The following is a 288,358-nucleotide window of genomic DNA, read 5'->3' as shown; positions in this document are numbered from 1 at the left end:
ACAAAATATAATATTTCATGTCAAATTAAACATGAATATGAATTTATCTGCTCTCATATCCCTCCATACAAATATCGAGTTCTTACATAAATACCCTCAAACTAGCGTCGATATTTATCATCTTTTTTCCATGTTGAAAAGAGGCCCAAACTTTAAAATAAAAATAATAAAATTAGATTGATTGAGCAAGGCGGAACGATTAAAAATTATCTTGTCATTCAGAATAAGGCATACTTAATTATATTTCCTGCTGTAATAAGTCACCGGTCCGTAATCTTTGTCCCGTTGACTAATTCTGTTGCATGTGTTATATCACTTTTATTTGTGATCGAGGACACTTTGAGATCGAGAATTAAAGAGGGACACGTCTCGTTACGCCACTGTTTAAATTTAGGAATATTCTTTCAATTGCATCATGTACGTTTCTGTACAAACAAAGAAATTCCTGAGCTTTCAGAATTAATTTATGCTTGTTGTACGTGCGGACGATTGTAATGAAATGTGTGAGATAAATCAAGTAACACACTTTGTAATTGGACGAAATTTGGAGCCACATGTTCTCAATGACGCTTATACCAATTTAGATACGAAAGAGCGGTTTAAAAATATAATATTTATCGCGTATTGTATATACGTATATCATGTATTTTACTCAATAAATTTTAAGAGAAAATGATACAAAAAAACATCGGTTTAGCGCGAGTATAGCGTAGTCGATAGCACATTTGGCTACCATGCTTGAGGTCAAGGGTTTGATTCACATGTGGGTCAAAAAAAAATTTCGATCTTACATTTCTTATTATTTTTTGACATCTCATCAAAGATGAAGAAAAATATGGAAGTCTGGGCATTTACGGGGCTTACGACCGTCATAGGCTGGTTTAAGTGATCACTTTACACACGTGTAACATTCACCAATTCTACCCATTATTGACAACCACACTACTCAAATTCTTGGAAGTTCTATATATATGAACCAATTTAGAAACTTTGTTCTTGAATCACTAGAACTTCACTAGAGACATCTATTGGTGAGATGTAAAGAAGCTTTTTTATTAAGCAGAAACTCTTATATTAGTATGTGAGATCCGAATCCTGGATTATAATCACACACATGAGAAACGCCAGAAAATACCATTTTCATTTTTATTATTAAGCTTATAATTTGACCAGATAATTTATTTACAACATTTTGAGTGTGTCCAAATACTTGTTCACAAAATCTGGATTATCTCCAATTACAGGAGTTATTTTCATATTATTTTTTGACATCTCATCAAAGTCTGGGCATTTACGGGGCTTACGACCGTCATAGGCTGGTTTAAGTGATCACTTTACACACGTGTAACATTTACATTTCTTCAATTTAATTTAATTTATTTCATTTTCATATTACTATTTTTTTGACATCTCATCAAAGATGAAGAAGAATATGGAAGTCTGGGCATTTACGGGGCTAAATATTATTTATTTTCAGCCCCCTAAATACCCAGACATCCATATTCTTCTTCATCTTTGATGAGATGTCAAAAAAAAAGAAAATAACTCCTGTAATTGGAGATAATCCAGATTTTATGAACAAGTATTTGGACACACTTAAAATGTTGTTATTTCATTTTACTTTTTACTGGTATCTGAGGCGAAGGATTGATCTCCTTTCTTTCATATTATAAGTGATCAAATTAACATTGTATTGATTTGATACAGTACCTTATGTACCATCGGGTGTGGATAAGGGTCAATAGTAGTAGTTGTCAGATACTGATTTATTAAGTCTACTACAATATTAATTGCAATGTAAATTTCCTGGCAGAGTAAGGAATCTAATATTTTATTTATTGTTTCGGCATTTACTTTGTGGTAAGACATGTTAAAACGATTATGAAAACACTGGTTTTTATACCACTTGAGTTTATTAATGACTACTAGTTTCGGAAGCTAAACTTCCATCGTCAGGTCTGAATAATAACTAGAATATAATATTATAGAATTTAATATTATTCATATTATTTTTTGACATTTCATCAAAGATGAAGAAAAATATGGAAGTCTGGGCATTTACGTTTATTTATTTTCATCTCACCAATAGATGTCTCTAGTGAAGTTCTAGTGATTCAAAAACAATGTTTCAAAATTGGTTCATATATATATAGAACTTCTAAGAGTTTAAGTAGTGTGGTTGTCAATAATGGGTAGAATTGGTGAATGTTACACATGTGTAAAGTGATCACTTAAACCTATGACGGTCCAGACTTATAGAAAAAAATAATATGAAAAATAACTCCTTTAATTGGAGATAATCCAGATTTGTAACAAGTATTTGGACACACTCAAAATGTTCTAATATAATGGTTTTCGTAATGATATTTAAGTTCTACATTTTTTTAATCAATTGAATTGAATTTTAAATTAAAACAACTGTTAACGAAAACATTAACGTAATTTTTCATTATTCGTTATCTTTCTCTTACTAAAACATGTATACGTTTTAGTCAAACCTAACAAAGTAAACCTGATATTTTAAATGATGACTTATGTCTTAAAATACAAATGTCTCTTATATTTTTAATTATAAAAATTCAGCCCATTACGAGCCAGATGGAACTCTGAACAGCTGAAAAGGATTTTATTTTTTATAACAGCAAGGTGCTTGGGCAATTGCGTGATATCATTTTTCAAATCTAGGATTCGCAAAAAATCTTTAATCCTTTGGTGAGTAAATAAAATTAATCCGGATACATAAAACATTCTGCACCTGTTAAATCGTATTATATTTTATTGATAAACCAAAAAGCCCCTGATATTTATTTAAATGGGGAGGTCTGTATTAATTAGGGGAGGTAAAATCATAATATATTTGTTCAGTCTGGGTATCTTAAGAAAGACGATAAAAACACTCAGTTTCATAAAAAATAATAATTTATTTTGAGCGTGTGTAAATTTTTGTACACAAATTCTGGATTGAATCCATTGAAGAGATTTTTCTTTCGATATGTCAACAATTTGTACACACTCAAGATATTGGTAATAAGGTAAATAATTTGTCAACACTCAAAATATTGGAAATAAAGAAATAAAATATCAAATAATAATGAGTAAATAACTGGTAAACTTAGTTTGATAAAAAAATAAAATCACATTTTCAGGCGTTTCCTAGTGTATTAAAATAATCCAGGAAGAATCTTACACATATTTTAAGAAGGTTTCTGTTAATAATAATAAAACTTTAATAATAATAAAAACAAATTTCAACCATAGATATTGCCGAAGAAGTAGCCGCGCAAGATGGTTTCAATTGAAGCATAAATTCGAGTAATGTGGTTGTCGATCATGATTTTAAATGGTGAATGTTACACATTTTACTTAAACCAACCAAAGACAGATCGTCATCCCTGTAACTCCTCAGACTTCCATGCTACGAGAAATTATCTTTTTTATGGTATCCATAAAAATCTTGATAAGATTTTTGTACAAGAAAGAGCATGTCATAATAATAATTTTAAGTTATAAGTAAAATAACTTCAAAAAATTTTTTTTATAAGAAATCTTATAAAAATTCTGATATTAATTTAATTATTTTAAAATATTGTTAAATACTCGTATATTAAAGGGTCCAAGTACAAACGCATAAAATATGTCGTAACCTCATTTTAAAGCCAAATCATATTTACTTATTTTACGTTCTCAACATTATTTATGCCCCATAGATTTTTCAAGAGTTTTTAAAAGTTCGAACTACTCAAATATTAATTATTTTTGTTATTAAATCCTTCATGCGTTTGAAGCCACCGCGAGCCAATCATATTATTCTAAAATATAAGTCTAAGATATGGAGTGAATAAATTCTTAGAAAATGTTTCGTTAACTCAAATCCAACGTGACAGTAAAATATCTCGTGTCTAAACAGTTAGGTGTGAATTATGACTTTCATATTCTGGGACGTTTGACAAGGAGTCGTAAAATTTGGAGTTTTAAGTACCGATTTTTATTAGAATACATACCGTATTTTAAAAGGGAATATTGACGATGTCATTAAACAGAGTCAAAACCGTGAAGCCCATTATGACTTCCTCAATAATAGGCGTTGTGATATAAATGTGCAAACGTATAATTATTTTTACGATTTTTCTTCTATTGTTCATTCATGTATCGTGAAACAACATTAAGTCCCAAAAATACTTTTTTTATGGAATTACGAATACGAGAATAGACCAATGGTGCATAGGGCACTGAATAATATCGACTTATTATTATATTGATCGTTAATTGCACAAAGGCAAGGTGATCAGTATGTAAAATGTATCTTATCAAATAAATTCAACTCATTTACCCAATCTATAGAAATAATTAAATTTAAGGGAAGAAAAGACTGATCGTGGATACCTCATAACACTCGTAGGATTCCATGATTGACAATTAAGGAGGAACTCGCAAACACAGAATTCACTAAGTGATCGGCTACGCGAAAAACCAGACGTGTCTTTTAGCACAATTTTTTTTAAATATGAACATATTTCAATTTCAATTTTTTTTTGAATAAATATTGAAAAAATATTTTTACCTTTTTAAACTTCTCACCTTTCCGTAACTCTTTTATTTTAAAAACTAAATATTCTTTTCAAATAAAAATTTTTTTTTTTAATACAATACAAAAACGGTGTTTAAATATTAAAAAATCAATCACGTCAAATGTTAGCAGGGTTTGAAGAAAATTAAGTTGCGGGCCATTGATTACTGGGCTTTAACATATGCGTCATGTGGGTAAGGAAGTTCATTAACCTATTGGTACTAAATATTTTATTAAAAAAAATCATTGTCGAATTTCAAATGATCATTTTTTTTAAATGACCTCGTTCTTCCGCGTTTAAAGAACGTAATAATAAATAGGTATACTCAAAAGGTGAATGAGCATTCAATTATGAATAATAGGTAGCGTATGAAAAGAATGGGTAGATGCACTGATTCTTGACACCATTTGGGTTCAGAACTTTAAAAAAAAGTTGTAGTTCACGTCTCCATTAAGATTAAATTAAACTTATATAACTCTACAGACATTGAAAAAAAACTGAAATAACTGTAAAGTCTTCTATGTATAATATTTTAAGGCTTGTGTAAAAATAGGGTAGGTAAATATAAAAAAAATACATCACAAATAGTTAAACCAATTAAAAATAAATACTTCTTTAATTTATTTTGAAATCGATGGTAGTCGGAATTTTTCTCTTTACATATGATAAAAAAAAATATAATATATCAATGACGTATATTAGAGTCATCATTATTACATATAAATATTTTTATTGAATTTTTTCATGATGAAAGAAATATTTTTACTTTTATTTATTTTTTTATCTATTCAGTTTTCTTATAGATTAAAAGTAATTCATTTCATTTTACTATTTAAAATACATTCAAATGTTATTCGTTAAAATAAATGTAAAAAATAACAATAATTGTGTTACAACGCTTTCGAGTTTATTAATTTAAACACGACTTCTTTCAAGAAGTAATAATATTCTCGTCAAAAGGTGAAAAAAAGTTGAGCATAGTAAATTTAAAAGTGGTCTAATGCAAATGTTTTAATTCTATATCAAATAAATATGTTATTTTAAAATACATAATATTCTCAATTAATACCAGTATTTAATATAATAAGTAGGTAAACGAAATAAACCGTTAGGAAAATAATATCAATATTTATAGAATAAAGCTAAAAACTTCAACTCAAGAAAATTAGAAAACAAAATAAAACAGGTTAAAAATGAAATGCGAAAGGTTATCCAATAAGAAAATATATCTACATTAAGTAAAGAAAAATAAACAAAAATAATGTATATCACAATAAAAAACATCTCAATTTTAGGTATTTATTTTAAAGTACTACGAAGCAGATATAAATAATATAAAGCTCAAAATATAAATGGTTTAAGAAATTGACTAGTAACACAGTGAAAATAACTTAAGCAAAATAAGAATATAGTAAAATAAGCAAGACAGAAATGATTAAAACATAAGGTTTGAAATTAGGAACAAATAAATACAAATTAACGTGTGTAAAATTATAACAACAATAAATATTTAACGATATCTCAAAATTGGGCCCCTTACCTTTTTTACGTTAAATGTGTGTCATAGATTTAGTGTGAATCGCCAGAACAACCACGTGTAAGAACTTGCGAGTACATAGGTGGTATTACAAAGAACTCCGAGAGGGTTAAAGCAGTCTATTTAGATATGCTACTATATACATTGCCAGGGGGTCACAGATGTCCAACGAAGCGTAAGAAAGTGGTGGGTAAGTACCAGCCATTCAATAAAAGTGCCCAGCTTTTATCTTTTATTCAAATTTCCGACATCGAACTTTTGTCTTTTTTTTAATCAATTCATAGGAAAAGAACCATTATCAGTTTAAAATTCACACGTAATGTTTAGGATAATATCCTGTACGGCAGGGCTGTCCGAAATACGGCTTGCGGGCCACATGCGGTTTACGACTTACATTTGTAATGCTTGCGACGTGTTTTTGATCCAACTACCGCATAAACGAAAATTTTTCTTTTACAGATTTAATTTGAAGAATATTATGGTATTTTAATGGCATCCCAAGTAAATTAATAAAAATATGCAATAATTTGGCAACAAATTTAACCCACTCAATATTATTAGGGGAATTCCCGAACTGTAGATTACTTATTATTAAAAAGCTAAAGTACTTCACTATATTTTTTTGGGTATAGTGATCACTGATATGTATATGACAGATTATAAGCCCTTTAAACAGCAGTGTGCTGCAGGGGACTCGGAGGGGCTCGCGTGAGTCCCTTGTTAAATTTGACTTGGGCCGGCGTGCCCCTTGTCAAATTAAAAGAAATCAATATTCTCTGATTAAATCAATACATAAATAATTCATGTCTATGTTTTGTCGTTTGATATGCATATTAAGAATTGTTATTATTATGTATTTTGGATAGTTAAAACAAAATGATACACATCCCTATCCCTTCCACCCCTTCCTCCTTCACCCGCGAGCCCCTTGTCAAAAAAAATGGTAGCCCACCCCTGCGTTTAAATACCCAGAGTGAATGATTCTTCTTTATCTATGTTGAGATGTCAAAACGTTAAAATAATTGTTTCTGCGGCCCTCCAATACATTTAGTTACTTGGATTGGCCCGAGATCATATCTGGTTTGGACAACCCTGCCATAGAGTGTGCTTCTTCTTCTTCCTTAATGTAGACCGGTTGGTCTGTTGTATTCTTAGATGATAGTGGCTCTTTATAGTTGTCCTTCCATTTCTTGGCAATTCGACCGGAAAGGGGATGGCCAGCAGCGACGCTTGGTCCTAAAAGCCATATAACTCGAGCTTTCTATTTATAAACTAAATAATAAACTAAAAAACAATCAATCAAATAAAAAAAACAAAACTAAATATTTTTCCCCCATACACGAAATGTTTACATCTCACGGCTCTCCGTCGTGTCTAAATAATATGATTTATTAGATACCTAAGTTATGATCCCATTTTTATTTTACCTTCCAATGCAACCCTATGAGCCAGTTTGCATGGTAGTTTTAGAATCTATTTCAGTATTTACTACTACTATTACTACCATCACGTCGTTTCCCTGTAGAGGTAGGCAGAACGGATGGAACGCCACACTCTTCTGTCCTGATATACACTTCTCGCCTCCTTCACATCCATACATCTAGTCATACATGCCCTCCAATTACGCAGACTTTTGACACCACCAGATTTTAGGTTCTGATTGATCTGATCGTGCCAAGTCTTTTTCGGCCGTCCTCGTTCTGTTTTCCCACTCACATTCGCCACATATATTTTCTTAGTCATTCTCTCGTTATCCATTCGCTCCACATGTCCATACCACCGTAAAGAACCCTTCCTAATATTTTCAATTATTCCTTGTTCAGCCTTACATTCCTTTCTTATATCTTCGTTTTCAATTCTATCATGATTTTTCCACACATTCGTCTGAGGGAGCGCATTTCAATAGCGTTTACTCTGCTTTCATCCTTCCTTTGCCAGTTCCATGTTTCGCTTCCATACATTTCAGTATTTATGTAACACAAAAAATACTTTTTCCTGCTTTAGGTATATTGCGATTGAAGATTCTTGAGAAACTGGTAGTAAAAAGGACAGTTCAGGATAAACGATCAAAAATATGGTATCCCACAAGTTGACAAACCAAATAAATAAATTTGAAACAGTTACCCTAGTATTTTTGTGAAATCTGGTGAATATTTATTTAAGTATGTAGTTTCTGATAATGTATAGGCAGTTGATTTTGACGTGCCTACTCTAATTGTTAGAAACATAAAAACGTCAAGATTCCCGACATTATATTTCTAAAATATTCATAATATACTCCTCAAGAATGAACTACTAAGGAAAATAACCAACAAAAAGTAAAAAGGTTACAATGACCACAGAATTTTTATTATCGTAACCACTGTTTTTTTTCTTTTTCATATGCCTACGAAAAATAGTAAACAATATTTTAACAAAATAACTAAATAAACTAATTAAATTTCAAAGCCCATTACGCTCACTACTTTCAACAATGTCATATATCAAAAAAAAGATTTTTCAGGAGATCGTTTTTAATGTTCAAGAATATATTAAAATGTATTGAAAATAAATATGAAGCCACTTATTGAACTTTTTATTGTACAACATCTTTTAGGTAAAACCTGAAGGTTTTTTTTTACATTTAAAAATATTTAGTATATTTAAAAAATAATTAAACAATACTTTTTCTTCAAAATTCAAAGACAGCACTTTCTGCCCTGTAGCGGGTAAATATTGAGTTTAAAATATGCCACTTTTGTTGGGATAAAGTACATTTTTTGGGCATTCAGAAAATATGTACTGCTGAAAATTAAAGATTTTTGAAATATGACGTTGTTGAAAGGAGTGAACGATTAGAACTTTTGAAATAAATATTTTTCCATACGTGTGTATACATTCATACATACACCGGTTTCCTTGACGTTAGAATATCCCTTTGATAAGCTTTGTGTGCCGCCCTTTATATCTGACAGAAATGAACAAAGGCCAAAAACAAACGAATCCTTTGTCGAGGACGAGATTTACCGGAAATCTTCTACGAGTGCAATAGCTGTCCACTATCAATATTTCCAATACTGCTAGCCCTTTCCGACCCCTTAACGTGTGACGGGAAAGAACGCGACAGATGTACCATATACCCAGTCATAACGCGCCCAAGCATTTGGTGTAATAAAATCTAGGTAATTCATTTTTTCAACACAATGAAGGCATTAAGCCGCCGAATTATGCGCATGTCATCAGGAATATATTTTCCTGTTATTTATGACAGAAAAGGATTATTAAATTTTATGAGGATTTATTTATCGTAGAAGAACCTCGCGTAATAAAATTTTTAAGTAGGTAAATATTAAGAAAATCCAGACAAATTTTATTTTAAGTAAAAACTTTTTAACAATTTTAAGAACAAGTAAAATAGTATGAATATATGTATTTAAATACATGAATAATATTTTCTTTTGACATCTCATCAAAGATGAAGAAGAATATGGAAGTCTGGGCTTTTACGGGGCTGACGACCGTCTTAGGCTGGTTTATGACGGCCGTCAGCCCTGTAAATGCCCAGACTTCCATGTTCTTCTTCATCATTGATGAGATGTCAAAAAATAATATTAAAATAACTCCTATAGTTGGAGATAAACTCGATTTTGTGAACAAGTATTTGGACACACTCAAAATGTTGTAGGTACATGAATAATGTTTACAAAGATATAGTGGTGTGCCGTTATATTCTCTCTGCTTACCCCACTGGAGAAATGGCGTGATGGTATGACGTATAATAATAATAATAATAAATTTGGAAAACTTATATAGCGCCATTTTCGTAAAAAAAATACCTCAAGGGCGCTTGTATATATTGTACATCTTAGACACTGTCCATCCACACTTAGTATAGTGAATATCTGTTCTGAGATAGGCGTCATTTACCTATTTTTTTTAAATAAAAAAATAAAAATACCACATATTTTGCGAAGAGACGATTTATGTATGGAAATTTTATAAAAAATTTAAAAAGTATTTTGAACAAAATGAAAACTTTTCTATATTATAATCTATTGTATTTGAAAGTGTTTTAATTAATAGATAATTGTAGATATTTTTTTAATGCTTTGCTTTTAATACATCAAAGTTAGCAAAACGAATTCCCAAGACTACCTAGCGAGCTTACTTGGTTTTTTTACCAGCCTTGTTGCAAATATGTATATATTTACATGAATAATATTAACCCTTCGCAAACCGCAACATATTTGAAAAAAATCATAACATACGTAAGTTTTAAAAAGGATAGTAACAAATGAAATACGGACCAAGATCCGCCCATTCGCGCGGTTTTACGACTGCAAAGGAACCGGATGCTAAAAAACATAAGAATAGTTGCCGTTATGAGAATAATGTTTGGTCTATTCGTAATATTTTTACGATATTTCTGCAGGGACGGTTATTCAACCGTAGTTTCATAAAAGAATAAAATAAAATACTTGACAAAATGGAAAAAATATAACCACTGATAATTTAAACATTTTCCTTTTATTTAGTTTTGAAATCATAACATAATATGTATTTTATAATGTTCTTGAATTTGAATGTAATGCAATGGACAAAAAATTGACAAGAAAAATGTGTGAATATTAGAATCTCATGATAAAGTAACATTCACATAACTTCAAACACATAGTTTTTAGTTACTATGATCTTAGATCCGAAAACCTTAACATCTTTATCCTCACCCAATAGTATATACTTAGTCTAGTTCATCGTATAGAAGAAGTTTTATCTTTATCGTTCAATACACGAAGGAAAGGTGATCAGCCTTGCGCTTCAGGCACTAGTCCAGAGTAGTATTAAAAAAAGAGACCGAAAAATCACTAATATTTATTTTGACCCTCATGGGAATCGAACCCAGGACCTTCAGCATGGTAGCCTAGCGCACTAAGCGCTACTCTTTGGTTGCGAACAAGTTTGTTCACAAAACGTTCCGACCAATGAATTTCCATCATGTCCCTGTAGCACCACATCTCAAACGGCTCCAGCCGCCCACATGCTGCCTGCCCGATGTCCACGTTTTGGTTCGATACAACAGTATGCTCCAGAGTAGAGTTTTAATTAAAAGGAGAAGTAAAAAATACCACAAATATAAATATTTTCATAATGAGAATATCTCGAAACAAATATTAAGGATTTCAATTCAATTTCAATTCAATTTTCAATTCAATTCAATTCAATTTATTCAATAATTAATATATACATTACAAACAAACATTTAAGGCGTATACACTAAAAAAACAAATTAAAAATTACGCAAGAAGACTCTTGTTAAATGTGTAGAAGAATTTCGCTTCGGAAAACTCCTTCGGACACATGGAACAGATCAATATCCAATGTGATATTGTTTAACATAGCGGTAGCTCTTCCTACAGGCATAACAATCGGCAGGTTGGTCCTGTGTATAGGAATGTGAAACAATTTATGCCGACGCTGTCTTAGGTAACTATCGGGAACATACAGACCAATGCTCTGGATAATTTCAGGATTATCGATCATACCGCGCAACAATCGATAAAAATGCGTAATCAAATACACATATAATCAAATCAAATCAAATACACAAATATCGAGGAAACAGTTTTAAAAACTGGCCGAAATTTTATAGAGCAAAACATGACGAGCTTGAGGTAAGAGTTTTGCTGTAAATACGTCCGTAAAATTGTTCGGTGCAGTAGGGCGTTCTATAAAAGGCAAATACGATAAGATGAATCGCCATAAATATATCGTAAACATTTTATATTCGGCCCATAGAAAATATTTTTAACATCGTGTCATAAAAATTTTGAGTTTGTTTGATTTGCAAATCGAAACACGGCTTTGTGTTTGACTTGTAATAAAATCCGATATTTAAGGCCATGTGAAATAATTGTATTATTGCTCGTAATTGTAGTCTTTCTTGTCTGGGATTAAATTTAAAAAATAAATAAGGTAATTAATAATTTGAAAATGAATGATCCTAACAAAAACACCTTTTTAATCAAGATATATTTTGTTTTTACTTTTTTATATTTTTTTACAAAATGTTAGTAAATAACCACTCACTGAGATTTTTATGTTTCGAGACGTACCCGTCTCTTAGTCAGGACAATCACTACCACAGCATGCAAACAATACTACCCTTCACTACCATAGCACTATTAACATACTTAAAACTACACAAAATAATTAAATTATAATTATTTTGTTTATCACCTCCCTTTAAACTATTTCATACACCAGAAGCTAAGAATTATTTTAAATAACACAAACGGAAAAAAAAACAATGCACGTGTGCACATTATGTAACATTATTTGCGTTTGAATAAGATAGGTACCTCTTTAATGCAACTACATATTTAAAAATAATTAGTGATAAATCTTTAAATGTACCCGGATAAGTTTTTTGTATTTCCGTCGGTATAATTTGGTAATACCTATGTTGCAATGTGTTTTTAAACTCGTGAGTAATTCAATATTATATTATATTTATTTTTTTCACATTAAAACTGATATACAAAAGAAATCCTATGGTTACTGCAGTGATTAACTGACGAATGAAAAAAAGTATACTGAATCCAATCACCTAATATACGAAAAACGATGTATGATAGATATTCAAATGGTGTAATATACGAGAAAACGATGTATGATAGATATTCAAATATTCAAATGGAGTTGGCAAAAGAAGGATGAAAGTAGACTGAATGCACTCGAAATGCGATATCTCAGAAGAATGTGCGACAAAACGATGTATGATAGGTGTGCGAATAGTGAAATAAGGAAGGAATGCAAAGCTGAGATAAGAATTATCGATAAAATTAAGAAAGGTGTGTTGAGATGGTTTGGACATGTAGAACGAATGAGTGAGGAAAGAACGGTAAAACAAATTTATGAGGCGAATGTTAGTGGGAAAAGAAGTAGAGGAAGACCGAGAAAAACATGGCACGATCAGGTATGCCAAATACTTGAAAGTGGTCAGGTTAAGAGTCGTAACAATCGGCGGGTATGTATGAGGAGATGCATGAACGTGGAAAAGGCGAAGAATGTTTGTAAGTACAGAGTGGTGTGGCGCTCTATTCTCTCTGCCTACCCCTGCGGGGAAGCGGCGTGATGGTTAGTTAGTTAGTTAGAAAAAAGGTAAAAATGTAAAGCTGAGATAAGCATTATCAATAAAATCAAGAAAGGTTTGTCAAGATGGTAATGGCATGGACCAGTGTAAATTTAATTAATCGTAAACCGTCGTTTATTTAATAATCATTTGATAAAGATTGAGATGAAATTTTTTTTTCCTTTTTTTTATCCTTCGCGAATTCAGGACCTCGTACTCAGTTAATATCACAAAATCGTTTTTTTATATGTCGCAATTAATTTAGATTTTAAAACGTAATCAAAAGCTATTAATAATATTATCGGACCAAAGAGAATAACAGCTGCAAGTTGATTATAAAAATCAAGTTCAACGAGTTTTTATCACGCTAGAAGATCAGCTAAATGATATTTAATGTAAGGCAAATAGGACATCCTTTAAAATAGAAATAAAACATTCAATACTTTTAGCATTAGATTAATGAATGGGCCCAACTTCTGATGACTATCAAAAACGTCACGTTTTAAATGTTTTCATGCTCTGCGCATTGCGTTCTAACGATCTCACTGCCTTTTTACTTATGTATTTGAAACGTCAAATTCTAAATTCAAACCTGTTTATAGTCAGATGTGGTGCAAGTAAAAAAGGATATATTTATATTTATAAATATATATATGTATATATATATATATATATGTATATATATATATATATATATATATATATATATATATATATATATATATATATATATATATAGTGTCCGCCTCTGTAGTGTAATGGTCAGCACGCTCGGCTACCGTTCTGGAGGTCCCAGGTTCGATTCCCAGGGGGGGGGGTCAAATAAATATAAGTGATTTTTTCACTGTAATATTTATTCAATATTACCCTGGACTGGTACCTGAAGCGGAGGGCTGATCACCTTTCCTTCATTTGTAAACGATCAAGATAACACTGCGTTTAAATGAAGCAGTGCCCTATGCACCATTGGGGTGCGGATAAGGGTTTTATTATTATTATTATTTATTTACATTTTCAATTTTGCTCAATTTATATATTGTATATATATATATATATATATATATATATATATATATATATATATATATATATATATATATATATATTTGCTAACGTTTGATTAATTATTCTTATAACCTCTGTTTGAACACGATGGTGCATAGGACACCGCGTCAAATCAACGTAGTGGCGGGCAGGTATGAGGAGATGCATGAATGTGGAGGAGGCGAAGATTGCTTGCGAAGATAGAGTAATGTGACGTTATATTCTCTCTGCCTACCCCTGTGCTAATGGTTAGTTAGTTAGTTAATATTATAACGGTTTCGGAGTTTTGTAAGTGTTCAGTTGCTATAAAAAATACACCGTATGAACTACGACACATCTCACATTTCTGAAGGGAAATTTCCACATTCACACACTTGAACCATCAACTATACTTTTTTGCTGGTAGGTACCTACATTCGTTTTACAACATTCACCAATTCTACCCATGATTGACAACCACACTACTCAAATTTGGAAGTTCTATATATAAGATTCAATTTCGAAACTTTGTACTTGAATCACTAGAATTTTACTAGAGACATCCATTGGTGGGATGAAAGAAGATTTCTTCCAAAATCTTCTTCATCTTTGTTGAGATGAGAAAAAAATAACGTAAAAAATTACACCTAATTGGAGATATTTGGGCAAAATCAAACTGTTGTAAATAAATCATAATTATTCATATTCATACCTTCATACTAAGAGTTTATTGTGTGCAGTACTGACACGCGCAGTAGTAAAAAAACGCCATCAGTTTTCCAATTACATAATAAGTACTCAAAAGTATGATAAATTACTCCTATAATTGGAGATAATCAAGATTTGTGAAAAAGTATTTGGACACACTCAAAATGTTTTTAATTCATTCAAACCCCTATCCGCACCCCAATAGTGCATAGGGCACTGCATCATATAAACGCAGTGTTATCTTGATCATTAAGACAAGAAACAAAGGAGATCAGCCCTCCGCTTCAGGTACCAGTCCAGGGTAATATTGAATAAATATTAGAGTAAAAAAATCACTTATATTTATTTGACCCTCCCCGGGAATCGAATCCGGGACCTCCAGTACGGTAGCCAAGTGTGCTGACCATTACACTACGGAGGTGGACATGTTACTATGAGGTTGACTATGTTATTTAAAATAAGTTGATTTTATATCACTTGTAGGTATATCTCTGCTTCTGACCGCTTCGATTACAAAACAAAACTTCAAAAGTTGACATCGCCCTTCCTCAAATGCGTCCAAGGAACCGGTTTAGGTATTAAGTAATCTTTTCTGAAACGAGAGAGCCAACCGGTTTAAAAATAATATCCTTCATCCTACCGAAGGTTCCGAGACATCCAGAAGTGAGCGAAAAAATTGCTCGCATAAGCACCCACCTTACACGTGTAAGCGATTATATAAGGACATAATGAAAAGGACCTAATGTTTGGATTAAAATGAATTAAATAAAGGGCTGAATACTGTTCAGGGCCGACGAACGTGAATTGGGCAGATGTCGATTTTCTTTCATATCAAAGAAACTTTTTTCTATTGGATTTCTAGAAATCTTCTTGATTATTTTTACATGATTGTAGATACAATTTACTTTCTGTATTTTTTCAATTTGATTAATTATTTTATACTTTGTCCGCCTCCGTAGTGTAATGGTCAGCACGCTCTGCTACCATTCTGTAGGTCTCGGGTTCGATTCCCAAGGGGGGTAAAATAAATATAAGTGATTTTTTCACTGTTATATTTATTAAATATTACCCTGGACTGAAGCGGAGGGCTGATCACCTTTCCTTCATGCGTAAACGATCAAGATAACAACTGCGTTTATATGACGCAGTGCCCTATGCACCATTGGGGTGCGGATAAGGGTCTTATGTTTATTATTATTTATTTACATTTTCAATTTTACTCGATTCTTTTCTAAAAAAATACAAATACAAAATTAAATTTTAAATAAATATGTTTTTGCTAGATAATTTATTTGTTCAAAATATATTCGTATATAAACAGACATTTTTTTATTGTTTCGGCATTCAATTTATGGTAAGACATGATTAAATTGTCAATAAAAACACGTGTTTTCTATCACTTGAGTATATATTTAATTTTTTAACGACTTGTGTCGGAAGCTACACGGCTGTCCAAACTCAAAACACAGTAAGGGACATTTTTTTGTAGTACGTTTTTTTTGCATTTTTGTACTTGGTAGATTCTACTTTGTCCAAAAATGCAAAAAAAAGTACTACAAAAAAATGTCCCTTACTGCGTTTTAAGTTTGGACAGCCGTACATATGCTTCCATACATTGGTTTAAATATAAAAATATATAGAGTTTACATTTTAACCCGAAGATGGAAGCATCTGTAGCTTCTGAAACTAATAATAAAACAAATATATACTTAAGTGGTAAAAAACAAGTGTTTTTATTTACAATTTATTTATTTATTATGTAAATGTATGTAGTAACAAAAGATATCATAATATTTTTTTTTTTGCTGTTGCCTTATAGTCTTTGTTTTTACTTTTGCTCTTCTCAACTTGTACATCTTATAACTGTTTATTTTTTATTATTATTATTTTTACTTTAGCTCTAAATTAAGTCAGCCTCTTAATCTTTTTAACTTTTGCTGTATTTTATTCTTGCTGTTTACTTTTAACTCATTTAACATTTGTGAATTTTTGTAATTGGAATGTTACAATTACCTGTTTTATTTGTTATTCATTATTGTAAATGTATTTTTGTCAATGTTTTGTTAAATTTCTAAATAAATAAATAAATTTGCTATACATTTCTTCTCATTTACTTACAAACATACATTCCTATATTCATATACATTTTTTTGCGGAGTCCCATCAAGTTGCCTTATATGGGTCTTGTCGGTGAAGTACTTTTTTATGGTACATATGTCCTTTTTTATTATTTTTCTAATCTAATTTAACATAATATACGCCCGAGAACAATATTAAATAAACTGATTATACAAATTTTACTAAATCAACCCGTGATCGTTTACCCATTTCTGTATTTTGCCTTTGCTCCATAGTTTATTTGTCCTTTTGCGTCAGCTGGTAACAAATTAAAAATAGAAGGAACTATGCATTGAAGTGTTCTACTCCCTTATTCATTGTTTACTCTCGAGACCATCAACCCTTCGTTGTGGGTGAAGCGGGTACATAGTCATGCACGAAAGGATTTTTATACTTTTACTAGTTTGTTGCTCAATTTTGATATCCACCCACAAAATTCCACATACTGAAAGTGACTTATTTGATTTTCATCATTTTCTATTATCCCTTTGATAAATACGCCTTTCAATGAAAATGGTTTACTAAGTATACTGTTGAGAAATTATCGATATTTTCTTCTTACTGTTATGCTTATCAATGACATATAGGGCACTGATAATACACTAAATTGATAATTATATGAAGGAAAGGAAAGTGACCAGTCTAACGTCTTAAGCACCAGTCCAGGGTAATATCAAATAAAATATTGAACTGAAAAAACACTTATATTTATTTTAACCTCGCTGGGATTTGAACCCGGGATGGTGTGGTAACAAATCATTTATCTAAAGATGTGTGAAGCATGTTATTTTATATTTGCATTTTTAAAGCATGATTGACTCTGTCACATGATAATAGAGTATTACATATTTTTTATTTATAATTAAAATATTAACATCTATAATACTTCAAACCTTAACGTTACTTAAAACCGAATTTTCTTATAATGTCAAAAAAATTGTCGGTTGAATCTTGTATTGCAAAAATGTATTTAAAATATAATAAAAAATCAGAATGTTCTTACGAATACAGTTCTAAAAAGAGGTTTTTATTAATTTCACACTCATCAGAAGCATGCCGAAAAAGCAGCAACCTTCAGATATGGAATACAAATACGGCTTTTAAAATAACATCGGAATATATGTATGTGAATGTGTAAAGCTATATCATATCATGTATTGTATGTATTACAAGAAACGATACTTAGCCTACACTAAAATGCCTACTTTGTACTTTTAATGCCCCTTTTCACACAAAACGATATCATCGTTATTATTTATATTTATAATAGCTGTACCCGGCCACGCGTTGCTGTGGCTCTATCTAAAGTAACTTAAAATAATAAAAAAATAAATAAAAAGCACACATTTCTCACTAACCTAACAACCACTTATATTTTCCGCAAATAATTTTGTACATATTATTGTTTAATTTATTATTAGATTAAAACCAATATTTTTAGCTTTTCCACTTTTTTATTTGACCAGCGACCGGGTTTCGTCGTTACCGACATCATCAGACTGGTGAGAGGCTATACAAATTGTTATGTTATATATAAAAGAAGGCAGGAGTTGATAACCATGATTTGATATAATTTTAATCTATAATAATTTTAATTTGATATAATTTTAATCTATAATAATTTTAATCATGGTTATCAACTCCTGCCTTCTTTTATATATAACATAACAATTTGTATAGCCTCTCACCAGTCTGATGATGTCGGTAACGACGAAACCCGGTCGCTGGTCAAATAAAAAAGTGGAAAAGCTAAAAATATTGGTTTTAATCTAATAATAAATTAAAAATGCAATTCCATCACGAAGTGTCAGTGGATAATATAAATCTATATTATTGTTTATTTGCCCTTGAAAGGTATATTCACCTTATTTTTGATATTTTGCTCACTGCTTTCAACAACGTCATATATCAAAAATCGACATTTTTTTTGTTCCATCCACCCGAAGTTGGTTTTTAGTTATAAAAAAATAGAAGGGAGTAAGATTTTTTAAATGTGATTTATGTAATATTTATTTGTATCAATCATCAAATACAATCATGAATAATAAATTTAAAAGATGTGTTTTTTTTAATGACTCAACTCAAAAGTAACGGGTTTCTATAGGGAAAAGTTGAAATGACATCTCGCTTACTCCTTTCAATAACGTCATATATCAAAAACTGTCAATTTTCAGTTGTGCATGTTTTCGGAATGCCCAGAAAACATCTGTCGTTTTCGAAACTAGTCGTAAATAAAAATAAAACTCGATAAAGTGGTATATTGAAGTGTTTAATTTTAATAAAATAATCACGTCATTCCACAAAGTTAATGCCGAATCAATAAATAATATAATGTTTTTGTTAATAAAATACAACTTAGTAGACTCTAAAAAATCTGTGTTTTATTTAAAAATTAATACATTAATTAAAATGGAGTTCTACAAATTAAATACCAAATCAATAAATAAGTTTTGAAAGTTTCATAGCAATAGATTTAATGATATAGGAGTATAAACAAATATACAAAGGAGTATAAACAAACAGAAGAGTGTGGCGTTCGATCCTTTCTGCCTACCCCTGCGGGGAAACGGCGTGATGGTAGTAGTAGTAATAGTTCATTGTTATAAATACAGATATTATAAGCATTAACGCGTTACTTGAATGCATGTTTTATTAGAAGATGTCGTATTCTCCGAACATATATTTATGGTAACCAAACTAAAAATAGAGTCTGACAGAATATTTGGTGCCAGATTTTATCGACTTGCCACAGTATTTTCGTTCATGCGAAATCGTAAAAGTTGATTTACACATAAGCACCTAATAATTTCAAGGATATTTTTTTAACGCGTCCTAAAGGAACACATCAAATTTCGTGTTTCAGAAATAAGAGATTGCGGTTTGTACCTTCTGCGAGTCGCCTGCGTATTTTTGAAGGCTATGCGAACCCTCAATAGAAAAACAAGGAAAAACAAAGAACAAACAGTCCAATGCATCTCAACATGGCACAGTTCTTAAGGGCATATGGAGTCCAAGGCCAAACAACAAATGCGTCCCTCAGAGGAAAAACTCCTAACTCCAATCACAAAGAAAGATGCGTATGTTTTCCTTATCTTAAAAGATAAAAACCCTTATCTGCACCCCAATGGTGCATAGGGCACTGCATCATATAAACGCAGTGTTATCTTGATCGTTAACACATGAAGGAAAGGTGATCAGATCCCCCGCATCAGGTTACCAGTCCAGGGTAATATTGAATAAATATTACAGTGAAAAAATCACTTATATTTATATAACCTTCCTCTGGGAATCGAACCTCCAGAACGGTAGCCGAGCGTGCTGACCATTACACTACGGAGGCGTTCCTTATCTTACTTAAATCTCTTTCTACTACTAAGCCTTTTGACTACGACCACCATTTTAATTCTTAGCGATTTATATCTGCCATTGACGAGGGGAGGGTCAATTTTGGTTGCAAATCGTTCGACTAAGATGACCAACGACCATTGAAGGGTCGTCAAAAAAATATTATCTTTGAACGGTCCAGCGTTGATGAACGAGATTCACTAAAAAAAATAGATATGGTCATTGAATCGATAAAAAAGAATGGGTCATTATGATGAACGCCCCATTCAATTTGAGAAAAAATCAGAAGTGAATTCCATGTTTCAGATAAATCGTAATATTTTATCATGGCAACACGATTTTCTTGGTCAGTTTGATAGTGCTTGTAATGCTCACAATATTTTTTAAGGCCCAACATTCGATAAATCGCAGCTTAACTTTCTTTAAACCCAAGTAACATTCAACGCATGTAATTGAATATTTCGTTTTAAATCGTGCGCAGAGACGACGACGCTGCCAGACGCTTACTGAACGAAATTTCTTCTAAGAACTTTAAAAATGAGCAGGCTGAGGTGCATAATCGGAAACACGTTATGAGACCGAATAAAAAACACAGAAATTAGGAAAATATATAGTACGGATGATATAATCAGATGGGAAAGACAGCGAAGATGATTCTGGAATGCCCATGTCAATAGAATGGAAGAAAATAGATTAAGAAGGAAGATAATATTGGCTCTATTGCTCTTCAATAGAACCCAGACGTAAGAAGACCACCTGGGAGACCTCCAAAGCGATGGCGTGACAGCTGGTAGTCCACATTATAAAATATAGGCATAAGAAATAAGAAAAGGCAGATCCGAGGATCTATAAGAAGGAGGAAGAAGAAGAAAAATACAGTTTTCTTATTTCGAGAATTCAGTGTGGTATTTCAAATGTTTTAAAGTTACAGCAAGTCAGCTGGTAGTCCACATTATAAGAGATGGATAACGGAATAGACAGATCTGAGGATCTACAAGAAAGAAGAAGAAGAAGAATAATAAAGTATTCATTTTTCCAGAATTCAGTATGGTATCTTGAAATGTTTTAAAGTTACAGAGCTACGGCTGTGAACTGCCAAATTATTAGTAAGCATTCAAGCCACTTCACTCTCCCGAGGAACCCTCATTCGCACAAGCATAAAAGAATAAGTTAAAAACAGCCGCCATTTGCAAGATGGACGGAACTGTGTTACCTTTTTTTACGAACGTCGCATAGTAAATTTATATTCCCAACAACTTAGTATGTAGGTATGGTCACGATACACGTGAATCAAACGGAGGGGCCAGAGCGCGAATAAAAGTGGCCCGTACAGCCGTGTGGAATAGTGGCCATAATGGCTTGACTGGCTGGGCTGAATTTATATGCTTTTTGCGAAAACTTTTGTTTTGCACTATTTTTGTGCCCTTGAAATATTTTCGGCACGATTTCAGGAGTCGTCAACCGATGGATACTATCAAAAACTTACACCAAAATATATCAACGTTGAATATAGACATTTATCGTTTTATCAATCGATTCGGCAGTCACATAGTGGTGATATATAATCCGTTTTTAATTAAAAATTAACATGGGAAATTCTAATATTCCCCAAAATTCAGAATTAATATATTTACAAATACTTGTATTTATACATTGTTTAATAACGATGTGGAATGCATCGAAAAATACAAGGCGTTAGAGGTAGCAAATATCGGTAACAACTGTCGTCAAGAAAAGATGATTCAGTTGGCTAGGCCATGTACTCCACATGCATCCGAGAGGCTGAATCAAGCTTGCCTCTTTTATAAGGCATCAGGTTCGCGCCGCCCAGGACGACCAATGCTGGCAATTCATCGGTAGTTCTCGTCTGAACTTAGGGACACGGACTTGGGAGAATACAAGGGAGCTGGTGGCCGACAGAAAAACCTAGAGACAATTTGTGAACTCTATATGCTCTACATAGGGAGCGGATATGTATATGAAGAAGAAAATGTACACGTTTTCTACAAAGCGCTCTAAAAAGTATAAGTACCTAATATAATTTCGAATAAATAACGTTCTTAACATAAGATTTGATTAATGTTACTTATAAATTTTGAAACTTTTATTTTCGTATAGTATATTTACTTATTTTAGATTTTTCAAAAATAATTAAAGCTTTTTTTCTTTAATCTGCAGCAAATGATGCAGAGAACATTATATGGATAACACGGTGTTCACTTACTAGAGTATTAATACACATTACATTAGTATGGTATTTATCCTAATATCATGTTGGCATATTACTACACATATTGCTAAAAAAAGACATAGGAAACTGATTTCATAAAATTTCAAACTATTTATAAATCTGCGTAATACTTGAATGCTGATAGATACGCTTAAGGAATGATAGAAATATAACCGACTTGGGATTTGACGCAAAGAATTTAATGTCAACAAAGTACTTGACTCAGAAACGTTTTAAGATTATTCTGGAAGAGTTTTTTTTATATTTATTTATGGTTCACAAACAATGAAAAACATATTACAATAAACGAAATACAGTGCAATACAATTAGTTTTTATGTTTTTCATCAATTACATGGGAACACAACAAGCTTACAGAAACAATAAAGGTGCAGGTTAAACACATATATAAAAAATAGAAATTTGATTTTTAAAAAAATGGTAATAACAATTAAAAGTAATGAAGTAAGAAAAATTAAAATTAAAATTAGAAGTAAAAATTAAAAGTCAAATTAAACTATGCTACATAAGGTACGAAATTCATGACTTCACCAGATTGGTGAAATCAATTTGAAATTGATTTCACCAATCCGGTAATAGTCTTCTTATATTTCTCCGTGCCATCATTGAATATGTCGATGGTCACATTATCAGTATTTTTTAAATTATTATACAATCTTAGCATCTTAGCATTATTGTTATATACTGGGAGAGAAAATTGATAATTTGACTTGATAATTTTACGAAATAGTTTTCACTTTCCAATGGTTGTCAACCACCGTTTGGTTGCATGCGACGCCAAAACATGGCGGCCGCCGGATGAATTTGAAATTGTGTTGTTTATTATGCCACAGCAGTCGTGATCTTTTTGGCTTTCTGCAAGACAGGTTTTTGCGTAAACAAAATTGATATTTCCTGATGCCAAACCTGATACTCCAGAACAGGTACAGGGCGATTCTTGGAAGCGCTTCGGATGCACAATTATTGCATAATACCATCATTCCTTAACCCCTCGTGTTTTACTTAAACATATACATTATATGGTATTATTATGAACTTGAATTATATAAGTGGGTAAATGAATAAACAAGGGTATTTTTATGCGTAGATGACTTTATACGACTTCTAGAGATTTTTTTAAATTGTTATTTTCAACTTTTTTTATAACATAGATGTACCCAGCCACGCTTTGTAGCGTCTGGTTAAATAGAAAAGAAAATGTATAAAATGCATACATTTCTCACTTACCTAAGAATCACGTTATTTTTTATATTTCACCATTTTGACAGTAGAAAAAACAGTTGAATCTCACTTTATTTGGTATAAATTAAATTTTATTCAAATTTTATAAAAAATGCGTTCTGTTTGATGAACGCATGAATAAATTACAACTTTCTAGTTTAAGTGATATAAATTATAGTTATAGTTATAGGTTAAGCAAATAAAAGTTATCTTGATTAATTATCTAAAAACTACAATGAAATATAAAAATAACTGTTTTTTAAACACGTCAAACTTCTTCTTCAAACGGTGCAATGGTGCATAGGGCTCTGCATCATATAAACGCAGTGTTATCTTGATCGTTAACACATGAAGGAAAGGTGATCAGCCCTACGCCTCAGGGTTATATTGGATAAATATTGGAATGCGAATGAACTGGGAATCGAACTCGGGACCTCCAGGACGGTAGCCGAGCGTGCTGACCAATATACTACGGAGGCGGACACCTCAAGTTTACAAATACATACAATAAATTAGTAAAAAAATCTTGCTTTAACCTTGAAAACTACTGAACTTGACAAACATCAAATCGTACAAATGTCACTGAACACACATAGGGGTTATATTATATCAACAGCATTGAGATCCTGTATATCTCAAGTTTCGCTTGTCATCAACTTTTCGAACATCCTGTATATTAAAACCGATATCTTTTAAAACGCTTGAAAGAGCATAAAATAAAGTTTACATTGTAGACTATAAAATGATTATTGAAAATGTATTCAAATGGTGATTCTTATTTACTTCGTTGCACTTCCACTAACAATCGTCTGTTATGTAATCATAGTTCCACTTGTATCTACAAATTGCAAATGCATTGTTCGAAAAAGTAGGTTTAATATTTATCCAAAAAATATTTTTTAAACAAACAAACAGTCGTATTCAATAACATCGATCAAAATTACTGTGTTCATTAATTGACAGTAAAAATTGAAACAATTTACCATTTACAGTTATTTTACTATTATTTATAGTTTTTTTATTATTATTTATAGTGTCAAATAAAAAATAATAAAAAAACCAAAGGTAAAATAACTGTGAACAGACTGAACTACCATAGATATATTAAGTTAATATTTTTAGATATAATACGGTTATTGCTCATGGAACTCATACGCGCTACTACTAACCCTAATTCCCACACAATGGTGTATAAGACACTACGTAAAAATTAATGCAATACTAAGCTCTTCTTCGCAATAATAGAATTCAGTTACACGGCCATTTTTTTTTCAGAATATTTATGCTTTTTTGTTTTTTAGAACATATTGCAAAAATATTTATTTTTATTTTTTTTACTTTTTAAAAAATATTTATTATTTAAAATTTATATTTATTAACATTCATAACTTTTGCTATATTTTATTCTTGCTGTTTACTTTTAACTCATTTAACATTTGTGAAATTTTGTAATTGGAATGTTACAATTACCTGTTTTATTTGTTATTCATTATTTAAATGTATTTGTGCTAATTTTCTGTTAAATTTATAAATAAATAAAATAAAATAAAAACTCTTTACCCTTCAATAACTCTTTTATTTACAAAATCATAGAGGTATTTATTTCAAGACAAAACTTATTTTTTTTAACACAAAAACGGTGATTGAGGAAAAAAATATATTACGTGAAATAAATTTACGGGTTTAAATAACATAAAGTGGCTTATTATCGAATACTGGGCCTTAATTTGATCATTTCGGTTGGAAATCGGAATAACGGTGGGTACCTACATATGAGGGGATGCATGAATGTGGAAGAGACTAAAAATATTTTGCAAAAAAATATTGGTGTTACATTCTATTTTCTCTGCCTACGCCTGCGGGGAGCAACGTGATGGTTAATTGGATATTTTAAAATTGCATAGGTACATTAAGAAGATTACCTTTTATATTTTTATACACAAATGGTAACTCTACGTATTTTATTCTTGCAATTATCGATAACATGTCTTATCTGGGTTCGATGCCCTGTAAGGACAGTTGGTTAGAAACACATAGTTGATGTGTTATCAGTAGGTATTCACTTATGGTATTATGTGTATATGTATATTGTACGTTTATTGTATTTGAAAAAAACGTATGTCGTAGTTTAAATACAATAATAAAACTCTTGTACAAGACAACTTTTATCGAGTTTATTTATGTATAATAAACACGAATAGTTTTTAGAACAGCAGATGTTCTCACATATTCTATCCTCACCCTTATCTGCACCCAATGGTGCATAGGGCACTGCATCGTATTGACGCAGTGTTATCTTGATCGTTACTAACATGAATGTTAGGTGATCACTCTTGCGCTTCAGGAACCAGTCCAGGGTAATGTTAAATAAATAAGTGTAAAATCACTAATATTTATTTTCTGGGAATAGAATCCGGCACCTCCAGCACGGTAACTGTTTAGCTGACTATAATACCACAGAGGCGGATAAGAAAGTTGCACAAATATATAAATTTTGCACAGATTGCAGCAAAAATATAAATTCCTAATAAAAGCTACACTTCTAACAGACAGATCAGAGGATCTATAAGGAAGAAAAAAATAATTTTTCCCTGCTGTAATGGGATCCGAAACGTCGACAAGGAGTTCTAACACGATAACCCAGAAATTAAACGCTATCAGCAATATTTATAGTGGTGACAATACTTATATCCGTGGATATTGGTGAATAATAGATCATTTATACAGAACTCATTTATAAAACAATCATTATAACACATATAGATTACTGCTCAACAATATTATTTTTGGCAAATGAAGGAAATTTGAATAAATTAGAAATTATACAAAAAAAATCGATGAGAATAGCACTCAAGAAAAATAGATATAATAATATAGAAAAAATGAGAGAAGAACTCAACTGGTTATCTTTAAAAAAGAGACTAAAATTAAATATGCTGAACTTTATATTAAAAAAAAAAAAACGATAAATTACCCAAATATTTTGAGCATAAAATAGTGTTAAACAATAATTTTCATGAACATATTACTAGAAATAAGGATAAAATAAGACTGCCATTGATCTAAAAACCGAGTCACAAAATTGTTTAATGTATAAGGGTTTGAAAATGTATGATGAGATGCCTGAATGTATGAAGAATAAAAAGAGTCTGAATGAATTTAAAAATAAATGTTTTGTTAACTGTATGATTCAAAGATTAATTAAAGAAATAAATAAAAAAGAATAATATCGTGACGCCTTAGAGATTGTTTTTAATAGATTTACAATGTATTGCAATTATATTAAATTACTGTGCATAAAATTTACATTGGAAAACAGATAGCATAAACCCCAGATAAAAAAGTGATAAAAATACAATGAGGTTATCCTATTAAACTTACACATGTATTATTTTAATTTGCGGTATTTTTCCAAACGATTTTTTATCCTTAGGGCGTTTGTCCACTACACGGAATTACATTAGAATTTTACCGTCCGGCACGTCAGTTAGCGTTTTAAAACGACGATTGGCTTGGATTGGCTTGTGCTTTTGTCCATCTTTTTTCGAATCGTGCTCTTGATCGGTGCGTTGCGCGTAAATTCGATCACGTTAAACTGTCGTAGTCGCTTTCATTTTTCAAAACCGGACTGCCGGACGGTCAAATTCCGGGTAGTGGACAATCGCCCTTACAATGTATGCAATGACGTTTAAAATATTTTTGTTCAAATTCATATTTCAGCGAAAGCCAAACTGGCAGTGCACAATGGAGTCCTGGTCCAACCCTAATGTATGAAAATGAAGCGTGAAGTAGGCAAAAGAAGGATGAAAGTAGAATGAATGCTTTCGAAATGTGATCTCTAAGACCAATGTGTGGCAAAACGGTGTATGATAAATGTTCGAATGGTGATATTAGGAAAGAATGCAAGGCTAAGATAAGCATTTTCGAAATAAATACAAAAGGTATGTAGAGATGCTTTCACCATGTGAATCGAATAAGCGAAGAAAGAACAGTAAATCAAATTTATGAGGCGAATGCGGTTTGTAATAGAAGTAGAGGAAGACCGAAGGAAATTTGGCATGATCAGTTATTTCAAATATTTGTGGTCAGGAGCTGGAATAATCGGCGGGTGATAGTGAAGAGATGCATGATTGTGGAAGAGGCGAAGATTGTTTCCAAAGACAGATTTGTGTGGCGTTCTATTTATTCTGTCTGTCTACACCAGCTGGGAAGCGACGTGATGGTTATTTAGATTTTTAGTTAGTTCAAATTTAATACATATGACATTACAACTTAATATTACAGGCATAAAAAATCGGCTTATTTCTGAACTGTTAAATGGTTAGGGTCTTAAGTAAGGAGCTGTTTCTTTCGAAATCGATCTATATTATAATTAAGTTAAAATATGATAAGCAGTTATTTAAAAAAAGCTGAATAGTCAAATATTAAAACAAAAACTATATGAATATTTAAAGCATTAACTTTTTGGATCATCGTCATATATTTTGGAGAAATAAAATGACAAAAATGTTTTTTTTGTGAGTGGATCAAAAAACAAAGTCGTTTTATTTCTCCCAAAAATCCTCTTTTATTTCCTCTTTTATTTTATTTTAAAAATGGGAAAAAAACTGTAAAGTTATTGTTTTACTATGCAAAATGCAGTTCCACCAATAAAAAACACAAAACATAATGAAAAGTTATTTGTTAGTTTTAAAATGGAAAAACAATTCAAATGGTTCAAACATTAATATTTGCTCTTACAATGATTAAAGAAAACACATATAATAAATAATAGGTTATTATACAGACCTGAATGATGGAAGTTTAACTTCTGAAACATGTAGTCTATAATAAAACTCAAGTGGTAAAAAACAAGTGTTTTCTTTAATCATTGTAACATGTCTTACCACAAAGTTAATGCCGAAACAATAAATAAAATATTTGCTCTTTGTACCTCGTATAAACAAGGTGAATTTTTTGTATGCACATCTCGCCTTTGCGCCTACACGTACACAATTAATTCAAGGTTAAATCACACACGAGACAAAACATCAAATGTATTTCAAATAACAAAGAAATCATTTTCAATAGAATAGAATACAACAGTGGAATATGTATTGTATTATTATTTCTAAAAAACAGGGGCCAATTTTTTTCTTTGAAGGAAACATTGTTTTCAAAACATACTGAATAACCAACGCGCCGCTTCCCCGCAGAGGTAGTCAGAGAGAATAGAACGTCACACCACTCTGTCTTTACATTCTTCGCTCCTTCCATATTCATGCATCTCCCCATATAAAATTCTCTCAGGAAATCGTATAATACACACTCATACTTGATCATGCCAAGTTTTCCTCGGTCTTCCTCTGCACTTAATTCGTTTTATTTATTTCACTGTTCATTCCTCATTCGTTCCATACATCCGAACCATCTTAATACACCTATCTTCATTTTATCCATAATGCTTATCTCAGCCTGGCATTCTTTCCTTATTTGACAATTCGAACATCTATTACTATATACATCGTTTTGCCGCACACTCAATTAAAAGACAGTCCACTTTTGACCTTCTTTTGCCAACTCCATGTTTCACTACCATATATAAGCGTGGATACCAGGACTTATCTGTATACTGTCAGCTTAGCCTTCGCTGTTGGACTTTTATTTGCTATAATTGATTCCAGTGCACCATTCATTATGTTACCAGGACTCACTCTCCCTTTTCTTTCCTTCCCTAGAAAATTCCTAAAGAAAGATGGCTTCAGATGAGGTACATAAATGTTTGAAAAAAAAAGGGATATATTTCTCGACTTTTTTCTCCTTAGGTGGAGCATATGGAGTCCACATACTGTCTCCAGGCTTTTCTGTCGGCTGCCAGCTCCCTTGCATCCTCCCATATTTAATATATCCGATAAATGTATTGGTTTGGGCGATCAAATTAGTCGATATAGAAAAATAGATTATTTTTTGACAACTCATCAAAGATGAAGAAAAATATGGATGTCTGGGCATTTACGGGGCTGTCGACCGTCAGGCTGGTTTAAGTGATCACTTTTCACACGTGTAACATTCACCAATTCTACCCATTATTGACAACCACACTACTCAAATTCTTGGAAGTTCCATATGTATGAATCAAATTTGAAACATTATTCTTGAATCACTAGAACTTCGCTAGAGACATATACCTACACATGAGAAACGCTAAGTATTTGGACACACTCAAAATGTTGTAGATATAATAATAACCTGAAATTATAGACGTTCTTGATAGTTAGAAAAGTGGAAGAGAAAGACAGATAATAGAGCTGAAGGAAGCCTAGCTTCTCTCCACTATCAACAGATGTCTCATACAGAGAAGGATGCAGAAAACATTAACGATAACAAGAGATACGACCAAGGAGAAGAAGATGAAGAAGTATTATTTCATTTATCGAAGTCAGCGCATCAAATATTAATTTCGTAATATTTTCAATTTTAAACTAATATACATCTTATTTATTCCTATACCAATGACAATTTTACAAAATGCTGACGATCGTTTTAACAAAATTTCTTATAAATTATTTATAGAACTCGCTGCAGCCGAAATACAAAATACACAGCAATAAAAATAATTGAAAAATAAATTCTGCAAGTTATGGCTTAGTTTTGATATAAAAACGTCTAATAAATTTTGTAAAATGGTATGTTAAAAATAATAAAAATTGATTGTAGAGAAGTTTGATTTTATCAATTGAACAGGTGAATCCTTTAATGTGATTTATTTATGTGAGTGATTTTAATTCAATAATTTTACGATTTCTTTTTAGAAAATGGTATATTTTAATAACTTCATTCATTAAATAATATATCGAAGTTTTTTTTTAACCGGTATCAATTACTGTAACTTATTTTCAACAATTGATTCGGCAATCACTTTGTGGTTAATATTTATGCATTTTTAATTCAAATTTAACTTAATAAATGCCAAACGACATATGGTATTTACCGAATAAAATTTAAAATATAATGATAGTTATAAAAAATGTACTTGTTAATAAAATTGTAGATAAATCGTTTGTATTAATTTGTGACAAACATTTTAACAATGTTTTAAATTTTTGTTTTAAACATGAATATAATTCTAATCATTGACTTCTTCGTTTCGGGTACGTTAGCACCCTTATATTTTATTTATCTAAAATACGTATGGAGGTTAAATACCTATTTCAGTTAAGTTGAATTATTATTTTTCATGTATAAATATAGTATATATCGTAGTCATAGAGGCGAAAGTGACCTACTAACAAAACGTTCAGGAGGCCCATTTAAGAAACTTTTGCTTGGCAAGAAAATAAACAACAATGCAGCTAGTCCTTTTTAAAAATTCAATATATTATACTTCCAAGTTTAAAATCCTTTGGAATTTTTTTCAGGGCAATATTAAGCTAGTAAGATGTCAAATAGTCAATAATCACGTTTTTGTAAAAAAAATGCACTTGGTCACTTTCTCCTGTATGACTACGATATGTACATGGGTAAAATTTAATAATTTATTATTACTAAATTTATTATTAATAAAAAAATAAAAAATATTGTGAACGGTCGTGAATATTAAGAAAAGTGAAAAATATTAAAACAAGTTAGCTTGCAGGCAGTGGCGGACCTACCCTAGAAGCCCAGAAGCCCGGGTTGCCTAACAACTCCAACAATTATTAAAAATACATAATTAATGTATGCCTATTTTTAAATTATCGCGCGCTTTTTCGTACTACCCGAGATAGCCGAGTGTAAAAATTCGGCTTTCGCCCTGTCTGTTGCAGGTGCAGGCGATACATGATTAGCCATCTCGCTCGCTCTCATTGGCTTCAATTTGGGCTTCTGCTTCCAGCAAAACGCATAGTTGATTTGGTTTAAAAACATAACTTTAAACCGTACAATGTAGGTACCTATATGGCATTTTGTATCGAGTTTGGAAGCCAGCTTCGGTAGCGTGAACATAGCTACAGAAATTAGCTACAATTCGCAATATTTGTAACGAACGTATTTCATTATTGTTATCTGTTACTCATCTGTCAGATGCTTATCAACTAGTTTTATGCCTTTGTGGAGTTCATAAATATAAAATATAATAGATAATCCATAATTAAATACGGTAATTGTAGGAATTATTAAGATTTGAATAAGTTTTCGCATTATTATCGTTCTTCGCTACGTTTTTCGTAAGCACATTTTTGTTTGAACGTCATAATGAATTCGGATACGGCCGATGTCGTTTGTGCTGTTTTATTTATTTATTTGTTTTATTTATAAAAGTGGTTGAAGGAATTAATTTATAATGGAAAGGTGAGCGCATTGAATTTTATTAAAAAAAAAGAAATGATTACATCTCAAGGTCTCAAAGACCTACTCCTGATTTAAAAATATCACAACTGTTAAATTACATATAAGGAAGTTTAATCAGCCGATATACAAAACTCGTTGGATTAGAAACGTATTGAAATATATTATTAGATTAAAACCAATATTTTTAGCTTTTCCACTTTATTTTTATTTGACCAGCGACCGGGTTACCGACATTTTATTACCGTTACCGACATCATCAGACTGGTACTGTCGATGTCGATGTACTGATGATGTCGGTAACGACGAAACCCGGTCGCTGGTCAAATAAAAATAAAGTGGAAAAGCTAAAAATATTGGTTTTAATCTAATAATATATTAAAATGCAATTCCATCACGAAGTGCCAGTGGAAAATAAAAATCTATTAGAAACGTATTTTACTGCAGTCAACATTTTCTTTATTTCAATGTGATGGCTATTCCATACAAAAATTACATCTTTGCATTTTTTACACTCATTACAATACATTGTTTATCTTTATATTGTTTTTTTTTTTAAATAAAGTTTTGTCCTGACATTCCTTGGTTGAACTGCATTTTATAGAATAAAATAACATCATCGGACTGGTGGTGTCAGTTATGACGAAACCCGGTTGCTGGTCAAATAAAATTCATGTGGAAAAAATTACATAGTCGCTATTTTATTCAGGCTACGCTTGGATGGCTTGACTCTGGCCAATATCTGTACCCGACGGATTCTCCACTTTAACACCTCCTCTGCGATGGTGGGTCTGATCAGACCCACCATCGCGGAAAATTATTAATTACTTAATAGGTAATTTTTTTACGTCGTTTTCCTTCAGTGTAATCGTTCTTCAAACAATTACCTACAAATTGAGATATAAACAAAAATTATCGGACCAGATTCGAATGAGTTATTTAAAAAAAAAGAACAAATAAAAGATCAAAAATCATATTGAGTAAGGTCAGTTGTTCGCTATCAATGTGTTAGTGTGCCGTCTGCCGTGCCCTCGAACTCCCCAAAACAAAAGCAAACATTGTCAATCTTTGGCGATTGATTCTGTGTATTGTTTTTTTTACATTCGTTTTAAACTGATTTATTTGTTTACTTGTATGAAAAATACTAAGGATCACGTTTAAAAAGTGTAATTATTACATAAGTTGTTAATATTTTCATAAATTGATTCGGCAGTTACTTTTTGGTAAAATCTAACCATTTTTAATTTAAGTTTTACTTAGAAAATACCACAAATAGTGGTAATATATAGTATATAATAGATTTATGTATATATACAACACCGACATACACAAAGTTACTAACTTCAAAACTTCACAATAAACTGTTTTATGTTTGAACAATTTCTAGTTTTTAAAAAAAAATCTTTACGACACTTTACCACAATGAATGGCAGGAAAAAAATAAATATCTCATAACGAGATTGGACGACTTTTGGACAGTTCTAAAATTGAAAGAAAAGTGAGAAAGTAGTGTAGATGACAGTGATTTAGAATTCAAAAACCTTAGATACAGAATTTTAAAGTGAAACAGAAAACTTGGTTTTGTAAGAAATGTCAGTAAGTGATGAAGACATCGATTTTAACAAGAAAAGTAGCAATTGTCTTCTGATTTTTTGATAATAATTTACTTGTCAATATTAAAATTAAATTTGTTACCTATTATGTCTAACGAACTTGTATATAAAAATAATTTATACCCAAAAATTAGTTTTATTTAGTACCGTACAAAATTATATTCATAATTTCTAAGACCCGCAAATCTATGTAAGAAATGGCGAACATTAAATGAATATTTACACCATTTTGGGCAATTCTGTTTATATTTTTCAATGAAAAATTTACCATTTTCACTGTATTTAAAATAAATTTTAACTGCATTATGGACAAAAATTTATCTTGAATTATGAACTCAAGTCAAAATCCCAGAATCATTTTGTGGTTTTTGGAGCTAACCGCCACGTTTTATATTTGAAGATAACAAATAAAAGTTAAAAATTCTATCTTTTATGATGTTGACTTAAAATATAGTTAAAAAATTAAAAACACAAATTATTTGAATTCAGTAAAAATAAACATGTTTACAACCACTGCTTCATGCCGATCATGCCTCACGCGGATGCGACATGCTACGCGGTGGTAGTTAGCAGCTGCGCTCGGTCGAGTTCGCATGTAAAATGAAGCGCTTGGATAATTTAAATTCAAAACTATCAAAAACTTGAAAATTCTCATACAAAACTTATGACACATTATCCTATTGCTATGTAGCCTATTTTGATTAATATATAAAATATAAAAACCCGACAAAAAACGTCTAAAAGGCGATTTCTGTACTGGGTCAGATCAGACCCACCACCGCTGGGCGCGTTTTGTTTGAGGGCATCGCGCTTTAGGTGTTAAACACGTTGTGCGTGGCAACGAGGATAGCCTGGAACGACTAGTTGTTATCGGTAGCCTAGAGGGAAAGAGAGAGTGAGGAAGATCCCCACACGATGGACCGATCAAATTAAGGCAGCAGCAGGCACTTCAATGGTTGATGCGCTACGTGCAGCGCAGTCAAGGGATAACTGGAGAAGATGCATTGCTTCTGCAAGGGTCACAACCCTCAGCAATGAGGAATAAGACGGAGAAGAAGATTTTATTCTGAAAAATAATGGGCTTGCCTTACTGGTAAGCCCTGGGCACGCCACTGCTTGCAGGTTACTTTACAGGTTTATGTTAGTTGTCGACAACATGCATAGGTTTGCAGGCGACCGCCTGTGGCGGAAATTTAGGGGGAGGTTCCAAAAGGGTAAAGGGATGAAAAAATTAAAAAAATTCATTCGTGCTTGCTATTATTTTTGCCGAGTCATATTTTTATTTTTCATGTTGATTATTTCTGAAATGCAGGCTCTTTCAAGGTTTTTTTTCTTCGTTTGAAATCCGGCTCTAGATCTCTTACATTATACGTATATGTTTCATTAACATTACAATAGGAAACTCAAAGAGATATCACGATGTACTAAAATTGAGCTGAAAAGCTTTAAAAAAGGTTATCTGGAGCAAATATCATATCTTGTTTCCTCCTCCCTTCCTCCCTTTCTCCCCTCCTCAACCCTATACTTAATCTGAATACACATGCACACACGTACACACATACACACACACAAACACACATACACACAATCATAAGTAACAATTATTTTATGGGTGTTTTCGATTTAATTTTATCTATGTAGTATCATTTTAAACATTATCTGTAATAAATAAATAAAAATAAAATAAATAAAAAGACACTGCGTGCTTCTATTAGAAATAAAGTTGACAAATACCAAGTAAATTAATTGTTTTGTTTACAGTTAAAATGTGGTTCCAATAGGTATAACCCAGTGCCAGTGGTCGCTTAGCGCAGGACTGATCACCTTAAACGCAGTTATGATGCATTGCCCTATGCACCAATGGGTGCAGATAGGGGTCAGTAGTAGGTCAAAAAACAGTTTACATATCTCTGAAAGTTCCCGCCACATTCCCAGGTCCGGTATAGAAACTCTTGGTTTCCGTTTGGATCCAAGTTTACTTACTTATATTTAATGGTTTGAAGTTTAAGAAATCAAACTTAATCTTTATATTTGGCCCTGCTGACAAATGAATTCGGAGAACACGTTCTAACCCTTGTCCGCACCCAATGGTGCATAGGGCACTGCACTGTATTGGTGCAGTATTATCTTGATCGTTAATTACATTAAGGCAAGGTGATCACTCCAGCACTTCAGGAACTAGTCAAGGGTAATATAAAAATTAATATTAGAATGTAAATCACTAATATTTATTTTCACCCCCCATCCGAGAATCGAACCGGAGGTGGATACTGTTATATAACCCATAAAAATGCACTTTTTTTCCAAATCTGAGGATCCATCAAACATTCTGGAATAAATCCCAATTCCAAAAGTTTTATTCTACCCTCAAGTGAAATAATTTATCAAGCACTATTCTGAATATCAGTGTCCCTATTCCTAAAGGGTGATTTATACGGCAAGGAATAACTTAAGCAAATCAGGCATGTAAATAAAAACAAGTGGAGGTGGGAGTCCAAGTACCAGGGTGGCAGGAGGCAGGAGGAGAGGGCGAATAGATTTGTCTCCCGACAATTTTCAATGAGAAATCGCGCCGTAAATCATTCGCCGATATAGAAGTCAGTTTATTCATACAGAAATCACAAGAGCCATTACGTTTATTAAGAGTTATGGGGCGTGATGTTAAGAAAAAGTACGCATTGCAAAGTCGAGTGTGATCAGATTTTAATAAACGAATTGCATACAATTTACATATGTAAGAGGAATAAATCATGTTTCTTCTATCTTTTGTAAGCATAAAAACATGTCCTTATTCATACATATTTTTGAATATTATGTGATTGGGAAACTGAATGCCATTTTTTACAACTGCGCGTGTTGGTACTGAATACAATAAACACTTGGTGGAATATTTGTATGAAGGCAATAATAATTTTTATTTTTTTACAACAATTTGAGTGTGTCCAAATACTTCACAGTCTGGATTATCTTCAATTAGAAGTTATAATTTACATATTTTTTTGACATTTCGCTCACTCCTTTCAAGAACGTCATAATTCAAAAATCGTCAATTTTCAGTTAGTCATGTTTTCGGAATGCCCAGAAAATGTACTATATCCCAGCAAAAGAGGCATATTTTTAACTTAATATTTACCCGATACAGGGCAGAAAGTTTTGTTTTTGCATTTCGAAGAAAAGGTGTTGTTTAATTATTTTTTTTTAATTTACTAAATATTTTTCAAATGGAGAAAAAACCTTCAGGTTTCACCTAAAAAGATCTGTTGCACAGTAAAAAGTTCAGTAAGTGGCTTGATATTTATTTTTAATACATTGTACTACATTTTTAAACTTTAAAAATGTTCTCCTCAAAAATCAAGTTTTTCATTGATGACGTTCTTGAAAGGAGTGAGCGATTTCAGCATAGATATACATACAAAAAACATCACATATAAAAGGAAAGAGTCTCTGCTTAATTAAAACTTTCGTCTCACTAATGATGACTATAGTGAACTCGCGAATACTGTGTTCGTAGTTTGATAAATATATATAGAGGTTTCAAGAATTTTAATAATGTGGTTATCAATCATTGATAAAATCGGTAAATGTTACACGTGTGTAAAGTGATCACTCAACCAAGCCTGTGACGGTCGTAAGCCCTGTAAATGCCCAAACTTCCATATTCTTCTTCATCTATGTTGAGATGTCAAAAATAACTATTTGACTATTTATATGAAGGCATAGGTCAGTTCAATGATTATCATAATAAATTTTCATCTCATTTTTATTTTATTTAGTTTTAACATGAATCTAATCCGAGACTTCATGCATCGTAGGTAAACATGTACCACAACTATTAGTAAAATATTCTCATCATTACTGCCTTTATTAGAAAATTATAATAACTCCAGATTTTAATTACTTTTGTTGAAAAGATAATGTTATTTTTGAGGATATATCCGTACAAAGAGTAGACAATATCCTGTTTTTCATGGTTATTATGATATTTCTGAAATATAAATAAAAATTATGAGCTGTCAAATCCGGTTTTTGTTTTTTTTTATGAATTATTCACTTCATAGTTATTTTCTCATAAAAATGGTCATAACTTTTCCTGAAGTTTATGACATTATGTGAATTTCCTCGCGGTCATTTAACAATGAGCTACATAATATAACCGGATACTTTATTTCGTTTATCTGCAAACTTAGCAAAAATGGTGATTAGTTTTTTTTCGTATTGAATTACTAATTTAAAAAGTTTATTCAATTTTATTTGTGTAGCTTTTAAGATGGAGTAAATTATTATTAAAATCCACCGGCCTGAGAAATTTAAAACTATATATCGCTGTCAGAAAGCGAAAAGGATATATCGCTCACTCCTTTCAAGAACGTCATAAATCAAAAATCGTCAATTTTCAGTTGTACATGTTTTCGGAATGCCCAGAAAATTTTCTATATCCAAGCAAAAGCAGCATATTTTAACTTAATATTTACCCGCTTCAGGGCAGAAAGTGTTGTTTTTGCATTTTGAAGAAAAGGTATGTTTTAATTATTTTTGAAAATATATTAAATATTTTTCAAATGGAAAAAAAACCTTCAAGTTTTACCCAAAAAGATCTGTTGCACAGTAAAAAGTTCAATACGTGGCTTGATACTTATTTTTAAAAGATTTTACTATATTTTTAAAAATCAAGTTTTTTGATTTATGACGTTCTTGAAAGGAGTAAGCGATATGTGATGTTTATTGAACCAATTTTACTTACTTACACATACATTATTTTACTAAAATTATTTTTCCGCACCAAGATGTGATGCTTTTGTCATCAATTGTACTCAAAATTTGAAAAAAAAAACTAGATTTAACTTTACCGAGAATAAGATTACATAGGAAAATAACCCGTCAAAATCGAATCGTAGAAAAATTTACCTTTATTTGTTTAAAAACACTTTCAAAATGAGTATTTGAAAAATAATGGTTATGAAGTGCACAAACGTAATAATTTCTTTGACAATAAACAATTCCTTATTTATACTCAATAATATAATAGTAATAAAACCTCTCAATACATTCAACATTGATATATATCATGCAAAACTCATCGTATTAACCTTTATACTAAATTCTGGAGTACGGTTATATCAGAACATATAACCATTTTTTTTAAGGTCATACCATATTAGATCTATTGTGACCTCTCTCTGTATCACATCACAACATATAACCATTCTACTAGCTCTATTGAAATACGAGTATTTCCACTGTGAATTAACTTTTTTTTTAAAATATTACTGGCTATAAATGTAACTGTCACGAAAAACATGATTTATTTCAAAACTCACTTTAAATCATACGTACGATAGATAACTTTATCAGAAAATCTCTTGTGTGATGGTATCGAAGTGGCACTTCAAGCATTTTCGGTTTGCGGTGTCGATATGTGAGCTAAAGCTAATTTTGAGAGTCACGTTCCTCTTTTACCGTACAAATTTATGAAATTAAAAACTAAACTTTACAAAAGAGACAGGTTGATTTGATTTCGTTCTAAAGTTGACGAGACAAAGCAAACAAGGACCACAGTTTCTCAAAGTTCTGCACGTAAACTCAATTGACAAATAAACACAGTGTTATCTTGATCGTGATACACGTGAAGGAAAGGTGATCAGCCCTCCGCTTCAGGTACCAGTCCAGGGTAATATTGAATAAATGTTAGAGTGAAAAAATGACATACATTTATTTGAACCCCCCTGGGAATCGAACCCGGGACCTCCAGTACGGTAGCCCAGCGTGCTGACCATTACACTACGGAGGCGGACAAAACGGTGGGTCCAATACTAAAACGTTTTAACAAACAGTAGCAACAAACAGTCTTAAAATATTTATATTTATAACCCTATTTAACGGAACAAGAAAAAAAACTAGATAATCCATTTTCACAATGTCCTCAATTGAACCATTATGGTACATTATAAAAATAATACTTTTGGTGCCGTTTAAATTATCTTAACTAATGAAATAAGCTGTTAAAACACATTTTAATATTTCTGTATTGTATAAATAATAAAATAAAAACAAAAAGTCCCGATAAACTGGTAATGAAGCAGTTCTTTAAATAATCGTTTAATCAAAATTAAAACAATAAAAAAATTGCTACATCATCCTCTACATTTACAAATATATGTTTATCAATACATACATAAATATACAAACACACACACACACACACCCATATTCATATACTTTGTAAAAGTAAACGTTTAAGATAAGAAATAAATAAAATTGCCATACAAAAAGATAAATATAAAACTATCTTCTCTCTCTCAACGAATGATTTTGTTATTTTATATTTGGGCATGTTTATGTGTTCCTTCGTAACATATTTCAAATATTGGAGATGAAATAAAGTAATATTAGTTTAAGGTATGTTAGAATAAGAAGACGTAGTGAGTCTTACATGGTGTTGACTCCCGTATGTGTAGAATGCATTCATAGTATGAAAGAGGGTATATTTTTGTAAAAAATAATTAAATATGTGAGACTTTGAGAAGTCGTGTGTAATGTGTATACAGTTTACAAACCACGTACAGTTGGTGTCATAAATACCTACCCTGTATTGACAGAATTCACAGCGGTCTAGTAGACTGATGACTCGGGCAATAAAAGAAAGTCGCATTCAACCAATAAGCAATAAATAAATACTAAAAAAGAACTTTAAATTTTGACTCGATAGTTCAAGTTCTTATTACTGAGACGAGAACAGACAACGATATAAAGGACTTGCATAAATTAAGGAATTGTAGGAGAGATTCTTTTGTAAATGATAGATACAAGTATTTGACCTCCCACCCTGGGAATCGAATCCGGGACTTACCGACAACTTTTTTCAACAACATTTTGAGTGTGTCCAAATACTTGTTCACAAAATCTGGATTATCTCCAATTACAGGAGTCATTTTCATATTATTTTTTTAAATCTCATCAAAGAAGAATATTTTTCTCATATATGTGATTATAATCCAGTATTCGGACCTCACATACTAATATAAGTGTTTCTACTCAATAAAAAGCTTCTTTTCATCTCACCAATACATGTCTCTAGTGAAGTTCTAGTGATTCAAGAATATTGTTTCAAAATTGGTTCATATATATAGAACTTCCAAGAATTTGAGCAGTGTGGCAGTCAATAATGGGTAGAATTGGTGAATGTTACACGTGTGTAAAGTGATCACTTAAACCAGCCTGTGACGGTCGTCAGCCCCGTAAATGCCCAGACTTCCATATTCTTCTTCATCTTTGATGAGATGTCAAAAAATAATATGAACTTTTATGAATTTTAACTACTACTACTACTACTACCATCACGCCGTTTCCTCGCATGGGTAGGCAGAGATGATGGAACGCCACACTCTTCTGTCCTGACATACACTCCTCGCCTCCTTCACATCCATACATCTAGTCATACATGCCCTCCGATTACGCAGACTTTTGACACCGCCAGATTTTAGGTTCTGATTGATCTGATCGTGCCAAGTCTTTTTCGGTCGTCCACGTTCTGTTTTCCCTCTCACATTCGCCACATATATTTTCTTAGTCATTCTCTCGCTATCCATTCGCTCCACATGTCCATACCACCGCAAAGAGCTCTTTCTAATCTTTTCAATTATTCCTCGTTCAGCCTTACATTCCTTTCTTATATCTTCGTTTTTAATTCTGTTATACAATGATTTTCCACACATTCGTCTGAGGGAGCGCATTTCAACAGCGTTCACTCTGCTTCCATCCTTCCTTTGCCAGTTCCATGTTTCGATTCCATACATTAGTGAATTTTAACAGTTCGCAATTTTTGGATTCTTATACATATATTATTAAATAGTGCGTTAATGTATGTTTCATTTATAGGATATTGCACACCATTTTAAACATAAATTTCCCAAAAACTTTCCGCGAGAATATGCAGACATGCGGACTACGTGACACGGTACGCAAATTACTCTAGTTCGAAGAAAACACAAATTTAAACTAACGCGCAACACTTTGCAACACACAGCACATGTAAAAATAATTCCGCGCGATTACTATTCATTCTACTGTGTGGTAAATCTATCGCAGACATCGATTTGTGGTGCAAGGAGATGGAAATCTTTTTCCTCAAGCTTTAATCTACGAATATCGGTATGATTTATTTATACATGTATATATTTATATATAAACATATTTATATATATATATATATATATATATATATATATATATATATATATATATATATATATATATATATATATAATATATAAATATATATATATATATATATATATATATATATATATATATATATATATATATATATATATATATATATATATATATACAAATATATATATATATATATATATATATATATATATATATATATATATATATATATATATATATATATATATATATATATATATATATATATATATATATATATATATATATATATATATATATATATATATATATATATATATATATATATATATATATATATATATATATATATATATATATATATATATATATATATATATATATATATATATATATATATATATATATATATATATATATATATAAATATATATATATATATATATATATATATATATATATATATATATATATATATATATATATATATATATATATATATATATATATATATATATATTTTATTTATTGTTTCAGCATTAATTTTGTGGTAAGACATGATACAATGATTAAAGAAATCACTTGTTTTTTACAACTTTTTTTTTTGTTTTTTTTTTCAAACTCCGCCCCTTGACTAACCCCCTCCCCCTAACTTTCCCCTCTCCTTATTTTTAGAACAGTTTTATGTTTTATATTTTAGTTATTATACAGACCTGAATGGTGGAAGTTTAACTTCTGAAACATGTAGCCTTTAATAAAACTCAAGTGGTAAAATACAAATGTTTTCTTTAATCATAATTTATATATAAATATATATATATATATATATATATATATATATATATATATATATATATATATATATATATATATATATATATATATATATATATATATATATATATATATATATATATATATATATATATATATATATATATATATATATATATATATATATATATATATATATATATATATATATATATATATATATAAATATATATATATATATATATATATATATATATATATATATATATATATATATATATATATATATATATATATATATATATATATATATATATATATATATATATACAAATATATATATATATATATATATATATATATATATATATATATATATATATATATATATATATATATATATATATATATATATATATACAAATATATATATATATATATATATATATATATATATATATATATATATATATATATATATATATATATATATATATATAAATATATATATATATATATTTATAAATATAAACTCGTTTATCATACATCGTTTTGCCACACATTTTTTTTTTAAGTTAAAAATTGGTGTTGTTATAACTTACAAAAATGCTTCAATTTAATACTATTTATGTGCGCCTAAGCTGCTTAATATTAGAAATAGGTATCAAATTATGGTATAGTAGGTTCGAACCGAGAAACTCTGGCTCGAGAGTCCGCAACACTAGCCACGGGACCACAAACTGACATTCGTCTCAGAGATCGCATTTCGTCAGCATTCAGTCTACTTTAATATTTTTTGCCAACTCTATGTTTCACGTCCATATATTAGGGTTGGAACTAGGACTGCGTTGTTTTAACTGATTTCAGTCCACCATTCATTGTGTTCCGTGTTCTGTGAAATTATGCGTTCACAAATGTTTCCCGCAATAAATTGATGAACACCCGCCGTGTTGTATGTTGCGCCATCTTGTTGAAACCACAGCTCTGTCATATCAATCCCATTCAACTGAGCTACGAAGAATCATGGTTCATAGCGCATGGTTTGTGGTATTCATAGTTCTGTAGCGCTCTTTATTGACCGTTTCATATATGTACATACGTCTATATGACCTAACTACTTTCAAGTATTTGAAATACTTGATGATGCCAAGTTATTATATATATATTCGGATTTTTATACGAAACTCTTTCGTAAATTATATTTATACCGAATCAACAAAATAAATTCCATATGGATTAAGCAGAATATTATGTTTTGACGTTAAGTTATTAGTATGATGGAATCATAATAGTATCTCGCGCTTTTATGTTAAGTAAACTGATAATAATTATATCAATTTCATAATAGAAACGTACCTTTAATCATAGATATGTACATCATATCAAATTTATTAGTCACTCGTACGATGTGATATTATTATACACAATATCAAATTTATGGGAGATATTTTGATATTGCCGTTACGGTTCAAACACTTTCCCGACATTTGAAATACCGTCGAAAATATTGAAAAATCTACTTATGTAGAGAAAAAAAAATGGCTTAACCTTAAATAAAGACACAATTCGATACAAATAATTTAGTGAAGAGAATATTTTTATTTTATTTTAGAAATAAACGACATTCGTTGCATGTAAATATTATTATATTATTGATGGTCAAATATTAAAATATATGGTAACAACAGTATTTAAAAATAATCCCCAAAAAAATTACTCCCTTACATTAAAAACCAACTGAAATATACAAAGTTAATATCTTGCATAATTGACTAATATATTATTAGATTAAAACCAATATTTTTAGCTTTTCCAATTTATTTTTATTTGACCAGCGACCGGGTTTCGTCGTTACCGACATCATCAGACTGGTCTGATGATGTCGGTAACGACGAAACCCGGTCGCTGGTCAAATAAAAATAAAGCGGAAAAGCTAAAAATATTGGTTTTAATCTAATAATATATTAAAAATGCAATTCCTTCACGAAGTGTCAGTGGATAATATAAATCTATTAATAATTGACTAGTTTTGACTTTAAATTGAACGTTATGGTGCATAGGTTACGGGAAAAAAATTGTTCAATGTTAATTTCATAGTTCATCATATAAAAGAAAGGTAATTAGTACTGCGCTTCAGATACCAGTCCAGAGTAATATCAAATAAACATAATATAATAATAAAAAATATATTAAATACTAGGGAATCGAACCTCCAGCATTGAAAAACGTGTTAATTAATACACTATTTTTTTTAAAATACAAATTATATAATATAGGTACAAATGTTCTACTAGCGATAAGATAAGTACCAAAAATGTTGGATATAAATTTTAGATAGCGTAAAGTTTATATGTACATTAGCATAATTGTATTACAAGAACGCTTATCATCGTTCATGGGGGCTTAAGATTAGGAATGCAGCCATATATTGCATTTTAGAACTAGTCACTTCCAAGGTTCCGATAACAAGAAGTAATGTTCGTAATCGTGCGTTTTTTATTGAATAAAAAATTCACTACTAGCCCAATAATATGGAGACGGTTACAAGGCTTACGGTCTGTCATTTGGCTGGTATAAATTTTCACTTTACATAATGTGTAACATTTACTATTCTGCTCATATTTGTATATATATATATATATATATATATATATATATATATATATATATATATATATATATATAATATATATATATATATAAATATAAATATATATATATATACATATATATATATATATATATATATATATATATATATATATATATATATATATATATATATATATATGTATATATATTTATAAATATAAATATATATATATATATATATATATATATATATATATATATATATATATATATATATATATATATATATATATATATAAATATATATATATATACATATATATATATATATATATATATATATATATATATATATATATAAATATAAATATATATATATATACATATATATATATATATATATATATATATATATATATATATATATATATATATATATATATATATATATATGTATATATATTTATAAATATATATATATATATATATATATATATATATATATATATATATATATATATATATATATATATATATATATATATATATATATATATATATATATATATATATATATATATATATATATATATATATATATATATATATATATATATATATATATTTATACATTAGCTATTAAAACATTAAAATAATATTTTTCAAATACTAAAGCAACATAAGAATATGTTGATAAGTATATTATATAACATATGGTTTCAATAAAGTTCGTTTTGGTGTTTTGTATAACGTTAATTCCGATTTCATTTTTTTTTGACAAAAATTAAGATAAATAAAATAAAACCAATTAAAACTTCAAAGAGGATATTTAAAAAAATACCAAAACAAGATGAAATGTGTTATCAATAATTTAAAATACAATGTGTTCTCAATAATGTATGTTTTAGTGTATTGTATTACGTGAATTTCAAATATAAACGGTTTTGACGAAAATCGATATTCTATGATCAAATAAAATAAAAGCTATTAAAACATTAAAATAATATTTAAAAAATCAATATTTATCTTTATCCCATCCTTGTCTCATGTCTCTTCCTTTATATAGACATTTCTTATGCATAGTTGTGAAGAACCATAATTGGTACTCATGATTTTATTTTTTGTATTCTGATGTATCATATTTTGTAACTGTTGTTCTTCCTTCCAATAAAATAAAAATAAAAATAAAAATACTAAAACACGATACAAAAGTGTTAAGCATTCAATATTTAATATGTTCTCAATAATAAATGTATTGGTGTATTGTGTGTATTACGTAAATTCCAAATAAAAACGTTTTCCGGGAATTTTTCTGTTAGGTCACCGAACTTGACAGGAAACTGAAAGTTTCAAGGAAAAGCTGAAAACATGCGGCCTTTCTGAAATTCAGAATTCCACTACCTGATGACTAATAATAACATTACTTTTAAGGAGGGAGTCCTTCATACTATGAAAAGTATTTATTAATAACATTAAATAAAATTTCACAATATTTTGGGTGTGTCCAAAGTCTTGTTCACAAATCTGGGATTCTCCACTTTGGAGTTTAGAAAAAATAGGGTGGTCATCGGTAGAATAATGAATGTTAACTTTTATAAAGTGATCACTTAAACCTGCCCATGACAGGTTAAAGTGATCACTTTATCAGTTTTTAAATTGAAGAAATAGGTTTTTCTTCGAAATAAATATATGGTTTTGAAAATAAAATAGTTTTTGAAAGTTAAGGAACTTAAATTATTACAAAAATATTTTTTTTATTGTGTATTCTAAAAACAAACAAAAAAAGAATATATGTATTATATATTCTTTAAAAAAACGGGCGTGACGGACGCTTGTGAATTATATTATCCCTCCCTTCCCGATGTTGTGTACCTTGTACACATTGCTTTTAATAACCATAATATCTCTATAAATATAATAAATACAAGGCTTATATTTTAGGTATTCCTCCATAACATGTTTAAAAATTGATTTTAAAATAATATTGATAAAAATCAGAATTTATCGGGTATATCATAGGTATTTTGTGAATATCGAAAACAAATTCGCGAATAAACAGCGCGAGAAGAGTGAGCGAGTAAGGTCTTAATGTTAAATATACTTTATGTCAACCTATAAATATATTAATTAATAAAATAAATATATTTTTCTTAATTTTTGAGATATAAAATTAGTCAGAAAACATTTTCATAATTTTAGAAGTTACATTATAGATTCCTAAATTTTCTTGGACATCTAAAAATTATTATCGATGGGGAAATGAAATTGCCAAAATGTTTCCTTGTTAAGAGCAGGAAGGAAAAAAATTATCACTTCTCTTCTGTCTCTTATGGCCTCTCAAGTACCCCCTCGAAGATCTCACTGGGGGACGGTACCACCCCTATGGAAACCTATGCAGTAATCTATAGTGTTGAGTTTTTAACTAATGTCAACAAGGCTTAAGTTAAGGTAATAGTTTTATTGTTAAATTAACAATACTCAATTGTACTTTGAAAATCATCTTATATATTTTATAGTAAAACAAAAACATCAGTCAGTGTAACGACGAAAACTGGTCACTGGTCAAATAAAATAAATGTGGGAAAAAACTGTATAGTTGTTGTTTTATTATATAAAATGCAGTTCCTTAAATAAATGTCAGTAAAAAACTTTAAAAAATTTAAATAATTGTTAAAAGTGAGCAATATAAAATGACGAGGTAAGTCATTGCAAACATTTTTATATAAAAATAAAAAATTATTTTTATAGGCTACCCCTTTACAAAAAGTTGACTCAGTGGTGTTCCCCAGTCAATAATTTATGAATTTACCCATGTTAAAGTTAACTATAATAATAAATTATTAATCATCATTAAACCCTCACATCAGGTTTATACTGTAATTTGCTTATGAATACGTGCGATTTTTATTTTTTAAATTGTTTTTTTTTCATGAACATTTTAAATAATTCGTATTACCAGCCCATTACAGGCCCATAACAGGTCATAAGCCCTGTGAATACCCAAACTTCTATATTATTCTTCGTCTATGTTGTCCGCCTCCGTGGTGTAATGGTCAGCGTGTTTAGCTGCCGTGCTGGAGGTCCCGGGTTCGATTCCCAAGGGGGGTGAAAATAAATATTAGTGATTTTACATTGTAATATTTATTTAATATTACCCTGGACTGGTTTCTGATGCGCAAGAGTGATCACCTTGCCTTCATGTAAGTAATGATCAAGATAACACTGCGTCAATTCGATGCAGTGCTCTATGCACCATTGGGTGTGGATAAGGGTTATTTGTTGAGATGTCAAAAATATTAGACAAAGATGTTTTACTTTGAAAAGCTCTCTCTTCAATGATACCTCATTCGATCTTCGAGCAATGTTCTTATTAAATGTTGAATTTAAATGAAAATTATATTTTTTCCGCTGTCGGAGGCTCTAGGAGCAAGGAGTAGTGAGAAGAATGTTAATATTTAATGTTGTCCAAAATAATCAACTCAAATTATAAATTTATTAAAAACTTCATTCGAAAAGTTGATCGCTGATTTTTCAGAGGACGCCGAACTAAAAAAGTTTGGCAATTACTGTTGTAAATGTCAAACATAGTTAGTAAGGGTCTAGTACAGGGGTGGGGAACCATTCGGCGTCTTGGCTACTCTGAGACGGAATTTCAACTTTTTACATATAACAAAAAAATTATGATCTTTAAATGTTCAATTTTTAAAAAAAATCAGTTTTCGTATGTTTTTTGTGTCTACAAAACTCAAAAAGAAGTCTAAGGTTTGACTTTTTTTTCAAAAGCCGCCTTATGTTGAATCAAATAAACGAATGTGACCTTGAGAATGAAAAAGTTCACCACCCCTGGTATTGTACCAATCTAAGTAGAAATTAATTTTTTTTGGTTGCATCAACCCGAAGTTGGTTTTTAATTATAAAAAAAATAGAAGGGAGTAAGATTTCTTAAATGTGATTAACGTAAAATTTATTTGTATCAATCATCAAATACAATAATAAATAATAAATTTAAAAGATGTGTTGTTTTTTAATGACTCAACTCAAAAGTAACGGGTTTCGATAGGGAAAGATTAAAATGACATATCGCTAACTCCTTTCAATAACGTCATATACCAAAAATCGACAATTTTCAGTTGTGCATGTTTTCGGAATGCCCAAAAAATGTACTACATATATCCCAGCAATAGTGGCATATTTTTAACTTAATATTTACCCGCTACATGGCAAAAAGTGTTGTTTTTGAATTTTGAAGAGAAAGTATTGTTTAATTATTTTTTTAAATATACTAAATATTTTTTAATGTAAAAAAAACCTTCAGGTTTTACCTTAAAACATGTTGTACAGTAAAAAGTTCAATAAGTGGCTTGATATTTATTTTCAATACATTTTAATATATTCTTGAACATTACAAACGATCTCCTGAAAAATCAATTTTTTTTTATATATGACGTTGTTGAAAGGAGTGAGCGACATGTAAATGCTATTTCCTCGTCTGCTTTGAGCCGCGGCCGGCATTATTCACTCATACCTATCGGCAAGTCAACAAAATACTTAATTTACATATGACGTAGTTTAATTTTATGATTCAAAGAAAACACAGACAACAGAAAGACATTTTTTAAATCATGATTTTCCTTTATAATGTTATCAGCGTAACCTTTAAGCGTAACATGTTAAGCAGGTGAACTCGTATGTCATGTAAATGTATCATTAAGATCAATTCTTATTCTTATTGTTAAAATATATTCGAGACAGTACGTATAATATCTAGTACGTACTGCGTCATGAGCATGTCGGCTGTCCAAATTTAAAACACAGTAAGGGACATTTTTTTTGTAGTACGTATTTTTTGCATATATGTACTAAGTAGACTCTACTTAGTCCAAAAATGCAAAAAAACGTACTACGAAAAAATGTCCCTTACTGTGTTTTAAATTTGGACAGCCGATGTATGTACATAATATGTGGAGGTCCCCGCCAAAACGTGACAAGTCCAGTATAAATATTTTTTATCAGTTATATAATAATAAGTTATCAGGAATTCTAGCTTGTAAAATTGTTACGTTTTGGTGCGATTTAATCATTACATATTGGTTTAACACAATACCATACCCTTACCCTTTTACTCCCTTCCTCACACACACACACACACACACTCCCACTCTTTTTTTATATCTTTTAATGTTTTTATAGTTATTATAACATAAATGTGGAATTGTTTAGTTGACTTTATTTTTATTAATGTAACTATTTTTGTTAATGTAATGATATGTTAATTATTGTTAATTTAACTATCTGTCATTAGAATCCTAACTGTCGATCAAACCTCCTCCCTCTACCTCCTTCCCTAAACTCCCTTCTTCCTTTGCCCTCCTTATTATCGTCTTTTGTTAATTGGTAATTGGTATATTAATATGTAATTTATGTTTTTTTTTTTTAAATGTCAATTTGTAATTTATGTTTTTTTTTTAAATGTCAATTTGTAATTTATGTTTTTTAAATGTTCAAGTACTATCTACCCTCTGATTTTAAACGGCTATATATGGTATCAAACGTTTTGATCAATATCACTAGTCCGTCTTTGGTCGGTTGGAAGATATTGCTTTTTAGCAATAAGCCCGCCAATGTACTTTTTATTTTCTGTACATGAAGTTTAAATAAAAAATTAAAAAAATAAATAAAAAATATAACTATTTTTTATAGTATACTATTTTTAGTGTAAAGCTGTACAATTCCCGGACAAATAAAATGAAATAAAACACAAGATTGGTCACGTCTTGTCGCAAATTTAACCCATTTACCGAGCGAGACGTATACATACGTCAAACGTTAACAATATCGGCAACGGGTATGACATATGAATACGTCCTGTAAATATATGTTGCGCCCTGGAACGGGCGGGACCTATGTTTTCGAACAACAAAGATAATTAGCCATCCATACATGTTTCGACGTAATTTTTTTACTATTTGTTTGTTATTTTCTGTTTTACTTTGTGATTTATAAATATATAAAAAAACGAAAAAATACATATTTCATAGTCTTTTCATATTTTAAGCATAAATAAAATATATGAAATCGCGTCCACCGTGCGTGACGTACTGACACGTCCTAGTGAAAGAGTTCAAGCCCGTTGTATGTTATGTAATTAAAAAGTGATCTCCCCGGTGAACCGGTTAATTAAGATTTCGATAGAATACAGTAAACAGAACAGATTTGCATTCAACGTTTTTTTTATATATTTTTTTTTGTTCTTGTATGTATATTATATTGTGAAATGCAAAAGAATTTAGATAAAGAAAAGAAAAAAGAAAAAGAAAGGATTTTTGTGCAATATTGGAAATGTAACTTTTAGGTGAGGACCTCCACATATATTGTACATGCCCATGTACCTACGTCAGAGCGTATAACTATTATTATTATCAGTAGGTACTCCGTCTGAGCCTCCCACCGGGGCGGGGGGCGGGGAGGGCGGGCGGCTGCAAGCTGCAAGTTCAGGGGTGGTCGCGGCGCGGTGCGCGCGCACGGCCCGGGTTCACTGCCAACGACAGTGAAACGAGCCGAAAGTGAAATAGCCCGCCGCGACGCCCATCCCCTCCCCCCCTCCCGCCGCTGCACCCTCCGTGCATCCTCCCCTCCCCGCCCGCCCTCCCGCCCTTCCCGCCCCGCCAGCGCCGGCGGTGCGATCTTGAAATTTCGCTTTCGTTCGTGCGGTCATTAGTCGGCCGCGAGCGGTGCGGCCAGCATGTGTATCGTGCGTTCCCCTCCTGTGTCGCTGCACGCTCGCGCTATTTATTATTATTGTCGTCGTTCGCTACGCGTTTTTCTGTTCGAAGACTTTTTACACCTATGACATTCGTTCGAAGAGTAAACGACGACTCTCGGTGTTTCGCAAAAAACTTTATATAAACTTTTTCGAAAAACTTTCTTCGGCGTCGGCCGATTCCGTCTCTCGTCTTCCCGACCGGCTTTTCGTCTTCGCGACTTCCTCGCGCGCACTTTCGGCGTTTTTTCTTCCGGCTTCCGCGCAGGAAGTCCCGTCGCCCGCGACCTTCCGGCCTAAAGACGACGGAAGTACTCGGGAGCTACGGTCCTCTGAGCGGACTGCCCGGGTTCTTCGGGCGCGGCGGGGCGAGCATGGCCCCGCGCCGCCAGCACCCGGGCGCGCTGGGCGCGCTGGGCGCCGTGGGCGAGCCGCCCGACGCGCCCGCGGGCTCGCGCTGCTGCGTGCCCACGGCGGACTGCCCGCGCCCGCTGGAGCGCATCGCTCCGGACGAGCCGCGCGACGCGGTGCGCGTGACGTGCACCAACGAGGGCTGCGCGCTCGGCCGCTACATGCACCGGGAGTGCTTCGAGGCGTGGGAGCAGGTCGTGCTGGCGTACCTCAAGTCGTGCGGGCGCGCGCGCTCGTGGTCCGAGCGCCAGCGCCACCAGAACCTGTGGACCAAGAAGGGCTACGACCTGGCCTTCAAGGCGTGCGGCTGCCTGTGCGGGCGCGGCCATCTCAAGAAGGACCCGGACTGGGCGCCTCAGGAGCAGGACAAGCGGCGGAGGCGCCGCGCGCGCCAGGGCGGCGCCAAGCCGGCACCGGACACGCGCCCCCGCGCCGAGAGCCTCTCCTCCAGCGACTCCTGCAGCCCCTCCTCGGCCGGCAGCCCTACGCACCCCCAGAACAAGAAGACGGCCAAGATCGAGTTCTTCTCCGATCGTATCAGGTTAGTGCAAATGACATGTTTTTTTTTTGATTAAATAATTTGATGTAAGTGGAGGTCCTTACCAAAAAGTTACATTTCCAATTTTGCACAAAAAATCCTTTAAATGCAAATCATTTCTGTTTGCTGTATTCTATCGGAATCTTAATTAAAGTTGCGACAAAACGTGACCAATCCTGCGTTAAACCAATATAAAAATCATTCAATCGCACCAAAACGTAACAATTTTACAAACTAGAATTCCTGATTACATAAAATCATTTCTAATGGTATGATAATGATTTGGTGAGAACCTCCATATATTCTCTTTTAATAAATGTTTCTTACGATACAATATATCGTTTTATTCAAACGTTCAAAATATTCGGTTCATTAGCAATTCTATTCTTGCCGAAATTCGTTCTAGGAGTCGGAGGTCAGGCACGGCGCATAAAACACAAATTTTATTCTCACACCACGTGTTCTGCGTATTATTGAGGATGTGGCGAGTACTACATAGTCGTACTTTTAATCGGCCAATTAATTTTTACTACGGCGTATATTTAATAATAAACCAAAATAAACTACACTTTTTCATTCTGACAAGAAACCTGTTCGACGCTTGTTAGGCACCAACTCGAGTTTTTTTGGGATAATAAACAATTGTACAAGCATATCGCTCACTCCTTTCAAAAACGTCATAAATCAAAAATCGACAATTTTCAGTTGTGCATGTTTTCGGAATGCCCAGAAAATGAACTATATCTCAGCAAAAGCGGCATATTTTAAACTTAATATTTACTCGCTACAGAGCAGAAAGTGTTGTTTTTGCATTTTGAAGAAAAGGTATCGTTTAATTATTATTTTAAATATACTAAATATTTTTCAAATGGAGAAAAAACCTTCAGGTTTTACCTAAAAAGATCTGTTGCACAGTAAAAAGTTCAATAAGTGGCTTGATATTTATTTATACATTGTATTATATTTTTATACGTTATTTTATTTATTGTTTCGGCATTAACTTTGTGGTAAGACATGCTACAATAATTAAAGAAAACACTTTGTTTTTTACCACTTGAGTTTTATTATAGACTACATGTTTCATGGAAGTTTAACTTCTGAAACATGTAGTCTATAATAAAACTCAAGTGGTAAAAAACAAAGTGTTTTCTTTAATTATTGTTTTTATACGTTAAAAACGTTCTCCTGAAAAAACAAGTTTTTTTTATTTATGACGTTCTTGAAAGGAGTGAACGATATAGAGTTAGTTCGTTGTTTAAAAATCTGTGTTTTTCTTGTATTTTATTTTATTTTTTGACTTTATTTAAGTTATTTCAAGTTTGAGAAGCTTTCTGCCCACGTACGAGCGTCGCACTATTTCTGGTTTGACTCCTTTTCGGTCTATGTTTACCTGCAGAAGATAACAGAGTTATTATTTGGAAAGAAACGTGTTTGTGCCGGCTCTAGACGTTATGCCGGCGTATTATGCAATCGATATGGGCGTATCAGCCCGCTCTTAGGTGATGCAAGTTCGGACACAGTCGGAAATGTCTCCAATTCTTCCTCGAGACAATAACGCCAGCATTGATACGGTAATCCTATTGGTGATGTGGTTATTATCTGTCGCTTGTACTCAACGCGCTGGAAGCCGGCCGGCAACTTTAAATGCACAACATAATAATTTTGAATGATATTTAACATACAATTATTTACATTTTTAGTGTGTCCAAATACTTCGCAAAACTGGATTATCTCCAATAAGGAGTTATGTTTCATAATTAATTTTCATATGACCATAGATGGCTCTAGTGAAATTCGCGTGATTCAAGGACTATGTTTCGAATTTGAACAATATATATAGAAGTTACAAGAATCTGAGTAGTGTGGTCGTCAATCATAGGTAGAATTTGTGAATGTTACTCGTGTGTGAAATGATCATTTAAACCAGCATATGACGGTCGTAAGCCCCTTAAACGCCGTATTCTTCTTCATCTTTATTGAGATGTAAAAAAATATAATAATTTTTAATGATATTTAAACATATTTAACTTACAATTATATACATTATTTTTGACATCTCAACATAGATGAATAATAATATGGAATTCTTTCAATCTTGGCCTCTTTCACATGCGTGCATCTTATACATACCTGCCGATTATTCTCCTGAACTTCCTTCTTAAAGAATGTTTCAAACGCTTCAATTAAAAGTAAAATAAGTTAAAATAATTTGCAAACGAGTAGGAGTAAATTTTAAAATACTTTTGAAAAATGTAGTATAGGTAAAAAAAAACTAATTGGGGCGTATTGTAAGTTCAAATGAATCTTTAATCAATGTTTGATTGCATCTATTGAAGTAGGTTGCAAATTAAATCAAATAAAATATTTTCAATAGAGCCTTGAGAAAGATTTTTGTTTGATTAGGTAAAAATTCACTTTAGCAGCTGCACTTCGTGATAGCAAATATTTGCCCAAACAGCTATTATTCCTCCTTCATGAACTTTTTATTATTTTTCACACCTTCATTTGCTTATTTTATCCTCTTTTGCTTTATCATTGGCATAACATTTACACAAGAATTATATTTTAGATATAACTGTTTATTTTCATACAAATTTACACCTATAGGAATTTTTACTATCAAAAATTCAAATAATTTTTTTTTTTTTTTTATAAAAATACACACGTATATATAGACATAAAAATATTAATTCACATTACATTAGCATCAAAAAATTCCATTCGTTTTAAACATGTGATGTTTCGTAAGGAATTTAGTTGTGTCGTATTTGTTAATATTTTATATCACTATTTTTGCACCTATATCATACCTATTTTACAGATTTTTAAGTGATACATTCTGCTACAAAATAAGTTTAATTTGATCATTTTAATCATAATAAACCAAATTAAATATATTTCTGTAAATATATTGAAATGTTTTGCGGATTCTTATTAGAATACTAAAACATACAAAGGGTATTTACAAATTCTTTTAAGAGTTCCTGTTTTTATTTTTATTATTAGTGGTTGATATTCAATAAGTTAAATTACTTTTAAACTCCAATTATTTACATTGTTTTACTTATTTATTTGATTGAATATAAGAATATTACGTATACTTTATGAAAAACAAAACTTTTTACGTTTTTAAAGGATTTCTTTGTTTGAAACTTTGATTAAATTCCGAGCCAAATTATTATTTCTGCTCAAACTGTCTTACTTTGTTTTTTTATTCTGATTGACGTAATTTGTTTTGATCTTGTGAGAAATGGGTAATTCTGGAAGGGTTATATCCATTTTCGAGCAAATAGGTCACAAAATCTTATTGGGGTGGGTTATTTTATCTGCTTCTTGGTTGGGAGAACCCTCTGACTGGCAGATGTACTTAGTGCCGAATATATTTTCTCCCTTCCCAACAAAACTCGAATCCCGTCGACCATCCGATATTTTGTTCGCTCCCTAGTCTAATTCAGTCGTCCTTAAAAAATATTCTCCAAAGTACCTTTGTGATGAAGTTCTGTCCTGAACATGTTCCCGAATTTAACACACATCTTTCGACAACCGTCAATTCCCTTAAAAACACTTATATCAATTTTTCGTTTATAACGTACTTATTTAGGTATCGTAATTTCTCCTAACTATGGACCAGACTCCATACGATGGATCAATATACCTAGTTTTCACATATCAACAAGAGATAAAAAAAACTTTTTCACCCGTTAGTAATCACTACAAACAAACATACTGCATGTTAAAATTACCTCGGTCATTGTTGGATACCTGGTCCATTGTTAGCGGAAATAACGGTACATACTTAGTTTAAACTTTTTAAAATAGCTTTTTAAATCTTCAAACATATACCATATAGTCTTGTATTCAGATCTGATATTAAGAAAACATTGCTTTGTAGATAGCTCTCTATCTGTCTTTTTTGTTTGTGAAATAAACATGTTTATTTTATTAATAATTAAGAAAAAACATTGTTTTAAAATTGAGCGTCATTTGAAACGAATTGTCGCTAATAAAAAAATTTAAGTCACTTTATTAAACGTCTTTGATTTGAACAAATTAACCGGATTATGATTTACAAGAAAGGAAAAAGAATTCTCATTACAGAAAAATCTTCCAATTAATGATATTTCCATTTCCATCTCTAGAGTTTGATAATTTCTCAACACCTCATTTGCCCCGGGGTGAGTTCCACCCCCGAAACTCAAAGAGGAAATAAGATTGCCACTAAAGTGTCGAGGGATGAAATCGAAGAAAATCTTTTAGTAATTCATTCGCTGAGTTCATCAGGTAGTAATTTGATTATAATTCGTAATGCGATTTTAATAAAGATTGTTAAGGGTCATTTTCCCAATGATCGAAATCGTTTCAGCGACCATAAATTTTGTAGGAAGAAAATAAAAAATACTAGGATTCTTCAATTTGTATTAACTCGCCCAATTAGGTTCATTCAAGTTACAAGAATTATTGTTATTGCTCAAGGAAATTGCTTTTTTCCATTTGTATAGGCATAATTTTTTATTTCCTTTGTTTTTTGCAAAAAAATATCCTTTCTTTTCGATTTTCATTTATTTTTATGGCGATACTGAAAAGTTCTTTTGAAACATACAAAAACCAAATTAAAAACAAAGTTTCACTATTTCGACGAAAAACAGAAAAATCAATTTGGTAAATGATGCACATAAAAAAACGGTTTTCTAAAATCTTAATCAGAACGATATAGATATTCTTCTTTTAAGAAATTTACTATGAGAAAGGTTTATCATTACAGTCTGTTTTTATTAACCAATTGAAGAGAATCAAAATAAGTATGCACATTTGATATTCTTCGTCTGGGCCCTAGCAGCACCCAGATGGTGCATAGGGCGCAGCGCTAATTAAATCCAAATCATACGTAGGTAAGGTGATCTGTTCTGCTCTCCAAATTTTTTGATTTTCTTCTGGAAAATGTTTTTTAGTATAAAGATGTTATAAATGACGTAGTGAAATATAACGTAAGTAATTTAGAAAAAAGTAGTTAATATTTAATAGTTAAAGCAGTTAGCAGCAATCCGGGATGCACACTCGCATTCAAACAAGTGTGTTCAATCCTAATTTTTTAGTTTTAGTTTGTAAATATCACTATTTCTTTAAATCCAATGCGATATATTTTCAAACGGTGTTCAAAAATGATGCGGAATGCATCAAAACACGTGTCATATTAGATTTGAAGACAAAGCAGTATTTACCAAGTAAAACTTAAATTAAAAATGGATAGATATTAATTACCACAGAGTGAATGCCGAATCAATAAATGAAAAAAAAATGTTCAGGTTACCGCTTTAGTTGCAAACAAAACTTCTGAATATCACAAGTCAAATACATATATAATAAACACTTTATTTAAAAGTTACCCTAACACAATATTAACGCACATTTGATATTCAAATAATATTACAGTATGTATATTATTATATATGCAATATTTGAGTTCGAAAAAGCCCGTATTTTTCCGTATCTTACACCAAATTGAAACGTACAAGCGGTGTATTATATTTAGAGTGTGTTTATTTTCGTAGATAAAACTGTCTGCGTTTCAAAACAAGCTCTCTTATTTATTTCGCCTTAAACTGACGCTGGCTTTTCAGGATCGAATATAGCACGAAAGTTACCGCTTCCTAGCGAAACCTGTCGTACAACCCTTAACGACACTTTCGGATTTATGTTACAACAAATTTCTACCCCCAAGCTTTTTATATTCCGCTGCAAGACTATTAAAACTACCCGTTTGCATTTATGAGCTCCTGGCAAAGCTACTAGATAAATTATGTCATTCCCTTGGTTTTTTCTCACTAAAAATTAAAGTATGAAGATTATAGAAGGTGAAGAATGAATGAACCAAAATATAATGTGTTTATAGCAAATTTTAGGATTTATTTATTATTTTTATTTGTTTATTTTTTTTGTTTAAAAGAATAACCCGCAAAGACTCTATTTTTAGAGGCTTTCTTCAGGTAGGATAGAATGGATAGGGAAGGTAAATGTAAAAAACATCACAAATACCCAGATTAATTGAAAATATTTTTTTTGCAACTGGCGGGAATCGAACCCGCGACGTCAGTTTCGTAGTCGAGCGTCTACTATGAAAAATGTCCTCCCCATAGTGTAGTGGTTAGCGCGTTTGGCTACTATGCTGGAGGTTCAAGGTTCGATTCCTTGGGGGTTAAAATAAATAAAAATATTTTTTAACTCTAATATGTATTCATAATATTAATGTCGGCGGGTACCTGAAACGCAGGATTGATCACCTTGCCTTCACATAATCAACTTAACATTGTATTAATTCGCTGCAGTGTCCCTAAGCACCACTCATTACGGATAAGAGCCAGTAATGCAGTTCCACCTAGATATGTCAGTAGAAATTTTAAAGCTTATTTTAGCCTTACATTGATTCCTCTTACATCATTTGAACAACTTTTTTATACTCATACATCGTTTTGTCGCACATTAATTTATGTGCGAACAATTAATTTTTTTGGTTTCCAACAAAAAACAAAGTGGTTTATTAGAAGCTTGAAATAAAAGCAAAATAAGAATATGTCATTGCCAGCCAACTACTGTTGAGTTATTTTGTTAAGTAAATATTTTTTTGTCATATAAAATCTAAATGAACCGCGTCGCATTTCTTTATACGGATCTTGTGATTCCCGTCTTGAATTTATTTTATTTTACAAATTATACACAAAGATTATTAGAAATAATCTTTGTGTATAATTTGTAAAATAAAGGATGTTATGTAAAAAAATATTATTTTTTTCAAAACTTTCCAGCTGTATGTGAAATTCTGCACTAGTTTAACAATGAAGAATACATTTCTAAATATAATAAAATAAAATGAAACAAAATAAATAAGTTGCAAAAATAAGTATTGAAATCAAACAAATATTTTTGAAGTTATCGCAATTTTTCTAGAGGTCTACGTTAGCGCGAAATTACGCGAAAAATCACCCGTTACGAGCACTAGTACGCGGCCGAAAACTGCCCGATCACAATGTGTTAATGTTATAAGATAAGACCAAGTATCCTCCAAGTATGACATTTTCACACGGTTTGATACTAAAATGCTTACCACGTCTCCAAAATTATGTATGTACACTTACTGCGCATGTTACAGCATCTGGGAGCCATATTTTTTTGTAAATAATCATTTCGCCTCACACTACAGAATTCGGTAAAAAATATACATCAATTTATAAATACCCAATTATATCAAACAAAGCGCATCAGTGAAAACTAAACTAGCAGAACATAATGGAGTCATGTTATCAACCGTAATGTATGGACGTGAAGCAAGGAGACTGAATTCAGTCGAAATGCAATCTCTTGAAATGAATGTGCGGCAAATTGATGTATGAAAGATGATAAGGAAATAATGAAAGGCTGTGATAAGCATTATCGATCAAATTAATAAAATATGTTTTGAGGTGGTTTGTACATGTGGAACGAATGAGCGAGGAAAGAATGATAAACATATTAATATAGTTGGAAATAGGAACATAAGAAGACTGAGGAAAACTTGGCATGATAAAGTATTTCAAATATTTAAAAGATGTCAGGTCATGAGTCAGAAAAATCGGCAGGTAAGTATGTACATATACATATGAGATATATGAATGTTGAAAGGGCTACGATTATTTACAAAGACAGAGTGGTGAGGCGTTCTATTCTCTCTGCCTACGCCTTCGGGAAGCGGCGTGGTAGTTAGTTTAAATATATAATTATTGCACATATTTCCATTATATATGTTTCATTGATATCTGTTTCACTCTATCCTGTGCATATTAACTATATTAACTTCATCATTAATTTAATTTTCAATTCATTTAAACTAATTAGGTTTATTTACCAGCTTTTTAAAATGTTAAGGTAGATATTAAAGCACTTTAGTCCACTTAACATCACAGTTTCAAATAGCAAAAAAATGCTTGAAAAACTATGTCGAATCCAAAACATGTTTTTAATCTACCAAAAAACGTATTTATTCTTACCTAGGTATCTTTTTTCACACACAAAAACTTCAAATAGATTGAATAAAATTATAACAAGTTATGAATTATGTTTCTAGAAAAAAACACATTAAAGATGATTTATTAAAGTAACGCATATTTTTTTACGTAAATTGTTATTCAAAAAGAACAATCCATTAACTTGAGAGTTATTATGTAACCTTCATTTGGTAACTTGTTTTTTTGTTTTGTTTTAATTCATCCTCCAACTACCAGCGCGAAATAAAACTGGTATTGGAGTCGATGAGAATGCGGCTCGTTTATTTCTATCACAATAAAACACAATAAAATTGAGCTCACGCTTAGAAGAAATAAAGAAACAAAATAAACATAACGAATGCAGCAACAAGAGCCCGTCAAAGCATATTTTTATGTTTGTTTTTCAATTTACGAACGTGGGAGTTGTTATTTTAAACATTGCTTTATATACCTAACTGATCCATGAATATCGATTCTGGCATTATATCATGCAGTTATAGAATCAGCATTATAGATCGAAAAGCAAATTTACTTATAAGTACAGTATATGGTTGAATTAATAATTTTTACTCTACGATTGAATTCAACGGAACGAAAAAATAGTGACATCAAGATGAAGTAAAAAAGCAAACACAACTCGAATTCTTGAATTTTGTCATATCAACTTTTATATTTCATCACTTTTCATGAAAAAAAAAACAGATGAATTAAATAAATACATTTTTTTAAGGAATACCCCGCAAAGCCTCTATTTTAGAAGCTTGTCTGCAGGTAGAAAGGTTAGGAAAGGGAAGGTGGTATGTGTGAAAAATTGATACCAAACACCAGGCCAATTAAAAATGAATATTTCTTGAATTAATTTTACAATTGACGGGAATCGAACCAGTAACGCCAGTTTCCACGGCGCATTTCTGATTTCTTTAATGGCATCACAAAAAAATTAATGCATAGATGAGCATTATATTTATTTATGTTTTTTTTTATAAATGTACCTATGTTATAACCTTACATTGTGATAGATACGTGAAGAGTGAGTTGACAGACAGTAAACCATATTTTAAAGGTACGTAAGATACTTTGAATGAAAACATTCGATGTTTTTATTACTAATCCTTTGTAATTTCAAATTATTTGATTTAATTTTATTACTTATTTATATGCATAGAAGATACGGGCCGGGCCTGTTAATGTCTTTATTATTTGCCCTTGAATCTCCTTGAATTATACTGCTAACACACACACATATCTACTGAATACATAATACAAACGTAATAATGCAAATTTTGTTTTAAAAAATTATCTCGAGAGGTCATAACAAGCACTCATAATATTTAGATAATATTTATAAATACACTCGTAAATGAGGGATATTCATTTTTAATTTGCACAAGTTTTATTGTAATTACTTTGCGATTTCATTACATTTTTCATTCAGATTTGCGTTATTGCATAATATTTTCGGTGAAATATTTGCCGCCAATTTTAAAGGAGTGTTTTAATAATCCGCCTATTTTTCGAAATTAATTGTTTGTCAATATTTCACGGAAAAATCACATTAAGTAAAATTTTATCGCAGTATTTTCAAGCATATTTATTTTACCATCAACATTTTACTTACGAATGTGTAAAATTGTATCAAAATACATATTTTTTCAATTACAAAAATATAAAGTATTAATTAAAAAAAATAAAAAATAAATATGATTGGTTTTAAAAGTTGTGGGTACATGAGTAACAGAAAATTTAACTCCTAAGTTGTGATAATCCAGATTTGTAAACAAGTATTTAGACACAATCAAAATGTTGTAAAAATATTATATTTTTTTAATAATTAAATTATAGTTCATAAATACCTCTTATCTTTTTTCGTATTATATTCAAGAACCTACAATTTTTTTACTATATTTTTTTTCGTAAAAACTATCGTATTTTCTTAAAAGTCATCGTGTAACTTTCCCAAAGTCTGCAGATAAAATGTTCACGTTCGAAATAACACTTTAATTAGTTCGTATCTCAGGATTATCAACAAAAAATATTGTCATTACGTGCATTATGTTATAAATATGCAAGGAATTTTTATTACGTTGTTTTTCATTTATCTAAATGAGATAAAATAAATATTATGTATAAAATTATAATAAAAAGGTGGGCTATTATGAGCATAAATTTTATCAGCATTGTATTTGTGTATATCTTTGCAAAAAATGTAAAATGTACCGTCGTCGACTGTTCAAATAAAAGGACATAACAATCGGTGTATAATCTATTCGCATATATTTATATCATGTTTTAAAAAAATTCTATCAAAACAGGTTTTTCAAATTGGAAGTTTTACAAACCAAATTGGACGCCTTATTAATCAAATTAGACTTTTAACAGATCGAATTGGACGTTTTATAAAAGAAATCGGAAGTTTAATCAATATGATAGGTGTTTCAACTTGAGATGAAAATGAAAGTCTGTGAATCCTTGGGCTAACGACCTGGCATTTGGCTGGCTCAAGTAATCACTTTGGATACTTGTATAACGTTCACCATTCCGCCCATTATCAAACATTTAAATTCCATTAATTTTTGTAAGATGTATATACTTATGCAATATTGTTGGATTCCTTTTGTATGTTAGTTCTAATTTAACCTTGAGATTGATTCTAATAAGATTTGTTTTTAGTTTATAGTCCATCATATATCATAATTTTTCCTTGCATGCGAGACACAAAATATTACGAAAATTGCAATAACATTTCTTACATTAAATGGTATAAAATATCTTATTCGTAATAAATGACATAAATAAAAATATAACTGATATAAATACATTTTGAAAGTACGACAAAGCGACAGTTTTTCTTTCGTACAAAGTGATAAAAGCAAGAAAAGATATTTTTTTCAAACGTATAAATTCAAATTAATGAGACGTTTTGACATTTATTTTCAAATTTAATTACTTTTTTGCCTATCAAATATAAAAAAAATAAGTTTCACAAGCGACAATACAAAACAACTTCTTGCCATTTGAGAATAATAATAAATAAAATTAATTTAAAAAAACATCAGTCTATATTTAGTTCTTGTTTCACCTTAGTCGACATTGTTATTCGATCGAGGTTATCGAATATCATGGTGTTTTTTTTGTATTGAAATCTTGAAATAAACAGCATAAAATATATATAATACTTATGTATATGAATATATGATACATGTAAAAATGAAAGAGAAATATGATATGAGGTAAGCTTAACTTTTTTCTTCTCACATCAACCATTGATGCTGCTGAGAATTCACACGATGCTGAGAGTTATTGGGATAAATTTGAGTAATGTCATATCTCATCGTGTCAATCATGGGTAGAATGGTGAATGTTGCACGTGTATAAAGTGATCACTTAAACAGCTTGTGATGGGTCGTACGCCTCTTAAATACTTAGGACTTTCATATTCTTCATCTATGTTGAGATGTCGATATGTAAAATAACTCCTCTAAGTGAAAAAATCTAGATTTGTGAACAAGGATTTAGGCACACTCAAAATATCGTGAATTAATGATATCTGGAATTTTTTTAACACAATGCTTCAAAATAGTATGCAATATATCGCTCACTCCTTTCAAGAACGTCATAAATAAAAAATCGTCAATTTTCAGTTGTGTCTGTTTTCGTAATGCCCAGAAAATGTACTATATCCCAGCAAAAGCGGCATATTTTTAACTTAATATTTACCCGCTACTGGGCAGAAAGTGTTATTTTTGCATTTTGAAGAAAAGGTATTGTTTAATTATTTTTTTAAATACACTAAATATTTTTCAAATGGAGAAAAAATATTCAGGTTTTACCTAAAAAGATCTGTCGCATAGTAAAAAGTTAAATAAGTGGCTTGATATTTATTTTTAATACATTGTATTTTATGTTCTTTAAAAACGTTCTCCTGAAAAATAAAGATTTTTGATTTATGACGTTCTTGAAAGGAGTGAGCGATATGAGATACAGCATGAAAAATTCCAGTTTACAATTAACATTAAAAATATTTATCTTTCAAAACACTTATTGGCGCACGTGCCAAAATTTGGCAGCCATTTTTTCTAACCGCCATCTCTTAAAGTTTTGTTATTATCCAATATACAAGTAACATGTTTTGTAGTTGATAACGTGGGTGTGTGTATATTAATCGATGTGCGATACGTGTGTGTTGCGAATGGTATCTTTTATTTTGATTTGATATTCTGGTACAGGTATGGAAAATACCACGAATATTCGAACTAGTGGCGCCAGATATGTAAAAAAACCACTTTATTTACAACATTATGAGTATGTCCAAATACTTGTTCACAAATCTGGATGATCTTCAATTAGGAGTTATTTTATAAATAACTCTTAATTGGAGATAATCCAGATTTGTGAATAAGCATTTGGACACACTCAAAATCTTATAAATAGATTAACTGGTCAAATTATAAGCTAAAAATATTAAAATGAAAATGATATAATCTGATATTTCTCATGTATGTGATTATTATCCAGGATTCGGACCTCACATACAATTGAAATAGTTTCTGCGTAATAAAAAAAGCTTCTTTTATCTCACAATTGATGTCTCTAGTGAAGTTCTAGTGATTCTTGTACAATGTTTCGAAATTGAATCATATATCTATAAATGTACAATATATATTATAAGTATATAGAACTTCCAAGAATTTGAGGAGTGTGGTTGTCAATCATGGGTAGAATTGGTGAATGTTACACGTGTGTAAAGTGATCTTTCCATATTCTTCTAAATCTACCTTAAGTTGTTAAAAAAATTGAAATACCATCTTGTTTGCGATTTCAGTCGCATTTGCCTTCGTGTTTAGATTTCTGACCATGCTTGTTCTTAGCTCTGAGTGGGAAGTCGTTTACGTGCCCTACTAGCGGTCTTGACTGGCTCCGAGCCGGTCGTTAGTCGTGACAATCTCATAATATATTCTGTACATAGGATCTTGCTACTCATTTCAACCAGCTGTGCTGGGATCTAAGTATCCAAATAACGCGTACCAACATACCCATCGTGTCCCTACAATTTCAAGTACATGCATACTCAAAAAAATCGGCTATAGCCGTTGGCAAATTGATTATTCGATAGGAACTGCATTTTTGAGTTGATATAACTTTGACGCCAAAATGTATTTAATATTATTTTTCTGACAGATTAACTAAGCTTTTTATTGAGCAGAAACTCTTATATCAAGGTCCGAATCCTGGATTAAAACCACATACATGAGAAACGCCATAAAATATAATTTTTAATTTTTATTACCAGTTAATTTATTTACAACATTTTGAGTGTGTCCAAATACTTGTTCACAAATCTGGATAATCTCCAATTATAGGAGTTAATTTTTATATTATTTAATGTGGTTCATATTTGTTTTAGCATCCTCCACGTCCAATTTGGCAAACTGGTGAAATAATATGAAAATTAACCCCTAAAATTGGAGATAATCCATATTTGTGAACAAGTATTTGGACACACTCAAAATGCTGTACATATTATTCCATGTTATGCATACTATAATATTAGATCTGGTATTATATAATCAATATTTAATGAGAAACTAGCGTTTAGACATGTGCCTGATAAATAAACAGGAATCAATCATTACGAACAGCGATGAATAATTGCATACATCGTTTATATCCATCAATATCTGTACCAAGCGAGTGGGTAGCAACATTGTATGCAGCAAATCAGAGAATGATCTAAATTATATTTGCTTCCTACATTTCGAGTTTCAGTAATTGATTCAGTGATCCTACATGTTGCACAGTGGTGCAAATTTTTAAACAATCTCGCCATAAATTATTTTTGTTTTCAACTATTTTATCTCTGTTTTATTTTTAGATTATTTTTATTTATTATTATTTAAAATGAGCCTGTTCTTTATCATGAAACCTAATTATGTAATAATATATAAATATATTTTTTCTATCAATTTCTTTTGCCAAAAAATAACGTGTTAACTGTGATAACGTTTATCGCAAAATTTTCGTCTAATGCCTTGTTTAACCTTGACCGTACTGATTCATTATTATGTTTATACTTATTATTAGAATATAATATGTTGTATATGTACGCTTATGTACGTATAATACTGTTCTCCCCTATTCCTTATAGTTAAAAAACTGTAGTTAGGTAGAGAATTTGGACTACTTGATTCGCTTTTTTATCGATAGTATAAAAATACCTCTGAGATTATCATTTAAAGCGTTTTGGTGCCATACATTTGTTTATAAAATTAACTAGAAGCGCGATCGCGCTTTTCGGCGCTAAAACGGCTCTTTAGACGACATAAATATTTGTTTTTTTTTTAATCACACATAAATGACTATTCAACCATAAAATATGTAAAAATTTTAAAAAAATCTTAGCGGATAGAATCCTGATTTGTGAACAAGTATTCGGACACACATTGAATTCATATGTGTACATACTTCGGTGTTCTAGGATAACAAAATATGAAACTTTTACGTGATAAGGACAAAATGAGAGTGAATTTATCATGTTGATAAATTCACTCTCATCGATATAAAAAAAAATCACGTTGAAAAAATTGCATAGTTTTTATTTTATTATATAAAAATAGATATAAAAAAACATGAGATATTTGCAAAAATGTTTTTAAAAATGTTTAAAAAAAAAGACCATTACTCACTTTCACTGAAATTAGTACACGCTTAGACATTCATATGTAGTTGTATTTCATTATTGACAAGAAATTAATCAACTTTGATTTTTTGTTATCATTAATTACCTACCGAATTTAAAATATTATCGGTATTTGACGCAATACGTTCCACTGTGCAAAGTTGCATTACTTTTACCGGGTGCCGTTACCTTCGTTATGGGCAAGACGAGATATGGCTTTGTATATCGCATTACGGAGTACCATTATATCGACGGAACGACTTAATGATCACATCAGACCAGCTGATATTTACATACTATTATGTACGAAGTACTTACCATAATATGTTGTACTTGTTTAAAAAGCACCCACAAAAAATATAAATGGATATTTAAATATGTAAGAATATCGATTGAAAAACTATTTATACTTTTGTAAAAAAATTATATTTGTTATACAAACGGGTTGGTTTCGGACGACATATTTTAATCATTTTAGAAAATTAATGACGTTAAATTTTTTTTTTTCAAACTTCTTTCATATTGTAAATATCAACAACTTAAGAAAAGAATATGCTAAAAAAATAGGACGTTAATGAAATATGATATGCGGTTTTGTCCGTCTTTGTGATATAGTGCTTATCGTATTTAGCTACCGTACTGGAGGTCCCGGGTTCGATTCCCAGGGAGGTGAAAAAAAAATTATAGTTTAATTTTTATTCAATATTACCCTGGACTGGTCCCTGAAGCGTAGGAGTGATCACCTTGCCTTCATGTAAGTAACAATCACGATAACACTGCGATGCTGTCAATACGATGCAGTGCCCTATGCACCATTGGGTACGGATAAGGGTAAGAATAATAATTTTATGTACATTTGAAAAATCTAATTACTACATTTATAAATCTAATTTCATAATTACGAAAATATGTACAATAGTTTTTATATCATTTTTATATTTGAAACATAAACTTTTTCCATTTTATAATTTAAATGTAACTTTGGTTTAAAATCACTATAAAGTGATTTTGAAACAAAGTTACATTTCAATTATAGTTTCAATATCCCTTATCTGCGTAACTTGCGTTTAAAAAAAAGTACTTAATTTGTAAAAATTCGTAATGTATGTCTGTAAGTGTATAACTGGTTCCTTATTTGAAAAGTCCCGCCGAATTATTTTCGCGGGAACAGTACAAAATTTTGGCCGTTCGGTCGCGCTGTCCCTCGGAGAGATGGGCGCGCAGTTGGTCGCAGTGCTGCCAGAATTACAATAATAAACCGTCTATTTATAGCCCCGGTTGCCAGTGGGCCGTCGTGCATTTAGTTGCAGCATGGCAACACCGCACCTCGTGGAATGCCGAAACGTTCCGACTATCGTTTGAGGTTATGGACGCTTTGCCGGCTTCGGCGTCAAAAATAATCATAATTTCACGATACACAAAATAATATTTATGATTGAATTACAATTTAAATAAATAATACGCAATTCGCTGGGTTCTTATCTACCTCTGTATTATTGTCACAAATATCGCCTACCAAAAATAATGCCCTACCGCCCTATCTACTTTTTTTTTCATGTATTTTTAATATTTTTACACTAATTTATTCATTTCAACAAACAATAATTTGAAGTAAGTAGTTGCGAAAATCAACGAAATCAGCAACAAAGAATGATTTCGAAACATCGTCGATTTATTCATGTTATTTTAAAAGAGTATAAGTATACTTATTCAGGTAGGTGAAAAGTGTATAAAGAGCTCGAAATTCGTTGTTTTGAAATTTTGTTTTTGAGTAAATTAACGAGCGAAATTATTATTTTCAACATTTTTGTTAATTACGTTTGCCTAAGTGGTTCGTGAATGTCTATCAATTTAGACATATTATCGCATATTTTATGAATACTTGATAGTTTGACGCAAGTATTTCAAAAGTTCGTTACGAATTTCTGCTTTATAATTTGATACAGCTTGAAACTTTACAAATTACATTATCAAGGGTATAAATTAATATCAACGACTGATGTTTCTTTGTCTGAACAAGTAGTGAAAACCCAGCACCGATTGAAGTAATATAAAAAATGTAATGGGAAAGTTATGCCTTAATTTTTTTATTATGACAAAAACATATCTCGGTAAGAAAAAAAACAGTTTTTAATAATTTTTCCAGTATTTTTGTGAAATTTACACATTTTTCACAATAATTTTGTCGATTTCTTTAATACTGTTTGAATTTTGAATTATTAAACTATTTTGTAAGGCAATGTTTAAATTTATTAAAAAATATGATCGCTGTAAACCATTTAAGAAGCTTTTTATGCAAATAATACAATAAACCACGATTTTCAATAAAATTAACAAATGAACACAACATATTATGTTTGGGTTATTATTTGGTGTATTATTTATACCTTAACTAACGTTTGGGCTAACATTACACGGACCTTTTTCATGGTACTGTAATACTAAAGTAAATTTTGAATATGTTCATATTACTAACAGTGATCGTGAAAATCTACGTTCACGTTTAAATCAACATTTTTAAAATTATTTTGTAATTCATACGAATACAATAGAACTTGTATAGAAATAGGAGGATGCAGATGTACTTTCCTGATATTTCATATTTTGAAATCAGAACCGTATCCTTGTAATTGTAGGGAGCTAAGTTTCCTTGAATATCTTGAATAAAGCAAATGATTCAGCTGTGATATGGTTCCTTGGGTATCTCCATTGACCGGGAACGCTTCTCGTCCTTGAGACAGACGCGATCCAGAGCAAGATCCGTGACGAGGAGGGTTTGTAGTTTGAATCGCTCAACGGTTCGTAGCTCGCGGTACCAAATTCGAGTCTGCCTTACTGACCGAAGTACCGGAATTCACAATACAACATCGCGTATTCCTGCCGCGATGTTATTGTAAAACATCGTAGCATTTTGTAAAATGTACATAGATGTTCTGCTCGGTATTCAATATTTGTGAACAGACATTCGTGTTTGAAGCCTTTATTTCATGTATAGTTAATTCCATAGCATATATAAATTGTATAAATTAATGTATAGACTCCATGGCATATTATAAATTAAACTGCGACAGGAAGTTCAAAAATTGGTATGACTTCCAGAAAATTCAAACGTGAATCGAGGAACATGAATTATATTTAAGAAATGATAATTTTTCAGAGTTCACAAACCATTTCAAAGATAATGATCACAAATAAAACAACAATAACGTAGAAATCCTAAAAAAATATTTATACGAGAAGTCATAAACTGCAACATTAAGAAACAGTAGAAACTCGTAGAAATATAAATGATTACAAACCAATATTTATTATTGCATCTTGTTAACAAAAATCCCTCGGCATTCCCCACGAAAAATTACACTTATAAAAAATGAAAATAAGGACTAAAGAGCTAATATAAGCACATCAAATGCATGTATGTATATGTATCTCTACAAAAAATTCGCGTTGATCAATTTACGTAAATTTCGTATCGATGTCAGTTTCGCAGTCAGGTATTCTTTTTTTTAACTTTGTTTTTGTGACTCTTCAACTTTAGAGAATCAAATGTTGGAACTCAAAAGCAATTAATGTATTTTTAACAGTAATTTACATGCCAAGACGATATTTTTGTTGAAAAGATGCAATAATATATTTTAAAACCAGTTTTCCGATAATTAAAACGGGCGCTTTAGACAGCGAGTTCAGAAAATATTACGATTCTTGAAATAAATTTAAGACAACGGCTACATTAAGTTTGTTTTCGAGCAACGCTCACCTTGAATTTATTACCTTTATGTCATACCTCACGCCACGAATTGTGCAATATTATTTTAAGACTGGTTATCCATATTATATCATTTAGGATAAACTTACATACCTACGCAGTTAAATCAAAGTTAAAATGATCATTGTTATGTCATCTTTACGGAATGATTCCTTATTTAGTAAAAACGCGATATTACCAACAGAATATCTAACATTTTGTTACTGGTATTTAGTAAATTTTAATTACTTTTTACATCTAGATTGAGCTCCTATAAAGCACATTTTTACCGATTTTCTACAGATCTAGTATATCAATTATCCTTCAAATTGAATGTAAGTGTGTAAGTATTTGCTTTCATACTAAGCAAAATAACAGTGCATCATGTACAATGCACAAGTGCAAGAAATATTGGACTTTTTATTCCTCGTATGTAATTTTAGGAAAAACATAATAATAAAATGCTACATTCAGCTAATTTTAAAATACGTACAAATTTTTATTTTTAATAAACGGTCTCTTCATATTTATGTTTATTTTTTTAAGAAATACGGTGACTTTATCATTAATATTTTTTTATGGTATTATGATTTTTTTCTGACAATTGTTGGGCTGAGCGTTATAAATACATGTCTGAATAAAATTTAAGTTTTGCACTGAAAAGTTTTGGTGAGACAGCATTTTATATAGGTAATAAAATAACAGCTGGATACTTTTTCCAGTTTTATTTTATTTGACCAGTGACTGGGTTTCTTCGTTACCGACATTCTCGGACTGGACAAAACTTTAAAAATATATATAAAATCCGACTTCAAACCAGTACGATAACTTAAATGTAATAATGATGTATTATAATACATACCTACACTACTTAAATTCATTAATTTTGTCAGAAAAATTATATGAAATTATCAATTTTTAACCCCTGCCTTGTTGTGAAATACTGAATTTTGTCTAGCCTCTCACTAGACTTACGATTTCGGTAACGACGAAGCCCGACCACAAATAAAAATGGAGATGTATATATAATGTTGTTGCTTTTTTATAAAACTGAATAAAATATTATCAATCGCATTGCATTGTTTAAAATTTTCACCTCAGCTTTAATTGACATTTCTGAGTGATCCCTGCAACCCGCAGGCTCGCTCACGATTCCCTCATTACTGTCAATCCCATATTTCCAGACCGCGACCGCGTCCCTCTCACTCCCGCGCGCAGCGGTGCGATAAGGAACGAGATAATAGACTGTCAGGAAAATTGGTGGCAGTACCTACTCGTATTAAATTCGCCGATTCGATTTTAATAGTTCAACGTCGGTCTTTAACTCTTTGAGGCGCAAAATTTGAGACAGTAGTAAGCCCAGAGTTGCACATATTTTTATTTATTGAAAATTTTACGGAACTATGTTCACTATGCGAACTATGATCATGCACTGATAAGTCGAAGCCTGCTGGCTTCGGAAAGTATGTATCCGACTATTAGTGAACGTTACTGTTAAGATAGGTGGAGAAAATATTTTTTTTTAAATTTGCTCAAGTAATTTTTTTTAGGTGGTATAAAAATTAACTGACCATTTATTTGTCCTCAAAACGGGACATCTACCAATTTTTACGTAATACTATCTATATTCAAGAAAACACGTATTTTCATAGTTTTTATGTATTAATAAAAAAAGGAATGTTGATAAAGAAAATAAGAGGAATAAATATTACAAATATGAAGAAAAAAAATTCAATTTTTCTTATGAACAAATTTTCTTGGGTATTTTATAAATTTTATTAAGTGGGTTTGCTTTTAAATATTAGTTAGTCTTTGCACATGACTCACCAGCCACCTGCTGTAGCCATATGCACCGAAATCAAGCTAGGATTTGCTCAGCAAAGTTATTTAAAACGACTATACTACAAACTACCGTCGATTTTTTCGCATTTTTTAAAATTTCACCCTGTGCTGCTCTTTTTTTTTTAAAACGGGACATTTCGAGGTCCCGAAACTTTACTTAGGGACAACGGGACAGGCTATCCAAAAACGGGACGATCCCGTTCAAAATGGGACGTATGGTTACTTTATGTAGAAAACATCCCATCATGTATATTAAGATATAAAAAGGTGAGATATTTTTAATTCCACCATGCTTCAAAGAGTTAAGTTTATTATTAACAAAGCGAGCACGACTAAGTCCTTTCAAACAAGAATGTAAATGTTAAAATATTGTATAACCAGTAAATATTGACAACTTGATACGAATATTTACGTTAGTAATTAACTATCTCACCACCACACCGCTTCAACGCAATGGTAGGCAGAGAGAATAGAACGCCACTCAATTCTGCTTTGCAAACATTTTTCGTCTCTTCCACATTCATGCATCTCCTCATGATTGCCCGGCTATTATTTCGACTCTTAACCTGACCGCTTAGTATTTGACATAACTGATTATACCAGGTTTTTCTCGGTCTTCCTCTGTTCCTACGTTAATAAATACTGTAATACGAGTATGGCAAACCTTACATTGTTTTATTTGTTAATTATTTAACATAACTGTTTTTTGCCAGAGGGGATAAACATTAAATTTTTATTTCAATACTTGCATACTTTTATTTTAATTATTCAACACTTACACTCTTTTAGTCTAAATATTTTAGCACTTTGCCAATTTCTTACTTGGCTTAGTAATTAAAGCTAATTTAACCAATAATAATCATAGACTTTATCGAAAGCGTAGAGCGTAAAATATATAATAAGCCGTCGTGTATAAAATTCGAGAGTAAATTATACAATTTAAAAATAAGCTGTGCAGTTATTGCATATTTTACAATGGCGGTCAATGGCATTCAATGCATTCAATTAACGTTGCGTTGTGACGTATTATACGTGTAATCACAGCTTCCGGTAAAAACGTTATTCAAACTTGTGATTTCCTATCTACTTTTGCAATGCAGCCGATCGATTCGTTGCCATTTCTAAAATGCAAGTTTCGTGACCCATAATAAGCGTAATTATAATTAATTTATTAAATATATGTATGTTAGACAGGATGTGTCCCAATTGTCATCAGATACCATAAGTATATTTAAAAATAATGCAAACAATCTAACTTTTTTGGGGGGTTGAAATATGATATAAGTATTACAAACTTCTAGAATTATTACAATAAAGTGTTGGGTTTTGGTCCCGTGGTTAGTGTCACGGACTCTTGAGTCAGAGTTTCTCGGTTCGAAACCACTCTACCACAATTTGATAACCTATTTCTAATAATGAGCCGCTTAGGCTCACAGAAATAGTATTAAATTTGAAGTATTTTCGTAAATAATGAAAACGCAAATACTCTCTCTCCTTCTCTCTCTTCTCTTTATTTAAAAACAAATTAGATATTTTGCGGGTACCAATGATTAAAAAAATTATGGTACTTAATATTACAATTAGATGCAATTCACTGAAGTAATGTAGGTATTTTGTATTAAAAAATATTTTTACAGTATATTTTGTGGGTACCAATTTGACGTATGAGGAGCTGAAGAGGATTTCACGTAATAAACTGGAATGGCGATGTAGGTGTCATTTGTTGCTGCAGACCACAGGATTGAGACCATAGAAGAAGACCAATTTAAAAATATGTTTTAAAAAGTTGGTACTTTATATTACTGTGATTAAATTAATTGAAGCATTGTAGATATTTTGTATATTAAAAAATGTGTTGAGAGTTAAATTTGTGGGTACCAAAATAAAACATGTTTTACGTTTTTTTTAAATTGTGATGCTTAGTAATTAAGTTCATTGACGTATTATAAGTATTTCGTAATTTCTAAAAAAAATATGTTATGAGTATTTCTGCTAAATATACTTTAATATTTATGGATTATATATCTTCTGATTTAAATTTTTTGTTTATGTTATACATAGTTTTCCCAACGATCAACAACCCCAATGAACTAACAAAAACAAAACTGTCACAATAAACAGGTGTCTAAGTGTGTGATGTTTCGACTATGAATTATTACTCTTTAATTGCGCGCTTCATCAGACCTCTCTTGCGTTTAATAATAAACCCTCGAGCTTTAGGGGTGGCTTATAACAGTGTTATAATCCGACTTATACGCAAACTACCAACTTGGCAATTAGTGCCAACTTGTGAGAATCGTATGAAATGAAGAAGCGAAGGTACGGTGTAGATTTTGGTGAAGATAATCCTAATGAAAACATTTCAAACAGTGTAAGAGCGCGCTGTTAACCCCTGTAAATATGAAGGCGCTAAAGATAGATAGATGTAAGATAATAAGGGTTATAAACATAGCACTAATAGTTGAATTCGCCATACTGAAGAACATTTAAAATAAATAGTCGAAGAATAAATTTAAAAGTTAATCAAATGTGAATAACCCGTAAGCTTACATCATTAATCATAACGAGATCAGTCCTAAAAGCTCATTTTCAAGTTAAATTTATTTATTGAATTCTTTATCCATGTTTGCATTGTCATGGCTTGGCAGATCCTCAAGTATGTAGCAACATTCTACATACTAATGTCCAAAAAAGTAAAATTAAGATTTAAGTTTTGTATTCACATTTCTTGGTGAAACTGTATTTAATATATTTATATTATCCACTGACACTTCGTGATGGAATTGCATTTTTAATTTATTATTAGATTAAAACCAATATTTTTAGCTTTTCCACTTTTTTATTTGACCAGCTGGTCAAATAAAAAAGTGGAAAAGCTAAAAATATTGGTTTTAATCTAATAATAAATGTATTTTATATAACAAAACAACAGCCATATAGTTTTTTCCCCAAATGTACAGTAGAAGGCGTTGTGAACCAACGGCTTAAGTTCATCCATATATGATTTAAATTAACGTACGAAAATCTATTTCTTCAATAAATCTATATAAAATCCTACTTAAAACCCTTACCCCAACTTATTTGTAACTATTATTATAATACAATACTTAAATTCATTCAATTTGAATTCATTTTGTCAGAAAAATGACATAAATATATTTTAATCAACCCCTGTCTTGTTGTGTTTATAACATAGAATTTTGTCTAGACTTCCACTAGTCCGATGATGTCGGTAACGACGAAACTCGATCTCTGGTCAAATAAAATAAAAATGGAAAAAAACTGTATCATTGTTTTATTACATAAAATTGACAGCTTTTCAGTTACTTTTTTTAGAATCTGATATGTTTTCTAAATACCGATTAGTATATATTTTTTTATTTATTTATTTTCCTTTTTTAACAATGCATGAACTTAAGTTTTGTTCAACTATACAGGTATTGTTTGATGTAGTAATTCGATCGATAGACTGCCTGGATTTGAATAATCCAGCATTTCGCCCACTCACGACAACAACTTTGTCCGCTCCTCATCATCTTGACTACGTATTACCAAAGTTATTGTGTTGTTATGGCCTTATCTAACTAAACCATTAAGTCTAGCAATAATCTTAATGCCCGCCATTAGTACTTGGGGGGTTGGGTTTCGGGTTTTAAAGTGGACCGATCGTATGAAACTTATTAGAAATTATGCGATAGTAGCAACCAGTAAATTTACTGGTTGCTACCTATTAAACTATTATATTATCTTTCCAAACTATATTAAATACTGTGGGTATTTTTTTTGTAACAAGCAAATGTTAAGTGATCGAGTGTACTCCACAAGGAATTGTTAAATATCAAGTTATCAAAACATCTGATAAATCTATGATTGATGATATTTTTGATAATACATATAATTTTTATAATAAATCTATATTAATTTACATTTTTTTTCAACGGAAAATAAATACGTAAACGTATATGGAGTTCTACTATAAACATTTATACTTGTGAAATGTTTGATAAAAACGCTGTATACTTATATTTACAAAATATCAAATGAAAAGCGTATTCACTGTTACACTTTGATAACTCAACAAAGACAACTCTTTTATTCAAACGCTTTTATTAAAAAAAAAAACAGAAATCGAAAATCAGATATTCAAAAACTTTTAAGGGTTTGGCAATATTTTATCAGCGAAACGTCTTACAAAAAATTGCATACTTTATACCATACTTATTATTATTATTTAAATAATTCAACAAATATCCGAATCACGAACTGTCATCCCATTAAAACTCCAAAGCCATAAATATTCATATATTTACAAAACAAAAACTGATTTAATTTGAGTACCTTGTGTAAGTTTTTAAAAGAATTGAGTGATATATTATTTTTTAAGTGTTGGATAGCATTTGTTGATGGAAGTTCACCAAAAAATTATAAAATGAATCGGTGATATATCACTAAGTATTCTTTAGTTCGTCTATCCACTTGAAGAACAAAGCGTTATTTATAGCGGTATTTCCAGACTTTGGATACCCATGTAAATAATCGTCCATAAATCGACAGACTTTTCTAGAAAATCCTTCTCTGTCTTACGTGAAATTTACCGCAGCCACCTTTTATTTCTCTTTTCGGCGGAGTTCGCTTATACCCCGATATTTAAAGGGAAAATCGTTCAGCCGGATACCTTTGCAATATAGATCTAATGCAGTCCTGCGGGATCATTATTATTTGCTCTCTTTATTTTTCCTCTCTTGATGAGGTCTGCTAGGTCTGCTAGGTTCCTAAAAATATCCAGAATATTTCTAATGAATGTTGTGTTTATAAATAAATAAGTATGTGTATATATATTCAATTCAAACCCTTATCCGCACGCCAATGGTGCATAGGCCACTGCATTATATAATCACAGTGTTATCTTGATCGTTAACACACGAAGGAAAGGTGATCAGCCCTCCGCTTTATGTACCAGTCCAGGGTAGTATTGAATAAATATTAGAGTGAAAAAATCACTTTTATTTATTTGACCCCCCCTAGGAATCGAACCCGGGACCTCCAGAACGGTAGCCGAGCGTGCTGACCATTACACTATGGACGCGGACAATATGTATATATATATATATATATATATATATATATATATATATATATATATATATATATATATATATATATATATATATATATATATATATATATATATATATATATATATATATATATATATATATATATATATATATATATATATATATATATATATATATATATATATATATATATATATATATATATATATATATATATATATATATATATATATATATATAAACATACATACACACATACATACATAAATGTTTGCAATTTGCGCCAAATTTCTTACAATCCTTGAAACCCTCTATAACTCTATTTGTTCGTACTATCATCCCTTTTTTTCATCTGTTAAACGAAACAGCATCACATGCAATATTAAATATTGGTCATGGCAAACAGCTTGATTCTTGACAGCTGCTGTCATAAAGCATGTTTTCGGTAGCATTTGTCTTTAAGAGGTTTTTTATTTAATAGATTCTTACAAGCATTGTGAAATTATGCATATTAGAAATGTGTGCTTTCTATTTGAAATATTTTCCATTTAACAAGACTGAGACAAAGCAACGTGTGGTCGTATATAGCTAGATAAATAAAATTAAATAAAAATACCTGGTGCGCAGAGTTTGCACGTGTATAACTGACCATTCTAAACATAAATAATATTGAGTGTTGCTTATCTCAGAAATAGATAATAGTATTTCCCACACCTAGGTAACATATTTATCTAAAGTAAACAGCAATATTCTATAAATAATATTATATTATTATTGCCGACTGTTATGCGCTTGTTTGGTAACCCTAGGACAGGGATAGCGAACCTATGGCACGCGTGCCATATGTGGCACGCGAGACGAATTTACATGGCACGCGAATGAAGAGAAAAAAATTAAAGTGATTATACAAATAATTCAAAAATGTTTTAGGAAAAATATTAAAAAATATTGAAAAAAATAGCTAAGTATGTATGTGTATTTTCTTCGTTCATAAATAGTTTCTCGCAAACGATGGAAACGAAGGATCTGATGACATTCATACATAAATAGATTGCATCGTTTAATACATCCCGGAATCTTTTTCTTGTATTTTTTATATTTTCTCATTAGTTTATTTTAAATATGCTTCTTACCTTATGTTTTTCTCATTTATTTCTTTTAAACATGCTTCTTATGCCTATTTATTATACCTGTTTTTTGTTTTTATATTTTGCCATGTATTGGTAATTTAAAAAAAAATTGTAACTGTATTATTTGTGTTCCAGTCTTGTTAACCTTAATCCCATGTCCCAAAATGAGAAATAGAAATTACTCATCGGGAATATTATAAATATATGACTTATATTTGTAATATGTTTTGAAAAATAAATAAATAAATAAAAAATAGCAGTAAGCATTTTTAAAAAAAATCGTCGGTTTATTCCTATGAATCATTAATTTCTTCAATGAACTTTATTGAAAGTAGATTGAGAGACGAAAGTACTACTGCTTGTATTATATTAAAAAATACCAGCTATGAACCTGATATAATAAAAAAATTGGCGTCCAGCATCCAACAACGAAAATCTCACTAATAATGATGTTTTAGAGGTTCTACTTTTTTATGAACTCAATTTTTTATTTATTTGTTTTATTTTGCCATTAATAAGTACATAATGATTTTTTTCGAGGTATTCATGCTTTGTGTTTATTAAAAATCTGAAGTTACACAAACATTTGGTGCATTTTTATTTCCATGGCACGCGACATTATTTTATTTAAAAGATTTTTTGGCACTCAGGCTCAAAAGGTTCGCCATCCCTGCTCTAGGCAATAAAATGTCTGCAGAATATTCCGAATCCCCATTATTTTTATCTCGAGTCAACTCAACCGGTTTTCGAGACATTGTAAAATTTTATATTTTGAAAAAATTGTATTTTGAACATATTGGGTCGTGCTGAGATGTTATTTCTAACGCCCGGCCCCATTTAATGAGTTTATCGTAAAAATTATTAATTTGAAAAAAACAACCTATTTGCAATAATCTATCCAATGCTACTTTGTATTGGGTGATAAAAATACATTTATTATCACGTTGTGTTACACACTTGGAGTTACATTACTTGGTTATCGCAAATTTGTTGTTTTTCTCTCGTTTTATTATTGATAACAAACGTTTTATAATTTCTATTTTTATAACGTTCAACTATCTCTTGGTGTATTTAAATTAAATTCTCCCACTCTTAACTTCGCAGTCGAACAATTAATTTTCGTTTGGTTGGTATCAGGACTCGGCTGTGTGTGCCGAGTTTAAGTATCGCTGATGATAATTTTTATTTGCTAAAACTGATTTCAGTTAATCATTGTCACATTATTGATTGGAAAAAGGAGCAAGAGGAAGATCGAGAAAAACATGGCACGATCAGGTATGCCAAATACTTGAATGTGGTCAGGTCAGGAGTCGTAATAATCGTCGGGTATATATCGCTCACTCCTTTCAAGAACGTCATAAATCAAAATTTTGAGTTGTGCGTGTTTTCGGAATGCCCAGAAAATGGACTATATCCCAGCAAAAGCGGCATATTTTTAACTTAATATTTACCCGAGGGCAGAAATGTTGTTTTTGCATTTTGAAGAAAAGGTATTGTTTAATTATTTTTTAAAATATTCTAAATATTTTTCGAATGGAGAAAAAACCTTCAGGTTTTACCTAAAAAGATCTGTTGCACAGTAAAAAGTTCAATAAATGGCTTGATATTTATTTATAATACATTGTATTATATTTTAAAACTTAAAAAAACGTTCTCCTGAAAAATCAATTTTTTTTATTTATGACGTTCTTGAAAGGAGTAAGCGATATGAAGAGATACATTAATGTAGAAGAGGTGAACAATATTTGCAAAGACAGAGTGGTGTGGCGTTCGATTCTCTCTGTCTATCCCTGCGGGGAAGCGGCGTGATGGTTAGTTTAGTTAGTTTTTTTTGCTAAATAATTTTGTTTGTTTGTTCATTCTTCACGAGTTAAATCAAAATGTGTTTGAACTTATGTCAATTTTTAAATCAAATACAATTAAGTGTTGATTAAAACTTCAGTAAATATGTATACTTATTTCTTATTTTCTTACTATACAATATTTTTTGAAACAGGTTAAATAGCAAAATCCACTGGTCGTTCCTTGAATTGTTTATCATTAATTCGTATGACTTAAGTAATCTTTTTTTTACTTTCGACGCTTCATGATTGATAAAAAATAAACATAAATCAGTAAATTAGTAAATTTTCCGTGAGAATTCTAGAAGTTTGTAATAAATACAGTGGAAGTCGGTTATAACGCGAGTTTGCGGACGGCATCTATCTATACGTTTCTGACCCACGTTATTTGATCACCATAACAAATTGTCCAAAATGATTTTTTCCATGTGTAATAATTAAAAAAAAAATTATTCAGCAGTCACTAATATCGATCCATTTTTAATTTAAGTTTTACTTGATCAATACCGTTACTTCTCAAAATCTAGTGTGACACATATTTCGATGCAATTCGCATTATTTTCAAAGACGGTGAATACATCGAAACACGAGTCAGTAGATTTTAATAATTGTGATATTAATTTTTATTTTACAAAAAAAATATTTGAAAAAACAACTTTTTTGTTTTTTTTTTATAATTTAAATAAAAAACACACAGTATTGCATTTCTGTATTTTTCTTAAGGATTTTTTTGATCATAAAATAACAAAACGACCCGTGGTATGTCCAAATACGCGTTATAACCGGCTTCTACTATACATGATATTTTTATTCGTCTAGTTAACACCAATAAATCTAAATTATCCCTAGCCCGACATTTTTCTGAATACACATGTATGTAGGTACTATATTATATTACACAGATGTTTTTTGTTTGCTTGTTGTGTGCTATCTCTTGTGTATCATTTATGCAATGGTATGAGACCGCTATTAAGTGTCATACTGCAAATAATGGATGTGTGTAATATAATATTTTGGTAAACATGTTTTGATATTTTTTTCTAATAGCCAGCCGGCCTGATAATTATTAATTATCACCTGCATTTGGCTAACGGTAGTTTTGTTATTATTATTTTTTGTATATCTATCTAACCCTTTTGATTTATTCAAAATGTGTTAAAAACATCTGCCCCTGCAAAGGTGCTTTGTTTTTAAATTCAAAAGCGAACTTAGCATCGTTTGTTATTGTCAATAAATCTAACAAATTAAAGAAATGTTTTTTTTTTATGGATATCACAATAACTGTAGTTGCGATGAACGTCAAATAAACACCTGCTGTAAATAAAACATGTGACTATTTTAACAGCTTTCGAATTGCTCACATGAAGGGTGACTACATTTTTCACTGTGCAATAGACAAAAAGCACTCATATTATTTTTTGACATATCATCAAAGATGAAGAAGAATATGGAAGTCTGGGCATTTACGGGGCTGACGACCGTCATAAGCTGGTTTTACACACGTGTAACATTCACCAATTCTGACAACTACACTACTCAAATTCTTGGAAGTTCTATATATATATATGAACCAATTACGAAACGTTGTTCTTGAATCACTAGAACTTCACTAGAGACATCTATTGGCGAGATGTAAAGAAGCTTTTTACTGAGCAGAAACTCTTTTATTTGTATATGAGGTCTGAATCCTGGATTATAATCACATACATGAGAAATGCCAGAAAATATCATTTTCATTTTTATTATTTTAGCTTATAATTTGACCAGTCAATTTATCTACAACATTTTGAGTAACACACTCAACATGTTGTAAAATACTGTCAAACTTATTTAAAAAAAATATGAAATAACCTAAATGCATTTTAATTTATAATGATTGTTACTTTGCATAATTTTGGATAGAATTTGATAATCATTTACTTCACACTACATATCAATCTACCTACATAATAACACGCGAGTCGTGGGTGTGAGAATTTAAAATAGATCAAAACACATTATTTTTAGATCGTATTCAGAACCGTGAGGTAAAATATTCTGATGAGTTATGAAATTCACGTAAAACATTCGTATCAAGGAAAGTAAACATAAGTTATATGTATAACTTTCAAGTCTTATTTATTCATTTTAAATTTTAGTTTTACTTAGGAAATACCACTTATAGTGGTATTTACTAAGTGTAACTTTAATTAAAAACCAATAGGTTTCACAACAAAGTGACTGCCGTATCAATTGATGAAAAAACTTATTTATTCACTTAAAGCTTGCTGTTTTTCTCAATTCGTCGGGACTTGTCACAATTATTGACAGTGGTATTCGATGACTGCGATCAAGAAGCTGTGTAAATATTCGATTGGGATCCTTAAAAAATAAGTAAAAATGACCTGACCGGATCATGAGAAATAAAGGCAGACCTATTTTATATACTCATAACGTGATGTACCGTATATTTAGTCTACATATCGCTCACTCCTTTCAAGAACGTCATAAATCAAAAAACTTGATTTTTCAGGAGAACGTTTTAAAAGTTTGAAAATATAATATAATGTATTAAAAGTAGATATCAAGCCACTTATTGAACTTTTTACTATGCAAAACATATTTTTAGGTAAAACTTGAAGGTTTTTTCTCCATTTGAAAAATATTTATATTATCAAAAAAAAATAAACAATATCTTTTCTTCAAAATGCAAAAACAACAATTTCAGCCCTATAGCGGGTAAATATTAAGTTAAAAATATGCCGCTTTTGCTGGAATATAGTACGTTTTCTAGGAATTCCGAAAACATGCACAACTGAAAATTGACGATTTTTGATTTATGACGTTCTTGAAAGGAGTGAGCGATATATTACATACCGCTTCAAATACGTAAAGATGAAGGCATGCTAATGAATAAAAAAATACTTGAAAAAATGAGGCGTGAAGTGCTGAAAATTACTGACAGGTCCTTGACATTCTGGGTTGTATACAGGTATTAAGTAAAACTTAATATCTGTAATTAATAAAATCTGTAATAAAATCAAAAATGGATAGATCATACCTCAAATTGACTGCCGAATCAATAAATAAAAATTGTAGGTATACAGGAATTGCCTGTTTTCAGATTACAATCCGCAGGATACCAGTGGCACTTTCGAAGTCTCCCGAAATGTGCCAGTAAACAATCTTGTGTACATTTTTTCTCAAATGCGATGCTTCTGTGACATAAATAAAATACCGGACGCACATGAGGCTTTGTTTGTATCGTACATACGTGCACCCTGTCAGAGTGTAACGTATGTACAACTTGGAGTTTTTTACCTTTCAGAATAAATAAGAGCGCATTTTTTATTCTTCGAGTGTCGCAACCATTTCACGTACTTATCTCGCAGACAGGATGCGGTCGCTATTGTCCATTAAATAACCTTAGCAAAACAAGTGTTATGTGTAAATGTGTCACGGGAGCCATTTGCAGTTGCTTGTTTACATTTTTTTTATCTCATTTCATACCGAACCACTAACGCATCGCCTTAAATAAATATGTGTTATGTTATGTTGATACCGGCCCGTGGCATAGACGGAACAGATAACGCGAGCATACTTCAGTCTTGAATTGATGTTATTGTAACGCAGACTATTAATATGCATCACGTTCGGTGCTTAGCGGGCGGATTCGCATCTAACATATAGTACATGCATCGCGATTAGTTTTGATTCTTTTAGACTCCTAACCTCACCCAAATGGTGCACAGGGCATCGCATTAGACCGAAGCCTTTTTACCTTGATCGCCAATTACACGAATGCAGGGTAATCAAACATACGCTCCATAGACGAGTGGAATATATTTGAACGATTACATGTGACGTTTTTCACACAAAGCTCGGGGTGAAGAAAATTACTATTAGATGACAAAAGAAAAAGAGAAAATGTAGCAGTTAAATAGCAGGAATAGCAAGGGCACTCAGGGGTGCATACCTGTAATCGTACCTGCTTGTTTAATAACTTGGAGTCTGTTAATTTGTTCGAATCCCATGTGGAGGCCAAATTCTATATTTTACACCCTTGTCATTGAGCGCCTCTAAAGTTTACAAGTGATTTTGAGTAGTGATGACTGGACTGAACCTTACGTATGTAAGTGCCCTATGCACCATTGGGTGCATATAAGAGCTAGATAGAAGAAGACATTAATGTTCATCACTCAACTAATGTTTTATTCTGGCTTTTGAATTAGCATATTAAAAAGTATTTCTTATGCGTATTATAAATGATTTTTTCTAATCCACCATATTTAAGTACCGTAGAACGGGGCTTCTTGAACTTTGATGTGTTAGTTGAGCCTAGTACAAAAAGATTTAAATCTGTATTTGGTCTACAATAATGAACGTATCAACATGATTCATTGTTTCCCTGACAGGTGACACTTATTGTCACGGTACTTCGATCGATACCACGATCTAATATTTTTTTTTGTACTGGGCTCAAGTTAAACATCAAAATTCAAGTAGCCCCGTTCTACGGTAACTTGTGGCTGATATTACCGAAACTTAAAGGAAGTTTGAAGTAATCAAATTGTATTTTTATTACAGTCCGCACCTTGTCAAAATGCTCTTTCTACGCGCAAGTAAGGTGTGAAGCACTCAACAAAATGAAAATTTGTTGTTCGTTCTCAAGGAGACGCGATTCCTTGAACGTTTCACTTAAGACCTGTGTTTAGTGATGAGGAGTCGTCGGCACTTAATTATTGGTTTTTAGTATGTGAACCCTCGTCTTCTCGCCCCTATTCCGAATTTGTGGGATGTCTAATTACGTATAATAACGCTATTGAACACTGAGTAATACTTACGCACAATTATTGTGTTAACTCGCCACATTTTTCAATTACTTACGGAGGCAATTATTTTCCAATAAGGCCGGACCCAAATTAATACTCGTAGAGCACAGAATAATGTTGAATGGGATTTATTTCGTAAACTACTAAATTGCCATTCAATATTATATAATAAATATGAAGAAAAAAATATACATTTGTATATTTAAAGCATTGTTAACTTTGTGGTTTTGCAATATAATACAAAGTGAACGATGAATGAAAAGGAGAGTGTCAAAAACATATACAATTAATAATCTGGATTATCTCCTATAATTGGAGATAATCCAGATTTTGTGAACAAGTATTTGGACACACTCAAAATGTTGTAAATAAATTATCTGGTCAAATTATAAGCTTAATAATAAAAATGAAAATGGTATTTTCTGGCGTTTCTCATGTGTGTGATTATAATCCAGGATTCGGATCTCACATACTAATATAAGAGTTTCTGCTTAATAAAAAGCTTCTTTTCATCTCACCAATAGATGTCTCTAGTGAATTGATTCATATATATATAAAACTTCCAAGAATTTGAGTAGTGTGGTTGTCAATAATGGGTAGAATTGGTGAATGTTACACGTGTGTAAAGTGATCACTTAAACCAGCCTATGACGGTCGTAAGCCCCGTAAATGCCCAGACTTCCATATTCTTCTTCATCTTTGATGAGATATCAAAAAATTATATATACAATCAATATTTGAAGTAATTTCATTAATTGATTTTAAGTCACTTTGTGGTAAATCTGTCCAATTTTTAATTAAGTTTTACTTAGTAAATACCACTATTTCTTAAACACGATTGATTGAAGTAAATATTATATTTAAACACACCATTCTATACTTGGTCATTAAATTCCTTTATATTTTACCTTTTTATAACCGTACTGGCTTTAATAATTTTATTAATTGATTCGGTAGTCACTTTAAGGTAAAATCAATTCATATTTAATTTAATTTTTACTTTAATGCATCGCGAAATAGTGGTATTTCCTAAGTGAAACATAAATTAAAAATCAAAATTGAGGTAATAAGTTCCCATTTTATTACGTATAAAAAAAACTTAGTTTTGATATAAATTGTACTAGTAATACAAAATGGAAATATACAAGGTTATAAGTTATACCTTGGCTAGTCTCGCAGTATAAGAGCATCCGATAAAATTTATGTCCTGAAGTATTACAACTTTTAGTGTGTTAGCACTCAGTCCAGTGCTATTTCTAGTTTTATTTTATGTCCATGGTTTCCCTCAGTATCTTTATCTTCAATGTTTTATCTTAATCGATTTACTTGTACAGATCTGAACAAAATGTTTTCCCATCGATTTGCAGTACCCATAATTTATTAAAGTTATAATCTAATGCGCTGGTTCTCAATCTTTTTTGATCTAGCACCCCATGGCAAAATTTATAGTTTATTTTTATTCCAAACCTTGCTTTACTGCGATGTGTAGGTCTCTAATGTTAATATAACATTTACAATACATACACATACAATGAAAAAAAATTATATAAATAATTGAAAATAATATTATAGTAAATAGAAAAATCACAAATTACTTGTCCTCAGTGGTGTGCACAGATAATTTATTCGGGTAAGCAACAGAGCTAGGTAGTAAGGTAAGCTAGGGTAGGTACTTGATACGCTTTTATATGTCACGCGGATAAGTTAGGATACGCACTGCTTACCTGCCTATGTGGAATGCAAGCCCTTAAATGTCATAACATATTACAAAGGCATGTATTAACTAGAAATTGCAAATAAGGTTACAATTAATTAGAACTAGATATTCATGTGAACTTTTTCTTCTCAAGGAACGGCTGCCAAATTAAGAAATTTCAGAAGTACACCAAAGAAAAAAAAAACAAACTTTTTTAATATTGATTTATTCTCAAAATAGAATGCGAAAACATATAATAAAAAAATAAAAAGTTGCATAGGGCACTGCTTCATATGAACACAGTGTTATCTTGATCGTTTACACACGAAGGAAAGGTGATCAGCCCTCCGCTTCAGGTACCAGTCCAGGGTAATATTGAATAAATATTACAGTGAAAAAATCACTTATATTTATTTGACCCCCCTGGGAATCGAACCCGGGACCTCCAGAACGGTAGCCGAGTGTGCTGACCATTACACTACAGAGGCGAAAACATATAGTATTATAAAAAAAGTTTATTTAATATCTAAAATAAAAATATAAATTTTGTATTACCATGTTAGTATTCGGCTCAACACAGGCCATGCCTAAAGAGCCGTAATACGTATAATAAATGTGTATATGAAATGAATATGTATATTGAATGTATCTATGTATTATGAAAAAAAAAATAAAATAAAAAAAATAAATAAAAAATCTTCACAAAACTAGACTTTTTTTCGCGGCATAAAAACTAATGACCACGATACACCAGTGTGTCACGGCACACACTTTGCGGAACAATGGCATACTTTTATAAGAGATTTAATATTTATTTTAAATTCTAATCCAATTTATTGAGTCACATCATTCGCTTCATACTGTACGGATAGCCAAAATCCGGATATTCGAGGTTCCACTGTATTTACTTTCACACTGCTCCGAAGCGCTAAGTTGAATATGACGTAACGGTCACTAGTACAATAATAAACCTAATAGATTTACGACCTCAAAGGCGTATTACTTACACCAACGAAAATCAAATTACCAACTGAGAATTTACATGTCGCTCACTCCTTTCAAGAACGTCATAAATCAAAAATCGTCAATTTTCAGTTGTGCATGTTTTCGGAATGCCCAGAAAATGTACTATATCCCAGCAAAAGCGGCATATTTTAAACTTAATATTTACCCGCTACAGGGCAGAAAGTGTTGTTTTTACATTTTGAAGAATAGGTATTGTTTAAAGTATTAAGTATTTTTTAAAATATACTTAATATTTTTCAAATGGAGAAAAAATATTCAAGTTTTACCTAAAAAGATCTGTTGCACAGTAAAAAGTTCAATAAGTGACTTGATATTTATTTTTAATACATTGTATTATATTGTTAAACTTTAAAAACGTTCTACTGAAAAATCAAGTTTTTTGATTTATGACGTTCTTGAAAGGAGTGAGCGATGTATATCAGACGGCTTCAGCTGTTTCCATATCTATTGTCTGGCTAAAAATTTGATTTCTACATACATGCACATACAAAGATTTGTAGTAAGTATAGACAATCATATTTAATACAATATTTTTCCCTGTTGATTCAACGCCATTGCAATTAATAAAAACAGAGCGTTTTAAATATCGCATGACTTAAAAAACATGTGATGTATCATATACCAACATAATATAATAATATTTTTCTGTGTCATCAATGCAAATGAAGTCTCACTGACAGTTATATATATGCACATCAATGCAAATTTCATTTATTAATGTTTTTGTTGTGTTGTATATTTATAACATGTGTGTATTTGTCCTTTAAAAATTCGAGGACGGAATACCAAATTAATATGTAATTTTCCGAATCGATCAGACGCGACAGTGGGGTATATTAGCGATCTGGGCGGCCAATATTATTTTTCGTTCTAAATCGATTCCAAATATGCCTTTTGACTAATTTATTGTACTATATGGAGTTAAAAAGACTAATCAGTAAAAAAATTTTTTTAATGAAAATCGTACGAAAAATCATATAAAAAAATATTAGTCCGAGAAAGATGGCCATGGTTCCTCGTCCGGACACAGTCCTTCTTCCTCATCTGACGATTTTTCATTGCTATTTCTATTGAGTTCAGCTGGGAACAACATGGCTATGGTCTCTGTTAAAAAAGGTTTGCTTTTTTTACGAGGTACCAATCTCATTCCTGTTTTTTAAAGACAAAAAACAGTACGTAGTTCAGTTTTCATTATTATGCTGACTCATCTGAAAAGAGCGATTTCTTTGAAAAGAGCAAAAATCCGCAAACTTATTTTCAATTTATATAAAGACAGAGGGCTAAGCTATTAACTACATTCAAAAATTTTGCCGGGAAATGTTCGGAAGCACAACTAAATATCATGAATTTAAAAAAAAAATTGGGAAAAATCCATTTCAAGGCACTTATTTAAATTAGTTTTATTAAAGTAAATATGTTAGCTATTGCAACTTAAATCTATGTAAAATAGACACTCTTACCTGCTCTATTACAATTCATTATTAAATTGTATACGCGTTATACAAAAAAAATACTAATAATCACTGAAATGTATGCGTACTAAACGAACAGCGAAAGAGAAACATTTGAACGCACAATAACAACAACTTTGCGACTGACCATTAGATACGTGAGATGAGCGTGGGGGGTTAACAATTATTGTGTGTCATCAACAAAATGTTCTTTTTCATAGTGCTATATTTTTCATACACCTGTGACAATGTTTTTAAAAGTGACTTTTGGCCGCCCAGATCGCTAATATACCCCACTGTGAGACGGTAGGAAATATGTCAACGTAGGTACGTATTTACAGCCTGCTCTCAAGATGATCATCTTAGTAATTATTAAATCGCTACCTTAACGCTAAAGTTTCACAGCCGTCTATAGTTTTAGTTGATAACATAAATAGGTAATACATACAAACCTTCAATATTTAAATATAAAAATAGCTTTTTTGACATCTTTACATAGATGAGGAAGAATATGAAAGTCTGGATATTTACAGGGCTTATGACCTATCATAGGCTTGGTTAAGTGATCACTTTAATTCACACACATCACCTAAACCAGCATATGACAGGTCACAAGCCCTGTAAATACCTAGACTTCCATATTCTTCTTCATCAAAATGTCAGATGTCATCAAAAGGTAAGATGTCAAAAACGCTTTTATTATATTTAATTACTGAAGGTATGATTGTATTACCTTTTTATGTTATCAAGTGATCACTTTACACACGTCACATAAACCAGCCTATGAAAGGTCATGAGCCCTGTAAAGTACTCTGGCTTCCATATTCTTTTTTATCTATGTTGAGATGTAAAAAATGTAAAAAATAATTCCTAATTGGAGATAATCCATATTATTGAATAAGTATTTGGACACACTCAAAATGATGTAAATAAAAATAGCGGATTGAAAAGACCACTTTTTGAGTTTATTAATGTAATAAACACGACTAGTTTCGAGAACTACAGACAATCTCATCAACAAGTAAAAATACAAACTTAAATTTCGCGAAACTAGTAGTGCTTACTATTAATAATCTCTTAAAAAGTGGTCTTAAACAAGTGTTTTATTTAAAAAAATATTTTAATCGTCATAATCAATGCCAAATCAATTAATAATACCATCAATAAACAACTTAAGAAATCAATTGCGCATTTAGATTTTTAAAATGGAATTCGTATTCATTACAACATGTTTGCTATCGAAACAATAAATTATGTTAAAACATATTTACATATAAACATATAACAAAGGTGTGCATTTATCATTTGAGATTCATGTATTGTAAGCTGCTGAGATAAAATCTATACCTAGAGCTATTTGCATAATGTTTTTTGTCCTTCAGCGTCTAAGTTCAGATTACTTAATACTTGGAAAAGTCAATGTCATAATACTAATAAAATAAATTCATCACCCACATGTTGTTTTATTTTTCAAAGATATAACAAGTACATCATACCTTATTTGAATACTGAATTCTATTAACGAGTGGCTTTTGGATATTTTTATTGTAACATACTTATTCGTACAAATATAACTGGTTATCCTTACGAATAAATAATCCCTTTTACATCAGATTTACTCTGGTTTAGTCCGACTTCTAGCACATTTGACTAGCGGTTAGCACATTTGGCAACCATGCGGGGGTTTAACAGAGTTCGATTGCCAGGGAGGGTCAAAATAAATAGAAGTCATTTTCACCCTAAACTGATACCTAAAGCACAGAACAAATCACCTTGCCTTGATTTATTAAACGATCAAATAAATTGCACCAAATTTATCCAGTGCCCTATGCACCATTAGGTGCGTATTTTTTTACTGACATTTCTTAGTGGAACTGCATTTTACATAATAAAACATCAACTACCAAAGATATCTCCTCTACCTTATATTAAACTTACGTTTCCTTATAGCCTATTATTTTAAAGGTAACTTAGGGTAATGGTTTGATTACCGAACGATAAAGACCCCAACAGGGCTAACAAGTTTTATGTCCTTTAGTAGAAAACAATTGTACAATAAAATCTGTTCCAAATCAGCCACAAAGGGGAATTCTCTTTTGTTGTACTTTATAAAGGGTGGGCCATATACTATTTGGAATTTGAATCGACTATAAAAAATATAATTTCCGATATTTTTTTCTTCAAAACTATGGTTTTATTTGAACGATTGAACCTTTTCCATTTCCAAGAAGAAAACAAATCATGACTGCCACGCCTGACTTACAATACCCCATTCGATCAATCCAAATTTTCAGTATATTTTCAATTTTTTTGGCTTTAATCCCATGGTAATCCCACTTCAAAAATTAAACACTTGTATGATACTAATTGTCTCTGGATTGCTGGGGAGTCGAGAATAAGTTACACTTATTCGTAACTCCCCACAAAAAGGTTTAAAATGTTAAAATATATCTCTGAACAAAATTTCAATCTTAATGTTTTAAAATTATTTTTTGACATCTCATCAAAGATGAAGAAGAATATGGAAGTCTGGGCATTTACGGGGCTGACGACCGTCATAGGCTGGTTTAAGTGATCACTTTACACACGTGTAACATTCACCAATTCTACCCATTACTGACAACCACACTACTCAAATTAATGTTTTCTATTCTAGTTTTGTGATTATTATTGCTCGTCGTAATTTTTTTCTCATTTATTTTACGTTTCATAATTTGTTTTCCTTATTCCTGTGATTTCTTGAATAACAATTTCATTAGGTAATTTTTATATGACTATTGCACACATTTTCCTGTAACTAATAAATTGTATGATGTGAGCAATTCCGCTTCTGTCACCCTTCAAGTATTATATCTTCATTAAAGATTTATATTAATTACAGTAACCATCATGCTTTCATATTACTCAGAGACTATTTATAACGTATGTTCGTATATTATTATGAATGTATTCATTTTACCCACAAAGAGTTTTAATAATTGTATATAATATATAATAATTGTGTGAATGCGTGGTGGAAACATTAAATATTTATAGTGTGGGAATTTACAGGGCTTACGGCCTATCATAGGCTGGTTTAAGTGGTCAATTTATACACGTATGAATCTTCTCTTCTTCAACTATTCTTAGATTTCAATAAAAAAATTCTTGATATTTATTACTCCTCTAATAATAATAATAAAACCCTTATCCGCACCCCAATGGTGCATAGGGCACTGTGTCATATTAACCCAGTGTTATCTTGATCGTTTACATATGAAGGAAAGGTGATCAGCCCTCCGCTTCACGTACCAGTCCATGGTAATATTGAATTAATATTACAGTGAAAAAATCACTTATATTTATTTTACCCCCCTTGGAAATCGAACCCGGGACCTCCAGAACGGTAGCCGAGCATGCTGACCATTACACTACGGAGGCGGACAAAAACCTTACTCCTCTAAGTGGAGCAAAAACAAGAATTTGTGAACAAAATTTGGACTCATGGACATAAAATATTAAAATCATTAAATATATCATAATTATTTATACTCCTCAAGTCCCTTAAATCAAACATTTACGTTGATGAAGATGTTTATTTAATATATTTATATGATAAATTTAAAAAAAAATGTATATTTTCAAAGTTAGTATAAGCGAAATGCACACGACTTTAAATTCCTCGACATCATTTTTTTGTTTTTTTTTGTATAGTACTCATGGTATCTATGTATAAGCCTTTACGGATTAAGCTTGAACAGTATTTCATCGTCAATTCGTCGCACTTGACCAGATCAACATTTTTGTTTTCCCCGTCAGACCAATTCAACTTGATTAATTTAAAACAGTTTTTTCTCCACCTAATACAATAATTGAGAACAGTGGGTTTGTTTATGCGTAACTTCGTCCAACTGGCACAATGCCTCCGTTTTGTAAAATGGTGTTAAAAAACAAACCACAAAGAGACAAAAAAAATTAACAAAAAAACTTTCTGTACTAAATTGCTTTATCTGGTATTTTTTTTAATTGTATGTTACACTACGACGCAATGTTACAGGATACTAACGCTCGCTTATCTGCTAGGTCTTTAAACAATGGCCAATATAGAATATGTAACAACGTACCAATCTAGGGTAAATTGGATTACCTTACTGCTGGTCTAGGCCAGTTGTTATGTACATTTTACATTTAATTCTTCTTCTTCTTCTTCTTCTTCTTTATTTAGATCCCAGGGATCTGTTTGTGCCTCCGCATGTCGCTCTTGGGATGTCGACTCCCAGCTGTCTTTCCATCTTTTCGGGGGTCTGCCTGAGTCTACATTTAATCAATTGTAAAAAAATAACTAAATCAAATTATAAGCTCAAATGAAAAGGGTGTTTTCTAGCTTTTCTCAAATATGTAAATATAATCCAGGATTCGGACCTCACATACAAATGAAAGAGTTTCTGCTTAATAAAAAGCTTCTCTCGTTCCACCATAGATATCTCTAGTGAAATCAAATACAATGTTTCGAGTTTGATCAATGTATGTAGAAGTTCCAAGAATTTTATCATCATCACATTGGTTAAAATCATATTGAAAAACAAGGGAATTGGGTTCCATATGAACTGACGCCTTCGATGCATTCCACATCATTTTCAAACACCATTTTTGAAACTAAGTAGAACATAAACTAAAAATTATTTTCAGCCTTAAGTTAAAAATATACAAAATTCAAAATGGTGGCTAATGCAGCAAGGTTGGAGTCTCGAAAACTTGAATTAAGACTTTAAATTACCTCTACCGGCGTTTACAAAATATATATTTTTTAAATACTGTTTTTGATTGATAAAAATAAAGCGGTAGGACATCACGACTGGGCATGCGTTTGATTTTTGTGGTATTATTCAAAGTAGTAAATTAACGCTCCCCATCCGATTACTCGAGTACCTTTGTTTTAGAACAATGACGTCACTTATTTTATCCATTTTACCACTATGCAAACTAATGTTTTGCCCTCATTTCCTGAATGGATTCATTTGGTATGCGTCGCGTGATGCGAGTATCCAAAAATTTGCATAAACGAAATCACCTTTCAAAGATACATGGTAACCTGTTGTGTTGAAACAACTCGTAAAGTGCGTTTTAAAATAATCTGTTTTTCGAATGAGAATAAGGTTTTTTCTAGCTTTTTTTGACTAGTCAACTCAGGTCGCACTTTTGCAAGCTTGCTTGGAAAGACTGTGGCGCCATTTGCAAACGGCGAACGCAATTACCAAAAGTGCATGGTGATATCGTATTAAAATATCACGTTCGCAGTTTTATTAACAAAATCACAAACCATTTATATAAGTACAGTTAAACCTCGATATAGCGGATCTCTATTTAACAAACAAATGTAAAAAAAATAATTAAAAACTTCCTGTTAATATTATACACGTTTAAATTCAAGTGACACAGCATGTAAACAATCACAAATAAAATTTTGTTTGTGTTTTGTATTCTTTATTTACGAGAATATCTTAATACAGTATTCGTATTTTCAAAAAAAAGAAGGTTTTTGGTATTCGTATTTTCAAAACAAAGGTTTTTTCATTATTCGTATTTTCAAAAAAAAGTTTTTTTGATTTATTTTAAACCCATTTTATATTTAACAGACTTTCGGTTTTAACGAACACCCCCTCCTCCCAATCGGTCAGTTATATCGAGGTTTTACTGTATTACCATTTGAAGCACCAATCACTAACAGTGTAAATAATAAATAAACATAATATTTTTATGCAAATTTTATATTGCAGTCTTTCTATAGAGATGCTCTCTCACATTAAATCTCTCTTATTTTATTTTTATTTTTTTAAGAAGCTTCATTTCTATCACGTGTACGTTCAAAATATTTTTTTACTGTTGTGGTGTACTGGCAAAAACGTTAACTCTAAATTCCCTGTTTGAATAATCCCTGTTTTTTAAAGCTTTTAGCCTGAATAAAATACCCGCTATTAAACTCAAAGTTAAATTTACTTTTAAAACCACATAAATATGATATTTCAAGATACTTAGTGTATTTTGCCAGTTTATAAAGGGTCCGCCAAATAACTTTTTTTTTTTGAAAATGGGGCGCAAAACATCGAGTGTAGCTTCGGATGTGTGGCACGTAGCGCCGTCCTGTTGAAACCAAATGTTGCCAATATCCTCCTCTTCAATTTTTGTGAACAAAAATCCGTTCAACATGGCCCGATAACGATCGCCATTGACTAACGGCCACTCCTTGCTCATTTTCAAAGAAAAATGGCCCAATTATGCCTCTGGACCAAAATCCGCACCAAACAGTGACTCGTTTTGGGTGTACCGGCTTTTCAATGTATGCGTGCGGGTTTTCTGTGCCCCAAATACGACAATTTTGCTTGTTTACATACCCGCCAAGATCAAAATGAGCTTCATCCGAAAAGATGATTTTTTTGGCAAAATCGGCATCTTCTGTAAGTCGAATGTCGCAATATTTCCCAGCGTTGTTCAAGCGTATACACAACCATATTCGCTCAGCGGAAGGATAAAACTAATTATCTGTCAAATCAGACATGAGCTAAGTGTTACCATTCACGAAATAAGCACTAGTTGAAAAAAAAAAACTTTAGATGGCGGACCCTATAGAACTTGAAAACATTATAATTTGCATCATTAAGTCAAAATTGCATATTTTCGAGTTAACGTTTTTTATCAGTACACTTACGATTTATTATAAAACTCTTATCCGCACCCCAATGGTACATAGGGCACTGCTTCATATGAACACAGAGTTATCTTGATCGCTTACACACGAAGGAAAGGTGATCAGCCCTCCGCTTCAGGTACCAGTCCAGGGTAATATTGAATAAATATTACAGTGAAAAAATCACTTATATTTATTTGACCCCCCTGGAAGTCGAACCCGGGACCTCCAGAACGGTAGCCGAGCGTGCTGACCATTACACTACAGAGGCGGACAAAAATAAAACGATATTATAAGTGGAATATAAATATAAGTAGTACTAACCCGTCAGTCAATTAATTTTGTTTCAATGTAGTGATGGATAAAAAAATTGTTCCGCAAAGTGTGTGCCGCGGAAAAAATTTTATTTTTGTGAAAATAACACAATTCGTCCAAAATTTTGAATGTCTGTACCACTTTAAGTAGGCTCACATTTCGCATTAAACATAATTTTTTAAATATATTACCATAATATGGTAAATATGCACCCCTGAAATTTCTCAATTTGGTAGGTGTAACTTTAATAGAAAAAGTTTGCGGAACACTGAATTAGAACACCCTGTATCAGTTATATAAAGATTAATAAAAAACATGTACATAGCTTGGCCCCTAGCCTCGTGGCCTTGAGATTTGTTTACGTTTTTTGTGCAGCAGTCGACGAATACCGCGCAGTTTTTTATTATTATATTTGGATAGGTATATGTATGGATGTGTGTATGTATTTGTAGTATCATAACAAGATTGGCACACGATACACACAAGCGAAAAACATTATAATCCGCCTCTGAAAACATTGTTTTTAAGCATTTTAGATAAAAAATTAATACTTATCTGCAAATAAAATAAATTAAAATCGTCGTAAATTACAATATAAACATTTAAATACATACTTAAAAGCGGCCAGGTCAGGAGTCGAAATAATCGTCGGGTATGTATGAGGAGATGCATGAATGTGTAAGAGGCGTAGAGTGTTTGCAAAGAAAGAGTGGTGTGGCGTCCTATTCTCTTAGCTTACCCCTGCGGGAAAGCGGCGTGATGTTAGTTAGTTAGGGAATATAAAAATAAAACTACTACATTTTGAGTTCGTTCAAAGTTTTGTTACAAAAACCTAGATACATGGCGATTTTTAATTATACCTCAATATAAATGTTAAGAATATGTAGCTCTTGATATTTACAGGGATTAAGACCTGTCAATTTACTGGTTAAAAATGTTACTTTTTACCTCTTTTTTTACTTTATGCACTTGAGATTGTTGTTCTAAAGTGTTCGATATACCAGAGAATCACTGAAAATATTACATATATGATGATAATTTAAACGTCTTTATAATTACTGGCCTTGCTATATGTCAATGGCTGGGATAAGTGACCACATTTTGTAGCATTAAAAAAACCAATACCCAGGATTCTCTCCATCTCAACATTTCTTTATCCATCTATCTATATGATTTTAATCCAGTATTTGTTCCAAAACAATATACCCTGAAAATATTGTTGACGTTACTAACATTTAAGATTTATACTATACGTAACTCCATCCGTGTTGAACCGGAGGGAATTAAACATTACAATATAACCTTCACATGGAATTTATCCTACACTTGTTGTGTTGCATACATAATGTAGTAATACAATCTGGAACCGATAAACTTCGTTTGCTGATTAAATGATAATCTTTTCATTCTCTTCTATAGCAAGTTTACAATCAGTGTACTAATCATGTCTAGGGTGTTTTTGTCGGTGCGGTACGATGGCATGGAATGTTCTTTCACCCTCTGTTAAACTATAAAAATATGTATTACATATCGCTCACTCCTTTCAAGAACGTCATAAATCAAAATACTTGATTTTTCAGGAGAACGATTTTAAAGTTTAAAAATATAACACAATGTATTAAAAATAAATATCAAGCCACTTATTGAACTTTTTACTGTGCAACAGATCTTTTTAGGTAAAACCTGAAGGTTTTTTCTACATTTGAAAAATATTTAATTTATTTATAAAAATAATTAAACAACACGTTTTCTTCAAAATGCAAAAACAACATTTTCTGCCCTGTAGCGGGTAAATATTAAGTTAAAAACATGCCTCTTTTGCTGGGATATAGTACATTTTCTGGGCATTCCGAAAACATGCACAACTGAAAATTGACGATTTTTGATTTATGACGTTCTTGAAAGGAGTGAGCGATATATCGCTCACTCCTTTCAAGAACGTCATAAATCAAAAAACGTGATATTTCAGGAGAACGTTTTTAGAGTTTAAAAATATAACACAATGCATTAAAAATAAATATCAAGCCACTTATGTAACTTTTTACTGTGCAACAAATATTTTTAGGTACAATCTGAAGGTTTTTTCTCCATTTGAAAAATATTTAGTATATTTAAAAAAAAGAATTAAACAATACCTTTTCTTCGAAATGCAAAAACAACACTTTCTGCCTTGTAGTGGGTAAATATTAAGTTAAAAATATGTCTCTTTTGCTGGGATATAGTACATTTTCTGGGCATTCCGAAAACATGCACAGCTGAAAATTGACGATTTTTGATTTATGACGTTCTTGAAAGGAGTGAGCGATATGTAAAACTATATTTAAAAAAAAAACTATAGCATGTGATATTTTACAACATTTTGAGTGTGCCCAAATACTTGTTCACAAATCTGGATTATCTCTAATTATAGGAGTTATTTTTCATATTATTTTTTGAAATCTCATCAAAGATGAAGAAGAATAAACCAGCCTACGACGGTTGTCAACCCCGTAAATGCCCAGACTTCCATATTCTTCTTCATCTTTCATGAGATGTCAAAAATAATTTGTGATATTTTGTTGAAAACTTTATTCGTTTGCAAAATCATTTGATCTTTAGTAAAAAAAAAATGCATTCGTTCCCAAAATTATGTTTTAAATAATTTTTCCCTTCCATTGATCAATATATTCGTTAAATAAAGCATTACTAAGGTAGTATTTTACGAAAATAGCGATCCATATATTAATATTCTGATAATATCATTCTTATTTATTGATTTTGCATAAATTAGCCTTGTGGAATGACATGATGATTTTATTATAAATAAAACATTTGTATATGACCGTTTTTTTTAATTATTTCATTAATGTTAACACGATTACTTTTGAGAACTGCAAATGCTCTCATCAACAGGTGAAAATAAAACTTTTTAACTCTTGATGTTCTCGAAACTAGTCGTGTTTACATTGATAAACTCAAAAAGTGGTCTTTTTAATACAAGTGTGTTATTTTTATACTTAATAATAATACAACCCTTATCCGCACCCCAATGATGCATAGGGCACTGCGTCATATAAACGCTGTGTTATATTGATCGTTTACACATGGAGGAAAGGTGATCAACCTTCCGCTTCAGGTACCAGTCCAGGGTAATAATATTGAATAAATATTACAGTGAAAAAATCACTTATATTTATTTTACCCCCCTTGGGAATCGGACCCGGGACCTCCAGAACGGTAGCCGAGCGTGCTGACCATTACATTACGGAGGCGGACAAACTTTGTACTTATACTTAAAGTTATTCTTATTATTGCTTCGATGTATTGGTAGGTATGTTACATGTTTGCTCGTATATACATATATTCCTCTTAGTTCTGTTTATTTTTCCAGTGGAGCTTTTAAGACCATCATTGACAGTCGTTTTCCTCGACTGGTATTCCAACATGTCTGACTGTATGAAAATAACCGCTTAAAAACACGTTTCTGCCCATAGAGCGATTTGTTATGTTTACATTTTTTATTAACATTTCTAATGGTAAGTAATACCAATTTATTTACAAGGACCATATTATATATACCACTTGTTTTGGTTTTTACTCGAGCTCTCGAATTTTTATAGCTTGAAGTATATTCGACAACGTGTAACATATATCAATAGTCAGGTAGAATAAAGCTATTGAGATGGTATGGGCACATAGAATGCAGTGAATCTGATTATATTGTGACCCAGGCCATCGCTATGGATCTTCCTCGTAAGACATCTAGATCTAGAGGAATACTAAAAAAATCATGGATACTACAGAAATATAGCATGATTCGAAGGCATGGTTTAGTTGACGTTGTCCATGATAGAAGGACCTATGTACAACTTGAAGACGAGGAGAGCTGACCCCAATAGTTTACAAAGACTGTTGGGATCAGTTGGGATAGAGCCAGGAAAAAGAAGATATTATATGCTTTACGTATTTAGAAGAAAAAAATGTTGCTTAAAAAGTTAAAAATTAAAGATTTAATTTGATTTTTTAAAAATTGGATCACTAAACCAACCAAATGTCCTAATTTGTTATTTACACCGTAGTGGTAAAATGAATGTTAATAAACAAATTATTTCAGTATGTTTTTGTATGACGTCACCGAAATAATAAAAAAAATCCTTCGGTTACAATGTATTATTAGTCCTTGAAATGAAATGAAATCCTCTTAAGTGATTTACAAAATGTCGGTGCGTATATATTTTTTTAACGTGGCCGTAATTTACTCGGCACTTAATGCAATCGGTATATGATTTTGTTTATTCAATTCGGAATAAAATTCGTCCGAAGCGAACACGTTGCGCACCAAAGCTGTGAATTCAATTAATTTTAGTACCATTAGACTTCGGGCTCGATTTCACAATCTTATAATCTGTTGACAAGCTCTTAATATATTTGCCTGATTATATTATAAATGGCACAATTCCTCACTTTATTTCTATATCGTATTTATTATTAAAGCAGACTTATTCGATTTTTACGTATTTCGCCATCAATCGCATAGAAATCGATCGATTTATTATAGTTTTATTCAACGCGTATAGATGTTTTCTTGCTGTCATTGTAGGTATTTCATAGAATGAAATCCAGGGCTGTCGAATAGACTGTTACTTTTTCATTTAATCGATTGGGTTGGTATTCTTAACTTTTCTCGGTTTATGTCTATGTATTTCCAGGTCGAGTTTTTAATGTCAAATTGTAAAATATTATATATTAGGATATTGAAATAAGTAATATGCACTTATAAGCGTGGTAAGCTTTTAATGATCATATCCAAAAACCGACTTCAGTAACGGATTCTTCCAAAGAAATCGTTATTCATTTTTTTGTAAAATTCGATATCCCATGTCTACTGTCGTACTTATGTACTTATTATAATCAAAATGTGTGATAACGTCCCTACCAAATCACAAATTTATTTATGTCTAGTATTTTTAAAACTATTTTTTTACTGTGTGGAAATTGAGTTAGCAAAATATTTTTGGCACTGCGTCTTCGTCCTAGTAAGGGGAAATATTAAATGCCTATTATAAATTAAAAACGTGATCAACTTTATCAAATTATTGCTTGGTGCCGTATTTGGGAACAAAATTATCCTTCTTCTCTTTCTGGGACTCATCAAACAGGAACAACGATCAGTAGAATGCTTTTTCATTACATTTTTATCAGGTTTAATATTGAATGAGTTTTGAGTTCGTATTAGATTGTGTAGTAATACTTTGATTTAATAATCGATATCGATGTCACTACAACCCTAGCTATACTTAATCCACTTAAGACATGTTGCTCGTTGTCTCCCTATAAGGTTTTAGTTTTACTTGGCACGTTCTGAACTCAACTCTCCTTTGACAAGTATTCAGCGCTTGTACACCAATAAGGCAAACCGCTCAAGTTTGAAGAGTATTATTACATTGGCAAAGGACATACATGTTCATACGTATGTGATCCAATAATGGGTACCTGTTATAAAGTTGATTAAGATATATTCTCATTCATTGATTCAGCAGTCGCTTTTTGGTATAATCTATCCATTTGTAATTTAAGTTATTTAATAAATACCACTATTTCTTAAAATTTACGGTTTTAGAAAATGATGCGAAATGCATCAAAACACCTTTCACGATAGATATTAAGAAAAAGTGGTATTAACTAAGTAAAATTTAAATAAAAAAATATACATTCTGTTAAGTCAGTTATTATAACGTCTGATTTGGTACAAATTTATAATTTTTTAAACGTAACATAGTATTTATGTTTATTAAGTATTTATGTTTCTTATAATAAACGTTTAAATAAAATAAAAACTGTGGAATCTTAAAATTACGAGTATTACTCATCACTTCATCATATTTTAGGTACATGTATAAAAAAAACTTTATGTCACTGTTTTTTTTTTAAATTATAGAATCAGGAGGGGAATATATAAGTCTGGTTACAGGGTTTAAGCACTGACATCGTTTAAAATGATCCCTTTATAATATGTACCCTACATTAAATATTCATAACACAATTTTCTCTAGAACACTTTACTGGAACAGTTTCTGAAGGAATGTGATTTTAACGTTGGTAAACTCATCACAATCCCTTACCATTTGTTTTCTCAATAGTTCTATATTTTCCTTATTACTATACTCCTTCACTCTGCAAGTTTAATATTTAAATCCAGTATTTGTGTCCTATGATTTGGACATGTTAGAAATATTTTTCACTGTAATATATATTTTTTATATATATATATATATATATACTCTTTCGTTAAATATACAACAGAGGATGATGATAACTTACAGGTCTTGGTTTTAAATATGTTAATAGTTCAAAACAATAAAAAAATGGAATTTTATCCTGGATATAAAAAAAAACATAAATTATTTCTTAATAATTATTTATATTTTTTCTGGTAACAATCGGTAATTCATGTTTTTTTTACATATTTTTAAGTGTTAAGATATTTTGTCTGTAGAGATAATGTTTAGAAAGGTAAAATATCATACTGTTGTATGATTACTTACGTCGTTGATTTAATCTTTAAGCTTAATTCTAAAATTATATTTTATCTTTTTTTATTACTATAATCGCTGTACTAATTGTTTCTTATCTGCTATATTCAATTCACTTCTTAACAATCTACCTTCTCCTGTGTGCTTTCTCTATAAATACGTTATTTACAAAACAAATCTTCTCGAGTCGCTGCCAGAAAGAATACCACCTTTCACCTAAATAACACCGGCAACGTTACTGCCAAGCATTTTTCAGATTATTTTCTCTTTTCTCTGCTAGAAAATGTTTATTTTGAAACATCTTTAAATACACGATTCATTTTTAGGTGCTTTTAACGGCCGCTCATTAAGCATTGAAATAAATTTAACGAGTATTATGGTATATATATCGCTCACTCCTTTCAAGAACGTCATAAATCAAAAAACTTGATTTTTCAGGAGAGCGTTTTTAAAGTTTAAAAATATAACACGATGTATTAAAAATAAATGTCAAGCCACTTATTGAACTTTTTACTATGCAACACATCTTTTTAAGTAGAACCTGAAGGTTTTTTCTCCATTTGAAAAATATTTAATATTTTAAAAAAAATAATGAAACAATACCTTTTCTTCAAAATGCAAAAACAACACTTTCTGCCATGTGGCGGGTAAATATAAAGTTAAAAATATGCTTCTTTTGCTGGGATATAGTACATTTTCTGGGCATTCTGAAACCATCCACAACTGAAAATTGACGATTTTTGATTTATGACGTTCTTGAAAGGAGTGAGCGATATATGAAAGGCTCAAAACTGTTGAAATACTTAAATTTTCACAGTATTTTGAGAGTATTATTTTTTTTCTTATATTCAGGATTGACTCTACTTAAGAAGTGATTTAAATCAAGATTTCAGATTTAAAAAAAATGTTAAATTCAATCATGGATGTCGCCGACGAAGTAGCATTTATTAGATCTTTTCACATGAAGCTTAAATATAACTTCCAAATTAGTAACGTGATTGTCAATCCTGGGTAGAATAGTGAATGTTAGACAGTGTATAATTTAAACCAGCCAATGATATAAGGTGATGAGATATGAGGTTATAAGCTCAGACTTTAATATTCTTCATGTATACTGAGATATCAATAAAATATCTTCATACTTCAATTTTGTTTAGTTTTTTTTAAATAGCGACTCTATCCTACGGTACGTTTAATGTCACTTGTCGAAATTTGATATATTTGACGTTTTCTACGAAGACTTCCATCTGTGCTGAGATATCAATAAAGTAACCTCATACTTTTTTTTTTTTAAACTATCTACATTTACATATTTCACTTTTTTACGCATTTTTCAAGTAATTAATTATCGTCATTTAATATTGTATCAACCATGCCAAAACAAGTTTTTGCTTATAATTTGGCCAGATTTTCTAAAAACTTAAAAAACACGTTTAGAACGTGTTATCTCGCTATCGACAAGTATGCGTATTTAACTATTTATGAGATGGAATAAAATCTTAAACTAAAATCTAGACTTGTCTAACCTATATACAAATTGATTTAATTCTGTCAGTATCGCATATTGACGGAATTTATTTGTATTTTGTTAGACATTACATTTTGTATTTTGTTTTATTGACGCAATTTTATTTGTATTTTTTAGTTTGCCAAACTGCGAGAAATTTAAAGATTAGAATTAAAGAACATCAAAGCGGTCTTGTTAGTAATTATTTTTCGGAATTTGCAAATCATATAATAGATACTAATCACTCATTTCACTCCCATAAATTAAAATTATTACACCTTGTTCCATATAAAGGCCAAATTATGAATTATCTTGAAAATTTAGAAATACAAAAAAACCTGAATTCTAATAATAATTTATTAAATAATATATTGTTTCAAAATTCTTCGCCATTGCTTTCAATTTTTCCTTTGTTTTCAAACTCCGTTCCTTGACTAACCCCTTCCCCTTACTTTCCCCCTATCCTTATTTATAGAACAATTTTATATTTTATATTTTAGTTATTATACAGACCTGAATGATGGAAGTTTAGCTTCTGAAACATGTAGTCTATAATTAAACTCAAGTGGTAAAAAACGAAGTGTTTTCTTTAATTATTGTTTTATTCAATAATTAATATATACATTACAAACAAACATTTAAGGCGTATATATTTAAAAAAAAAAAGAACAAATTAAAAATTACACAAGAAGACTCTTGTTAAATGTGTAGAAGAATCTCGCTTCGGAAAACTCCTTCGGACACATGGAACAGATCAATATCCAATGTGATATTGTTCAACATAGCGGTAGCTCTTCCTACAGGCATAACCATCGGCAGGTTGGTCCTGTGTATAGGAATCTGAAACAATCTATGCCGACGCTGTCTTAGGTAACTATCGGGAACATACAGACCAATGCTCTGGATAATTTCAGGGTTATCGATCATACCGCGCAACAATCGATAAAAATGCGTAATCAAATACGCATTCCTTCTAGTCTCTAAACTATTGTAGCCAAGCATACCCTGGAGAAACTGGGTCGGGTAGAGCCAAGGATAATAGCCGTACTCTCTCATGTAGAGATACCTCAAAAACTTCTTTTGGACTTTCTCTACCATAAGAGAGTACTTAAGCTCGTGTGGCCCCCAGATCATCGAGCCACTCTCGAGTCTACTTCGCACCAAGGAGTTATAAAGAGTTCTCAGCACGCGGGTATTTTCGAAAACCCTGGCAGTACGCAGAACAAATCCTAGCATTTTCAATGCATTACTACTGACTGCCTCTATATGATCGTGAAATGTCAGGGTGCTCACAAATCTAACGCCCAGATCCCTAACATTCGATGCTCGCATCAGATTTTGGTCGTTCATTTTGTAGCGATAAAATAATGTTTTTTGGGCCCTAGTGAAAGACGTGATCGAACACTTGGAAACATTAAACATTAATTTGTTTCGTCTTCCCCATTCACATATATTTGATATATCTGCTTGGAGAAGACGAAAATCGTCAAAAGTTGTCACCTTTAAGAAAAGCTTTAGGTCATCCGCAAATAACAAAAACCGTGAGTTTAAAATTACATTCTTGATATTATTAATGAAAATAGAAAACAATAATGGACCCAGGTTAGAACCTTGCGGGACACCCGAGAAAGTATTGAAGGACTCTGACGCAAACAGACCGTAGGAGACGTATTGGTTTCTGTTTTGAAGGTAGCTCGCCATTAATTTTAGCATACCATCCGAGAAACCGATCTCATACAGCCTCTTCAATAAGACATCATGGTTGACTGTATCAAAGGCCTTGGCGAAGTCATTATATGAACAGTCGACCTGATGTCCCGCGTCTAGAGCTTCTGTGACGTAATTCGTAAAAACCATCAGATTTGTTTCAACCGATCGGCCTTTCCTGAATCCATGTTGTTCATCAATTATAAACGGCTCTACTCGGGAAGCGACGATTTTACTTATTATGATTTCAAATACCTTAGCTGGTGCAGAAAGAACAGCTACAGGTCTATAATTTTTTACGGATGACTTAGAGCCACTCTTATGTATAGGAGTAACCTTTGACATCTTCCATGTTTCCGGGAAGACCCCTGTATTCACTGAAAGATTATACAAAAAACAAAGTGGTCTTTTAATCATGTACTATTTCTTAAAATATATTGTGACACGTGGTTCGTTGCATTCCGAATCATTTTCAATGCCTCAACATACGTGTCACAATAGGTTTTAAGAAAAAGTGGAATTCAGCAAGTAATATTTTAATTAAAAATTGATAGATATTATTACAAAGTGACTGCCAAATCAACTCGTGTAATTAATTTATAAAAGGTATTCGAAAACAGTTTGTTTTTGCAAAATATAACATAAGTATATAATGTTTTAAGTATACTTTTACTTAAAACAGTTATATTTATTACTTATAATTATCCTATAAAAAGACTTCTCATTTTTAAATAAAAACATGATCTAACAGCTTTATTTTTTACACAAATACAAAATCGTTTGTATTATTAACGATAATGAACATCACTACTCCTTTGTCTGGTATAATTCATGTTGAGGTCAAAACAATACCATAATCTATTTGGTTTGGGCACCACAAGGTTATGTAATTGCCTTTTTTAAGTTAGAGATCAAATAATCTCTATTTTACTTAGGTACGTGTATTGAAGAAAAGACGGATAAACTATCATTGTACTTCAACAAAGGTTTAATGTTGCATGAATTCATTTTTTAAATGCAGTTTTTAATATTGTCGACATCTCTACATATTTAGATGAAGAAGAATATGGAAGTCTAGGTATTTACAGGACTTATGATCTGTCTTTGGCTGCAGCTTTTAAGTTTAAACATAACGGATAGCAAACCTTTTTTCGAGAATACCCCTTCCAATTTCAACACTGAATGGATAATTAGTTGTCGTGAAACTTATTATTTACGCTAAATAAGTCAAATGTTTTTTGAAAAAGGGAAAATACCAAGATTACAGGTGTGGCTCAAAGAGTAGCGGAACAAAATGGAACTGGGTAGGTCATGTAGCACGTATGTCTGATGATAGATGGACGAAGAAGATGTTTGACTGGAGGTCTAGAACAGGACACAGAAGCATGGGTAGAGCCCAGACCTGATAACATTTAAAAAAAGTGGCGGGCCAGCACTGAAAGAGAGTCCAACAGAGAATTGTAGAGGTCCAAAAGGGAGACCTTTGTTCAATACTGGACACAAGAAGAAAGCTAAACTTAGTATCTTCTTTAAAACTGCTGCAGTCTCTCAGTCCTTTAAAATCTTCACAGAAAAAGGCCCCTATGTCTGACTGTCTACGTGACTAAACGGCGTTTTTCGTAGGGCACGCCCTAACATTCATGGCACACTTCCGTAACACCAAGTACATACATCACAGACACACAGTTTACCAAACATAGGTACCATCAGACTGCGTGATTCTTCGTATCACACGACGAATCTTCATGAACTAACGCAGTTACCATTACTGTCAGTCGTGAAAAAGAGAGTAGGTTGTTAGTAAGAGGTAGAACTTCCTCGTATCAGAATAACTGAATATCATTATGTTAATTCTTTGAAAGAAGATAAAGATGTCCAAGATGGAATGCATGAATAGTGTAAGAAAAAGTTTAGTGGTTGATTTATCACACTACAATCCTGTTTTGGTGTGATTCCGAAAATCATTTGTGCATCATCAAAGAACGGTTGCCTTTTTCGATCGATAAAATAAAGGTCCAGATACACATGCTATTAGTATAAAACATATCATTATTGGCATAAAAGCGTGCTATTTTTGAGCAGTTGCTACTTAGTAGCATGGGAAAAATGTTTTTGTGAGTATGTATTATGTATTAACACATAATATTTTATTCGGCGCTTTAGTTGAAATCCTGGATCGATATTATGGGTGACGAATCTAAAAAAAAAAAAAATTGTGTTGATTAAAAAAATCGAAAATCATACAAAAACTTTTGAAATAACTTAAATTATGTTATTTTTGCAAAAAGTACGTGATATGATATCAATTTTAATATTATGTTTCCGGATTACCTAATTTGATGGCCGTATTTTTATGTTACAGCTGTTTTATTACGAATCATATCTTACCATAATGTGTTACGATGGTTACACTATAAAATTAACCACGTTTTATCCAGGTAACATCGTTACGCTACATAGTTATACCACGTGCTTAACGAAATAAGAATAAACCTTGAACAAGGATAAAAAACCGGTTAAATAATATCATCCTTACAAACAATAATCAGCTTTATTATTCAACCTATATTATCAACAGCAAAAAATATTAGCAAATTGAAGGTCACCCAGATACTGTGTAGTGATTCGTTCTCGAGTCGCGCCATGTCGTGAATGCCGGAATGAAGTCACCATTTTTTCCAAACATGATGTAAAACTATTATAACTTCTTTTATATTCCTCGAAAATCGGCTTCGTTTCTCGGAAGTCCACTTCGCTTTTCGCAGTATAAAAACAAAGGATTTCTTGCTTGTTTCGTTGGCATTGGCTCACATGACTCACGAACTCCAAAGTTGTTAGGTAGTCCCGGTAAAAATTATTTATTAAGTCCTTTCGTAGTCAGTAAGTAGGTAACTAAGGATAACTAATTTTTGGTTAGGTATTATTATAATAGATTTATATTATCCACTGACACTTCGTGATGGAATTGCATTTTTAATTTATTATTAGATTAAAACCAATATTTATAGCTTTTCCACTTTTTTATTTACCAGTCTGATGATGTCGGTAACGACGAAACCCGGTCGCTGGTCAAATAAAAAAGTGGAAAAGCTAAAAATATTGGTTTTAATCTAATAATAAAATATTATTATAAGTTTCGACTGTTAATATCCGTTTGTTTTTTTTTTAAGTTTTCTTAAAAATAATCACGTCCGTGTAATAAATTTAAGGTAGAAACAATCCCATAATTTATGGCCAAGGTCAAGGAGTACCTTAAGTTAAGTAAGCGTACGTCACGATTCCCTTGGCTCATTATTATTTAAGCCACAGTATCGTATGATCGCCTGGTATTATTTCAGTCCGGCGATGCGTGAATCAAGCGCTCTAACCCACTGTACTCGCAAACCCACTGATATACATTATTATGCCCACCGCTCTCCAAGTATGCGCTCCCGGTTTTTTTTTTCTCAATCCTTAAAAAAAGGAGCCATTGTTCTGCACAAGGCCAGACCATAAAAACGTGTTATATTACTTTAAAGCCGCGAAACCTTCTAATGTGTGTTAACATGCGAAAATATTATTGCCGTCTGAATTTAGGCTATACAATATATATGTTTATGTATACACATTCCTAAGTACGGAATAATGATATGTAAGTATATGTATGGTTTTTTTCCAAATAAAAAGGTCCCGGTACCTACTCGTTTCATATCAAGCTTTTTACGAAAAAAATATAAGTATTTAAATATATTCAAATATCATTTGAATATTCAACACAATACCTTATTTTGACGAATTATATAAGTATAGGTTGTAATTTAGTAAACGCATATAAGTACATTGTTCTTGTTGATTTTAATAAATCTAAAATAAATTTAATTTATCCGTGAAAAAAGGTGCCGGAACGCCGTTCCAACGAAAAAAAAGCACTTTGTAAATACATATATGTAACATATATGTATACATATATGTATACATATATGTTACATATATGTATAAAATATACCTTGCCAAATATAATTTTTTAAAGGAAAACGTCTAGTCAGTAATCACTTCAAATGGTTAAAAAGCAATGAAATAATTGAATGATGTTGGTATTCCCAGTACATAATGATTTAAATATTAACATGTAAATTTAATTATTTTCCATCAACCAAAACACAAAATGGATATTTTCTAGCTTTTCTCATGTGATTATAATCCAGGATTCGTACCAACTTACAAATAAAAGAGTTTCTGCAAAAAACGCTTCTTTCATCTCACCATAAATGTCTTTGGTGAAATTCAAGCAACATGCTTCGAATTTGAACAATATATGTGATTAAAAAGTTCCAAGAATTTGAGTAGAGTAGTTGTCAATCATGGGTAGAATTGAAGAATTTTACACGTGTGTAAGGTGATCACTTGAACCACCAGCCTATGACGCCCCGTAAATGCCCATACATCCATATACTTCTTCATCTATGTTGAGATGTCAAAAAATACTATAAAAATAACCCCTAATTGGAAATAACCCAGATATATGAACAGTATTTGGGTTTTTCCAAAAGTAATGAATTTTGTCCCGAATTTTCAAATTTAACACAGTATTTTATCATCAATCTATCAGACAATGTAATAGACTCAGAAATATTCCAGCATTGAGCGAAACTGGCGACGATGTTAGGTCATTTTTACATAAAAAATACTATTAATGCCTGTTCAAGAGCAGTAAAAATTCACTTCACGTCATTTGATTGCACGCTTAAAAATAGTTTCACGTGATTTTTGACCGATGCAAGGAGTATTTTTCACAAATTCTCAAATTTGTTCAGTCACCAAGAGACCCGGAGGCGGCCATTTTTGTTGTTTACGATACCGGCGTACGTGCACCCAATGTCAATAGATATAATATTTAGGCACCCAACGCACACAGGCGCATTGCGATACGGGCGCTCATTAGTATAGGTGCTTACGTGTGTGCTTGTAGGTAGGAAACTGAAATAATTTTTCCGCCTGCAATATATTCCGAAGAGTATCTACTTACCCACGTCAAAAATATTTATTTAAGAATGCCTTATCTTTTATTACACGCACACTCACAAAAGTAGATTTATTTTTAAACTCTACCTACCTACCTGATGTCACTTGTTTTCTCTTTGCGTTATGATATAATGTATGATTTAAGATAAAAGGTGATGCATTAAATTTAATTCCGATTGCTTAATTATATATTGTTTGAATTGATAACTGTACTTTGTGTTTTGCTGTATATATGAATTTTATTTAAATGCTTATTTACTTAACTCATATGTCTTTTTTTAAAACAAATATTTGATTTTCTCTCTGAGGTAAATATTAAATTTAAGTAGGTATAATTTATTTATTTCATATTCAATAAAATATGTATTGATTATTATTTCAAAAGAGGCAATAAAGTTGTTGAGAAGACAATGATTTCAAATATGAATTATTACAATTTTATAAATACATACCTATAAACTTTGGAAAACAAAGAGGGAAGTATGTAAGATAAAATAAATCCAAAAATGATTTTTCATGAAACAAAATGATCAAAAATTTTTCAATATAACATATGCACATGAAATGGCTTGTAATACTCGTATTGTAAGATTTTTTTAAATTAATGTTTTACTTAGTACATACCAATATTTTTTAAAATCTACTGTGACACGTGTTTCGATGTATTCCGCATCATTTTCAAATACCGTATGTGTTTTAAAATGATGCGGAATACATAGAAACACGTGTCACAGTAGACTTTAAAAAATAGTAGTATTTACTAAGTAAAACATTCATTAAAAATGGAAAGATTTCACCACAAAGTGACTGCCGAATCAATTAGTGAAATAAGAGAAAAATATATTGTGGGTAAATAAATATAGGGTGATAAGCATTTTCCTAAATAAATTTATTGTTGACATTGTAAAACGCCAAAGAATCAAGAAAACATTAAGTATCGTTTATTTATTTTTTGCATAGCAAAATTCTCACATCTGATAAAATAAAAAATTAAAATCTTAAATATCGAGCTTTTTTTCTACTGTGTCGATAAAAATACATGACTTTTTCTTTCCCGAGTCCAAACAATACAAATTAAATATAACTAACACTTTTTTTATCACCTTTGACTAAATACACACACACACAAATTCAATATGACTTTATTTTCCCATATAGTACTGCTAAACATGTGTGAGTTTGTTTACTGGCGAGTTCTAAAATTAAATCCAATAAAAGAGAGAGAGGGACGCGTATATCCGATGTCTCTTTCTTACCGGTTGGCCTTGACAGTGAACAAGAATTATTTAATGCCGGCGTTTAAATTAACGGTGCCACACATACACTTACGTAATATACGTACACATTATATTGGGTTATCATTAACGTATATATTGGTAATGTTTTTTCTTCGTTTTTTATTACGAATATATTTACGAAATTTCTGATAGTGTTCATATATGAATATTCACAATTGATACAATCGTGTCTGAATAAAACAAAGGATATATCGCTCACTCCTTTCAATTAAATCAAAAATCGTCAATTTTCAGTTGTGCATGTTTTCAGAATGCCCAGAAAATGTACTGCATCCCAGAAAAAGTGCCATTTTTTTAATATAAAATAAACTAAATATTTTTCAAATGGAGAAAAAAACCTTCAGGTTTTACCTAAAAAGATCTGTTGCACAGTAAAAAGTTCAATAAGTAGTTTGATATTTCTTTTTAATACATTGTAGGTACTATATTTTTAAACTTTAAAAACTTTCTCCTGAAAAATCAGTACATGGAATGAAATCTTGTTAGAAAATCAAGACATTTATTCAAATGACTACCTAAACAATTTATAGCCTTTTAAGTTCGTCTAAAGTAGCGATTTGTCACTCACGCCCTTTTGGCTGTCAGGAGATGTTAATAAAAAATATATCTTATATAAAAACATATCGTTCAAAACATGTATTAAAAAAATATGTTTGTAAATTTCTGTTCAATAGGATATGTGAAAAGTATCCAGTAAAATATTTTATGTTTGAAAGGACCTTCTTAGTATATAAAGATCTTCTTTCCCCTTGTTTGATTAAGAAGGATTCCCGTCATAAAGAAAAAACTTTGAAGGGCTTCTTGGAATATATTTATGTTACGGAAAATGCGAGAAAAAAATATGAAAAGGAAAAATGAAGCAGAAAGTTACGTCCTACGGATATTTCTCAGGAGTTTTCACTCGTGAATTATAGGAAATTGTATTTAATACATAAAATTATAATTAATTCATTGAGGGAATAGGTAGTGAAAAAATTTAAACCTGACACCTAAATACTTAAATGATCAGCGTATGCTGTATAATCCGTTACTAGAATATAAAGTAACGTGGATGTTAGGTAATTTAAAATACTTATATATATTTTAAGTTTGATTTAAAGAACAATACAATGGTATATGAATGGGTTTCATAACAAAACAAATGTACTTATTCATGGAATACTGTGTTGTTTTAAATACTTCTTTCTTCAAACCTTTATCCGCACCCCAATGGTGCAAAGGGCACTGTATCATATAAACGCAGTGGTATTCCGATCATTTTACACATGAAAGAGAGGTGATCAGACACTAGTCAAGGATAATATTAAATACGTATTAGAGTGAAAAAATTACTTATATTTATTTGACCCACCCCCTGGGTATCAAACACGTGACCTCCAGAACGGTAGCCGAGCATGCTGACCATTACACTACGGAGGCGGACAAAATACTAGTTCTTTTTCATATATATTTTTTTTTTATTTTTTTTTTATTTTTTATTTTTTTTATTTTTTTTTTTTTAAGTTTCCACGCTTATTTCATTATTTCCGTTTCAGCGGGCATTTTATAAGCATCTATTTTATTTTTCAATTGACTAACAAAATATTTTCAGAAAAACGTTATTCCTTTTTACATCTATTACGTTTTATTTCTTTTGTACGAAATTCATGATCAAATATTTTCATTTACTATTTATAAAATAAATGAAATGCGTTAAAATATTTTGAATGCGTTATTTTTGATACGTATTTCAAAGGAAATGAATCATAATAAAACAGTAAAAACAAACGTACCTTAAATTTAAATTAATTTTTATGAAATATGTAAATTTACAGAGAATATTTCTTACTTAAAAATAAAAATAAAATAATAGAGAAAATTATTTATAGTGGAGTTGAGGTGTTCATATTTTGTATATTAAAAGCATTGATAACTTTGTGGTATGGTAATAAAACACTCTCATTATCACCCATTGTTCACTTTGTGTAATACAACTTTTATAAACACTTATTCTTGATGCAAATGATTTTATTGCTTCAGCATTTTTATGTAGAAATATTTTAGGTTTATTAATCAATGCTGTTTCTATGTCAGAAATAAGTGTTTATAAAAGTGGTATTACACAAAGTGAATAATGGATGATAAAGACAGTGTGTTTTTATCAGTATATTTGTAAAAAAAATAATTTTACCAAAAAATACATATATTCAGCACCTAATAATGATTCAATAAAAAATAAATCTTGGCGAAAAATTTTATATACGGGTTCAATAACTAAAAATATTTCGAAAATCTTACCCTCCCATATCCAACCTGCATATTATACAAATAATAATTTACATAAAATCCTCGATAACTCAAAATCTAAAATTGATTTATTACAAAAAAGTGGTGTTTATGAAATTTCGTGTGGAGATTGTGATAGAAAATATATTGGCCAAACTGCGAGAAATTTAAAGATTAGAATTAAAGAACATCAAAGCGGTCTTGTTAGTAATTATTTTTCGGAATTTGCAAATCATATAATAGATACTAATCACTCATTTCACTCCCATAAATTAAAATTATTACACCTTGTTCCATATAAAGGCCAAATTATGAATTATCTTGAAAATTTAGAAATACAAAAAAACCTGAATTCTAATAATAATTTATTAAATAATATATTGTTTCAAAATTCTTCGCCATTGCTTTCAATTTTTCCTTTGTTTTCAAACTCCGTTCCTTGACTAACCCCTTCCCCTTACTTTCCCCCTATCCTTATTTATAGAACAATTTTATATTTTATATTTTAGTTATTATACAGACCTGAATGATGGAAGTTTAGCTTCTGAAACATGTAGTCTATAATTAAACTCAAGTGGTAAAAAACGAAGTGTTTTCTTTAATTATTGTAACATGTCTTACCACAAAGTTAATGCCGAAACAATAAATAAAATATTTGTAAAACATTGAAGGTTTTTAATAAAATACTCCTACATATTAATTTATTTATTAGAAATGATAAAATCTTCATTTCATTTACGCTATATTTTTAATCTCTCTACCAGGGCCTCATGTCACTAAGAAGGTGGCAGATGTTCAAGCCCTTAGTATTTCATCACCTCCTTGAAGCACGACATTTTAATTTATATCGCCATGGTTATCGCGAACAGAAAAAAATACATTGATTGAATGATTTATGAAGTTTTACTGATGGTGACGTATTTATTTATTAATTAATTTCAAGTTGTAATATAAATTCACTTAATCTTTTTAGCACTCTGATATATTAATTGGATAAACGCTCCTAGACGAGAATGGTGAAATCGAGTGCCAAATAAAACGTTAAATAACATGAAATAGCAATTAGAGTCCGACTCGTATTTATTTTATAAAACAGTTTATAATATTAAAAAAAACTACATACGTACGTTTATATTTATATGTATGTAATATAAAATATAATATGCATCTACACATGTAAATATTAAGTACCTACTAAGGTTCTTTTTTAAGTCTGTTTTTTCCTTGGCGCGTTTTGCGAATTGGCGCCAAAACGTTGTTCGCAAAATATTAAAATAACAAATGAATCTGGTGAAAACAAACGCAAGGTACTTTCGTTTGTTTTTCGGGTTTCCCGCGTAATCTCGCTGCCGACACTTTACCGGATTTTGACTTCAGCTACGTCAAAAATGTTTGTCAACGTCCAAAAAGTTCCCGAATCCTGACGTTTCCTCCCCTTTGTTGGAAGTTATACTTGCCACAGCGTTTTCCGCCGCCGGTTTCATACATGGCCGCCCATATTTTCTGAAGCATGGCCGCGATAAAACTCGATGCAGCCGGCACGCTCTTTTGTGAAATTTGGGCGAAATGTTTGTGTAATTGTATATAGCACTGTAAACAGCTTACAAACTGAGTGTTGGTGGATGCCCTTTCATTATACAGCGTGTAATTATGCAATACGTTGTGCACTAGATCCAGTTATTTGGTAAAATTAAAACTTACGATTTTCATTTCATTGTTTCAGAGCTGGTTCAGGTGCCAATGGAATCTTCTCGAGGCGCCTTGATTTTTCATCCTTCAACCTTCTACCAAAGCACAAACTGAACTCCTACCACATAAAGGTAAATATTTATTTAATTTCATAATAAATTGTTTAATTTTGGATGCTAATTTTTGTACACCTTTCTACATTTATACATGTAAAGAAAGTACTTAATTAATATTTCTTAATTTAAAATGTTTTGCTAAAATGTGACAGAGAAAAACCAACATATCTAAGTAATGTTAGTTACTAGAAAACTATAAAGAATAACCTCAAATGTCGCTTTATACCACATTTTAAAATAATTTTATTTATGACTTTTTTCAAAGAAATATATTCACAAAAACAGTTTTACATATAAAGTAATATTATCTCTTCGTAAACCTCGTGTGTAGAAACTTAGTAACACACATTATAGTACTTTTATTCTCAAATTACTAGTTAAAAATATTATGAATATTTAAAAAAATATATTTAACTCAAAATATTTGTGTTGTTTTAAAAAACAAAGAAAACGACATTTTAAGTTGTCGAATTTCTCTCTTAACTGACGTATCATAGTCATGTTGGTTTTTCTCTGTCGCACTTTATTTTATTGGTAGAACACTTTTTTTAATAAATAAAAAAATACTTAAGTACTTTTTTTAACGTACATACATAGGTAGCACATACTTTTAAAAAATCCTCGAAATTCATAATTCGACGCTCCATAAGTCTATTTGTCAAGGTTTAAAAAATGTTAAGACTGAATATTTTTCTTCGTATATTTATGATGTAGTTTTTTTTAATAATAAAAAAAACTGGTTCACCAAGCCATAAATCAAATACTAGAAAGCCTGTCTGTTCCTTATGACGTCCGTAGACGCCCACACAAGAAATAGTGGTAAATATAATCAATTTATATTCATCAAGTATGGGTTTAAAAGACGAGGTAGACCGGAAACTGATGTATTTTAAAGTTGGCATTTAGTAGGTGAGCATCTCCAAGATAAATCCTTGATTTTTTCTGTCTATCAACTGCTATTTTTTTCTTATTTCACTACACTTGTGAAGTCAGATTTTTTAAATAGATTTAATACAATTAATTTTATGCTGTAAATACAAACATAAAAATATAAACTTGTTGGTATAAAATCATATGACTGACAACCACACTCAAATTTTTGGAACTCATACATATAATATATCATATAATTCCTACATTGGTTCATGTGAGTTCGCGGCAGTATCTATAGTTGATTTGAGTAAGCTTTTATTAAGCAGAGATCCTTTCATTTAAATGTATGCAAGATCCTTACTGAATTATTTAACATATTAAATAAATCCAATAAGTATGTTATCTTGTATCCTGTACATACATTTTGCAAAAGACACATTGGTTATGTGCTAATTCATCTTATAGTTTTCTATTTAATTACTTAATAGCAACACGTAACATAAAATAAATATCTGAATAAAATGTCCATCAACTTTAATTTGTCAGTCGCCTATAAACAAGTAAGCAAATTACCCTGACAAGGTAATATAACTCTCTTATCTAGCGTGTCACCGCCGCTTTAACCGAATTACTTGAACCTTTTAGACAAGACATTTCACAAGTAATTCAGTGTCACGGTTTAAGGGATCATCCCCTTCCCAGTCCGCCAGAACCTACCCGAATCCACCCCAGAAACCAACCCTCCCGAACATTCTATTCACGTGCGTTCGACGTTTTCAATTCCCTACGACGGTTTAGGATTTGCAGGTATTTTTTATTCAAAGCTGAGAAACTTGGGAATGCTATTGATTCGATAATAAAACCTGTCCGCAAAGGTTAGATTTTTTAAACCTATTGCTTTTTTATAATGATGTACTTTATATATTATATACATATATTAAAAATATATTAAATTTATTTTTATTAAATTCTCGTATATGAAACATGGTTTTTTATTACATTCAAAATTCAGTTTTGTACTAACATTTCTTGGTGGAACTGCATTTTATAAAATAAAATAACAACTAAATGTAGTTTTTTTCTTCCAAATCGTGGTTTTCAACCCTTGCCTTGTTGTGTAGCATATATAACAACTGGTTGGAGTCTAGAAAATTTTCTCTAGCCCCCTACCAGCCAGATGATATTGGTAACGACGAGACCCGGTCACTGGTCAAATAAAATATGCTTGGAAAAATCTATATACTTGTTATTTTATTTTATATTTTTTATGTATTTGATTACAGATATCAAAATATATATGTATTGACTTGTGATGTCAGCAAAATATTAATGCATCGAAAGCTAAAGAGCGCGATTCAATATCATGGGAAATTCCGGTGAGAGATTGTGATTTTCAGTTAATCATTGTTATCTGAAATTCTCTCATGTATTGGAGCTTTCATAAAAGTATCCAGCAAATGTACAGAATTGTTATTTAATAAACGTGTTTTGATTATTATGCCGTTTGTCATTCGTATTTCCGAAAGACCGTGTAATTTATTTGTTTTGATTAATACGGCAGATAACAACACAATTTCAAACAAAATATTGTACATTGAAAATATTTTAATACATTTTTAACAGAAAATAATCATAATAACAAAAACTACAAGTGGCAAACATCATTTTAAGAAATATTAAAAAGGAGATTTTTTGTCATAATATACTCATATTTGTACGTACTAAAATTATGGTAGGATCCTATCATTCTCAAGGATTTTAATACTTTTAATTAGTAACAACATATACGAGTATATACTAGAGCTAACATTAAATGCTTTGAATTTACAAGAAACACAATATTTTATCAAATAAATAATTTCAGAGTTGCCAAAATTCTAGTTGACTTTTTATATCAATTTAACAAAAAAATGCGATATTAAGGTCCTTTTTTCCATCATACTGTTCCTAGTTTTCCAAAAGGATAAAGAATTCCTACAGAATCCTGAAGTATACTATGAACGACTAACAAATTTCGACTTATCCATCTTCCAGGCATGTTTTTCGTTTTTCCTTTACCGCCAATACCCCTCTAACTGACGGCTCGTAATACGGGAATCGCGTGGGAACTCCATATGTAATGTAAGTGAGTACGAGTATGTTGGTTCCCCGACCGAAAAGTTTCGGTTTTGCTTACAGCACGGCTAACAAGAAAAGGGAAAAATCACTTAGAGGGCTGCAGTACATGTTTCGGTAAAGAAATTTAACAAAAAATAACGGGTTGTCGGTTTAGTATTTCTAGTTTATAGTTATGCTCAGAGGCCATAGGAGTGAGCATTGGCTTCTAGTATGAATGTTTTATACGAAAACTGAATTTGTTATTAATAACATATATATTTGTATCGCTATATATAAACAAAAATAAGTGTTCCAGTGATTTCATATTTAATTCTAGGAGCTGTTTTATTTTATATTTTGAGTACCTAAAATTTTTGATATTTTTGACTTTTCTTTCTTTTCTCATTTGATTCAGATGCCCAACAATCTCAACTCATTTTTTTATGTGGAGGTCCTAACCAAAATGTTACATTTCCAATATTGCACAAAAAACCTTTAAATGCAAATCTGTGATGTTTACTGTATTCTATCGAAATATTAATTAAAGTCGCGTTAAAACGTGACCAATCCTGTGTGAAACCAATATGTAATCATTAACGAATGATGATATGAAATCGTAACAATTTTACAAGCTAGAATTCCTGTTTACTAAAAATCATTTATATTGGAAATGTAACGTTTTGGTGAGGACCTCCACATTTATCAGTTGCCTTAGAAAATTCTCCTTGCCTATTATGTACAAGGATTTATATATATATATATATATATATATATATATATATATATATATATATATATATATATATATATATATATATATATATATATATATATATATATATATATATATATATATATATATATATATATATATATATATATATATATATATATATATATATATATATATATATATATATATATATATATATATATATATATATATATATATATATATATATATATATATATATATATATATATATATATATATATATATATATATATATATATATATATATATATATATATAGTTAATAATAAATTAAAAAGGTTTATCACCAAAAAACAATACAATAGATATAACAATACAATAGACACTCCGGATTCAATATCTTATACGAGCATCACCAAGATTTGTCACAAAGCTCATTTATTTGTCTTATTCGTCTTGTCATATTTTCTAAACAAGACACCCCTAAATCTGATAGATCGATTATCGATTATCGATTTTTGTCAACTGTATACGTTATTTTGGACATTTTGATTCCAATTTAAATTTTTCTTTTTAAAAAATAGGACATACCTACACTAAATGAGGGACATCTCAATATATTCTAATTACAAATTAAATTATTCTTATAACATTAGTGAATTCTTCTGATAAATCCAGAGAAGACTTTAAAATTGGACAAGTCGCTCACGCTTTTCAACAACGTCATATATCAAAAATCGACAATTTTCAGTTGTGGATGTTTTCGGAATGCCCAAAAATGTACATATATCCCAGCAAAAGCGGCATATTTTTACCTTAATATTTACCCGCTACAGGACAGAAAGTGTTGTTCGAGCATTTTGAAGAAAAGGTATTGTTTAATTATTTTTTTAAATAAACTTAATATTTTTCAAATGGAGAAAAAACCTTAACGTTTTACCTATAAAGATCTGTTGCTCAGTAAAAGGTTCAATAAGTGGCTTGATATTTATTTTTAATACATTGTATTATATTTTTAAACTTTCAAAACGATCTCCTGAAAATCGTTTTTTGATATATGACGTTGTTGAAAGGAGTGAGCAAAGTATGTGAAACGCATCTTAAAATATCTCATTTACAATCATTTCGATTTCATGGTCAGTAAAATAGACTAAAAATAGTTTTTTTTTATTGGGTTCTTACGCAACTAATTTGCACATTTAAATTCCCGGCAACACGGCCGTAGAGAGACTGGTTAGATCAGTCGTCGGGTTAGATTTGCCAACAGACAGTAGCGACATAATACCATCTGAGTATCATTCTATTATAAGTCCTCTGTTGGTAAGTGTAGACGAGTTAGTATAGGAGTGATGTCGCTTGGGGAACTTTCTATGCGAGTACAATAATAAATTTCGAGGTCACGATAGCAGATGGCTTAGAAACTGCGCCTATTAAAAACAAAATCGATATAATATACATAATTGTATTTGTGTTTTACATTGATGCTCAACTTTCGTGTTGCATTGGTCAGTTAGTCGCTGGGACAATTGAAGCTGAAAGTTTCACATTTTGAGAGTATCCAATTACTTGTTTACCAATTTGTGTCGGGTTGTGGTCCCGTAGTTAGTGTCCCAGACTCTTCGAGTCAAAGTTTCTGGGTTCGAACCCACGTTACAATAGTATATCTATTTTTTATGTTTCTGTGAGCCTAGTTACAGAAATAGCATGAAATTGACTTTTTTTTTTAAATAACAAAAACGCAAATATTTATCTTAAATTAATTTTAAAAAAAAAATGTTTTTTTCCACTTATTATTACATTTTTAGAGTCATTTTTACATTTTTGACATCTCAATATAAATGGAGAAGAATATGGAGGTCTGGGTCTTGTGACATCATGTTTTCAGGCGTTTCACAGTATGTAAATATAATCTGAGGTTAGGATTTTGCATACATCCAAATAAAAGGTTCCGTCCAAAATAAAAGCTCTCCTCATCCCACCATTGATTACTCCAGTGAGTTCATATGTATAGTATCATGAAATTAGTGATATTCGTAGGAGATCGAAAAATTTGAATAGTTGGTTGTCAATCATGGGTAGGATGGTGAATGTTGCAAGTTTGTAAAGTGATCACTTAACCAGCCCATGATAAGTCGTAAGTAAATAGCCAGACTTTTAAATTCCTCTATATATAGATGTAGACGTAAAGAGTACGCTATATATATGGTTGATTCACAATAATATCAGTTTTTATGAAGTGAAATCCTAACACTCTTAAAGCGAAATAATAAATTTTCGGTAAGATGCTCAAACTTTGTCTTATATCAATTAAGAATAAAACCGGTAGAAGTTCAAAAACTTCCTTATGAATATCAAGGAATTTTCGTTGTAACTTTTAAGAGTATTCATAAAAACTACGTGCGATCCTCGTGCGTCGTCCGATAGGGGGAAAAATAGCATGGGAATTACGAGGTCAGTCGTAATAAAGGGCCGTCTTTAGTATGACAACTACCACTAACCGCAGTCAATATAACACTGGACTTGGTTGTCATACTGAGGTCGTGATATACTCGTACATATCGCTCACTCCTTTCAAGAACGTCATAAATAAAAAAACTTGATTTTTCAGGAGAACGTTTTTAAAGTTTAAAAATATAATACAATGTACTAAAAATAACTATCAAGCCATTTATTGAACTTCTTACTGTGCAACAGATCTTTTTAGGTAAAACCTGAAGATTTTTTCTCCAATTGCAAAATATTTAGTATATTTAAAAAAAGTAATTAAACAACATCTTTTATTCAAAATGCAAAAACAACACTTTCTGCCCTGTAGCGGGTAAATATCAAGTTAAAAATATGCCGCTTTTGCTGGGATATAGTACATTTTCTGGGCATTCCGAAAACATGCACAACTGAAAATTGTCGATTTTTGATTTATGACGTTCTTGAAAGGAGTGAGAGATATGTCTAGCAAGCGATCCTGATTCATTTTATCCTCGTACATTTTGTTCAGGCGGTAGGCGCGTATAAGCGCACTTAATATGATCTCGGTAGTACGCACCCACCGCGTACTCGCCAAGCAATGTATTAATCAAAATTTAATGATAGTAAACATCACCTGAAACCCACAAGTCAGGTATAATAAGAAAGGTGTGAACGATCACCAAAAAAGAAATAATAAAATTTTCATTAAAATTTAAATAGTTTATTTGGTGAGAAGCTGCCACTTGAAAGTGACGATTGTTAGTCACAATTTAATTATTGTTAACATCACCTACAACTCAAGTCGGGTATAATAAGAAAAGTGTGAACGATCACCAAAAAGAGAAAACGTTTTAAAAAATAAAAATTTATGTCGTTACTTTAAAGAGTTGATGCTACTTTAAAGTAACGATTTTAATTAGAATTTGATGATAGTCAACTTCACCTATAGCCTATAGTCAGGCATAATAAGAATAGTGTTAACGATCACCAAAAAGGGGAAACCATTTTTAAAAAATAAAAATTTATATCGTTACTTTAAAGAATATATGCCACTTTAAAGTAAATATTGTTAATTACAATTTGATTATAATGAATATCTATCACAATGTATAACTCAGGTTATGATAAGAAACTTGTGAAAGATCACCAAAAAAGCGAAAAGGTTTTATTTCTCTAAAATAATATTTTTACATTAAATAGTAGATGCCACTTTAAAGTAATGATTGCTCTTATGTACATTCCTCAAAATTGAATAAGAAAATAAACACATTTCTCCGTAATCCTCAGTGCCTAATGAATATCTTGTAAATGAAATAATAGCCATGATAGAAACCAGATTTCACGTCTAATGTTTTTTTCTTGATTGGAGCATTTCGAAATTTTTATTGATACCGTTGATATATGAACACATGGATGTTCACAACGGGTGATCATTATAGGAAACTCGTTTCAATAACATATTTTTTCACTGTCTGAACGGAGCGACGTATAACACGAATGGTTAATATCAAAACGCTGTCTTGGGATTATGTTATAAGTCAGTGCAGCATACATAATATTGAAGTTGAAATAAAATTGCTTGGATTATTTAGAACCGATTTATTTTAAGAAAACTCGCGTACAAAATAGATTATGTGTATATTTATATCAATATTTTTTTATTGATGAAGAAAAAAAGACCTTATGATCTGTCATTGGCTGGGTTTTTTATACACTGTGTAACATTCACTATCCTACCCAAGATTGACAATCACGTTACTTTAATTTTGGAAGTTTTATCTATGCTTCATTTACAAAGATACATAAATGCAAGGTAGTTTGTCTCCACTTAGGAGTTATTTAAATTGAAATTTCAACAAAGATGAAGAAAAATATAGAAGAATGGGTTACGACCGATCATAGGTTGATTTAAGTGATCACTTTATACAGTGTATAACTTACTTTATTCTATCCGTGAATTATAACCACACCACTCAAATTTCGATAAAACATGTTATGCTTCAATTTGAAATATCTTGCTCATGCTACTTTTTCAGCACTTTCTATGGTTGAACCAAGATGAAAAATGAAGGTTTTTGTCACCAGAAACCATCATATCATGTCGTAACCTCCATGTTCTTCTTTCTATACGTTGGGAAATCAACAAAAAATATTATTAAATTTACTGTTTCGGCATTTAATTTGTGATATGAGATGATTAAAATACCAATTAAATACATGTTTTTTACCATTTGAATGGTAAAAAAACATTTTTTTTGTAATAAATAAGTCTTGATGTAATTAATATTTTTAACTTTTAAGCCAAGATTTGGACACACTCAAAATGTTGTATATAAATAGTTAGAAATTAATTTCAATACATTAAAAAAAAATACGTGTCACAATTTTATCAAAAGCAAGTGGTTTGATTTCGATTTTTTTTTTTTTTTAATTTTGATTTTTTTATTTATTTTATTTTATTTTATTTTATTTTTTATTTTTTCGTTTGATAATGCCCTAACAAGGCTAAACAATTGTCACAATATAATTTTTTATGTGTTTTTTGTCAATAAAATACAACTTAGTAGACTCAAAAAATCTGTGTTTGATTTAAAATTAATACATAAATTGATTTTAATTGTTCGTTAATACCCAAAGATGTGATATAAAAATTCTGAATCGGTTTGTAAATATGTATGCATGAATATATCTGCGAAATATCATTCGTCACTAAACACACTATTCTTCAGTTCTTTTGTTAAAACGAAACATATGTGAATTCGTAGCAAAATATGTACGATATAAAAATATTTTACAGAGATGTTTTTTTTTCTGATATTTATATGTGTGTACGTTATACAGATTTTTCTATTCTGAATTGTATGTCTGATTGAATAAGTTCTATTTTTTTAAATACGTATTCATAGGGTAAATAAGGAATATCATTTTTTACTCGAACTCAATACTTCATTGTCCCTTGTTCAAGTGGGCATTTACTTGTTTGGTGTCCGTCTGGTTGAGGAGGGAGGGGGGTTGTAAAATGGCGGCAAATCTCCTTGAATATGATATTGTCCGATCCTTTCATTCCGACTGGACCTTTGATATGGATCACGGCATTCAGCTTCTTTTAATAAGAGTCTATTAGATTCCATCTCCTCTCCTTTGACACGCGATCTTTCCATAGACAAAGAAGCGGGAAAGTTTTCCAACTATATTCCTTTTTGTGCAATAATAGCGTTAGTTCTGGAATTCTTCGATTCCAGTTATCGGAATGACAGGAGCATTATTATTACAGCAACGCTTGGCAACGATCCCTTTTCTTTCTGGAAGGCATCCAGCATTTTCGGTAAGATTTCTTACAAAACATATTCTCGGTATAAGAAACCTACTCGTCTTGAATCATTGGTTAGTAATTCAAGTCATTTATATATCTTAATATAAAGACTGTTGTATTTTTTGTACAAAATATAAGTATTTACATTGATCTTACACATGTCATACTAAACTTATTGTACATACATTTAATAATAATGTATTATGATTATTAGAGTTGATCTTGCTACTGGTTTGGATTAATAACCGACTGCCGAGTATTGGCTTTTTTATGCCGACTAATCAGCTGACTAGTCGGTTTAGTTCTTGTCTTTTCGCAGAAGCGGATAATATACGAGTATATGATAAAAAAAAAACGAGGAGAAGAGATAACTTATTTGTATCATTATTTACAATTGATAATAAATATTTATGCATAAGACACAAACAAATAAATTATTTTGACTGTCTACTTCGCAGATTACATCAAAACATTTATAATATTGAATCTTATGTGTGAAAAATACAAGTACCTTTAATAAAATTAATTTTATATGGTTTATCTTAATTTTTTTACCCGCTAATCGGCTCCTATATTTCTGTACTCCATGTAAACGTCTGCTATTAATTCTATTATACACTTTCAAAGTTACAAAAAAATATGGTTAAACGATCTCGCAAGATGACAAATATTTGTGTTTTTATTATTTACAAGGATACTTTAATTTCTACTTTATCTGTGAGCCTAAGCGGCTCATTATTAAAAATGTGTATCAACTTGTGGTAGAATGGGTTCGAACCCAGAAACTCTGGCTCAAGAGCCGCGACACTAGCCACGAGGGCTTTCACGCCCTATTGGGTGTACTAGGTCTTAGTCGACAGAAAGAAGTCCTGAAATATGGGCCTGACATTAGTATTTCTCCCTTCTCTATGAAGAGATATTCTAGCAATTTTCTTCTCCCCGTCGACGAGAAATTTTGGCAGAGCGGCTCTGACTAAAAAGGTTGGGAAATTGTGGTCAAGAGCAATAAACATTGAACCTTGAACCGACTATTTTTCCGGTGCTCACTAAAGTTGCCGACTGCTGACCAGTCGGCGAAACTGGCAAAGTGGTCGACTAGAATAGTTGGTGCATCTCTATCGATTATCATAAATGTTTCGTATATTACACGAGAGATTAACATAAATTAGAAGCGAATTAAACGGATAGTGGTTTAATGTCGTCACCAGAATAAATTATAAATGATCTCCTAATTACAAACGTGATCGCTTTGAATGCTACCAATTCAATGAATTTCAAGTATTTTTTTTTATTGAATGTCGGAGACTTAAATGACGTAGAAACCTATAAACATCGGCTTAATATCACATAAATCTTGTATTTTAGAGTCGTAATTAAAAGCTATGTGACCATGTATGCATACCTGTTTTTCGATTTTTATCTTAAATTCTGTATTTGAACGAAAATACTCCATAAATCACGATTCTTATATTCAAACTAAAAAATACAGAAGGTCATTTTTTGTGCCGGTATTGAATTACACTTACAGCATTTACGTATTTTTCTGGAACTCATGTATTTCTTAGATAAAAACAAGTGTTGTAAATTGTATATTTTTTTAAAAAACTAAAAAAAATCACTTATTTATTGGACGGTAGTACGATTACTTCTAATGTATTTAAATCTTATTAATAATGAATTCCTAATTCATACAATGAAGTGTCGGGTTCTGTCCTGTGGTTACTGTCCCGGAGTCTGAGTCAAAGCTTCTGGGTTCGAACCCACTTTACCACAATATGATACCTATTTTCAATAAGGCATCACATAAGGATCACGAAAATATTAAAATAAAAATAAAAATACAAAAAGGTCTCTTCTTTAATAAAAAATATAAAGACAGTATTTTACAAAACATTGTTTTTAAACTATCAACTTCTGTAACAATCAATTCTCAATTTGTTTAAGATATTTTAAATTAAATAACTTACCACTCAGACTAGCGAAGAAATGTATGAAATTGAAAAATAAATTCATCTTAAAATACAAATATTTATTTATAAAAAAAGTCAATCATAAAGATACCATTGTTTTTACTAAACATTATTTTTAAACTATCAACTACTGAAGCTATCAATGTTTAAGATATTTATTTATTAAATAAAATTAATTTAACAACTCAGGATCACGAAAACATTATGAAATTTAAATATTGTGTATGTTAAAACACAAATGGCACGCTCAGGTATGCCAAATATTTGAATGTGGTCAGGTTAGGAGTCGTTATAATCGGCGGGTATGTATGAGAAGATGCATGAACGTGGAAGAGGCGAAGAACGTTTGCAAAGACAGAGTGGTGTGGCATTCTATTCTCTCTGCCTACCCCTGCGGGGAAGCGGCGTGATAGTTATTTAGTTAGTTAGTTAGTTAAAACACCAATATTTATTTATAAAAAAAAGTAAATAAAAAGATGGCACTTTTTTTAACTAAATATTATTTTTTAATTGTCAACTACTACAACAATAGATATTAAATTTGTTTAACAGATTTACTTACAAAATAAAGTAAATTAACAATCTTGGCATTATCATTACTTGAGAGTTTGAAACTCTCAAGTAATGTTTATTACTGAGCACTCTGAGCAGCCAACATTCACATTTACAGCTTCCGATGGAAAATGTAGTTTAAACTGTGCTACTTGTATTACGATAATTACTTTCCGTGTTTAATTATCTCAGGACATTATAGATTAGAACCATTATAGAAGTTCCATAAATATACTAGAATGTTCACCTATATTCAATGAACCGGTTTAGACCGTAATTCATGTTAAACAATAGGTAAATGCCTTAGTGTTATGCAAATTAGCACTAAGTAACATGAAACAGAGGGTTGGCAACGTTCATTATTAATAGATTTTGTAAATAGATTGTAATGGTGTTTTACTATTTCTTTTTTGTCGTTGTTATCGTTACTCTGAATTATCTTCAAACCATTACCGAAAAGACAAAATAATCAATCTGTTTTCATTGCTTTCAAATTTGGCAATAAAAAAATGTTCGATGTACTACAGTGGGGTGATCTGTAAAAATACAGATATTCGGGACTCCATCCTTGTTGCGTTGACCACCATCTGAAATTATGCTTATTTTCAATATAAGGCCGAAATTGGTAATAGTAATAAATAAACTTAAAAATATATTACTTTTTTTCAAATTAATAATCCATATTTTTCGACCAGAAATAATGGCGGTGAATCATAATCAAGACACTACTTCGATGACGTTATATTTTAATTGCAATGATAATATTCAATCTCGATGAGGAGTAACGCAACAGGGTTAGAGTCCAAAGAGTCTGGATTAATACAACCAATAAAACCTTTCCAATGATAACATTTTTATGCAATTTCATCAATGTGTAGGTACGATAGTTGGCAACTATCTTAGATTATTCTAAAATCCTCCTGAAAATGCCTACTCTCCAACAGTCTAAGAAAATGCTTAATTCTAAAATCCTCCTGAAAATGCCTTCTCTCCAAGTCTAAGAAAGTGATATTAAAATTCACCCCATGACTCCTTGAGTTTTTGCATTAAGTGACATTTAAATATGCTAATTTAAATGTTTGGTTAAAAGGTGTAAGATTTCAGCATCTTGACATTAATTTATGAATAAAAAACTATGTACATAATTAAATAAATTCAAATTTCGGGTACGTACCTTGAATCGAGAATGTTTTTGTTGTTTTCGGTAAATCTAGGTTGAGTCATTTCATATCTAAAAACAACTTGTTACCGCAAACAGGTGACACTGAATGCATGATAAATAAATTACAATAAAATAGCCATTCCGATTAAGAACACGGAGAGTCGTGACCAGTTAGGCACTTAGACCATTTCAAATATATTTTCTTACGATTCAATTTTTTGCTGAATTGCGTCTCTAATTTAAAATGAAAGGTCAATCGAATCCACGGTAATCACAATGATAAAAAAATCTTTGTTTATTGATTTGGCGTTTAATTTGTAGAACTCGATTTTAATTTATGTATTAATTTTAAATCAAATACAGATTTTTTGAGTCTACTAAGTTGTATTTTATTAACAAAAACACATTGCGAAACAATTGTCACAATACAAAAAAAAAATAGTTTTGTGACAATTGTTTCGCATAGTTATGTCATTACTAAACGAATGAGATACAACTTAGTAGACTCAAAAAATCTGTGTTAGATTTAAAATTAATACATAAAATAATAAAAAATCCTTGAATTTTAAACCAACGACGAATATGTTGAGTCCAGAAATATCTGGAAAAACTGTTTTTTTTTAATAAAAATTTTGTAAACAGTCTATTAAAATTTATATTTCTCAAAATATGTCGTATTTTGAGTCACTCCATTTCATCTTAGATTACCGATTGAATATGAATATCAGACCAATCAGAACCTTAAATCTGGTAGCGTCAAAAGTTTACATAATCGGAGGGCATGTATGGAGGTGACGGAAGCTAGGATTGTATGTCAGGACAGAAGAGTGTGGCGTTCCGTCCTCTCTGCCTTCTTCTGCAGCGAAACGGCGTGATCGTAGTGGTAGTAGTAGCAAGTTAATTTTTTCTTGATCTTAATGAAAATTACCAATCTTTGTTATTATTGCTAAAATCGTGAGTAGGTGAATTATCCAAAGATTTTTTTTTCTTGTCTCACTATTGCAGCACGTGGCCGACATCTTGATTTTCGAAAGGAGGTTTACAACTTCGCTGTCGCAGCAAAGTTATAGGACCACTTTATTTTGTATCTATCCTCCCTCTCTCGCGCGAGGCGGATTGCATTTTGCGTCCCGCTCTCCCGCAGTTGCCAAGAGAAAACACGCATACCAAACAAGGAGGCGCAGACTCAGTATCAACTTATTCATACGCCTTAAAAGCGTATAAAATGTAAAATGCAACGTCGTATTCGTACGTTATTCGTACTTTTAATGGATTAAACATGAATATTACATTTTTCTGTTGCCATATTTTTATAGAATGACACTTTTAATCTTGAAGCGGTCTGCCTCCATTTCGTTGCAATGGTTACCTAAATAAATCAGCAATTATAATTTATTTATTATTTAATTAAGATTACTTATTAAATTTTTTATTTATCTTTGTTCCAAACAGTGATAGTTCATATAACGTACAATAAAAAAATAATAAAATATGAAAATGATTAAAAGAAATAAAAGTATGCTAAAAATATAAATATGAAGCATGAATCGTGTTTTGATTTTTACTAAGATAAATTGAGACTATGTCAATCTCAATTCAAATTCAATATGATTTTTAAAAAAAAAATCGCCATACATATTATAAACTGATTATCGATCATCGAGTATTTGAATTCAGACGATGTTTAAATTATTATTTACGTAGTCATAGCCCACATTAACTCATTTGCTCGGAAGTAATTCACCAACTAGCCAAAGTTTTTCACTGCCTACACTATCGAGCCAAATCCGAAACAGGGGGCTTGTTATAGGTACTATCAAAGCAGTCATACTATCAAAGCTGTTATACTATCAAACCTAGCATTGTGTACGTTAACTCTCAAACTAACCAGTGTTAGTGTACCCAAATTACCCAGATTAACTTACAAGCAGTTACAAGTTACAGTATTGTTTAGTTATAATGTCGACTAGACAGAAAACTATAGGGCAAATAGATGGAACAGCTTTTATCCATACGAATTATCATATTATTTTAAGTAAATATTCAAACATATATATGTAGTGAAAATTAAAGGGGTACAATGAATATATGGCTGAGTGGATTTTATGCTTCAATATTGAATCGATGGATCATTAAAAAAATAAAAACGTATCGTAATATTACCTGAAAACACTAGTTTTTAAATCAGTACTATTCAGCATTAAAATTCATTTGTTCTATCAGTACAGATAATTTTTCATCCTTATTTACGCTTCAGTTATATTCAAATCCGCAGATGGAAGCATCTGTCATTTAGAAACTAGTCGTCAAAATATAATACTTGAGTGATAAAAAAAGTGTTTTTTTATTTATAATTGCAACAAATGATATCATTTTATTGCACCCTACTTGAAGAATCTATCTTAATCGTACACTTTATTTACAGTTATATTAAGTATTTACATTAGTATATATTGTTTTAATGTGTTAATAATGCGTTTGTCCGCCTCCGTAGTGTAATGGTCAGCATGCTTGTCTACCGTTCTGGAGGTCCCGGGTTCGATTCCCAGGGGGGTTTAATAAATATAAGTGATTTTTTCACTATAATATTTATTCAATATTACACTGGACTGGTACCTGAAGTGGAGGGCTGATCACCTTTCCTTCATGTGTAATCGATCGAGATAACACTGCGTTTATATGAAGCAGTGCCCTATGCACCATTGGAGTGCGGTAAGGGTTTTTATTAATAATGCGTTTAATGACTATGAGACCCTAACGAATATGCCAGATGCGATTAAGTTGACCAGGCAATCAGGAAGTCGAAGGTTTACTTCACCCAAAGGAAAGTAAACATTCGACTTAACTTTTATTATTGTTTTATCCAATAGTGAACATTGTACAAATTATATAATATCACAGAAAAGTGTCATTAATATAGAATTTTAGTTGTGTCGGCTTGTGGTCCCTTGGTTAGTGTCGCGGAATCTTGAGTCAGAGTATCTCGGTTCGAACCCACTCTACAACAATTTGATACCTATTTCTAATAATGAGCCGCTTAGGCTCTAAGAAATAGTATACAATTGGAGCATTTTTGTAAATAATAAAAGCACAAATATTTTTCTATTATAAAAAAATGCTCTCGGGAAACGTTTCTGCCCACTCAAAACTGTGGATTTGAGATAATTCTATTTGCAGCGGACGGAGAGTATTTTGAGAGCATTATTTATTTTGCGAATCATACACAAAATGGCTTGTCAGCAGCAGACGTTTACGTACTCTGAAATTGTTATTTCTCTACCATTATGCTATTAAACGGCTTTATCGAGATTTCATCAAATATTTAATCTTACTCCGGCATTTTAATGCGAGAATATTAAAAAAAATCGAGAATGATTTTCTTTATTTATTTATTAAATTAAATTTATTATACAATTTCTATACATTTCTACTTAATAAAACCTTATAATTTTAGTTACGCTGAGCCTCTCCAAAAAAGAATCTGAGCTCTTGTGCTTGGAGAGGGACTTTTTTATAGTAGGTATCATGTTATATATTTAAAAAATATACATACTACAGGGGAACATATATATATATATATATATATATATATATATATATATATATATATATATATATATATATATATATATATATATATATATATATATATATATATATATATATATATATATATATATATATATATATATATATATATATATATATATATATATATTTATGCGGTACGAGGTAGTTATTATGTTTAGTTTTCTATTGTTTAGTCTTTATATATGTTTGTAGTGTTCGTTAAGTTTTATTGTGTTTGTATCTTTTATATTTTTAATTTCTAAAGGGAGGCTGTTTGCAATTTTTTATTCCTAATTATTTAAGTATTTATAAGTCTGTTGGTACTGTTTTGTGATCCATTTCATAAATGATATTCCGATTATAACTCAAGTTTACACATTTACACGAGTTACAAAATGGATATAATGTTTTGATGAGTCAAATGTGTTTCTATTTTGTATAATACAATTTTAAACTTCTAATCATAATGTGGTTCAAAATTGATATTACAATATAATGAAAAACCACTTATATTTATTTTGACCCTCTCCCCTGGAAATCGAAGCCGGGACCTTTGGCAATGTAGTCAAATGCGCTACTGCATATCTGATTTTTATTACAATTTTTATCATAGCCAAAAAACAATTTTTTCCTTACATTACTGTTTTTTATTTGTTTTTACTTTTATGTATGAGAATATTTGCTTGTATTTAAAAAAATAAACATCTCTTTAAAAATGCTTCTGGTTACATAATTTCTACCCATTTCCACCGGAAAATAATTAATGTAACCACTCCTAACACATTTAGCACCATCTTCCGAGTGCAGACTGATTTTGTCTTAACGTCAGTGGGCGGGTCGGGTCGCGCCCCACAGTCTTGACGCGAGACACAAAACAACGGCAACGTCATAAAAAGTTACATCGCATTTTATAAATGTCAAAAATACTTGTCTATCATGCCTTTTCCCTTTTTATGCCCTCGTAGCACGGTTTAGAGACGGTAAAACGGTGAAACGAGGACGAGTTATACCGGTTTTGCTGGCTTATTCCGATCGCGCTTGGTGTCTGATTGTATTTGTCAAGTTGCTCTGCGCTTGTGATAGGTGATTTTAACGTGGGTGCGTCAAACAGCTTCGGAATAAGCTTCTCGAATCATTGTAGGTCGAGTGTCTGCCCGTTACTCGAATGGGTAACAACAAAAAAACGTTTATTGTTGCTTGACATAACAAGTCGAGAAGTAAACGGCCAGTTCAGACAAAAGCATTGGTATGAATTATATCATAAAGTGTATACCCAAGTTACGATTTTCAAATTGTAACTTTCAAATAAATATTTTGACACTTGTTCTCTCAGTCGATCTTGTCGATATGAGAACTTGGTTCGATTTCTAGGGAGTTGCAATATTAATGATTTTTCACTCTAATATTTATTTAACCCCCTGGACTGGTACTTTATGACAAGATATATCATTAGACATATCATTTTGTCTTCATGTAATTTGCGATCGAGATCACACTGCTTCGATACGATCTAGTGCCCTTTTGGATATATGTAAGAGGAGAAATAGTTTTTGATTTTATAATAAGTATTCCATTTTATTAATTGTTTAGTTAAATTACTTCACAATTCATATTAAGATGACTTCTGATCCTGTAATCCAAGTTCAATTCATATTAAGTATTATACATTAATTTAACCTTTTAAAACTGTTGTGCTATTAATTATAAATGCTTACTCAAGTCGTGAAATAAAAGAATGGTTCATGCTTGTATAGGGACACTAATCTTCATAATTATTCATTCATCAATTTATCTATATCGTGGAGCATTTGGAGTCCACAAACTGCTTCCAGGCAGCCTTCTCTTTTGTCGGCTGCCAGCTACTTTGCATGCCAAGCCAGGTCGTCTTCAAAGTTCAGGTGGGAACTACGACTATTGTGATTGTCGCTGTGGAGATTTATAGGAACAAGGATACCTTGTAAAAGAGGCAAGTTTGATTAAGACTATTGAAGGGCATACGAAAAACATGGCCTAGCCAAAAAAACAGCCTTCTTGACCACAATACTGACCACGGTTAGATTCGACCATTTGCTGCGTCCTACGCCGTATTTCTTTGTTAGAATATATAAATATAATAAATGTGTATATTATATATCTCTATTTTCTCACGTTGCATGGGTATATATATAGTCTGCTGTTGTTTGATCTCGTAACTCATTTCAATCACGTGTAAAGAATGCGATCATTGTCTCGTCTGTATCACAGCTTGATACAAAATCCTAATGAACTGGGCTTGTTACTCAATGAGTATTAAAAGCAGGTTTTTACTCACGATTTACCCGAACCTTACGTCAACTGTTAAATTATTCAAATAAGCTGCGCTTTTCTGTCATGATATATCTGTTTCAGATTGTATACAACTTTTACTGAAAACTACGTTTTTAAAGCCTGCTGTATGTAACGTATATTACACATGCCGAGTTGAAGACGAAATTTAGTCATTAATATGCACTGTTGTATTTTCGCGCTTGTAAACCAAAACTGCGCAGCAATAACAACGCATTGCAAGCTTTATTTACTACGTGCTTCTTAGATCATGTTTTTATTTGTCAATTATTTAAATGTATCCTGTTACCGAAATAAAATACTTCTTTATCTTCGTCTTTGATTGATGAATTTCCTCTTTTGCGCTAGTGAGTAGCATGCTAGTATCTTAATTAAAGAATAGAAAAATACTACCCAGTCTTCATCTTTGTTTAGTGAATTTCCTCTAACATGATAGTATGTTAATTTGTAAAGAATAAAAAATGCCACCATATTTCAACATACCTAATAGTCTTAGATTCTTTATAACCAACACGTCCTTGTTTGTAAAGTTTTATTTTAATAGTAGCTTTACCTGAAAAGCTTTAACTTAGTTTGAATAAATGGAAAAGAATGCTTGTGAAATATTTAAAATAATGAAAATCTACGAAAACATTGAAAATGATAAGTGACAGCAGCGGACAAGGAGCACTCTGTCTCCCATAAGCAATGTTTAGTATTGAGCGTGTTGCTGCTGTGTTCAACAGATGGCACTGCCTTTACGGTCTAAAGGCTGTTTTTCAAAAAAGGCACGTTTTTACCTGTCACGGGTATAAAAACACTCGCGTATTACAATGCATCTTTGTGTTAAATTTATTAAAGCAATTTGTGAAAAACTTTAGAATCTAAAAACTGAGGATATTTAAGATTAGATATTAATAAAGGTTAGCTTATTTTTTTTAAATTTGACTCTCTGTTACAATGCTCACGTTGCTGACTTAAGGGATATTCGCAAACGTAGAATTCATTCCACCGGAGACCACCAGAGAGGTCACATGTCTTTAAAAAATGTATATTTGAAATTTTTTGTTTTTTTAGAATATGTATAAAAAATATTAGATACATATTTTTTAACTCCTCACCTTTTAATAAATCTTTTCTTTTCAATAAAATATAATCATTTCGAAGAAAAACTTTTTTTTCGATGCAAAACGGAGTTTTAAGACTTATAATATCAATTACGTAAAATGTTACCTGGATTTAGTCAAAATTAAGTTGCGACTTAACAAATAATGGGTCTTAAATGCTGATTCCAAATGACTTAATTTGTATTCTATGACTAGGAGCATTAGAATAATGCTAAGTCGTGATTATTTTTCGTGAATATGCATTTATCCAAGACTTTGAAATAACGAACTGACATATCACGGAATAACATAATAAATCCTTAATTAAAACTGAGCGACTGGCAATTATTATTATCACGAATTGAGAACAAGCTCATTTTTTCATATCAACTTGAAGCTACCATATTACCATTTTTAATTGCCAATTTTCAAATAACGACTAATTGTTTATTATTCAAAGATGAATCGGTTGCACAATTAATCAAAAGCGAAGTTTTAGTAACTACATTTAGATGTATATTGATTTTCAAAATAACTTTAAAATACTTGAATATAACATTAATACCAAGAAAAAAAAAAGTATGTTTAGACGCTATATATGTAATATAAGCAACCTTGGCAAAATTAGCAAAATTAATGCAATATGGATATTCAATACTGGGCAGAATGGTGAACGTAATCCGAGGGTAAAATAAAATGTTCACTTAAGCCAGCCAGTGTCAAATCTTAATCCCTGGTATGCTCAGACTTACATTATTCCTTTTTGTAATAAATAGAAATGATGTTTCTTCTCGATTTAGACACCTTTAATATTTATCTTAAAAAATCAATAACTTTTCTTCTGAAATAAAAAAAGAGTTTAAAAAACTATAAAAAATACTAAAAATAAAAAATAAGACGATCAGTATTAAAGTAAATATTTATATTTATATATATTTATATATATATATATATATATATATATATATATATATATATATATATATATATATATATATATATATATATATATATATATATATATATATATATTTATATATTTACTCATGTGTATGGATTTTTATAAGCATGTATATATTTTAATTATAAAAATTATAATTTTAAATAATAAAGGGACTGCTCCAAGAACAGCTGTCTTTTTTTGGAAATGCATCGTGAAAACTGATATCTGTACAATAAATAGATTGTATTTAGTATAATAAACAGTGTAAATTTGTATATATTTAAATTATCAAAATGATATAAATTATAATTTTAAATAATAACAGTCCCTCTCTAAGAACAACAGCTATCTTTTTTTGGAAATGCATCGTGAAAACTGATATCTGTACAGTAAATAGATTGTATTTAGTATAATAAACAGTGTAAATTTAAATATTAAAAAATAATACTTTTAAATTGTTCTTGCACTATTTTATGATAATTTTTTTTTTTACATGAGGTACTACGTGCGATAACAAAAGTAGATTAAAATATTCATGCATCATCTTCATTCATTGGCAAATATAGTATATCGTTAGTAAAAAACTTGTCAGTTTAAATTGGTCTTAAATTTATATATGTATATTTATATCTGATAGTAAACATGATATCTACTCTTTTCTCCCGCCTCTACATATAAGGTGTAAGCATAATCTCTTAAGATATCTCATACTTGGCGGTTATTTTATGCACTGCGTTTATGAGATCTGAATCATTAGATCTTGTAACCAGTTCAACAGCTTTTCCATGTCATATCAAGTAATTCTCAGTGCGTCGGGAGCCACCTTTTTATAAATATACTCTATTATATTCTCAATCACGTTGCTTCGCTTATAACACACGCTTCAGGTCAAACTATCAAAACTCTCGAATCCGCCCCATGACGAGTACGTAAACAGACATTGTAAATTGTGACTTGTGTTCCTTTGATCTCTGACCGAGCCGACTTAAATCGAATTGCGTTTGAACTCTTTATTTATTATTGTATCGTTAGAGTTTATGATCGTGGTTTAGTCTTTATAAAATGCATTAATTGATTTTATAATGCATTACGAACTTGTTTTAATTACATGGGAAAAGACACATACACATATTTATTTATTTATTTATTTTAATCATATTACATACATAAGTCACATATATAATATTCCCGATGAGTTATTTCCATAATTCGTTTTGGGACATGGAATTAAAGTTAACAAGACTGAAAAACAACTAAGAAAGCAGCAAATAAGAAAACACAAGGTAAAATGTAAAATTTTAAACAATAAAAGGCACAGTGAATAGGCATACTCGTATATAAAAAAACACAAGGCAAAAAGCATATTTAAAGGAAAAATTTATTTATGGCTAATTACTAACACGAATATCTTTCCATAAAGTACTTTTTTCATTTTGGATCCCTGACTGGGTTCTATTTTGTATGTACATACATAAGTAAACGTCAGACAGCTGGTTAATTTGGATAAAGGCAATATATAGCAAGGACCTTAGGTACTTCAGATTTAGTTGCGTTAATCGGCTCCACATGTATTTATTATGTCCTCGTGTATTATAATGATGAATGTATCTGTTAAAAATCGGTTTGGTGTTGCTGTGAGTTATTTTAAACATCATTTGAAGCATTATATTTGTAATCTCATATGCTGGGAGAATGTTAAAAAGTATTTTGTTAGTATGTTTTCAAGATGTCTCCTCTAGGTAACTCATTATTATTTAATCAAATGTGAGATTGTTTTATTTCATCAGTAGATAAAAATGATAATTTATCTCCGGTTTTGTACCTATGTATCTATTTTCTATCCGCTTATTATGTATTTATTGTTTTTTTAGTCGACAAAACCTGTTTTTGGCTGTTGCTTTTTTCAATGTATGTATTCGTATTTGTTTAATTCAAATGGAATATATATTGTACAAACGAGGATCACTTAAAAAAAGTGGTTTGGATTACAGCATTGTGTTGTTTGTATCTTTGTTCACATAATATCATATTGCAATATTTAATAAATCAAAATATTTTAAGCTGATTATTTTAAAATATATTCAAATGGAAATTCGGAAAAAATAATCGGCATTTCTTCGTGCTACGTCGAAAACATACATTGCTGGGTCTATAATAATGGTACAAAAAACAAATTAACCACTACGCCACTTCCCTGCAGGGGTTGGCAGAAAGAATAGAACGCCACATCAATCTGCCCTCGGTCTTCCCCTGCTTATATTTTCATCTGAATTTGCCCTATAAATTTATTTTACTGTTCTTCTTTCATTCATTTGTTTCACGTGATAAAATCATCTCAACACACCTTCCTTAATTTTATTAATAATTATTATCTCAGACTTATGGTACATTATTTCTTTATATCGTCATTCCAAAAAGTGTCATACATCATTTAGCCGCATATTCGCCTGGGAAATCGCATGTTAGTCTACAACGTACCATTGAAATTTATTGAATTGGTTAGTTAATTACCTATTACTAAGGCAGTACTGCTGAGTTTTTCAGGTATTAACGAAAATTCAGAACGGGATTTTCGCGATTTAGTCGCTCTACTGAAAATGTTTAGAACTATGTGCACGCACAGCTACTCTCATTACCCAACAAGCTACTTTGCAGTACATAGTTGTATCTAACAGCACTGATTACCGCCAGAAGATTAAAATGTATAAATGAAAATTAAAACCTCTAATTTTTCCAAAAAATGTTTTATTAACACATTGTTGTCGGGCGGCTTTTTTTGTCAACTTCGACCCTAATTAGTCAAAAAATTAGGGTCGTATACTAATCACAGTAAAAGCAAACCCAATTCCGACTTGTACAATGTGTTTTTGGTATCGCGGTTTACCAAAAGTAAGCCAATAGGACGCTAATAGGACGCTTACAAGCGTCTCCCGCTCTCTACCAACAGTAAGTAAAAAAACGTTTTTTAGCGTTTTAAAAGAATTAACGTGTATTCGCATATCGTATTTTAACATTATTTTAATGTAAAAATAAACACCGGTTCAAGGCGTCATCCTAATGCAACGCGATTACGCGAATTTCGGCGCAAAGCAGTTTTGTGGTAAGAAACAACATACGGAGTTGGAAGCCGTTGCCAAATTAGGTTGAACTGCAGTTCTCTAGCTACTTGTAGCAATAAAACCTTATCGCGATATGGCCCGGCTTGATGGAGCGGCATATTTTGTTTTTTTTTCTTCTTGCAAAATGAGACCCGTTCATGACGTCACACAGTGTTCCGTGGATGCGATAATAATCAGAATTACCTAAGTGTGTTTTCCTTTTGCTGAAACTCTATTCCAATTTTTAACGCTTAATTATTAAGTGTTTTTTTTTCGAAAGAGATTATTCTGGTCTAAATATTAGATGGTTATCTAGATGTACACGATAAAAAGAGTTTTTAGTGCTCCAATTTACCTTCTTTTTTATTGACAAATGTGCGTGACATTAAGTCTTTATATTCAATTAATTTTTATAATCGGATTGAAGTATCTTGACAATTAAGTATCTGTTAATTTCATCGATTTTTGATCAACATCCTATCATCAAAAGAATTAATACGATTTTCCCATGTTTTATCAAATATACGTAAAAGTAAAAGTATTAGTTTTATATTCTAGCTAAGTCAGTTGTATAAAAACATATAAAAAACAGTTACTATTGTATCGATCGTTTAAAAACAATAACTAGATATTGAACTCTGCAAATAAATCGTCGAAAAATAAAACATCGACATATCTATCAGATAAAGAGAGGTTTATTGTAAAAGAATAGACTATAAACACATAGAGTTTTCACTGAAAATGACAAACTTTCAGATTTAAGTTCGTCGTTCCAGTACATTGAATCCATATATCACCCGGCAAGCACAAAGGAATGGGAGTTCTGGGTGCGCCCATAGTCGAGACAAATATTTATCAGATTCACTCGATACATCTCTCTCGGTCTGACCGAACTAGGTACTAGCGGAGCATAAACCTTCCAAACATTCCTGATACCCTGGTATTTATACATTTGTACCACTCCTACGTCGTGAGGTTTGTTATTTAATAGAACATCAACTTATCCAAGAAATACAGACATTAACTGAAATAATAATCATAATATAAATTTCAATCCGCTTTAATTCGATTTTAACTTTTACGAGTTTATGTTATACTTATATACATGGGTTAGTCAAATGATTTAGTTCCCGGTTTTATTTCATAAGGTTATAGTATCACTTCCATATTGAAGCAGTCGATAATGTTTGCAGTATCTTAAATATCAAGTTGTTACATACGTAATTGAAATACATAGAAAATCAATTCGATTTCTTAAAATATCATTCACATTGTCATAGTTATGGTTGATTTAATCATTGAAAAACGTTTTTTTAGTACTTTTTTTGATTATTTAAAAATGTTTTGTTTTTTTTGTTTGTTTTTTTTAAAGTATTTAAGGTATCTGTATTTTTTGGAGACCCACCAAGCTATTTGATGTGGTTTGTCAGTAATTTTTTTCTTCCTTTCTTATATATTCATATAATTTGCAAAATGACAGTAATAACTGTACAAATTTTACAAAATAAGAAAGAAAAATTCCAGTGTACCAAAAATATGAATACAATAATGCCATTTTTTTGCCTATGTTCCGTATTTTAAAATCTACTCTTACCTCCACGGGTAGCTACTTTGAAAACTACCTATACGATGTCTGCAGTATTCCTAGCGATTGATGCAGAAACGAATTTTTCGTTGTTTTGTATTTTGTTTCTAGGACCTGTTTGCAACAGGTGAACCCTTTACAACAGATAATAGAAATAAGAGTAGCCCTTCCGTTGTTCAAACATGAAAAGCTCTACCCCACACAACAATGCTGATTGTGTACAATGTTTCAAGAACCATATGCATTCCAGACTGCTGAAAATGACTATTTTTCATTTATTTTCATTTCTGTACTTCTGAAAAGCTTTATCACTATTCGCTTCGGTTATCCGCCATTTTAAAAGCGTCGTCTTTTCACCAACTGCACAGCAAATAAAATGGCGATAGCTTTACGTGTGTGGATAAAAACCTGGTCGAGTTGGAGTAACGGGAACGAGTGCTGTGGATAATAAAATGAATACCAGACATGCATTTGACGGTTTTACTGCACAAATTTCCAATAACCGCGACGTTATTAGTTTCACGAATTGTCAGCGACAGTAATGATATTGTGGAACTCATTTTGGCACACAGTTCATGGATAACTTGATGTTAAATAACGATTCTGATGCGGCATGCAGTAATAAAATATATTAGATACACCTTGGAAGAAAAAATGTTGAAACGAAATTAATATAATGCAATGTGTTTGATGTATATGTAAATTCTTAAGGTACTTCTTGGTGGAAATGCATTTTAATAAAATAAAATAAAAAACACGTTTAAAGAAACACTACTGAGATATCTTACCGCAATGGCAATATCAGATGACCATCATTCTCTGTTGCTTCCATTATTTTTGAGTTATGTTGTAAATTTTGGTTAAATCAAATATTTTAAAAATAAATTCACATGTCACTCTCCTTATCATTCGTCGTTCCTTTTGTGTAACACCACTTCATGACTACCTGTTTTGGACTAAATATACCATCATCAGATAATGTAGACTAAAGTGAAATTGTTTATATGAAACTAAACGATGAAATGGCGAACGATGAATGATAAGGAGAGTGTTATATTACCATACCACAAAGTAAACAATGCTTTTAATATACACAATATAAATTCGCATGATTGATGAAATCAAAATTAAATTCTGTTACGCTACAAAAATACATTTCTCCGCTCTAAATAAACGGACTTGCGATGCATACCAAGTAAGAGGTGCCCTCAGAGCTAATGTGATCCATGAGTAGAATAAATTCAACATTTTCACGTAAAGATTTAAGTCTCCCAAATAACCACAGTGTTTCAGTCACGTTCCTCGGTTCACATCATTTCCTCCGTCTTGCTAACGTAATTATTCCAACTGAACGAGTTTTCTTTCCTTACTCCTCGCAGACATCCTTATTTCTCGCTCACACCACCCATATACATTTGCCCCATACGTACACATGCCTACACTTTAATTCCTCACCAACCACTAACTTTACTCTATTTGAAGTTTCGCTCTTCTCAAGACTAAAAACGTAATTTTCCTTTCAATCATTAATTTTTCAATTTTTATTCGTATCTGTTATTAACAAATAAAGCTAGCATATATTTTCTTCATAACTAAACATTTTTGCCATTTGATAAGTGGAAAGTATCCGATAAATTTAAATAGAACTTTGCTACCCTAAATTGGGTGCCTTCGCTATTTTCCATTGAAAATACGTACTAATTGTGTTATTTTTTGTATTATTTACGTAATTCGTGATAATTTTAACACGAAAAAAATAACTCCAGGGTTGTATTTTTGAATTTGTAAAAATACAATCCTTTAAATAAGTATTGTAGTACACATTAACTATCATACGTTTAACTGTTTGCTACTAACTTTTACTCAGGGTTTTATTCCTAACGACTTGGAAATTTTTAAACCTGTTATCTATCAGTTCCTTAAAGTAACGATACCTCAAATTTAATAAATAAGTATTTGTTAAATTATCTACACAAGGTAAAAAACAACTTGCATCAATCACAACGAAATGTATAATTAGGTTATAACAAATTTCATAAAAGAAGTCAAAACGGGTGTTTAAATAATAATTTCATAAATTTTTTAATAAAAATAACATCTATTTTTTAGTAAATTTTTACTTGATAATTACCAATATTGCTTAAAATCTATTGTGACATATGTTTTGATCCATTCCGCAACACTTTCAGATTGATTTTACATAGATTTTACCACAAAATGAGTGCCAAATGAATTAATGAAAACATTTATCTCTTAACGAACTCATTAGGAAACTATATTACAAAGTTGACTCATATTATGTCGGGTTGTAGTTGCGTGGTTAGTATCGCGGCCTTTTGAGTCAAAGTTTCTGGGTTCGAATCCACTGTACCACAATTTGATACCTACATAATGAGTCGCTTGGACTCACAGAAATAGTATGAAATTTAAGTATTTTTGGAAATAATTACACAAATGTTACTCTTTTTTTTACTTAAAATATATATATTATGTGTTTCTTTCCTGAAAACGAATACTAGTGCTACCTGTCATCGAACAGTTTAACAACCCGTGCCATAGAATGTGCAGTTATTTTATATTAATTTTAAATCTATTGTTTTTCAAATTAAACAATTTTTACGTTGATCATTTTGTAAAGTGTTCCATACCACGCTGCTTTCAGCTCAATATAAGTCTCACACAGAGGAATTGATTTCAAATATTGGAAATTTCCTTTATTACGCTCCATAATGTGTCGTTCTAAAGCTCGTTTCACTTGCTTTCCTTTTGGTTTATTTTGCTCTTTTATTTCTTTTCAAAAACTCCGTTCGGCAGGGTTATCGCTTCTAAATCTCCGGGTCGTTAGTTGTATTGTTATTGCTTCCATTCAGCGAAATGAAGATATTATTTCACACAGCCCTGCCGTAACAATCGAGAAGTCCTATTCACTAAACAAAGAAAAATACAGTAGTACGAACATAGCTTTTAATTCGTATCATTATCACCTTTCTGGGAAGGAAAAGCGGTAGAAAATTATGGTTTTGTATAACTCCTGTTTATTATTGGTTATAATGAGAATACCTCCAGTAATTTGCATACTAATTTACCTACAAAATGACAATATCATGTTTTCTTACTATTTTCTGATGTTTGCTTTGTTTGTAAATAACCGATAACCACTGAAAAAGCAGTAACAGTTGTATATTCTATTATTTTCAGATTTTTTCGGTATAACTTAGACAATTTTTAACACTCATTTTACATGCCTTTTTTCGGACCAATTTTGTCTCCCTCCGTGGTGTGGTAGATTAGCCATTTAGCTACCATGCTAGAGGTCCTGAGTTCGATTCCTAGGGGGTCAAAACAAATATAATTGATAATTTGCTTTAATATCTATTGAAGATCTTGTTTTATTAAACCTTGGACGTGTACGACGAATTTTTACGGTGAGTTAGTACCTAAAGCGATTGGATGATTACTTTTCCATTACGTAATCAATGATCAGGTTGCAGTGCCCTATGCACCATTGTGTGCGGATGAGGGCTGAAAGAAGAAGAAGAATTTTATTTTAACTACAAAAAATTGTTGTTTTCAATAATACATTTCCACAGTGGTATATAAAACATGGTAGATATTTTGATTTTATTCAGTTATCTTTAATATCCGTCGTACAATTTTCAAATGTGTTTTCATATATCACGTCTGAATCCACAACCCACCGCACCTCTCAATATTCAGGGTGTTGAGTAAGTATCCCCGCGTATCGGTGTTTGGCAAACAGCCTTCGGCCAGCACGGATCACTTGTATCGCTTTCTTGGATTATTTACTTTTTTTTCATCTCCTTACAACTCCTGCTCTCCTTATAGTCAAGCGTCTAGAACGAATGTTTATCGTTGTTTTCAATTCTTTCGGGGATTTGTTTTCGTGCTTCTTTTCCAGCAAACATGCCCGTGTTTATTTATCGCTTTACTTGCATTCACGGCATCTTATAACCATAGATATTCTTCCCTCTTGTTACAAGTTGTGGAAACCAAAAAGAATGGAGACATCTCAAACGAATGAGCTATTAAAGAACTTTAGATTCCTTCTCTCGCTTGAAAAGTTCAAAGAGGCTATCGGTTTCACTTTTAAGTTTGAAAGCGTTTAAACCCAGCTATATTTAAGTTTCAAGGGCCACCAGCGCGCAGGGGTTAAATAACTTTTTAATTTATGATTCATTTAAGAAATGTGTGCGCTACATACTTTATGAAGTTGATAAAAAAAGATCGTTAGAAAAACATTTTTTTCTTCGATTTAATCAAAAATAGGTGTACTCGTATGTACAATATCATCTTTATCAATAGGAATGATTAGTTATCTTGTAAATTTTGATTTCAAAGTGTTTTATTCAGTTTTACTGAATCTAATAAATTCCCCCTCTATTTAATAGCTTTAATTCTTCAATATATTATGTTCTCAAGAAAAAAATTAACTTTTTTGTACATATTAAAATATGTTTAAAAAAAATAAGTGTGATATTTATGTAGGTAGAAGAAAAATATGTTTTTTTATTTTTTTTTATTTCTTAGGAATTTCGGAAGAGTATTATTTCTATTTATGAGCATATGTGGGATCGTAACATTTTTAAATGATCATAAATTACATGTATAGGTTAAATAAAATTTACCTTGTTTTTGAAATATTAAAAATGTTACAATTTACTCAAAAAATGACAATAATATCAAAATATATATAAAATAAACTAAACAAATGTTATATGATTTCTTCCTACAGCCGCTTTGGTGGCATTTCGATCAAGCAAGTCTACTAAGTAATTAATTTGCTGTAAACAAATTTGTAACGTAAATACCTTTTTTTTTGGCGGCACTTTTAACTAGGCTGTTTTTATTTATTTATTTAAATATAACATACATAAGTCACATATATGTATAATATTCCCGATGAGTAATTAACATTACTAATATTGGGATATGGGATTAAGGTTAACAAGACTGATTTCATTAATTGATTCGGCAGTCACTTTGTGGTAAAATCTTTCCATTTTTAATTAATGTTTTACTTAGTAAATACCACTATTTCTTAATATCTACTGTGACACTTGTTTCGATGCATTCCGCATCATTTTATACGGTGTTTGAAAATGATGCGGAATGCATCGAAACACGTGTCACAGTAGATTTTAACAAAAGTGGTATTTACTAAGTAAAACATTAATTTAAAAAAGACTGAAACAAATAAGAGAGCAACAAATAAAAAAAAACACAGGGCAAAATGCAAAATATAAAGCAATAAAATGAACAGTAAATAAGCACTTAAAAAAATAAGGGATAATTAACATGGCTGAAAAACTGATGAGAAAGTAAAAAATAAGAAAACAAAAGGCAATACGCAAAATAAAGGTACAGTAAATAAATCTAAAAATTAAGGTAAAAAGCATGTTTAAGTCTTCATTAAGTGATGAATATTAAGGAGAAGGTAAATGAAACATAATATATTGTGAGTATTTTCACTTTATTTAATTATAGGTAGGTGGTGCCTAGGTATCGACCAATGAATGGCTTCTCATGGTTTGATTAGCGCCGCTTATCTCGTGTATCCAGACGTTATTTTTCAATTAAGCGCGTGCGTCTGCCATCTCTTCTCCCACCCCGAGATAACGCCTGACCGCCCGGCTGCCTCCTCAACACCTTGCTCTTATATATTATATTATACTCTACATAATTTATCGCCATCGCGTCCGTACGAAAATAGATCGCGCACCGGTGGCGGTGGCGGCGCTACCCGCTCCCTTAGGTTAAACACACTAACTTGCCATCTCGTGTTACCCTGGTAAGTAATGATTATCATAAAAAAATTACACAGGTGTTTTTTTATTACAATAAGATTTTTTTAAAACTTGAAATAGTATTTATTTAATATCACCCTGGACTGCTTATCAGAAGCGCAGGGCTGATCACCTTTCATTCATATTTTTTACGATCAAGATAACATTATTCTCATGATGCATATCATGCAGTGTCCTATGCACCATTGGGTGCGTATAAGGGTAAGAAGAATTTTTCCTTTATAGCTATTATACACAATACAATTAAAAACTGAAAAAAAAAATATTATCATTTGTATAGTTTAGGGGTAGGGAAACTTTATTTTTAAAGGCCATACTTATTTATCTGATTTCAAATAAGGCCGCATTTGTAAAAAAAAAATCACGTCAATCTTTCGACTACTTTTCCAGTTTTGTGGATACAAATACATGGAATCTAATTTTTTATATGTTAATACCATATAAATTTTTTTGTTGTTAACAAAAGTCAAAAGGCTGCATAGAGTAGCATAAAGGTCGTAGATAATTTATGCAATCTTTTATATTAAAAAAAAGCTTTTAATGAAGCGTTGTCTGTTGGTTTTACGAGAATTATGTTTCATAGCTCGTTGATTGTCTCTTTGGCAGATAGATTACATTTTTAACACGGGAATAATATTTTTTATGCCTTATCTTTTATTGTTTTGAATTCTGAAAACGAAAGCGTCATCTGTTATAATATTTTTATCCAGAACGATCCCGCAGAAAATATTCAAAATGGCAATTTTATGTACGTTCATCCATTGTTCTATCCTCTCGCATGTTAATGGGGCGTATTATCTCCTAGTAACACTGTACCCGTTAAATAAAGTCATAAGCTGGAGGAAATAAATCGTCTGCTCCGTACATGATAGAAATAGCTGGGCCTCTGACCTTTGTACTCTGGAATGACCTTTCGTAATATTTTGTCGCCCCTGCGCAAAAAATTTCCCGCCGGAGCCTGCTAGAGATTTAGTGCGGCCGGTCTCTGCGCGGCTTGTGGAAACATTGGAAAGACTAGGCACGCACGGGCGTGTTGGGGTAGGTTAGGGATGCTGAGAGAAAGCTTTCTTAAAAGGAATGCGTCCCCGCTCTTTCCTATACCACCCTGGAATATCTTAGGACAAGGAAGGCGCGAGAACGAGAGAGTAGATTCGGGTGAAACGGGAATTGGGGGGATTGTACGCATTTCTTATATCCCGGGTGAATCTTCTTGCCGAAAAATCAACGTGAAAATTGGTTGAAAGTTTTTACTGAAAAGAAAATCTAATTTATTGAACGGGAATATAATAACATTTTTTGGCATTTCACCATAGAAAAAGATGAATATATACGTCTGGGTATTAACAGATCTTATGACCATATTGCCAGAGGCTAGTTGAGTGATGTCTTTACACACGTGCAACATTCACCATTCTACCCATAATTTTGAATCAATTGACACGACTGTCATGGGCTTATAACCTGTCATAGGCTGGTTGAGTGATCACTTTACACACGTGTAATACTCACAAATCTACCCATGCTAACCATACTACTCAATTTTTAGGAACTTAAACAAATATCATAAATCTCATGAAACTTCGTCATTGAGTTCACAACAGACATCTATGGTTGGATTGAGAGACCCTTTTTTTCAGATTTATGCAATATCTAAACTATCTAACTAACTAACTATCACGCCGCTTCGCTGCAGGGGTAGGCAGAGAGAATAGAACGCCACACCACTCTGTCCTTGCAAACATTCTTCGCTTCTTCCACGTTCATGCATCTCCTCATACATACCCGCCGATTATTTCGACTGCTAACCTGACCACTTTTAAGTATTTGGCATACTTGAACGTGCCAAGTTTTTCTCGGTCTTCCTCTGCAAGATCTGAACCCCGGATATTTTACATACCTACTAATAGTCGCCTTAAAATTTAGTTAGCTTAAAATTTTACCGTTATCGTATTCACAACATTTTATATGTGTATCCTAACACTCAAGTTGTTGGGAAAATAATTTTTCGATGAGAGGCTTTTCAGGCGAAATTCTTATGTACAGTACTTTATGGATTCGGTGATATGTTTTCGATACATTTGTCCATGTTAACCTTATAAATTTTATATTTCGATAGTGTTCGAACGCATTTCCCCCACTCAAAACGGGAACCGCGTGCGTTCGGGCCGTTTATTGATCCGGCCTGACATTGAAATAATAATAGGGAATAACAGCTGGTACTGTGGACGAAGGGTGGGTGCGTGGTGACGCGGGGGGTGCGCACACACACATAGATACAACCATTAAACTTTACACAATTGAATGTGTGTTCACTTCCGCTCAGAGGAGGAATGGAAACGAGTTACACTTTTCAGGAGAAACTTAGGTCTTAATATTTTTTTATTTTATTTTTTACTTATTTATTTATAAAGTTACATTTTTAAGTACAACATAATACAATTTCTAAACATTTATACATATGGCAAACTTATAGTTTTAGATTCGCTGTGCCTCCAAAAAAGAGACTGTGCTCTTGTGCTTGGAGAGGGACTTACACTCAAGGTCTAATGTTTAATATAATTAATGTTATAATAATCTTTTTTTATATTTTTTCAAGATTTATATGTACTTAATGGGCATTAATTTTTTTTATAAGAATTTTTATATCTTGTATTCTTTTTAATTTCTTTAGGGAGTTTATTGAAATACAATATCCATTTTTAATTGCAGCCCATACAATTATTTGTCCGCCTCCGTACTGTAATGGTCAGCACGCTCGGCTACCGTACTGGAGGTCCCGGGTGTGAATCCCAGGGGGGAGTTATCAGATAGTATAAGTGTTTTTTTTTCACTCAAATATTTATTCAATATTACCCTGTATTGATACCTGAAGCGGAGGGCTGATACCTTTCCTTCATGTGTTTAACGATCAAGATAACACTGCGTTAATATGATACAGTGCCCTATGCACCATCGGGTGCGGATGAGGGTTTGAAGATGAAGAAGATTATACAGTTGCTTGAATAAAGTTATCAAAAAAAATATATAGAACAAGAAATATATTAATGAAAAATTACGCAATAATACAAATAATTTACCATCCAACCGCATTGCCATATTAATTTCACAGTTAAGTTTCGTTTTAAAACATCAATAATTTTGTTTACCTAATAAATACGGTATTCAATACTTTTTCTCTGATTTTATTTTTATGTCACATATAACTGTCAAAAATATAAGGAGCTAGAAATACGCAAATACAACCAAATTTGTGCACTGATTGGCGTAATTAACATGAAATAATCGAATTCAAAAACCACATTTTGCAACGACTTCTTTTTTAGAAGTCGTTAGTTCCTTTAATTCGGTCGGCCATGTCTATTATCGAAGTCTACAAAAAATGAGGGATAAATTACAAAGTTGTCATGTCGAACAAAATTTTCCGAGAATGTTCCCTTAGTTACTATATTGATATAAAAGTAAGCATAAATCCCAAACCACTGCCTTGCTCAAAGGGAGGTCGCTTGGGGATGGTTGGATCGCCGAAAGAGGGTTTGTTGGGACTCCCTCCTTTCCAGGGAGGGTGTAGGGTATCCATGACATCAAAATAAACGCATATTTTTTATTTCGTATTGAAATTAAGTTTTATTAATTGATGATCTGGATTCTCTTTTTTATTCGCTTTTAATCATTAGAATTTACGTCGATAAATAACAAACGGATCTTTTTATATTAATTCAAGTTTAGTAGTACGTCGATATTAAATGTATTTAAAACTTAACATTTCTGTTTACTTAATGCATTCTACCAAATAAATATTTTGGAATAATACTGAGAAAGGTGTGTTGAGATGGTTTGGACATGTGGAACGAATGCGTGAGGAAAGAACGGTAAAACAAATTTATGAGGCGAATGTTAGTGGGAAAAGAAGCAGAGGAAGACCGAGAAAAACATGGCACGATCAGGTATGCCAAATACTTGAAAGTGGTCAGGTTAGGAGTCGTAACAATCGGCGGGTATGTATGAGGAGATGCATGAACGTGGAAGAGGCGAAGAATGTTTGCAAGGACAGAGTGGTGTGGCGCTCTTTTCTCTCTGCCTACCCCTGCGGGGAAGCGGCGTGATGGTTAGTTAGTTAGGAATAATACTTACTTTAATAGTTTTCATTTTAAAAATGATTATCAAACATTACATAATGGAAATGATTTGTTTGATAATAATTCTAAAAGGTGTACAAAAAGTAATGTTATATATTATGTTTTCTGATTTTTAACGGTATTTTATGTGCATAGAGCACCACATCGGGTTGACGCAGAATCAGTCCGGAATGAAATCACTTAAATAAATGAATGAAAGAATTACAACCCTTGTACTTGATAACCCGAACTATTACACTACCGAAACATACATTTTTTTTAGCAAAGGAATAATACAAATCGATTGCAATAATTGCTATTTATTTGATCTAACACAACTCTGCAAATTACTAAGGTATGTATTATAGCAAAAATTAAATAAAATATTTCTTTTCAAATTTAATTTTTACTTGGTAACCATTTTACGGTGTTTGAAAACGAAAAACTTGTCACAAAAGTTTTTTTTTTTAAATAGTGGTATTTACCAAGTAAAACTCAAATTAAAAATGGATAGATATTACCACGAAGTGACTACCGAATCAATCAATATATATTTAATTTTTAAGTATATTCTTCGAACTTAAGAAATTAGTAAACAATTTATCTCAAAATTGAAATCAATGTTTAATTGTTTGGGGTATATTATCTCAAATTTCAATCATTTACTATTATTGTTATTTTTATAATCCATTCTAACTTTACAAATTACCAAATAATTCGTCTCAACGAAGATTAAATAAAATATATAATTGACTAACTAACTAACTAACCATCACGCCGCTTCTCCGCAGGGGTAGGCAGAGAGAATAGAACTCCACACCACTCTGTCTTTGCAAACATTCTTCGCCTCTTCCACGTTCATGCATCTCCTCATACATACCCGTCGATTGTTACGACTAATAATATAACAATAATGTTAGTAGATTGTCATATATAATTATTAAATTTGTTTTCCAAAAGATTAATTATTTTGGTCACCCTAGTTTGAGGCAGGTTTGGTCCTCTCCCCTAGCAGCCGTCCTCTACGCGCGCCGGGTTACCCCAGTCCTACGCACACCCCTCCCCATCTCCCGGCTCTCGCACTAGAATAGAAGGAATAAATCCCATCCACTGAGCGCAATCACCGCGCTTACCTTAGCTGAATCAGATTTGAATGTTTATGCTTCTCCGATACTTCGTTTTAGCGGGTTTTACACTTTACGCCGAAATAAATTTTGTTTCGTTTTAAAGTGAATGTATTATATTATGGTATTAGTAAAGAAAACGAGGTACTAACTTTCCAAGTAGATTCTCGTTTGTGCTCATGTAATTTAGAAGTGTAATAAAATATTAAATGATATCCCTTATCAAGAACCTTATTTAAGCAATAAACTAGAGGCAAATAATGATTGCAAATACAGAGTGGTGTGGCGTTCTACTCTCTCTCTGCCTACCCCTGCGCAGAAGCAGCATGATAGTAATTTTTTTTTAATTAATTAAATGATTTGGCAGTAATTATGTGGATTATCTATCCACTTTCGACTTAAATTTCACTTGATAAATAGCATTTTTTCTTCAAGTCTATTGTGTCATGTGTTTCGATACATTCCGCATCATTTTCATTGTTTTAAAATTATACGGAATGCATCAAAACACGTGACAAAAGAGTTTAAGAAAAAGTGGTATTAAAATAGTAAAAAAAAAATACAAATGGACAGTTTTTAATTAATTAATATTTGATTCAATGCGTAAATATAGTATTACACAAAGTGAACGATGAATGAGAAGGAAAGTGTTATACTTAAATAAGCCTGACGATATTGTGAATTAAAATTTCACTTGAATAAACGATGTAATCATGGTTAACTGAATGATACCTTAGAACTAGCTTTATAATGGAGTTTTCAGAGTAGACATCATCCCGTTAATTAATTATTAAAAGTATACATTAACTAATACAATAGTGAAAGCAAGAGGCCCAAGGTACTACGGCACCTAAAGCTCCGCCATAAAGCTCCGCTCGTTTATATAATCGCCCCAGACATCGTCTTACTAAGACAATGCATTCCGGAAACTTGGCTACCCCTTCTGGAGTCTGTTATATTTCTTTTATCATAACTTAGATTAATAATTTTGCATTACCAGACTACGAAACACGAACTTATTGTGCTTACATTATAACCTTTCGTTTTCGAACAAAGAAATTGCTTGATGATTTACCCCGCTCTGCAGTTTTCAGTCTCACTAACTGCATACAAAACAAACTTATAAGAGAGAAAAAAACCACCAGTTAATTTTAAAATAAAGTTCTTTCATGTTTTCTTTTCTCATAAAGAACCTTCCACAAATTTCCGTTTTTTTTTTTTAAATTATTTTTATCATCAGTATAAGTATATTTCGTAAAATTTTGCTAGCAAATGAGATCTTCGATTTGTGATGATTTGATTCTATTCAATCGTGATACTGAAATCTGATATGTAGTTTTGTATTATGTGTATAGGATGGAGAATAAACCTGGGTAATTTTGAAGTGAGTGTGAAAAAAAATCATTAATTGTCAACACATTTATGTGTACTTCCGTAAAAATATGATTTTTTGTGAATACTAATTCAGAAATTGAAAAAAAAAATCAGCTCGAGTATATTCTTTAAATCTAGTATTGATAAAGCCGTGACCTAAAATTTAATTAAGAAAAACTTTTTTGTTCAATATTCCCATTCAATCTTACATTATTATGACTTGTACTGCTATACATTGAATCCATAAAGGTTTGATTATTGTTCGTTTTTTTCCTGGTAACCTCTTTTTTTTAAATCCGATTGAAAAGGCGATATAAAGTGATAACAGACATGTGGTTAGTTGAAAAATTGCTTTGCAGCTACAAACCTACCGAAACACTTAATTATTTACAGGATTAAATAACTGTATAGAATTTAAGTAAATGATCTGGAAACAATTTTTGGTAAATTTAATTATTGAAATGTAATGGTTATAGTAACGGGAAAGTATTCTGAGAAGTGAAGATAAATTAAGAAATGCTTTCTGTATTACAAAAAAAAAACAATTTACGTTATTTAAAAGTCGCTCGGAGTTTTGCTCCAGTCGTTATATAAATACCACTGGCTTCAAGCTACAACTGTCACCTCAGCAAAACAATAAGAAAAACACAAACCGACTGTCAAACCCGACCGTTATTATTTCGCTCGTAATAAAAACGAGTACGTTTTTGGTTTATCAGATCAAATGACTGAGTTGACGTCCTTTCGCAATGTCTGCCTTTCCTACTTCATCGTGATAAGTTCAGAAATCGAGCTATTCTACGTGAAAAACAATAACACCGAGCTCTTGAATGGACCAGTTTTTATACTTGCTTCTGAAAACAGCATTTTTCTTGTTATTTTCCTTTTCGAAAAAAAAAATTCAAATATAATATTTTTTCTTGTAATCCATTTTGTAAACATCATTGAAATATAAATAATTTATATGTAATTATTTATATATAATTTATATATCTTTAATTTTTATTGTCAATGAATAATTATATAGAATCTATGGTCCATTAGAGTACGGTTGCCGTATTTCCCTGAAATCTCAGGAACATTTTTCACTTATCGATCCGATTTCAGAACCTAAATTTTTTGACGACAAGAGAGTTTCCTTAAATTTATTATAAAGTTTTCAGAATTGTCAAGATCAAATAAACAAGAAAATTTTATCTTTGGAGAGGGATTGTGACTTTTCAGTTTTAAAGAATTTCTAGGATTTTCAGAATTCTTTAATTTGTTCAAATATTGTCATGGAAAAATAATTATTCTGCAAACCTTTATTGATTATATACTTTTTTATTGATTTGTGAATGAGCTAAGTTCATTTAAATATCAAACCACATAACTCTTTCTTTTTACAGTAAGTAATATGAGTGTTTTTTTTTAAATCTAGTTTTATGTAATATATTCTTGTATGTAAAGCACTTACACATATATTAAATGTTTTCTTACCTAGAAAACATGACAATAATTTTTTTCTCAGCGTTTTTTTTCTTCATACTTTACATGATAGACAATGCATTGCAATTTTACTTTCGATGACTCTGCATTTCGTTTTCGACTTCCGTTCCATTTCTCTTGTATCAGCATTAGTGGAAATATAAAGTCGATTACATAAAAAAGACTTGAACGTCGCTAGTAATTTTTAAAAACATTTCGTCTGCATCTTGTTACATAATATAAATTATCATCTCACCTTTTAGCTGTCAAATACTCTTATTGTCAATATTATCTGAAATATTTTTTTCTCCTAGTTTTAATATACCTACATAGATAGAGTACTTACTTTCATTTTCGTTCATCGCATTAAGTATTCAATTAAAAACAATTATTTTCCTTTGGTTTCATGGCAGACTTTTTTGCATTTTAATATAACAATTCAACAAAATTTCCTAAATGTTTTTTTGCATATACCTTGCATATATATCGCAGATACTTTGTGGCACATTTTATAAACTTAATAAAATTAAATAACTTTGTTTTAACCACGTTTTTTTTTATTATTAGTACACTTTAACCTACCGGTTTCGACAATAACCTTGTCATCATCAGGGTTTATTAAATGCTAAAACATTAAAAACATTAAAATACTCATAATTAATTACATTCCCTTACCAAAAACTTCCACACACTCAATAAAAATTCTAAATGCTATTTTTATTCTAATAATAAAAAAGTGGTTAAAACAAAGTTATTGAATTTAATAAATTTTATTAAATAAAATAGCTGGTTAAAATCTGCGGATGTTATATCATGCTTTAAATACAAGCACCAGTTACAAAAAGTTAATAATGTTAGAAGTAACATATTTTATATGCAGAAAGTTACTTTAAATGTCATATACAGACTGAAAGCTCGTAAGCTCATGAGTCATGGATCAAGAGATCGAATGAAACGTCGTGCTTAAATGTCGATACAAAGTTAAACCTTGTGTGTCATCTCATTCTATTACTTGAACCTCGCTTAATATTATGTTTGATTCATTTTCATTTATTTTTATCCTTCGTTCATAAATGGACTGTTATATATTTGAATAGAAAATGCAGCGTTATTATGTTAATTGAAAAATTATTTTATAAATAAAATCGGTTTTGCGCCACTTTAATATTACAGTATCATTTCATTATTTTAGTTTTGACCTCAATGGGAATCGAAATAGGGAACACATGAACCATATCAAAATACGTTAACATCTGCACTAACATATAAAAGAAAACCTTTTTTATTATTATTTCGTTTAAGTCATAAAATCACATTAAAAATATTACTAATGATTCCGGCCCCTCGAATAATTTTTCATTAAATAATGAAACAAAAGGGGAATCATTATTTCACTTAGATTATCATAAAAATATTATCTATTAACGATTAAGTAAAAATCTCGTCTATCTGGTACAGTACCCTATGCATCATTGCCATTATTGGGTGCGAGTAAGTCCCAGAAAAAATATGTAGGTACTATGAATATTATTTATCCTTAAAAGAACTAAAAAGTAAGAGATTTTCTTAAATGTTTTTCGCAGTGTGGCACATTTTATAAACTTTATAATACTAAGCAACTTTGTTTTAACCATTTTTTTATTATAAGTACACTTTAACCTACCGGTTTCGACAAGAACCTTGTCATCATCAGGGTTTATTAAATTCTAAAACATCAAAAACATTAAAATACTCATCATAAAAAAGTGGTTAAAACAAAGTTGTTTAATTTTATAAACTTTAAGAGATTCTTTGTTCTTACTCGTGCAATTGTATGTTGAAATTATTATATGTATTAAGATTATTATGGACGACGAAATGATATAATTTTTATATTATACGAAGCAAATGCCTATCGTCTTATTAAAATAAAACAGAATTTCTGCATTTAATTCGTCGGAATGGCATTCAAAATATGTAATGTTTAGTTTGGCAATAACATAAATATATACCGAATAATAAAAGCATTAGTATTTCCTTTCTGGCATTAGAGTCTAATATTTCTTCTGTTCTTGGACCCATTAAATCTAATTGTGCCTCCCTTTCTCTCACTAGCAGACCATCACGTACGCCATTTGCATTCGCACAGACTATAATATTATTAACTTTTGTATAATAAACTTTCTGAACCCCACGTCTTTGTAATGCAATGTAAATATCTCTTTTGGGACTTTATGTATTGTATTAAATTAATTGTATTTACATGTTTATCAACGACAAAAAAAATCTATTATTATTTTAGTATAATAATACTTTTATTTTTGTACTTTATTAGATAGCAGCAGTCTTTATATATATATATATATATATATATATATATATATATATATATATATATATATATATATATATATATATATATATATATATATATATATATATATATATATATATATATATATATATATATATATATATATATATATATATATATATATATATATATATATATATATATATATATATATATATATATATATATATATATATATATATATATATATATATATATATGTATATATATATATGTATATATATATAATATATATATATATATATATATATATATATATATATATATATATATATATATATATATATATATATATATATATATATATATATATATATATATATATATATATATATATATATATATATATATATATATATATATATATATATATATATATATATATATATATATATATATATATATATATATATATATATATTTGAAAATATGTTTCGTTAGTTTTATTCCATTTAAAATAATTACATTTAACTTGGTAAATATAGCTATTTATTACAAATCTGTTAACACGTAAACACGTGTTAACAGATTTTGGCTTTTTACGGGACCTTGACTTAATATCAATTCTTTATTTTAGTGCTTTCACACAAACATCATGGTTAGATTAACGCAGAGAACATCATAGTCTAAGCTTAACTCGAAGGTGCACAGTTTACACCCGCGCTGTGCCAGGCGCGTTTCCCGCAAGGTATCGGACGTAAACACGTATCACAATGGATTGTAAGAAAAAGTGGTGAAGTAAAATTTAATTTGTAATTTAAAAATATTACCACAAGATGGGAATATAAGTCTGGGTTTTTACAAGACTCTCGACTGGTCATTGTCTGATTTAAGCGATCACTTTATTTACTCTGTAACATTGAATACTAAACCTACGATTTAAATCCATTTTACTCATATTTTAAAAGTTTTTTTTATAAATCAAAAAACAGAATTGCCATGCTTAAGACATCTACCGTTAAAAATGTAAATTAATTATAATTCAACATACAACTCTGTGCATTTGATTACAAAGCTATTAATTATTATACGAATAATAATAATAATAATAATAAAACCCTTATCCGCACCCCAATGGTGCATAGGGCACTGCGTCATATAAACGCAGTGTTATCTTGATCGTTTACACATGAAGGAAAGGTGATCAGCCCTCCGCTTCAGGTACCAGTCCAGGGTAATATTGAATAAATATGACAGTGAAAAAATCACTTATATTTATTTTACCCCCCTTGGGAATCGAACCCGGGACCTCCAGAACGATATACGGTTATACGAATAACCATTGTTTAATTAAACGAAAACTTATAATCTAACAAAATTATCTCACTAAATAATATGAAAACGAATCCTTTTTAAGTGAAATTTCATCCCTTGAGAATTTCCCATTTTGGTATAAGCATTAAAATTACCAGAATGGCAGACATTATAGCGGTGAAAATAATTTCTTTTGTCCTTGTCAAGTGAGTTCATAGCAATAAAGCCTTTGATGACAAGGAGAGGCTGTTCACAATCTGGATGCCGAAATAATATTATCATTTCAGTGGCCATAAACTACATTTTTTTCGGATGTTAACTCTGCTGAGAATATAAATTCCTTTTAACGACCGAAAACTTTTGTGATTTGAAACTCGAGTGTCAAAAACAAAGACACGTTGGGAATGATCATAACTTCACGTACAGTAAGATTTTCTCTTATAGCAAATACATTACAGTAACGTGAATAGTAGAATTTCAACAATTCATTATTTAGTTTTCAAGAAAAACTTTGATTTGATTTGTATTGTATGGTATCTTCAATTTTAGTGTATGCTAAACATAGACATTGTTTTGTCCATTTCTAATATATCGACAGAAATACATTTTTGAAACTTTTAATGGATAATGGATAAATAAGCAAATAATAGATTTATATTATCCACTGACACTTCGTGATGGAATTGCATTTTTAATTTATTATTAGATTAAAACCAATATTTTTAGCTTTTCCACTTTTTATTATTTTTTTTTTTAATGGATAATGGATAAATAAGCAAATAATAGATTTATATTATCCACTGACACTTCGTGATGGAATTGCATTTTTAATTAATAACTTTTAATGGATAATGGATAAATAAGCCAATAATAGATTTATATTATCCACTGACACTTCGTGATGGAATTGCATTTTTAATTTATTATTAGATTAAAACCAATATTTTTAGCTTTTCCACTTTTTTTTAATTTTTTTATTTGACCAGCGACCGGGTTTTGTCGTTACCGACATCATCAGACTGGTCTGATGATGTCGGTAACGACGAAACCCGGTCGCTGGTCAAATAAAAAAGTGGAAAAGCTAAAAATATTGGTTTTAATCTAATAATAAATAAGCAAATAAATTTAATAGGTTACTTATAAAACTCAATGTACCATTTATCACCCTACTGTCTTTTTGGAACAGTTGTTTCGCCGACTGACACACACTTACAAAAAAAATAATGCAATCTTCTGTCTAGTTTTGGCATATTTATTAATAACTAACTGTATCCGGCCACGCATTACTGTGGCTCAGTCTAATTAATGGAAAACAATGATTGTAAAAGGCACACATTTCTAATATGATTAATTTTACAATGCTTGTGAAGCATTTAAGATATTAGAATATTTAAAATTCTGTCAAGAAGCACCCAGTCCGCCATGAACAATGTTTAATTATGGCGTATGTTGCTGTTACGTTCAATAGATGGCGATGCCATTGGGGTCAAATGTTTTTTTTTTAAAAGAATATCTGCCAGTCAGTGAATAGCTTTGGGTGACTTAAGATAATAAACAAAGTAACCTTTTTATTTATTTGTATGGATAATCTATAATGGAACACGTGTTCGATCAATTAACAAAGTGTAGATTGTTTTGTATCAGATAACTGTAACGTATCCAATGTAAATCGATGTTCATCTACAGACAGCGACAAACTAATATTGTATTTAATACAAGCTTGCCTACGCGAATAAAAGGTGATAAAATAAAAATGTTTGCGATACAGTAAACACGTAAATTGATCAAGATTTTCGACATACACCATTCGTATGTCGCATGTAAATTATCTTGAATAAAATCCGAAGAAAAAAAAAACTCGCTGTTGTGCAATATTAGAATTTAAATAATAAATCTACAGGAAAAAATATGCTCACGGCTTTAATAGAAGTCATTCAAATGATAAATCTACAGAAAAAATGTTTTGTACATGACGCGACAATTCTTAACACAAGATAAATTATACTTTTTATTTGTTTATTCGACTCTACCGTATTTTTTTTTGACATCCTTAATTTGGTTGAAAATGTATGTAATTTGTTTAATATTATTTAATATGCAATAGCTATTCACTAAACTTATTGACCTTATCTTAAAAATATAACCTCCACTAAAACAAAGACCCATTTCAATGCTTTTATCTCACCATTAATGACCCTTTTTACCCATTGTTTTAGCATTATTATTATTATTAAACGTGCTAGATTTTTTACGCATATTTAGTTTCGGTTTTTAGTTTTGTTGGTTATTACTGTGAACCATGAAGTGATATGCTAAACAATCTCATTTTTAGCATTTAATTGAATCGTGCGTTGTGGTGGTATGATATATAACAATAATTCTTTAAATAAACGGATTCGTGAGAAGAGGTGGATTAAAAAAAAACTTGTATAAATGTTTATGTTGTGTAAAAATTTAAGGTTTGTACCATTAATAGCTATTTGAATTAGCTTATAGTTAGAGTACAAAGAGCGTAAGAAATTACAGTAAAACTTATTCAGTAAGTATTTATCCAGAAACAAAATCAGGCAAATATTTTAGAAGTAGAGGAAGAGTATTCGCATAAGAAAGGAGTGATATGGTAGACATTAAGGGTTTTATAGATATTGCATGTTTCAGACGTTTCCTGAAGGCTAAAAGCAGTTGTAGAAGTGTTTTTTTTCCAAAGTGTAACAGCTTGGGCGGAAAAAAGTTACCGTAGAAAATTAGTATTAAAACGAGGAAAAAATGCGTTTTCTTTTGAGAAGAGCAAATGAATAAACCGTAATTAGAATGGTATGTAAAGTTCTCAACGAGATATTTTATGTAAATGGTTATACAATACAAACACCCGAATACATTTTGTTTGTTATTTCAACTCATGTGGTGTCAGCAATTTGTAATATGTACAACTCAACTACAAATATACAAACTAACTCATCTCAAATAAACTCAACAAACAAAGTCATCTGATAATATAATTAAAATGTAACTTTGTTTTAAAATCACAAATATTTTATTATAACAAAATTATAATGTCTACCGGTTTCCAAGCTAATCGCTTCTTTATCAAGACTGATTAATACTAAAACACCATCTACTAAACAATATTCAAAATATTTTGACGGTTTGGGAAAGAAGCTTAGGTAGATCTCAAATGGCTTTATTTTTTTGTGTTGATTGGCAGTCACAGTCAAAAGGGATCAGGGATGACGAGTGATTGGAAATATATTTAATAACGGGCTTTTAGCAAAATCAATTCATTGTGTATTTATTAGTTATAAATTATTATAGACATTATAATTTAGTTATGATAAAAGATTTAAATTGATTTTCAAAACAAAGTTACATTTCAATTATAAAATGGAAAATCACAATGTTAGTGCTACAAATTAAAATTAGAATGTCATCTGATTTTAAATGTACTTTTGTACCGCTGTTTTATTAAAGATATTTTCGTGTAAATATAAATTCCGACATTAACTTATTATCATCGAAATAAGTTTAGACAGTCGTATTTTATTGTTACGTTTGTTACATTGGATTATTTAAAATGTCTTCTCTAATAGAAGGTGTGGACTAGCAAGTTTGTAAATTGAACATAGCGTGATCGCGATTATTATCAAAATCACTTTATTGTCTCCGTTCATGTCTGGTATTTTCTACTGCTGAAACTACCACAGTGTTGTCTAGCAGTGTGTACATTTCTGTTGAACAAACACAATAAAACACGAGTGTAACATTTACAGATAGAATTGCCAGCACGATTGTAATAATACCAAGTATCTCTCTACTATGGAAGGAGGATGCTATAAAATTTAAAAACAGGTAAATTACAATTAAAGCAATTTTGGATCCATTACTTTCACATTAGTCCTACAGTTTAATGGAATTTGTATGACTAGAATAATTCTGGGGCGTGAAACGTTATCAAATAAGATGTATATATAATTAGACTTAACATAAAGTACAAATTTTTCTCTCTAATATTCTTAATTGAAGCATTGCAACGGTCAAACAAAATTCAGGAATCATCACGGTTTATTCAGGAAAGTAATAATACAATGTAGTTAGATATGTGTTAACGATAAAAAATAAATAAACCATAAAAAAACCAAATAAAATTACTTGTTAGATAATGCACCATTAATTGCGGTAATTAATCCAAGCTTTTGATTTTTTGTTTAAATATTTGCCTTATGCCTTTGCTTTCTATGGGTCGATTTAACTTCATTTTATTAGAGTTTATATTTTTTTGGTCTAAAATTTTTAGATTTTTACTTTAAAAATAGTTAAAAAAATTAAATATCAAAAAAAAATGTTTGCTTAAGTTTAATATATATTTTACAATTTGTGACCAATATTCGATTAAAATTTATGATCTTATTACTAAATGTCTGATGTGGATGCGTTTGAAATAAATAAGTTATGTTAAAAATTATTGAATTATGGTCATTTGAGAAAAATAATAATTTTCACAAACTTTAACTATCTTTTACAAACATAATCAGAAACTTTGAAATCCAATGCTTATTTCAAAATAAACTTTTATATTTGAATCCCTCTTATGCGAAAAATGAAATAATATTAATGTTACATTTTGACTTGTTTTTTTTTTATTTGCTTTTTTACTGTAAGGAATTAAACCTAAAAAGATGAAACATTTAAATAATATTGATTTATTAAATTGTTGATGATTATATTACTTCAGCGTAACACGAACATCGATATTGATGTTTATGTTTCGAATCGTAAAGTGTTCTAGGAGAAAAACTTTACTTTGACTTTAAGCCGTCTTTAAACAAAAAGGTTCAGGATGAAATGTTTGATTAGATTAATTAATTAGCGGCGGCACGCTTTGTGGCATTACAGAACTAAGAGCCGGCGCCATCTTAGGAAACATTCGTAATATTCCCACGTCCATGTAAATTTGTATAGAGTTACACAATATGCATCAAAAAAACAAAAACAACGCACGGATTTGTAATATATTCGTGACACACCGTTCTTTTGTTTAAAAATAATACTATTTCCGCTGAATTAAAAAGTTTTAAGTTGTGTTAATGTAACTCACCTAATTTAAACACTTATTGCTTAATGCGATTGACTGTGATTTCTAAATAATTTTAAATCATTGAAATTATTACATCTTTTTAATGCCTTATTTTAAATATCATATTTTGCGCATCATTTTTGTGTAGACATAAAGAGCGAATAGATAACGAGAGAATGACTTAGAACGTATATTTGGCAAATGTGAGCGGGAGAACGGAATGAGGAAGGCCGAAAAAGACTTGGCATGATCATATCAATCAGAATCTAAAATCTGGTGGTGTTAAAAGTCTGCGTAATCGGAGGGCATGTATTACTAGATGTATGGATCTAGAGTAATCTAGGAGTGTATGTCAGGAGAAAAGAGTGTGACGTTCCATCCTCTCTGCTTACTCCTGCGGAAAAAGGACGTGATATCAGTAGTAAAAGTTGTATATTTTGCATAGATAACACAACTAGTTTTCTGTCCCCTTTATAAATTTTTGTCATTTAAAAAGTCATATGAAATAAATTAAGCATATTTTTGTATGAATTTTTTTCATAAACCCAATATCTGAATCAAAATTTAATACCAAATAATTATAAAATTTGCATATTTAAATCCTTGTATATTTTTAAGTAATATAAAACTATTAATCTTCTCTTTGTGTTTGAATGGAAAATATACTATACATGGTCTGATGCATATTACATATGTAGTGTAATATCGTACCTTCGCTGCTTTCCGATACATCATAAAATGACAGAACACCTTGATAAAGCGCAGGCTGCCAACAGGGAGCTTTTACTGTCTCATTTTATAGCACAGCCTGCAACTTCATCCCCGTTTTATGCCTTTCAAATGAAATATTTTACTGCAACCAATTCTCTGAAATACTTTCACCGGTGAATTATTTGCAGTTATACTATTCGCAGACAGCTTTTACTGTTCATCTGTATGAAAAATGTATAGAACAAATTATATTTATTCAATATTTAGAAACATTAATTACAGAAACATTTTTAAAAAAAGATCAAACAATCGCATTTCATTTTATAAAAAAGTTTAAGAATATTTCAAATGACATTTTATGAATTTAAGGTAGATTATTTTCCATTTACGGTTATCAAAAAAGTCCGTTAAGTACTTAGAGCTTTTGTACGAGTATTTCAATTAAAAACAAATGCAAATATTGTAAGCCTCTTAGTGGGATACTTAGATGTAAATGGAATACTGGGAATGCTCGATATTTAATTATTCTTCGAGTCGTACATTGTCGTACGTACCGACTTAATTTACTTTTCGATTATCATACAAGCGACGAGATATTTATGCTGTATACTCCTATCTTGCTAGCGGAGCGCTCCAGCGAACCGAAGAAAAGGCAATGAAAAGGAAGAAAAAAGAACGAAAAGAAAAACCCTGTTCAAGTTATTAATTTCTTCCAGCATGGCAACCCGTTCTTTTATTTTGTGTACGAGAAAGCATTCTTCCGATTTAAAATTTTAATTCCGCCTGTACAAGCAAATTGTAAAATGAACGTTCTCAGGACAAATGGCCGCTTGGATCGGTTGGTTCCGCAGTCACATTTTTCTTCTTCTGCCGTTTGATTAATGATGCAAATCCCGCGCAAATTTAAATTGATGTTGGATAACCCTTTGTTTTCTTATATTTTTTCTAATGGTTGGTTTCTTTTGTTTCAGGTTTGACCCGTTGCTCTTAAACATTGTACGTAGATGTCTCTTACATGAACGTAAGTGATTAAATACGTATTTTGATCATTTGTACAGTATCAGGCAAACATATGTAAATTGTTAATATATTATAAATAAAAACACTAGTACAAAACGACTTTTGAGTTTATCAACGTTAAAACGTTTAGTTTCGGGAACTGTAGACATTCTCATCAATAGGTGAAAAAACAAACTTTATATTACAAACAATACTAATAAATTAGTACAATACAAAGCTTGTATATCCATATGTTGATGATAACATTTGTAGTTCTCCACACAAGTCGTATTTACATTAATAAAATCAAAAATGATTTTATACAATTGCTTTATATATTTGTCACATTCATTTTCATTTGAACATCTGCAGATCTCTAAACTATTGTAGTAGTGTTTACATAAAGAAACTCAGTAGTGGTCTTCTATATGTAAATCGTCATGTCATTTAAGAAAATAAATAATCCATAAATAATTTCAATGATATTTACTATTTTTAGCAACAGTAGCACTATTATTCTCGACTCTTAAGAGTTTAAAACATAATTATTTGATAATTATGATAAACTGAATGTATAAAATATAAACATTTCTAAGTACCCTATTAAAAATCAAGTCCAATGATGAGATATCAACATTTAGGATCTTGTTTACTCTTTACGAAGTTATAAAGCTTCCTTTTATATGAATTTGGTATATTAAAATGGGTCTTTATTAGAACCCTTCTACGATCCATCCCGGTTACTGGTCTAGCATCTGTGGTATTTTGTGAACTTTATCGTTATTATATAACTCTTCAAATTGCTGTTACATCAGTCTGGGAAGTTTGGAGTGTGCATCAGATTCATTAAGAACTGAATGAAAACTTTATTTCTGACGTTGAACATACGTAATGAAATATTTCAAAGCATTTGGCTCAAAAATATTTGATGGCCGGTCGTCACCAAAAAACTAATACAGTGATACACTTTAAACGATCTACATATCTTCATCGATAATCTTAATGTTTTATTACTATACAGGTACGTTTAAATTTCTTAGTCTTAAAGGCGTAAAATTTATCGAAATTTTGAGATGTTTCAACGTCGTCTTATCAAGAGAATCGTTTAGAAGTCAATAAACCGACATTTTGATTTCTCAGCTCGATAATTCATTTATACTCAGTGAAATTGATCACATTACATTCAATAAATGTTACAATAACATAATTGATTTCTTAAATAAAAATGTTTCGTCATACCTAATATTTTACATAAAAATATGAAAATCTTTTTTTTCGCCCTTCAAAATTATTAAAAAGTTCTTAAAGGAGATTAACAGATGAGGTTTTGATTTACTGAATCTTCCTTTCCATTACGTTATATTGACAATATTAACCTTTCTCACCCTGGAGCCCTGGTGATAATAGATTGACGTCTTGGGTTTTGAAACTCTCGTCCAAAATAGCTCTCTCACTTCGGTGGGAGTGTCATTAGAGACTTATCTATCTTTCATTACTCACACCCTTACAACTTCTCCTTACATCTTCTGTTCGCCGTGCTCTCAGTAAACTTAAATGACAAATTACTCGCCGATGAAGTGAATCCGCTTTCTTTGGGAGAGGAGACATATTGGAGGTGTAAAGTGAACAAGTTCATTTATAAATTTAGCTTCGTGTTATCCACTTTTTCTTCTGTCAACGATATCGAGAAATCGTAAAAATGATCTTTGTTATATTAATAGACTTTCGACAAAATGGATTAAATTCAATCATTCTTCTTCAGTAAATCTTTTCTTTTTTTCCAATTAAGTACTAAAGTTATTTAAACGTTTTCTTCTGAACAGTTTGTGGAATTTTAATTAAGGTTTGTTAAAATCTAGAAAAAATGTTAAAACGTTTTACACAGCTATCGGCTTAATACTGTTATGACTTAATACTTAATGAATACTGAATCTGAGCTGTTGAGACAGTTTATCTATTTATACGTTTTTTAACAATTTTTGAAATTTTAATGAGGCTTTATTAACATCCTGACAAAACCTTAAAACGTTTTACACAGCTATCGACTTAATACTGTTATATTACTCATTGAATATTGAATCTGAGCTATTGAGACAGTTTATCTATTTATACATTTTTTTAACAGTTTTTGAAATTTTAATGCGGGTTTTTTAACATCCAAAAATAAAAACTTTAAAATTAACATAAAGCTATAGACTTAATGCCGTTTTAAATCTAAGCTTTTAAGTCAGTTTATTTATTTATACGTTTTTTATTTCGAGGAGTTTTTGGAATTTTAATGAAGGTTTGACAACATCCAGAAAAAATCTTCAAACGTCTTACAGAGCTATCGACTTAATGCTGCTATATTACTAAATGAATATTGAATCTGAGCTATTGAGACAGTTTATCTAATTTAAATATCGTTCGGGGACTCTTAGCGTTGCGAGGAATAATCCGCTTAGCTAAGTATTTATCCGTACAATTGAGTGAATCCTTGCCCTCGACTCGGCGATCAGAGATACTCCGGTGATTTACATAACAGATTCGTGCCAGATGGCTGATGCATAGCGAGGTTCCCATTCCTTCATCTTATTCCTCCCGCAAAGGTCAACAAAAGCAAATTTGCATTCTATCACAAAACTCCCAATCCGTACAAAACGACTTCACTCTCTGAATACATAATTTTTCTTTTCGAATTTACCAATCACGTAATAGAAAATGATCACTCATTTGATAAAAATAAAGGTCTAAATATATTACACATTTGCAATAGACGACTTAAATTAGATTACTTAAAATATTAGAAATTAAAAAGGCAATTAAAAATAATTTAAAAATAATAAATCCCTTACCGCACCCCAATGGTACATAGGGCACTGCTTCATATAAACCCAGTGTTATCTCGATCGATTACACATGAAGGAAAGGTGATCAGCCCTCCACTTCAGATACCAGTCCAGTGTAATATTGAATAAATATTAGAGTGAAAATATCACTTACATTTATTAAACCCCCTGGGAATTGAACCCGGGACCTCCAGAGCGGTAGGCGAGCATGCTGACCATTACACTACGGAGGCGGACAAATAAATACACAAGTTAATGATTTTTAAAAAACGTCCGTTATTAAATATGTTTTTAATCACTCATCATCTCTGATCCCTTTTGACTGTGACTGCCAATCAACAAAAAAAATCCACTTGAGATCTACCCAAGCTCCTTTGCATAACCGTCAAAATATTTTGAATTATGTTTAGTAGAAAGTGTTTTAGTATTAATCAGTCTTGATAAAGAAGCCGTTAGCTTCGAAAACGGTAGACATTATTAGTTATAATAAAATAGTTATAGTGATTTTTAAAACAAACTAACATTTAAATTATTAAATGGAAAATCACAAAGTTATTGCTTTAAATATAAATTATATAAGTACATAATTTTTCATATTATTTTTTGACATCTCAACATGGATGAAGAAGAATATGGACGTCTGGGTATTTACGGGGCTTACAACCGTCACGGGCTGGTTTAAGTGATCACTTTTCACACGTGTAACATTCACCAATTTTACCCATGATTGACAACCACACTACTCAAATTCTTGGAAGTTCTTTAAACATGATCCGATTTCGAAACATTGTACTTGAATCATTTAGAATTTCACTAGAGACATCTATTGGTAAAATGAATAACCTTTTTTTGAGCGGAAACTCTTCATTTGTTTGTGAGATAATGTTACACTTGAGTAAAGTGATTACTTAAACCAGACTACGACGGTCGAAAGCCCCGTAAATGCCCAGACTTCCATATTCTTCTTCATCTATGTCGAGTTTTCAAAACAAATATTTGAAAAATAACTCCTTTAATTGGTTAATCGTTTAATTGGTAAATTAATTGGAAAATCCAGATTTTGTGAACAAGTATCTGGACATACGCAAAATGTTGTACATAATTTTTCTCCCATTATTTTCTTGTTCCACCCACCCCTACAATTCTTACCTCAATCTTTCATTTCTGAAATATCGACATCCCCTCGCGCTCTCATCTGTCCCGTTCTCTACCTATAAGAGAATGTAGATGAAGCCGACTTCTGATTACAATCCAAGCCACAGCACCGCATTCACAATTGAATTCCGTCTGTGTAAAAGAACATGAATAGCAGTTGGAAACGAAGCATGAATGGAAAGCATCTGATATTCAGTCTAGCACCTTATAACATATTGCAATATATTTTTTGTGGAATGCAAAAATTATAGGTTTCAACATTTATAATTTATTTACATTTATAACGTATAAAAACATTTATTTTTATTTTTATTAACATAAATTGTATACATTTATTTAATTCACAATTTTAAACATATTAAAAATATATATTTTGCAAAGACCCACCAAGCCACCTTGTGTGTCTTGTCGGTGGAGATCTTTTTGAAAACATTTTTTATTGTTTTTAACCATTTTAACATAAAAAAGAGAGAAAATGAAGAATATATACATTTTACAATTTTCATAAAATTAACTCTTGATCATTTACCCATTCCTTAATTTTGCGTTCGTATCTTTACAAAATAGATGAACATATTAAATATTGAGATCTTGACATTTACAGCTAACTATATGTATTAGGCTGGTTTAGGTAATTACTTTATCTCCATGTTTGTCAACCAAACTACATATTCAAATTTTGGAAGTCATATTAATGCTTCTATCGAAATTTTTTAAGTTACATTTATGTCTTACACGTGCTACTTTTTCGGCAACATGCGATAGAATTTAAAGTTTTTTTTCTTCAAAATTTGAGTAGTGTGATAGCAATCTTGGATGGAATGGTGAATGCTCCACGCGTATAAAATAGTAACTTAAACCAGCCTACGATAGGTCGTAAGTTCTGTGAATGACCAGACTTTTATTATCTTCTTCATTTATGTTAAAATTTCCTTTAAAAAATCCTTTATTTGATTTAAGAGTTCACCAATAGCAAATTTTATGACAGATATCACATTTTGAGGTTCATAGAAATGTGTTTCGTAAATGTAAATATTAATTTCTTGATATGTGTATAGTATAATATCTCTATGTATTTTCGTAAATCTAAAAGCCATCCATGATTTCTCTCGAAGCGTCATATTTGTTCTCATTAGCCGCTTGCCGTAAGCATTTTCACAAAGGAACATATTCACATTATTTTCTGACACTTTCGAAAGGCGCATAACAAAGGAAAATATTCATTCACTGGCATATATTACGACTGTGCATGGAATTTAATATTGCTGATTTACTAACGCACTTTTGTGAATCCTAGCACTGAGATAATTGCCATATTTTAAACTTTAAAGATAACCGATGGAATTTTCTAACCGCCTGAACAAGAATAATCTATAGCAATATTTACTCCCTCTGTATTAATTTTTATATCAATACATTTTACCACATCCTTAAAAGTTTATTTTTTAAACTTAATAAAATTAAACAACTTTGATTTAACCACTTTTTTTTATTATAAGTACACTTTAACCTACCGGTTTCGAAATGAACCTTGTCATCATCAGGGTTTATTAAATTCTAAAACACTAAAAACATTAAAATACTCATAGTTAATTACATGTTTTTTAAATCATATTTTCATATTGTGTACGGAGTGTGTGGAAGTTTTTGGTAAGGGAATGTAATTAACCATGAGTATTTTAATGTTTTAGAATTTAATAAACCCCGATAATGACAAGGTTCTTATCGAAACCGGTTGGTTAAAGTGTACTTATAATAAAAAAGTGGTTAAAACAAAGTTGTTTGATTTTATAAATTTTATAAAATGTGCCACAAAGTATCTGCGAAAAACATTCAAGAAAAGTTTATTTTTTGTTCATGTATTTGCACTCAGCTTCAGAGTTGACTAAACCGTCAGTTGTAACATTAAAAAGGAAAAACCTAAAAACCTGAAACGTAAGTCCCTCTCCAAGCACAAGACCTTAGTCTCTTTTTGGAGAGGCAGAGCGTTTCTAGAGTAAGATATTTTATAAGTACAATTGAAGTATAGTTAATAATTTACATATATTAATTTCAGTAAAAATATTAAAAAATAAAATTATCTTGTATTCATAAAAACTTTTTATTTTATTTTATTTTATAAAAAATAAATATTCTATTAAAAATTAACGTTATTCAGAATAGAATTGAATTCTGTTAACTGCTATTATTCCTATTACTTGATCTCAATACATATCTCGGCTCAGTGTAATCTCGAATGATTTCAGCTTTAGAGCTATTCTTCGAGAGGATAATGCTTAAACTGCGATCCCAAATGGCTCGAACAATCCATTTCTCCAAATGGATATTTGTCTGATCTAAATCCAACCGATACGCCCTACTGGTCAAAATATCCCGTCTCTCCTTTACTACTTCTATCCATTCTCTTTCTGTACTCCTGGGATCTCCTCCCGACTTGCTAACTTGCAATTTTATTCTCTTACACGGCAATTGAAGGTCTGCTTGCTTTCTTAAATCCGACACGTTTTGAAAGGATTTTTTTCTCTGTTGATCAAAACTTCGAGAGGAAATCTCGCTCCTGGGATTGGTAATGACGCAAACCAGACTTGCCTTAAAAAGACTTCCTTGATTGGCACGTGAAATGCAAGCAAATATTATAATTATATATACAGGAATCGGGTTGTAAACCTGTGGACTCCTGAGTCAAGTTTCTGAGTTCAAGACCACTCAAAAACAACTTGATTTCTGTGTTTAATAACGGGCCGCGAAGGCCAACGATAATATTGGGAAATCAAATACATATACACAATATATAAAAAAAACCACACAGAAACACATCAAATAAAATCAAACGCGTACCTTGCTTGGTAACATTGAATTACGCAATAACCTGCCTTCATTATCCGAAAAGTCACAAATAACGAAATTATGTATAAAAGAGCTATTAATAATTGGATAATGTAGGTGGGTAGATTTAAAATAAATCATATACCTCAGCCACGTTATCCATGATTGCATAACTCATAGTAGTCAAAGTACTAATCAAATAATTTTATAGGAAAAATCCAGTGAGGACACATTATTGTAAATTTGAAATTCTGAATATGTGTGTAATGAAAAATATGTGAAAGCAATTTTATACAAAAATATGAATATTTGTTCATTTAAAAATACATTTTAACAACAAATATTAAAAATTATTTTTATTTTTATACAGCAAACTTTTCCATCACCCCATTTCTTGCCTTAGTGCAAAATTGTCATCATTTGAAAAAAAAAAACTTGAAATATTTTTACGGTCTGCATTATTTCAATATGTGTGGGAGGTATTATAGTTTTTGATTATTGCTGGCACATATGTACATATTCACCAATGTATGTATAGGTTGTTCTTGAATACTAATCTTCCAAAAATTAACATAATAATCCGTCTACTTCGCGTTCAGCACGACCGTATAACGAGAGCCTTTTAAAGGTAGCTTCTATTGTTAATCGGGTCAAGGTAATGCTCAAATCTTTTGTTTGTATCCGACTCAACAATGCGTAAATAAAATGATTAAAAAACAACGTACATTCGTGCTATTACTGTGTTATATTTGTAGTACAACATTGTTTATGTAACTTCTAATAAAATTAAGACGGTAAATATTTACCTAAACATGTATATTTTTGTAAATTTAAATATGAAAAACATGTTATAAAATGAAAATAAAATAAACAATGATAATGATGAGAGCACGTAAGAAAAATTAAAAATACATAGAAAGCTTAAAATAAAAATACAAACTGAAATCTTAAATATTTAACAAACGAAAGGAAAAATCAAATTCACATCCATACCATTTAATTTCTAACAAAAAATCGTTTTTATCATACGAGTAGTAAAGTTTTTAAAGATATATTTAACATGTATTTCATTAAATAAAGCACAAAATGTACTAAGAGGTGTAAATAACTCTATGAAACAAAGTAAACAATAAACATCCGAAATTATTTTTGTACCAAATGAATTGTTTTCCGGAGCAAAAGCTCGATAATTCATATATTCTTATTAATTGATTTGGCAGTCACACTATAATACCACTTTTCTTTAAATCTATCGCGATACATGTTTCGATGCATTCAGCATCAAACATTGTATAATGCTGAATAGGTACATCGAAATACGCGACGCAACAGATTTAAAGTGAAGTTTTAATAAAAAATCACTATTTTGATAAAATATAGGACAAATTTTCAATCTAATGACGTGGTTATATTTAGTTTCATTCCACCCATGTTGAGTTTTTTATGTTTCAAATAATAAATTATTAAAAATGAATAGAACACGGTATGTAAGTACTAATTAAAAATTAATGTATTTGTAAAGAAATATATAATACATTTCAACAACGCCTCACTTATGCGACGAATTATTATTTACCCTTCGTACGCGTAGAAAATATTTTGAATTTTTTTAATGTAAAGAGAACTTCAATATTTATCAACAAATAAAGACAAAATATTACCCATTGAAACTATGAACCGACTTTCAAAGATATTATCAAATCAATAAGATTTTCATGTTTACGTTAGGAATTGAACTTTTCTGATTATATGAAGGCACTTTTGTATAATAAAATGGTTTTATCGACTTCAAATGTACTAAATTTCAATATTCCTTACATGTTTTTATCTTTAAACAAGGAATACACAAGGTCAGTCAATTTACACAAATAATTGATTACACACATCACTTCAAATATAGTAATGATTAACACTTCAGTAATAAATTATTTTTGTTTTCACGAAAATGTTAATGAGACATTAATTTGACACCCACGTAACATATACCGGAATCATGGAATTCGTAAGAGAATACATTAATAAAAAATAATGTACTATTGAAAAGTAACCATCGTTAATTTTATCCTTGAAAAGACTTTGTAATTTGTGAAAAAATCTACGAATAATCTGGCATGTAACAATACTACGAATAATTGAACCACCTACAAAACTATTTTTATTAATATTAAAAAATTCAGCGCACAAAAGTTAGAAAATCATAAATTGTAATTATTTACATTCACAATGCTGGTCAATTTGGAATATTTAAGCTCCTGTCATGAAATTCGCTGTCCGCCATGAGCAATGTCAGTAGCTGTTACCTTAAACAGATGGTCCTGCCATTGTGGTCAGCAAAGCTGTTTGTAAAGAATATATATTTTTTACCTGCACGCGTATTCGAATACAACTTCATGTCAAAATTCCAAATCAATCGGTGAATGACTTCAGGGGTTTGAACCCGGTGATCGGGTTTTGTCTTTACCGATATCATCAGACTGGAGAGATGCTAGACAAAATGTTATAAACGCAAGAAGACGGGGGTTAAAAATCATGATTTTTTATGCTTTTTCTAACAACATGAAGTTCAATTGAATGAATTTAAGTAGTGTATTCTAATAATAATTACATTTTATGTAAAGTTCAAATAAATAAGCTTTATATAAATTTTATTATTTAAATGGATTATTGCAGCTATGTATATTTAAATTTTGTGTCTAAATTACACGCATTGTCCGCCTCTGTAGTGTAATGGTCAGCACGTTCTGCTACCGTGCTGGAGGTCCCGGGTTCAATTCCCAGGGGAGGGGGTCAAATAAATATTAGTGATTTTTCTCTTAAAAATATTTATTCAAAAATTACCCTGAACCGGTACCTGAAACGGAGAACTGATCAGTTTTACTTCATGTGTTATTGATCAGGATAACATTGCTTTTATATTATGCAGTGCCCTATGCACCATTGCGTGCGGATAAGTGTTTAAAAAAATTGCACAAATTATTTATTTGTCAAAAATACATTTAAAATATATTTTTGATTTGGATCTAACTGTTATTCACTAATAAAAACATCGTGTAATGGTTGATATCATGTAATATCTATATTTATCTTGACTCGAATACGTCGGTCTTAAATGTTTGAGAATTCTCTCCGAATATTCCCCCGACAGCACTCGTAATGTTTGCTTACAAACGGCGGTAAGTAGCCCTTAGCTGGCTGATGATGATAATAGCTGTTATGCTTACTGTGGGCTCTACTCCGCGATCACTTTAATTCCCGTTTCCTTTCTCTTATTTACTATACCATCTCTCTTTCTCCTCCATTCCGAGTAGCGCCAATGGATAAGAACAAAACGAAAAAAAGCGACTAGACGGTTTTTTCTTCCATGAGAGAAATAGTATAATATAATGGTTTGTAATGCATCCACTACCATTTTTGTGGTTTTTCTTTGTACACACTCATCTTTATACTAATAAACGCGATATTTTTCTTGTTTTTTAAAAAAATATTATTAATTACTTCCACATTGCGTAATGTCTATCTATTTTTAATTTAAGTTTTACATGGTAAATCTATTGTGACACGTGTTTCGATGCATTCCCCATAATTTTCAAACACCGTATGTGAAGCTAAATTTTAAGGTTTTGTTGAGTGTGTCCAAATACTTGTTCACCAATCTGGATTTATCCAAAATTTAAGTGTGGTAAATATAGTGTGAAAATCGTATGTAGATTTATTTTATGTAGAATATGTAGAATTTTATATTTATGTAGAATATGACATGTCGTAAGCCCTGTAAATACCCAGACTAAATTTATCTTCATATTTATTGAGCTGTCAATATGTTTAAATAACTCTTATGTGGAGAAACCCAGATTGGTGAATAGGTGTTTGGACGAACTCAAAATGTTTTGATTATTATGTAACATATGAATCATTGCAAGAATGATTGAAACATATTAATTCATATTATTTTTTGACATCTCATCAAAGATGAAGAAGAATATGGAAGTCTGGGCATTTACGGGGCTGACAACCGTCATAGGCTGGTTTAAGTGATCACTTTACAAACGTGTAACATTAACCAATTCTACCCATTATTGACAACCACACTACTCAAGTTCTTGGAAGTTCTATATATATATATATGAACCAATTTTGAAACATTGTTCTGGAATCACTAGAACTTCATTAGAGAATCTATTGGTGAGATGAAAAGAAGCTTTTTATTGAGCAGAAACTCTTTTATTAGTATATGAGGTCCGAATCCTGGATTATATTGAAAATAACTAACTAACCATCACGCCGCTTCCCCGCAGGGGTAGGCAGAGAGAATAGAAAGCCACACCACTCTGTCTTTGCAAACATTCTTCGCCTCTCCCACGTTCATGCATCTCCTCATATGTTACGTTATTACGACTCCTAACCTGACCATTTTCAAGTATTTGGCATACCTGATTGTGCCATGTTTTTCTCGGATTATATTGACGCTGTGAATATTAAAAAAAATTATACTAATTCGTTTACCGGTAGACAAAATTTATTTTATCCATCGCCAATTTTGTCTGAGTTCCTGGTACCATTTCATCTTTATTAAGTTTTCCTTCTCGTCCCATCATTGTGTCTGTCAGTCTGCCATGGACTATTGTTGTCGGTTTGTCAAAGTCTTCTGCCCGCTGAACCGCGATAACCCAATTACTGGTCTTCTTTGTTTCAACCCAGAATTTCTTCACCACTAGCAGAGCAAGCCTAGCGGAATAAGACTGTGATCTAGATAACTGCGTATTATATTATTATATGACGGATTACGTCTTTTGTCTGAAGAAAAATATCAGCATTTTTAATCAATTTGTACGGTTAATCTGCTATTTTCTATCGCACTTTCTAAGTTATGAAAATTATTGGAGTTTAAAAGAATGATTAAAAAAAACATCTGTTTTTGATAACACATTTTGATTGTGTCTATTTTTTTTATTTCGATGTTAAAACGTTATCACTTTCAATATCCAGATTTTCATATTTCAAATATTTTCATTTTAATATATTTATTTTATTTTAATATTTATTCATACCCAGCCTTAGGATAATAATAATATTATATTTTTCTCTAATATCTATTTCCTTTTGAATAAAGAGAGTGACGTTTAAGTGATCACTACTCAGGTTGTAAACCCTGGGATGCTCAGACTTCTATCTTACGAGAAAATCTTATTTATCTTAAAAACGAGTTTGCTTAATCTCAATTTTAATATTCCATGTTCCCATCTCAGCAAGTCTTATTTTTTTTTAAGCTTTGTTAAGATATCAATAAAAATATTATTTTCCGTATTTATGTTTAAATAAAAAAAAAACAAATTCCCTTATATCTTCATACTTTTCATTTTCACCGAATGTACAGTACTAAGTAGAAGCCCAAGACTTATTATGGATTAGTCCGCCTCCGTAGTGTAATGGTCAGCATGCTCGGCTACCGTTCTGGAGGTCCCGGGTTCGATTCCCAGAGGGTTTAATAAATATAAGTGATCTTTTCACTCTAATATTTATTCAATATTACACTGGACTGGTACCTGAAGAGGAGGGCTGATCACCTTTCCTTCATGTGTAATCGATCGAGATAACACTGCGTTTATATGAAGCAGTGCCCTATGCACCATCGGGGTGCGGTAAGGGATTTATTATTATTATTATTCACAGCTCATTTGTTTAGCTTTATAAAAATGTAAAGTTTTATTAGAGAATCATGGTGAAGAATTGATTCACACAAAAGCCTCATTTATTTTTGTTTTTGCAATGGTACAATAAGTTTCAACTGAACCATGAAACGAGTTAAAGATACCAACTCGTCTGTTTTACGAATGCAAAATGTTCGGAATAAAAATGTAAAATTCGATTCAACAACAAACTTAAGACAGTCGAGGTTTGTGGAAGGAATCAGTAAAAACGCGGGAAAACATTCCGAGAGAAAAACAAGGAATGAACAAAAAACTTTTTCTGTGACAACACATCAAAGTTCCCGAGAAAATAAAACATGTAAGGGGCAAGGGAATAAAACAATGCCGGCTTACATGCATATGTACTTTAGGGAGAATACGATCGTTCTTTTAGTATCAGCGAGAGTGGGAACATCAGTACTGAGTCGAGGAGTGTGTGATACCCACAGCTGACTCTTGTCTTTCCTAAGTAACGATTCTTGTACTTCTTTTCACATCTCTAACAACTTCATTCGGTTGGTCGGACTACTTAAACTTTTCAAGAAATTCTCCCAAAATCTATTACATTACAATCCAGTCACATACTTAACTGAAAATCTTCAATGAAGTTTAGCTTCGTTTATTGTATAATAAAGTTTATACATGTATGTGTACTAACATATTATATGAGGTTTTAACGATATTCAAAAACAAAACAAAAAACAAACTTTAGCATCGTAAAATTTATGTGAAATGAACTTAGCATCTTTTTTACGTTTTGAGCTTTGTTCAATTCGTTCGTCTTCAAATTCGTTCGAAATCGCCTTCAGAAACTGAAACGATTGCAGGAATGTCAAATACCCTCATAAAATTATTTTAATTAAATTAAACTCTTGAATAATCCACTGAATTGAGTTTTATTTTTATTTACGACTAGTTTCGAAAACGACAATTGTTTTCATTCTTCTGGTACAAATTAGTTTTAATTTATACCAGAAGATGAAAACAATTGTCGTTTTCGAAACTAGTCGTAAATAAAAATAAAACTCAATTCAGGGGATTATTCAAGTGTTTAATTTAATTAAAATAATCATGTCAAAGTTAATGCCGAATCAATAAATAATATACCCTCATAAAATACTTTTTTTCTAAGCTTAACAATTAATCAGCCACTTTTTTCTCAAAAGATAGTATCATTCAGTTTATAGCTACTTTTTTAGAGTGATTATTGAAAAACTATTGTAGTACATAATATTTTGTAATTCTGCAGTTCTATAAATCATTGCAATAAAAACAATTTATGATAGGTAATAGTAATTTACTAATGAGCTTAAGTGAAATCAAATGAATTCTTTCCTCCATTATCATAATTCAACCTTTGGATAATTTCGTCAGCGTGTTTCGTTTGGTTGACAACCAACACAGAAAGTCAATTTGGAGCTATCGGATTTTTCCAAAACTTTTTCAAGCAAAATCAGAAACTCACAAACAAGACACTCTCACTGTCACTAACTATTTTGTACAACTTTTTTCATTTAACTTCTCGCATTTAGTGACTTTTCTTAATTATTTTTCAGCAACAAACCTTGAAAAAAAAAGTCTGAAATTGTTCAAAGTGGATTAAAGTTCAAATCCCTCATATATCTGCAGGAAAATTAATGATACGAGATTAATAATACTGACGATTCACACTCACTTTGTTCATACAAATATCTGGTTAAAAATGTATTGTATACAATTGAATTATTTCAAAAGATTTATTTTTCTTCCCTCAAATAATTTTGCATATATTAATAGTTCAGAGGACATTGTATTGAGTGCTATTAACCTGATCTTAAGTTACATCAAAGTATGATGATCAGACCTGTACTTCTAAATTCTGGATCTAAAAATATATTTGAAGAGCTAATACAAAGGAGCAAATAGAGAGAAGAAGGCTGAAGGATATTTCTTTTAATAATTTACCTTTTTTTAAAGCAACGAATGTTTTTTTTTAAGTGACAAAATTTTCAGTTAGTATATTGAGTATTTATTCTTTTTTTGTAACATAAGATATAAAGTGTTTACTATTTTTCATCGAATAAACTTTGTCATCAGTAAAACATAACAAATTGTTTCAAATTTACACAACTTACTTTGGGAGAATGTATAATGTAGTATAATGTCTTAGACAGGTGCTTTAAATTTATAATAAATGCTGTAGTAATAGCCACTTATAAACAAATATTATTTTTATAAAAAAGGAAGTGTTAAATATTTCAACGTTAATGTCAAATCCATTAACGAAATGACATACTAACTTAACTTTTATTTTTATTTTTAAATCTATTCATAGTTTATTTATGCCAAAACTAACACAATAATAAAAGATGCAACTTGTAAGCTGCTGAATTAATAAAATTTGTTCAAATTGTTGTAGTTAAAATTGAGATGAACTCAATCTTAAATGTTCTTTGTTCCCAACAACCCAAAATCTTGAAAAATAAACTCGTTGAATTCAGTTCACTGCTATGATTTATTGCAGAGAACCATTTTAAGAGGCATTCTGATGGTTTCTATAGCAACAAACTCCCTTGAACTGGCAATGATTTATCACAGTATTTAAACAATCCGTCTAGTGCGATGTTGTGTTCCAATTTTTTCCACGTTTTTAACATGCATAATATATTATCTAATACAAGACGGAAATTACATTGCTAATATGTTTAAATGCACGTTTTCTCGTTTTCTTGCTGATTTATTAACACGTTATTATTAATATTGGATTTTAATTTTAACATCATATTTGTTCAAAAGAAACTTTTCAAAATGACCCATATAAATCTTCTTCCTGGCTCCGTCCCAACTAATCGTCTTTGTAGACTGTTGGGGTCAGCTCTCCTCGTCCTCAGGTTGTAGGTCCTTCTATCATGGACAACGTCACCTAGGCCATGCCAATTTTCGATCCTTTCCTTGGACGAACAGGCATATATAAATAAAAATGTACATATTCGTTTGTTCAAAATACGAAGTCCTCAAAAGTTATTCACCGATTGCTTCAAATCTTTGTCACAATGTTGCATTCGAATACGCGAGCGTTTCGATATACATGTGATAGGTAAGACCAGCTCTTTTGCCCGCAATGGCAGCGCCATCTGTTGAACGTAAACAAACACACACACACACACACACAAAATACTGAGACAATTGCTTTTGGCGGACAGCATGCTTTTTGACAGCTGCTAAAATATTGTATACACATAATCATTGTGAATTTTAACATATTAGAAATGTGGGCTTTCTCTTTTATTTATTTTACATTAACCATGCTGAGCCGCAGAATGAAGAGACTGGGTAAAGCCATTAGGAAAACAAAATATATACTAGAAAGTCTAATGAAAATATTTATTTTTCTTTATTAGTGTTCATGCAATGAGTGTTATACGATTTTGTTCACTTTCAAAACCTTGTTCAAACTGATATTATTTTATCTTAAAGGTCTTTCAAAAGAAAATTATAATATTCTTTTGATGTAAATGTATTGATGCTTTCCATCGGAGACATGAAGCTTTAGAAGTTAATTTTCGTCGCAAAAGACCGCAAAAGCCAAATAATGAAAAGTTCTTTGAAATAAATGTAACTGAAAACAGCACTATAGACTACAAATGGGTGGCTTTTCAGATAAGCAGTACAGAATTATCTAGTATTACTTTTAAAGCTTCTAGCAGTTGTGGGTTGAATAAAGAAACACGGGCTAAACGAAATACTCGGCTAAAAAGCAGATGGGAAATTCAGCTGAAAGGTAATTTCAAATCGAGTTATTTCGAAAGCCTTTTGTGAATCTCTAATTAAGATGGAATCAAATACCTACCAATATTTATTTTACTCCAGGGTAAAGACATTAATTTTTTGTTGACTTATGAAAGCAAATCTGACAAAGCTGTGCTTTTGCTATTAAGTACAACGTTGTTTTTATTAAAAGTAAATGTGATATAAAATAATTAAACTTACACGAGGTATCAATATTTATCAGTACCTACTATTTTAACGAAAAATTACCATGTAACACAAACGCACAGTCAATACTTCTTAATTTCGCAATTAAAAAAAACTTATTTTCCGAAGTTAATGTATATTTTGAACTATGTTGATTTTGTAAATAAATATATTTGAAAAATATATATTATATCGAAAAATAACGTTGAAGTATATACAAGCATATAAAAAATTACATTATTTGTTTTTCTCAATTAGCGTTCACGTAGTCATAATAATTATCAGACGCCTTTTTTATTTATTGTTTCGGCATTCACTTTGTGGTAAGACATGATTAAATTTTAAGTGAAAATATTTGTTTTTTACCACTTGAGTGGTAAAAAATAATTGTTTTTCATTTACAACTATAAGTGGTACTTACCAGTAGATGATGAAAATTACTTCATTCGTAAATGTATCATATAACGATTAATTTCATTTGATTATTAGTACCTACATTTGTACAGAAAACGCCTCCTATAACGTTGAGAAAGGTACCGATTTATCGGAGGGAACGTCAAAGGGTTGTTTTAAATTGTATTTTTATATATTTAAATTGTACATAAATAACATAATGCTTTTAAAACAGTAGATTTATTGTCTCTACTATTTTATACTCATACAAATATATCATAATATTCCCAGCGTGCGCTTTCATCTGTGTGTTTTCCACCTACTCTTTCCATCTTGTTTTCTGACACCCTGATACCTCAACTCTTTATCACTTCATCCCGTCGCCTATCTCCCTCCGAGATCTCACCACGAGAATTGAATATAGCTGGAAATCATGATTGCTCACGTGCTTTTGCGTTCAGCTGACTTCGACAGACATAGGTGGAATTGGGAATGAACTGTTGTCGAGTGTGGCGCGCGCTTCATTCTCCATTATAGACTTGCGTGTTTTTGAAGATCTCTCTCAGTAATGTATACTTTGCTTTTTCAAACATGCATCACCCCTATCGTAATCATGTTTACTTTAATAATCATACAATTATTCTTTTAGGTAAATGTTCAATTCACTTACGATAATGCAATCAGGCCTGGTTACCAGGATAACATATTTGCTAAGGATATTCGAGTACATACAACCAAAATCTCCAAGCGAGTCTGTGCGGATATCAAGAACTGTAAATCAATACCTTTACATCTACCGTATATACCTTTCAATAGTAATAACAAGATATAAAGTATGTTATTGACGAGTAATAGCTAGAAAAACGTTGCACAAACCCTCAGTACCTACGAATTCCAGCAGTATCTATATTTTCATTACTAGCCAAAATCTACGCACTGTTAATTAATCCAAAGGGGGCAAGTTGGTACTTTGTATGACGTTTTTTTATCTTGCTACCCTCCAGTTGCTTTGGCCAAGGGATGACAAAGCTAGCTCGCCATTGGCTGGACCGACCCTCGTGGGATGGACCAAGGGATGAAGGGTGAACAATTAAATTTTGTTTTAATGAAGCCACGCCTATTCTCCGCCAATACAAGCGACTGGACACGTATAATTAATGACCCCTTATTGCATCACGGTGCCCCTCGTCCGAAATTACGTGAATTATTCTTCATCATTAAAATTCTGATTTAAAAGTTTGCACTCAAACATACTTCACTAAAATGAAAATTACTAGATGGTTTAAAAATTTTATGTATTAATTTATATGCAATATATTGCTCAAGGGGATTTCATTTCCTGAATAATATAAAGTAATGTATTGTTGGATAATATATCCAAAATTAAAGAAGGTTTATTGGATTGAATTCAACATTTATTTTTGTATATGTTAATACGTGACGCGTTTCGTCTTATAAAGATATTATCAAACACAGGAGTGTTTGATAATGTCTTTATAAGACGAAACGCGTCACGTATTAACATATACATAAATAAATGTTGAATTCAATCCAATAAACCTTCTTTAATTTTGGATATATTACCCAAAATTCAATATGGAATTCTACCAACTATCTGCAGTTACAATAAATAAAGTAATGATTTAGCAAAAACTAAATTTAAAGTATTTTGTATCTACATTTTATGTATTTTGTTTTGAAATTATACAAAAAAAACAATTAGTCTTAAAAAACGCAGGTCTAACAAACATTCAACGAATACGTCTTTTTTTGTTTAAAATTCCCAAGTCATGTTATCATCGTAATATTACAAGGACATCTAATAATTAAACACAAAAAAATATTATTATAACAATTCCAAAAACCTTAATTTTAGATTTTCACGAAAAAAATAAACGTTAGATTAGTCGGATACACTTAGTAGATAGGAAGAAAATGTACTTCATTTTTTGATTTGAATGATTTAACATTTCAATTATTAGGTATTGAAAATGACGTTTTTAATTTGTCCTTTGGTTGAGATTTGTCTGAGTGGTTAAATAAACAATCTCTAAATTAAAGTAATTATCATTTGATTCTATGTATAATCCAAAGCTCTAACCCCTGCAATATTACTTGAACATATTAAAGCAGATATAAAGGTAACAAGCATTAGGTAGTTGTACTAAAGGTTAATTGGTCCGTACATTCGAAGCAAAATGGTAATTGGACAATAGTCGTACCTTATTTTACTTGTTTACCCTGATTTACATTAAGCAATATTCCCTTGTGTTTACAGCGTCGTTAATTAAATCTTGAATTTATGTAACCTTACTTAACACAATTTTAATGAAATTATTGCGTACATCACAAATTATTATCTAAGATAAGTTGACGAATATTAACGTTGGAAGGTTTGAAAAGATGGAATGGAATGAGTTGTTTTACGTCGATTTAAATACAGTTCAAGGTATAATGTTTTAACGACTCAAATGTGATCCTAATTTGTAAAATGTTAAACTAACTCTCCTTATCATTCGTCGTTCACTTTGTGTAATACCAATTATAAACTCTTTCACGACTACCATTGTTCTAGACTTTTAAGTGGTGTTATACAAAGTGAACGGTGAATGTTAAGGGTATATTACCATACTACGCAGTTTAAAATGCTTTTAAAATGCAAAAAAAGTGAAACCTACCATATCAATAATTTATTTAATATATCAATAATACATTTAATTAAGTAAAGCCATACATAGACAATGTAAGAAATTTATAGTAGTTTTCTACCTGATTCTTTTACATAAAATTGAAATATTTGACAGATGCTAAAATGTTATTTTGCCGTTTGGAAAAACCAAAATTCAAAGTAAAAGCATTTGTCCACCTTGCTGTAAGTCCATTATTTGATCAAAAATAAATATAAGATATTTTTCACTGCAATATCACCCTGCCTGCACAGTTACGGGAAGCGCAGAAACAATCATCTTAGCTTAATGTAATTGAAGTCTAATAAATACCGCGTCGACACAATGCAGGGCCCCATGCACTATTGGGTGTGGATAAGGATTAAAAAAATAAAAATAATTTAATAAAACGTAATGTTTCACGGGTACTTAGCAGTCTGTATTTATATTTACATACATTAAAACAAAAATATGTATGTAAATGATGTATAGTCGAAATGTGGTTTGGATGCTTACGAAGCAGTATTTTATTCCCATAGACATCACCTTATTATATTTGTAAATTTCCATTGTATTTTTTTTCTTGCTTAAGTACCATTCACTTTGCATATAATTTGTTACACATTAATAGGCCCTTCGCTTTCGTAACACTCACGTTGCACAATTACGAAACGAAGTGTTGGATCTGAAACGGTGAACAGATTTTAATAAGAGTAATACTTGCATAATAACTAAAAAATATGTGTAATCAATCACAGGAGATATACTATGTTATATGACGTAACATTTAATATTTATTTTATAATACTTTGCACTAATTGCTTTAAAATGATGCTTTGGAGTAGTTTAAATCTATCCATTTTTAATTTTGGTTTTACTTAGTAAATACCACTTATCTTTTGTGACACGTGTTTCGATGCATTCTGTATCATTTTCAAACACTGTATGTGAAGCTAATTCTTAATTTTAGAGTTGGGGCCTTGGGGCGTTGATGGTAAACCCATAATTAACAATATGACAATGATTAAAGCCTCCTCCCTATTGTCTATGTTCTCGATGATATGAAACAAAATAATAATAATAATAATAATGATAATTAAATAAATAAATAAAAATTAGAAACAGCTCCTACCCCCTCTTCATCACCTTCAACGTCCCAAGGACCCTAAAATTTAAAATTAACTCTAAAATTTAGAATTAGCTTTACGTGTATACACGGTGTTTGAAAATTATGCCGAAGGCATCAAAACACTTGTAGCAAAATATTTTAAGAAATAGTGGTATTTACTAGGTAAAACTTAAATTAAAAATGGATAAATTTTACCGCAAAGTGACTGCCGAATCAAGCAATGAAACTAGTTTAAAACTTTTAAATATTTCACCTTCTAACTAGAATACCATAATAAAAAGGATTAAAATCTTCACGTTATTGTACACCCTGTAAATGTCCTGACTTTCATGTTCTTTGAATACAAAACTTAAAAATTTATATTAAACCACTGTTTAAGTTTATTGATGTATAAACACTACAGATATTCTCACCAAAAAAACAATGTTTGTATTTTCACCTGTTGATAATAACATCGATTGTTCTTGAAACTAGTCGTGTTTACATAAAAAAAATTGAAAAGGTAGTCTTATATGAGTGTTGTGTTTTTACATTCAAATAATCATATGTATTATTTCACAAAGTTGCGAAATCATTTATTTTGAGATATCAATTAAAAATCTTGATATAAATAACTTCTAAGTGGGGCAAATATAGAATTTGTAAAGAAAATTTTGCAAACACTCAAAATATTGTGTTTTTTTTAACAGTTTTTATTTTAAGAACAAACATTTTTTTTACTGAGCACTAAACTAACCTCTCGAAAGTTTTTTTACCAATCCATCCATGGTAGATTTTTTAAAAGAAAAAAAAAGGTGCAGTCCACTTATTATAGACGAGAAAATATTTATCACGACTATGCATCATAGTTATGAACCAGTTTGATTTATTACTAAGTTATTATTTCTAAGTATAAACTAAAATGTAACGACACAATGTTTAATATGTTGGCAAAGGTCAGGATAAGATATCTAGATATAGCAATTCTAGTTTAAATAACAATTGTAACATATAACTCAAGAAGTAAAATCATTTATGTAATTAAATATAATGTGTTTATGTAAACAAACATGAAGATCAAATATCAAATTGATTAATTAATTAGACAAAGTTTTTTTTCAAGATTAATCTTTTAATAAAAATACTAGCTGTACTTGGCCACGAGTTTCTGTGTCTCAGCCTGGTTAAATGTAAAAGAAATCACACATTTATTATAAGTTTAAATTCACAATGCTTGTGGGTATATACTATTTAATCAGCTATTATGAATCACGTGGTACAGCGAAAGCAATGTTTAGTATTTCGTGCATTACTGTTTAGTTCAACAGATGGCGCTGCAATTAAAAAAACTGTTTATAAAAAACTTGTTTTGTTTACCTGTTACTAAATTTCAAAGCAATAGATAAACAAATTTAACAGGCTGAAGATTCAAAACATACAATTTACATTTTTATTCATGGAGATACATTGCACTACCATTTTCATAATTATTATTTAGATCATTTTGATTTGATGCAATAAATTTTTTAATTCAGAGGTCAAATTTGTTGAGACCAATTTAATATTTTTTTTCAGTACAATAAGTTTTTGTGGCTTTGTTCAATAGCTTTAAAAACTTAATGAGGTTACGTTATCTTTTACTATGCTCAAAATCTGGGCTCAACAACCGCATTTCTAGTCATTTTATCGCTTCCACTTCATCTGCGTTTTTTTATTGATGGAGCTGAGCGTTTATTTTTATTGCCTCTGGCATTGTTTCGACATTTGCATCATTAAACATAGCCCACATAAGAAAAACCAGTATTGAAATCATCCATCATACGGTTCGCTATAGTCAAACAAGTCTCGCTTATGCTGTGACCCAGATAACCGAATTATTTTGTACATATCGACTATCGAGAGCTGACTGCGAACTTGCCTGGCAACAGTCACAGGCAGTCATAATATCTACCTTGGTACCGGTCATTGAACTCTACGATTACGTTGCATCGGTGTGTGTGTGTGTGTGTGTGTGTGTGTGTGTGTGTGTGTGTGTGTGTGTATGTGTGTGTATATCTGCTATATACGTGGAAAGTGGAGAAGAGTACCGACTGGCATCGTTTTTCGTCTATTATTCAAAAATTTCCATTTTAAATTCTCACATATCGCTCACACCTTTCAACAACGTTATACTTATATTAAAAAAAGTTTTTTCAGGAGATCGTTTTTAAAGTTTAAAAATATAATAAAATGTATTAAAAGTAAATACCAAGCCACTCATTGAACTTTTAACTGTGCTTCAGATCTTTTTAGGTAAAACCTGAATGTTTTTTCTCCATTACAAAAATATTTATTAAATTTAAAAAAATAATTAAACAATACTTTTTCTTCCAAATGCAAAAACAACACTTTCTGCCCTGTGGCGGGTAAATATTCAATTGAAATTGCCGCTTTTGCTGGGATATAGTGCATTTTCGAACTTCCCTAAAAAAAATATTTGAGTTATTTTATAAAGTCTCATTAATTAATTAGGCAGTCACTTTACGGTAAAATCTATCCATTTTTCATTTAAATTTTACTATTGAAATATCACTTTTTTTAAATGTACTGTGACACGTGTTTCGATGCATTCCGCATCATTTCACGTACACATACGGTGTTTGAAAATGATGCGGAATGCATCTAAACTCGTGTCACAGTAGATATTAAGAAATATTGGTATGTACCAAGTAAAACTTAATTAAATCTGCTAGAGATAGGTTATTTCAGCATGTGATTACGTAGGTCGATGAATATGATATACACAATACGATTATATTTATATTGTCACATGATCAGGTTTCCCCCGCATTTGCGCTTAATACTAAATGGTTATCGCATCGCTTATACATTTTTTTTAACACTGGTGCATTGCGATACCTAAGAGTCTACGAACACTCAACACACTACGGTTAGCATTGCAGAGCTCATCGACACGTTAGGCAAACAGAGTCAAGGCGACTGATAGTACCGGCTCATTAAAGAGTTGAACTGTCGTACGAATATAGTCACTGCGAATCGTTCATTCAGCAATTGCAAGGAGCGATGCGTCACGCTATAAACTCCTTCATTATCCTCCCAGTTATTTTCAGTTTTCAAGTACATTGAAAGCATAAAATCACATAAATATTGATATAACTTTAAGTAATACAAAAATAAATTAAATTTAAGTTTACAATATTTTGAGTGTGTCCAAATACTTGTTCACAAATCTGGATTATCCCCAATTATATATTAATCTTCATCTATGTTGAGATGTCAACAAATAATATGAAATTAAATTTCATTAATTGATTCGGTTAAAATATTCAAAACGTGTGATCTTAAATGAATTATTATGATAAATACTCACTTGATCTACGGTCAAATCCATCGATATGTGATTCAATGGTCGAACGGTCCGAGTCACCGTATATAATTTACATTTACCCGAGACATTTTATTTATTTCGCTCTAACTACTGCGCGCCACAATTGTGTTGAAGCGAGACAGTAGTTATGAATCACGCCACGATTCCCGTTGTCAATATGTGAACGTGCTACTGACACGTCGTCTCCAGCTCTATACTATAATAAGTACATAAAATATTTCTATGAACACGACAGAGGTCTTTAAAATACCTCCTTCGGAGTGTGTGTGTATTTTTTTTTAGATACTTTGGGTTTTAATATTTTTAATTATATTGTTTGAGGACTTTTTCCATCATGCACGTTAAGAAATTCATGATGTGATGTGACGTGGTGCTAACAAAAATACTGGGAGAAGTCAAACGATACTAAGGCGATAAAATTGTTCATAACAACGCGTGTTTGTTGTATACTAAAATGATGAATGGACGCTTTATTCGTTAGTGCTGTGACTTACGCGTGGTAGCATTTAGAAATGTCATAATATATATTAGTACCCATTTTCTTTCTTATAAAATTACAGCAGGAATAATATTTCTTTAGTCAGTACTCATGTTTCGACAGTTATTTTGACTAAAGCAAGAGTTATTTTTGCATTATTTTTTATTGCTTTATCTGCAAAAATACTACGTTACGAAATATGTTACGCTATGTTATTATTTGTCAGGTCGACTTAAATTTAAATCATCAATTTATTCAGTAAATTTAATTCACAAACAATATTATTAGAGCTTTTAAGACGATAACATGAACACATTAACTTACTTTATATGAACAAAACGTTCAGACAAATAAAATGTTCACTATTTTGTGTGTATTAAAATTTTCGTTCACAAATTCAAATTTCAAAAAACTCTGGAGTCATTTATATTAATATTTTATTTTATTTTATTTTACATTCATAACACAACATACAATAACAGCCTGTCTATTTAAGGTGGAAATATGGAAATATAGGTATTTACTGGCTGAAGTGATTGCTTTATATACTGTGTAACATTTACCGAGATTAATCATACCTACATACATTTCACAAATGTTTATGCCAAAAAACTACTCATTTCAACCATAGATGTCACTGATTAAATTGATTTTTTAATAGAAGCATAAATACAACTTTCCAGAATTGAGTAAACTTGAGTCAATCATTTGTATAATGCTGGATGATACACAGTGATCACTTAAAACAGACAATGATATATCGTAAACCCTGTTAATACCCAATCTTCCATATTCCCACCTCAAATAGATAATATTCTTCATCTTCGTTGAGATATCAATACAAATCTTGATAATTATGAAAGTATTTGATTACGTACATTTCTGCACGCTTGTATTAACAGTAGTGTTGATATAATCGTCGGTAATTAAACCAGATTAACGCTCACCAAACGCATTCTGCTTGCAAGTTTTTTATCGTTTACAGAGTGACTCACTAATAACTCAATTCAATTAGCTCGAATTACCGCTATTCGAGACTCATCTTGGAGGATAGTAAACGATTATCGAATACTTGGAAATCGCGTAGGAAATAATGCTTAAAACATCCCGCCCACTCCGTTAATAGGGATACTTATCTGTGAGAATTAAATGCAAATTTCGCTAACGACTGTACACAAACAGGTTAAAATTGATACCTTCGATTTACTGTGAGCGCTTAGTAAATTGTATCGTACTTTAAATAGAAGATAATACAGATCAATTACAACGATAAGTGATCGTATTTAATTCTCAGATTTTGTTCAAGATTGCTACAATGTAGCGCCATCCATACAGGTTTTTCAATCAAATTGAACGTTTTCAAACCAAATTGGACTCCTTATGAATAAAACTGGACGTTAAACTAATCCGTTTGGACGCTTTATAAAAGTAATTGGACATTATGTTATATTTTATAATTACAAAAAAAATCATAAAAGAACTACATAAAAATTGAACACATCTTTTATTCTTAAAACTAGCAAGTGCGTTAGTCGTCATGTCGGCAAGCCTGTGCGGCGCGCTGTCATAGTCTGTGCGCGCATTGTGTACTGTAGTTTTCATACAAGATTTTTAATACGACGTTGAATCATGTGTTCTACTTTGAATATATTTAAAAAATAATTAAATTCCTAATAATAAAACTTATTTTATAAAATACAATATAACATCCAATTTGTTATGAAAAACATTCAATTTGATGTAAAAATCCTGTATAGTATGAAATAATTGTTAATTGGCTTTTCTTGATTTTTTTAATGATATGGCATGTATATCGCTGCATATTTTTAGGACTTTATTTACAACAGATAAAAGATATTATTTAATAAGACCATTGAAATAAAACTACCATTTTATATAAAAAAATAATATTGCTGGCACCATTTATTGATAATCATTTTGTTTATGGCCCAATATAAGAAGAAGAAGAAGAAGAAAAAGAAGAAGAAGAAGAAGAAGAAGAAGAAGAAGAAGAAAAATACTACATAGTTATGTATTAGTCACACCTATAATATGACGACAAAAAAACGCATTCTCGTATATTCTATGCAAAGTGCTGTATATTTTTATTTTATCATTCTTTTGTCTACCAAAACACGCCTTTATAAATCATTTTGTTTTTCGTGTGATAATTTTTCTCTTATTTTATCCATTTGCTAAGTTATTTGTACATTTAAATTTAATCAGAAAAAATTGGTTCCGTTCCAAGAACGGCATTTGGTTTTGAAATTTTATTGGACCTGTTTCGTTTGTATTCTATGCGCACTTTCCATTTGCGGAACTGTACCTAACACGTTCCAAGTTTATTTGCGGGATTCGGTATCCGAGTCTCGTTCGGATTAAATTAATAAATTGAAATTACAGCCAGTCGAAGAGGTATCGCAAGAAGTAAATTGATTTTTAATAAACCATCTTGAATCGTTTTGGTTTACCCTAATAAAGTTCGAAACAATAATACATACTTTACATCTACCAAACTCATGACGTTTTGGACACAAAATATTGTTTATACTTTGGGTCTAAGATACCATATTGGTAATATACATGATAGGAGTAGCTGGTAGCTTTTCAAAAGTGTATACCAGGACAGAATAGTGTAGCGTTCCATCCTCTCTGCCTACTCATGCGGAGAAACAGCGTGATGGTAGTAGTAGCATATTTATACATATAAATACATAAAGTTTTATAAATTAATTTTTAAATCAAACATATTTTTTGAGTCTACTAGGTTGTATTTTATTAAAAACACATAAAAATTAATATTGTGACAATTGTTTCGCCTAGTTATGGCACAATTGTCACAGTATTCATTTTTAAGTGTTTTTAATCAACTACAACTTAGTAGAATCAAAATATCTATGTTTGATTTAAAAATTTATTCATAAATTAAAATGAAGTTCTACAAAAACGCCAAATCAATAAATACATTAAGTTTTTTTTCCAATTACCTTCTCATTTTTAGAGATTCTGCAAAATTTTGAAGGAGTTGAATTTGCAATACCATCATACTTGTTACAGCAAATGCACACCTGCAAATGCATTGTTATGAGTAGTTTGCAAAATCTGCATCGAATTTCGGTTATAAAAACGTAAAACTAAGGTAAAACGTAAATATAATCGTTGAATTTTCTTTCCAATATTTTAGTACCTAGACTGGCAAAAATGACCTTTTGTGTCGTTCAAGGGTAATGTATAGTTAAATCGTTTGATTCATGATTATTATAGACATTTATAATTAATCGTCTTGTTAATCGTATGTATATATTGTTTATCTTGTATGTTATGAGCAATGGCTCTTAGTTATCATATATAGATATGACTTCAACTTACACAATAATATATCATCCCACATGTTCAAATATTTGTATGCATTTGCAAAGTTGGAATGCTTCCATTATGTTGATGAAAATAATACTGCAGTATTTTTTTTTCTTACTGACATAAAAATACAAATCGTTGTTCATAGATCGACAAGGAATTAAAAAATTTTGAAAGTTTTCCCATATTATATTAATTATATTTTTGCTCAAATACAACTAATTTAAAAATAAAACACGTTTGCAATTACTGTTAAATGGTTCCAAGATAATAGATATAATTTCCTTTAAGTACAAATTGTATATAGTTTTTTATTACATAGATCGACCATGCGATAAATGAAATGAGATGTTGTTCATTTGTCTTTCGTTTTATAAGGTTTTATTTAAAAACGGTCATCATTATCCTATATTATTTTTTTATCATCTTAAAAAAGTATACAGCATAAAGTTTTTATTTTGTATTTCATAGATATTTTTTATTCATAATATTTTAAATGAACACATGAAAAAATATTGTCAATGTTGTCAATTGGGTCTGTTTTTTTGTTATATTTATATATATATACATATAGGCATAATAATAATTCTTAGTATAGTTCTTAATTATTATATTTCATAATATTTTTAAGAAACCTAAAACTCGTCTAGCATTATCATATTTTATTATTTTTATACGTATTTGCGTACATGAATAAGAAAAATTCTGGCATTTGAATAATCCTGAATATATCTGAGAAAATGGAAGGGCCACAGAGAGCTTTGAAATTGAAACATTCATATGACAATTTAATACACTCAAACCATACCAGTATACCATATATTTGTTCAAATTATCCTCTTTTTATACGACGTCTAATCGCATAATAAATTTATATCTTACAATACCCTTATAAAGTCGAATAAACGTTTGAAAAAAATAATTACGTACGTGAATTTTTTTTACCATACCATAAATTAACAGCCCATCAAAATTTTAAAGTAATCAGTAAATTATTTTAGGAGATTCAATATTTTAAATAAACAAACATTAAAAAAAAATATGCACCAATTATCTTTTTTTTATTGTTTCGGCATTTACTTTATGGTTAGACATGATGAAATTATTAAAGAAAATTCTTGCTTTTTTAGCACCTGAGTTTATTTTATGACGACTAGTTTCGGAAGCTAAACTAGTCGTCATAAAATAAACTCAAATGGTAAAAAATCAACTATTTTCTTTAAAAATTTCTCCAATTTTCTATGCCATTTTCGTCATTTATTTTCATTAGAGTCTAAATTTTAATAATATTATGTGTTTGTCGCATTACTTACGTCCATTTTAGTTCTCGCTCGGTATTAAACTGCCTCGTATTTGCATAGTATTATGCCTGTGTGAATGCAGTGACATACATTGAAGACGTATGTGTGCATGACTCGTGTTTGTGGGCATAAAGTGTGTTTGAATGCCTTGCACAACCAATACATGAGCAGAGTGGTTTCAGAACACCAAATGCGTACACAACGACACGTACGGTTTGTGAGTGTGTTTTGTATATCAACATCATTTATATGCGCTAACGTATACTGTGTCGAGACATATGTACATTGAAAGGTGTAAGGTGGTCCAAAATTTGTACCAATCGAAAAAAAGTATTACGAAAAATGCATTGTGCGCAATCTAATGAATGCTATTGCTGATTATTTTTCAGTAAGTAGGTATGTGAACATAAAGCCAAAAATGGGAGACATTTTTAAATTGATGAATTTTATTTATTATCACCCTGTAGTATGTTTTTAAAAAATGAAAATGAACTGCGGATTAAAGTTATTTTCCTCCTCTTACTCCTTGGAAAGTATATCATCCACGTCGGTAATATAGTGGTTAGTACATCATGTCACTAGCATGTAGGGATCGTTCATTTCGTGTTATATCACCGTTATTAATAATAGTGTCCCGACGATATTGAAAATGTCCCGATATTCGAAAAATATTGAGGACTATTATTTTTTGACATCTCATCAAAGATGAAGAAGAATATGGAAGTCTGGGCATTTACGGGGCTTACGACCGTCATAGGCTGGTTTAAGTGGTCACTTTACACACGTGTAACATTCATGCCTATGACGGTCGTAAGCCCCGTAAATGCCCAGACTTCCATATTCTTCTTAATCTTTGATGAGATGTCAAAAAATAATATGAAAATAACTCCTGTAATTGGAGATAATCCAGATTTTGTGAACAAGTATTTGGACACACTCAAAATGTTGTAAATAAATTATCTGGTCAAATTATAAGCTTAATAATAAAAATGAAAATGGTATTTTCTGGCGTTTCTCATGTGTGTGATTATAATCCGGGATTCGGATCTCACATACTAATATAAGAGTTTCTGCTTAATAAAAAGCTTCTTTACATCTCACCAATAGATGTCTCTAGTGAAGTTTTAGTGATTCATGAACAAGGTTTCTAAATTGGTTCATATATATAGAACTTCCAAGAATTTGAGTAGTGTGGTTGTCAATAATGGGTAGAATTGGTGAATGTTACACGTGTGTAAAGTGATCACTTAAACCAGCCTATGACGGTCGTAAGCCCCGTAAATGCCCAGACTTCCATATTCTTCTTCATCTTTGATGAGATGTCAAAAAATAATATGAAAATAACTCCTGTAATTGGAGATAATCCAGATTTTGTGAACAAGTATTTGGACACACTCAAAATGTTGTAAATATTGAGGACACTTAAAGTTTCTTGTTTCTAAAAGTTTGATAATAAATACAAGAACGTAGATTCTTTCTTCCCGTAAACAACAAAAAATAGTTTAAATGAAAATATTCACACAGGATCTCGGAAAAATATGACAACGCTATATTAGTACAAGGTACCTACCAGGTTTCATTCATGAAAGGGTTGAAACGTGCATTTTTTTGTTTGATTGTTTTTCTGTTGTTGTTTATTTGATGTTACGCTCTTTCAATTCAAGGTAAGAACGAGAGACAAAAATAAAAGTAAAAAAGTTTTGATCAATTTACAATCGCTAAAAAAATTAAATAAACAATGTTAAAATTATATAATTTTAATTTATTACTTCATTCATTACTTATCAAAAGTCATGATTCATTATACGCTTTATTTTTAGACGGTCGTCCAATCACGTATTACCTCATTTAACCTTGCGGACTATATTTACATAACGTATTATGCATTATCTGTTATGAACGATTTCACATACAAATTATACCAGCAAAGTCACCTTGTGTGCGAACACTCAGTACCAGGCGAGCAGAATCATACATCGGTGTCGCGAGACTTACCTAGTTCACAATCGCTCAACTTTACTCTTTACTGATTCTGTTCAGCCCCCATTAGTAAAAAGAAACCCTCTTTTATTCTTAATACTCTTCGTAAACTCTATACTCCTAGTAACATTTTTACAAATTCTCTATTATTCAATGTACGGTTGACTATTATGAAACGGTCTTACTTGCAATCACTCGATTGGCATCGCCTCGTTTGCACCGCGGCAAATATTTACACAAGCAAAAGCAATTCTTCATAAAAGTGGATAGAATAAATAATCAAAGAGTTCATACCTTCACAGTATTACTTCAAACATTTTTATTGATTGCAGCCTTTTATAATTGCATTTTAACCGAGATAGTTAACTGGGAGCTTCGGTCAATGACTGCAGTCGACCAACTTCAGGGTTACAATAGAATTGCATTAGTTAAACTATGTTTCCAGTAGCATGTGTGCACTTTGTTGCATTGTCAATACGATTGTGTCAAAATAACGTGGTTAGCCCTGCGTGACGTCACGCTGTCTGAACCTGGAACATGTCATGACCGAAAAATCTAATTTACTTCGAAATCCGTCTGGAAATGTAAAAGAAGAAATAAATCGCGTCAACCTGTACACAAGTTATAATAAATCACCATTTTCTTTGCAGCCCTTCTGTATTTTATGCAAGGACTTTTTGTTTAGATATTTTTGCACTGTAAAATAATTCTTCCAGACACGATTGATTTTGTTTTTAATAGTATATTTCTGGTATATTACTCGTATACTACTTCAATTCTTAATGGTGACATGTTAAAAAGGTGTTACGTGTTATTTTTGAACAAGTCTATGTTAAAAGTTTTCCAGATTACATTAAAATTGTTAAAAATTCGCATTAATACGAATTCTGTCTGTAATTATACTTATAAAACAAGATGAGTGCGAAGAGAAGGATTATTTATTAGTGGTTTTACAGGAACATTCATAGAGAGAGAGAGTATGTAGTTCAGGATAATCAATTGAACTAGAAGCTATTTTAAGTAGAAATATAATATCACCAATTTGACGACGTTCAATTATAATATATACATATTGGGAATTCTACTTGAGTATGACTTCATTAAATAAATTAGTCGTGCAAATATTTTCATAAAGTGATTCAGTTGCAGTCTGTTTGTTCAAGGCTTGAACATATAAATCTCAATACAACATTGTAATGACATTAATATATTTCAAGTTCATATCTTATACGTACGTATTTATATTTATTCACTGGCATAAATTTTTATATGAATTAAAATTGTTTTTAACATTCAGTCCATTCAGAGGCAGACATGGGCGATTGAATAAAATAAAAAAAATTAAAATGAATTTGTCGTCGTTACTAAAATCGGTTTTTAAATTCGATCATTTGAAGCTAATCACGCCAAATTTGGGGGCGTATTGCATATTTCCAGTTCCAAATATATTTGATAATTTGACTTGCTGAAAAAACCATCACGACGTTTCTCCGTAGGGGTGGGCAGAGAAAAAAGAACGCTATACCACTCTGTATTTGCAAGCATTTTTCGCCTCGTATACATTCATGCATCTCCTCATACACACCCGCCGATTATTCTCCTGACTCAGCCGCTTTTAAGTATTCGAAATACCTGACCCTGTCAAGTGTTCCTCGGTCTCTCTTTGCTTCTATTTATTTTGATGTTTGCGAAATGAACCGATATAGCGTTGATGCTGTTCATTAAGATTTTTGCCACAAATTTTAAATAATCTATAGGATTACACCGAATATTTTTAAAATAACATATTGAGTCGGTACTTTACGCCAGTAAAGCATCAATATTAAGAATTTTACACCGCGTATAAGAGAAAATTTATAGACAAAAGTAAGTAAGTTATTGAGGAACCGAAAAAGTAACTATGACTCAGTATTCACATCTCTCTTCAGAAGAGTAAAATCATTCATGTCTTTTATTGATACATGTATAACTGCGGCAAAAAATAAAGTGATGTATTAGTAATACTACATATATATGTAACAGCTTATTTAAAATGACTGTACATGAGGAAAAACATTTTTTATTATCGCTTTACATATAAAACTCTTTTGCTATGAAAAAAGACGATTGTGTTTGAAAACAAAACTTTTCTGAACGCTTGGAAAATCATTTTCCCTTGTCGGATTTTTGCTGTGCGGTTTGCTTCTGAATAAGGACTCGCTGTAAATAATAATAAATACCGCATTCTCTCAGCCACAAGTATACTTATTGGTCACACAATGAGAAATAAAACGCCTTTATTAAGTCATAACTCTTCATAGTGTGTCGGTTGTTTTAAAATTTCACTCGTCTACTCGCTATACTCGGCTCATACCTTTCCCACTATGCAGCGAAATAAATTCTACAGCGCGGTTTCTTTGTATTATGGTAAACCTTTAGTATTTTTTTTTTATATCTTCTTTACGGTGTGTAATTTCTAATTTTATATTAATATGAAATTTTATATCATAATTATAACTTTGCGGAGACCCACCAAACCTCTTGATACGGCTAGCTTAGTTCTTCAATAATTTTAAGAAACTGATATTTAAATTGTCTGTTTTTCTAAACCTAAACTTAGTCTCTTCACCAACTCATGATCTCCTGATACATTATTAATCTATTTTAAATGTCACTATGACGCGAGTAATTTAATACATTTTTATCATCGTAATAATTCTAAAACTTAACTAACTAACTAACCATCACGCCGCTTCCCCATAGGAGTAGGCTGAGAGAATAGAACGCCACAACACTCTGTCTTTTCAATTTTTCATCACCTTTTCCACATACATGCATCTCCTCATACATACTTTATTTCGACTCCTGACCTGACCACTTTCAAGTATTTGGTCTTCCTCATAATTCCATAACAGTTTTAAATAAAACAAATATTTTATGTTGTTGAATAAATACAGTAGTAGCAAGTTCATTAATCATTTCAATGTATTCCGGTAAACCCTTCAACGTTGAGAATAATATTGTATTATACCACTTTTAGGTCCATGTTACCAGGAGCGCATGAATATAGAAGGATAATGCCTCTTCCCGTTATGACAGCATAAAGATTTATACAAAAGTATCTCACTCTTGTTCCCCGTACGCGCATCCGATCAGTCCGTCTCATTTCACGCGAAACTTTGCCTCCCTTTTTGTTTTCCTTTTGCGGTAAACAGAAAAGTTTCCCACCGTTCCGCTGAAAAGATTTTTCCCGGTGTGTGTTTATTTCCCTCGTCTATGGCAATGTTTCCGCTTTCAATGTATCCCCTCTTATTTATTGTGTGCGAAAAATCTAAACAGTCCACAAAAGCTTATTGGTTATGTAGGGCCATTTCTGCGGCAGACGTCCATCCGTAGACTACTGTGGAGCCAACACGGACTACATCCTGTTTACTTCCTTTCTGCGCATGCTACTTCATACATTTTAATACATCCATCATTTTTATCTGAAAAAGCACTAAAGTTATTTGTAATAATAAACGATGAAAATCTTCCAAACACTCTATTAAAAAGATTGAATAATTCATCAGGTACCTAGAAAAATGCCCGATTCATTTTATTTCTTTATCTCATTCTTTCTTTGGAAGAAAAGAACTTCAATCTTTATTTTATTCTACAAAAGAAATGCTCATCAACATTTTGTTTTAAATACTTCACATATTTTAATAATTAAAGTGTACATTTTACACATTATGTGTATACAAACAATGAATTAAAAAACTTATCAATATATTGGATAAATTAAATGACCAAAAACTATGAATATACCTGTAATAAAGTACAATCTCCAACATCATATATGTGTATGCGTATTTTTAGGCGTTTCATTTGCTTAAATAATATACAAACGTTGAATTTATTTTCAAATATATAATATATTTCTTGAGATTTACGAAAATGTTTTATTGTAAAACTTAAACTCACAATTTTTCTGCTTTAAAAAAACGACAATACCTCGCATTTTCAGAAATAAAAGTGAAAAATAAATATAATACTTTTCAAGTTCCATGACTTGTCGTGTATTGTCGTTTGAAATGCATTTATTGTGAAAATAAAATGTCAACACCCGCATAAGCTGTGACTTCGAAAACAAAAGTTTGTATTTCTTTGTTTTTCAATGGTTTCTGAAAATATGCCAAGCCGATCCTTTGTCTTTTACGCATTTAGCAAAAAGCTTATATTTTTATTCGTTAAAAGTTTTATTAAATTAAAAAAATAAACTATTTGCTTTTATTCAAACTTTATGCAGAAATATAAACTTTTAATTACGTAGCAAAATTTGCATAAATGTGATTATTTACGGCGGTATTTTAGTCAAAATGAATTTATTTTCTGTTTAAAATAATAAATAAATAGGTACCCAAAACGATTACTGGGGCTTTAGAAGCTTTGCATATTACGTTCCCGCAACATTTTCAGTCTCGTGTTGTTTTTGTCTCATTTCATATTTACACGAGGTAAAAGAAGAGTGTCGTAGCGTTTCATAAATCCCACATTTTACCTCGGGTTTAAATTTTCAGCAATTTGTGGTTTGCCCAAAGCGTCCCTCTGGGAAGAATATTCCTCCGTCACGTTATTAAAACAAGCCTTAGCTTTCGACTTTGGAGAACCAAATTTCAATCTAGAACTCGCACACCTGTTGGTGACCGGGAGATAGTGATTTTTATTATTTTAATTGGCTACATGAGCGACGCCGACGCTTTAACGAACAAAAAAATGAAAAGGGCGTTATTTTAATTGTATTATTTGCATTAAAAAATTCAGCAGTGCTTTTAATTATAAAAATTTTTCTCCAATTTTTCTTGGGTGATCTAAAAATAATTTTTATTGTGAATCAACTAAATACATATTATTCATAAATTTTAATGTGAAATTAAAATTTTTGAAATAACAATTAACTATGTTTTTTTATTTAATATTTTATCTTCCTTGCCTAAATAACTCTAAAATATGACAAATATAAATTGTAATATATACCTACAGGAGCACGTCATAAATCATAATAACTATCGCATTGATATCCTTTTTTAGAACTTGAAATTATTGATGAGCGATTTGAATAAAAATATAATAACTAGTTGAATAAAAATATAATTGAAGATAGTAGAAGATCAAAGTGAATGATATTACTAGTTAGTATATGAGAAAAGAAATGTAGGAATAGTAGAGACATCAATTGAGAAATGGAAAGGTGAAAAGCCTTGAAAGCCCTGGGGGTTGTATACTCGTTCATGTAGAAAATTCTGTAATTTATACAAGTTTCTACTAATATTTGTACATATCTCTTCATACAAATATTGTTTTTTTTTTAGAAATGTTTTCTCCGCCATTTTTACGCGCTTTGAAATAAATTAAAAACGCGACTGTACATTTTCCTACCATTCCAATCAAATACGCAGGTATTTTTAGTGCAGTCTCGATCAAAGGATAGCTTTACCACCCTCATAACGTACTCTGCGTAGTTGCGTATTTTATATAAAGCCGAATGTAGATACGTTTATTTTCATCGCCTGTCTGCTGCAACAAAACGTGGGGAAATTTACATAAAATCCGTGGAAAACGTTTCCTAGTTTGAGAGATTGAACTGAACAGGGGGTGCCGGTAATAGTGTGTAGCAACTTCCCTGTTTATATAACATATAACATATACAATATATTTGTAAATATATCTCCATTTCTTCACCTTTGCTCTTTAGCTCTACGCTTAATTTATTGCGTGAATATTTCTATGGTCTTTTTATTTTATTTTTAAAAGGAATCTTTAAGATGCTTGACTGCAGGTAGGATAGTAAAGATAGAGAAGGTAAATGTAAAAAATACATCACAAACACCTAGAACGATTGAATATGAATCTTTCTTAAATTCACTATGCGATTGGCGAGAATCGAACCCGCGGCGCCAGTTTCGCAGTCGAGCGTCTACCTAACTACGCCACGGCTTCTGTCGTTTTTGGATTACTATCTCGAAATTTCCGACTCAAATTTTCTCATTTAATTTATTTGATACAGTTTTAGAACAAATTGTTTCTGATAATGTACCTTTATATTCTAATCCCAAAGATTATTTATCACACGATATCTCACGAAATTTTATTTACCCAATAACAATTATTCATACCAAGATTTTTTTCATCAATTTCTCAACATAGATTAAGTGGTAGAAATGTGAAAGAAAGAAAATAGAAAGTGGACAACCACATTTAAATAATATGGCTGTTGATCATGGGTAGGATAAGGAATGTCACGAAGTGCAAACAGTGATCGCTTTAACCAGTTATTGACAGATTGCAAGTTTCATAAATGACCAGAATTCTATATTCCTACCTCAAATAGACATCTTCATCTATGTGGAGTTATAAGTAATAATAAAAAAAATGATATACACATATCGTAGTCGTACAGGAGAAAGTGACCAACTGACAAAACGTAAAATGTTCAGGAGGTCTATTTAAGTCACTTTTGCTTGGCAACTAAATATACATCAATGCAGTTAGTCATTTTTAACAAGACAATATATTATATTTCCAAGTTTAAAATCGCTTTGGGATTTTTTCAGGGCAATATTAAGCTAGTAAGATATCAAATAGTCAATGATCACGTCTTTGTAAAAAATGCACTTGGTCTCTTTCTCCTGTATGACTACGATATGTATAAGTGAAGTAAATCCAAAAATTATGAACTTAAATTTGGACAGCCTTAAAATATTGTGAGCAAATACATATTCTTTTTATTTATTGTCCGTTTTTATTTTGCAGAGTTGAGTAAGTTTTGAATTCATCAGTTCAGTTTTTTTAATGATTTTTCATCGTATTACTGGTATTGAAAAAGTTTTGTGATGAATGATGTGTACCTTGAATCTAACGGTCTTTTATGAGTATTACATATCGCTCACTCCTTTCAAGAACGTCATAAATCAAAAAACTTGATTTTTCAGGAGAACGTTTTTAAGGTTTGAAAATATAATACAATGTATTAAAAATAAATATCAAGCCACTTATTAAACTTTTTACTGCCCTACAGATATTTTTAAGTAAAACCTGAAGGTTTTTTCTTCATTTGAAAAATATTCAGTATACTTAAAAAAATAATTAAACAATACATTTTCTTCAAAATGCAAAAACAACACTTTCCGCCCTGTAGCGGGTAAATATTAAGATAAAAATATGCCTCTTTTGCTGGGATATAGTACATTTTCTGGGCATTCCGAAAACATGCACAGCTGAAAATTGATGATTTTTGATTTATGACGTTCTTGAAAGGAGTGAGCGATATGTACTTAAGCTAATCAATATGTCATCTCCTATTACTTAAAATGTATGCTTCATCCCGATTTTACAACTCTATTATCTCTTGTTTAGTATAACTAAATGACTCATTTGAATTGAAAAAGAGACAAACGAACAAAAACAAAGTTAGGTAATTTTGTCTGTTTCACAAATGATACACAATTCGTTTAAAATATAACCCTTTCACTATCCAGTGCCGGTTGCATGTTTAGTCTCATTAGGGTAAAATCGTTGCAGAATAACTGACAGTTTACATGTATGGCGACAACAGTAGTTTGTAATTTAACATGCACACAAAAATATTATGCTGTCGAGGAATTTCACGCTTCAACACGAACAAATCTCGTTACAATATTTTTTTAAAAATAAAAATATTCAATCCATTTATGATGTCTTTAGAGAATTAAAGAATTAGAGCATTAAAATTATATATTATATGGAAAACTTTAATATTTTAAAACGATTTCGATGTTAGATGCAAAAAAAATACAAAATTTATTTAAAAAATCAGTGGTAAATTAGGGAGCAAGTTTGTATTGTCATATTTATATTATTTTTGATATAGCGTAAAAAAAGCCTTTTTTTGCTTTACAAAAATTCTAATAAAACTCCCGTTTTTTAAATGTTGTTTATGTATGCCAGTAAATGTACGAGTATATCTTTTAAATCATTTCAAACTTTCTCATTAAAAAATTGTTGAATTTTGCATAATATTTGCTTTATCTTTAAACACGGCTCTTTCAATGAAATGATAAAAACGCCGAAGTTTAAAAAAAATTATATTAAAAAAATGGTGATTCCCTTAGTAAAAATATTAATTTAAAAAGTCATATTTTGTTGTTTTTTTATTTCAAAGTTTTAATTTGTAATATTATACATATATTTTACAAATAAAATTAAGTTAATATTAAACAAAAAAATGACTACGTGATTTTTTTTTTTGTTTTTTGGAAAAAATTGTATATTATTATATAAATATATATAAAAAATTAAATAGTATTTGTTTAAATATTACATCACAAGGTTTTTTTTGGGGGAATATTTTCATTTATTTATAGTGACGTCTAAGGATATCTACTCATAAATATTATATATTTGACCAAGCCAAAAAAATAAATTCACTTAAATGGACGATATCGCAGTACGGAGAAAAAGTAGTTTGAAAGAGTTGATCTCGCTAGTGTCTCATATATATTTCACGGAAATCTATAATAAAGTGACCACGAAAGAGCTCATTGCGCAAGTGGCGGCCATATTTATTTATTAATTCAACTACTCTTCGCTGGGGGAGCCATACAATAACCCTTTCGAACCCCGGCGGTGCAATTCAATTTTACGTGTGCTTCGAGGGAGAAACAGCCGGGCATACATATGCAGGCAACAACGTGTTAACAAAATTGTTTTCCTTCCGATGTATTGAAAATATTTAAACGAATTATTTTCAACTGAAATTAATCTTAAAAGTACTTTTTTTACTTTACATTTAATCTTTACTCACACATATATACCCCTCAAATATTAATTCCAAAAACCGTAGATTGAAATAAATAGTAAAGTAAGCGACGTTTTATTTAAAATATATATATTTAAATAAAACGTCTATAAGAGTATATAAGAGAAATATTTGTGTTTTTATTATTTACAGAAGTACTTGAATTTTACACTATTTCTGTGAGCCTAAGCTGCTTATTATTAGAAATTGGTATCGAATTGTGCTAGAGTGAGTTCAAACCGAGAAACTTTGACTCACGAGTCCGCAATACGGGACCGCAACCCGATACTTGATAAATTATTGAATTCGAGATGAAAAAGACATCAAGCAATACTTTGATATAGATTATTTTTATTCTAGTTTGCTTCAAAAACATGATCACAAAAAATCATTAATTCATCAAACCGTTGATTAAAATAAAAAATAAAAATTAAGCGACGTTTTATTCAAATTAATGAAAGCGAGATGAAGGTTCAAAAACACATCCCGGGAAATAAATTAGATTTCGGAAGGGGGTTTATTTTCGCACCGTGCGCCGTTTTCACAAAAAGAATTCCATAAATATAACATACAGAACTGCACTGACCGTTTGTCATTTTTTCATAAATTCCGATACTGAATATTTTACCGTCGGTCGTGACGGACACCGAGTGCGATATTTGTCATCGTAAAATTTTAGGATGAATAAATAATGGCAGCTGACGAATTATGGTCAACTTGTTGATGCCACTTACCCATAAAGTTGTATTTCAATTTGGAATAAGTCACCAGGGATACGACTATTGATAAAGGTATTTTGAACATGTTTAAGGGCCTTTTTTATCAGTCAGTTTTCATAGGTTTATTTTATTTTTGTATTTCGTTCATCTCACGCTGTATTTGGAAACGAAACACGTAAAGATACGTGTCAATATACATATATTATTGGAGAAAATTGTGAATAAACGCAAAGAGTAGGATTTATGAAACGTGTATTTAGACTGCCATCAACGAAAACAAAAGAATGCTGAAATTAATTTATATTCTTTAAAATATAAATGGCCTATTTATAGATATCCTATTTTATACTTGAAAGCATTCATGTCAGGTGTCTAAATAATCGGCAAGTATGTATGAGGAGATATACGAATGTGGAATAGACGAATAATGATTGCAAAGACTGTGTGGTGTGGCGTTCTATTCTCCCTGCCTGCCTCTGCGGTGAAGCGACGTGATGTTTTGTAGTTAGTCTAATTTCATATTATTTTTTGACATCTCCTCAAAGATTAAGAAGAATATGGAAATCTGGGCATTAACGGGGCTGACGACCGAGTGTGTGGTTTAAGTGATCACTTACACGTGTGTAAAGTGATCACTTAAACCAGCCTATGACGGTCGTAAGCCCCGTAAATGCCCAGACTTCCATATTCTTCTTCATCTTTGACGAGATGTCAAAAAATAATATGACATTAACTCCTATAATTGGAGATAATCCAGATTTTGACACACTCAAAATTTTGTCGTCTAATTTACTTAAAAACTCAAAATGTTGCAAAAATTCCCAATGTTATCATATTTGATTTTTTTAGCAGAATGATTTTGTTCTAAATAATTATCACAATCGCTTTGTTATTATTTCATGACACTTGATGTGTCTTTCTCGTCATTGCACTTAATTTGGTTTCACATTTCGATTTTCCTTTCTTCTCGATTGCGTCTATTTGCCCGAGGGCTACGTTTCGTTGTTTTTCTTAGCAGCAGAGGGAATGAACGCTAATTAAAAAAAGTTCTACCGGGGAGTATGAAAGGAAAGAAGTAAACAGATTGTTTATCAGAGCCAACCATTGTTTCGTTTTTTCATTCATTTTTATAAATGAACAGCGCAATAGAAGTATCCGAGATTAATTTCTTTACATTTTGTCAAATTGGAATTTGTTAGGGGTTGATTTTAATGAAGGGGATTAGAACCTTTCTAATGAACCTATTCATAGAAACAAATGAAGGAGAAACACGAGATACATATTTCATTTTATTTTCGTTTACAATCTTCTGTCATATTTTTCAAAAATATTTTTATTTTAAATAAGCGATATTTTTTGGTAATTATGAAATAAATAAAAAAAATTACTTCGAACTATTAAAATTTGGCCAAAATAAAATTTTACAAAAATATGGAAAAATAAGTATTATTTTTTGACATCTCATCAAAGATGTAGAAGAATAAGGAAGACTGGGCATTTACGGGGCTGACGACCGTCATAGGCTGGTACATACGTGTAACATTCACCAATTCTACCCATTATTGACAACCACACTACTCAAATTCTTAGAAGTTCTAAATATATGAACCAACTTAGAAACCTTGTTCTTGAATCCCTAGAACTTTACTGGACACATCTATTGGTGAGATGTAAAGAAGCTTTTTATCAAGCAGAAACTCTTATATTAATTAGTATGTGATGTATTATTGTGAACTAGTATTTGGACACACTCAAAATGTTGTAGAAAATTGAGAAAATTTGGTGTTTCATTTCATAAAATGTAATTCTCACTAAACCCCAAGAAATGTCGATACAAAATATAAATCTAATAAAATAATTCATATCATGACTTTTATTGACAACAAAGATGAAGAAGTTTATGGAAGTCTCGGTATGTACAGACCTTACAACTCGTCATAGGCTGGTTTAAATGATGACTTTATACACGTGTAACATGTACTATTTCACCCATGATTCACAACCACACCACTCAAATTTTAAAATGTATATTTATGTTTTAATAGAAAGATATTCCATGTGCTGCTTCTTTGGTGATATCTATACCAAGATATAAAAAAAGCTATTTTATTTATTGTTTCGGCATTAACTTTGTGGTAAGACATGTTACAATAATTAAAGAAAACACTTCGTTTTTTACCACTTGAGTTTAATTATAGACTACATGTTTCAGAAGCTAAACTTCCATCATTCAGGTCTGTATAATAACTAAAAAAAAAAAAAAAAAAAAAAAAAAAAGCTAGACAAAATCAAGAATTTTCGAACAAAAATTTGGACACACTGAAAATATAGTCATTTCACATAAAAATCATTGTGTCCAATTAAAATATCCCAATTTCACTGGGAAAACAAAACTGATTACTTTTTAATAACATTCTTGCTTTCTCTTTTTATTTTCTTATTTTAAAGTTTCACAGTACCAGCTTTTCTTTCACGAGGATCTTTTTCTTTCTACCAGGAGAACATCTTAAGTAAGACGTTGATTTAGTTCCCGGGTAAGCGAGCACTTAACGAACTTTACGGTGACACAGACAATAAGCCGAGCCATAAAGCGTCTGTGTCTGTGAGACGACACCTCCTAGGAGCGCAGACAAAGGGGGTATAAGCCTCGGTTCAGGTGAGATCTACCTTACCCAAGCAGCTGATAATCACAGGAGAGTATCTTGAAATGACACCTCTTCACATCTTATAGTAGCCTTGACTCTTAGCACCACCTATTCTAGACCGTTTCGTATGTCGTCTGTGAGAAATTGAGCTTATTTTCCATGCGATCAATACCATATATCGCTGATATAAGTATAAGCAATATATCAAAAAGTAGAAGTATTTTGAAGTTTGCCTGCAAATTATACAGAAACTTCTCTTCTGTATTTAAAGGAATTTGGTTTAAAAATCTACGATATGACATGAGCTTAAGTGAAAAATTAACTGGATCGGATCTGAATATTCATATAATATGCACAAGTCTTCCCACTTATTTTCTCATACCAATAAAATACCGTATTTGTCGGACAATTTTTTGTGCTCTTAAAATTCAACCGAAAATTGAGGTGTGATCGGTGGAAACCCCACGAAAATAAATCAGGATTCAAGCGAGAAGATAAGTATTTTTAAGTATGCGTATGTGTTATTGATTAATATAAACTCTTGAGAATGCGTCTTTTAATCCTTTTCGTCCGGAAAATACGGTAACTATGCACATCTATCAAATATCGTTTACCGAGCACTTAAAAAGCTTAAATTAACGGCTGTTTCGCAAGTCCTTTTTAACTAAGTGCGTCATATCACGTAACAAATTGAAATAAACCCGAGACTTATCACGCAATTAAAGCGGAATAAATTGTGAAATAAGTCCGGGAGTTCTTACCCCAAAATATCTTCCTCCAGTTTACCCCGGGAATCGCGCTAAGAGTTGGCCAAGGTATGTGCTCCGAGCCCTAATGGTATAACTTGCAGGATTTACAACCCAAATTCCATCCACTAAATTACTCGTTTAGCTTTTCAGCTTGAGAAAGACGCCACCGGCCTTCTCGGGTATTTCAACCCTATTCAATTTCTCGCGGGTATTCTTTATGCGTTCATCGCATTAAGCCTTTTCTGCAATTACAAAATTAATGCGTGATTCGTTAAGATATGAAGAGACCGTTATTTCGCGTCTCAGTTAAGCCAGGAACGCGAGTTTCAAGTACCAGTTTCTTACGCGCTTGAGATGTTAAGCTGTTAAGTTTGTTTTATTGTTACATTTGAATCTTTCGTTTACCGAAGCGCTGCATTTTAATTGCCCAAGAAACTGCTGGAATCATTACAAACCATTAACAATAATTAACAAAATTTCACTTTGTAAACAACAAGACTTTATAAAATATATTCATTTATATTATCTCTTCTTACCTGTTTTTAAGGATCCTTGATTTCCGTTTCTACCATCATTTTCACTCTCCCTGGGCTTAATCTCGTTTCTCTAATGATGTGAAAGATCTCACGCGAGTGATTCGGAAAATAAACACTGTTGAAGAAATCTCCGGTGCAAAACTTCGGATTGAATTACACCTGAGACGTGAACGAACCCCTTGTTTTTGTCTGATCTCCTGGTAACAAATTTAAAAGACCGCGAGCGCTTCAGTAAACGGCTAACCCCTCTGATTGTAAAACTAGCATTTCTAACTTGTAAACGAAATTAAAACGGTTACATTTAGGAAAAAGTTTTCACCTTTATAGGATTGAACGTGCCACATTTTATTAAAAAATTTATACTCGCCTCCGATTTATGTGCTCCTGGTAGTATTATTTTTTCAATAAAATAAATAAACTATTTTTATAATTATCTTTAACAATCTAGTCAAAATTGTCGGTTCGTTTGGTTTTCCCGATTCCTAACTTCTGTCCATTCGGCCTCTTTTGTCTGAAACTTTTGTGATAATATGCAAATTTCTCGTGTAATTGCATTCAGCGCGCAGTACTGTTGCAGTTCTGCGGTGGTAGTGTCGCCTTCGCTCGGCTCTAACCCCTGATTGTATAAACTGGGTGCTTAGAAGTCCCATAGAGACTTTCTCCAACTAAGGGTTACTATTTTTCAGACAATGGAATACATTAAGGTGAGAATATCGCACGGTATCCTTAAGGTTTTAATTTCCCGACCAATTTTCCCTGGCGCTCAAATAAACCGAGGTAAGAGAGGAGAATAATGTATGTATAGTATACGATTGTCCTAGGTATGCCTTTATGCATTGTATGTGTGAATATACTTTCACACGCGCGCCAACCTGTCTGCGGTTTGCCAAAATTATCCTTCGAATTTAGAAATGCTTGCAACTTTCGAGTTTCGGTTTCGCAATTTTAGCTATAAGGCTATAAGTTCAAAAGTATGAATATCCTATCACATATGAGTAATTCAAATGTGTTTTAAAAATATATTTTAATGTGTATTTCTGAATATCTAAATTACTCTTTTTTGCTGAATAATCAACAAATGACAGCAATAATAATACAACATCAAAAAATATACAATTTTTAAAAAAATCTATTGGAATACAATGTCAAAAACTTGTGATTGAGTTTAAACCCTAGAAATATCTCAAAGATATGCCAATATTGATAGATGACAAAGGAGTTAAACAGAAAGTTAGCTTCAAATATTTGTAAACCGTCCTTCAAAAGCTAATGACGAGGATATCAAATGTCAGTTTCGAATCTTTTTCATACGATGTAATATCCTGACAAGCCGGTTTTCCCACTGCGTAGTAAAAAAAGACGTTTATTCCTGTATACGCAGCAGTATATCAGTGAGATGTAGTATAAATTCACCAAACGTAGCACAAGACACGAAGGCATGCTACAACAACGCTTACAGGACCTTAATGAAATTACCTCCGTCAATGAAGCTCTGGGATGGTCTATTTAGTAGATCACTATGAAATGGACTCGCCGAGTTTGATGAAAAGTTCCAACCTCATTATTAAACAGCTTATGGAGCATATATTGTAGCTGGACATATTACACCATTTGAGTTTTAGTATAAAAATTTCGTGTACCTGCTTGCTGACTTATCTCTTAAATTGTATACGGGTATGTATGAGGGGATACATTAATGTGAAAGAGGCGAAGATTGCTTCCAAAGCAGAGTGGTGTGGCGTTATATATTATCTCTGCCCGCCCCTGCGGATAAGCGGCGTGATGCTTTGTTATTTTTTATTTTTATTTTTTATTCCAAGTACCTTTTCCATTAACAGTTAAGTTAGATTCGGTGAAATAAATATTTTATTGTTAATAATAGTACTAAACAGCGCTTATTTAATTTTGAATGCCTGTATTCAAAACACCGAACCACATCTCCAAATCCACGAAGATGGAAATACATATCTAGCCCTCTATTCCAACCAGGAGTACATGGTAACAAGGGGGTGGTACTTTACAACAAATGTTCCGACAAATGAATCGTTTGGCAGTGAATTCGGCACGTTTGTGTTAACGCCAAAACCACTCCACTCACTTCAGGATCTAATGATCTCATTAACAGTTTACGCCTGACGAAAGACCGAGTTTTCCGTCCCAAATGTGATTCGTATATTAATAAAACTTTTTCCCTGGTAAGGAGACATTATGCGATGGAAATTATTTTCTCGGTAAGTCTATGAGGGTTTCCCCCTGCCGCAAAACATCTTGACAATCTATTGAAACCTCGAGATCCTAATGATGTGTTCGTCTTTTGAAAGAGAACGTCTTACAATACCGAGAGAAATTCGCGAGTAGAGAGCTTTTTTAAAATCATTTATCAAGGAAAGCGTCTGGATTTACGTATCACTTTGAATACGCTAAGTTATCTACACCGAGCTCAAAATGAGACTTTCCTCTTTGAGCTTCAGTGAAAGTTCGTAAAGTTTCGTAACGTCTGATACTAGTCCATTACTTATTCAGATTCAAGATATAGTCCCATTTTATTCCTGTTTATTTAAAGTATCGCTTTTGTTTAAGTAGTTTATATTATGCATTCAATTTAAAATAAAATCAATTTCTATTTCGATAGTCTTTATCATGCATGAACTTAATGACAATTTCAATATCAATTTTCCGCAGTTTTCTCCCTGGGAACTCGCATAATTTTATAAAACCGAATCTGATTAAAAATAACGAGCAAGTTCTTCTCTCTCGTTCAAATTCGAGAGAATTTTAAATTAATTCCTAAATTCTTTAAAATCCTTATGTTTATAAATTGGCTTTTAGAAACCAAGGTAGCTGCTACCCGAAACCACCCTCAAGCAGTATGATGAGGGATGAGAAACGAATTAAAACCCGTCGAATGGGGTGTTATTGGAAACGAGATGACTGGGCGTGGCCGGAGAGACGTCACTTTTATTTTTGTACTTATTTTACGCTCAAAATGAATAATTTCTGAAGGTGCTAAGCCAATATTATGCTGGTATAATTTCCAACAGATTTTCTTTTCAAAGTGAAAAATTTCATCAAAAACCCCATTAAGATTTTAGGTGATATAATATTTCTATTATCGCTTTTCCTTGGACGATAAATTCATTTTTATCCGTTTTACACAAATTTATGATTCATATTTATTTTTTATTTGCACGTGTTGGCGGAGCAATCAATGGAGTTTTTAAACCACAAAAATCATAAAAATATCTCTAAAATTATCAGCTTTATACTTCAGTAGAAATATTACACATTATATTATTAATCGAAAATTTAATCCGGAACCTCGTGAACGGTAGTCAAAAGTGCTATCGAATTGTCGATATTATACTTTAGATTTCTCTTAATTTAATGCAATCTTGTTTTGGATGAAAACTCGCACCAATTTCAACTTATAGCATTGTGGAGACGTTTTTACATCGTAATATAAGTTGTTTTAGTTTTATATAAAGGGAAGATTTCTTCTGAGTTAACCAGGCCGTATATTTATTTGTCAAAACCGAGGAGCGTACGAGATAAGAGTCGCAGTACTGTACTCGTCAAGACTTGTTTATGCGAGGGTCCTCAAAATGTCCTGAAAACCTTTCTACTTTCACAAAGCAGTTAGTTACCTTTGAGAGGAGTTGCAAACCTCCCAGTAATATATTTATTAAAAAAAAATACTTAAATGTTACTTAGTGGCAAAGTCGTGTTGTGACGTAATTTTTTGTTGCTCCAATTCTTATTAGAGAAAGAAATTTAATGTTTTCTTCGAAGAGTGCAATACCTATCATAAACTATCGTTATATATAAAAAATATCATTTTATCGAGACAATACAACACAGTAAATAAATTTACCCTCCATTTTTCAATATTATAACTAAAAGTATAGGGAATATTATTTCTACATGTTTAAAAAAATAGAAAGGTGGTTTATGCAATAATAATATTTAGTTTATTTTTCTGGATCGTGGAAATATTTTTTTAAGAGTCTAAAATTAAATGTATTGAAATATCTTACATATAACAGAGTGATACATATAACAGAGATCGACATTTTCAATTACTTGATTATTACATTTTATTATGATTTTTAACAAGGATTTCAATTTTATAGTTCAAGATATTTAAAAAAAATTCCAAAATCATCAAAATTATATTTTGTAATACATATTTAGGTAGTTTTTATAAGGTTTTACCTCAAATCCCTATTCTGCGAATTCAATCCGAAATAATGAAGTGCATGATAAAGATGACATAAAGTCCGATTCCAATTAGTGACTTGAGTATCGCTGCACGCTATTTTGTTCTTTATGAGTCACGAACTCCAGTTCAGGTCAGGTCGAGATCTGTTCACCACTTAAGGATGTAAATACTGCAGCATCCCGCCTGTAGCACTTTTATTATTTGAATACCCACCTTTGACAGAAGCTATTCACAAAAGCTGTTGAGCTCTCCTTGAAAGTATACAAGTATAGTTGTTTGCTTTAATTTTGCATAAATTCGCCTTCTGGCTAAGCAGCGGAGTGCCTCGTCTGCTTTTCAACTTGAATTGCGTTATTTTAAGTGAAAGCCTCAAAGAAATTAAAATGCTAGACGTTTACCATAATAGACTTTATTAAAAATAATTTTCTACTTTCGAAATAAGGTTGTAAGTTTTTACCAACGTTTTTTCGGAAGTTGTGCGATGTCAACGACTGAAATTTAATCTCTCAACAACACTGTATAAAATACTGATTCAACTTTATACTATATATGAGGAGATGCATGAATGTGGATCATGTGGAATATGGAAAAGGTGAAGATTGTTTGCAAAGAATGGTGTGCCGTTCTATTTCTCTGCCTACCCCTGCGGCGGCATGATTAGTTAGGCTTTTAACATAACCGGGCTTAGCAGTACCTTCCTGCCAATCAAAGAAAGAAGACTCTGTCTTTGTTTTTACTTTTATCCATCTTTGGATTATTAATTTATTACTTGCATGAAGTCAGCGAAAATGAATATATTGTTGCAGTATTAAAATTAATAATAATAAAACCCTTATCCGCACCCCAATGGTGCATAGGGCATTGCTTCATATAAACGCAGTGTTATCTTGATCGTTTACAAATGAAGGAAAGGTGATCAGCCCTCCGCTTCAGGTACCAGTCCAGGGTAATATTGAATAAATATTACAGTGAAAAAAGTCACTTATATTTATTTGACCCCCCCTGGGAATCGAACCCGGGACCTCCAGAACGGTAGCTGAGCGTGCTGACCATTACACTATGGAGACAGACATGAAAATTAAACTAACAATTATATTTAGTTAGTTTATCAATACTGGTAAAAAAGTGATATTTTTTCCTCTCTTGGTTTTTATTTATTGAGCGCAATTTGTAATCTGCAATCGTTTTATATAATTTGTATTTTTTCAGATGGAAGACGAGGGTAACCATGGCAACGACGATACTCGCTGCTTCATATTGTCAACCCTGGCTGGTCAGCACAAGTCCAAGGTGACGTGCGCTCTGTGCGACGAGACAATGTACGTGTTCGACAGGTATCCCCTGGTGGATGGGACGTTCTTCTTGAGCCCTGGTCGGCACACCACGGACGCTGTTGAGGTACGCATTCGAACAATACCTCTCATCATCTTATGTTTTCCTAATCCAAATTCAGCCTGCATGTGAAGCATATGAACTCCACACATCTGCCGGCTACCTTTTGTATTCCCAAGTCACACCCTTAATTCCTTGTTTGGACTAGAACTGCCGATGAATTACTTGTAGTTGACTTGATTTTTTAAAAGAAAAAATATATTCATACGCTTCAAGTTGTGGATTTAACTGCAAAAAAGTAAGTATATCAAAATTTATACAAATTACAGTAATAATTCCAAACGAATGTATTATTTGGTTTAAAGTTTTCAGTAGGATATTTAACACAGTAAGAATCGTTCAATATCCGTACAATTTTGTTTTAGTTCGAAAATAGTAATTTGATGGAGTAGAAATTTACTTAATTATTAAGTAACAAATGAATTATATTTACGAGTATACTCTTATACGTACCTATTTAGGTAGGTACAATAATAATACAAAGAGAATGCAAGTAATTCAACGAATTTAATAAAACGTACATTTACTTAATTAAATTAGTGTTAAAACTGTTATGGTAATGTGAATTTAGCTGTTTAAATAAAGTAACTTATGGTACTTGATATTAAAGTCCATAAAAAGTCTTTCACTTTATGGTTTTCTGAAACATAAATCACCTTTTTTAAATTCGCTACACGTTCAAGCACACATTTTATGGTTGCACACTTAGTAAAATTACAACGCTTCATTTTATTTATTATTCAGACGGACCTTTTGAAGCCTCGGTGTAGGGGCATGCATTAAGGTTTTATCTTTCCGAAATCCTTTTAACTTTTGAGAGCTTTTGTCTTTAATTGTATCACAGTACTCTGAACGATGTACTCGCGATAAAATTAGATAAAACCACTTGTTAGACACAATAATGTACAAAAATAATTGAATACGAAAAATTGAATTGAAAAAATAATCAAAAGATGAAATGTAATAATCATCAACCTTTGCAACCCTATTCCGGTCCCTAAGTAAAACGGTAAAGCTGTAGCATAATGTTCCCATTTGAACTGGTGGCCGGTTTTGAACCAACTGGTTTCATCGCGAGTTTTAACTGTTATCGGCGGAAACTCGTTTCGGACTTTTGAAATTAGCCGGCGAGTTCCCGGAATACGCTAAAATCTACCAAATTGTCTCTGTGAGACTTTTAAAGAGCCTTGAATTGTCAGAATTATGCGGATCTGTAGATAACCTCTGCCCGCCGCAGTTGAGCGGTGATTAACGCATTTTTTCGCATGTCCGAGTTCGATTCCCGTTAAAAAATTTAATTTATCTGTCGTTTTACACAAATATATAAATGCATACCATAGACCAGAAATTTCGAACAAAGATATATTTTTTTACTGCTGTGAATTGTCAAAAGTATACAATCATATTTGGGAATGGTAGAGTATGTTCTTCTTGCAAGATAGAAAAGTGTAATTTTAATTAAACTATTTTTCCCAAGGTTAGAATATAACAATATTATTTTGAATGTATACAGGTATACAATATGTAAACTAATACACACCTATTTTTGGTATATACCTTAGACCAGGAACATAAACCTACGATACTTTTTTTGCTGTTAATTGTCAAAATTATACAATCACATTTGGGGATGATATAGTATGTTCACGTTACTAATTATGATAAGGTGTTTTATACATACTTATTTTTGGTATATAAATATTGATTCCCGCCGAACGAGGGTGATCAAAGTAAAGTTCAGCGTAGACCGGGTTTCCACAGAAGAAATAACTATTTCAAAACATCATAGAATTTTTGAGCTTTCTACCCCCCAAGTGATAGTGTGATCGACACGGTCAATCGTTCTATGTAATTTAGTATTTTCTTAAATAAAGGGCCAGTTGTTTGGCGAGGTTCTACTGTGCTATGCGTATGTGCGGACAAAATAAAAGAGGGTAAACTTGCGAACTTCCCACTTATGATTATTCGTTTTTTTTTGTTTGGTTTATTATTTTGCAATGTAGACATTCTTTTTTTTGTTGCATTTATTTTCTGTTATTTAACATTAGCTGCTTTGCACTCTATAATTTCCATAATTTAAATTTTTGTAGCGATTTTTATTTACTTTTATTATTTATCCTACCCGGAGAACATGTCGTAGTTGGATGCGTAATGCAGCGCGTTATTTTTGTCGACAGGTGAAAGTAGAGGGCCGTACTCAGTTCTTGACTTGCGTGTGCATGGGCTGCCTGGAGCGCTGTCCTCCCGAGCGCGCTATCCGCTGCAGATTCTGCTCGCAGAAGTGGGACGGATCCTCCCTGGTTCTGGGGACCATGTACTCCTACGACATCTTCATGGCAACTCCGTGCTGCTCTGAGAGGCTGAAGGTATTTACATTTTTTTGACTCTGCCACTTTTTGGATATCTTTTATCGTTCTCTATCAGTAATTTTTCACCTATGATTTCATATTCGAAACTTTCGCTTAAAGCCATTAGATTCTAATGATCGAGAATTAGATGTTAAAGTCAAGAAGCTCAACAATGGTCCGATTGGATATGCTACATTTTATTTCTTACGACTTCGTGTTTATTTAAAAAAAAACATCTTGCTTAGTAGAATCACCTCGTTAAATTTTATAATTAATGGCCTCTGCTAATTACGAACAGCTAAGTATAAATTGTACATAGCAACAATAAACGCCGCATTTAAAGAATTAAACTCGAATCAGCAATTTATGACGTATCTTAATTGTATTTTGAGGATGTGTTTTTTTGTTCGCAGTGCAACAGCTGCTACAAGCCTCTGCTCCATCCTCAGCAGCGGCTGAACTTCTACTCGGACTACAGCCACCCGGTGGCCTGTCCGCATTGCCGCTCCATGGACACGCACTTCGTGAAGCCGCTGACCTACTGCTTCACCAAGCAGCCCTTCCCGCTCTACCAGCAGTGGCCATAACACGCGGCCCGCCCGGCGGAGCCCGCGCCCCGCCCGGCCCTGACGCCCTCGCCCCTCTCCTCCGCCGCCGCCTCCCCGCGCAGCCCGCCCGAGCCCGCCGGCCGCCGCGCGCGTCGCCCGCCGGAGCCGCCGCGCGCGCTCCGCCCCGTGGTCAACACGTCCATGGCGCCCAAGACGCGCAGCATGTTCGACTTCGCCAAGGCCGAGAGCAAGGCCGAGAGCAAGCCCAAGGCGCGCTCCCCCGCCGCCGCCGTCGCCGACTCCTTCTCTCTGCTGAACCTCAACTGCGGCGACAAGTATTCCCTGAACAGCTCCATCTGGTCCAAGGCCAGCGAGAAGTACTTCGGGCAGAGCGACTCTCTGCTGAAGCTCGGGTGGGAGGATCTGGACATCCAGCGCTCCCTGGAGCCGCTCCTGACCCCGCGCCCCGCGCCCGCCAACCCCGCCCCGGGGACCTGCATGCAGCTCTTCTCCAACGAATTCATCCACTACTTGAACCAAATAGCTTAAGAACTCGACTTCGTACAATCCTGTCGCCGCTTTTTCCCCGTAAAACTAGAAAGCATCACCGCGAAAGTTTTCTAAGGACGTAAAGTCAATTCGCTGTAAATATAATAAGCTTCTTTTGTAAATGGAAATTTAAATAATAATAATATAAAATTGGTGTCCTTTATCAAACTGTTTGAACAAATAATAATTGTTGGTGTAAACTACGTAAGTATAATTTTCTTCTGAATGTATTTTCTTCGTTGTTACATGAGAATAATTCGGTTAAATTCGTAAATCAGTGTTATTTAGTTTGAATCTTTAGAATAAAATATAAATTTTAATGTAACGGAAAATTCGCATTTTTAACTATAGCAAAATTAAGGAAAGTCATTTAATTCCAGATTGAATTAGCATTTTGTGTAAAATTATTTATAATCAAAAGCATTTTAATCATTTTAGTCAAATCTATGGAATAAATGTAAAGATGTTACATTTTATTTGTTTTCGTTAATATTCTTTAATTAAATATATGTATATTGTATATGTTCTTTATGAGAAATTTCTCGCAGTGAAGTGATTTTCATTTCTGTTATATTTTATATCATATTATGTACTGTTGTGTGGTTTTAGAATTAAGCTTATATTTAGTTACGGAACAGTTGGGAAACGGAATCCTGTTGATTAGTTCAATTTGTGTTATAGTTGGCGTCATTTTTACATATTCTTTCGCTTCGGTGAGTGTACTGTCGATTTACTACTTTCCTGTACAAAAATTCCTTCTTCTCTTCGTTAAATAAGTATTCCCTTCCCACTGTTCATTACTAGCTGTACGGTGATAATAAGTAAAATAAGACGATTCCAACACAGGATGTTACCTTTAGACATTTAGGTATAGTATGGACCTTTCGAGGTGTCCCTACGTACTATTTTCTATGTAACTAGTGTTACGGATTCGATAAATAAGTCAGATAAATTTGTAGCGTAGATTTTTTATAATGTTTAAACATTGAAAATTAAAGTAATACGCATTACGTAATTTACGGTTATAAACTTTTATATGATTTTAATGTTAAGACTTAGGTGTTAGGCAAGTTTTTATATTGATCTTACTACTAAGACTATTTTGTAAAGCGTTTTTTTATTATCATTTTTTTAATTGAAGTAATCATTAGCTGATGTGTGATTTAAAGTGATATGAAACGTAATATTAAACTTGTGTTAGTGTCGAAGATAAAACGTCGAATTATTTAGGTATGTGATGGATGGAAATATGCGGAGACAGGGAATGCCAAAAAAATTACTCTCCTAAAAATATTCTCATACGTTTATATAACTTTTGTACTGTTCTTTATACAAAATTTTGTATTTTCTGTCAAAATTAACAATCATTTTAGGATTAGGGACGTTGATGATTTTCGAGATACAAATTAATACGAGTCATTCTTTTTTTTGTGGATGTTTGTCGAATGTTGTATAAATTCAAGCTAATAAGTTACTTAATAAATAATTCAAACAACCTTATGTTAAGGCTATCCGATATGTTGAAATAATGCAACGCGTTAAAAATACCATACGTCTATTAGAAGCGACATAATATGCCAAATGTTTTGCAATTATTTAAAAAATAAAACATCAGAGCTTAGTATACAACATTTACAGACTTACATCAATGTTTAGGGGGTGTTTCTCCAGTGTAAATATAGTATTAAAAAATGTCGGTTACTTTTTCTTACCAGCGATGATATTTAAATATAGATGTATATACGAGTATATTAAATGTTGTTTATTTCTTTTTTGAAAAACTTTCATTTCCGTTAATTTTTTTCAAGTTTTAAATTCGTATTTTTTTGTTAGATATGTGAAAAGTTCATAATTTTCTCTTAAAGCTCTTACTCTCGGAGGCGGTTATGTGTACGTTAATGAGCAATGAAAGGTTAAAGTTAGTAATTCTGTTTCTTTACGAATCCTTTGCATAGAAAATAATAACATCGACCCTCCACATCACTTTAGATACTTTTTTTGGTTTCCAATACCTAATTAAATAAATGCTCGTTCATATATTATATTATCTAAGCTGTTATAAGTATAATTCTATTTATCAGAAATAGAAATATATAAATTTTTAGTCTATATAATAACAAAAAAATGTTAATATTTTAGAAAAAATTTAAAACAGAGGACATCTGATGAAGAAATCGTACAAATAAAATATTTCTATTATGATATATTTATGTGGAGGGTTTGATTTTTAAATATGAGTTTTAGAAGGACGTCATATCATCGTAATTATTTAGAGGACTTTTGTAAAATTTGATTTCTCTATGTATTATATAAACATATTGTTAATCTTAGTGTCCAATACAAATCCCTCACTCGAACAAACCAGTAGCCATCATAAAGTAACTATGTTTTGTAAATAAGTGATAATTATATTTATTAAAATAGTCAAATTGCACTTTATGTAAAAGCTAATTAAACAAAACCCTTGCAAATATTTAATTAAATACCTGCATTTACCTCAAAATACTTAATTACTTATATACGCACTAAAACAAGAGTATGGAAAATTGGATTACAATACAAATGCCAAACTGACCTCTCATTCATAAATTCTATCCAAAAAACGTTTTTCTATATGATCTTCCATCACTAGGCAATAAAGACTAAATTATCATTTTCCGAAACACGGTGTCAATAATACATGTTAAATATTCTTCAGAACGCGAAACACGGTGGCAATAAAACATATTTACCATTCTCTAGAACACGAAACACGATGTCAATAATGCACATTTAAAATTCTCTATAACGCGAAATACGGTGTCAATAAAACATATTTCACATTCTCTAGAACACGAAACACGATGTCAAAAATGGACATCCAAAATTCTCTATAACGCGAAATACGGTTTTAATAATACATATTTAATATCCACCAGAACACGAAAAATTATGTCAGATACACACTTCATATTTTTTAGAATACGAAACACGGTGTCAAAAATACAAATTTAATACTCTCCAGAACATGAAATACAGTGTCAATAATACATATTTAATTTTCTCCAGGACACGAAACACGATGTCAATAATACACATTTAATATTCTCCACAATACGAAACACGGTGTCAATAAAACACATTTGATATTCTCCACCATACGAAACGCGATATCAATAATATTTATTGTTTCATCATTAATGTTTATTTTAAGTGTTATAAAGAAAAACGTCGATGGATAGGCAGATGTACGAGCGTGTTAAAGTAAGTTTTGCATTTTATTATTATTTAACCCGCAATGTCCTGACACCGTGTTTTTCTGTACAATATGTACCAATAGTTACAAAGGTAGATCATTTTAACCGTAACACGTATAAAGTTTACCTTAAGATTCCTATACAATTTAATGTTTAAAATTTTCTCGTTATGAAAGTAAATTATTTTATTCGCTACGTAAATAAAATTCACATGTACAAATTGTTTATTTTTTTTGTATAGTGATTTTGAAAATGATTTCAGAAATATTTTGCGTGATTTTTTTTTCAAATCTACAAATTAAGAAAGAGTCCAGAAACTATAATAGTGAACTCCTATTTACATACAACTCTAAACATTAATAGAAAATAATAAAATAAAATATAACGTTTCATAGAAAAAGCCTTTGAAATTTTGAAATTTGATGTACAAAAAGACAAACTTACTACACAATAATATACACAACGGTTTTTAATTTACAAGTAATAAAATAGATTTTTGCGTCCAGATTAACTTTTTTTATTATAATAGATTTTTATTTATTTTTCCCGTTATCTTTGTTTAGTTTTCTTAAATTAATTAACTCTTTATCGGAAATTAGATGAAAGAAAAACATTTCTCTGTATTTTAAAAATATATTCTGTTTTAATATTTACGAATAAGTCATTTTCATCTTTAGCAAAGTTTATTAGTAATTTTTGTTTTAGTAAAATTTAAATGATGTTAATACAATGTAAATTATTTTGCACATAATATTATACGTTATAATCTTTAATTATATTTACTAATTTATCATCAATATTTTATTTCTCAACCGTGAGGGGTGTAGTTTAGTAAATCGCTTAAAGTACAAAAATTAGTTACTTTTGCAAATTCTATCAAAGATATCAATACCTATTATAATTGTTGAAGAAGGATATACATACATAATGGAATTCCGATGTTTTATAGATTCAATTGAAACAAATATTGAGATTCACAGTTCGCGTAGAAATACTATGAACATAAAAATATGTAATGCTTCACTCTCATATCCGGCACTTACGTAGATTACTATGCTTTCAATAAGTTCTGTTTAACGTTTTGCCTTTTTCAAAATTGTATTGTACATAAATACGGATGTTTTCTTTTTATGCCAATTAATTCCCATTTTATTGTAAACATACAAATATTTCATATTTTTCATTTATATACTACATACATCAGCCATGTGCAACTTTAAATTATAAGCTTATTTCTCGTAACCATGAGATCAATGCCAATTACAAATATATATATGCTTTGCTCATTCTCAATGGCTTTGATTGATGATTGAATGTTGAATGAATGGATTTTTTTAAATATACTTAAACACTTTTCTTTAAATCGATTCTTTCTTCATAAATGTCTTTCGTTTTAATTGTAGGTTATATTTAACGTGGTGTTTCATATCTTATTTTGTATAATATTGTACTAATTATTAGTGTTATTTTCGTTAATGTGCTGCTACACGAAAATAAGCATGAAAAAGGAAGATGAATGAAGCTGGTAAGAGGAACAATGAAAGAAATGTGGACATTTAATTTTACGCGTAATCGACGAAATTACTTTTTAATTACTTAAATTTGAAAACATCTCGCTCGTACCGCGTATCTCGAAAAAAAATGCATTGAACTTGATACTTTTAGAAACTTATTTTAGTATACGGAAAGTAAACCTAGATTAGTGTCTGAATCATCATACAGTATATATTTATATATTTTGATATGCGATTTTCAGGTAGTTTTTAAAGGGGGTAAGGTCGAATTGGCTTAATATTGGTGATATATACAGAGAGGTTTGACTTTTATGTGCCTTCACCATAAATAATTCACTCTTGCGAAAATTTTTAACAGTACGAACATTTCAATAAACAAATAAGCGCAAACTTTGAATAATACGAATATTTCTATAAACAAGTAAGCGTTAACTTTGAATAATACGAACATTTAAATAAGCAAGCAATAAAATGTCTGATTATATAAGCAATCAACGATGTGCCGTTTTTTTATAAAATTAACATTAAGATTTCAGCAATAAATAGGTAAAGTTTTCAGTAATTACCAATTATTGTATTTCGAAATAACTCATTGCGTACTTTCGTTCAAATTTAAAAATAGATTTCTGTTTCATCGAGACTAAATATAAAAATACCTCATAACGTAAATTTTCTACAGAGCTTTTTATATCCAAAGTATCAATTCGAATAATAAATTTAAGTATACCCAAGGACTGCACGAAAAATTAATTGTGAAATAAAAATAGGACTTTGATGGTTTATCGAAGATGGAAAATTCTTAATAATATTAGCTTAGGGTAAAGCGAATATTCGACCGAACCCCTGAGCTTATTGTAATAGTAATAGGATAAAGTATGAAGTGCCATTTATGTGATTATCACCTCGAAGGCGCTGCAACAGTTGGCCTTTTTGATAACGATGGATCGTTGAATATTTGTGAATATACTAATATTGACTACGCAATCAATATTTTACCATTAATCTTTTCAATACTTAATAATTAACTTAAAGTTATTCTTACTCAATAAGACATTTTTACTCGGCGTAAGTTTTTTACATATAAAAAAAAAGAAAATGAAAACGAAAAAAGATCGATATTAATAAAATTTCAAGGCTGTTTATATTGCATAAGATTGAAATGTTACATTTTGTATCGGTTGTAAGGTAATAAAAGTGTGTACTGGACGACGTCTGTGTTAAATTGAACAATAAGTTCACGACGAATATTATTAACCTTTGAATACCACAATCGAAAATTGCCAAACTATTACTATGTGATCCGTGATCGCTTTCCCCCGCAATTGAATCGATTTCTTGGTTCAGTAAAGGTTAAATCTATTTTTCCAAAATGAGCAAATGACTATTGCAGCCACTGTAATCAAAATGTGATTTCTTACTGATAAAAGGGAAACATAATCTTAACAGTAATTTTGTAAAACGAAAACGCGGGGTTTATCAGGGTAAGAGTGTCGAATAGTATAATTTTATACGATTTTTGTGTAACTTAGAAGTGCATTTCTTTTGTAACGATTACTTAAAGTAAGATCGATTTCTTAAATATAAGTAGGTGTCCATGTTAAATATTGTAAATTTAAGCGTTCTCGGGTTTCATTAAACAACAAAAATCGTGTATCCAAAAGCGATAATTAATTAATGATTGTAGTTTAACATTTTCAACTTAAATTGTTATAATGCGTATTTTTAAATCTAGCGTTAGTGGACCTTCGAGTCATGGGGAAAAATTAAACGTGGTTTCTTAAATTCGCACTTATCCAAAGAATTAAATCCAAAATATCCAAGAAAATGTAAGAATTGGAGTAATAAACGCAAAACACATTTCAACAAAACGAGACATTTTTCAAGTCGACTTCATATTTTTTCGTCTTTCTGAAGTTTTCGGGAGATTTTTTAATCGATGTGTAAGGTTAAGATTTGTCTATAATTATTCCTGTGAACACGATTACTCGTTTAGTTATTAAAGTGGTGTGAATGTTTAGTTTCGTAATCCTGTCTGTAGTGTTTTCATATTCAAATGTCTATAAGTATCTCTAGGATATATTGTAATAATTTAGAATTTTGAATGAATTGTCGCGTGAAAGTGTCTGGGAGCCCAATAAAAAATATTGGCTTTTATTATATTACGGTAACAGATCATAGTGTTAAATCGATTGATTTCTTGATTAAGGCTTGAACTATAATCGCTTTTTTGATATTACTGTATATCTATGATTACATTGTTAACAGCTCAAAATAATGATATTTGAAGCTTGATAATAGGTACACTGCTTTTTTCGTTATAAAATTAACGATGCTCGTCACTCGAGTCATTTCTCATAATATCTTTATCAATCACGAAATATGTAGGTACGTTCATATGAATATGTAGCATTCAAATCGATTAATCATGCTAATTTTGTTCAATTTAAATAGCACAATATTGGTGATAAGTATGTACGTATGTGTAATAAGAAGGCTAAAAATGTATTGTGTAAGTGTACCTATTATACTTCGCTTCAATATTAATACATAATATTATCTTACCATAATGTCTTGTGAAGTGTAAAAATTGTGGTAATGAAGAGAAATATTGTACTGCAAAGGTTATTGAAGATTTTATGATGGTTGACGTGAGATGGAATGAATCAGTTGGATATAAATTTATTGTTATAATCGAACAAAATATATGTTTACTGTTTTCGTTGTGCATTTTTCCATGTAAATTGTGTATGGGACCGCTGTATATATGTATTTGATGGAAGATGAGTTGCTTAAAAAAGTCAAAAACCACCGATTTTTTTCGATGAAAATATTCGAATTTTAAAGGACACCATAAGATGATAACTTTTTAAAGTCTATTTTACGCGACTCATCAGGATTTGTATAAAGCTCATGTAAAAGTGAGCGTTCAGAGCACGATGTACACTAGGTTTAACAAAGAAGTGGAATTATTGTTTGTATTTTACTACATGTGACTACAAATCAACTACTTTAGCTATATTTTTATAATATATTGATGTCAATGCAAATGGAATTGTGTATGTTAAAAAGTTTGGTAACGAAAACCATAATGAGAGGGTATTTTTAAAGCGGATATTTGTAAAGATTTTTTCAGAGATGAATATTTTGAATAATGGCAACACGCGTGGACCTTTCGTGGATATCGATATTTTTCTTCGCTACGCGGAAATGTTGCGAGATGGGAAAAAGTTATATTTTATTGGCGAATTTGTTATTTTGTAATGGTAAGTCTGGGAATAGAACTTAAGGTATAAAGTAAGAAATGTTTCGAAAATTTAACGGAAAGATTAGATTTACGCGAAGGAATTAGCGAGTAAGTTTGCTCTTAAAGAGTTTTCGCAGTTAGTTTAGGCTTAATGTTTTTTATACCAGCTTGGTGTTGTGACAAACTAATTATCGAAACTTAAGTAAGTTTACGCGCATTATTTTATACTATCGCGAAACAGCGATAAACGTTAACAAGCTGTGTAGCGGGTAAATATTGTCTTAAGAAGAGGGTTCGCGTTCTAGTCTCTACCACCGAGCACGCCTGATCGAGTGCCGATCGTCGCCTAGATCATGTGGAGCGAGCAGACTTCAGCTAAAGCTCCCGTCGACTCGGCAGTCTCTGGATGCGGTTCCGTAAACACGGACTCTTCTCTCCTCTCTCTTCGTCCGCACAACCGGCCATCGGTCAGAATGCGACACAAGATAAAGCGCCTAGGTACAGGTGACTTTCTTTCCTTCGACATAAGTTCTCCGGGAACCACCCTTTCCTTCTCGTCGGTTGTGTTCGTTGGTTTTATCCTTTGCATCCTTGTCGTTTTAAACTTTATTAGACCCGTATTAATAACGAAACAAATACAAATATCTGTACAATGATCAACTTATGTTCAAATTAATAATCCACATCATAAAAGAGAATACGGCCGTTTTATCGATTACAAAGTAGATCGTTTATACTTATACTGAAATATTTCTATAAACCACTTATATATGAGCCATATTGTATAATTAATTATTTCCACCTCCTTACTCGGGAAATAGGCAAAGAATATTTAATGGAATACTAGTCGCTTCACTTTTTTACATATTCTCAAGTACAAATGAATTTATCTTGTTATTTAGTCCAATTTTGTTTTTTTTTTGTTTATTGTTAATAAGTGAATGAGAAACCTTTACACTTTGCGACAAGGAAATACAAATCGTTTTATTCGTTTTAGCGTTCCGGGAAACTGGGCGCTAAGGATTGTTGTGTAGCTAATTCTGTAAAAAGCCGCTATGTTGAATGCAGTCAGCTTTTCTTGAAAACTTCACCTCAATCACATTTTCCTCGATTTTAAGTTTAGATTTCCAAAAAACACTTTGCAAACAGGAAGAGCTGACTGGCCTGCTGAAATTGCTTTTTTTATTTAAGTAACTTAAACATTTAATCATTATTGTTACATCCGATGTACGGAAAACACTTTCAAAATTATTACACTACACAAAATTTTGAATCAAATATATTCACATTATTTTGATGAACTTTCATCAATTTTGAAAACTGGCCGTATTATTTAAAAAAAAAAAGTTTCACCACTTTTTTACAAATTTTAAATTATCTGTTTTGTATTTAAAAGTGTTTTCCTACGACGAAAATTGTATATTAATCATTTTTATATCTAATGTACATTTTATTTTATCCCAGTTATTTTAATGTAAATTGAATTTCTTGTATTAAACGTAATTAATTTTCCTTTCCTATTGTTTAATTTCTTTTTTATAGATTTATAGTAAGAAAAATCTGGTCATTGGCCTTCAAGGACTTATTTGTCTGAATTTATTGTTTTATTTTTAGAAATTTGTTTGATTATTGTTTTTTTGTAAGTTTTGTTAAGTTCCATTAAATTTTTAAAAAATATTTGATTTTCTTATTAAGGTGGGGTGAGGGCCTATATTTAAAGTACTAAGTATATGAGAAACGCTAATCACGATTCTAACTTAAATATTTTTTAAATTATTTTTCCTTTACTGAAAAGGTCAGAAATCATCGAAAACAAGATATTTATTTTTCAACACTTGAATTTTCACATCTTGAATTTCTGTACATTTGAAAAGCAAAAATAATAATCACTTTGAGAATTTTCAAAAGTTGTTTCTCGTTTTTATATATAATTTAATACTTTAAAATTATAATACTAGACAGTTGTAAGGGTCATCACTCCACAAGTAGACAATTTTATTTACTGCCTAAGGATCTTTTACATTTGCCTCGAAATAACAATTTAAAACGAAATAAGATCAAGTAAAAAAAAAACATTTTTTTCCGATGGTAAGTGTTTAAATATTTTTATTAATTTAAGGCATAAAATCTTCACATTTTAAGCATTTAACAACTATGGCTTCATTTAATGTAGGTACGTAATTGTTGAATCAAAATGGTAAATATAAAGCCTTTACCTGCTACACAAAGAAATCCTTTTTTGTAATATGATCACAACTATCATGTGTAATTAACTTTTTAAAAATAAATATTACTATTACCTTTATTATATATAATATAATTTGCCCAAATATGAATGTGGGAATAAATTATTAAAAAATAAAATTGCTGTTTTTATTGACCACCTTATCCCGTCCAATTTGTATTTCCCAGCTACTATAGACTGACGACTGAATTTGCGAATATAAATGACAGGGCATCCGGTTTATCTATGATTTCCGATGTCGACAAAATCTCAAATCCATAATAACACATTATTTTAACTACAATTTTTGTCGGCATCGCGACATTACTCAGCGACGAAAATGATAAATAATTTTTTAAACGAGTAATAACGCAGCTACCAGAACTCATAGATGTATCGAATGGCCCGCCATTTTTATTCACAAAAATATTCATTCTGTGTGCAGCATCCAAATTTTACACCCTTCCAGTCGCTATAAACATTCAAATTTTAATGAATAAAATACTTTTTTTAAATATGAAATTCGATTTGGTAAATAATATCGTCTTATCGACAAATAAGCTTGAGGTCAAAAGATTTTGAAAAAATGACGCCGCCTAGACGTTGTCTGATCAGCACTTGACTGCGAAACTGGGATAGGGGTGTTAATCCACCCCAATTATAAAAAAACACTGAAATATTAAAGATATATCAGAGACAATACACTTCACGGAATGGGATTATGGAAACTTAGGGCGTTTGTGCACTACCCGGAATTTCACATTCATTAATTTCGTTTAGTGCACAAAAGCCCTAAAGGCGTTTGTGCACTACATGGAATCACACGCAATTTTACCGTCCGGCACGTCAGTTAGCGTTTTAAAACGATGATTGGCTTGTGCTTTTGTCCATCTTTCTTCGGAGCGGTGCTCTTGATTGGTGCGTTAACACGTTGCGTGTAAATTAGATCACACTAAACCGGATTGCCGGACGGTAAAATTCCGTGTAGTGCACAAGCGGTTTATGACTTATCATTACCTAACATTTCGCTAGATGTCTCTTAACTCCCACAATAATGTGATTGGATATTGAATATATACAATTTCAAATATAAAGAGGTATGAATATACAAAAAAATATATGAGAATCAGGTTTCCACCCCTCAGGACATCCTCAGATTCTTCCGAAGGTGTCCTAGGCATAGAAGTTGCATTCCTATGTTACTGGAATTGTTAGTCGTCAGTTCTCATCTGTACTACGGTAGATGAGTTGATATGGGACGACGCTTGATGGCAGGCGACAAAAAAGCCTGGAGGCGGTTTGTGTATTCCATATGCGTAATATAAGTAGTAGATATGGTATTAGTAAGTATTTGCACTAAAAAAATATACTGTCACGACAAACGAATGAATTATTTTCAATTGGTCTCGTGATTCATTAAAAATAATACTACAATCACACCATTTCCCAGCAGTGATAGGCAGAGAAGATGGAACGCTACACTCTTCTTTGCTGACGTACACTCCTAGCTTCCTTCACCTCCATACATCTAGTCATGCATACATGTCGTTCGATTAAGTAGGTAGAGTTTACACACCACCAAATTTCTGGTTCTGATTGATCTTATGATCGCGCAATGTCTTTTTAGTTCGCATTTGCCAAATATATTTCCTTATCATTCATTAATAATAAAAAAAAATATTAAAAAAAATCGATAAAACTATAGTCATTTCGACTACATATAATTCAAGAGGTCACCTGTCCAAGCACTTCGGTGATCGGACGAGAACTGGTGCATTCAACATGGTATGGTCGTTGGTAAGTGGAGTGTGGTGATATTCCTTCATAATTAAATAATGAGAATAAAATATAAAAATAAACCAAAAAAAAGGGGCCAACGGCACGCGGTGTTCCCAAGCGGTCACCCATCCAAGTACTGACCGCGCCCAATGTTGCTTAACTTCGGTGATCGGACGAGAACCGGTGCATTCAACATGGTATGGTCGTTGGCGAGTGAAGCGTGGAGATTTTCCTCCATAATTAAATAATGAGAATAAAATATAAAAATACAACCAAAAAAGGGGGGCCAACGGCACGCGGTGTTCCCAAGCGGTCACCCATCCAAGTACTGACCGCGCCCAATGTTGCTTAACTTCGGTGATCGGACGAGAACCGGTGCATTCAACATGGTATGGTCGTTGGCGAGTGAAGCGTGGAGATTTTCCTTCATAATTAAATAATGAGAATAAAATATAAAAATAAAACCAAAAAAGGGGGCCAACGGCACGCGGTGTTCCCAAGCAGTCACCCATCCAAGTACTGACCGCGCCCAATGTTGCTTAACTTCGGTGATCGGACGAGAACCGGTGCATTCAACATGGTATGGTCGTTGGCGAGTGAAGCGTGGAGATTTTCCTCCATAATTAAATAATGAGAATAAAATATAAAAATAAAACCAAAAAAGGGGGGGGGCCAACGGCACGCGGTGTTCCCAAGCGGTCACCCATCCAAGTACTGACCGCGCCCAATGTTGCTTAACTTCGGTGATCGGACGAGAACCGGTGCATTCAACATGGTATGGTCGTTGGCGAGTGAGGCGTGGAGATTTTTCTTCATAATTAAATAATGAGAATAAAATATAAAAATAAAACCAAAAAAGGGGGCCAACGGCACGCGGTGTTCCCAAGCGGTCACCCATCCAAGTACTGACCGCGCCCAATGTTGCTTAACTTCGGTGATCGGACGAGAACCGGTGCATTCAACATGGTATGGTCGTTGGCGAGTGGAGCGTGGAGATTTTTCTTCATAATTAAATAATGAGAACAAAATATAGAAATAAAACCCAAAAGGGGGGCCAACGGCACGCGGTGTTCCCAAGCGGTCACCCATCCAATTACTGACCGCGCCTATTAATATAATAAATATTCCTGTAATTTTAGGTGAGTTGAAATTCTCGTCTTTAAAGCTAAAATTCGAGGAACTAATATACATGCTTATATATATATATATATATATATATATATATATATATATATATATATATATATATATATATATATATATATATATAAATATATATATATATATATATATATATATATATATATATATATATATATATATATATATATATATATATATATATATATATATATATATATATATATATATATATATATATATATATATATATATATATATATATATATATATATATATATATATAAATATATATGTATACAATATATATCTTCGTTTATATCCATCCCTGAAGATGACAAGCTGCTTGTCAAAACGGATTGGAGAAAAGTATAAAATATTTAGTTATCAATAACAAAGTTTTAGTTTTTATTTTATAAAGTTTAAGTAGAAAATCTGACAAAATTTTGGTATTTACCTGTAAGTGTATATTAATCTATACAATATCAAACCTTCAATAATTGAGCAAATATGAGTTCTCTTGAGATTTATTTCTCGCTATGCCTGCTCTGGTCTCTATACCATGTGCGGAAATTCCTCTTAAACGTGTCTTGTATATGCTTACTTTGCTTTCAATATTCATTTGCTTATTCTTCCCGATTTTCGTTTTAACGCTTACTTTAAATATCGTATTTACTTGTGTAACAATGTAAATTCATATTATTTATTGATTCGGCATTAACTTTGTGGAATGACATCACCATGGACTAACAAGTAATTATTTTTCGGAATTTGCAAATTATATCATAGAAACTAACCACTCATTTGACTCTCATACACTTAAATTATTACACTCTGTTACAAATAAAGGTCAAGTAAAAGATTAATTAATAATATACTGTTTCAAAATACGTCACCATTATTATCAATGTTTCCTTTTACAAAAAATCTTGTTCCTTAACCCCCCTCCCTTCCCTATATTTATGAACCTATATATACACCTAAATATATTTTTTGGTCGTTAGTTTTAATTTGTACCAGAAGATGAAAACATCTGTCGTTTTAGAAACTAGTCGTATATATAAATAAAACTCATTAAAGTGGTATATTCAAGTGTTTATTTTAATAAAATAATGCAAGTTCTAATTGTATCTCCTTTTCAGGTAGTCATTTATTTGTTCCACTTGGCTATGGCATCAGTGCATCTTGTGTCCGACATTGAAAAGAACGGCTTACGTGGGGAGCTTTAGAAAACCTTGATTTCTAGAAATTACGTATAAAAGACCATAATTCCATATCAGTTCAGCTAAGCAGTTTGACATATCGTGTGGGTTGTCGAATGAATACTTGATCAGTCGAGACTATTCTTCCTAGAGAACAAAAAACGAGTAAGTATCATGTAATATAAAATACCAGGAACGTCGCCATTTGCACGTTATTCGTTACGTTTTTTTTTCCCATATAAAATACACGTAAGTCAGATTAATTTTAGCCTTGATTTATTTGAGTGTTGTTAACCTTCTTAAGCTTTCCACGTGGGTAGACAGAGAGAATAAAACACCACACCAATCTTCGCCTCTTCTACATTCGTGCATCTCCGCCTGACTATAATTCGAGTGTTGGTCATTTAAATTAACAAAGTTAACTTTAAATATGAATTCACATCAATATTTTATTGGGATATCGTCCCGTGGTTGTATGGTAGATTCTGAGTTGTATGTTAGTTGTACTAGGTTCACTCCGCACAAGGTAAGTTACTAAACGCATTTTTTTTTAAATTCAGGTGTCTCATCGATCGTTTTTTTAATACGAAAAATACAATCTGGGCATCCCAGAGCTTGCGATCTGGCATTTGGCTTTTTAAGAGAACACTTTAAACACTTGTGTGACGTTCATCAATCTGTTCATTATTGTACATCTAACAACACATATGTATTGTTCTTGGATTATTTTCCAATTTCGGTCATAATTTTTTGATAGATATGGAATTTTGACTGATTCTGAAGAAGGAAAAAATCTTAACTATAATAAATATTTATATATCACCCGTTGGGCGAATAATTCAGAGTCGTATGTATATATATATATATATATATATATATATATATATATATATATATATATATATATATACATATATATATATATATATATATATAAATATATATATTTGTATATATATATATATATATATATATATATATATATATATATATATATATATATATATATATATATATATATATATATATATATATATATATATATATATATATATATATATATATATATATATATATATATATATATATATATATATATATATATATATATATATATATATATATATATATATATATATATATATATATATATATATATATATATATATATACATATATATATATATATATATATATATATATATATATATATATATATATATATATATATATATATATATATATATATATATATATATATATATATATATATATACAGTGGGTGGCCAAATTATTAGGGACACTTGTACTTTTTTGTAATTTTCAAGTTTAAATGAATTTTTTGGTCAAATTAATTAGTTATAATTATTTTTTCTTATGTATTTTTATTGCTGGTATCATAATTATTGTTTTGAAGACGTATCAATGCTGTGAAATATCAAAAAAGTAAGTTTTTTTTCATTTGGATGTTGATTAGTGAAAAATGATATTGATGTGAGCTCAGTTAATATTTTTTAAAACCATTTTCGTGTTAGTTTTTTGAGTTCAAGACCATAAAAACGTAAGTGTTGTTTAATAATTTATTAGTTTCGCTAATTTAATAAGTTAATTTCAATTAATTTTTTAATAAAATTCAATTAAGTTTGAATTGAACCATAATATTCTCAATTTAAGTATGGGCAAGTCTTCAAACATATCTCCGAGAAAATGTAGGGAAGTTATAACCTTACTACTTCATTTCACATATTTCCAGAGAGAAATAGCAGTACTTACAGATGTTTCAAAGTCAGGAGTCCATCGGAAATAAAGAAAAATTGATAAAAGCCTGCGTCTAGAATCAGCCCGCGTCGGAAAAAAGGCAGAAAAAGCATCAAAACTCCGCGTGGTGCCCATAAAATCAGGGACATCTATTTCCAAAATCGTAAAAAGTTTGTTGATTGTCTGATTATTGTTGATTTTTGTTGATAAACGATGAAGGGATCAACGTATCCAAAAAGACAGTTCAGAGACGGTTAGTTGAAGTAAATCTAATGGGTCGACGTCCAACCAAAAAACTACGCCTGACTGAGGCATGAAGAAAAAACGACTCCTATGGGCCAAAGAACACCGGAATGTAACTGTTTCGGAATGGATTCGAATAATTATGGCTTGTATTCGTATAATAAATTAAGAAGATAAAAAATATATGTATTTTTGCAATTATGGCAATACATTAAAGGTGTGCTTCTTGGACGAGTCAACATATGCAATTTTTGTGGGAAAATCTTCATTTTTCCGACGTGGCCCAGGAGAAAAATTCGACCCAGATTGCCTTGTGGAGATGGTTAAAAACACCCTGTTAGCATAATGTTGTGGTCCGTAATCTCATTTAAGGGTATGGGATGCCCCTGTATCATGGAAGGGACCATGAGGCAAGACCAGTACCAGCGAGTACTGAAAAGTCGACTCCAGCCAAGGCTCAAGAATGGTTCCCTGGCGATGAAGAGTATGTGTTAATGCATGACTCGGTATTGTGTCATAAAACCAGGAGTGTTATCACATTCCTGGCTGAAAAAAACTTCTGTGTTTTGCCTTACCCGGGGAATTAGCTTGATATGAACCCCATTGAAAACCTTTGGGAACTAACGAAACGTGAGATTGCTAAAGAAGTCATCACCACCAAGCGGTAAATGATAGAAACTCTTATCAGAGTATGGCATAATAACCCTAATCTCTGGCACAATGCAAAAATCTGCATTAAAAAGTATGCCCTGACGTTTGGAGGTTGTAATCGCAGCAAAGGGTGTTATTACTGAAAATGAAGAATTTTTCGAAATTGTTGAATAATTACTTTTTATGAAAAAAATAAATTGGTATTATTAAATCCATGATAATATAGTTTCTTAATTCTAAATAAAGCACCCCAATCAATAAAAAAATATTCAAAAAACCAAATCATTTGCTCATTAAATTCATTTCATAATGAAAATTACAGGAAATTCGAAGTGTCCCTAATAATATGGCCACCCACTGTATATATCTCTGCAGCATCCATGAAGTCTTTGCTAATTTTTTTAATGGAAAATGTGTATATTGCTCAAACATAAAACTTTTCTTTGCTTAGATGTCACACTGAAGCTGTTTTAAGAACAGGGAGAATGTTACTCTTAAAAAAAACATTCTCCTTTATCTACATACCTTCCAATATGTTATTTTTCAGTACTTTCAATTTGGTAATTTTTTAAAAATATTTACGTATTGACGATTAAAAAAAATCATTAAATCGTGGGTATACTGGAAAAAAATATCTCCCAAATTCCTGTTTTAATAATCCCTGTTATTTAAAGCTTTTAAAGGCTTTTAAAGCTTAAAATTAAATTTATTTTTAAAACTACATCAAAATGACATTTTAAACTACTTACCGTATTTTGCCACTTTATAGAACGTTGAAAACTTTATAATATTCATCTTGAAGTACATTTTTCATAATTTCGAATTAATGTTTTTTTTCCAGTACACCCACGAAATTATCTTCATAAAATTATGATTTGTCTTGTTTTCGTCGTGTTGTAAATTAAAATTCTCTCCGTGTAGATTGCCTCCGTAATTTAATTAATTAATGCCCCCTCACCTTCCTTTAAGGCCTAGATATTTCGTAGTGCGCCCTCTAGACACACATTCTCCCCATGAATGTGGCACGTTTTTCGATTTTATTCAAGGTTACTCGACATCTTGTCCTTTTTGCCCTTCACAACCCCATGTACCACCATTTCCCCTGTTTAATACCAACTACCTACCGAATTGATGGCGGCTTCAAGTTCCGATTTCGTTTTTTACTATTCCTGTCTTTTTCCTGAAAATTTTATGTTTCAGGCAGAATCTGGGCTTAATTTTACTAAAAATATTTGAGAAATGAAAAATTTGTACTGACTTTACTAGGTGGAACTGCATTTTGTGTAATAAACTGACAAGTTTATAGTTTTTTTTTTTCACATATATTTTATTTGACCAGTGCCACTTGAGTCCCAATACAATAATAAATATGTTTTGATGTAAAACTAGTTAGAGTTGCGTCAGGAGACATGAAAATCACTGCCGTAGCATTTATTTTAACTGCAGATTTTTTTTCTGTATATTTTTTTAAAAAACAAAACCAAACTTTTTCAAAGTATGGATAGAAAACAAAATAGAAAAAAATAAAAAGTGAGGTACAGGAAATGCAATTGAGATGTTATTAGCACACAGGACGCAAAGAAACTGAACATATTGTGAACCAAGCAATCGGCGTAGTTCTTTCTCAAATGATATCTAGAGGAAGACCGAAAAATTCATGGATGCTACACAAAGGTAACATGATTCGAAGGCATGGCCTAAGTGACGTTATTAATGATAAAAGGACCTACAACGACGAGAAGAGCTGCTCCAACAGTTTACAAAGACGACAATATGGGATGGAGCCAGGAAAAAGAAGAAGAATGTTAGGAAAAAATGTATCCTTCGCTTACAGATTTTTTTCTGATTAACTGTACATTATTCTGCTTGATTTGCGAAAGAAAATAATTGCACTCCTCCATAAAAATTATTATATATTTCAAGGTCAAATAAATCATCCCTTAAAGTGTTTTTTTAGACATACCTGTACTACATGTACGTAGGTAGTACGCAACACAGTCTGCATGGCAACATGCCCTAGCCTCCCCTCTCCCCGCGGCACACTCGCGACCCCGGAACAGTCCAGAACCATCCACCCCTCTGTCCTTGAAACTGATTAACTATCCCCTAAAGCCGAGGGGAGCCAGCCAAGAGCCGGCGCAAGGAACCGCAGAAATCAACCAATTTCCGAACCAATCAATTGTCCGAAATGGGCAATTTGAATACTTGTGTCGTACAGCAAACTGTATACAAGCAGATCAAAAAGAAAAAATAAACAATTCGTTCATAATATAAAACGAATGGATGATGCATTTATGATTTTATCAAATCTTCAAAAGAGAACGTCAAATATTATATATTCAAGGAAGATAACGAGAGAATCAATCCCAAAATAATGAAAAATCGAACATATCGTAGTCGTACAGGAGAAAGTGACCAACTGAAAAAATGTAAAATGTTCAGGAGGGCCATTTAAATCACTTTTGCTTGGCAACAAAATAAACATCAATGCAGTTAGTTATTTTGAACAACTATTATACTTCCTTAACTATATTATACTTCCAAGTTTAAAATCACTTTGGGTTTTTTTTCAGGGCAATATTAAGCTAGTGAGATATCAATTAGTTTATAGTCACTTTCTCTTGTATGACTACGATATGAAGAAGGAATTTTTCAAATTTTTTTGAGTGTGCGCAAATTTTTGCTCTGAAATCTGAGTTTGTCCCCTTAGTTATAATTGTCATCATTTCTATTGATATCTCAAAAAAGGTGAAGAAGAATATGGAATTTTGGGCATTTATACAGGTAAATTGAAGGATAAATACGTGAATTCAAATTTCTAATGTGCGGTTGTCAATCATGGGTGAAATGTTACACGTGATCGCTTTAAACAGACAAGAATATAAGCAGGTAAAAAAAGAAAACTGTATCAAAATACATGTCACTCGTGGATGAATACCCATGCTTGTAAAAGCTTGCGTAATGTGTAGCGAGCCCTTTGAGGAAAGTTCTATAAATGAAATAAGTAGATTTCCAGTTATTATTTTTGAAAGACTTTATAAAAATCATATATTCTTAGTCTTCTTCTAATCCTTCTCCGCACCCAACGATGCATACGGCACTGCATCGTATTGACGCAGTGTTATCTTGATCGTTACTTACATGAAGGCAAGGTGATCAATCCTGATAAGTCCAGAGTAATATTAGATAAATATTAGAGTGTAAAATCTCTAATATTTATTTACACCCCCTCTGGGGATCGAACCCGGGACCTCTAGCACGGTAGCTAAGCACGCTAACCATTACACCACGGAGGCGGACAAAGTATTCTTAGTACTTATTTAAAATTAAATAAAGAAAATAATTAATAATTGAAGTGATTTTTCTAATTATCATAATAAAGTAAATTAAAAACTGTGAATATCTTAAAAACCTGATCAATTGAAGGATTGCCTGTAATTGATATGTTTTTTATTTTGTTTTAATGTTTTTTTTTTAAATTCATAGTGAATTCAATTTTATGTCATCATATATCACTTTTTTTAAATTACCTAACATCCAAGTGACTCTGAAATCTAGCTACGGCTTATGCAACACAGCTTATCATGACCCAACTCAGGCTTCAACTGTTTAAGTTTCATAGCCTATGCCTACTCTCCAGTGTATTTACTCTTTATGTTTAAAGTTACCATAATTTCATGTAATTCATGGATGAAAATTCTAGGCAAAAACACTAGCTTTATATATCACCAAACTAACAACCATTTAAGTATCAATTGGCTTGGAAAACTCAAATATAAAAAAAATACGAATAACGATGTATCATCTATGATGCATGTGATCCACGATATTGTAATAAAAAATTGAAATCATTTTTATAGAATAAAAAACTCAATGCCAGTTCATACAAGTATTAAACTGATCGAAATTACAATTCATTCGTGTTTTTAAATGCATCACTGTAGATTATCCTATCTTGAAATCGTTTTGCTGCAGCATCGGATGGCGTCTAAAATTATTCCAGAAAAAAGACCCTACGGCTTTTGGAGAGCTGCCAAACTGAACTAGCGTAATCCGTGGATTCCATCCGATTTACAGCCCGTGTAAAGATAAACGTCCACCAGTTACAATAAATTCTAAAACAAATATTACCAAATCCGCCCCGTCGAATATTTCATACTCGTGTTTATAAAGGACCGAGGATTACCATCCGTTCGAGGGAAAAAGTTTAAATAATGATTAACATTATTTTATTCAAACAGATATCTTGTTCGCCTTCGTAATTCTTATAAAACTTTAAAAAAAAGGGATTTGTCTTTTCCGTGCTAGATATTTTTATTATTATTAATAAGAAAACTAGTTAAACTTTTCACTTTATCTTTAAAAAATTGATTGAATTTTGATTATTAGTAAATCATTTTAATTAATGTTTTACTTAGTAAATACCAATATTTATTATTAAATTGACTATTATATTAATAGCGGTATTTACTAAGTGAAAAAATAATTAAAAATGCAACGATTTTACCTTTTTATTTTGTTTTAATATTTCAAGATTATTCTGCCATTTATATATATATATATATATATATATATATATATATATATATATATATATATATATATATATATATATATATATATATATATATATATATATATATATATATATATATATATATATATATATATATATATATATACGATATAATACGGATAGAAACGAAAATTGTCAGATTGTTTTTTATGGTTCTGTAAGGTACTATTTAAAAGAAAAATGCTGGCTACTATCATCAAATTTACTTATAAATAAGCCTTTAATCAAAGGATACAAATACGAAAATAGAATTATTTATATTGTAATAAAGCAGTGGAAGATCTAGGAAAGCTTGGCGTGATCTAGTATTTGTCAGTTTTAATGTCAATTTTGTCAATTTTTAATGTGGTCTGGTCAGGAGTCTGAATAATCGGCGGGTTTGTATGAGGAGATGCATAAATGTGGAAAAAGAGAAGATTGTGTGCAAATACAGGTTGATGTGGCGTTCTTTTCTCTCTGCCCCCTTCTGCGGGGAGAATAGTTAGTGTTGTATACAACACAATTACAAATGTACCTAAAAATATGTTTTAAGAAGGATTTGTTTTTGGGGATGAAATATTTTTTATATTAAATTAGTTTTTCACCGAAAAGATGCGTCACTCAATCAAAAAGAGCAGGCCCAATATCCGCCTAGCAACAACCAAAATAATATATCCACGAGTTTTCAAGGGCATTCGGTTTTCGGTATACAGGAAGAAGTACTTGGTGTTATGTACCTTCAATTTATATGCCTCCGAATTCGTTTTACTCCCCTCAGTATAAAGCACACCACACAAGTACAAGCACTGTAGCACAGAGTATAGCATGGTCTCAGTAATTCCAAGCCTTGTGTTGCTATGGCAACAAGGATGGATGTCATTTTTAAAATAAAATAAAATTTAAAAATAAGAAATATTTTGACATCTCAACAAAGATGAAGAAGAATATGGATGTCTGAGTATTAACAGGGTTTATCGCCTGTCATAAGTTGGTTCAGCAATAACTTTGTACACATGTAAAATTCCTCATTCTACCCATGATTACCAATCACATAACTCAAATTTTTGAAACGCGTATTAGTACATAAATAACTGATCAAATCATAAGCTGCATATAATTTCAAATCATGTTTTCAGACGTTTGCCAGCATATTAAATAACCCTGTTAGGATCTTACATATTCTAAATAAAAGGGTGTCTGCAGTGAATAAAACCTTTTGCAAACCAACCACAGATGCTGTTGTAAACTCAAGACAAAACTTTTCATAAAAGATTAATAAATATTTAACTAATACTCTTATTTGACCAGTTAAACTATAAATATTAAGTAATTGATCTTCGAATAAAATATTTGAATTAGAATCTGATAACTTGATTCATCCGTTTAAGGCTGCTTAGCTACGCATACCTTTATGGCACTTTTCTTGAAAAAAGTACACATTTATTGAAATTTTCATTATAAAAAAAGGATTTTCTTTCATCGAACATCAAAGCATCACCCTGATGGAAAATAGAAAGGGTCGGCTATGCTAAATATCTGTCTATAGTTATATAAAGCATAGTACTATATTATACTGCCTATAAAGTATAGCACATAGGTATGCAGCGTCTGCCTATGTGAGTATTAAATTCATCCCTGTACCATTTACTGGGGGAAGTTGGCTCAAGGGCAAATGAAAATCGTGATTATATCATACTATACTCTACGATAAAATGAAAATACGATACCCGTGAAAACAAATATCAATGAACAATACAATAATAATTAGATTATTTATAGATTCGGCATTAACTTTGCAGAATGACATGTTGAGTATTTTAAAAATTAAACACTCGTATTATACCACTTATTGAGTTTTTTTTTTCATTACACACAGGCCTAGTTTCAAAAACTACAGTTGTTTTTATCAACAGGTGATTACAAAAGCGTTTTGTCGGGTTGTGGTCCCGCGGTTAGTGTCGCGGACTCGTAAGTCAGAGTTTCTCGGTTCGAACCCACTCTATCACAATTTGATACCTATTTCTTATAATGAGCCGCTAAGGCTCACAGAAATAGTATGAAATTGAAATATTTGTGTAAATGATAAAAACTCAAATACTTAACTTTTTATTTAAAAAAAACTTAACATGCAATAAAATTCAGGTATATATAATGGGTGGCATAGCAAGTTAATTTGTTTAATGGCAACATAGATAATAATGGTGACGTGTTTTAAAAAAGCATGTTATTCATTAATATTTTAGCAGACATACGGTTTTTATGTATTTCCAAATTTTCTAAATTGTTCATAACTTGATCTTTTTATGTGACTGAGTGTAATAATTTGAGTGTGTGTTACTCAAATGAGTGGCAAGTTTCCACTGTGTGGTTCGCGATCTCTGAAAAATAATTGCCAGCAAATCCTCGGAAATGTTCTTAGATTCTTATTTTAAGATTTCTCTTTTCGTGATAATAATTACATAAAATGCACCAATAAAATAATTTTACACTGTATTATATGTCATTATTTACAGACGAAAGTTTATTATTTCGTCTATTTGTAAAATGTAAATCAAATATTGCAACCCAATACAGGTATTTTTATTTCTTTGTTCGCAACAAAATGTGTGACTCCATTTTTAGAAAGAAAAAAAATTGTATTTTTGTTGGTCTATTTTTATACTTGCAGTGGAACATTTTCCGTTCTAAATATGTATTTTTAATAGACGTGAGTTGTTCGTGAACTACCGGATCTTAATGATGCACTCAGTTTCCAGTTTCATAAACAAATCTCTCGTCGGCACTGTTCAGCTCAAATATTTAAAGAAAAACTAAGATTTCATTATATGAATATCCTTGTTATCTTTTAGCCATGTCGTTGATAGGATTTGTGATTAAAAAATACCATTTCGTAGATGCCTGTTTACTTTACGAAATTTTTTGGTTTTTCTGGTCGGCGATACTGATCCGGTTGACTGACAAAATAACTGATAAGATCCAAAATTCTATTGATCCAGTATTAATGACCGGAACACTTCGATGATATAGATCCACTGATGCGGATCTTCTGAATCACCAGATCTTACCCATCACTCATTCTTAGGAGGAGTGCTAAATGTTTTTATTGATTAATTTAATTCTAAATATTAAAAAAAAAATAAGATCGTGTCAAAATATTGTACACTCAAGCTGGAATTTAGTATACGTAGATAAAGCGAACATCATCTTGTTTTTAATTATGTTTTACTTGGTAAATACCAGTATTTCTTAAAATCTATATTGATACTTGTTTCGATGCATTCCGCATCATTTTCAAATACCTTGTTTCAAATGTTGAAAATGATGTGGAATGCATTAAAACATCTGTCACAATAGATTTAAAGAAATAGTGGTTTTTACCACGTAAAATTTAAATTAAAAAAAGGTAGATATTACCACAAAGTGACTGCTGAATCAATCAATAAAAAAATATTTTACAGCTCTATATCGATCAACTCTTATTTGCAAGTGTGTATCTGCAATCATAAAATAATACAAATTTTGTTGTACAGAATGAAAAACTGCAAAATTCATATTATGTACCTAGCTATCTTTCGATAGAAGCTACATAGATTTCGTTAATTTTCTTGTCCAATACATTAAAGGACTCTGCATGTTAAATTTCGTCCCTTATCACCCCTACGTTTCGTATTAGGAGAGCAATAAGGATTAGGAGAAGTGATATCGTGGATCCGCTCCATTAGCCTTATCACTGAGGGAATAAGTTTAACCCTTTGCCAATTCTGTTCTCCGGATACTCGAGTACGGGATTAGTCGTAACATAAAAACGACAATTTGTGATTTAATTTTTTTTTTGTCGTAAGAAATTTAATGATAAATTGAATGTTATTAAAAAATATATCCTTAACTTTTGGTTTCTCTTTTATTAATTATTGCTTACATGTTATACCTGATGAGATTATTAACTATTACAAGTACCAAAAATTGTATAGCTATATAAGGCCCCTCAGTCCTATTAATCTTCACAGTAGTTTGAAAATGCCATAACAAGGCGAAACAATTGTCACCAATTTTATTTGATTTTCAGTAGACTATAAAAATCAATGTTTGATTTCAATATTTAATTTATAAACAACAAACAAAACAGCGGTTATGTAAAAAATTCCGATTTTATAAAAGTTTTTGCTTACAATTTATGATGTTAATATGAAAGTAATCATTTGTTGAATTTTTTTATCGGCCTCAAGCATGAAAGTGGCTTTACAAGAAATTTGCAATTCAAGTATACGAAACTAGAAACATTTACCCGAGCAAGTGGTAATACCGTTACCTTAAGATTGCAGTTTGTAGGAAAATATTTAGGGGATATTTTGTACATTGATATAGAAGTGCAGGCTATTAAAGAATGTTTGAACGGACAAAGAAGCATTTTTTATCGAATTTGAGATGTTTTCCTCTAGTTTCTTTTAAGAACTTATTTTTATCTTTATTATAAAATAGTTTCAGTCGAGCACATTTCTATTCTAATGTTCATAATGAAACATAATTTTTTGAGTAACCATTGTAATTTTTTGACATGTTTGAAGTTTATTTATTTTTATCAAAAGAAAAACATCACCAATATCAGGAGAACATGACAGTCGAATTGGTGATATAGCATAGGCAAACAATCTCATAAAATTTTATGCCCTTCTCATACGCGAGTCATCTCGTTGATGTTACGTTGTACATTTGCAATGAAATTCCGTAATGATCCATAAAACTACCGCGAAGTAATACCAGGAGACCATGCGTAGCCGCAGGTCAAGCCGCATGTGTCCCCTTCTGCATTTGTATCATTTTATTACTATCAAAATTGGTGATGTCCATTTCCTGTAAATTCTGCCATCCTGGTATGCAATACGAAAGTTATAAAGGTAATATGCAATTCGAAACTTTCGGTGTCATTTTCGTAAAATGAATCATGCTTTATTGTTTCCTCAGAATGTTTTATTGTAAGAATAAAAATATTGTGTGGTAAAACACAATTCAATTTTCGCTTGATATTCAAATTTAAGGAAATAATTATTACCATGGCAAAAGTAAAAAAAGACATAATTAGTATATTTTTTTACAAATGACACCTAAATAGCGATTTTAAAAATAATTCATGCATATTAAGTTGCAATTACAACCATGGATAACTGAATTGCATGGAAATTGGCACACGACAAAATACGAGTATATTTGATATTCTGACGTAAATTTTCTGCTACTATTCATGATGTCAATTCCTTTTTAGCTAAAGTTTTCTTTTTAACTTTATATGCACCTGTATGGTAAATGCTTCTTTGTATTATGTTATTTGTTTTATTGTAAACAATTTATAAAGTTCGCGTGCAAATCAAGCTTATACAATATAATAAAATATTGACGCACTTTACGACGGAGATGAAAAGCGAAAGTCGTAAAGGGCAAACACTTTTACAGCTAATAAAATTAGAATAAATAAGGAAATAAAGTTTGAAACTACCTTACAACGGTACCTTGTCGCTGGAGCAAAAATCAACCCCCTCTCTTTTAACGGCTCACAATGGACATTCACGTGGTTTATGGTTCTCATTCAAAGATGGCCAAGACGGAGAAAACGCCATTCACACGATCCGCGCAGTATAATAAACTAACGGTGTTAAAAATAACATCAAATGTGTTAAATGCACATACCTTCCGTGTATGTACGGAGAATTATGCAAACAGAGTATCTATATTATTTTGAATTTTATTTTATCTGATACTAAAATTGAGGTCTGTTTTGCACACGTGATTTGACAAAGCACATGGCACATGAAGATAAAAATGATGTGGTTAGTTTCGAAGGTTATTTTGTTTTGTTGTTATGTTAATGGTTAAATAATTTAGTTAATAGCAGTGTGTTGAGTACGATAAAATAAACAATCGGTGTACCTCGTTTACTTATAAAATGATTTTAAATATTTAATGTATACTTTGAACATTAAAAGTGGTATTACACAAAGTGAACAACGGATGATAAGGAGAGTATTTAAAGTATGTCCAAATCTTTGTTAACAAATCTGTATTTGTCCATTAATTATATTTTTTTATATCGATATCACAAAACATAAAAAGAAAAATATGGTAGTTTAGGTATTAACATTACTTATGACCTATCATAGGCTGGTAAAGTGATCATTATACACACGTGTAACATTCACCATTCTAGCCATGGTTGATAACCACACTACTCGAATTGTATACTCGTTTGAGTATACAAGAGTCATCTATAGATGGTGTAATTTTTTTAGCAGTGACCCTTTAATTTGTAAGTATTTTTTTTGGTCAAATTTGAGTAAGTTTATTTTGGTTGTCAATCATGAATGAAATGTTGAATTTTACACGTGGATAAAGTGATCACTATGACTGGTCTTAAAAACTGTAAATATACTTCCTATAGACTTCCATATTCATCTATGTTGAGATATTTTTATAAAAACCATAAAATGTATTGGCTACTTTTTTTGTTGTTGCCTGTTTTTGGAGTCGAACCTAAATCTTTTTAATATCCGATTTGATGAGATAAAATAAACAACAAAAAATAATACGTCTTTAAAATGTGAGCTCTAATTTCATCATAAAACTGGTTGTGGAGTACAAATGGTGGCTGGACATGTGGCAGCACTGGAGCACAGTGTTGCAATTCCCAGCGAGCTGATCTTCTCACATCATCTCTCCAGAATAACTGTAAGTTTATTTTAAATATTTTATTTAAAAATACTTAAATAAAATACGGCTGACTAAGTATTACATCCGATGCTTAATCGATCTTCAGTAAAAAAATATTATATTGTATTATATTTAAACAACATTTGAGATACAACATTTTAAGTGTGTCCAAATGCTTGTTCACAAATCTGGAATTTCTCCAATTAAAGGAGTTATTTTTTTTTAAAAAAATTTGACATCTCAACAAAGATGAAAAAGAATGAAAGTCTGAATGAATATGTCTGAATGCTCAGACTTCCATATTCTTCTTCATCTTTGATGAGATGTCAAAAAAGTAATCTGAAAATAACTCCTGTAATTGGAGATAATCTAGAATTTGTGAACAAGTATTTGGACACACTCAAAATGTTACATGAACATTTAATCAATATGTGAGATAGTTGTGTATCAGTCATATAGAGCAAATTGTAAAAAATACTCGCGAAAATATTTCTGTTGCTAAACAGTTTTTATGTCTGATAACGATAATTTTAATACGAAAAATATGTTAATCAGCATGCAGTAATCAATAATGTCATTACAAGTCAAAAATAAAAAAATAAAAAAAATTAAATGCTAGTACTTAATTAATTATCATGTTTACGAAATAAATGTTATCCGTTGTGCAAACGTCGTCATTCATTGGATCATTTCAGATAAACAATCAAAGAACTGAAATGCTAATTCAACAATAACATTTATTCATTTAAAAAAACAAGGATGTTTTTATACAATGTTTGCAGTAACTTATTTCTCTTTATGTTCGTAAGGTCAGAGCTCAATTTTTTTATCACACTTTCGCTGGATAAAAAAATACTATTTTCATCTCTTACATATTTAATACACTGTAGCGAATCAATCTTGCATATTGTTCACAAATAATGTTATCATAAAATGAATGGTGATTAATTACTGGTTTCGCTTGATTAAAAAGAGGTTATCTAAAGTTGAAAGCATATAAAATAATATTATTATTTTATAGCATGTTACTAACGATTTAATTTACAAAAATATTCATCTGTGCACAATATGTAGAGTGTGTCCAAATCTTTGCTCACGAATTCTGGATTTGCTCTACTTAATATTGAAGTTATTTTTAAATAATAATTTTTATTGGAATCTCAAAAAAGATAAATAATAAAATAGTCTGGGTATAAACAGGGCTTAATATTTTACTTAAAGCATTTTTATGTTCATGAAACACTTTTAAAAACAGAAATATGATTGTTGGGTAATACAGAGTAAGACATGTGACATGTAAGAGGTAAGACAGAGTGTTTGATAATGTCCTAAGAAGACGAAACGCGTCACGCATTAACATATACATAAATAAATGTAGAATTCAATAAAAAAAACGTGTTTTATTTTGGATATATTACCCAACAATTCAATATGGAATTCTACCAACTGTCTGCAGTTACAATAAACAGAAATATGATTCAGTTTCAAAATATATATTCATATTTGTGTTTTAAAATAGGTAAGGCTTTTCCATTTTATTTCAAACATTTTTAAAAGATCTATTAGACCAACAAGCACTCAGGTGATAAAAAAAGTAAATAAATTATGTATTTATGTTGATTTTCAATAAATATTTTCAAATAAATGATGAAAAATTTACGATGAAACAGGCTACATTCTGTTAATTTTAAGAAAATTAACTTTAAATCGAAAGCATGATCATTTTTATCACGAAATAATTTTTCATTATAATTTACAAATTATAAAAATGTTTGTAAAGAAAAGTTCGTTTTGGACAATTCCTCGAATTTCAAGCTGTAATACATTTTCTTTTTCTGTCTTTTCTCTTATATTTATCTCGTCTTAAATGAGGTATACAGTTCTGTTACTCGGAACGTATAAAAATAAAAATAGTAGATATTTCTAGGAACAATAATGACGGTTTGTATCGCTTTCTCTGAATGCCATATAAATAATCATGTAGAGTATTTTCACATATTACTTTCATTATTTGAATAATATTATAGGTATCTAAATTTGAGATAAAAACATATATCGTATATATGAAAGAAGATGGAAGTTTAAGCATCCCTGTACTTACAATTTGGCATGTGGCTGGCTTAAAGTGATCAATTATACATTTGTGTGACGTTAATCATTCTGAATATTATTAAACATCCTTATTACGTTTTGGGACTTGTTAATATGTAAGGCAACAATTTATTTAATTTGGAAGTAGCATAAAAAACAAACTATGACACAGACCGTTAGACCATTGGATCACGTATCGACGAATCTGACCGAATTTTTCGATAATATTAATTGAAACAATGAATTAACTAAAAAAAATATATACAAAAATGACAAAGTATTCGTAAGTATTAAAATTCACAAAAATACACATCTAATTGCTCGAATGCTTATCAAGTTATCAAGTGACACATTGTTTTAGTGAAACGAGATTTTAAATCCAATTTATAGTTCTGGGAAGGTTAAATATCCAATACATTAAAAACGTCATCGCCGATTTATGAAAACACCCTATTGCCTATTTTATTAAATTTGACAAAGGCAAGATAGTTAGTTTTCTCTTTAAATTTACATTATAAGGAAGATATATTTTTGAAAGACGTACTGGATTCTTATCGTGTTTCTCATAAAAGTAAAATTCTGTAGTGTTTTATAAAAATCGAGCGTAGCGCCCGAGGCAATTTTTATCATCCTGGCAACACCCGTCCTCGCAACGCGGGACTGATAAAATGGAGAATACAGACAGAGCCAAAGTTCTGCTTAATCGTCCTAAAACGGTTGGTCGTTAATAAACCAAATTTATAATATGAAATTCCCTACAGGGGTAACAGCTGGTGAATTAAAGTAGAGTTGAACTCCCCTTTCATCCTGGAGGTAAGTGTATTAATGAAGCGTAGCAGTTTACAATTTTTTTGAGTATTTAAATATATATATATATATATATATATATATATATATATATATATATATATATATATATATATATATATAAATATGTATATATATGTATAAATATATATATATATATATATATATATATATATATATATATATATATATATATATATATATATATATATAAATATATATATATATATAAATATATATATATATATATATATAAATTTATATATATATATATATATATATATATATATATATATATATATATATATATATATATATATATATATATATATATATATATATATATATATATAAATATATATATATATATATATATATATATATATATATATATATATATATATATATATATATATATATATATATATATATATATATATATATATATAAACATATATATATATATATATATATATATATATATATATATATATATATATATATATATATATATATATATAAATATATATATATATATATATATATATATATATATATATATATATATATATATATATATATATATATATATATATAAATATATAAATATATATATATATATATATATATATATATATATATATATATATATATATATATATATATATATATATATATATATATATATATATATATATATATATTTATATATATTTATATATATATATATATATATATATATATATATATATATATATATATATATATATATATATATAAATATATAAATATATATATATATATATATATATATATATATATATATATATATATATATATATATATATATATATATATATATATATATATATATATACATATATATATATATATTTTTTTTTTTATATTTATATATATATATATATAAACAAATAAATATAAAGATAGATAAAGGGAACAGAGTAAATGGTGCATTGAAATCAGTTATAGTAAATAAAAACCTATCAGCGAAAGCTAAACTAGCAGTACACAACGGCGTCCTGGATCTAACCCTAATATGTGGAAACAAAGAATGTTTGCTAAGACATACAAAGTAGTCTGACATTTTATTCTCTCTGCCTACCCCTGAGGAAAAGCTGCATGATGGTTAGTTAGTTAGAAAAAATCAAATTAATTAATTGAAAATACATAATATGACGGAATTTTAAATGAAGATAGACAAGAATGTAAGTTGAACTAGGGATAATTGAAAAGATAAGAAACCGGTAGGTTAAAGTGTACTAATAATAAAAAAGTGGTTAAAACAAAGTTGTTTAATTTTATAAAGATTAAGAAGAGTTCTTTAAGGTGGTATAGACGTGTGGAGCGAACGGAGCGAGAGAATGACTAAGATAGTATATGCGGCGAATGTGAGCAAGAGAACGGACGAGGATGGCCGAAAAAGACTTGGCACGATCAGATCAATCAGAACCTAAAATCAGGTGGTGTCAAAAGTCTGCGTAATCGGAGGGCATGTATGACTAGATGTATGGATGTGAAGGAAGCGTGGAGTGTATGTCAGTACAAAAAAGTGTGGCGTTCCATCATCTCTACTTACCTCTGGTGGGAAACGGCGTAATGGTAGTAGTTGTAATATAATGCTACTAAAATTTGCGCTATTGAAAAAAAGGTAAAAGAAAAAATATATATTTACAGTAACTTGGCACGTATTTTTAACAATTAACTACGAAATGAATTATCGAAATGATTCAACCATCAAACCCCTATTCTAGATTTATCATCGCTGACGTTTCAATTAAAAAGCGAAAAAGTATCCGCCGCCATTAATACGCTATGTCGCAGAAAAAAGGATTGTTCGCGGATCTCTGCTGGCGACGGTTGGTAATAAACATTTCCAGCCGTTTTGTTGGTACCTCCTTTTCCCGCCATAATCTGCTGTCATTAGTCATTTCGGCCATTGTACAGCTATCCAGCTACTGTATTTTATTACAACGGGGTTATGATACCCGGGGACCGAAACATACGAGTGCACGGATGTTTCATTGCTTCATTAATTTTAGGTGAGCACTAATTTCATATTTAATTAATATGGCTTGTTCACCGGCCACTGGTAACACTAGATTATGACAAGAAGCTAGCCGTCTTTGTTCTGGAGAGACATGACTTTATGTGGTTCAGTAAAACCCCCTATAACGTTGAGATAGGTACCGTATTATCAGAGGGAATGTTATAAGTGATTAATTTATTAAATTGTATTTTACATTTATCTTTCACAAAATCATCATTTTAATATTCATTCATTTCAACAACTCGTCTTTTTCTATTAAAAAAAATTTTTGAATACATATTTTTTTTCATCGAATTTTTATACGTTGTGACACATGGTCTCGTGACTCATTGTAAAAAGTATACGTTGAAATTTATAATTTCATTAGTAGCTAAGTGTGGATTCATTTCTGTTTCTAGAAAAATCAATTCTGGCTAACTTGACGTATTCCAACCTCCTAACGGTGCAAAGGGCACTGCATCGTAATGACGTTACTTTCATAAAGGCAAGGTGATCTCCCTTGAGCTTCAGGGTATATTAAATAAATATAAGAGTTTAAAATAACTAATATTTATTTTCATCCCTCCCTGGTAATCGGACCCGAGACCTCCAGCACGGTGGCTTAATACGCTTACCATTACACCACGGAGGCGGATAATTTTTTTACTATTTTGTAAAATAAAATTGATCATATCAAAAAGTTTCAATTCGAATAGAAAATGGATTTCAGTTTTCGTTTAAAGTACAACCCTAATAAAGTAAATTTGGCATGCATCTCGTTCGAAACGTCATATATTTTCATTTCTCGAGCGATTTCTAGTATTTTCAAATTTCTCTACGATATTTTTACGCAATTAATTCATAACTCCATAAGTAATACTAACTGTTTACATTGTTTTTTTGCCGTTTACTATTACTAAATGTCTGGAAACTTCGAGAGTTCAATTTTCGTACGATGTTTCTAGCTCATTCTTTTACTGTTTTTACACATACATATAATGTATTGATAGACCTCAATTCATTTGTTGTCATTTTTGAGAATTTTTATATATGTTCAAATAATAAAGATACTGGATACATAGATACTTTTGTAAATAAAATCATTTATATTTTTTTACGAATGTGACCATAACTTAAATACGTATTAATTAAAATTGACTTAACATGCTAAAGCTTTGTATAGGATTGTATAAAAAGTAAGTAAAATTTAAAACATTACTTACATTAAATTTTTCGTAGTAAGATATATTTTCTTTGAATAATAAAGTGTCCTAATATGTATGTATTTTTACAAAATCATCAAAAATATCAATTCATTTTAACAATTTGACTCTTATGTTCAAAAATCTTTTTAAACATGTATTTTTTTTCATCAAATTTTTATACGTGTTGATACATGGTATGCCTGATTTTCATTTGTTAAACGTCTGCAAAAAGTATCAGTTAAAATTTCGAGTTTCATTGGTAGCAAAGTGTGGGTTCAGTTTTGTTCCTGGAAAAATCAAAATATCAATTCTGGCTTACTTGGCGTGACCTTAACAAGAGTTTTGGTAACGTGTATTTCGATTTGCAAACTAAGTTATAAAACCAGACACGCGATTTCGGAAATACCAGAATATTATTTCATTTCACATAATCGCTAGGTAATCTTAGAATTATGTCTTTTACCATAATGATACCACAATTTGAGAACTACTGCAATAAAGTTTTAATGTAATGTGACAGCATGGAAGAAAATGCGCTCTTCAGACGAATGTGTGGAAAATCATTGTATGACAGAATGAAAAACAAAGATATAAGAAAGTTAGTAAATTAATTAAGTAAAATTCAATTGAATAAATTAAATATACATATTATGACAGAATTTTAAATAATGATAGACAAGAATTTAGGGCTGAACAAAAGAGTTTTTTTACGGTGGTATGGACATGTGGAGCGAATGGATAGCGAGAGAATGACTAAGAATATGTGTGTGGCGAATGTGAGCGGGAAAACAGAACGAGGACGACCGAAAAAGACTTGACACGATCAGAAGGTAAAATCTGGTGGTGTTAAAAGTCTTCGCATCTTCGCATCTTTCATGTTCATGCTTCTACAACGAAATTTTTGCATCAATGTTTCTAGTTATTGCGACAATTAAATAATCATTTAAATTTGTGTAAATTGTTTCAGATTATAAAATAAGCTATGGATTATTCCTTTATTCTAATGTTTATAAATTCCGGGAAAATAATATTTGACGAGAAAGGTAACAATAGAAATTATTCATTACTACAAAATCAAACTGCTACATGATTTAGAAAAAAAAAAAGCATTAAAAAAGGTCCCTTATGCGATAAGTTCTATAGTTATAAGTTTACAAATAACTTCATTTTAAAACCTCTCAAAAGGTTTGAAAGGAAACAGTTTTGTCCTGAAGACTTATTAAATATAAATTAGTCTTGAGTAAGAAGCTGTATGCTTTGAAACCACATTAAACTGAAACCGAAACCGAAATTAAGTCAAAAAATAAAAAATAAATATATATATATATATATATATATATATATATATATATATATATATATATATATATATATATATATATATATATATATATATATATATATATATATATATATATATATATATATATATATATATATATATATATATATATATTCAAATATATATATATTTATATATATATACATTCAATTTGAAGAAGGTCACGCGAAAGCTCTGGTAAGTACCTCAGTACCTCAAGGGTGGTTCGGCATCGTCTGGTGCTCTGACAACGAGCTTTCACCCCGGACTACAAGGTAGTGCGGAGCTTTTAGCGTAGAATCAATTCACATTATTCAGAGCTTTGTTTGCTTACAGCCTGTGATCCTGTACCTACACAACTCTCATAGATGCTAATGAAAATATTATAAATTCCCTGTACTAAGGTACTTAGTCTCTAGCATGACGTAGTACATAATTTATTATTCCAATAAGTGCACCGAACACCTGACTGAAATATTTACGTCAATTTAAATAAAATGTTTTATTTTATTTTATTATAAAATTGAACCCGATCACAAATGACTATAGGTCAATCATGTCGAACGAAAAGTCAAGAAAAAGTAAATAACACTTTTCTAATATGTTCAATTGCTGAACATATTATATTATACGTTTCATTGCTTCACAATTCTTGTGAAGCATTGAAAATATTGTACACATTTTGAGTGTGTCCGTGATTGACATCCCCACTTTTTGAGTAGTGGGGATGTCAATCACGGGTAGAATGGTGAATATTGCAGTGTGTAAATTGATCACGATACCAGCCTATGACAGGTCATAAACTCTGTAAATACCCAGATTTTCATGTTTTTCTTCATCTATGTTAAAATGTTTAAAAAAAATCTGAAATACTTTAATCCATGAAATAACAATTCAACCGCAAACATTGAAAATGCTAAACGAGAGCAGTTTTCTTGAAGCACCCTGTTCTATATAAGCAATGCTTACTATTACACGTGTTGCTATTTCTTTCAACAGATAGTGCTGCCATCGCGGTAAAAAGCTACTTTTCAAAAAATCTTGCAGGTTTTAACTATAACAACTTATTGTTATATATAGCTTAAATTATTAGTATGTGCGTGCGCGCGCGCGTGTGTGTGTGTGTGTGTGTGTGTGTGTGTGTGTGTGTGTGTGTGTGTGTGTGTGTGTGTGCGTGTGCGTGTGCGTGTGTGTGTGTAAATATACATTTATATGAAACACAAGATATAAAAAGCGGAAGGTAGTCAAGATAATTTAAAACTAAAATTCTATTCACTTTGTTGAGTCTACGAATTGAAGATATGCTTTATGGATAAATAATATCAGATGTATCCTGAACATTCCTTCACTGCAATGAAGGAGTGAGTAGTTTCTGCTCTCATTGAGACAGGCATTACAAAATGAGCAAATATTTTAAACATGTTGCTCGGAAAATAAACACACGTTTCCTTTTTTATTTCTACGTTCACTTTTACCGTCGCCCTGTCTACCCCCAGACTTGTAACAAATGTGATGTTTGTTGTTTCTTCTTCTACTTTCTACCTGTTACATTTCAGTCTTCATTACAGTTTTCTATACTCACTCTGCTATACCGCGCACACCAGGAATGCCCAACAAAATTATTTTCTTAATGTTTCTCCATTTAAAAATAAAACACGAATTACCTAATTTATTATTTCAACCTAAAATTTACCAAATTTCAAAAAACATGTTATTCTTTATTATCATAATGTATTTTATTTATTTAATTTTTACTTAAATAAATAAAGTATATAGTAAAAACCTAGTAAAACCTAAAATAAAAATGTATTGATATTACCACAAAGTGAAAAATAAATAATTGAAATCATAAAATAACTCTACCTTAAACAATGACATTTGTTCCCTTTTTAATTTCGAATCCTCAAAAATAATAAAAGTGTTTTGTTTGTTTTATAATATGTTTTACTAATACTGATTACTTTTGGTATAAAAGATAAGCTATAAAAAATTTAAATACTTTTTCTGACTTATATCGTTACACAAAATTACAAATGTAAATATTCACTCATTTTAAAGTGTTACATTCGCTCATTGTTATATTGTTATATTCGCTCATTTTGATTTAAAATGTTATATTAAACATGGGTAAAATTAATCGATTATAAAATATTGAAATCTCTTTATTAATATTTTTTTTGATAACAGAAGCTTAAAATCTGTAACAAGATATTCACATCATTAAAATAGATGTTTTTCAGAAAAATGAGTAACACGAAACCAATTTTGCAGCATCGGCTTCGCAAGTCAAACAAAGTTCACAAATTTAGGGGAGGGAAATTTATATACTTTGTATGTAACATGTTTGCTACAATGGATCTCATTTTGACATTAATTGGGTTCTTTAGAAATTATTATCAAACTGATGACATTCAAACCAGTCATCGACATCGTAATCAAATAATGTTTGGCTTTATTAAACTCTAATTGAAATTTCTACATATTTGAACGTGAATGACATGTTCTCGCTTCCATTAATAAATTTGCCATGCAACGAAATAGGCTGAATCGTTTTCAATGTTATTTTGGGATTGATGATTGGTAAATTGTATATGTAATTATTATCACAAATATACATCAGCGATTATATGCAGGTTGTTTTACTTGTAAATTTAATATGCCATTTACTTGTAAATTGGTTATACATTTGCCTGTACAAAGGCTATAAGTTAACTCTGTAAACACGTAATTTGTAAAACGTAATATTAAAAATTTGTTTTTAGGTAGGTTCAAATTTTGTTTTGTTTGATACTGTTTCAACCAATAATACTCATAATAAATAATGCACATTTAAAAAATACTTAAATTATTTATTGATTCGGCATTAACTTTGTGGAATGACATGTTGATTATTAAAAAAAAAACACTTGAATATCCCACGTAATGAGTTTTATTTTTATAAACGACTAGTTTAAAAAAATTACAGATGTTTGCATCTTCCGGTTAAAATTTAAAACTAACGAACAAAAAATATTTCGGGGTATACACATATAGGTTAATAAATATGGCGAAGAGGTTGGAGGGTTAAGGAACAAGATTTTTGTAATAATCTTGTTCCCTTACCTCCCCCCATTCCCTATTTATTAACCTATGTTCACTCCTAAATATTTTTGTTCGTTAGTTTTAATTTCATCTGAAGTTTAAGAATTAAAAAACATCTGGAAGTTTTCGAAACTAGTCGTATATAAAAATAAAACTTATTAAGTGTTCATTAAGTGTTCATTCAAGTGTTTCATTTTTTTAAAATAAAAATAGTTAATGAATGTACGGTACCATCTATGATTGAGTTGAATAAGTTTTTTTAGCAGACTTAAATGAAATGTATGTAAGATTCTTCCTGAATTATTTAACATACTGAGAGATGCTTGAAACATAATTTTACGTTTTTAGTAGTTTTAACCAGTTGTATTTTCACAATGTTTTGACTGTCAATATTTTGGTTCTGTATTTTTAACAATTTCTGTATTTTGCCTAAGGGGAGCGAAAATCTTTATTTTCATCCATGTTGAGATATCAATAAAATAATCTCGTAATAGTTCATACATAAACTTCCAGAAGTGATTTATTTGAAATACGCGTATTTTTTTCTTCCATCAAATCCAGAAAATAATTCAAACAGCAAAAAATAAAAAATAAAAAAAATAAAATACTTTATTGATATCCGATGGGGTAAATTAAAGTTAATTTGATTTTTGAAATAAGTAACCAAAATTCTTTATTTTATTTACAGATTGATTTTTTTTGCTTTTTTTCGTAAATGAATTATTACTGTATCCGATATAAAATGATTTCACAGCGTTTATTTGTTTGTAATTATAGTATATTTTTATAAACATATAAACGAGTATTTTTTTTTACAACAAATCGAACTTACTCTCCGCAGGGGTAGCCAGAGAGTATATAACGCCACACCACTCGTCTCTTCCACATTCATGATCTGACCTGATCACTCTCATGTATTTGAAAAACTTGATCATGCATTTGATTAAGAATAATTAAACTAGATTTATATTATCCACTGACACTTCGTGATGGAATTGCATTTTTAATATATTATTAGATTAAAACCAATATTTTTAGCTTTTCCACTTTATTTTTATTTGACCAGCGACCGGGTTTCGTCGTTACCGACATCATCAGACTGGTCTGATGATGTCGGTAACGTCAGACTGGTCTGATGATGTCGGTAACATCAGACTGGTCTGATGATGTCGGTAACATCAGACTGGTCTGATGATGTCGGTAACATCATCAGACCAGTCTGATAATGTCGGTAACGACGAAACCCGGTCGCTGGTCAAATAAAAATAAAGTGGAAAAGCTAAAAATATTGGTTTTAATCTAATAATAATTATATAATTATATATTAATATTAATAATTTTTTATTTAATAACAAATTAATAAACTCTTTTATTTATTGTACCTATCGTCTCTCGAAAAAACAAAAGGTTCTTTTTACCCTTTTATTAAAAAAGTATTTTCTTTTTTATGAATATAAAATTTCATACCGTTTAATGTAAATGAGAACATGTATGGAGCAAAGTATACTCATTTAAATGGATATTTACATAAAACATATATTCATAAATAATGTTTTCTTTTCATAAAAGAAGAGTTATGTTTACGTGAGCCCCAAAGTGAAATTATTTTATCCGTAATAGATACTTATTACTCACAAATGTACATTTAGATGTTACTCGAAGTTTGTGCATAAATTTAAGGGTTAATTAAAGCCTTAGCTCGTTGTGAACGTGAAATTCTTTTATTCACACAAAGCTCACATATTAAGGCTATATAAGCACGACAAAATGCATTATAAGTATACATAAATAATTTTTAGTAAAGTGGTAAGCGCGTTTGGTTACCATCATGTATTCAATTCCCGGGGGGACAACATCTGTTATAGGGATTATTTGATCAGTGCAGGACTGATCTCTTTGTTTTCATTTAAATAACGATCAACTCAACATTGCTTCAGTTGGATACAATACCTTATGCACCATTGGGTGCGAGTAAGGGTAAAATAATATATAACAAAACGGTTCTGCAAAAATAATGACACGTTTTTACCCTTCTATAAATCCATTTGTTTTATATTTATTTCATCATACACAAAATTACAAATTACTCTAATTTGCCATCACAGAAATTTCTCGTGTGGGGGATACATTTAACAATATTTATTTGTAAAATTATATGAAAGGAAAAAGTTTATGACATGCAATCAAATAAGCTAAATTATGAGATCCTTTTCAGATCTACCCACTTCCATCATCCATTAATGAATTGCTTTTTTATATTTAATTTCTAATTTGGAGCAGCTCGTACCTACAGCTTTATTTGCAATATTATCATAGTTCTTTTTAACCAAAAGACGCATGTATTAGGTTTTGTCTGATGTGTTTCTATGTTTTGTATACTGTAGTTATATGTACGATACTAGATACTATAAAAGCATTGTTAATTTTCAGGTTTGGTAATATAACACTCTCCTTATCATTTATCGTTCACTTTTTGTAATATCACTTAAAAGTGGTATTACAAAAAGTGATCAGTGAATAAAAAGGAAAGTGTTTAAAATATATTCTCCGTGTAGTTTAATTAATTCATTGAAAGGTATATAATGATGTTTAAAAAATGTTATGTATATTATATTGAAATGCGGACTCATAGCTCAATTGATATTTTAATATTTACATAAAATAATATTAATATGAACATTCATGAAAAGATATCAAAGCAATCTTTACCTTGTAGCATTGCTGTTCTTAAAATAAAATAATAATAAAAAAGCAAATGAATCTTTCTCCCTCTCATTCCAGGGGTCTGGAGGTAGCGTGGTCTGGTTCTAATGAATTCCGAAAACAATGCGGCCCACCGAAGCGTCTCCAATTCAGCAATTTCTGAAACTCGCTGTTTTAAATTCTGCAATTCTACACTTTGCCTGTGAAAATTAAAACACTCTGCCATTGTTCAGAGTTCAGGCCGGCAACCGACAGTCAGTAAAGGAAGTGCATTACCTTTGACAGAAAGGTTGCTTAAATAAATTCGCACAATATATTTAATGAGAATCTCTTTGAAATCCGAACAATCCTTCAACAAGAAATGTCGTTCTATAACTACAACATACCTGAAGTTTTGATTTTGATGAGAAGTTTATACAAAATATCGCTTGAAATTTCACATATTATTATGATATTATAGAAAACTCTTGCCAGGTTTAAGTGATCATTTTCTACACATTTTAATATATTTTGTACCATCCATTGTCGAACAATTCTATTTACAATGATTTTAATATTTTTACATACCTTAATTTATATAAGATCATTTCTTTCACCTTTTTTGAAAGTTTATTTCTTTACTCAAATCTGATAAAAACATTTTGGTTTATCTGGTTTATTTGGTTTGCAAAGAAAAAATGAGGAAATCGGCTAAATAAATCATTTGAAAAAAGGAAAAAAATCTAATTTTAAGTTAACAACAGCTCCAATTTACGAATATGAGAATTTATAAAAATTAGATAGTTGATAAACCAATCAAAGGTTGAATATATTTTGTCAATTTATCAAGACAATAATTTTCCGATATACATATAATAACAATATTTTAAGCATAAAAAAAAACAATAACGTCAAGTGTTAACGGGTTTTATGGAAAATTTAGTTGCGATTTTTCGTATGTTAGTCTTTAATAAACTTCTTAGATTTTTAATTTTACAGAATTTATAGAAATATTCTGACAAAACCAAGTTTGATAGATTTTTGCGTTAAACCAGTAAATAACATGTAAAGACAAGCTTTTTTATAGTCAAGGAACTATCCGCGCTATAAACTTTTTTTTGATCGTGGATCTAGATTGTTGTGTTAACATACGAGGATTTAAAATAAACACTGTAAACCTTTGTTTATCTTCTGTGAATAATTAATTGGAGCTTTTCCTCATTTGAATTTGGATCAGCGTCGTCACCCGCTTCGAGAAACAGATTAAGAGCATAATTTATCACTAATTTTACGATCCGAAAAAGAATTTCATTTCGCAGCTAGAAAAATTCGTCTCTCGAGACGAAATTAATTAAAAGAAACGGCCAACCCCTTAACACAAGTGCCGACATGGTGCTTTTTGAAGCGAAGCATTAAACAGTTGTTTTATTTCTTTTCTTTCAATTAAGGTAAGCAGTCTTGCACTTTTTAATCTCCAAACATCCAATTGTCACAGAGAAACCGAGAAGAAATTTATTTCAAACATAATTTTTACGAACACCTTTATTGCATTTTTTATTACAGAAATAAAATTGAATCCACTTTTCATTTTAATTTACAGCTTTTCTTATTCACATGAAGGTACTCATGGCTTTAAATGAATACGAATTACAGAATTTTAAAGATTACTTATAATTTTAGAAACCTTTGTATAATATTTATGAAAAATTATTAGCTTTTATTTCATTCTACTGTAAGGATTTCACCGAAAAATCAAAGTGATTATCACCATCTTCCCTTTATTGTATTGATCAGAAATATCACTTACTGTATTTTTCTTGTATTTTATAGACAATCCTCCTATGAATCGAACTCAGGACGGTCAGCACGCCAGCCAAGTTCACTCACCATTACGCTAGGGAGGCGAAAGGATTTATTTAATACATTCAACGCTCTGTGATGTTATAAAAATGTTTCTTTGACGAATTCCTAACCTCAGATTAAGAATTTTTTATCGAAATTGCCCGTAATTTGATATTATTCAACAGAAATTTGGTCGTGGTATTGTTAATTTTTATCGGTAAAATACTGAAAAAAAAAAGATAAATTGTTCACTTATTTACTGTGGTGATTGCCAGTAATTTGTTGCCTTAAATTTATTTCAACAATATAAATAAATATAACGTAAAACCATTTGGTATTTCATTCATTAATAATTAATGGATATAATTGTATTATTTCTATGCTTGGACGTAGATATCACAGGATGACCAAATTTTCTCATTATTTGTCTAGTCATGTAAAAGATAACGAGATATTCTGAAGAAAAATAACCAAGTCACTTAATTATGGTTTATCTCAATTTATTGCTGGAATAAGTCTTATCCACTCAAGATTTATTTGAGTATTATGACTTGGCAGAATATAACATATTGTGGCAGACACCTTTGTTATTATTATTCTCAAAGCCAAATTATACCAGACAATCTGAAGAATAAATATGACACTAAGAAAATTATCTTTTTTTTACGTATTATTACGTTTTATTTTATTGTGTCTTTAATACAAATATATTCACAATATTGATATTTTAAATATCAATGTTTGTGGTAAGTCGTTTTAAGATTTAAGCTTTTTTTCAAATAGTAATATGAGAATATAACAACTCACCGAGATTACATTTTTTTAATGAATTTGGAAAGTTTTTTTAGCAGAGGCTTTAATGAAATGTATGTTTGATTCTTCGCGAATTATTTTACGTACTAGGAGATAACTGAAAATAAACAAATATATTTTTTACGACCAAGAAAGGCACATGACATTTTTAAAAATGTATCGCTGTTTTTAAACATGGTGATTTTGATGACAATTTTAGATTTTTAATTACTTTCTGTTGATTTTCAAAATTTTATTAGTGTTTATTCCAAATTGTAGCACATTACAAGTGTTATTATAAAAAAAAAACATGAAGAAAAAAATAAGTTGTCTATTTCGATAATGTTTCTTCTTTCCACCCCTATTCACACCCAATGGTGAATAGGGCACTGCATTGTTTTGTCGCAGCGTTATTTTGATCGTTAATTTCATGAAATCAAGGTGATTAGTCCTGCGCTTCATATACCAGTCCATGGTAGTATAAAATTAATATTATAGTGAGAATATACTTATTTGTTTTAACCCCTCTATGAATCGGACCCAAAAGCTCCCATATATGCTTTTTTTAAGATGATTTTTTTCAAACATCATAAATTTTTAATGAAAATCGTTTGTATAATTTTTTTTAGGGTTGCACAAATTGAACCAACGGTAAGAAAATACAAAGACATGGTTTCCATGGCGAGCACTCTCACCATGCACGGATCATTCGCGGAGCGGGGGTTGAAAAATTAAATTTGTATTCTTGAAAGGAAAAAGTTGAGTGAATGGATTTGAGCAACCCTACCCGCCCCTCCAGCTAACGGCATAAAGAAGTTTTAATCCAAAAAAATCTCAATTTTCCCCGACAATAGCATGTAAACATTACATCCCTAGTCGCACCGAACAATGCCTATTTCTGATCGTCTTATGATTTTTATAAAAATCCGCGTACATATTTAATTCACCCCTGCAATTTCCCGACTGTGTGTAATAATATAATATGATTCTGTTCAAGTAGCGCTTTTGTCTGTCAAAGAGAATGGCGTTATTAAAAAATCATGAATTGAAAAGGCTTTATTCGATCCGCGACTTAGACGCCTCAGAAATATACAAACTTCATGCTTACCTTTGAGGATCAGGTATACCTCGGTACAAGGACCTACCAGCAACCGAAGTTACCTTTAAATCGTCCTTATATTCAAAATTTGAATTTTTTATATTTTATTTTATTTTTATTTGTTCGGGAATTGTACAACTTTACATTTAAAAAAGTATAAAATAAACATTAGTTACATTAACAATTATAAAAATTACATTACATTAACAAAAATAGTTACATTAATAAAAATAAAGCCAATTAAACAATTCCACATTTATGGTATAACAACTATCAAAACGTTAAGAGATTTAAAAAAGGGCATAGTATAAAAAAAATTGCAGGAAGGAGAAGGAAAGGAGAGGAATAAATGAAAGTAAATATAAAAAAAATGATAATTTTTTTTGGGTTAAAACTATTTTTTAATTACTATTTTTATTTATTTAAACTTCATGACACACGTGAAGCACATTGGCGGGCTTATTGCTAAAAACAATATCTTCCAAAAGTGATATTGGTCAAAACGATTTGAATACCTTATATAGTTAGTTGTTTGCAATCAGAGTGTAGACCAATAAGGAACCCTCTGATTGCAAACTGTTCTTAAACATAAAAAAACATTAATTACCTACCAATTGATTGTAGTAAGAAAGGCAAAGGAAAAAGGTTGTTTGGGGAAGGAGGTAAAGGGAAAAAATATGTTTCCATAAATAAAAAACAACATAAAGTACATAAGTTGAGAAAATTAATAAAATATTTTATCAAAATATCCATGTTTATTACCTTCTGAGAAAACTTTATTTTTAAATATTAGAATTTTTTTTATAAAAGGTGTATTTTTTTGTTGTTTTTTTCTCTCATTTTTAATTTGATTTAAGGACTTCGTTTTCAAATACTAACTAAAAATAAATAAAAGGTTCAACCTTTTAAATTTTACAACTTTAAAATATTTCATTGTAAAAAAAAATATGTTCATTAAATTTAAAATGGTACAATCAGATATTTATTTTTTTATTTCATTGAAAAAATTACTTCAAATGATTGAAATATGGTATTTTCCGATAATTAAATATTGTGATATTCAACAACAACAACAAAAAAACACACTCCCAAATGGTAGGCAAATTTATTCTTATTTTTAGCAAAAATATTTCTTATATAAGTATTTCTTTTTTTTATATAAAACAAAATACTTTATAATTAAATGGGTACTTTGCTGAAAATTCCGAATGAAAGGTTATTTCAACATAAATGTGAATGAACCCATTATTCATTTCAAATATGCTTTTTTCAGTTTTCAACTATTAAATATTTTTCTTTGTCATATTTTTTCCGCCTCTGTAGTGTAATGGTCATCATGGTCGGCTACCGTACTAGAGGTTCCGGGTTCGATTCCTAGGGAGGGGTAAACTAAATATTAGTGATTTTTTCATTCTCATATTACCCTGGACTAGTACCTGAAGCGGAGGGTTCATCACCTTTCCTTTATGTGCTAACGATCAAGGTAACACTGCGTTAATATGCTGTACCTTATGCTCCATCGGGTGCGGATGACGGTTGATATATTTTATACATTTAAAAAGCTATGAAATTCTGAAAAAAAGTCATTTCGTAAAAATGTATTCGCACTTGACATTTAAATGCACTTCATATGCACAGTATATGCAGAGCTAATTTAAAATGGTCGGATCGTATCAGGGAAGCAGGATGTGTCTGGAGGTTGTACAATGCTCGGGTATGGAGCGACTTGTGAAATAGACCGAAGGAAACAGTGATACGGAAATACTCGCGTCTGGGAAACTTAGTACAAGGAAGGAGACGCCAAATGTACGAGTATTACAAAGTGTAATCATAATTTAAACATATTTTAAATATACTTTGAAAATGAACATACTTTAAATAAAATGAATTCATAATTCAAAATGTTATTATTGTGTTTTGAATAATGTATACATATACCATTAGAACTTTAGAGACTTGCAGACTTTACCCTGTGGAATGAAAATAAATAAATAAATATTGTATGCAAAACTTAAAAATAAGGTCCCAAATAATAAAGAATTTGAAACAAATACCTACTGTAATATTCATTATTAAAACACAAATTGTGTTTACCATGTTTTTTCTATACAAATAAGTCAAATTATTATTTTCTATTATCAAAAATGATATAATTTTAAATTTTATAAACTTAGAACAATGTGATTATAAAACATTTGTTAAAGAATTACATAAACCTCATTTTATACAATTTAAGGATACTGCTTAGATTTTTTTTAACAAAACTTGCATCATGTCTAAAGCTTTACTTAAAGCTGCAAAAAGCTTAAAATAATCATATTAAGTTGACTTACCAACATACGACCCGTAACTGAGCTTCGAATCGGAATCTCTATATATACCTACATATTTTGCTGTCGCATCTGAACATATCACTGCATATAATGCCATCTGTGGTGTCTTTTAATAATTAATTTATACAAACTTAATAATGAGTATCTAGAAAAATAAAATAAAATATTCTTACATAAAAAAATGCGAATAGGAATTTTCCGTTTGTCGACATTTACGGGTATAACATAATAAAAGTAGTCTTTGGCTTCTACTCCCATCACGCCGTTTTTTCTTCAAGTATATTAGAGAATATAAAATGCCACACTTGTGTGTGCCGACATATACTTCTAACTTCCCATACATCATACATTTAATTATACATCATCTTCCGATTTGACACGACCAGAAAACAAGTTTTGATCGATTTCGTATTACAAATTGTAATAGGGTAGGATGATTACACCTTCTGAAATATGTGTGGTTGTCAATCAAGGGTAAAATCTAGTATCAAGTTATTAGTATTATTCATGGCTTATGTTCCACGTGTATGTATATATCACTCAAACCAGCCTTTAACAGGTCGTGGAGTTATCAGTTTAAAAATACAACTTCTAAGTGGACAAAACACAGATATGGGAACGAAGATTAAGAAACACTAAATATTGTATATAACTTATATTTGAAGCGCCAACTTTGTGATTTTTCCATTTTATAATTAAAATGTAACTTTGTTTTAATATCACTATAAATATTATATTATGATTTAATTATACTTATTATAATTTATATGCGATTTTTTTCCGCCTACGTAGTGTAATGGTCAGCACGCACGGCTACCGTTCTCGAGGTCCCGGGTTTGATTCCCAGGGGGGATCAAATAAATACAAGTGTTTTTTTTTCACTCTTATATATATTCAATATTACCCTGGACTGGTATCTGAAGCGAAGGGCTAATCACCTTTCCTTCATGTGTTTACGATATAGATAACACTGCGTTTATATAATGCAGTACCCTATGCACCATTGGGGTGCGGATAAGGGTTTTTAAATTTTGTTTTAAATATATTTTTTTTTAAATAGTTTTCATTATTTTTAACTAAATCTCTATTTTTTACTGTCTCTTATGAATATTATTGCAAAAGTCATGTAGCAGTGCTTACTGGTACAAGTACAGAGAAAGTGCAATACACCACATTATCATTTCACGAAATAACACCACACCTCACTCCACATCCACACACTCACAGGTACACCACAGAAGTTCCTTTATTCATCCATTTCATGTCGTCCCCTCGACACCCAAATGCACTAGACCTATGTAGACAATATTATGCTTGTCTGTCTATATTTTAGATTGCAAAAGCTCCAAGAAAGTCTCCTGTCGATACGAGACCTTATACAATAAGAAAACATGTAAATTTAATTTTCATTTAAAATAAAATTGTCAAATAAATTAAATTAATAAAAACACGAAATTCATCAAATTACTAATCGAAAAATACAGTACTGTTTGTTAATATTTCGCAAATACTATAATATAATACAATATAATAATTGTCATCTGCTGATTTCGAAATATTACTTATCTACCTAAATAAGCCATACGCGCGCCATTTCTCAAAAATGTGATGGAAACATCTTTTTCAACCCCAATCTGCAAATCAAAGGGTGTATATGGCAACGCATCCAGTTTATATGATGTAGTCCCCTTTGCACCATTGGGTGTGGACAAAGGTAGTAGAAGTAGTAGTATTAAAATTAGAATTAAGTGATAAATCAAATCATTTTCATAAAATAATGAGTTCATTTAAAAAGATGTAATACATTTCATAATACTTAAAGTAATTTTTTTATAAAACACCGGTATTTTCTGTTCTTTATAAGCTATGTGTGTTTGTTTATATAAATATATATATATATATACATATATATATATATAAATATATATATATATATATATATAAATATATATATATATATATATATATATATATATATATATATATATATATATATATATATATATATATATATATATATATATATATATATTCATATATTTATACATTTTTATATTTATTTCGGCAAGAGTTGCATAAATCAAGCCATCTTCAATATGAGATTTCTCACTTCTAGTAGTTTTCCAAACAAACAAAGTGTGAATATTTCCATGTACTTGAAAGTTCTCGGTGTAACCTGTCAGGCGGCAGGAGGAGATTTTATTATGAATTTCATTTGGAAAGGTTCACTCCTCTCCTGACTGCTATCCTGGTATTTGCCCGTCAAATATTACAGCCACGTCTGTGTACTGTCATGTCTTCAATTCCATATTAAATTTCATATTTCGTCTCACTTTTGCTTTGCGTTATAATTGGATTTAAAACTAACGCATTTTTTTTTATTGAATGAAAAGTTTTGTTATATGGGTTATATGGGACTTAATTATTTTTAAGGCATCGCAATACAGTATTTAATTTACCAAAAAACATTAAGTTGGATGATATACTCGTATTAATAAAAAAATATTTTTAAAATGTAGATTTTTTTACCCTAGTCAAAACTTGGTTGGTTGGTTGGAAGATATTGCTTTTAAGCAATAAGCCCGCTTATGTGCTTATTTGTTTTCTATACATGAAGTTAAAATAAATAAATAAAAAAAAATATCATCGTAGTTATTATTTTTAAAACACTTTTTAAAGCTCTACATTTTTGGTGTTGAAATACGTATTTTATGATATATTTAATAGTTTATGGAATGTGTATAATAATATTAAGTAGCGATGACTATTAAAAGAAGCGAGTGATTAAGAAACGTATTACATGAATGTTACATTGTTTAAAATATCTATGTTTGAGAACATTTTATAGTAAGGAATATGAATTTACAAAAAAGTATCTTCATTAATTTTTAACTAAAATTTTCACAATTTTTATTACAATAATCAAGAGTTTTTACCGGAATAAGTATATTTATCTATGGCATCACATTCCCATAAATTGAAGCTAATAAATAAAAACATTAAAAAAATCAGTTGTCGCAAGTTAATAAGCAAATAAATGTGTTTGTACTGGATTGCACCAAACTGTGCTCAAACTCACGTACAGTTATATATAAATATTATACCGTTCTTTCATTTATAAAATAATTTTTATTTTCTGTTTTGATTATGGTAATCATACTTTTATCCTATAGAAAATTTAAGTTTAATATAAAAGAATACATAAATGTATTTTGAAGTCATAAACAATATGTTGAAAAACTGCAGTCCATTTTTGTCTTCTTCTTCTTTTTTTAATGGCTTTTCACCCGTCTAGAGTGTTCTAGTCAGTGTCTTCTTCTTCTTCTTCTTCTTTTTGATGGCTTTTCACCCATCTTGGGTGCTATAGCCAGTGTCGAGTTATTCTAGTCAGTGTCGAGTTATTACCATATTATCAAATAAGAACAGAATAACATAAATTTTGACTTCCTATGTATATGTCCTACTTTATATATACAGTAAACGTGTATGCGTGGACTTTTTATAGAATTATGTAAAAGAAAGCCATGGTTTGGGCTATTTCATACGGAATTAAAAAATTAACTACGCTGTTTTGATCATTTTTAAATTATTACCTATTGGTAAAAAATGGATATCCTTAAATTATTTTTCAGTAATTATGAAATTTACAATAAAGATCGACATTCGGTTAAAAAGTGAATAACACATTTCATGAGAAATAAAAGCTCAATGTTAACTGGCGAAGGGAATCGATACTCGAGATGATGTGAGCAATAACAAGTTTACCCATATAAAGATGGTGATACTGATCCATGAAGTTATTTTGCTTTCACACGAAGTAAGTTAAATTCATCAGCCATCATATCTGATCCAGACATAAAATTTTCCGATGCATTTACGCTATTGGATGGCCCCTGATGGCTGTTGGATCTTCCTTCCAAGTACTTCACTTTAACGGCTCTTTCACGCCTTGCAACTTCGCCAGAGAAACGACATAAATTCGTGCATAAAACTATTTCTACAATTATTTCAATAGCAATTCCAAATACCTTGTTTCAATCTAAATAAGTTTATTGACTAAAAATCATATTTTACATCTCAGATTTAATCATAAGTAAATTCAAATATTTGAAAATATAAAACACCCTATTATCATTTTTCTGTGTACACAAATATATTTGCCCTCCTACGTAGTGAGATGGTAAGCGCACTCTCCTTCAATGTCGAAGCCCGGCTTCAATTCAAAATAATTGTTGGTAATTTTCTATTTCATTTTCAAACACCGTATAATGATGCGGAATGCATCGAAACACGTGTCAATTAGGATAAAAGAAAGAGTATTATTTATAATGTAACCCGTTAGTTAAAAATAAAGATTTTCCTTTAAAGGTGTTTCAACATGTATCATTCTTCCCTTTTTTTATTTAAAGAAGATGGAAGTCTAAGAAAGTATTCCAGAACTTACGACCTGGCATTAGCTGGCTTATACGAACACTTTATAAGTCAGCCAAATGCCAGGTCGTAAGCCCTGGGATGCTCAAACTTCCATCTTCTCTCAAGAGTTAAGAATGATACATGTTTAATCAAGTTGAGATACCTTTAAATTAACATCTCATCCGTAGGATAAATAATCCAGTATTTGATTTAATAATAATAGCTATATTAATATTCATTTAGTAATATATAAATGTCCGCCTCCGTAGTGTCAGCACGTTTGGCTACCGTTCTGGAGGTCCCGGGTTCGATTCCCAGGGGAGGTCAAATAAATTGTAATAAAACAAATAAATCAAAAAGTGATTATTTCACTCTACTATTTATTCAATATTACCCTGGACTGGTACCTAAAGCGGAGGGCTAATCACCTTTCCTTCGTGTGTTAACGATCAAGATAACACTGTGTTTGTATAATGCAGTGCCCTATGCACCATTGGGGTGTAGATTAGGGTTTGAATTGAATAAATAAATATCGCACAAATGAGTTTTAAATTGCTAACGAAAAGATTTGTTCTCCTTCGAGTATTTTCTAAATGACATATACGTGTCGTGAGACAAGAACGTAAACGCTCATGGTTGGTAAAAATAATTTTATCTCACAATGAAAGGATATGTCGGCGTTCTAACTGTATAATAACACTGCACTTGACGTAATAATCGTTTGTTTTTATGGTATTTCCATTTGGGAGATACCAAAAGGCTGTTTATTTCGTACACCATTGATTTCACTTTACCCCTCCATTGGGCGCATTTATCTGCTCTTGAAGCTCACCGACTCAACCCTTAAGAATGTCAATTTGAAATCAGTTTAAAACATTTTGTGCTTCTCTGTGGTAGCATTAACCAACCGCAAGATAATCTGTATCTTCTCTTATTCTCGTTTGTTAAAAAGAAAATATTTATTTAAACAAAATCTGAAATTGGTTTTAAAAAAATACCGAAATTTTCTTCATTTCTTCAATTTAAAAAGTGTTACGTGGATATAGAGTGCAACATAGAAAACCCAAAATGGCAAAGCTACATCAGTTGTAAAAAAATACTCGTTTTAAAACAATTTTAATTTTATTATTATTCTAATTCACACCCTTTTAAAGAAATATATTCGCGGAAACACTTTTACATCGTTAGTAACAAACAAAACTTCTTCATTATTCACGTGTTTAGAAATTTAACTACACATTTAAGTTTCAATTTCATTATCAGGATACATCGCTCACTCCTTTTAACAACGTCATAATTCAAAAACTGAAATTTTCAGTTGTGCATGTTTTCGGAATGCCCAGAAAATGTACTAGATTCTATCAAAAGTGGCATATTTTTAACTTAATATTTACGCGCTACAGAGCAGAAAATGTGGTTTTTGCATTTTGAATAAAAGGTATTGTTTAATTAGTTTTTAAAAATAAATTCAATATTTTTCAAATGGAGAAAAAACATGCAGGTTTTACCTAAAAAGATCTGTTGTAAAAAGTTCAATGAGTAAAAAGTAAAAAGTTCACAGTAAAATGTTCAATAAGTGGCTTGATTTTTATTTTTAATACATTTTATTATATTTTTAAACTTAAAAACGATCTCCTGAAAAATCAAGTTTTTTTATATAAGACGTCGTTGAAAGGAGTAAGCGACATGTTAAACGTAAAAGTAATAAAAAGTACGTTTTACAATATGAGACTCAACCTACTCATGTTACTTTGAAAAAAAAAGAGTTAAGTTTATCTTATCGTCAAAACTGACTTCTTTGCTTATTAGCTTTTCTCTTTCGCACTCTCTTTTATCAACGAAACATATTTTAAATTCTTCTTCTTCTCTCTTTTGACATCTGAAATATATTTTAATAATAATGCCGACAGGCCGAAACTGGTGTTACGGGTTCTATTCCCGGCATTTGCAAAATTAATTCAAGAAAGATTTATTTTCAATTTGTCTGGGTGTTTGTGGTGTATTTCTCACATTTACCTTCCTTATCCTTAGTATCCTACCCACAGACAAGCATCTAAAATAGTCGCCTTGCGGGTTATTTCTTTTTTTAAGATGAAAAATATCTTTTCGGGGTTATATCCGGTTTTTCTTAACAACGATTTAATCGTAAAAATATTAATTGTTACATGTTGTTTATATTAATTGAAAAATATCTAATTAACTTGATATTCTAATGAACCATTAAAAAGCAACGCAACGCATAGAAAAACAATTTTCTCAGACTCCAAATATATTCATGGAGATTTAATCTTTTTACATATTTTTCCTCTGGTAACTGTAACGGTTATGTTGCAGACTTTATGAAAGAAACCCGTAATGGGTAAGTGAATAATAGTAACGTGGGGTGACTTTTTATCAATTTTTTTTTAATGTTTTTTATTTATTTATTTTTTATTTATTTTTTCAAAATCAGAGAAAAAACACGAAAAAGATTGTTGTTAATAACTTTACGTGGCTTTAATCCTTTCCAAATGTATTGCTACTCGAATATCTTTATTAAAAAATATTGGTAATATTAAACATAAATTTTTGAGTCATTTACAAACGAATTTTCTTTTCAAATTATAGATAGTCAAACTTGGTATACATTTTTAGATAAAGTTGGGATACAAGTATATATATTTTTTTACTTTTAAATAGTATGACGATATTCTTGTACAATACAATAGTATGGACCATAGTTCAAATCAATAATAAAACATTTTTTTATGCTAAAATAGTTTATGAAATTTAAGGTGTAGATTTAACAAACATTTATATTTTTATTTCTGTAGATGTACCTTAAATAAATAATGAAAACAATGTATCAGTTATATTTTCCTTCTTGCCTATCCCTGTAGATGACTGATTTGGAGAATGTAAGACTTTTCAATATTGTAAACAAAATTTTGAAAAATACACTTGTTAACTATAAAACCCTTTTTGAACATTTGCATCCCCAAGTTTCGCGTTTACCCCATTCTACGGTATGCCATACAATTCAGATCATTTAGAGTCTTAATTCTGCTAGTACGAAAACATTGGGAGGGGAAAAAAGATAACTGTCGCAAATAATCCTTAATTATGTAACTACTAGATCACTTAAAGTAATGGATAATGGCTGAATTAGGAACATATTGTATTTTTGTTAAGCTGGAGAGCGCGTCTGTGTTCTACTTAATGTGTTTGCTTAGATGAATGCGGCTAGAATATTAAGATATTTTATTATAGCAGTTATTTTGAAGAGCTTTCTTACTAATGATCGATAAATCTTAGTAAAAAAATATTCCTTGCTGGTTTCATAAGATATAAAATTTACAATAAACGATCGCTTATGCATCTATGTGTTTACAACATTTTGAGTGTGTCCAAATATTTGTTCATAAATATGGATTATCTCAAATTATAGGAGTTATTTATTATATTATTTTTGACATATCAAAAAAGAATATGGAAGTGTGGGAATTTACGGGAATATGATGGTCGTAAGCCCAGACTTCCATATTCTTCTTCATCTATGTTGAGATGTCAAAAAATAATATGTATGTCTTTGTATGAAATTCGATGATTCGAACAAAAATGTATGTGAATTGGTATGTACTTATGTTTATATCAATTTTTTTTGATATTTTGACTAAAAAATTGTCATTTGAAATATAAATATTTAAAGTTACTCCCGGTACGTGGAATATTGTGGATGAGTATCATCGTTGAACAACAAACTATACAAAAATATCAAAATCTTCTAGTACACAACCATGATACACGATTTACCCACAACGAAGGTTTGATAGTCCCAAGAATTAACAATAAATATGGGAGTCGAACACTTCGATATATCGTTCCTAACATCTTTAATTTGTTACCGACGGAGGTTAGAGGTCAAAATAAAATATGGAACAAAGGCAAAATAAAGGAATGGGTAAATGATCAAGAGTTTATTCTACGAAAATTGTAAAACAGTTTATTTATCTATTTTTTCTCTGTTTTTTGTGTGTATATTAAGTTAAAATGGATAAAAACAAAAATAAATGCATGTAAAAAGAACTCCACTGGCTTGGTAGGTCTCTGAATTTTTTTTTAAAAAATATATTTATAATTGTTCTTTTAAATAAATGTAAACCATTTATGTAAATAAAAAAAATAATAAAAACTTACGATAGCCAAATACCAGGTCTTAAGCCCTGGGATGCTCAGACTTTTATCTCTTATCATATAAAAAAACGGAAGATGTTTCATTACAAGTTTAGGTATCTTTAAAATTGATACCATATATTATTCGAAAGGTGAATAATCGAATCTCTTCTAGAATAAATAATAAAAAATCAATTTTTATTTCTTAACGTACTTATTCTATACATACTCGTTAAAATAACCTCATGGTAAATTTACGTTTATGTAAATTGTGTATCCTTAGTATAATGTGAAACGTGCAATTGTTATTCTTTGATACTAATGGATGCTTCACAAAGATCAAATAAGATCATAAAAGTTCAGATTTTTTTTTCATGAAAAGAAGAAATAAAAGCACCTCAAAGTAATAAAAATAAAATAAGATCGAATAGTATTTGATGAGGTTGAGGGGTCGGTATAAGATTTTTATTTGGTATATTTTCCATTTTAAGAAGAATTGAAGTACCTGCAGGGTGCCTATTATCTCCATTATTTTCTATCTACGTCTTGAGAGCTCGAGTAGGCAGACATTCAGTTTATAATATTAAACTAATACAAAAAACATATAATATCATCGATGAATATATTATTCTGCAAATTAATATTATTCGTGCATTATCCAAATCCGATTACCTTAAATAAAATTGCTATTTTTTAAAATTTTATTAGTTATATATTGTCACAAAAATATGACATTTTAATTACACATTTCTACATGTGAAATAGTTACTTAGTAAGAAGTAATTGTTTCCATAAAAATTGGAAAATTGACTTCAAAATATTAAAAAAATATTTTTAGAAGCTTTACACAAGTCTTTGTATTTTAAAAAGACTTTTTTGTTTGCAATTTTTATAAGGAAAGAAAAACTGCGCTGTGATTATTGTGGCGTGCATTCTTAAAAAAAAAGTATATTTTCCTTTTTACTTTACCCGTTACTTGTTTTATATTTTATATTTTGCCCTTTATTAGTATTGTTTAATTTTTTTTTCAAATTTTTACATTATTATATATGTTTCAATATTGTTAGCCTTAGAGCGCTTGTACACTACACGGACTTTTACCGTCTACGACATTTTAGCGTGATTGAATTTGTGATCACGCACCGATCAAGCACACCAATCCAAAGAAAGACTGCCAAAAGCACAAGCCAATCCAAGCCAATCATCCGTTTTATCATGCTAACCGGACTGCCAAAATGAGACGTGGATATTATTTATCTGGAATATTATATATGTATATGACTTATATATATATAATAATCCTGATGTTTTAGACACTTTCAAAATATTGGGAAAAGTAAATAGTAAAAATATAAATTAGTCAAAATTTTAAATATTTTAAAGTGTCTAAGTATGTTAAATAATTCGGGAAGAATCTCACATACATTTCATGAATGTCTCTGCTAAAAACAACGTGAAAGTGAAGTAAAATGTGAAATAATTATTTCCGAAAGTAATTTTTTTTCAAATACATATCAGCTTACTATGGTTCCAGGTATTCCTGTCCATGACATTATTACGTCTTGTATCGCCAACTGATTTTTTTCCAATTTCGACTAATAGATTGCGTCTGGTAGGTTCGATGAACCTACCTCCGTCCCTGTCTAACGCACGACCTCTCGGCCCACCCCAGTAGACCCATCCCTCTCACACCCCCACTGTCTGTTGTCTCCCAATCTATTTGGTTAAAAGCCCCATTGATACCTGCCAATGGAGCCTTCCGGTGAAGCCTTTACGTGATACGGACAGAGGTTACTCAATTATTTATCACTCGAAATCAACTATTACAATCCTTGCAAACAATAGTTCTGTGAGAACCACAAACTGGCTTGATGCAGTTTTAACTGGATTGTTAGGTAATATTTTTCCGCCTCCATGGCGTATTGGTTAGGGCGCTGGGCTAAGTGGAGGTCCCGGGTTCGATTCCTAAGATGGTCAAAAAAAATATTAGTAATTTTTCAGTCTAATATTTATTAATATTACCCTGAACTGGTACCTGAAGCGCAAGGCTGATGACCTTTCTTTCGTATGTTTAACGATCAAGATAACACTGCTTCAATACAATGTAGTGCCCTATGCATAATTTGGTATGGTTAAGGGGTTAAAGCAGAATATTCTATGTTTGATTTTTTTGCCCCCTCCAAAGTGTTGTAGTCAGCGTTTTTGGCTACCGTGCTGGAGATCCCGGGTTCGATTCCAAGGGGAGTCAAAATAAATATGGGTGATTTTCACTCTCATATGTATTTAAAATCACCCTGGACTGGTACAAGAAGTGCAGGGCTGATCACCTTGCCTTCATGCAATTAACGATCATGGTAACACTGCGCCGCTACGATACAGTGCCTTATGCACCATTAGGCGCGGATAAGAGTTAAAAGAAATATTATTTTTTAAAGCTTACTCAATCTTTATCTATTTTCTGCTTGGAGTATATGGTATAAAATAAAAAAAACTTGTTTCGAAGTCTTTTGTTATCGTTTGTGGACAGATATTATTAGGTACTGAAAAAAATGTGTACATAGTTTCTCATCCAAACCCATATGAATTTTTGGGATTTTTTTTCTAAATATTTTTAAAACCATATTTAAGTTTGGTTTCATGTTATGTTACATTATGTATGTTCACTTAAATTTGATAATTCATTATGTTTGAAAAACATTTACGCAAATAAATAGCTTAAAAACAATAAAATGAGATTAATTTAAGCCCAAAATTTCAGTTTTCCTGAGCTCCAAATAAAATTTTACTCGTATAATAAATTTCAAAACAATAATTTCCCACGCGTTCATACACATTATTTTAAGGAAATTCATGTAATAAAAACATAAAGGAAAAGTGATATTTAAATGCTACCCTTTCTGACCCTTCAGGTGGCTGAGCTGTGTACCGGGTACCACACAATCTGCGGGTGGCATCTGTGGTCGGGGAAATTAATTTCCTCTCACGAACATCTCTCGTCATAACTCGCTTACATAAAGCATTTTAATAACGATCTTATTTACTACTTTACTTTATTATATTAATGAGAACCAAACTTTATACTAACTGTTATCGGCTAATTGAAGTGATAACTTATTATCATGTATTCGTATTAGTTTTGGTTATTTAAAAAAAAAACTTTTTTCTTACTTTATTATTTGTGTTCCAGTCTTGTTAACCTTAATCCCATGTCCCAAAATGAGAAATAGAAATTACTCATCGGGAATATAATATGAATATATGACTTATGTATGTAATATGTTAATGAATTAAATAAGTAAATTCACTGTATTAAATTTACCATTCTGTTCATGTAACATCCGTACATCACTTTTTGTTTGGACATTTCTTTTGAATCGGATTCTCATATTGTAAAACCGTGTGATCGTCTGCGGGTTTCAAAGAGTACATTGAAAAAAAGTCCTTTTTCCTACTTAAAGCAACTTTAAGGTTATGTTCTCGTTAGTAGAAACAATTTTGAAATGTTAAATAAAGCATGCGGCCATTTTACTAATATGAAAATAGTACAAAATCTGCAATATTTCATTAATCATAGTTGAGCAACAAACTAGTAAAAAGTTTAAAATCTTAACTTAGTTGTACTGCACGACTATGATATCCGCTTCACTCAAACACTCAAAAATATTATTATTTGAATAAAAATAATGAAAAAGTTTGTAAAAAAAACTCTACCGACAAGACACATCAAATCTCCGTAAAACGAAAAAAAAGTTTGTTAATACGAGCATAATCCTTGTAACAGGAATCTTTTACAAGCTTAAATTTGGAGGCTTTGCGGTTTAACCTTTTTCTTTTTTTTAAAAAAAAATAACCAGCATTGTTTTTTTACATTTTGAGATCTCAACATAGATGAAGATTATTATGGATGTCTAATTATTTACAGGGCCTTAGACCAGTCGTTTATACACGTGTCACATTCACTATTCTATCCATGATTGACAACCACACTACTCAATTTATTGGAACTCAGACATAAGTCATAAATCTCACGACGCTTCATATTTGAGTTCACGAAAGCCATCTTTATTTGGTTTAAGAAAGCATAGCTAATCCCTTTAACTTCAATGTATGTTCTACAAAATGGTCTCTCAACCTGCTGTTGACAGGTCATAGGTCTTATAAATACCCAGACTTACATATTCCTCTTCTTCTATGTTGTAATAAAATGTAGAAATAACTCCTAAGTGAAGAAAACCAGATTTGTGAATAAGGATTTGAACACATCCAAAATGTTGCGAATAGCAGTTTTATTTTCAGTACAAAATATTGTATATTAACCAATTTCAAGTAAAAATTTCAGTACACTATCGGCGTTTGCATTAGAAACATCGTAAGTCGAGCCAACCGCCTGCAAAGTGCTACTGCACGGTGGCAAAGTGCCTCGTGATTTATAATACACGATACTTCCATCAGGCAATAGCCCATTTACGGGCTACAGAATGGCAAGTGGCAAGTTTTTACACGATTATGAATAAATAACTGCTAACTGTCTGGTAAGGCTGGAACCAAGCTTGGTAATAACCACAACAGTAGAGAAAACTTAGAAAAAATCTTTGTCATTTTAATTTGTTTCCCGATAATAACAACATAAAGAATGTCCAAGAATAATTAAATAGCATTTTCAAATTTATTTTCTTTTAACCCTTATCCGGAATCCAGTGGTGCATAGGGCACTGCATCATATAAACGCAGTGTTATCTTGATCGTTAACACACGAAGGAAAGGTGATCAGCCCTTCTCTTCAGGTACCTGTCCAGGGTAATATTGAATAAATATTAGAGTTAGAAAATATCAAATTTACAATTTACAAATGGTAAATACCGTTAATCATATAATTTTTAGTCTTCACCCGTTTGCAAGTGAATTTGGCTCTTACAAACAAAATACATAGTTAAAATGAAAAAAAGTTATCATAAGAGGAAATAGAGTCTGGAAAAAATAACAATAATTTGAACGAAATGAAGGGAAATTGGGAAAAACGTCGATCTACAGTTTTAAAATCATATAAAAATATGATCAGAAAAATTATTGTTGACTTAAATGTAACTATGAAATTTATTTTGGTTAAAATAACATCTCGATTCTCCAGTGTACGAACTTATAATACAATATTTTCAGGCTTCATAATTTTTGAGGGATAATTGTTAATAATAATATCCTAAAAACATGTGTTTCTTTTTACCAATTTTAGTAATTAATAATTATAATGTTTAAAAAAATCTTTTTATTTATTTAAGTAGTAACTTATAATATTGTCAAAAAAATTATTTTCATTTTATGAATTTTAATCTTTAGCAATAATCATAAAAATATCCAAAAATAAGGTTTTTTAATTTATGAATTTAAATTAATAGTATTAATAATGTCGTTAACTAGGGGTTTTCAATTTATAAATTTAAGCGATTAGTAATTATAATGTCCAAAAAATGGGTTTTTCATTTTATGAATTAAAGGAATTAGTAATAATAATGTTTGAAAACAGGTTTATAAATTTATAAATTTAAGCAATAACTAATAACACTGTTCTTTAATAAGGTTTGTCATTTAATGAATTTAAGCAATTAGTAATAATAATGTCGTAAAATAAGGTTTTTCATGTTGTGAATTTAAGCAATTAGTAATAATAATGACCAAAAATAGGGTTTTTTATTTTATGATTCTAAGGAATTAGTAAAAATAATGTTTAAATACAGGGTTTTTAAATTTATAAATTTAAGCAATTAGTAATAATAATGTTCTATAATAAGAATTGGTGAGTGTTACACGTGTGTAAAGTGATCACTTAAACCAGCTTATGACGGTCGTCAGCCCCGTAAATGCCCAGACTTCCATTTTCTTCTTCATCTTTGATGAGATGTCAAAAAAGAATATTCTATAATAAGGTTTTTCATTTTGTGAATTTAAGCAATTAGTAATGAAAATATCCTAAAATACGGTTTTTCATTTTTTGGATTTAGGCAATTAGTAATGATAATGTCCAAAAATGAGGTTTTTCATTTTATGAATTCAATCAATTAATAATAATAATGTAAGAAAAAATGTTTTAGGAATTATTTACTAATAATCATGTCCGAAAAATACAGTTTTTCATTTTATTAATATTATTTATACAGACGATAGAAAATATAATTTCAGTTTCGGGAAAATAAAATATTAAGGGTGCTCTTATTATATAAAGAGCGCTTCGCATATTGCGGGCAGGATGGCCCCTAGCAAATCGAAAATATTTATTTCATATAACGATCGCGACTTGTTCGTTTTCTTAGAAATTTCATCGTCCGTATCATTTGCGACAGGGCTGCGACAGTTTAATTTAATTTAATTTTATTAATTTCATTTATTTTCAAAAAGTATAACAATTAAATTTTTTTGCTAGACATTTCTACTTTTAACTTATCTTATACTAGTTACGCTATGCTTCTCCAACAAAGGTACTAAGCTCTTGTGTTTGAAGAGGGTCTTACTTACTCATGCTTTATTGTTCATACTTATGAATGATCTTATTTATTATTTTTAAAATAGGTATAAATTAATATATGAAAAAAGCAGATTAATGAACAAAAAGTGCAATTATCTACTAAACGTTAAATCTAACCAAGATAGTAGTAGTATCTTGTGTTAAGAACACATTGAAATTGAAAAGGTCCTACCTTTTTTCATACTTAAATATATGTGATATTTTTTGTATCACCCCCAAAATATTTAAATAACTTGAAATAAAAGGTTCATATTATCTTCCATCTATTTTAACAGTTAATTATGTTCACTGATAAGCATCACATACATACTTTTCAAAGACCGCGGTCTTTGATTCAACAGTGTACAATTATATTTCTGTCAAATTATAGATAAATTAAATATCTTTGCAACACACATTTTTTTAATGTTTCAAATTCTGTTCTTAAATTCAAAGGGTTAATAAACTTGAATTATTTATTTGAAGCTGAGTCATAAACAAACTCTTACACATTTACTTTTCTTAGGGCCACATATTATATTTATAGTTTTATTATAAAGGTTTTAAGTCCAGACATATGAGGTTGTTCACACATGTTGCCAGCAAAATTAAAGCCTTAAATAATATTTCAAAGCAATATAATACAGAAAAGCTTCAATTGAAAGCTGTCCAAAGTGTTGTAATTTCAGTTTACACACCCTTGATTCCGACCCGTAAAAATAAGCTTTCTACGGTTATCTATACCGTGCAGCGAGGTTCGCCCGCCGAAAGGTTTATGGATATTTTCAAAATATTCGGGCAAAGTTTTTACAGGGCGCTAATGTCGTTTCTACATAGACATACGTATCAGCTTAACTACATAGAGGTATGTGGTATAATAAAAGTACTTAGTATTTTGTACCTTCGGCGGTGTCTGTGGTCGTTATGGGACTATGGGGTAGTTTATGGTTAGCGAAATATATTGTGATGACACTGCAAACTTGGTGCTTCTGAAATATGTAAGGAGTCGTTAAATGGAGCTTTTTTATTTTTTATTATTGTTATTTTATTGCGTTCAGTCGATCTGACTATTTGATAGGCGATAAAATATTTTAATATGTTGAATATGTCCTTAATAGTAATTTACATTGTATGCAAGCTTAATTTAAAAAAAAAAAACAAATTTTCACCCAAGACTATACATATTAAGCCCAAAATAAAATAAAAAATTTCGTTTTTTACTAAATAAGAAACGTATCTACAAAATATTATTTTGAAAACAATTTATTTTTAAAATATCAATTAATTTAAAAAAACCAAATATTTGTATTTTATTATTCATACAAATTTTTCGATTTCGTACTATTTTTGTGAGCCTAAGCGGCTCATTATTAGAAATAGGTATCAAATTGTGGTGGAGTAGGTTCGAACTTAGAAACTCTGACTTAAGAGTCTGCGACACTAACCACGGGACCACAACCTACACTTCTTTCAATTATTATTCGAAAACGAATTTAAACAAAAGTAGTTGTCATAAGTCACACAGATTAAAAAACACAATATTGAAAATTATAAAAAATCACTCAATAACCCTTTCCGTATTTTTTCCTAACTTTTAATAGTATTATGTTAGACGCCGTAGCGTAGTTGAGTAGAAGCTCGACTTTTTGAAATTAGTATCGCGGGATCGATAACCCCCAATTAATGAAAAATAATTTCGAGGAAGATCAATTTAAATTGGTATAAATGTTACCATTATTATGTCTTCTTTTCCCATTCACTCTTTGTTATTTGCAGACACACAACAATATTCAAAATATGATTTTCCTTCGTAAATATATATTTTTTAATCTTGAGTATTAAAAATGTTGGATTACAGCGATTTTAATATTCCAAACTTGACGGTAAAAGGACCATAAAATTTTAAGACCTAAAGTAGGTAACTAGTAACTAGCCGGTAATGCGCAATTTACACTTCAGCATATAAATTTACAAATTAAAATAGCGGTTTCTTTTAGAAGTAGCGGCGCTGAAAAGGGCCCTCGCTTTCCCCTCGCCACCTTTTACGAATATACGTTTCTTTCCAACCCAGGGGCGGCCGGTGGGCGACTATTAAAACACTTTTACGACATAACACTAATTTTAAAATTTAACAGCTGTATAACTTGTACCCTTTTATCTTTTAATTTTGAAATCAAAATGAATACTATCCAATGTTTTCCCAGCGTAATGTTACATTACGGTAGCAACTCGTATTTTGAGATTGTGATTCATGGGTGAATTAAAATAGAATTTAGAAGATGTGAGAAGCTGGATCAAGTGATACTTTGAAAGTCGATACGTTTGAATAATCGTCGGGTATATATGGAGGGATGCATGAATGTGGAAGAAGCGAGGATTTTTTACAATGATACACTGGCATCCTATTTTTTCTGCCTACCCCTGAAATATAATGTTAAATTAGTTAGTTTGTTCTGTATATCTATGTAATTTGATAAATTATTAGGTGATGAATGGTCAACTACGAATCCGAAGTAGCCTGCTAGAGTAACCAAAGTCCACTAATTGATCTTTAAACCTTGTAGGATAATAAGCATGGAAAATGATAAATGCAACTCTCACCTAAAAAAATTAAATAAAAAACTCCAGTCCATGTAACATATTAATTAATAAATTAAATTAAGTATAAATGAATTGCTTGAATGTTTTTAGCAGATACATTGTGGCACATATAATAAACAAAATAAAATAAAATTACTTTGTACTAAAGTACATGTTTAACCCTGATGATGACAAGGTTCTTGTCGAAACTGGTTGGAGAAAAAATGTACAAACAAAAAAGTAGTTAATGTTTTTTTTTATAAAGTAATACGCATATCTTTTAAAACAAATCAGAAACTGAAATCTCAAACTTCTAAGCACCGTCACTGGATATCAAGCAATACTTGACACCAAGGACCTGGGTAGCCGTTACCCAATTTGTATAATAGGCTCCTTTACGCGAATAAACATGTCATTAGATGAAACGTTCCTGAAGAGGGAAGGGGTGCTAATTACACGGCCGATGTAGGGTTAAGTCAGTCGAGCCTAACGTCAAATACTGAGAGCACTAACCACTTCGCACTTATGGACTCCTTGGATACGGGATTTCATTTTTATTACCTTTAAGTAATGCAACGATTCATATTTATACTACTCTAGGGAGTATGGAGTGTGGAGCATATGGAATCTACAAACTACCTCTAAGCTTTTCTGCCGGCTGTCAGCTTTCTTGCATCCACCCAAGTCAGGTCCGTGTCCCCAAGTTCAGACGAGAAATAGCGACGGATTGTCAGCAGTGGACGTCCCTGGCGCCGGGAACCTGATGGTTTATAAAAAAAATCAAGCTTGATGGCGGTTCTTGGGAGGCATGCAAAGTACATGGCCTAGCCAACTGTACCGATTTGATTGCGTCTAAATCTTTGTTCCTAAATATGAGTGTGTCCACTTAGGAGTTATTTATATTGATATCCAAGAAACATGAAGGAGAATATACATGTCTGGATATTTATAGGCTTACGACCTGTCAAACGCTGGTTAAAGTTATCACATTATTACTACTATTTCTTAAAATTGTCCACGTTCCTACTGATTGAAAATACGAATCAGCTTCTACCCCCTCTTTAATGTCCCAAGGGTACAACTCTAAAATTTGGAGTTAGATTCACATGCGGTCTTTGATAATGATTTTGAATAGATGGAATTACGAGTTACGATAGATTTTAAGAAAAAATGGTATTTACCAAGTAATTTCTATATTAAAAATTGATAAATACGTTTTTACTAAGTTACTGCCAAATCAATTGATGAAATCGTTTTAAAAAATTCAATGGTATGAAATAAATACTTATACTTTTGGTCAAGAGCACTTTGATTATTATGCAATTAAGTTCTACAACCTACTTCCATTATCCATTATATTATTTAAAATAGAAACTTAATATAAAACGCTATTTATAAATGGATAATGGAAGTCGATAGATCTAAAATAGACTGCATCATTAGACCATATCGTATTTGATTACATGTCATAATCAATTTCCTTTCATTTAATTTTATAAATAAATATTGTCAAATGTGCCCTCGGCACTGTACTCAGTGGGGACACATTATTGTAATTTAAAATTATTATTCAATGATAAAATTAATATTTCTGGTTTCAAAGCTAGGAAATCGATTATTTTTTAAATTATTATAGTTCAAAGTAAAAGTTCACGATAATGATTTTAAATTCCTCGAATCAATTTTCTTTCTTAAATTTGTATTAAGGAAATAATAAAAATAGAAATTGTAAAATATGCCCTCTTCACAGGAAAACTCAGTGAGGGGACAGTATTATAATTTACATTCAATATTGAAATAAAAATAAATAATAATAAAATAAAATATATATTTCTGGCTATTAAAAGCTAACAAATCGATTAAATTTGTAACTTTTGTAGTTCAAAGCAAAATTTCACGATAATGATTGGAAGCTCTTTCAAATATTTTATTTATTTTGCAGCTTTAGTTATGAACAAATAAAACTGAATCTGTAAAAAAGAAAAGTTAGTCTGGGTATGGAACCAAACAAAGCTAAACTGGCGCCTAACAAGCATAGTTTTCTTTGCTCTCAGTTCTCTGTGCAAACTGCCGCG

General features: G+C 30.7%; 1 protein-coding gene and 5 non-coding genes across 6 annotated transcripts; 1 reads left to right on the top strand and 5 right to left on the bottom strand.

The window, feature by feature from the left end:
* The first annotated feature begins 51,835 nt into the window (after positions 1 to 51,835).
* On the top strand, positions 51,836 to 220,609 carry heca (hdc homolog, cell cycle regulator). Its single transcript, XM_088261554.1, has 5 exons — positions 51,836 to 53,048; positions 117,349 to 117,445; positions 217,470 to 217,658; positions 219,830 to 220,018; positions 220,414 to 220,609. Exons 1-5 carry the CDS (start codon positions 52,471 to 52,473, stop codon positions 220,585 to 220,587), a joined length of 1,227 nt encoding a protein of 408 aa, XP_088117680.1. The 5' UTR covers positions 51,836 to 52,470; the 3' UTR covers positions 220,588 to 220,609.
* A 12,577-nt stretch (positions 220,610 to 233,186) lies between these two features.
* LOC148308520 (5S ribosomal RNA) lies at positions 233,187 to 233,305 on the bottom strand. Its single transcript, XR_015837674.1, has one exon. It is a non-coding gene; the product is annotated as a 5S ribosomal RNA (ribosomal RNA).
* A 73-nt stretch (positions 233,306 to 233,378) lies between these two features.
* On the bottom strand, positions 233,379 to 233,497 carry LOC148308519 (5S ribosomal RNA). The gene has a single exon (XR_015837673.1). It is a non-coding gene; the product is annotated as a 5S ribosomal RNA (ribosomal RNA).
* A 72-nt stretch (positions 233,498 to 233,569) lies between these two features.
* LOC148308518 (5S ribosomal RNA) lies at positions 233,570 to 233,688 on the bottom strand. The gene has a single exon (XR_015837675.1). It is a non-coding gene; the product is annotated as a 5S ribosomal RNA (ribosomal RNA).
* Positions 233,689 to 233,764: 76 nt separating this feature from the next.
* LOC148308517 (5S ribosomal RNA) lies at positions 233,765 to 233,883 on the bottom strand. Its single transcript, XR_015837672.1, has one exon. It is a non-coding gene; the product is annotated as a 5S ribosomal RNA (ribosomal RNA).
* A 72-nt stretch (positions 233,884 to 233,955) lies between these two features.
* Positions 233,956 to 234,074, bottom strand: LOC148308516 (5S ribosomal RNA). The gene has a single exon (XR_015837671.1). It is a non-coding gene; the product is annotated as a 5S ribosomal RNA (ribosomal RNA).
* Positions 234,075 to 288,358: the final 54,284 nt, after the last annotated feature.

This window comes from Brachycentrus maculatus, unplaced genomic scaffold (assembly GCF_059751285.1).
Source record: "Brachycentrus maculatus isolate JH-2025_06_01 unplaced genomic scaffold, ASM5975128v1 h1tg000158l, whole genome shotgun sequence".
Taxonomy (NCBI): domain Eukaryota; kingdom Metazoa; phylum Arthropoda; class Insecta; order Trichoptera; family Brachycentridae; genus Brachycentrus; species Brachycentrus maculatus.
The sequence above is the reverse complement of the archived record's forward strand: the minus strand, read 5'-3'. Positions and strand labels throughout refer to the sequence as shown.

What these genes read in the sequence shown, in the direction of transcription:
- heca (XM_088261554.1), top strand. Translation starts at nt 52,471, where the DNA reads ATGGCCCCGCGCCGCCAGCACCCGGGCGCGCTGGGCGCGCTGGGCGCC. An exon ending in TTCTTCTCCGATCGTATCAG is followed by an intron (nt 53,049 to 117,348) that starts GTTAGTGCAAAT and finishes TCATTGTTTCAG; the next exon opens with AGCTGGTTCAGGTGCCAATG. An exon ending in TGAACTCCTACCACATAAAG is followed by an intron (nt 117,446 to 217,469) that starts GTAAATATTTAT and finishes GTATTTTTTCAG; the next exon opens with ATGGAAGACGAGGGTAACCA.